The 288,294-nt window shown below is 37.6% G+C and overlaps 1 protein-coding gene across 1 annotated transcript; it reads left to right on the forward strand.

The window, feature by feature from the left end:
- Nucleotides 1–98,484: 98,484 nt before the first annotated feature.
- grik3 (glutamate ionotropic receptor kainate type subunit 3) lies at nucleotides 98,485–243,218 on the forward strand. The gene is made up of 16 exons (XM_047157198.2): nucleotides 98,485–99,238; nucleotides 150,902–151,075; nucleotides 151,423–151,680; nucleotides 151,945–152,126; nucleotides 153,508–153,561; nucleotides 158,535–158,705; nucleotides 159,733–159,876; nucleotides 160,916–161,023; nucleotides 172,746–172,859; nucleotides 190,642–190,845; nucleotides 200,525–200,748; nucleotides 216,140–216,258; nucleotides 227,629–227,846; nucleotides 237,275–237,500; nucleotides 237,696–237,946; nucleotides 239,259–243,218. Exons 1-16 carry the CDS (start codon nucleotides 99,040–99,042, stop codon nucleotides 239,685–239,687), a joined length of 3,075 nt encoding a protein of 1,024 aa, XP_047013154.1. The 5' UTR covers nucleotides 98,485–99,039; the 3' UTR covers nucleotides 239,688–243,218.
- Nucleotides 243,219–288,294: the final 45,076 nt, after the last annotated feature.

The raw sequence follows: 288,294 nt of genomic DNA on the forward strand, positions 1-288,294 counted from the left end.
CACTTCTCTGGTCACAGGTTTTGTTCCCATCTCCCTTAAAAATACCACAGTTACTCCCATCGTCAAAGCACCCTCTTTGGACCCAGAAGTCCTTTGGCCTTGTTCATATATCACAAATAGACAACATTTAAACTCTATTGGAAAATTCAAATCTCACACTGTTACTGTCTATCAGGGAGTTCCCCAAGGTTCCTTTAGGTCCACTCTTATTTATTATCTATTTGCTTTCACTCAGCTCCATTATTCGTCACCACGGCCTACATTTTCATTTTTACACAGTTGACACCCAGATCTATCTCAGCTCCAAACCCTCTACTCCACTTCCTCCCTCTTCCCTAATATACTGCCTTGGTGATATTGAACACTGGATGTCAGCTAACTTTCTAAGACTAAACAGTGCAATGATCGAAATCCTCATTACTGGAACAAAGGCTGCTCTAAGTAAGGTAAATGACCTCTGTCTCACCATTGATGGCACTGACTTATTTCCATCTGACACTGTTTGCAACCTTGGCATTATCATGGACTCATCACTGAAATGTAGTTCTCATATTTCATCTATAACTAAAACTGCCTTCTTTCACCTCTATAATATTGCTCATCTCCGTTCTTCCCTTAGCTTTTGTGCTGCTGAAACCCTGGTCCATGCTTTCATTACCTCACGTTTAGATTACTGCAATTCTGTGTTCATTGGTCTTTCATCACTTTCCCTAAATTAGCTACAGTATGTTCAAAACTCAGCAGCCCGGTTACTGACTAACACTAAAAAATCTGCTCACATAACATCAGTTCTCTACCATTTGCACTGGCTTCCCATTTCTGCCCACATTCAATATAAACTCCTCATTTTAAAATATAAAGCACTGCACGGTCTTACTCCTCTCTATCTTTATGAACTTCTCCATCCCTACCTCCTGTCTTGCTCTCTTCGTCCCTCTGATACTGGTCTTCTCTCTGTTCCTCACACATCCATGTATTCTGTGGGTGACTGTTCCTTTACTGCTGCTGCTCCCAAGCTCTGGAATACCTTGCCTCAATAGCTCTGTGAATGTTCAACTCTATCATTGTTTAAATCTAAACTTAAGATGCACCTATTCACACTACATTATCACACTGCCAGCTCTCAGTAGTTCCCTGATATACTCTGTTGTATGTGTATGTATTTGTGTTTTTTTGTATGTACTTGCGTATGCATGTGTGTGTGTGTATGTATATATATATATATATATTATATATATATATATATATATATATATATATATATATATATATATATATATATATATATATATATATATATATGTGTGTGTGTGTGTGTGTGTGTGTGTGTGTGTGAATATACATATATGATATGTATGTATGATTATGGGTAATTGTATATATACATTTACTCGCATGGATGTTTGTGTTTATGGGTATAAATGCGTATATGTGTTTATATACTTTGTAAAGCAACCTTGGGCCTGAGGAAGGCACTATATAAACTAAACTTATTATTAATATTTAACCTTTGGGAAAGTAACTACTTGCGAAAATGGAAAATAATGTCTCTTAACATTATAACTTTGGACTAAGGCTGTGCAGCAGTAATAAATTGGTACTGACAGTATTGGGAAGATACTGTTGAAGTACAGTGGAACAAACCCTAATACAATAAAATATTAATCTCTTGAGAACAAGCTTATTATTGAGTCATTTAAATAATGTTAAGAGACTACTACGTATTATTCAGTAACAACAGTGAATCCAACAGGAAAGTTATGTAGGTAAATAAGTGAGGAACCAATTTATAAAAAGTCACCCATGGACCAACAGGAATTTAAATGGTACAAAACTCTCCTACAATCATATTACTATTTAACAACAGAAAGCTTGATTCAACCCTGCATTGATGACTGCATACAGTATATTAATCATCCCAGGTTTTAGTTTGTATAATCAGGCTAAGCTGGTGACTACTAGAGCATACACCTGCACCACATGCTGCCTCAACAATTACAAATATAATTAATTATATTATACAGGTTGAACAGGTTGATTTTACTTTCATATGTGCATAAGCTCAAATAAAGTCCATATTTATTAACATGAGCACGTGGCGGTCCTTAGTAACTGCCTCCTTATGGTCGCAGTGGTATAAATAAAGATAGTAGTTTATTTATATTTTGGGAAATGGAATCAGCTAAATTCTAAAAATACAGGCATGTTCAAACAAAAGTAATAACCCCACGAGAAAGATTAATCATCTAGCGGACATCTCTGAAGTGAATGAAGATGAGGACTTGCCATGCTGACACTGCTGGCATTTCTACCTCTCTGGGTTTTCCAATGTTTTCCAGTATTTATAGGTAGTCGGGTTCATATTTAGACAAACAAACAAACCACGTCTGATCCACTTTGGGTTTAAATATGAATACAGCTGAAGATACAAATATTTGGAACTAAATAGACACAGATGAAGATAGTTGCCTTGCGTTACACATATTACTTTACTATATTTCTATCTTCAGTAACCTTAATTTAAAGTTCCTCATTTACAGACCAATCCTTGATGTCTCCACAACTACACACTTTAGTTCTTTATCTTATCCAATATTCTGCTCTACTGCATTTACTAGGCCATGTGTAATGAATAGGATTGCAATAGAGAAACACTACAGCAGAAGTTGATTGCACCTGAAAAATTAATTATGAAAAGTAACACAAATCGTGTTACTTTTCATAATTAATTTTACAGGTGCAATCAACGTCTGCTCCCAATATCATATTCTCATCAAGCTGATTCACTCAAGCACACTTTTACCCTTTACAGATCACATACATGTGCTAAAATAATTAATATGTTATCTCTCTCTGCCATACCTTTATTTAGCCTCATTGTCTTTCCGATCACTAGGCATACAGTCTTCAACAGAGCAGTCTTACCCTCTTAAATGATAAATTCTAGTTTGGAGCAGCTAAGCCCAACAAGAAGACTGAGAGTGAGATTTTGTGGAGGGTGATAAATTAAAGATCTGCCTTTAGAAAAGGGGATATAATAAACATAGACAGTCAGTGGAGTGAGAAGAAGAAGAAGAAGAAGAAGAAGAAGAAGAAGAAGAAGAAGAAGAAGAAGAAGGAGTGAGAGAAAAAGGCAAGGTGACTTAATGAAGGAAAGTGGCTCAATCATGGCTACCTATTCTGTAGACAGAGGTATATGTTGGATGGAGCCATACTCAAGAAATATATTCACATGATTTAAAGCACTGTCACTCACTACAGGTTTACAGTATTGAGTGTTCATCACTGGCAGATTCCTCATGGAGTTCACTAGTCATAAAAGAGACAGTCAGAAATGAAAATAAAGTCTACAGCAATTCTAAAATTCAATAGGGCTCAATTATCAAGTATTCTGAAACAAAAATCTATAGTGGAATTTATCAATGCTATGCAACAAAAACAAATGCTAATAAATTACTTCATATGAAAGACTTCACCTTAGCAGGCAATGGCAATGGCATGAACAGAGTAATAAATTGTTGCTAATTAGTACCACTTATGGTAAAAACAATGCACAAGAAGAAGCAGTCATACATGATGGAATGCAAGAAAATAATGAATAAATTAAGCTGCCCTGCCTCCAAGGTTACAAATATGTATTATTATTAAGTCTATTTATAGATTTGTCTATTTATTTATTTATTTATTTATTTACTTATTTATCTATCACTAATGTCCAGTTTGAATTGTCTTATGTTTTTGGCATATACTTTTTGCTTATTTCAAATGCATATTACCTGCAAAATATCTGCCAAATGAAAAAGACAATTTTAAGTGTGACTAAGCTTGAAATGTCTAGAAGGAGGCTCTATTGTATTATGTTTGTTACACACTCATGTCATCATGAGAAATATTGGAAACATTTTTTTCCTTATTCAAGGTATCCTAACACATCTGAACGATTATTATTAAATAAGCTTTATGTATTGTACACAGTGCTTCAGATTAATTTAGAAAAATATATAATTTTTTAGAAATGTTCTTAAAAAATAATAAATCTGTGGGAATATAATGTGATTTTTTTATGTGAGAATGTAAGTAAATTTGAGGATGAGGAAACCGAGTTCTCTTATTTACTCAGTCAGGTTGAGGACAAGACTGAATATAAGTATTTGAGGAAAACTTACCTTAAAACTTATTTTTTTAAATACATATGTTTCAAGTCAGATGCTTTTGTCTGTTTTTTTGTGCATAGATATATTGTGTACATGGATGTATTGCAGGTGGAGGGTCTGAGGAAGGAATGAGGATGTGGGAATGTCTGACTCACAGTTTACCCCAGTCAAACAATACGTGCAGGCCTGCTGTATGTGAATTCAATTTTCATTACACTCAGTAATAAATGCAGGGTGATTCCAGGGAGGCTGCAGTGGCAAAAATAAATCTGATACATGAATAAACAATGTCTCTGGGGAAGTAGGGGTCCTCCTTTGAGAGGAAGCTTGACTTCTTCAAGAGGCAACACATCAGGTGCGAGAAACTGAAACTAAACTACAAAGAATTAGAAATACTTCACTACCCCCACCATATGCTTACTATACACTAATTCAGGACCTTTATATACTAAAAATGTTGCTCCCTCACTCATTGATTCACTATTTACTCTATAGACTTTCCTACATGAGCATCAACTAGGGTAACAGTAACAGAGACACCAGATCAAGATGACAATTACTAGTAAGCTCATATGAACCTACATTTGTGACCTGTCAGAATCATACTCTGTAAAAAAAAAAAAAATGCTGTAAATATACAGTATTTATTTTACAGATTTACATTGTAAACACTTGAGCAATTAGAGCAGTACATTGGTTTACATTGCATAGTGGGATATCTACTGTTTAATGTGAGAATGAGAATGGTAAAGATTCTCTTTGAGTCAGTTTCTAATAATTATTGGATTGCTTGTGTGCCCCCTTTTTAGGGACTATTTTAGGTGAACACAAAGCTTCTTTGAGGTTAAGTATATATGCTAGTAAAAATTTCAGCTTCGCGTCTTTCTATTGTATAACTTTCACAGTAGAAGTGGAATCATTGAATCAATATGAGTGAGTTGAGGGAAGTGTTGGCTCAGTGGTTACGCCTTTGCGTTACAGATTAGAAGTTTGTGAGCTCAGATCCCAGCACTGCCAAGCTGTTGTGGTTGGATCTTTAAGCAAAACTCAAAACTAACCTTCAAAAGCTCAGCTGTATCTTGTTTCATTTGCTTTGGAAAAGAGCATCAGCCAAATGGGTAAATGTGTGATATATTTAAATTCAAAATTTACATAAATATTACTATTTATTTAAAACATTACTGGAAAGATACATAAAATACATAATTACCTGTAAATATATTGCAGTGCTTTACAGTAATTTATAATCATTTACTGCAAATCAAAACCACAAGAAATAGAAGCAAAACTATTGTACATTAGTTGTATACTAGCTTTACAGTGCACTATGGGTAATGATATAATAAACTATCCAGAGAATTTTCCACTAATAATTCAGACAACAATATAACTGTATGGTGTATATATATATATATATATATATATATATATATATATATATATATATATATATATATATATATATATATATATATATATATATATACACTATGTAAACTATGTTAATATATCATATGTTGTATGTTAATTCAGGCTGTGAAATGTGAGCATTAAATCTGAGACATATATTAAATATGAACTTTATTTTTATGCAATTTTAAAGAAACACAAATCTTTGCTATTTGTGTTACAAAAAACAAAACCATTACTATTTATTTTAGCTTTGAAATCTTTCCGACTGTGACTAGTGTTACCAATCATGTAACCACTGATTCCATATTGTCTTTTATGATGACTTTTAATCATATGAGGATTAATGCTGCTCCCTACCATGAAAATCACTTGACAGAGATTAAATGCAAGTAAATGTTTCGTTTACAAATTGGCTAAAATTACAAAGCGACGGGTGCGTGCCCATTGAAAGCTATTTACTATAACACTGAGCTCTCTCCTTCCTGTCCTCCAACAGATGGGTGGACGTCTGTGATCTGTGTAGGCAATTTTGTGCATGGCTGCCATGTTATTTCTTGGTGTGACATCTCATGCTGGCATTCGTCTGTCCTTTGACCTTCAGACCCGGCAGATTTATGATTGTCTGGAGATTCTAAACATCTGGTGCCAGGAAAAGCCCAAACCATGCCAAAGGGGAACACACATGAGTTGGCCAATTAGCCATTTAAACATGTTACTGACATCAGTGAGATAAATATGAATCATATATGGTAAGCATTGCTTATCACATGTGGCCACAACACCTAGAATTTTTTATATTGTAAAAATAAATTCAAATAAATAAATACAAACAAGAAAAAACAAGAAAACAATGTGTCCATGATGGTGGAGCAACGGTAACAAGACTAACTCCACCAATATTTTATTCTTGTTCTTTTGCCTCTACTATGCATTTACGAACTGACAGACATAAAGATACAGAAAAAATAAGAAAGTATAAAGGAGAACAGGCCAACATGCTTCCTGGATTAAAGATCAAATAAGACAGCTTGAGTGTTCGTAGTCTGAAAAAAAACAACAACAAAAAAAACAGCTTTATTGTCAATATTGTAACAAATTTAGCTTCCAGAATAGTCAAATTCTTTTCAGTTTTACTTCAAAATAATTTCACTCGCATAGTAAAATGTGGCACTGAGTCTCAGCTTAAGATATGACAACAAATATGAAGAACATCCTCTCTTCATGTCATGGTCTTAAAATAATTCAAATTTTGTTTATAATCTGAATGTGCATCACAGATGCATCTCTTCACATGATTTTTCTGTTCATTTATCTTTCTTTATTTTCTGTCATCTTTATACAGAAATGAATAATATACTGTAATAGGGAAGGTTAGGTTTGAGTACAGACTCACACTTGCTGTACACCTGATTGTGTTGGGGCATGTCAGGACATTACCATGAAGCTGTCAGTTGTACATGACCCTGCCCAGGGTTCTGTGTTCTCAATGCTGTGCTGTTTGTGAAAATATGATTAGAGAAACTGCCGTTCTCCGGCTCCTGAGAATGATGGCTCGCCGCTCATACGCTGCAAACTGTCTCACCCACACTGATTATTTATAGCAGGAAAAAGAGACGGGGGAGGACATTGACTGTGACACCTGTAGAGGCATTTCTTCTTCAGGAAAGAATCAACCCTCATTACCTGGGGAATTGACAGTGCAACCCATGTCATCCAGGGAGAGGCCTCAAAATGAACAAAAGTGTAATTGAAAGAAGCACTTGAACAGGAAACAGAGCGTTAGCTTTTCAGCCCAGACAGATCTGTGTTTCCTAAGAGAACAGGCTAAGTTATCTCAAACAGCTCCCTTATTAATAAGGCTTGATGAAATGTGACGTGAACGACAAGAGAAGATGATTATTTTTTATTTTTGTTAAAGATTACTTTTTAACTTCTACATCAAGCTATTAATGCTTAAGCTATTAAATGTCATTTTTGGTAGTTTTTTCATACAAAAGTGTGGGTATTGAATTTGTGAAAAGATCTCACACTCTAAAAGCCTTTTAGAAAAGTCAGATGGACAACTGCAGATACCTTTCATAATTCCTTTACTTCTTCTGCATTTCAGAGTTACTGGGCACTCTGTAAGGTTTGGAGGTCAGGTTTGAGGAGTCTCTGTATTGGCCCTGTAGCCGTGCTTGTTTGAAGTGTCACGTTTTGCTCACATGACTACTTCTGCTATATACTTGAATCTCCATAGTTCATAAAACAAAAAACGCCACTGACCAAAAAAAAGCACCATAATATAAATTAAAACAAACAAAAAAACAAATAAATAAATATTTATGCCAAACATAATGAAAATTTGATTTAGACACACAGTGACATACCTTTTCCTATTAAACCTGGACTTATTGAGCCAAAGTAAGGCAAAGGTGGAGTTGCAGGTCCTAGAGCCATTGAAAGAGTGTTCATGGTCCATGGTGGCACATCAGAGCAGTCCTTCTTGTTATTTCATAAGGTCAACTCAATTATGTGGTGACCTCAGGTAATTATTTCATCCAGTATGTTAATAAACACTGGAGGATCCTGCTGACAGCCTCGAGTGGGACTTTGTCACTTGCAATTCAAATTATAGATTGACTCAGAGGTGCAAAACATTCAAAGCAGACAACAGGTAATGATCTGCAGGGTGGGATAAACTGCTGAAAATGAGCTTGTCTGTGCATTTGGGTGGGGGTTTTCCATTCAAAACAAACAGAATAAACTTCCTTTCTCAAATTACTAAGGGAGCTGACACATTTATTCCTTGTTGCTGAAATTAAATTTGCTGGCAAGTAATTTATTCCTAACCACCCTGATCCATTTCCTATAGATTAGAATGGCAGTGTATTCAGGGCCTTGTCTAATGTAGAACCCATAGTGCATTGTACACAGTTATACTGCAACCACCAGGCTTGTCTGTTTCAGTTAAGATGTAGACACTAGAAAAGTGAAGAAGTGTTCTTTGTTTACTGTTGATGTTGTGAGCAGCCATGGTGATCTTACCTCACTTACTGAACTCAGGGCTAAGGATACCTTCCTGAATTTCTGAGTAGGAATTCCAACTTGACAGGCATTTATTAGGGGGTGTTTTTCCTATTCGGCTGCCGGAAATTCCGAGCTACAAGTTTTAGTCAAACTGGAGTCTTCACCATACAAGTCCCTGTGTAAGCTGTCATTGTCAAAATTATTCAGTTCTGGGCCACAATCTGGGCCTTAATCTTTAAGGGCACAAAATATATCCTGCATATATATACAAGGACCTTCCATGTGTCATAATGGACAGAACTATTTAATACCTTACTAGTATTAAAAAAGAAAGAGGTCATGATTGTGACATATCACATTGTGATTGATTTCACAGAAATTGATATTTGGGTAGCATTTACTGTGGACTGCCACCGATATGAAGTAGAATATTTGTGTGCACAGGAAAGCTAAATACAGCATTTTGAACTATTAATTGTTTGACCATCAAATGCCTTGCATTCCAAAGATTCTAAATAACTGAAGCATTTTGCCAGAGGTCGAAAAAAGAAAGTTGCCAATGGCTGTTTCTATTGCCACCGAGGAATGTGTCTTTTCTCCAGCCCTGAAGCAAACCACTTAACCAGAATTGCTTCACTTAAAATATCGCTTAGTGTTAATCATTTAAATTGTATGATGGCTGCGCATGAATTACATCTAGAGCTCATTGTTAATAAAAACATAATTGTACATGACAGCTATATGATTTAAATAGCTTGTTGTTCTTTTGCAGTCTATTCACTGTGTGAGGTCAGAATGTCTCTCTACTGTAAAGTGTGGACATGTCAGTTATTGAAAGACTACTGCTAAGAATTTTATCAAGAGATGGACATTTGTGAGCCCCAGGCCCCCAGTTGATTTGAGTTTTATATATATATATATATATATATATATATATATATATATATATATATATATATATATATATATATATATATATATATATAAAAGAAAGTGAAATCGACTGTGTCTGGCTGAATTATCGTGTATCAGATAATACCTTTTAGGATTAGGGAAATCACTGAATTTTTTGATATCCAAATGTTGCGGAAAGGCATTTTTATGTCAGATACTGTGTGCTTAGCTCTATTCTGATGTTTTGCCTTTGGTCTGCTTCTGTAAGGATTACCAATGCTCTCAGATGAAGCTCAAGCCCAAAAGACTAACCACTGGATGGATGTCAATGAATAAATAATATACAAATATCTAGTTCAGACACTGGTGAATCTGAAGTTCTAAAGCACATTTCTACTCATTGCAGTGCTCATATAGTATGATGACTTCTTGTTCTAAACATCAAATATTTGGTGTATACTGTGTATGACCTAAATACACAATGCAGGTAACTAGAAATTCATGATTAGTTTAGTAGAATCACATGACAGTTAATCAGCAAAGCTTGTGCAAGACATAAATATAGGCACATATCAAATCCTTATTAGACTATTAAGGGGTATGCTAGTCAGGTTGCTATGGTAATAATTCTATCTGCCAAAGGAAACAAATAATCCACTATGTTGTGTTCCCAAATATTTGAACTATCAAATACTTATTATTTTATATGAATGCATTGTATATTTATGCATATTTGTATATATTTATGTATCATTGTATATTTATATTTGTTATATTTATGTCCAGATTAATTCTGAAATATATAGTAGTGATCAACAGTAAAGAAAGAGTGTTGCTAGACAGGAGGTTGTAATCAATTTGAGGAATGTATTAAAGAGAGGTCTAGAATAAATTCTTCTGTTTGTTCATTGCTCCATTTTATACAGGAATTCATTTCCCTGCAGTATCTCATTCCTGAGACCTGTGACAGTTGGAGTCAGCTAAATATTAAGTTTTTGCATGTATCCAATTATCTGATGAAATTTAGAGCACCAACAAATCCAGCTGAATCATGCCTGTATGCTGCCTGACATACATCAGGTTAAGTCAACTCTGATAATTACTGGCTCCATTGTACTGGTTGTGGCTGGCTGCAGAGCCAGTGGAGTAAATGTGTTTGCTATGCTGTCCCTTTATGTTGCACACAGAGAGAGGCTCTTTTGTTTTATTCACAGGCTCACTGACCCTGTCCTCTACAAATCACTGAGTAAAAAAAGAGGTGCGAAGTAAACCTTTATCACGGGAGGGGAAAGTACCTTTTATGATTTGACAAAGACTCTGCTAATGGGGGTTATCTATCCTGAGCTTTCAAAATGTCACATTCCAGCCTTGTTCATTTGCATAACCTCTAAAGCATTTCGGTGAGTGTGAGTGCATTGATTTAGTCAACGTCTCGCGAGGCACTTGCCATGTTGACACAGTCGACTCCATCAGTTTTAAGGCACTCCCTAATCCATTAAGTGGACTCTCTAGTAGGTACTTCAGTGGCCTCAGCACAAGCTATTTCCACGGTTCTTCACATTATAGCTCATGGCACATATCAATATGTTATCATTGTGCAGCCCGTTAGTGTCCATGAGAAATTAATTAGGCTCACAATTGATTATACTTCAGGAGATGTCCTTGTCTCTGTATCATTACCAATACAGCATAACGATGAAATTAAACCGTTATCATCATAAGAACTCTGACAAGGATCTTTTTCAGGAGATTCCTTTCCATGGATAGAAATCATGTCAGTCAAAGGCACTTGGAAATTAATGCCTTTATCATCAAATGCCACATTACAAAATAAAATCATATTATAGTGCAGTTGCATTGTTTTTGTTAAGTTAACATGCATTCTGCCCTGATGCAGCACTTCATTTAGTGGCAGGTACAATTTTAAAGCATAAATTGTGGATTTCAGTCTGTATTCTATCACCTAAAGCATATAATACATGACAACAAAGAGCATCTAATTTTTACAGAATTCCTTATCTTTTTATTGTAAGGATGCAAAGAATAGAGGCCAGGTAGTAGCAGTTTGCACCCATTTTCAGGGTTAATTAAACCTTCTGTGTGGAAACAATGGTGCACAAATCTGAATGCACAATTTAAGCACTGTTGCATATGGAAACATACAGAGTGTGCTTCTTTCCCTCATATGTATGCATTCGATGTAAGATCACACACAAAATTGGGAAGTCAGGACAAAAAGAATGGAGAAATGGGGAGTGTGGCTGATTGCTGTCCAAAGTAATAAAGTTTGTGCAATTAGTAGTGCCCAGTTTTGCATGTTTGCATTTTTTTCCTGCCTCAAAAAGAAATTCAACAAACTCACTCACTGTGAGGGCATTTTGTAGTGACATTTGTGCTTTTGCTGCACATCCAGATGTACATACATCTGGCCCTAGATGATTAGAGGTAGATGAGGTATCACAAATATATGTTTTCTTCACAGCGTTTACGCAATAATAATTATGAGAACTGCCAATCTGCCATTGTTAGGCCCTTGAGCAAGGCCCTTAACCCTATCTGCTCCTGGTGTGCTGGATCAATGCTGGCCCTGTGCTCTGATCCCAGCTTCCTAACAAACTGGATAAGTGAAGATAGAATTCACTGTACTGTAATGTATATATGACATTACAAATTGTTAGAAGTTTTTTTTTCTTCTAACAAAACATCTCAACACCGCAAATTGTTAGGATTTCAGTGCAATCCTATTATCATGAAACATGGATGGAGCTGCACATTTTGTTTATTGAGGGACTTATTTGTATGCTATATAAACAGGAAATTATTTGTTCTTGATATTTTCAGAATAATTCAGGTATCAGTATACATAAGATCCTACTTAAATAGGAGCATTTCCAGTTTTGAGCTAGCTTCAGAGCAAAGCCCGTTTTCTTTCCCTGAGAAGTTTCATGACTTAGACAGCATTTGACCTCTTATTGGACATTGACCCATATATACATTTTAGGGGCTGTAAAATGGGTATCAGACAGGTCAGAGGATAATTAATGGCTATCCAACAATATTCCATTTAAAGGTCAATACAGTATTGTAGCACATTTTGATGAGAAGGAGTATGGCAGACAGACATTTGTGCAACTTGGACTTGCCCTGATAGATGGTCTAAGGTTAGAGAAATGCTTACTGCTCCTGGGTTTAAAGGAAGAACACTACTTGTGCAAAGAATGTTGTAAGAGTAAATCATAAATGGCTGAAATAGAGAACTGTGGATGCTCTATAAGAAGATGCTCTAAGAAAATGTCCTAATGTAACAACATATTACAAATCTGCTCACTGCTGAAGATATAGTTGTAATAGGCTAAACAGGCCAGAATACCTAGTGAATTTAATTTACATAGATTTTTTGGTAACACAGGGGAGCTATGGATCACTGTCATAAACCATTTTACAAAGTTTGCCCATGCATTTATTTACCCAGAACAGCACAAGCCGTGGCACAGAAGCTGTGCCTACAGGTAATCTGTGTTAATGGCTTTTCCTGGTAGTTCCATTCCGCTGTGACAAACTTTGAAAATAGTTTAATTGCCAAGCAGTCTCTGGAGTGAAGAAATTTCACAGCATGCGATACCACCCAGTGAGGAATGTGCAAAGAAAGAGACTATACACCTTAGAGCAAAGAAAGATGGTCCCACATGTTGTAGACACTTAATTAAAAAAACAACAACAAAAAAAAAACAAAACAAAAAAAAAAACAACTTTTTTATATAATTTATGCAAATAAATTTGTATCATATTATCTGATGGGATAAGAGCTCAGATTATTGCTTGATATGGTGTTCAGCAGAATCTTGTGGAACAGGACATGATAGACCAGAGTACTCTAAGGAATTTTACTTAGAGTTTGGATACTATGATTTCTAGTCTTGGGTTCAAGACCACCTTAGCAAAGGCCGAGTCAAGACAAGGACCATAGCCAATGGATTCTAAGTCAAGACTGAGAATGAGACATTTGACTGTTTTTTTTTTTTTTTTTTTTTTTTTTTGAGATCACCACAGATATATGAAATTAAACAAATGCATTCTTACTTATTCAAATTCTAACAATTGTTTTTGCAAGAATATGTGTGAGGGCATGTCTCATTGTGATTCATACTAAATAAGTGGAATATTTCTAAAATGATCAACCCCTAATGCAATCGAGAGTTGTAGAATAGGAAACTCATTTCTACTTCACATAGAATCCGTATGGTGTGTTGAAAGCAATGCTAATGCACTGCCACAAAAGTGGTTCTTGTTCATGTATGCTCGGAGCAGTAAATCGATTGGGTGGTGTAGCATCAGCTTGCATGTGTGAGTGAAGCGGCCCAGGGTGATTCATGGGTGGTTGCATATGCTATGATGAAAATCAATGAGGAATAATAATTGAGTAACAACTGAGCGGATTATGGGGGTTATTAAACCATGCATACACACACACATACACACACACACATACACACACACACACACACACACACACACACACACACACACACACACACACACACAGAGAAAGAGAGAGAAACATTGGAGCCAATATAAAAGTTAGAAACAAAACATAAGAACCATTACATATTTATGTGAAAGTCAGTGGAAAAATAGGACTATAGTTAACATTTTTCTTCGTGAACATTCCATGTATGTTTACTCTTAACCCTTTTATTCCAAGCAGTTTAGACAGTAGTGAGGAGCATTGTTTGCCAGAAAGTGAAACATCCAACATGTGACATTCTGTCCAAAGAAAAATTATATCTGCTTTCACACTGGCCACTGAGATTTAGTTTGCAGAACATATTGCATGGTATATAGTATTTTTGTGATCTTCATCAAGTGCAAAAATAAGGCATGCGATCGAAGCATTGTATATTGTCTGTATTTTCATTACCATCAATGAAGGTGATAGACTGACAGTGCAAATGTAAATGTGGAGGGGAAGTTAAAATTAATACATTACCAACAAAAGTGTTTCGGCCATCTTCTACAATATCCAAGCAAACCGCTCATCTCCTTTCCTAAGTGTGTACAGTGTTGCACAGTGACACACAGTATTACTACCATAGTAGTACATACTAACATATCACATATACATATCACATATTTCACTTATAGATTGATATTTCCACTCATAAATGTTGATATTTTAGAAACAGACTAACTGGCTGCCTAAAAATTTTAAACTAATTTTAGTTGTAGTGTCACAATAACAGAAAATGAGAGGAGAACTTGTAATTCTGAAACTGTAATCTTAGAGTTCTATCTCCCACAGCGTCCTCCTCATTGTGAAGGTGAGCAGCATGCTAATTCATACTCTTTTTCTTGTATTTTCAGCTGCTGTAGATTTTTAAAATCTACGATATAACAACATAGCTGCTTATACATTTATTTATATTTAAATTTTTATTTCGTCTCCATTACCTTACTTGTGCAGTTTAACAACCATCAGTCACTTTAGTGTTGAAAACTCTTTGACGTTACATTTTTCGATATGTTACAGTATAAGGCATCAGTAAAGTACTTGGATACACAGAGCTGAAGAGTGAATATTGTTTCATGGTGAGTGAAACATTTCAACAATTATATGTAATGTTTATTTTATACAATGAGTTTTATCATGAACAGCACCATTAATTCTATTGTTGACCGTTAGGCCTAGAAGTGTTCTGTGAAGAACAAGCATTTAGCAAGACTGGGACACAAGCTGTATGGGTAGATGGGGTAAAATTTTATATTGTTAAGAGTTATGAAAAGTGACAACAGGCAGAATGAAGGCTGGTTTATCTTTAAGACAACACACTCTAGTGGACCAACACATTGAAGGGATTAACTCGAATTCATTATTATTAAAATACTGTGACTAAAGCACAAACAAATGAGAAATATAATGCGTTGCTTCTTTAAAAAAAAGAGCTTTAGGCAGGTGAGGAATAAGATAGTGAAGAAGACTGCACTCTAGTAATCAACAGCCTGAGGATATTCCTATTTTAATTAGTTTTTTTTTCTTTAGCTTGTTTAGTCCAACATTTACAAAACCCTATTCCAATGAAAATGGTGTTCCTAAATGTTTAATATTTGTTTTTACTGAACAGTTAATGTTGAAAAATTAAATAGTGCTATATTTTACACGGCTTCAGGATTGTCACTGACTTAAGCCAAAATCCTGAATTCAATATTCACAAAAGTATATACAAAAATGTCATGTGTACAGTATGCTCTTTATATAATCACAGATTGAGCTGTGCGGAAAGTACTTGTAAACTAATGTGATAAACAGAACAAAGTTGAGATGAGGTAGAGGTCATAGTATGAGGACACAGTTATTCATCTTAACCATAAGAAATCATCTTAGCATTCTCTGTATTGACCAAATTTGATGGAGCACATTTAAAATACTTTGTGATTGCCTAGTTTAGCTTTCACGGATATGCCATAATTTAAACATAGCAGCGCGAGTGGCACTAGGGACAAACCTGTCACCTACCTCCATATATACATAAACACAATGACAGGTTTAGTATATGACTTCACCAGTGTTGCAGGTTGGGAATGTTTTATTTTTTTCACTAATACTGACTCATCTGAAGAGCAGCAGTATGATGTATCTCCGCTACAGAGGCTTATAGTGAGCTGTAATTATATACAGTACATATGCATACAGTAGAGACATGCACGGTCACGTTATTGCATACTATATATACTAACTATATATATTCTTGTAATCATTAATAATGCAAGGTTTAATCCAAACTGAATTTGTTTCCCTAAAATTATTTACTTTTAAAATTGTTGCCAACAAATAAATAACATTTAACTGAATTGTATTACATAATGTGTAGTAAAGCAGATAAACAAGAAATGTTTTCAATTGTGACACATTTAGGCATTAAACCACTGCTAAATTTAGTAATGCCTATCACATTTCCCCATGTAGAAGAACAAGGACTGCAATATCTTTTCAAACTCATGCCTTCTTGCTGGTTGATCATAGGGGAACTTAAACTCTTTTTTTTTTTAACAAGAAATTGATGTGATGCTGGATATCTGTGGGTTTTATTTTTGTAACAGACTGACAATGCTGCTTGCAAACCTCAAATTGTATCCTGCTCCCATGATCCCATTGTATCCTGTAATGTATTATATGTTCCCAGGCTTCTAAAGGCAGTGGGAGCACCCAGCAGGCTGCTGGCCTGGGGCTGCACCTAGTCATGAGCAAAAGATGCTCAAAGAAGGGAAGGGAATGCAGCATATTTACTTAATTGTAGCTCCATCTTGGACTTGGGCTGCCTTGGCCAGGAGAGATCATTTTAGACCCGAACCTCCCACAGTTCCATCAAGGCTTTTTGTTCGAGCACTTTTTGTGGTGCATTCATCAGTACCCTTTGAAAAACTCGGATATTCACATTGTGCATGCTGGCAAGTAAATCCAAAACTGGACTAGCAGCAATAGCTGTTGGATTTGCCTGATACCTGTGGCTTCTTGCCTGATATCTATGGCTTCTTTCCTGACACCTGTGTATTCTTCCCATACCTACTTACTTACAGTAGATCCAGCTAATTTAAAGGGGTTTCTTAATTCAAAATACATCCTACTTGTTTATTTTATACAGAGATTTAACAACACAGATACAGTATGCATTAGCATTAATTATGTGATAAGAATTTTAAGTATTTCACTAAATGTCATACTGTGTATGGTTTTGTGTGTGACAAATAAAATATATGAGTTGAAATTTCCCCCATCGTAATGCAAATTAGGCATGATACGGTAAAGCAACAAATCCAAACAATTGGCTTGAATGAGCAATTGCATTATTTTTTCATTTCCCACTCAACTTTAGTTCCTACCTACAATTAGTTCCTATGCTTGATTTGAAAATCTGTAAGAAAAAAGAAAACTTTGTTTAATCTTTTAACCTTGGTTTTATCTCATCCTATAGTCCCCTTTGAAAGTATTGGAAAAGCAAGGCCAATTCTAATGTTTTCACTATACAATGAAGATGTTTGAGATCAAAAGATGAATACAAGACAATAGATGAGACCACAGATCAACTTTAATTTCTAGATGTGTTAAACAACTTAAAACATGGCACCTTTGGTGGTAGACCACCCAATTTTAAGGTGAGCAAAAATATTGGAACAGACAGTCTTAAAGTAAATAACACTTAATATTTGGTTGCATATACCTTGCGTGCAATAACTGCATCAACAAACTGTTGCATTTTTCTTTTGTGTTGCTTTTCCAGGCTTGTACTGCACCTTCTTTCAGTTGGTATTTGTTTTGGGGGTTTTCTCCCTTCACTCTCTTCTTCAAGAGGTGAAATGCATGCTCAACTAGGTTAAAGTCTGATGATTGACTTAGCCAGTCTAGATGCTTCTGCCTGGTTCTCCCTGATGAAGTCCTTTGTTGTGTTGGCAGTGCTATTTAGGTCATTGTCTTGCTGCACGATAAAGTTCCTCCTGATTAATTAGTATGAATTTTCCATAAATTGGCAGACAAAAGGTTCCTGTAAATTTGTGAATTCTGATGCTAGCATCATGAATAGTAATAAAGATAGGTGAGCCTGATACAGAAGCAGCCATGCAAGACCAAGCCATGACACTACCTCCACCATGCTTGACTTATGAGCGTGTTTGTTTTGGATCATGAGCAGATCCTTTCTTTCTCTACACTTTGACCTTTCCATCACATTTGTAGAAGTTAATCTTGGCTCCAGAACTTTTGTGGTTCATCTCTGAATTTCTTTGCTAATTCCAATCTGGCTTTCTGATTCTTATTGCTGATGAATGGTTGCATCTTGTAGTTTGGCCTCTAAATTTCTGCACTTGAATTCTTCTTCGAATGGTGGATTGTTATACCTTCACTCCTGCCCTGTGGAGGTTATTGGTGATGTCACTAACTGTTGTTTTTGGGTGGGTTTTTCTTCACAGCTCTCACAATGTTTCTGTCATCAACTGCTGTTTTATGTGGCCGACCTGTTCCATGTCTAGTTGTTAGTACAGCAGTGGTTTCTTTCTTTTCAGGACATTTCAAATTGTTATATTGGCTATGCCAAATGCTTGTGCAATGACTCTGATATATTTTCCCTCTTTGTCAGCTTAAAAATGGCTTGCTTTTCTCCCATATACAGCTCTCTGGTCTTCATGTTGGTTTATCCATTTTAACAACAAATGCAGTCTGCACAGGTGAAACCCAGGGCTGTAACCAAGAATAGACAACCAGAGCAATTAATTGTTTTAACAATCAGACACACAGTGACACACAGTGTGTCAAACAGGGCACACCTAGGCAGCAAGAAACACCTATAAGTCACTTGAAAAAATGGGCGGGTTCAAACAAAAAGGTGCCAAAAGGCGTTCTAAGCTGTTTAACACTTCTAGATGTATATATATATATATAAATAAGTGAATGAAAGCTGAAATTCTAATATAATAAAAAAAATTATATATATATATCATTCATCTTTTGATCACAAACCCAAATGTCTTCAATTTATAACAAATACAATAGAATTGGCCTTGATGTTCCAATGTTTTTGGAGGGGACTGTACATAACTCATTACTGTAAATGTGTAAAGAGATATTAGTCAGGAAAATAAAGCTTGAAAAGAATAGATTGATGGTGTCTGTGAAGAGTATTTTGTATCTATAACAATTTGCCTGTACTGCTAATCTACTAATAGCTAACACAAAGTCTGTCATAATAAATAAATAGAAATTCAAACTGACTGGTGCAACTAATTAAACCCGGCATGTGGTGTTCCTCTAGTGAGAGTATGTAGCTAGAGTTAGCTTGCACTGCTGGTTTGTTAATATGAAGCCTGCCATGTAAAGTACCTCAAACAAGCTTGTTTATTTATTTATTTATTTGACCTTTTCCACTTTATTGAAATATTACAATACATTTTAAATTAATTTTAATCTTCATAAAAACTATTGCTATCTGACATATATAAGATTTTACATTGATTTGATTGTGTTTCTAGATGTTGCACAGTTGTGGGGTAGCACTTGCACTGCCCCACTTAGCTTCCGTAGAGTTATTATTACAACTAGTGGTCAAAAATGGTAACTGCGACAAGAGCTAATAGAGATCAGAAGAGATGTGGAAAGGATATTCTCTGCTCCATGCTCACTTTTCATTGGAGGAGGCACAGCAGAAAAGACAGACAATGTCTGGGTTGCCAAATTGGGCTGGTTTAAAAATACTCCACAGCTGCCAAGATCTTGTTTAATAATAAATAATTGGATTTAAATCTAAAAAAAAAAATGGTCACATAAAAGCAAAGTACAAGTGCAGGCAGTGGATCTATGATGCACAGAACTAGTTGTAAGATACACTGCAAAGATTGATAGAGGGAAAGCGTGATTATGGAGTGATGTCTCGACATCAGAAATATAAAAAGGTATGTCACTTGCTGAGAGGCTGAAAAAATAAGAAACCCGCTCCCTTTTGCTCCCCAATTTTCTTGGGCTAGTTACAGGCCTTTTGTGTGGTTTTTGAAACGTAGTTGGGTTGTAAATTTTTTGAAACTTGTCAAACTTGCTTAATTATATTACCTCAAACACAGTTGAACGAGGTACATCTAAAACCTCTAAAAACAAGCTACTAGACTGTATGTATCTGTGTTATCTGTGGTCACAAGCTGCTGCTTGGAAATGTAAAAGGAGGTAGCATATCCAAATCATTACTACACTTTGTTTGGGAGTTTGTATGGCTCCATGTTGCTGGTTATATACTGAAACTGCCAGTTTGAAAATGCTTTCATCCAAAGCAGCTTACAAGTGAGCTGTTATTTAGCAGAATACTGATGCTGAGAGAAATAGAAATGCTGGAAAAGCAAATTTGATCAAAAATAAGTGAACCACAACTGAACCCAAGAGTTGGAATAAATGCTAGCATTTAGAAGCTCTGCAAACACTAGTCACAAAGCAGTCAGTGAAAGTAAAATGATACAATCTTGATACAATAGTAATATTAATAAATCAATAATAATCGTAACAGTATAGCAAATACATCATAGCAAAAGAGAGCACACCTAGACAGACATTTCCAGAGAGACTGTGGTGCAGGTGTTTCAGCAAGTGCACTTGCAAGAGTCTGTAGGTTTTTTTTGTTTTTACAAATCAAGACTGACAATTTATCCTACATTGCAGAATCACAAGTGGAAAGAATGTGTCTTTTGACTTTTTACCATGCAGTGGTGGTATCACCAGGCGTTGTTCACTCTCTGACCATAGTGATCAGTATGGAGTAATCAGAAGGCCCTGATGAGTGTCTGGATAGAAAATTCCACTAGTTACTCTTGGTCAGGCGCAGAGGTAGTACAAGGCAAAGATAATCTTTCGGTCCTAGAAGCCAAGGGACCCCTAAAAATGCTAAATATTGATTTAAAATAAAAACTGATGACTTCTAAATTACTATTCTAAAAAATATATATTTATATTAAAACACTGAAATGAGGGCCCATTCCTATAGTTTGCCTAGGGCCCCCAAATCACTAAATCCACATCTGCGCTTGATTCAAAGAGCTACTGGGAATGACTGATATGAGATCATAGTAATTTGCATTACATTACAGGGTACATCCAGGGATAAACAAATCTATTTATTGTGCTATCAATATAATCAACTGGATCTATAGTAGTTGGTGTTCAAATTTGAACATGCTAAACAAAATAACTTATATGCTCACCACCTTTCCTTTTTTAATAGTAAAAGTATATTGGTGTTGTAAAAACGTGAATATAGACTTACAAATGGCTGAGTTTGACAAGGGTCAATTGTAAAAGTGTAAGGTTAACACCAGGCTACATGAATAAATAAATAATTTTAAAAAATTGGCAAATGGCAAACATGACATGATAAGACCTAAATTCAGTTGTTATTATTGTTCTCTCTTTGTCTACATTCACAAGTCTGCCATCAGTATTTTTGCCCATTTTTCTATATTCTTTATCCCCACCTTCTTCTGAACATTTGTTGTGCACTTTAAGGGCTTTTGTGCTGCTCCTGTTGCATTTTTATTTTTGCTGACAACTGCTCATTAGTGCCATTGATGAGATGATTAGCTAGTTGTAAAGTCCCTGAACATCTGACATTGTGCGCATAACAATCACATGCCATTTCATATTCCACCCTTTGCTCCTTAATCCCTCTGCAGACAGCCGCCAAAAAGATTGTGGGAACTTAATCAGCTTAATTAAGCTTCATTAAACAGTGTTGGATTCAACTACAAAAGACAGAAAACAGGCCTGTTGACAATAGAGAGGAAGAGACACAAAGGCGATGGAGGTAAGGGGAGAATAGCATGAATAAAGGCAATAGACTGGAAAGGCTGTTAAGAAACAATGGTGAGTAAGAAAGGATAGTGAAATAAAGTAGCTGGAAGGTTAAAAGACACACACTGTAAGGAAATGGACAGAAATCTTACAACAAGATTAGGTTAGATTCAGACCTAATGTCAAGAAAATTTGCAAAATGCATAAATCCCTAATTGCTAGCACACAACAGCATTTCTGCGAATACTGAAAATCATGACATGTGCACTAGGCATAAGTGTTATTCCAGCTACTGGTGAACAGTCTTTTTGCTGTCTTTTTCTTGAGCTAGTACGGTAATATGCTAGCATATTGGCTTGTGAAAAACGGCATGGTTAGCAGAAATGTATTTTTTTAAACCCCCATAACCTCTCATGGTTTGAGTTAAAGAGGAAGTTTTCAAAGGTGGTAGTATAGCCTTATTTAAGTTTATTTCACTTCTCATAAAATAACTGGTATTTTATTTCCAATGGCATACTTTATTAACCAGTCTATTCAATGTATCAAATACAGCCTGCAGAAGTATCGAATTCGGAGCCCTGCTATAGCACAATTCAGCAATGCTAAATAAACTATCATTATGTTACACGCTTGGGTCCTAATGAAAATACCATTTCTTATTCAACTGTTCTTATTCTAGCTGGCATAATGGAGCCCCCACTGCTAAAGTTTATGCCAACAGGATCTCAACAGAACAAAATGACTCTGCTTAAGGGCACAACAGCTGTCTCCTACCAGGCATCCAGAAACTGCACAGCTTCAAAGTCATCATTTCAAATGAAGCTTTCCAATTCACTCTTAGTAACATTGTTATCATCCCGACTGCAACATATCTGACCCAGAGCAAGGATCCTTGTGTAGAGGAAAGGTTTAATACAAAATCAAAACATCATATAGAGTCATGAGGAAAAGAAAGTATACTCTCCTTCAATTCTATGCTTTTATTTATCAGGGCCCAAATAGCAATTGTGTGCTCTTCTATAAAGTTCTATAAATGGACAAATAACCTCAGCTGACAACAACAACAAAACACAACAGATTTCAATATGTAGTCACCCCCCCCCAAAAAAAAGAAAAAAAAAAGAAAGTAAACCAACATTCAGAAACAATGTGGGAAAAATAAGTGACACCATATAATTCAGGAACATGTAGAACCACCTTTAGCAAAAATAACTTGAAGTTTCTGACAAACTTGAAATCATACTTTCTGTAGGAGTTTCTCAGTTTCTCACATTGTTTTGGAGAGCTTTTGCCTTGTCACCATTCCATGAAAGCCATACCTGTTCAGACTTTTTCTGATTGAGCTGTCTTAGGCCCTGTTTGCACTTATTGCATTTTCATTTTAAAATGGCGTTTTTAAAATAAAAATGATCCTCGTCCATACTGGTGTTTCCACTGAGTTTCAGAAATAATCTCCGTCCACACTACACGATGAAAACACGTCACATTCATGCACACTCGGCATGTGCGTACAAGTGTAAACAGGAAGTTGGTTGTTGGTGACCGGCAGGTACAACAATGAGTATGATGGGGAAAAGCAAGGATGTCTTCGTGTGGACAGATGATGAGGTGGAATTGTTACTCAAAATAACTAATGACTATAAGGCGGCCATGGCAGTCGAAGATGTCGATTGGGAGTCATGTCAAAACAAATACGGCGAAATACTCGACAGATTTAGGGAGCACTTACAAACATGTCTCACCAGGCACTAGTTCTTCCCGGTCTAACTCAAAACCGATGTTCCATGTACGGCTTATGCCGCTTGAAATGAGATTTGTTGCTGATTGTTCTAATCATAGCTTGCATAGATACAGTAAAACACAGGATTTAACTGCACAATGGCTGCTAAAAATGACAACAAAGCCAGCAAAGCTTGCAGTTCAGTCTCCATGTTATTGTTTATACTGCCGTAAGGTAGCATAATGGTCATATGATAGGGGCTTGACGAATCAGGGAAGGATACGCAATGATCCAGATGACCCAATCAGGGAGCCAATGTGGACAGCCACGCCTTTCAAAAGTCACTTTCAAAAGTCTGCATTTTGCTCCTTTTACACAGAAACACAACCCCGGCATTTTCAAACTAAAACAGGTCTACAGCATTTCCAAAAGTCTCTGTTTTGGACACCGGAGCAGTGTAGATGACAGGTGTAACTATAGCAAAAGTTATGCATTTTAAAACAAAAATGCACTAGTTTAAATAGTGCCTTAATATACCTGTAGGTCACATGATGTAGACTGAATCTGCTGGGACACGCACTCCTGAGAAGATTGGCAACTGTCTTGAAGGCTCTCCATTTGTAAACAATCCTTGTCATTGTAAAATTATGAATTTTAAAATTGTTTGGATCTGACCTTCCCAGATTGATAAGCAGCAACAATTGCTTCTCTGAAGTCATGGCTGATATCCGTTCTTACTGGCATGATGTAGATACACACCTGAGTGCTCCAGAACACCAGACTGCCAAAAGGACTTCTTAATAATTAACTAATCTTGTGCATTTCATTAGTAACACCTGGCTGCTAATTGCTTTCTTAATTATTATGGAAGTAGAAAGGACGAACTTATTTTTTCCCACCTAGTTTCTAAATGTAGGTTACCATTTTAAGGAAAAATGACTACCTAGTGAAATCTGTTGTGGTTTTTTTGTTGTCACCTTAGGTGATTTTAAAAAAAAAATAGAGGTCGGTGAGGATCACCCAACTGTTATTTACCCCCGATAAATAAAAACATAGAATTGAAGGAGGGTGCACTTTCGTTTATCCATGTTAATGTTATTAACTAGGCAATAGTGAGCAGACAGGAAATGACAGTGCAAATGGACCAAATGAGTCAATATCACATCAGTCAAATAGAGTATCACATCTACAAAAATGAAGATTTCATATACGTGAAAAATAAACACAGAATATAAACAAATTAATAACATTTAGCAAGATCTGATTTATTGTTTTATTTCTACTACGTACCACATTTTATTATAAATACGCTAAAGTTATTTTGATGTGTTCTTCTTTAATTAAAACTTGAATCAAGTAATCACTGATGTTCAGCTACCAACATCTGTCTTAACAATAATAAAAACAAAATTTAAGGCAAATTTAATTACAATTTTAAGTTATCCTTTTTACAATCCAAAATGAATTAGCTAGTGTTCTGGCACGAGAAATCATCAGTCAACACCAGCGAACACATGCATTAGGAATACTGTACCACAGTTTTATTTGGCAAATGTCTATCTAGCACAATTGATCCTAATTCTTTTAGCATTTTTTTAAAACCAGAATTTCTCCTCCCATGCAAGCATTTCTATTCAAATTTGGCAATATTGTTAGATATTTGACAATTCAATTTGACAGTGTTTCCAGACATCAGAAAAATAGCTAGGACCAATAATGTAAATTGTACTTGTGAGAGTAGTTTAATAGGCATTATGTTTTAATATTACTCTTGTTAGTCATCTTGTACAGTATACAATATCAGTGTGTATTTTATGCCGAAGATACTGTGAATTTTTTGTGGCTGTAGGAATAGTCCTAGTCATGATTAACAGTTGCTCCATATTAGGGTTACAACAACTAATAGATCAAATCAATAATAATTGATAATTAAAATAATAAAATTTTATTATGGATTAGTTGGGTCTGTGACATCACTGTGGATAACCCTGTCAATGATGTCATTTCACAATGGTGAAAACATATTTCTATGAATAAAATACATCTGACAAAAGCATAGGTCACATAGTAAGCTGCTGCGGGAAAAGTGCACGATCCAGGTTGTCCAAAACATGAGAATGTTTTATATTAAGCACTTCGAACAAACTCATAAGTGTATTAATGTGGCTTGTCGTGTCAGATGCTGCAACAGATGCGTGTGCTGTTTAATGTGTTCCAGACATGTTTTCTGCAGCGCAGAAATTACATTTTTATGTTTATATCCTTATCTGTAAATGTTAGAAATTCATGCTAGTATTTCCATTTTACATAAAGGCTCATCCTGACAGCGAGTGAGTCTCCATTAAACTTCACTGAATGAGTGTGAGTCTGTGCATGTGCATCAATCAAACAGTGTGCAATAGAAAGGAAGCATAATAACTCTGACTAAAATATTCATTTTGATCAAATATGTTGTTTGATGCTATGTTTAGAAACAAAAGTAATTGTGATTTTTATGAAAGCTGTAACTGTAATGGGGTTATAACATGTAATTGTATATACATATAAAAACTGTCATACATTTACAGAATAAAGTAACGTTACTGTATTCAAATGAGTGAATGTGTGTGTTACTGCAGAGCATTCAACCTCTTACCAGTTAACACTTAGTTTGTGCTTTTGTTTTTCTCCTTTAATTTAGCAGTTTTAATATAGTGATGTAACTTTTGCTTTAAAGCTTGTGGACAATCAGTTGTTTTTTATTTTATTTCAAAATATAATGTTAATATTTAAAAATATCCTTTGCACAATGTATACCATAGCCCACATAGATGCATTTAATACCTTTTTCATAGCCTTCAAATTGTACAATGCTTGAAGGACAATATTGGGCAGAATGTGAAATGACATGTTTTTTCAAAAAAATACAGAAAATAAAAATTGGCCATGAAACACAACTAATCGATTAATTGAAGACATAATTGACAGATTAATTGATTATCAAAATAATTGTTGCAGTTGCAGCCCTACTCCGTATAAAGACTTAAATTAATTCACACTTGCCAGGTCTCTGCTTTGCAAAATGTTCATATTGTTACAGCTCACCTTAAGTAGATGTAGTTCTTCAATTATATCAGTATAAATTTCAGTCCCCAAAATAAGCGTTGTCTGCCCCTAAGATGGTGTCTGCTTTTCCTGGCATCTAGAGGGCCATCACACATGATTAATTCCTAATGTTATATTTATATATCTAATATTGCTCTCAACTGACTTTTTTTTTTATATATAGCTTTTTGCCAGAACCATGAACTTTCATGGTCAAATATTATGTTTACAAGACATTTTGATACTTAAAGTTTGCTTTCCTGTCAGTAGAACATGCAGAACATGTGAGGTGTGGATTGAAAGGACGGTCAGTACATAACACTCCTGCAGCACAGCCATGACACGAAAGTGACAGTGTGAATAAAGACACGTTTTCGTTATTAACTTTCACTACATGTCTGAATATGACCCATAAAGCGTAATGTTTATAGATTCCTCATAAATGGCAAATGTAGACTGTTTGAAAGCCAACAAATATGAGAGAATGCGAGAACAATGTCAGCTTCTCTCAGATGAGAAAAGATACTGTTACATGTACTGTATAATTTTGACAATGGGAATTCTTCCATTCAGAGGCCAAATGCAAACATATTTGAGGACAGTTTATAAGCCCATATCCATGTAAATTGCCTTCAATGGGAAATTAACATTTATAATTCATAATAGGTATCAGAACGGCTCCCCTGAGGTGACATTTAGAAAGGTGGTTTATGGACTCTTTTATATTTCAAATAGGACCAGATTAAAACACAGCACTTTTGAACATTCAGACAGTTTATGTGGCATGTCAGAAACAGACACTTTAAAGTAAAAGAAAACAGTAATCTTCAATGTATTTATTTTTCAGCTCTCTTAAAACCAATCCATCACAAGGTTGAAAACAGTAAGCCGTTCAAGCATTCAAAGAGGGATTTATAATGCATAGGACAGATACAAAAGGCCTACTTCAATAGACAGCCTTCCTCTCAGAGGTATGCACTGCATATACATAATAATTGACACAACTGTGCCATTACATTTCACTACACCATGCATAATAGTTTCATGTCATGTTGATAGAGCCCAGAGTGCACTATGCCCCAGGAGAAATAGAAGAGAAAGAAGAATTAAACATCACCTATACAGATGATGGCTTCTTACCACTGCCACAGTCATGATAAAATATTAATCTGTGGTTTCCCACTAATTATAATAAATTGGTGTGGAACAAGTCTGGCTTTTCACAGCCACATATAGTTTCTTTAAGAGGATAACTGTCCTATTGTGGCATATAACTAAGGATTAAATGTACAAATTAGAAAATGAGAGAAATTTGTAATCAAAACATGGCAACCTAAATTCCCACAGAAATCTACCCTGGTGACCTTCTATATTACATTCAAAGCTTTGCCTGTATGCTGCCCTTTGTTTGCACTTGCAGAGTCCACTGCAGTGCCATATAACCAACCTCTCTATCCCATGTCCCTCATAGCATTCAAGATTTCCACTTATCTCTCTCTTTCCACATTTGCATTCTCCTCTTTCTCACATCTCATAAGCTCTCTCAGATCACACTAGTCAGTGGAAAGTTGGACACTCTTTGACTTTAAAGCATCGCATTAATGCAGCTGCATCTAACTATTGGAGATTTATGGATTTAGAGACCTATCTGGTAAAAGCAACAATTATCCCCTATGATTGTACTAAACACTAAATGAACACAAACAGCTGAAGTGCATTACATTTATGCACTGTCTGTTACATTTTGCTGATAAGTAGACTCTGATAAGTATAGATCTGAGCAAATGCATGGATCATGCAATGCGTGGCAACATTTTGTATGACAGTTTTCTATGGTGCTTCTGAAAATAGACAATAACCCTAAAAAACAAACAAAACATCAACAACAAACTTTACTTTTAAATGAAACATCTAGTATGGGCATGGATTTGCTTTTTTCCCCCACCCACTTTCATCATATTGAACGTACTGATAGAGATTTCTGGACCAGCCAAAATAAAAAGTTTCCACACATGTAACCTCAAATATTGTTTTTGTGGGATATGAAGGTAAACTTTTATACTTAGATAGAGATAAAGTTGTTTTAAACAACTATATGGGGAGAGTAATATTGAAAGAGATTTAATGCATTATATTAACTTGATGTTACACTAAAGCTCACACAGCATCAGATAACCTGACATCAGAAAACACAATTATTTGCTATGAAATGGGATCATAAGAAAATATTATCACAGCAAATGCACTAAATCTAAATCTAATCTAAATCAAGGAGGAACTTCTTGTCTACAGTGATTTAAAACAGTCTTACTGTATCTAAAAACATTAAATAATTTTATTATTAAACAATAGCTTAGACTGTGAACTGGAGGGGAATAGAGAATTAACTTATGGATTTGCTTTGGCCCATTCATAAAAATATTATTGCCTTGATTTGCTATAAACATTTTATTGTATGCAGTTTCAAATAATTTTCTCATTGAGAAGATTAAATCTGGTAAGAAATTTATATCAAGGTCAATGCCAGCAATTCAGTCCCAGACTAACAGCTCAGTAATAACTGCTTGTTCAGTAACTCAAGCTAATATCTTTCTCTGCCTACTATTCAAAAGAATTATTACACTAAAAATAAGATTATTCATGACTCATGGCTACTACCTGGGACTTATGTGCCATTTCAAAAATAAGCATAAAACAGCATATTAAACATACCATACACAATAAGGCCAAAAGTATGTGGACACCAGACCACAAACTCATATGTGGGCCTTCTCCAGACTGTTGCCATAAAGTTAGAAGCACACAAGTCTAGATTGATGTGGCATGTTGTAGCTTTTACAATTTCAATTAAAATTCCCAGCATTGGCAACAACCCAGTGCACAAAGCGAGGTCAATAAAGACATGGTTTACCAGTTTGGAATGGAAGAACTCAAGTGGCCTGCACGGAGCCCTGACCTCAACCCCACCGAACACCTTTGGAATGAACTAGAATGCCACCTCATTTGACTACATGCCACCTCATTTGACATCAGTGCCTGATCTCACTAATAATCCTGTTGTTGAATGAGCACAAATCCCCACAAAATCTAGTGGAAAGCCTTCTCAGAAAAGTGGATATTATTATAACAGCAAAGGGTAGACTAAATCTGGTATAGGATGTTCAATAAGCGCATATGACTATGATGGTCAGGTGTCCACAAACATTTGCCAATATAGTGTTCTAAACCACTCTAACCCTTCATTATAGCACTTACATGACAGATGCCATATGCTGCCCAGGGTTGCCATGGCACTTTATGTTAAGTATTATGCAGTAAGGGCATTGTGTTGGCATTACAGGTAATTGTTTTGATAGCTGAAATTACAGTTTATAGTACATTTCTTGTGCACTCTGGTTTGGAAATATTATATGACATTATTACAGCTATATATAATATGCAATGCCATGACATCTTATGCTGCATGTTAAAAATCACTGATGGTGCTCTAGTCAGCATAAAGAGGCGGTCATAAAGTCTTTCATAAAATATTTGCTAACATGAAATCAATTTGGGGAAAAAATACATGTGACATAGGCTGTTGTGCCATCAAGCATTATGTCTCTTGTGGGTGTGGAGTGAGCACAAAAGTTGTCTGTGTAGATGTGTACTGTTCGTACAGTGTTTTTTTATTTCTGCTGAGAAAGTGCAGTAGCTAAACCCTGCACTGAAATACGAACTTAATACAAAGAATAAAAGCAAAAAATGATAAAGAAATCATAAAGGTGTGAGAAGCATGATTATTACTTTCTGTTAGCAAGAAGATTTTGAGGTTTTGGCCTGAAAGTTGTGAAAATAGAAGCACAATGTAGGAACATGTAAGCCTGTGAGAAAAAAATGAACAGTTTAGAAGTGATTTAAGTGACAGGCCTCGCCACATTCATTGTATTTCTTAAATTTTCTGTCAGTAACCGCAAGTTGCTGAAGAGTGTATAATAATATCCAGAAAAGACTTAGAGTCAGGCACAATTTATAGCTGTTATCAGGTCCAGATATTTTATATAGTCTATTCTTCATGGCAACAGTGGTTCTCTTGAATTTTCACAAGGGTCCTACACATAGATTTACATGGTAGCTTAGATGAATCAAAGTTAGTAGGTAGAACAAGGAACAGGAAGCGACCAGTCAGCAGCCTGTGTAATATGCACTTTCAATTTAAAGGTGAACTCTCAGACAGCCAGATGTCCTAAGGTGTCCTCAGTTTGCAAATCTTGCAGAACATCCACAGACATACTGAATACCTCTTGCACTTATCTAATGAGTGAGAAATGAAATTTAGCCATGTGTATTTAGAAGAAACTTGCCTATCTACAAAAAAAACAACAACAACAAAAAAACAAACAAACATGATATCTCATTTGTACTACTTACCTTGATGCTACTGTACATAGATCCACCAATGGAGCACAATCCTCAGATACATCTGACAGAACATCTGGATCATTCCATGATTGTCTCTTATACACTTCAGTAGTAATAATTGGCACACTGTAGGCCTTTTGCCAGAGTTGCCAATGTAATGCTAAAACACAATATGACTATAAAAATGTACAAAAATAAAAAGTGATAGAAAATGTAAAAAGATGGATGTGCTTGCATTTCATGTACTACAGTGAGATGTACCTGCTGAGTGTAAAATAGTGGATGGATGAAATCTCATAGCACTGACTGATGTGATCTGAATCAAGTTGCATAAAGTCAAATAAACCAGAAGTGTTTTACAAATAAACCTATTTGTTACTGAGGGATTTTGAATCTGTCTCCACTCCCTTCAATTCGATTCAAATTGATTCAATTCAAGACAAATCAAGTTGTCAAGCCAAGTAAAATTTACTTGTGTAAAGCTTCACAGAGCAGATTTATCATGATTCTGGTCTAGATCTAGATCCCTAATGATCAGCCAGAGATGACATTGGCAAGATGACAAAAGAATGAGAGGAACCACACTCCAAAGGAAACCCATCCTCTTCTGGGTAACAACGTATATCATTTCAGTGTACACTGATTAAAACCACACAGAAAAAGTACAAAATATGTAGAACAAATTGTAAAGTGAAGTCTTGAAATGAGCATAAGACAATGGTAAGATTATTCACTGTACAGGAAGGAAGTGCTAGTTTCTAGGTAACTAGGTGAGATTATACTTTTTTTATGCAGTCTATCTCTATCAAGTGTGTCAGTTATTAATTTTTTTCCTGCCATCTGACTTATATTTTGCATTTAAGCAAGCACTATGTTCGTTTTATTACACTGTGTATTTAAAAAGATTGCTAAAAGCATAATGATCTAATGAGGAATATGAATTTTAACAAGCAAATGTAGTTGGATTTTTTATAAATGCTAGTGGTATAACCTATAACCCTACCTCTAACCAAAGCTTTAACTTCATAATTTTCTGAGTGTGAACCCATGTTGTGAAAGCTAAAGCCTAAGTGACATTATTTTGGCAAGGAGTGGTAACTAGTTTCCCATTAATGTGACATTTTAATATGTCACCACTATTAAAATATATATTAAAGCTATATTAATACTATCAATATTACATCATTAATATTATGTTTTGATTAAGTTAAAATTATTCTTTAAACTGCAAATAAGCAAGGTTAAAAACACTTGCTTATTTAATTATTAGTAAATTTCATCATGACATTTGATTGTCAGTTTGTACACCTTCATGTGATAGAGTAATTGTCACAGGTGTGTGATTATGGAATTTCAGTACGGTGACATGGTGATCTGTAATGCAGTAAAATGACAACCAGTATTAAGTCAGCTGATGTCAAAAGACATCCCCCATTTACAGGCTTTAACTCAAGGAACTTTTTTGACTGCAATAACGATTCATGGCAAAAAAAAAAAAAAAAAAAAAAAAAAAGCTCTGCGGTCAAGAATTCTCTGAAGTGATTTGACATCAGCTACATGATGTTTTTTGCTAACTAGTTTGCAATTTTGTAGCTATTAGCATGCAAACTAGTTTATACAGGATCTTCAGCACTATTGGCAAGCTGCCTAAAATTTGGGAGATTAGCTGAGGATTCTCAGATGCTGTTGGCATAAGGAATATAGTTGTAAGCCATGTTTGAACATATTCCTTAGATTCGTCTGGTTAAGTGTACACTAATTTATCAATGATTTTATCATAAATGTTCATTAGAGAGCTAAGCAATTGTATTTTTTGTACTTTAAGTTGAATAAAGTGTATGCTTACATTTTTTTTTTTACAAGAGTATTTTCAGATGAGTGTTTTTTCTACTTCTACCACCTTTGATTGGCTGCATGCAGAAGCTTATGCGCACTCTAGTGAGGGGATAATGAACATAAAGACACTGGAAAATTCTGATAAGATGACCCTGCCTTTCTGAAATCTAGAAACATTCACTGTCTTTCCTTCTCATCCAAGTCTATATTAAGCTCACCATAATGTAAAATGAGCACTGCAGGTGTATTCCATGCTGTTAAAAAAATCCTCACTGTTAACCATGATTCAACCACAAACTGGAAATTGCACATTTTATTACACCTAGTGTTTAAGTAGCTTGTAAATAATACAGATGTGTAGTACAGGGAGAATTGGCAGCTGGTAAAAATCAGATATAGATTTTGCTTATTTATAATGAAGTTAGTTTAAGAGCATTTATTCAAATTTACTAACCACTTTATCCTGGTCTGGGTAACAGTGGATCTAGGGTCAATACCGGGAAAACTGGGCATGACAAACAGGGCTTCAGAAGTTAAAATTGTGAGCAAAGTTTCATCCAAGGTTCTAAATAAAAGGATAGGAGCTGACAACACAACACTTAAACAGTGTAAATCACTAAATGAAATGAGTAATCACTACTCAAATGTGTTTAAATGTCCTTTTTACTTATCTGAATTAAGTTATGAGAACTCAATAACTGAACATTGTTTGCATTGATATGTTACTTAATCTGTGTATGAAATTTTAAGTAAGCACAGCTCATGTGACTCAAATTTTAATTACTCAAATAATATTAGTTTAGACCAAATTAATTTCTTTCAAATATCCTCAACACCTCATGCAATTTTTTTTAAAATAAATAAATAATCATTGATAGTATGTTCTTAATTTAAATTCAGTTAGTTAAAAATAGCAGTAGTATTGCTGCTTCATAGCTCCAGGGTGCTGAAATCGATCCTTGCATTGGAGAATTTTTGTATGTTCTCTCAGTGTTTGCACCAGTAGGTTAATTAGTTGAGATAAATGAGTTAAGATAAAGTGGTTTCTGAGAGTGAGTTAGCTGTTTTACTTTTAACATAGTTTTGTAAACAAAAGATATACAATTAGTTATGCAAACTAAACATAGTGGATTTAAATGTATCCAAGTATACTTAAGCAAACTCAAATCTTTGTAAGTTATCTATACTCTTTGTAAGTTATCTAAAAAGCAGTCGGTTTTTAAACTTAAATGGTTTAAGGCAATCGGTTTCCTTAACTGATTTGAGTAAACTTTTCAGGTTTTCAGTGTATAAAAAACTAACAAAAAAAGGGCCAAATACTGATCCCTGGGGGTGCCCTGTAGAAGCAGTGTGAGATTTGTACTGACCAGCAATGAGATATGATATGAAAGTATGAGACAGGTAAGAGTAGGACCGATGAAAAAGAAATATGTCTGTAAAAAAAAAACAAAAAAATGTGGAAAAAAAAAAGAAAAAACAAAACTTGTGGCTCAATGTATGAGAAAAATATTTTCAGAATCTGATCTGAGGCTGCAACACTATTGCCATAGGGAGACTCTAGAATCTTTGCCTCAATTTGACATTCTGCTCTGTTTCCCTCTGCTCACTGACCTGGCTGACTTTTCTGTGTGTAGCTCCAAGGCCAATGCTGACTCATTGGTGCCTTCACCTTCATCTCCAGGCAAACAACACACACAAAAAAACGCCACTGGAAAAAAAATGCAGCAGTGTTTCATTGTAGATTACAGTAAATATTTGTGTTTTAGCTTTCTACAGCAAAAAAAAAAAAAAAAAAAAAAAAAAAAGAATATATCATTGAACAAGCCATTTAATGCTTCATGTTTATTGAAGTTGTTTGTGACAACAATTTGTTCCCACAAAACAACCATCTGTTTAAAGAACCATCATGACCAATACAGTAAAATGTACTGGCTTTAAAAATTCATATTATTGTGCTGTGCTTAAAAGTGAGACTTGAAAAAGCAGATGCAAAGTTTCATGCTATAGCAGTTGCCTTTTCTAGGAGCAGTTTGTTTCAAGCAGAATACCCTCCAGGGGATAGCCCTGTAAATGCCACAGTATATAGCATGGTACACAACTATTTCATATATTATAGTTCTTTTCAGCTTCAGAGTAACGCTTCTTCAGTGATGCTCTGCTCTTTTCTCTCTCTCTCCCTCTCTCTCTCTCTGTATGGTTGATGCTATGGCTTCAATGGGAGACTGTGAATTGTGCTCTGTTTAAAGGTAGAGAGCTGGCAAAGGCACAACAGAGGATTCAACATCAGCAAAGAATCACCTTTTCCCAATTGCCACACTGTTAAAAGAGGCACAGATTTTTCAAATGCACAGTGGGCTTCTCAGGCCTCTCCATGTACTTTAATGTCAAATATATACCATTGCACTGTGTGCCTACAAATTAGTTTTAAAATTGCTGCCTCTACTTAAAATAAAGAATCAATTTTGCATGCAGAATGCACTCAGAATTCAGGGGGTGGGGGACGTTTCCCTCTTTCTCCCTCGCTTTTAAATCGCGTTTGAATGCCCGTGCGGCAGTGCGCATTTTACTTTCGCTTTCGAATTAGCGGCAATTCGGGGGAGCGATTGCTTGAATGGTGGGTGCATTATCATTCTTAATTAAAAAGACAACACCAAAACAGTACAGTGACAAACTCACATATATTAAACAGAACTTTTGAAACCAAATCTTCCGCCATCGTCTTGCCAGTCAGCTCGCCTCACTCTCGTCACGTGATAAATGAAACGTTATCTGTGCTGTAACTCTGACTTAACTCATTTGGCTCAGTTTTTAATTGTAGCATCCGTTCTCTAACTGAATTAAATGATTTTTAATACTATGAAAAAGCAAAACGACAATGGGGGCGGTGCCGCGGTGGGCAAGTGATGTTTTTGGTGTGTGGCTGAACACATGTAACACCTTAACACAGACTATTGCAGCAAGTCTGGCACTTTCTCTTATTTCCAACTCACACTTTGAGCACATCTTTCTCATTTTAATACAGTATTATCTACTGAGCTAATGTAGTCTTTACTAAGTGCAAAGGGAGTAAGCCACACTGCAGGTACACTGGAAATTAATGACATTGTGATCAGGTGGCCTTATCTTGATTGGAATGAAGTGCTGCAGAGGCTAGGCTGTAAAAGTGACAGAGGAATGAGGCAGGAAGTCGCAGTTGCCAGAAGAGGGCTCTGCATGTCAGAACAATGTCATCATTGAATAAATATAGCCTCCTAGTTATCTACCAGCACCACCATAATCAACACCATCATCTACCACTGCTTGGCTCTGCAGAGTCAGTCAAGCATTGCTATGCTGGCCCAGGTGCACACTGTCTTTGAATATTTCATTATATCTCTGCTTATAAGGGAGCCCTATAACCTAGTGCAGAAAGGGATGGGAGAACTATGGAATGGATACAGTGGGTTGATGTATAAATCAGCATTGCCTGAAGGTAAGCAAGTGAATGAATACCAGATTTCACTACGCACAAAGTCGAAGGCTGATTCCAAATTCCTGTAAAAATGGTAGACGTAATAACTCTCACTTATACACTCTAGACTACATTATTCATTTAATGTAGAATGTTGGATAGAGTGTATTCTAGAAACTTCACAAGACATTAGTCTAAAACATTGAGAATGTAAGGATGCATGTTGAGTTACATGACACATGAATATACAAATTTAGGTTTTTTTTTTTTTTGTTTGTTTTTTTTACCTTGACCAAGCTAACAATGATATGAGAGATTTTGCCTCATTGTGACTGACTGATTTATTGTTTCTCAGGTTATAGTAACTAAAAGAAATGTCTAGATCTTCAAATGACAATTGCCGGATAAAAATATGCATAACATTTAGGCCAGAGGAAATTAGAATGGAGTCTATTTGTGTTATCAGATAGGCATTTCAATATCTGTCAAAATCTTAAAGGTGGAAGCTATCAGCAATGGATACTAGATATGTCACATCTGCCACAGCACAGGTTGTACATTTCCGTAAACCTCAATATAGAAAATATAACTAATGAATATAGCAAATATATTTTACCTCAGGAGAGTGACCTAAACAAAAACCAAACTCTAATTAGTTAGGTGCAATCACTTTTCATGAAAATTAAGAATTTGTTTGATGAATCACCAATGATAATATACAGTGCTAATGATTATTCACATTTTGTGCAATTTTGCAAAGCCCTCTTGTAGAGAACTGAGACAGTAAATGCTGCCAGATTTTCTCTGCTGATTAGTAATGTAGCTGATGACTTGGAAATCACTTGCCATTTGATATTATGTCATTACTCTTGCTAAGTGTCAGAATTTGGCACAGGAGAAGTCATAGTATTTGTAAAGAAAAGAAACCTTATTTGGCTCTAAGCATTGGTCAGAAGTGTGGGAGCACTTGGGGAAAATTAGACACTGACCCCTTCTCAGAGGAAAGAAGTTAGAGGATCAAGAGGTGAAGAATGAGAAGGGGTATGAGCATCCTTAGAGCCTCTAATTGGTCTCTCTTTCTCAGGCATTTATTGCTTGGCAGCTCGCTCAGTGTGCTGTGTTCAAAAACCCAAGGCAAAGACCAAAGCTCTTGGATTTAAAGGGAATATATCTTAAGGAGAAGGAGAGAGTGGAGAGGGAGGGTACTTGGAAAATCAATAATTCATAATGCCTCTTCTTATTAGAGGTCTCCAGATGGTGCTGTGGGTACTTTATGTGGGGCTCTGTATCAGATGAGAGGCAACCCAGAGGGCAGCATAGCAGGACCCACTGCTTCCTGGCACTGCTGCTGCTCTCTCAGCACTCCTCTCCATAGAGCCCCCTGATTCATTCATGATCACTGGGACATCTAAAGAAGAAACTGGGCTACCCGATCGATACCTCTTAGCATACCAATAAGCCTAGGTTCAGAGCCAAGCTTGTAAGGTTGTTTCTACTAAATAGTCCAGGCAGATCTCAAATTATCATATCTATCAAAAGTGAGAAGCTGTTATGTGTAAGCTCCATGCCCTTTTAATCCAAAGACAAAAGTGATAGAGAAGCTCTTGCATGCATATTGACAATTATTCCCTTTGCAATTTTACAACAATTTAAAAGCAAGTTTAGAGTTACATTTGTGAGGTTCACTCAGTGGGCTGCTACTGCAGATTATTTTCTGACAAATTCCAAACTTACTGCTTTTAGTAGAGAACAAAATGTTCATGGTAGTTATAAATAGATTAGTGTCATTTTATGTATTTGTGAATTCAGAATACTTGTAGAGTGACCAGTGTCACGTTTCAAGGTTGATGCGGAAGCAATCGCAGATTTTCCAACAGTTTAACAAACAAACAAACAAACAACAAAACAAATACACTAAGACAACTTTTCAAAATACTGTGGGAAAAAATTAAACATGGAAGTGTGGACAAAAGCATAAAAGACAATTACATGAGACCAGGAAGCAGTACAAACAATGACTGTATATAGGAGTGCTCGTTAACAGAAACGTGATTCAGGTGCAGGTGGTCATGTGACACATTGTAGTACAGTGCAGTGGCTGATGGGAACTGAAGTCCAGAGTTACCTTCTTGATATATGACAGCCAGTAAAAAAAAAAAGGCTGATTTGGAATGTTTACAACATGATCTCAAAACCTGCTGTAGACACATCAAGCATTTATGGTGAATCAACATTAGCAGGAGTTACAACAATGGCCGCAGCTATGCCTACGACAGGAAAATCTTTAAAATCTTTCTTCATACACAGAATTCGTTATCTGGGGTATCCCAGTGCCTATGTTACTACTGACCTCAGAAGCAGAAGGAAAAACTTGATCTTTTTTTTTTTTAAATTGCTGTGATATCCTTTTCTAGTGGTTTCTATTACTCACCCAGGATTTAGAAGCTACTATTTAAAATTTTGTATTAGACTCAGGAGAATAGTAGGACCCTCTTAACTCCAAAAGGGAGGCAAAGGCAGCCTGTGTTGGTATTCTGTAAGATCTGGGCTTTTGCGACCACTTTTTTATATCCAAGGTAACGTTTGATAACTGAGCAGCAAAACATATTTGTGGTCGTACTCACTTGAGAAAGCCAAGTACAAATATAAGGAACAATCCAACCTAGGTGTTGCAATTAAGTATTGTGATGATGTGCATGTTATTTCAGAACTGTGGAGCTGCCAGCAGTTTAAATAATTCCATCTTGGTCTGCTTGCTTCAGTTCTTCTAACTCTTTTCTGAGTCAGTGCTCTTAATAGAAGTTAATGAGGTTCACTGGAGGGTCTCAGAAGCTCACAGTGTCCATGAGGGTGCCAATCCTAACTACTAACAAAATAGAAAATGCTGTGTTTATTTTTCTCAATCATTTTTTACAGTATATTTCATCAATTTCAGTCAGTAATGGTGTTGAACCTACAACTAATGCATATCACAATCACCAGCTTGGTCACTAATATGCTAAATCAATACTGACAAACATAATGAAAATAGCCACATGGTGGGAAACAGTAGTGTAAACAAAGAGCTTTTCTTAGCAGAACTGTATGACCACAGGACTAAAGGTGTTACTACTGTAACAAATCTCCAAAGATGCCACCAGAGATGATGGCAATTTTCACAGGTATATACTGTTACAACTACACTAAATAATTTTTTCAGAAAACTAAATTGTAGGGACAAAATCTCCTGGTAATGTAATTCTAATTCAATTCCAGTGACAAATCAGAAATGTAAATACAGATGTATAAACAAGGACACAATAGGACAGAAGATAACCATGTATTTTTTATTTTCTGTCTCACTTGTAGGTTACATTGAATAAACCAATTTATATGCCATATAAAAATCTGTTTACATGCTATAACCCAACTTTTACAGTCTACTATTATTCAAAGCTCATCCTGGAAGTCCACATTGTAAATTTTGCTGTACTGTGACATTCTGGAACTAGACATGAGTTACAAGTAATTCTGTATCCCAACACCACAACTGACCACATGCCTCAAATCCAATAGGTACACATACTGTGTGAAATAAAAATATGTCTCAAGTGCTGTTAGTGAGCAGAAGATGAAAGATGAAATCAGTGTGGTATGAAAAGATTTAGAGCTGCAAGTCTTTCTGTATGAGACTGACACTATGAGAGTGCCTGAGGATGAGGACTTTAGCACCAGTGTCGTGGCTGATGGATGCAGAGTGAAACAGGGCAGTTGACCCCCTCCTCCGAACCCGGCTCATTACAGTGCAGCTGCAGCACATTAACTGCAGATGAATTACTCATCAACCATGAGTTGAGATCTAATCATGTCAGAGCAGCTCCTCAGGTTTATTCTTTATGATTCACTTGTTTTTCTGGGAATAGACAACTACTACAAAGTACTAAATTAGCCATTACAGAGAGGTACCTAACCAAAATGGATGTCTATTGGTGAAGGATACTTCATCAATGCAACTTTAAAAATAAACCATCATTAAGAAGTTACATTTTTGAAATGTAGCCAAACACACCACATGACCTGCAAGTGAAAAATTAATTAAAATAACACATTAAACACATTAAAATAATTGTGAAAAATCACATAATATGAATAAAGGTATCCTGTGAAAAAGCTCATGTAAAAAACAAACAAACAATGTATTGAATTAAATGCGCATGTGAAGTGTAACTTCTCTGAAAGGGTGGTGAATTATTGATTTTTATGAATGTTCTAAAACACTTAATTTGTGCTTCCCTATAAACAAAACATCAACAAAAAAAGATAACATAACACTGCGTCCCATAGTATTAATGGTAAATCATTTCTGTGGTGCCAAAGAAGGAAATACAATTTTCTTTTTGATGGCAGGAATTTCCTTATTTTTAGTGGGATACACATGCCCCCAAAGTCCAGAAATTTGGGGGATGGCAAACTGAGATAAACTGGACAATTCAGTGGTAAGTGAGCTACTGGCACTAATCAGAGATTACATATCCTGAAGGTGATAGAATGCTCCTGCAACACAAGCTCAATGACTGGCTGTTTGAAGAACCAGTAGACTTTGTTTACACTCATTAAGTTGCATCTCAGTTCTAAAGAAAAGATATAAAGGTTAACTCTAGGAATAAGGATAAGCTAGCATTTGTATAATGTCTTATAACTTAAATTGTATGAAATCAAATCATTTTACTCTCATTTATCCATGTTCATATGAATTACTCATGAAATCAGGCTGCTCACAGTGCAGCAACTAGTAACCCAGCATTCGAACATAATCAAAAGAAACATCCAAATCAAATTTAGTATTAAAGGCAGTCAAGCTGGAACAGTGGCTTTTAGAACATCAATGTCAGTCCTCAAGACTGCAATCCTCGCAAAATGAAAAATACACTTCTGAATGCTTAAACTTACAGGCCTCTGCTAATATGGCAGAGTCACCCCAAACACACACAAGTAAGCTATCTTACATATCTGTCAAAGCAAATAGCCACATTATCCAACTGACAAAAATTCTTCTTTCCAGGCTCAAAGGCAAATAACTTATAAAATTCATACCCAATACAATAATCAATAATCCAGAAGAGATATGACTATGCATTGTTTATCTGCTGTTTGCATACAAAATATTCCTTCTTTACTCCCTTATTCCTCCATGTGGCTGCAATTGTCACCATGGTATTGAGTCATTAGTTGAGATCATCACAGGTTCTTCACAGGAGTGCATAGCAACTGAAGGGAAAATAACACAATACACAGATATGGAAGAAAATAGATCAGACTGTAATTTACTTATGAGTGAACCAGCGCCTGTGCTTGTATGGCAGCCTAAAATCATGAGATCTTGAAAAAGGAAGCGTCACTAATGCAAACGTACATTAAATGCCCATAGAAAAGTTTTTCTTTAAGAAATTTGACAGGGCATCCAGTTGTAAATAATTAAATAATTAACTGACTGATTGATTGATTGATTAATTCATTCATTCATTCATCTTCCGTTACTGCTTGGTTCTAGTCATTGGTGCTGAGGATCCTAAGCCTATCCAAGGAACACTGTGTGTGCGGTTCACCCTGGATGGAATGCGAGCCTATCAGAGTTTGGTGTCATTGTAATCAAATGACTTTTTCTGATAACACAGTAATGTAGCACATTACATTTAAAAATTGATATGTAATTTGATTACAGTTACTGATGTTAATAAAATTACGTTACTTGCGTTACAAATTTATTGTTAAGAAAAAAATATAAGTACAATGTTTTTTTTAAAATAAATCACATTTTGCCTCGAAGATTTTTTCTTTAGCCCCGAATAATTCTCCACTTGGAGCAGTTTGTCACTGTGTCACTGAATGTCAGTAAAAGACTGCCTGTAATTTTACATCTTTAGTGAACGGAGGTGAGACCAATCAGACAACGTTTACAAGAGAATATGTGGAAACACTCGTGTCTTATTGGCTGACAGCTCTCAATTCTGCCAAACACTAGTTCACAGTCAGGGTGAGGAAAAATGGATATATGGTAAAAAATATATTTTTTAAACCTGTAAATGTGTTGAAACTGAAACAGTAACAACCTCTCATGCTGAGCAGGAAAACAAGGTGTGTAAATGTTTATATGAGTTCCAGTATACGTGAACATGATATGAGCAGAGCATTAGGAAAGATAATGTACTTTGCATGGAATTGTAGCAGCTAAACCCAGACACTGATAGCTTAGCTGTGCCTCCCCTTGGCTAGTGACACTAGTCTAGTTAGAAACGTTTTCTATTTTATCCGTCTGGTAACTATGTAGACATGGGGAGAACATGCAATGAAACTCCACACAGAGAGTAACTTGGACTCAAAACTTATTTGGGGACCCTGGATCAGTGAAGTGTCAATGCCACCCGCCACACCACTATGCCGTCTATCTGGTTTACAATGTCCCACATATTTAAATGTTCTGTTTTTATTACTCTTGTGTCTATATAAAATAATTAAGAATAATGCTTTTTCACATGAGAAGAATTACTAATACAAAAGCCTTTGTCTAACCTTTCTGTTATTCATTACTTCACACAGTAAGTGTTCCCCCTTGCAAATAAGATGAAGAAAGTGGTCCAGTGTATGTGGATGCACAGACACAATACATTCAGCAGTGTGGAAGGAATGAAAGTTATAGCATATGCCATAAAGGAACATTAGTGAGCTTTCCACCTGAGCAACATAACGGGGGAAAATCAATACACCAAGGAATGCTGCCATACACTGAGTTGAGGCAATAAATTGTGACACCGAGCTGAATCAGAAATATTTAAAGAGACAGTGACAACTGAAATCGATACCTCAGATATATCTCATTTTCAATGCTGATAGAATAAAAAAAGTTTCTTAACCTGCATTTGACCTATTCTTCAGTTGAAATAATATTAATGTTGTTACTGACAACATAAAGAGTACTCATATATTGATGCTTCTAATCACCAGGTTTGGATACTAAATTCAACAATAATATATTCACCACACCTATAATGGTTTCAAATTAAATGAGCCATGAAAACAAATCACTCAAAACAAGCTGATTCCTTGTCCCCAAACCTATAAAACACTTTTTCTCATGCCACTCTTCCAGGCCATAGCAGAGAAGCTTGAAGTTGTAGCACTTGACCAAGTGAAATTAAATGTTGACTTTCCTGATATTGTTACAAAAGGAGAAACAAGTAATTTGAGTCTGTGCCACATCAAATATACCAATAAACAAAATGTAAGTCACTCTTCCAGGCAACAGTATGCTCATGCAGACATTTTCAGGGGCACCCTTATTGTTGTTGTTTTGTTTTGTTTTTTACAGGTAGGTAACTTGAAATATGACAACCAAAACAAAGGTTAACATGGTCTAGGATCTTAAGGAATCAGGTAGCACAGCACAAAATTCCAAGTGACAGTTAACCATCAGTGCTTCACAAACAGATTAAACAACTAAAAACTGATATCTCAGAAATATCTTATTTTCAATATTGATTAAAAAAAAATCGTAACCTACAATTGTGTGTTATATTGTACAGTAACAGTGCACAGTGGGGGGGAAATGCAGTATACTATAAATACTATACCTTTTGTATAAAAAAAAAAGGGGGAGAAAACTATGCTGTTTGATCATCTAAACTATTAACATTACTACTACTGTTACTACTGCTTCTACTACCACTAATAAGAATGGATATATCAACATAGCTAAATATTGAAAAGCTTAAAAATTTAGACAAAGTGGGAGTAATGATTGAGCAGTAGACTAAAACAGGTTTTACATACTCAGCCTTAATTGTTATTACAGGTCTGAATAGTGATACTAAGATTAAATACTATAAGCCATTACATGGATTTATTCAGATATAAGAAGTTATTCCTACCTCAGTTTCTTCTTATCTGTTTCATTATGTAAAGGTTCTTTAAATGTGACATAACATTGTCTGTAGGTGATATATTTTAATGGTACTAGAAATCATTGAACTGAGATGTTCAAGGCATTTGCAACTTTTTCCTCTCTTTGATGTTTTATTTGAGGCAAATATAATTTTATGTTTTTAAACATGGAAACAAATCACTAATCACTAACTATTGCTCAGTTGAATAGAAATTCTAAAATAATCTCATTGAACCCAGAGCTGAAAACCAAGAGCATTGTTTACCAGAGAAATTAATCACTTTTTGTTTGTCAGGGAAAGTATGCCCTAGTTCTTTATTCTCTTTGAAATAATGAACTGTGAAGAGATGAAAACAAGTCATTTTCCTCCTCCATTGGTTCTTTTGCATTGGCCTATTACCCCAGAGTACACAACTTTCTCCCATTTTAATCATAGGCATCTCATTATTTTCAGTTGTTCATTCTTTATTATTATTTTTGTTATCATTTCAGCTTTTGAAATTGAATGTGTGATTTTGAAGTTAACTGTAAAGTAAAAGGTTGCATTAATTGCTTCCTGCCATATTACACAATTACTTGCCTCCTAGAAAGCCACCTTCCATTCAATCCACATCTTGGCTTTTTTTCAAGCTTTATTCAAGAGCAGCACAGAGCATATCTTCTACATTAGAGTTTCAGTGATATACTTTTTGTACTAACCCTGTTACCTAACTAGGTTTACATCCGTTAAAATAGTGACACCCTTTTTACCATACAGATGGGTTCCTTGAGTCTGCAGTGTTGTCACTGCAGATTTATGCATAAATAGCTTCTCCTAAGGACTCAGGTCCTCATACTGTCAGAGAGAATTGGGTAGCTTCCACTAGATGAGTGTTTGGAGAGGTTGCAGTACCCTGGCTGCATGGGTCATCAGTAGCTCTGGGCCTGAACGTACGATTCACCACATAGTAGAGGTGCAATGATATCTGGCCAAAGAGAAAAGAGTCTGTGGAAGAATGTGAGAGGGTGAGAAGGGGGCAAAAACAGCATGCCAGAGAAAAAACACGTGTGGCCAGCGCCTGCAGGAATATTTGGGGACAACTCTGTCATGCTGTATTATCTCTGTTTTTACATCCACTGCTCGTGCTGCAATCCAAAAATAAGGTTACAGAAAAATTATATACATCGTGTGTGTGTATATATATATATATATATATATATATATATATATATATATATATATATATATATATATATATATATATATATATATATATATATATATATATATATATATATATATATATATATATATATAGATAGATAGATAGATAGATAGATAGATAGGTCCATAAGTCTGAGAGCACTAGTGAAAGTACTTCTATTTTGATTTTGCATTCTTTTCAACATTACAAAATGATATTATTCACAAAAAAATTTCTGAAAAATAGTCTTTGAAATATTTACATGCATTTAAGATTTTAGTATTTGATATGGTTTGATATTTGATATTGATTTTTTGCTTTAATGACAATGTGCACTCAAGTTAAAATCACAGATTCTTTATCACAGTTTTTTTTTTTTTAATGTTTGTGAACATTATCTGAAGCTCCTGAGTTGTATCTGCATGATTTTATGCATTGTGCCGCTGCCACATAATGTGCAGGTGTACAGGTGTTCCTAATAAAGTGCATGGTCAGTGTATCTGTGTTTTGGATTCTCTGTGGGTGACGTTACTATGGTGGTTAGAAATGTATATAGCAGGAAGGGTGCAGGTGTGGATGAGGTTTGTCTAGGATGTCCACGGCACTGGGCAAGGCTGAGGTTGTGCATTTAACATGCTTCTTCAGTGGTGCATGAAATGTGAGGCCAGTGTCTATAGACTGGCAAACTCGGATGGTGAGCCCAATATTTAAAAACGGGGACCAGATGGTTTGTTCTAATTGTTCAGACTCTTCAGCTTTCTAGCAAATGTATATGCCAAATCCAATAGCTGACCTAGGAAACAGGAGGAGTCAGGCTGTGGAACAATGGATCTGGGGATCCTCAGGAGGAGTTGGAATCTGTGGTTAGGGATAGAGAAGTCTAGCCTTTTCAGCCTATTGCCACCACAACCCCAACCAGGAAACCCTGTTATTAGTAGGTGTGTCTAGGCTTTTCAGCCTATTGCCACCACAACCCCAACCAGGAAACCCTGTTATTAGTAGGTGTGTCCAAACATAGAAAATATTAAAATACAATATATGAAATCTGTACATGCTTTGACATATGTTTTAGATGCAATGGAGTCATTATGTATGTGTATAAGTTATGTATATCATAGGTACTATAAGTGAGCTGGGTTTACTCAACATTGTTGCACATTTTCCATGCAGCAAGAAGCAGTGTTATTGGTTACTACTACATGTGATTTTATTATATCTTTTGGGTGTGTAATTGTGCTAAACATTTTATGAACCTTGGTAATAATTGGTACAAGTATGACTAAATACTAATATAATGTCAGTAACTAATCAGCCGATGAATAATGTGTGAAAACAAACAAAAAGCCCTGAAAATAGTCTTACAAATGTCATCATCATTTTCAGAAACACACTATCTGTTTGGTTCCATCAAAACAGCCACTCAGCCAAGAAAGGTTATAATGTGAATTTGAAAGTGAAGAGCACTAGACATTTATAATTGCATCCAACACCTACTACACACTGAAAGCCACCCTCTCTTATCCAAATCTAAACAGATGGGGGGATGATTGATCAATGACTCACACTATGGATTTTTCTGGCAGCACAATTTGTGAAGGTAATGAATGTGTCATATCAGCCAGGTTAGTGTACGATGTTCTCAATCTCAACCATCAGGACCACTGCCGGCAGCGCGCCCAGCTGCTAGCCTGAGTGGGGAAGTGATGGTTCAATGCCCTCTGACAGGCTGCTCTGCTGAGGAAAAGGCTGCGATGAGCCCTTCGGGTTTTGCCCGGTTTTAGGCGCCTTCGACATTTCACAGTCTTTCCGTCCCACAAGACCTTTCAGAGCCTGTGTCTGCTTCTCTGATGAGGATCATGTTGTCTGTTTTTTTTTTTATATATAGAAACAGACTGTGTTTTGAAGCTTGTAAAGAAAATAACCACAACTTACGCTATGCTATTTTCTAGTAAATTTAAATTAACAAACACCATCCATGTCACCAGTTAGATGATCAAGTCTGTGTTGTCTGTTTTAATTTGAACCTTCCTTAACTCTTCCTTTCTATGCTAAAATCACATCAAATATGTAATTGTGACCTACTTGTATACTAAAGAATTTGTGTTTACTTAATGCAGCCTGCAACCACCTTGTGTGATGGCCACTTCTTGAAGGATATAATTTATAACAGCATTAAAAGTTACTATGCTTTCTGAAAAGCCTATAAAACACTACCAGTACTAACGTGCAACATGTTGCATGAAACAATGAGCCAACAAAAGAATAATCACTCTGCCTACAGAAACACAACCCTCACACTGTCAAATTCTACCTAAACAGTGGAGATGAACAATGGCTAAATGAGGGTTGGGCAGAAATGCATGGAAAACTAGACTAAGTACCAAAGCTTCACCATTTAAAATTTTGTGGCACAAAAAAAATGTGATGAAAAATAAACAAAAATACAAAAACCAAATAGTAAGAAAACCAGTTAAAACCACAAAAAAACAACAACCAACCAAACAAACAAACAAACAAAAAAAAAAACCCAACCCGAGAGGCCAGATTTACCAACCTAGCAGAGAGATATTTGATGGCTTTAAATGGGTGATCTGTGTGAGCTGTGGATTTTTGCTTGAGTGCTTTAATTAATAAGCAATTTTGGGCTTTCCTGTGGGAGTGATAAAGCAATTTGTAGAGTGCACAAGAAGAGTGGGCTGATGTACAAACAGATTAATTTGCACATATTCTATAATTTACTTATCGTGAAGGGTTTGAGAGAGAGGTTATTGCTTGTTTTGTTACACACTGAACAATCTGACAAACAAATATTTTATATCAAGAGTTACAGAAAAATATATAAGAACGGAGTAAAACTGAGTCGGTTCAATAAAACATAGGGCTATGTGACTCAATGAAATAGGAATCATGTTGGGGGTTTTTTTGCTTAGAATTGAGATCACAGTTTTCACTCATGATTCTTTGACCAATTTTGTAAGGAACAATATATACATTATATATATATATATATATATATATATATATATATATATATATATATATATATATATATATATATATACATACATACACACACACACACACACACACACACATATATATGTATATACATACACACACATTTATAAATTCCTACATTACTGTGGTATGTACAGTGCATCTGGAAAGTATTCACAGCGCTTCACTTTTCCCACATTTTGTTATGTTACAGCCTTATTCCACAATGGATTAAATTAATTATTTTCCTCAAAATTCTACAAACAATACCCCATAATGACAACATGAAAGAAGTTTGTTTGAAATCTTTGTAAATTTATTAAAAATAAACAAAAAACAAAAAATAGCACATTTACATAAGTATTCAAAGCCTTTGCTCAATACTTTGTTGAAGCACCTTTGGCACCAATTACAGCCTCAAGTCTTTTTGAGTATGATGCTACAAGCATGGCACACCTATTTTTGGACGGTTTCTCCCATTCTTCTTTGCAGGACCTCTCGAGCTCCATCAGGTTGGATGGGGAGCGTCGGTGCATAGCCATTTTCAAATCTCTCCAGTGATGTTCAATCGGGTTCAAGTCTGGGCTCTGGCTGGGCCACTCAAAGACATTCACAAAGATGTCCTGTAGCCACTCCTTTGTTATCTTCGCTATGTGCTTAGGGTCGTTGTCCTATTCGAAGATGAACCTTCACCCCAGTCTGAGGTCCAGAGTGCTCTGGAGCAGGTTTTCATCAAGGATGTCTCTGTACATTGTTGCAATCATCTTTTCCTCGATCCTGACTAGTCTCCCAGTTCCTGCTGCTGAAAAACATCCCCACAGCATGATGCTGCCAAAACCATGCTTCACTGTAGGGATGGTATTGGCCAGGTGATGAGTGGTGCCTGGTTTCCTCCAGACATGACGCTTGCCATTCAGGCCAAAGAGTTCAATCTTTGTTCAATCTTTGGTCTGAAAGTCCTTCAGGGGCCTTTTGGCAAACTCCAGGCAGGCGGTCATGTGCCTTTTACTGAGGAGTGGCTTCCATCTGGCCACTCTACCATTCAGGCCTGATTGGTGGAGTTCTGCAGAGATGGTTGTTCTTCTGGAAGGTTCTCCTCTCTCCACAGAGACACACTGGAGCTCTGTCAGAGTGACCATCGGGTTTTTGGTCACCTCCCCGACTAAGGCCCTTCTCCCCCGATTGCTCAGTTTGGCCTGGTGGCCAGCTCTAGGAAGAGTCCTGCTGGTTCTAGACTTCTTCCATTTGATGGAGGCCATTGTGCTCATTGGGACCTTCAATGCTGCAGAAATGTTTCTGTACCCTTCCCCAGATATGTGCCTCGATACAATCCTGTCTCGGAGGTCTCCAGACAATTCCTTGGACTTCATGGCTTGGTTTGTGCTCTGACATGCATTGTTAACTGTGGGACCATATATAGACTGGTGTATGCCTTTCTAAATCATGTCCAGTCAACTGAATTTACCACAGGTGGACTCCAATCGAGTTGTAGAAACATCTGAAGGATGATCAGTGGAAACAGGATGTACCTGATCTCAATTTTGTGTTTTATGGCAAAGGCTGTGAATGTAAATGTAAATGTGCTTTTTTGTTTTATATTTTTAATAAATTTGCAAAGATTTCAAACAAACTTCTTTCATGTTGTCATTATGGGGTATTGTTTGTAGAATTTTGAGGAAAATAATGAATTTAATCCATTTTGGAATAAAGTTGTAACATAACAAAATATGGGAAAATTGCAGTGCTGTGAATACTTTCCGGATTCACTGTATACACTGTCCCCTCTGAAAATATTGAAACCTGCAAGCCCATTTTAATTTTTTTTTTTTTTTTTTTTTTTTGCTATACGCTGAACACAATTTGGTTTGAGATAAAAAAAAAAAATTCATATGAGACAATAGATCAGAATTTTAGTTTTGTTTTTTTCCTGACTGATGAAGTCATTTGTTGTGGTGGCAGTGTGTTTTGGGTCATTGTCTTGCTGTATGATGAAGTTCCTCCCAATTAAATTGGATGCGTTTCTCTGTATATTGGCAGACAGAATGTTTCTGTAGGCTTCTGAATTAATTCTGCGGCTACAATCATGAGTTACATCATCAATAAAGACCCAAGCCATGACATTACCTCCACCATGCTTCACTGATGGGCTTCTATGTTTTGGATCATGAGCAGATCCTTTCTTTTTCCATCATTGTGGCAGAGGTTAATCCTGGTTCCAGAACTTTTATGTTTTAACTCTGCAGTTCTTTGTGAATTCCCACCGAGCTTTCAGATTCTTACTGCTGATGAGGGGACTGCATAATGTGGTATGGCCTCTATTTCTCTGCTCCCAAAGGCTTCTTTGAACAGTGGATTCTGATACCTTCACCCCTGCTATGTGGAGGTTGTTGATGATGTCACTGAATGTTGTTTCTGGGTTGTTCTTCTCAGCTCATATAATGCTGTTGTTTTCCTTTCCTTCCTTCCTGTTCAATGTCTGGTTGTTAGTACCACCAGTGGTTTCTTTCTTTTTCAGGACATTCCAAATTGTTGTATTGAATATGCCCAATGCTTGTGCAATGCGTCTGATTGATTTTCCCTCTTTTCTCAGCTTAAAAATTGCTTTCTTTCTCCCATAGGCAGCTCTCTGATCTTCATGTTGGTTATCCTTTTTAACAAGTGAAATCTTCACAGGTGAAACCCTGGGCTCAAACCAAGAATAGACGTTCAGAGCTATTAATTGTTTAAAGAATCAATCTAACAGGGCGCACCTAGGTAACAAGTAACACATGTCAGTCACATGTTTCAATATCTATAATAACTTGACAAATTGGTGGATTGAAACAAAATATCGCATGTTCAAAGTTGTTTAACACATCTAGATGTAATTATCAGGAAAATCTTTCATTTCATGTTCATCTTTTGGTTGCAAACTGAAATGTCATCAGTGTATAGCAAAAACAAAAGAATTGGCCTTGCCATGCCAATACTTTCACAGGGACTGTATGCAATATTTTCCAAGTGGATTTTTTTATAAACGACAGCTCTTCTGCATTTCAAATTTTTGATTTACTGGGACATTTGTACTGCAATAAAGTCCTGAGAAAAACAATTGCTATTCAGTATAAAATGTATTATTTCATATAAATGAGCAAAGTGTGTCCTCTAGAAGGAATTAAAATGAATCTCACAATATTACTAGTCAGTTTAATAATTACATATTGGTTCTGTTCTTCTACTGATAGCAACTCTTAAGCCACTCGTGGGAAACTTGTTCTTGATAAACATGTTCTACACATTTCATGACTCACTCATACCATTTGTTCAATTTCAATGTCCATTACTTAAGGTTTAACATTTGTTTAACAAATTAGGACAACTTTGGTCCTAATCACTACACGTGACATATAGGTCACATTCAAATTCACTCACAATCCCCACCTTGATTCTCACATTTTTTTTACTGTAAACTTGCTGAGTCACAGTGTTTCAGGTCTATATATGAGGTCATGTGGTTGACCACAACTTCTATGGTCATTGGTCACAGCATATAAGGAGAACTAATGTTGCTCTGTTTTATGGAGTGGTGACACAAGTGCAAATGCTGCAGAATCTGCACTGTTCTTGAATCAATTTCGATTGAGAAACAAATAGGAATTGTGATTTTAATATGATGTTTTTTGTGCAGCCATACTGCCAAGCACACAGTTTGCACTCTAATTAATGTAAACGCCAGGAATTCATAAGGTGTATAATACATCAGAGTAATTTAAAGGATACCTTATTTAAGGCTTTTTGCAAGATTTAATATAAGTCTCAGGTGTCCCCAGAATGTGTCTGCGAAGTTTCAGCTCAAGATACCCATCATTTATTATACCATGCTGAAAATGCTCCTTTTTGGGTGTAAGCAAAAACACGCTGTTTTCATGCTTTAAACACGCTTTAAAAACACGCTTTAAATACAAATGAGCTGCTGCTCCTCACCCCCTTTCCGGAAGAGAATAACTCCTTCTTCATATAGTACATTAGCTGTGGAATCTGCTAACAATCTAATTCACAAAGCAGCCTGGTGTAAAATGATTTAAGGTGTTTTTGGAGCATATTTCCTTCAAAAATAAAACCTCTGCACTGCGTCTTCAGTGACTCTGATGCCGGGAGGCATCCGAAGACTCTTATGTTCATTCTTACAACCAGCAACAGAACACTTACAATGCTTACGAAGCCGAGACATTCTTCTTATCACTATAGCTGCTCTGGTGTGGAAAACATGGTGGACTGTGTGCAGCTCACTCAGGAGAGGATCTATGCTAATAGGGCAGAGTCCCTGGGAGATGCTTGTTCCAACATGATGTCACATTACGGCAAACATGAAAACGGCTCATTTTTACCATTATATAGAAGTTGTGTAAACACTCTGCCAACACAGATTTATGTTCAAACATCATTTAAAAGTGAATTTTGCTTTATAGGTCTCCTTTAACTGGATCAGTCATAAAAAGTTACAGCCACTAATCCCACCCCCACACAGCCTTAACAATGCAAACAATTTTTTACAGCTTAAGGTTAAATTTCCTTTTTTTTAAAAAAAAAGAAAAGAAAAAAAAGAGAAAAATATGAATACAGTTAGAGAGAGCGAGATAGATAGAATGGACACTTGGACCAGTGGACAATTTCTTGCTCTTGTCAACAGTCAACTTTACTCTACTGATCCTCTTGTATGACTCTGCTCAGCTTCAGTCTGTTTGTGCAGTTTCTGGGCCCTACAAAGTTAAAATCATCAACATCATTATTGATAGTTTTTGCTGAAATTTCTTTAGTCATATGACAACTTTTTTTGACAATTTTTACTAAATGATGAACTGGTCATGGAAGAGTCTCAATGAATAGGAGGCTGATCAGGTACTGGTGGTTGCTGTAGTAACGGGCAGGGGAACACAGGTAATGGTTTCAGCTGATTGCCTGAACTCAAGTGGTGCTGATGAAAGAATGCTGCTGCTGGACAATCACAGACTGGCTGCAAATCATTCCAAAAGAGACAAAGAATAGAGGCTGAGCAAGAAGAGCCATTAAACTATATAAACTAAGAAAGAAGCCTGATTTGGACAACTACAAAGCTCCCCTGATGAAGAGACTTAAAATGTAACATGATTGCAGAGAACTAGCATTAGGAGCTACCATCTGCAAATATGAAAGGCCTGGTCTGCATTGAATTAATGTATTTATATAACAGCAGTCAAACTCCAAAATCCGATGGGTCAGAAGGTGTTGATTAATTGTTTAGATTTACACCACTCCTCTGAGAGATGTGTCAGCTGCAAACCATAATTGTAATAATAAATGGAAATAAAATATAATTTTCGATATGATGAAAGCTACTGTAAGGAGATGCTTATTTGACATTTATGGGAGGAGTCGCCAATGTCAGTGCATTGTAACTGTTAAAGATAAAGCTGTTCTTTGAAGTTTTCCACCACAGGAAAAAGTTGAAGGACAGGGGAGATTATAATGGTTACTCGAAGAGAAAGAAAGGAAATTAATGTTTATAGCTACTATAATATGCTATAATATAACTGATAACAGGAACTAACTTGTTACTCATGGATTTTCAAACAACATTGAATGTAACTATAAACTGATAAAAAGTATGATGTCTAATTATTAAAAAATTGTATAATCTTTGGCAAATTGTTATTTGTACAACAGCACACCTCTGTTGTGTTTTATTCCTTACATATATATGGAGCCCTGAAAGTCTACAGTAATCAGAACATTGGGTCAACATTTTGGGAAGCATTCCAATTATTCTCTTTACTGTGCTGTAAACTCACTGCAGACTGTACTCATCTATTATGCAACATTATGGTAGACTCTGATGTTAGCTCTCAGCTGGTTGTAGTGCAACCATTACAATGAATCTGATGCTATTTTAATTTATCAACGGATAGTTAAAAATGAAGCAACTCTCATTAGCTGATGCTACAAAATATGTAAAAATTGTAATGAAATGGACATTGAATTTTAAAGCTACAAGTTAAGAGGGTGGAGGCTTTTCTATAGTTCATGTTTGAACCTCATTACATTTGAGTAAAATCCCACTGCATAGAGTTCAGTCTAATGTCAGATCAATCTAAAGAGGTTATGGCGGTACAGTACACTCATGCTTAATTTACTAGAGCAGTGGAGCAGAACTGAAATAGATCCCCGTATTTTCTTTCTCATTCAGTGTGATATACAAAGACTAATGTCCTCAGAAGCAAAAGAAATTATGTTAAATCCCAATTCTGTTGTCAGATTAGAAATTGCCAATGAGAACCATAAAAACAGCTTCAAGAGAAACCTCTTAACAAAAAAGGCATACGCACTTTGAGTCTAAAAATAACTGTCGTCTTATGTGCGGTTTATAACACATAGTTGTGAATCTTTTTGTAGACAAAAACATTCACAGCTGCACATTCAAAGTGGGTGCTGACTTGAAGACCTGGGTGGCAACAGGAAAAACGGATGATGCAGGAAGAATCAATCTTTGCCGCTTGTGAGTGGTGTTTAGCACGTGTAACTGGGTAAGGTTTTGGGAATGGAAATTACCTACCTAACCACCTGTGCCACAGTAGCTCAATGAATGTAGTGAATAATGTTGTAGCAAGTGCAACAAGCAGCCTCTCTGTTCAATGGAGTGCAGAGTTCTCCGTCTAATTAAAGGATGAAGAGGGAAAAGGGAGGAAAATCATATCTCTGTCATGTCTTTCAATTAACTAAGAAGATTCAAAAGAATATTAAATATATTTTGATTTGAAATAATAGCAAAATGTAGAATTCTAATCTCCAGTGGCATTTGGGGAAGAAGTAAATCACATTTTTTAAGGTAAGTGCTGTAGCTCTACGTGTTCTGTTTCACTGTTTTCTCAAAAACACTGTATTCTCCAGAAACATTTGATGTGGAATAAAGTGCTCACCCAATTTCACAGTTATCTATCTATCTATCTATCTATCTATCTATCTATCTATCTATCTATCTGTCTGTCTGTCTGTCTGTCTGTCTGTCTGTGCATCCCCCAGTCGAATAAAAGCAGTGCCAGTCTTAATATCTTGTTAGAAATTATCTTGATTAAAAATTGAAAAATTGCACCCATTTATCAGTGTAAAATAAGAATTTGGAATGGAGTCCAAAGAGATGCCTGTACTGTAGCTATTTACCTCTGAGCAAAACCTCAAGGCAATTTCAGTCAAAACACAAGTGCAAAGTTTTACATACTCACCACAGGTCAATACGCATAAAAGTCAAGAAGAATACAAGCAGCATTTTTGCAGTTATTCCTGGGCTCCTGTTATGAAATTGATGGACCCTTTCATAGTTAATAAATACACACTTCAGCATAAACAAATATATGAAGCACATAAAAATTTGAGTAATAAAGAGAAAGAGGGCAGTAGAAAAGTATGCTTTCAACCCCCATTAATGCTCGTTTATCCCTCAACTATTTTACCCATTTATTAAGCCGTCAATAAGACTAACACTTACTCCTCTACACAGTAATTACATTTGAAGCCACTGTTTTTAATCCCTTTTCCATTTAGATGAACTGGCTTTTAGTCGCTATTATTAATTAAAGCATGAGGAACACTTTCAGGCCAGTGCCATCTTGATGAAACAAAATGAATCATTAGAGATCCTTTGAGCCTGTTTAAAATACTTGCGTTCCAGTTGGTTTTTGAGCATCAGCTGGGGAAGGAGGGCTCAACCAGCATATCAACCTGCTGACCTGCAATTTGCACTGGAGGAGATCAGCTACAATAAAAATCAGCGATGTCTCCTCCTCTGTGTTTCTTTAACACTGTCTTTTTATTAGCCAGCCTTTATTTTCACAGAGACCTTTTTTTTTTTTTTTTTAATGCAGTAATTCAGTTTCTAATTGCAAATCACCTTCCTCACCCTCCAGTGGGGTTCCATAAAAGTGTCAGCTTGCTCCTACTAAAAAGAAAGAAAGAAAGAAAGAAAGAAAGAAAGAAAGAAAGAAAGAAAGAAAGAAAAAAGAGAAAAGGTTTAAGGATTACTATATGCTAAGGGGAGTACAGATGTTAGCTACAATAATTTGCGTCTTACTCGCTTAACACTGAAAATCCAATTACAAGCAGGTGAAATGTGTCTGTCAGAATTTGAGTCAGCTGTTAAAGTGATTTTGTGACATTTTAAAGTGAACTGTCTAGTTTTGTATTTATATTAACATATTTAGATTTACAAAAAGCTGATCTTTATTTCTTTTGAAAATCCCCAAATAATAACGTTTAATTATATGTAATGGAATGCAAATTACATTGTCCCAGAATTTCAGAGCTGAAAATTTTGTTGAGCAAAACTCAACATTCCAAGCATGCTTATATGTTCATTTTCTAATTATAAGCAGAATATACATACAACTTGTGGCTTCACTTTATTCTGTTATGCACAATTCACAGTGATAGTAAGTCCTATTTCAAATATACATCATCACCTCAAGAAACAGAAATCATAACCCATTTGATCAGATGTGATCAGGTGTGAAGAGGAGTGAACATAAATGAAAACAGGGGAACCTAGATGAAAACAGTGCTATAAAATTCCTAAATACTATAAATTATACAATACGGATTAGAGCTGGAGGAACATAGACTCACATGACACATGACATACAACCGCAGGTCCAAAAAAGTTGGGACGCTGTGTAAAATGTTAATTAAAACAGAATGCAATAATTTGAAAATCTCATAAACCCACGTGTTATTCATAATAGAACATAGAAATATATAAAATAGTTAAACTTAGAAATGTACCATTTTAAGAAAAAAAAATTGGTAATTTGTATTTGATGACCGCAACATGTCTCACAAAAGTTGTGACGGGGGAAACAAAAGGCTGGAAAAGTAAGTGTTACTAAAAAAAAAAAAAAAAACAGCTGGCGGTTAATTGGCAACAGGTCAGTAACATGATTGGGTATGAAAAGAGTATCTTGTAAGAGTATTCTGAAAGAGACAGACTCTTTCAGAAGTAAAGATGGGCAGAGGTTCACCAATCAGCGACAAACTGCATCACTGCATCTACAATTTGTGGAACAATATCAGAATAATGTTCCTCAATGTAAAATTGTGAAGACTATGAATATCTCATTATCTACAGTACATAATACCATCAAAAGGTTCCGTGAATCTGGAGAAATCTCTGTGCACAAGGGAAAAGGGTGAAAATCAATATTGCATGCCCATGATCTTTGGGCCCTCAGGCCCAAAAAACAGGCATTAAAAACAGGCATGATTCTGTAATGGAAATCACTGCATGGGCTCAAAAACACCTCCTTGTCTCCTCATTGTCTGTGAACACAGATCACTGTTTCATCCTAATGCTGGTTAAAGATCTATCATGCAAAGAAGAAGAAATATGTGAACATGAGCCAGAAACACCACTGTCTTCTCTGAGCCAAAGTTCATTTAAAATGGACTGAGGCAAAGTGGAAAACTGTTCTGTGTTCAGACAAATCGAAATTTGAAATTCTTATTGGAAACCATGAATGCCGCGTCCTCTAATCTAAATAGGACTAAAGAGGAGAGGGACCATCCGACTTTTTATCAGCGCTCAGTTCAAAAGCCTGCAACTCTGATGGTATGGGGGTGCATTAGTGCCTATGGAATGGGCAGCTTGCACATCTGGAAAGGCACCATCAATGCTGAAAGGTACATGCAGATTTTAGAGTAAGATATGCTTCCATCCAGATTCCATCCTATCTTTACTTCTGAGTGACTCTGTCTCTCTAAGATGCTCTTTATATACCGGATAATGCTACTGGCCTGTTGCCCATTAACCTACTTAGTTGCAAAATGTTCCTCTAGCTGTTTCTTTTTAGTAACACTTTGTCACGTATTCCTCGTAATGAACATTAGGACGGATGCAAATGCAGATAAGAGTTTAATGAGAGAGAGACAGGCAGACAAATCCAAAACATGAGACAATAGCGAGGTCTAGAAACAGGCAAAGGGGTCAGGCGATTGGCAAACAGACATAAACTGGGCAAGGCTAGAATCGAGAACGAGAAACGAGAACAAGAACAAGATCAAGAACCATGAAACAAAACAAGGACCAGGGTATAATCGCTTGGTACAGTGATGACACTAATACACACTTACTTTTCTACCCTTTTGTTGACCCCGTCCCAACTTATTTGAGACATGTTGCAGCCATGACTTTTTTTTTTACCTCAGTTAAAATATGTGATATGTTTTCTATGTTCTATTGTGAATAAAATATGGGTTTATGAGATTTGCAAATCATTACATTCTGTTTTTTATTTACATTTTAGCATCCCAACTTTTTTGGAATTGGGGTTGTATATAATGTAAACGTATGGATTTTATTTTTTTGCTGTGTTGTCACTGTGGGCAAACAGTCATCAGTGCCATTTTGTGTACTCCATTTACGTTTAAAAAAAATATTAATTATTAAAAAAGGAAAAAAAATGTTTAGATCTGAATCAGTTCTTTACATAGAATGTGCCTTTGATCATGATTGGTTGCTCTAACACATTTAGCAGTGCTGTACAAATCCTTCAGTTAGTCCATTACTGATTTGTTTCTATTTCTCAGAAGGCATGCCATATGATCAATAGGTCTCATTTGCTAAAAGGATTTGGTTTATAATACAAATGTGGTGCTGTTTTTTTCCCTCTTCCTTAGGATGTACCTGGTTTGACCTGCATACCCTGGGTCACAAATCAAATGACCTGCTTGATTGCATCCTCTAAGAACATTGATTCCAAAACCACAAGTCATGAGCTTTCCCTGATTAAATCTTAACTTCTTCTCTGTCAAAGGACACAAGGTAACACAGTGATAAACTACAGGAAACTAAGAGACATTAATTGCTAGACACTTGATATAGTTCATTTTGATCATTTGGCAGATAAGCTCTCTCTCTCTCTCTCTCTCTCTCTCTCTCTCTCTCTCTCTCTCTCCCATGTCCATCAAATGCATTTCTATAAGAACAACAACAACCATCATCATACTCACCATCATCATCATCATCATCATCATCATCATCATGATGATCATCCTTCCAGCCAACAGTCATTTCTAAAATACATTTTGATGCTTTACAGCCATAGTTCTCTGCTCAAATCAGATATGTGAGTTGACTCCTGATTTTCACCTCGCAAATCTGGCTCATATTTAATGTTTACTCATGGACTATGGTGAGAAATGTTTTAAAAAATTTTTATACTATTATCTTTTATAACAGTGGCTTAGCCACTGTGTTTAACATGTTTGCCTCACACCTCTGGGGTTGGGGGTTCGAACCTGCCTACGTCCTGCGTGCATGGAGCTTGCATGTTCTCCTCATGCTTCAGGGTTTTCCTCCAAGTACTCCAGTTTCCTACAAGAGTCCAATGACATGCGCTAGGCATTTCCAAATTTCCCATAGTGTGTAAATGTGTGTGATTGTGTCCTTCAATGGGTTGGCACCCCATCCACAGTGTCCCTTGCCTTGTGCCCCAAGTTACCTGGAATACACTCCAGGCTCCCTTGTGACCCTGTGTAGGATAAGCAGTATGGAAAATCAATGGAGGGACCTTTTATTACTCCCAGTCTGTTTTAAATTTTAGTTAGTTTTCCTATTACATATCTGTGCTAATTGGGCTATTGCTAGCTTGAATATAGCAAATGTATACGAAGTAACATATTTATGTTGAAATGTGGTGACATAATCGTAAATCCAAAGCGCTTTACACTGTGTCTCATTCACCCATTCACAAAAACACTTACACACCAATGGAAGCAGAGCTGCCATGCAAGGTGTTAGCTTGCCATTGGGAGCAACTTGGGATTCAGTGTCTTGCCCAAGGCCACTTCGGCATGTGGAGTCATGTGGGCTGGGAATCGAAACCCTACAATTAGTGGACAACCCACTCTACCACCTGAGCCACAGCCGTCCCGCACCATATGTACACTACAAGTTTTAAGAAATAAAAAATGATTATGAAGCAGAGGAAGAAAACTTGAAAGGAACTAGACTCAAGAAGGACTCATTCTGGATGACACCAGACAGTGGAATTATAAATCATTACTGTATACAAATGTAGAAGAATAAAGAGTCTTTATGATTACAACAGCAATTGTAAAAATTTACAAATTTACAGCACAGATACTTTTATTTTTATCACAAAGATAGCGCAAACAGGGGACAAATGGCTTATGGCTAACCAAAATAAATATGTGAAGGCTTTATACCAATATAGTTTGTTTGTAGTGGCATAAAGAAATTTTTACATGGAGCAATTTTCATCAGACAAAATGAATTCTTTCCTTTTACAGATTCCTAATGAACTGTTGACATGCACACTAAACCTGGCACTCATTAAGTAATAGCAGTTTACGTGAATGTTATATGTAATCCCATCCAAAGTCATGCCCATGTAAGGAGCAGAACTTAGTATCCATGTTTCCATAAGTACGGATATCATGTGAGTTCTGTCAGGGTGTTCATTCAGCATGCTAGGAGGGTTTAATAGCAATAGTTGTGTTTTAAACAAGTCTTCAAGGATTTCTATCTGACTAAAAATGTCTTTATTAAACAGAGGAGAATTCACCATCACAGTACATTTGGCTTGTATTCTTACATATACATTTTCTGTTGTTGTTAACCAATGTATTCTTTGCTGAATCTATTAAACATTTAACTTGTAGTGCATTGAATTTGCATCCTGCACCTAACTAACCAAACTTTTATTTACAGAACCATTACTTTTTAGACCAGTTAGTCAGAGCGAGAGCGCCCCATGACCCAAACCCACATGCATGTAAACTTGACAGAATAGTGGAAATAATTGTAAAAAGAGGCTTACATAGCTATATTTTACATCTAACAGATTAAGAAAAGTATTGTCAACTTGTTTGATTGGATAGAATTTAAATTCAGTTTTACTTCAATCAGTTTACTCTCTTCCAATAAAAATATGTAAATTTTTCTCTGATTTAGCTATCACTCAGATTAGCTGTTTTATCTTGAAGGTAGCAAAAGGAGAAGATAGCACATTTAATATTATTATTAGTTAATTGGTTTTGCAGCCCCATGTGCATTTTGAAATATAAACAGAAGACGTTTAACATACAACATAGTTGAAGCAAAAAAACTATTAAAAAAGCAAACAAAGAATCTACTCTTTTAGTCACTGCCACTGATAAATGATGCACAATATGACCAGAGATATCAACTAACAAGCTAAAAAGATCCAATTTGATTGTCTGAAATGTAAAAAGATGAGTATCATATATTTAATCCAGTGGAAGTAAAGACAATTTTTTTCCTGTACTGATCGAGCAGGTTGTGTGCGATCCCCGTCATAGAGCAAGTGAATTTTGGAAGCCAGTAGAGTCTGACTAATCAGAGACTGCTTGGGGGAGCATTAAGACAGACATGTGGAGGGGAAATGTGACACCTGGAAATTACACAATGTAATGGAATCAGCCAAGTGGTAAATGTAGCTTTTAAATAGGTTTTGTGTTCTCCATTAACTTCAAAGACACTGATTGGTTCTGACAGTAGGGAAAGTGCCAGTCAGCATGTTCACACCAAACCCCACCTACTCCACCACCTTACCACAAAGTTCTCAATAGTTAGCCGGATACTGGCAACAAATGACACAACATTGTGTGTAAAGTGAGCGTGAATGATTGGGTAGGGCAGTGAGGGCACAGCAATTGCTGTTTAGGTCTATTCAGGAACTCCACAACATATCCTGTTGGAGCCATTTAGTGCCTGTTTGCACAACCAAAGCCAGCTGTAGTGATGTAGCCTGCCACCTCCATTTTACAGAAACCAAATGCCCACTGTTTGCAGGCAACAGTATACATATAAAAATGCTACATAGCCTAAACACATAGGGTCTGTTGACAATGAATACTGAAAGAGTTTGGGATATTTTTAGCCATCTCTAAATTTTTTTGTCCTAAAACAAATTAACAAGAGCAGTCATTAGTTTAATGTAGTAATGTAACCTCATCTATTAAAACATATTCAATTACAGAATAAATTCTGCAGGAGAACACAAACAAATGATCCTCTGTTTCTGCTTAAATTATGTGATAAATTTGCCTTCTCCCAGACAACAAATGCACAAAAAAGCATTAAAGTATGGACTGCATGGGTATTGCTTTATTTATACCTTTGCTTTTGCATATCAGCTATACAGTTGCAGAAATGTATTTGGACTCTAGAGCATATTTAAAATGCTGTAGTAATAAATCATATGCAAAGTATTAAGTCCTGTTGAAAATAAATATATATATATATATATATATATATATATATATATATATATATATATATATATATATATATATAGAGAGAGAGAGAGAGAGAGAGAGAGAGAGAGAGAGAGAGAGAGAGAAAGAGAGAGAGAGAGATACACATTAGGGGAAAAAACAAACAATACTATTTGGGATTCTTTCCTCCCCTCCAGTACTGCCTGAGAGTTTTCTAGTTTTCTATTGATTTAAACACATCTCTTGCAAACCCAAATCACATTAACCCAACAATCCAATTCAGTAAAAGAAACTAATTTAGCCTGAGGGGCCTTAAAATTAAAAATGTTATGAGGGCAATTAATTGCCTTGCCTGAGGTACTTGCCGTGGTTCACGATTTACATAATGAACAGGAAGTTCTGTGGTGCTATGAAGCCACACAAATCAACAAACCCCAGAGCTCGGTCTGGCCAAGCATTAAATTCAGTATGACAGCCAAGGACCACCTTAGCTGGTTTTAGCATCTGGGTCATCACTTTGGCATTGGCAATCCAGGATGCACTCAGTGTGTGGTAAGTCATCTGAAGGGCAGAATCAGCTCTGTTCTTGATATGATGTTTGTTTATTTTTTTAAATTTTTAAAATCAAGGAGTGTGAGAAACACACTTTTGTGTAACTAGAAAGTCTTAGTACAGTAGTGGTTTGTTCTTAGTTTGTATATTTGTTTGATTATAAAATACTATTACACATACAGATTTATACAAATATATTTACTGTATATGAGCATATAAATTCACTGAATTATCTATTTTTATATATTTTTAATCAGGTAACTGTAAAGTGTATAAAATGAGAAATGTAAAGTGAAATCTGTATAGGTTTGCCAAATTTTATCGAAAATAGACAGCTGGTCCAGCCAGTAATTTATACCTAGAGGCCACTTGCTGAGCAGTACAGGCAGACTCTATCCCAACAGCCTGATTCTGGCCTGCATCTCCAATAATTTGCTAGTAAATGTTTTGAAAATGAATTAATGCTTCTCTGAATAATTGCCATTCAACAAGATTATGTGACCAATGCGGTACTTTCTGTATAGTTATACTATGTTATACTAAGTAACAATAACTACACCACCCTGGGTATTTCACCCAAGGAAATACACAGTAAAGGAACACAGTTTCGTGGTTGTCACAGTCTTACGTAATGGAGTTGAGGACGGATGCAAATGCAGATAAGAGTTTTTATTAAATCAAATATATGCAGACAAATCCAAATTGGTAATCCAAAGCTTGGTCCAAAAACATGCAAAATGTCAGGCGATCGACAAGCAGGGCGAGACTACAGTCAAAACGAGGAAATGAGAAACAAAGTCAATAACAAGAAACGAGAAACGACCGCTTAGTAAAGTGGTAAACTCAATACTGCGCAAAGTGCACAGAGACATGAGGGGTTAAATGACAAAAGTAATCATGGGTGAACATGGACAGCTGAAAACAATATTGTCATACCTTCGGAAAACAACCAATGACTAAACAGGGGCGGAGACAGAACATAATCATAACAACAGCATGTGTCCAAAGTAAACAAAGTCAATGTCACTGAAGACTGATAAGCGTGTGTTCGCTATGCGCTCGCGCATCAGGCTCGTGCATGTGCATGCGCTTCGGTTTTCCAAGCACACTGCAATACTGCAATGCCCAAGCAGCAGTTCTGGCCCCTTGGGCAAAATGTTTTCAGCTGAAACGGAAGAGTGAATGGTGTCCTCAGCAGAGCAGGAAAGTAGAGAGACGTCCTCAGCGAACCTTGGCATAGTGGCTTCTACGACAGCATAGGAAAGCAAAACAGAGCTCTTGGCTGCAACGGGAGGTGAACAAACTTCCTCAGTAGAATAGGGTGGCTGAGTGGCATCCTCAGCTGTATAGGGATGCTGAGTGGTGTCCTCAGTCAAGCAGAGAGTCTGAGCATCGTTCTCCATTGACTTTGCAGACTGAACTTGGTTGGCTGTGTCAGCAGACTCAGGTGTATGCAGAGCTTGGTTGGCTGCGTCATCAGTCTCACGCATGAGGAGAACTCGGTTGATCATGTCGTCAGTCTCAGGCATGAGTAGAACTTGGTTGTCTGTGTCAGCAGCCTCAGGCGTGAGTAGAACTTGGTCATCCTTGTCAGCAGACTCGGATGTGAGCAGAACTTGGTCGTCCATGTCAGCAGACTCGGGCGTCAGTAGAACTTGATTGTTCGTGACATCAGTTTCAGACGTGAGCAGAACCTGGTTGGTCATCACATCGGTTTCAGGCATGAGGAAAACTTGGTTGGTCGTTATGTCAGTTTCAGGCATAAGGAGAACTTGGTTGGTCGTACAGAATCTGTACGTGAATATAACTTGGATGGCCGTGACGTCAGTTTCAGACTGTGGCGTGGAAGGTCACATTGTCAATCTTAGACTGGAACGTGGCGTGGGAGGTCGCCTTGTCGGCCTCAGACAGGACCTTGGCATGGGAGGTTGCCTCGTCAACCTTAGACAGGAACTTTGCGTGAGAGGCCATTTCTTCGACTTCGGACAGGAACTTGGCGTGAGAGGCCGTCTCTTCGACCTCTGACAGGAACTTGGCTTGAGAGGTCGTCTCTTTGACCTCGGACAGGAACTTGGCTTGAGAGGTTGCCTCTTTGACCCCGGAGACCACCTCGTGGGTCTCAGGTTGGAGCTCTGGAGATGAGGTCGCCACATTGACCTCGACTGGAGCTCAGCAGGTGAGACCACCTTGTGGATCTCGAGCTGTAGCTCTGGAGCCGAGGTCGCTACGTTGACCTCCGGCTGGAGCTCAGCAGGTGAGACCACCTCGAGGGTCTCAGGTTGGAGCTCTAGAGATGAGGTCGCTATTTTGACCTCCGGCTGGAGCTCAGCATGTGAGACCACCTCGTGGGGCTCAAGCTGTAGCTCTGGTGATGAAGTTGCCACGTTGACCTCCGGCTGGAGCTCAGTAGGTGAGACCACCTCGTGGGTCTCAAGCTGTAGCTCTGGAGATGAGGTCGCACGTTGACCTCTGGCTGTAGCTCAGCAGGTACTGTCTTGTGGAGCTGTTTGTGGGTAGGCCAGCTGCTCTTGAAACATCCCCAAGAGCAGAAATATGATCCATGGATCCCAAGTTTCCTGCATGTGGGACACTGTAGCTGGGCATCTTTACCATAGCCCTTGGTCTTGCAGGTTGGCGTCACCTCCACCACTGCCCTGTTGGCCGGGGGCCTGAAGCTGAGCTGTGGAGGCTGCCCTGTCAATCCACTCATAATAGGTGTGGAATGGCAGGTCAAGCTTGTTCGTCACACTGATTCCCCTCAAAAGTTGATCCAGGTCATTGCTCTGCTCAGGATGCTCAAACTCCTTCAAGAATAGTTCTGCAAACTGTCTTTTAAAAAAACATTATTGAGGGCACTGGATCCTGTACTTGCCAGATGCTCCGCCCAGTCACGGGCCAGGCCATAAAACCGGGACACAATGAACCCAAGCCGCTGTCTCTTGTCTGGCTTGGGGTTCGCTAGGCTAGAAAAGTACATTGGGCTGTGGAACAAGAACTGCCTCGTGTAGTCACACAATCCATAATTCGTCTCCGGGAGGTCTATGGCAGTCCACTGGGGAAACTAGACTGACATGAAAGGTGGCCAGACATCCCCATCTACACTGCCATGACGCTCTCCTCGCTCTCCTGCTGCATCCACGTTAGGGAGCAGTATTATGTTTACGTAATGGAGTTGAGGACAGATGTAAATGCAGGTAAGAATTATTTAGTAAATCAATCAAACATAGGCAGACAAATTCAAATCGGTAATTCAAAGCGTGGTACAAAAACATGCAAATTGTCAGGTAATCGGCAAACAGGCATAAATAGGGCGAGGCTACAATCAAAACGAGGAAACAAGAAACGACTTAGTAAAGCGGTAAACTCAATACTGCACAAAGAGCACAGAGACACAAGGAGTTTAAATGATAAACATAATCATGGGTAAACATGGACAACTGAAAACAATATTGATACACCTTCGGAAAACAACCAATGATTAAATAGGGGTAGAGACAGAACATAAGCATAACAACAGCACGTGTCCAAAGTAAACAAAGTCAATGTCACTGAAGACCGTTAAGCGTGCGTTTGCTATGCGCTCGCGCATCAGGCTCGTGCATGTGCATGCTCTCTGGTTTTCCAAGCACACTGCAATACTGCAACGCTGACTCAAGGGGAAATCGTGACAGTGGTACAATGAAAAGACAGAGACATGTCGTTCAATTTAACATAAAGGGAGACTTTATGTTTTTAATCCTTCAGCATCAAATGAAGAAAATTCTAAATGAGAACATTAGGCAATGGTCAGTCATCATATCCATCAAATGTCCACTAACAAATTTATTATAACAATAATGTTAAAAACTCACAAGCTTAAAAGGGACACTTCTCCATACATTAATAATACAGAGACTAACAAAAGTTGGAAACCAGTCTCACAGACCCAAATGAATTTTGTACATCCCCTACTTAGAGATATATATACACAACAAGAAAAATTCAGAAGAAAAGAAACAGAAATGCCAAGGCTTACCTTGGGGGTGGCAAACTAGCTGAAAGAAATTGTGCTCTCAACCAAACATGCGTGCATAGCAAACAATAGGAAGAGGTGCTCAACCCTGGTGCTCCAAACACAACCGTGTGTTCCACTCAGGCAACTAGCCTCCCCCTCAGCACACTCAGCCTTGGCACAAACAACATTTCTGGGTCTGGGCCATATACGAATAACACAACCAACTGATCACTCGACAAAAACAAAATACAGATAACAAATTACATAGGTTGGTAGTTAAACAAACAAATAGCAAAGAAACAGCGTCTTACCTCACTGCCAATAAACCAGGTTACACAGTAGCATGAATGGCTTTTAAATGGATGAAGCACTACAAATAACGAAAAGACTCATGGAAGTCAGGCACACACCTGAATGGTCTGGTGCACCATAATCAAACAAAAAACCTCAAAACAGGGAATAAACAAATGAAAATACAATAATAATATAATTATACAAAGAAGAAAAACAGCAACATGACCCACAGTTTACCACTGCACGAACTACGAAAGACAGCAAAACAAAACAGAATTATAAAAAAAGCCTCAAATCAAATAAAAGAAAGCAATATCAAAGAAAGTTATAATTGTATCATAACAATGATACAATTATGAATTAAATTATTCTTAAATTATAAACACAAAAAAAATGGGTTTAATGAGATCAGATAAGTTCAAACCCAATCGATACTTGAATTGATACATCACATGGAAGCCAAGCAGCAACATGCAAGATCAGTCTATCTGTAAAGCCAACACTCAGGCTAGTGCTGTTCAGAATTTTAAACATACAATTTTTGCCTTGTACCTCCAGGTTTGGGGGTTCAAAACTCACCTCCACCATCTGTGTGCAGGGTTTGCATGTTCTCCTCAACCTTCGGGGTTTTCCTCCGGGTACTCGGGTTCCCCCAGTCCAAATACATGCATTGTAGGCAGATTGGCATTTCTAAATTGTCTGTAGTGTCTGAATGTGTGTCAGAGTGTGCCTGGTGATGGGTTGGCACCCGGTGCAGGGTGTCCCCCGCCTTGCACCCAGAGTTCCCTGGGATAGTCTCCAGACTCCTCCATGACCCTGTGTAGGATAAGTGGTAGGGAAAACAGATGGATGGATGGATTATGCTCTTTTCTAATTCATTGTTTTGAACTGCACAGTGTTGTTTATTTACTGTGTAGCAAAGAAAATACATTAAATGTTTAATGTGGTAAAAAATCTAGAACATATACATCAATAATTTATCATTTTCTATTTTATTTCATCTGATTTTGATTATATTGCTGTCACAATATCTGTGCTCAATGCAGCTAAATAATTTATATTTGAGGGAGTTAAGCATGTTCATAGAAACAGACATGAATGTTGTGATGTAACAAAAAAAATTATGGCTGTGAATAGCTCTGAATAAATATTGGAATAAAAACTATCCAGCTAACAAGGTTTCTTTAATATCACGAGGCCCTGGGGATCACTGTTCTTGGAAAAGAGACGCTGGTCTCTGGACAAACTGCACAAACCACACACAAACACATTTTCAACTGTTTAACATTTTTAAAAACTTGTCCTTGCAAGCATACGTAAGGAATAAAACACAATGGAGTGTGCTGTTACATGAAAATAATCTAGGGGTGGTGTGATGCAAAGTTAATTATTTTCCTATATGTTTTTCTCCCCTCCTCTCTAACAGTTAAAAAGACAAAATGCAGCTTGTTATGTTACTGATAAACTGCAAAGTGAAATTCCTCTGTCCTAAACACCTTCCCTGCAGCTTTGAAAACACTGACAAAGATTCTCCTTCCATAACTAAACATTCTTCTTAGAATGTTTAATAAGTAAAGCTTAATAGTATTAATTTCTCCTTGTTAAATAGCAATGCTTAAATCATGTATTGTTAGGCTTGATACAGTATATCAGTCCATCCAGGATTTTACAATTTTACAGTCACAGAAATGAATGCAAAATCAAGCAAACTCCAAAATAGTTTGCACTGCAAATCACTTCAAAAAACGTGTAAAACAATTTAGTGCAATTGCAATTTCGCCAGTTCAAGTAATTTTCTGAAATAAAGCACAAAAAACCCTCTGCAAATTTTGAAAAAGCCACAGCAAAATCAAGCATTTTTGGTTGCAACAATCACAAAAAATAAATCTGTGAAATCCTGTACAGACTGGTATATGTAAGAATCTGCAATACAAGTCTATTGAGTTAGGTTGAGTTACTATAGAGATAACATAGATAAAGATAACACATTGCAAATGAATATTTCTGTAACAATCTTTTCCAGAGTGACTTACAGAAGTCACTGCACGTCTGTACGTGCACGTCTGTACGTGCACGTCTGTACGTGCACGTCTGTACGTGCACGTCTGTACGTGCACGTCTGTACGTGCACGTCTGTACGTGCACGTCTGTACGTGCACGTCTGTACGTGCGCTTTATGTAGAATATTTATAGCTCTGTGTCGTCTTTCACTGTGTACTGTACCAGCTGTATATGGTTGAAATGACAATAAAACCACTTGAACTTGAACTTTTTTTTTTGAACTTGCGCTTTGAAGTCTATCAATAAATACATCCAGATACTGGTTCACTAGGTCATGGACTAAGAGTACTATCAGTCTAAAAACCTTGTTGGGAAGGTAATATAGTAAGAAAAATACTTTTTTTTTTAAATACAGGATCCTGTTATAGACAGTTAATAAACATTTTCTAACTCAAGCATTCAACAGGACTGTGGTCTATTATTATAAAATCAAATCTATGAAAATAGTACTGTAGAATTTAATTTTTGCCATACAGAAATGTACAAATGAGCCAATGTTAAGATCAGCCTTAGAACTGTCCTTTGAAATGCTGATTAGAACTTACATGACTAAAAATTCTATCTTAAATATAACCTTTTAGGCTACTCCCATCAAAGTGGTTTATTTGGTTTCATTTTACTACTGTGTAAAATGTGGAAAGCCTGTACAAAACATACAGAAAAGCAAACATGTACTTATCTTTCCTTTTATTACAAGAAAAATATTAACCCATCCTGTTTATGCAATCCAGTTTAAATGTAATTTGATACTGTCACTGTGACTGGGAATAATATTATTAAGAAAAAAAGAAAAGACATTTTCCAATTTTATCATTTGTTCCTTTTCTTCACAAGCATTGTTCTGACTGGCACATGTGTGCTGAAAATTGTGAGTGCACAGCAGCACTCTGACCATATCAGTGAAGGCAGATGGGATTGTCGATAGTTGACAGACATGCTGATAGTCGATTTCATTTTTATCTCAAATCGTGTTTTTTTTTTTTTTTTTTTTTTTTTTTTTTTTGCTCTGGGAATCTAGACAGGCTGCATCTTGAAAGGACAAAAAGGGCAATCTCTCATGCAGGCCTTATAGAGGGCCAGCCAGTGCCTCTTAATAACCTTTGTGCTACTGTGGATTTGGGGATAAAATGCAAGGGGGAAAAACTGTCTCAAATGCTGAGAGGTAGATGCTTCACAGACATGGATTAGTATTTTGCCTTGTCAGAAGAAAATGTAAAATTATGCTTTTTCTCTTTCAAGCATCATATATATTATACAGAATTTTAGCAAAATATGAGATTATTAAAAAGCTCAGATTATCCAGCAGTAAGAATCTGTCTAGCTAAAACTGCTGTTCTAGTTTGATTAGAACAAGGGGGAAAAAACCGCATGTGATGTTCAGAGTCATTATGAGTGCCAGTGTAGGAAATATAATAAGACATTTCATGCCTGGGATTTTTTTTTTGTACCTCAGCTACAATTATCTGATTTTACTGTGTATAAATTTTGAAACATAATATGACTGTCTTATGCAGTCTTATGCTGTACTTTCTTCTCAACTAAAAATAACAACAGAAAGCAAAGAAGAGGCACCTAGAGCCTAATCTGTGCACCTCTGAGTGCCAGGTTTCGCTAAAGCATGATAAAGTATTAATGATATTTTCCTCACAGGCTGCTGCTGGCATGGCCTGCAGTTGACATCTGTCATGTAAAACTTCATCTACCATCCTCAAACACAAGCTGGCCAGTGTCTCAGTAGCCTGGGAATGTCGCTTCCAGGGAGACCTGCTTGGAAGAGCGTCTAACAGGAGCATCCGGGAGACAACAATGAGCCCTGCAGCCCCCCATCCTATCTTTTCCCTTATATCTTCTATTTTGTCAAGCTGGGCACAGTCCTTGGGGGTATCTAGTACTCATTAGATTAATTGGCAATAAATGACAATTATTTTCGGCAGCTGCAAATTGCATTGCACAGCCTCAGTGGAAGCATTTCTGGAACAAGAATGTAACAAAATGAAGTTCAACCTTTTATCCACATTGAATCTTTTATCCACACTGACTGGAGCATTCTGTAGAGATGCAATCACTCAGGGAGGCAGTAGAATTCATCCATCGAAAGGTCACCAGATCCCTGCAGAGTGTCTGTTTCTCCAGTGGCTTCATTCATCTCTGACCTGCCTTATAAGACTGTCCAGAGCAGCTGAAAAACACCCCATTTTCTGAATTATATTGATGTATAGTGAATCATTCTGCTTTCAGTTAACTCAGGGTATTGGTTAACAGTTCTTAGCATTCTTTATAACACAATGCTGTTTAATTAGTCAGAAAGTGTCTGTATTTTATATCAGTCTGGCATGGACAGTAGTTCTGTCTCCAAAGCAAATTACTATAAATATTACTGTGCTCATTCTGGTATGATATAATTTTTGTAGTGACAACTTACACAAGAACTTGCTTGGTGAGTGCTCCACATAAGCAGATTTTAAAAAAATATGTTTAATTGATGATATAGTGAAGTTTTCTCTGAGGAGACATTTATCTAGCATTTTTCAAGAGACTTTTTTCATCAAGAGAGAAAAAAGGAGAGGCTGGAGAGGGAACAGACATTTATAGTGATAACAGGAAGTAACTTATTTTGTGGATGTTTTTGGACAACATGAAACATAACTATAAATGGACAAAAACTGTGTGATGATTTAAGAGGAATAAAACACTTCACATCAAGCTGCATCAAGGTTGATTATTTTCATATAATAATACATCATATTATGTTTTTGTTTTATTTCTTATTTAATATAAGCAATGTTTGAAACATATAACAACAACAACAACAACAACAACAATAATAATAATAATAATAATAATAATAATAATAACTGCAATATTAATAATAATAATAATTGTTATTATTATAGACCTACTGTATACATGCATTGTAAAATGCAGATGACATCTAATACTCACTGTACTTTTGTATATAAGATATTCACTGTAGTTTTGTGTAACTTTTGTTCATGCTCTTGTTTTGGTCTGCTCTTTCTCAAAGCAGTAAATAATGAAAAGAGACACTAACACATGAGACCAGACTGCTTAAACAGGCTCATCCAGGATAATGACCTGACATGTCTACAGTGGACAAGGTGAGCTCTGTAAGGGCAGAGAAGAGGGCAGTAGAGCACAGGGCAAGTTAAAAAAGACTGATGAAACTCAGAGTCCATCATCTTGAGTTGATAGAAGCCTATAGAGACTGCAGAATGCTGAACTCTCTCACCTCACGTTACACTCTAACACTGCCTCATTTACTTTTTCTTTTATTATTCGTGTGTGTGTGCGTGTGTGTGAGTGCGAAAGAGAGAGAGAGAGAGAGAGAGAGAGAGAGAGAGAGAGAGAGAGAGAGAGCAAGAGAATTTCTAAGTGCATACATACCAGTGCAGATCTGTTGGCAGTGAGACCTTGGACAGACGAGTAATTGATTTAGAGAATCTTAAAATCAATTGACAGGCAGCTGGGGCCAGGGAGATTAGAAGTGAAGCACAGGTGGACTGGAGTGGAGTGAGAAAGGCCCACAGCAAACAGTAATCTCTGAATTATAGAGCTCTGGGAGATGTACCTGTTTTCTATTATTTCTCACATACACTCTCTCACTTGTCATTTGCAGTCTATAGTCAGTCACTCGTTCAGTCTGTTCAAGAATGCACCAATGCCTAGGTGGAAGATGAAAAAAATGTGGTTTGCATCTGTGCTCATATTTTGATGATACAAAACATAAAGTAAGGTTATGTTTGAGATCTTATGTGCTTCCTATGTGCAAAACAAACACAGTAGAGTAAAATCATTAACAAGAGTTTCCTGGTTTCAGATAAATTTCCATCCCTACATCTCAAAATCCACACAAAAGAATATCCACACTTGAAACTAACCCCAAAAATTTGGCTAGTGAGAAAACATGCACACACATTCCTAATGTACAGGCATTATCACTCCATAATCACTCTTTCACTTATAATGCAATGTTTGTATTGTAATCTTAAAATAGAAATGGTGCTGTACATCATGAACACACTGTCTGTCACTGTCACTTCATTAGATTTAATTCTGATAATTTGCTATAAAACAAGATGTTGTTGTCTGTAGAGCATTTTAAAACTAGCCCAATCTGTCAGTCCCGTTAACTGTTCCCCTGAGCATGGGCAGTGTGATTCTGGCCGCAGTGGGGCTCTTTAAATGCTTGTTGCAGGTCCCATTTTTGTCCATTAGTTGCAATAAGATTGTGCAACATCTAGAAAGGTTCATCATATAGGTGTTTCTTTCTTCTTTTTTTTTTAATTGTTGGGCACCCAAAAGAGGTCATTGGTATTTCAAAGGAATTTAAAATGTATGTAGTGAATAAGGACTTTATGAAGATTAACAATTTTATAAAGGCAGACATAAATACTGAGGCTTCCCTCCACCTTTTCCTATGGATGAGCTGCCACTGCCTCAACATGCACTACATTATGGTAGGGTATTTAATATCATTAGATGGGAGGCTCCATTAAGATGATATATGCTTTTTTTTTCACAGGTCTGCATATATGCAGGTTGCAAACATTTGCTCCTGTCTAAGTGTACAACAACCATCCTTTGGCAGATTAAATTAAATGAGCACTGCAAATCTGTCACTTTAATGCTGGACAAAAGTGTAATAGTGAAAAGACTGGCCAGGTAGGCAGACCCAGACAAGACTGAATCAACAGAATGCAGATACAGTGGAAGGTAAAAATCCATCAAAATCCATCACAGAAAATTATACATCTAACCTCCAGATCTCCTTAACTACTTTCCATACTGTTGGCATGAGCTCTGTTAGGAATTGCACATGTAAAGTCTTCTTAAAATAACAATTAAAGGAGTGAAGAAGGAAAGATGAAGTATAAATATATTAAATAGATCAACATTCCAAGATATCTGAAGAGTGAATACAAACTATACTATAATATTATTTTATACAGTGTGAATAATGGAATATTTCATGCAATGTTGATAATATATATATATATTGCCGCATTATGTTCCAAAACTGCTGGAATTCATAACCACTTCAGTGTCACTGCTGGGTTGAAAAGACTTTGCTGACCAAAAATATCTAGTGTTCAGCAGTCCTGTTGGTCACAAACTGACACTGTTGAAGAGCTAGAAGACGATTAACACACACTGTATGGAAGAATCAGCTATCAAACTGATTACTTACAATATATCAAACTGCTCACTAACAATGTGGACTAGCCAGGAAAGGTCAGTGTGAATGCTAAGAATTTACCACTACCCAAATAATGACTGGTTAGTAGGTTATTTGGTATATTAGTAGACTATTGTGGTCCTTTTCCATTTATGAAATCACCCCCCACCCCCCACCCCCCATTTCAAGAGGGGGTATGGTGCCATAGCACTTTTCCATGACAGGTTTGATACCACCTGAAAACACAACATGCTGTTCAATATGCAGATAAAATAACAAAAACAGAATAGAGGCCCTCTGCCATTCTATGTTTTGCCTGTTGTTTTCATTAAAATGATTGTGTAGCATATTTTAACTTTATGTATTTGGTAAATGGTAAATGCTCTGCACTTATACAGCACTTTTTTAAGCTTAGCGGTTCCAAAGCACTTTACACTGTCTCATTCACCCATTCACACACATACCAACGGTAGCAGGGCTGTCATGCAAGGCGCTAGCTTGACATCAGGAGAATCTTGGGGTTCAGTGTCTTGCCCAAGGACACTTCGGCATATGGATTCAGGTGGGCCAGGAATCGAACCACCAACCCTACGATAAGTGGACAACCTGCTCTACCACCTGAGCCACAGCTGCCCCGCACCATATGTACACTACAGGTTTTAAGAAATAAAAAAGGATTATGAAGCAGAGGAAGAAACCTTGAAAGGAACTAGACTCAAAAAGGACTCATTCTGGATAACACCAGATAGTGTTCTGGATGACCACTTGAGCCACAGCCGCCCATTTTGCATTTGCAAGATGCTAGCGTGGAGCTGCTAAGTTACTTGAATGCTATTTGGCATATCATAATAGTTAACGTTACATTATTTGGATTATTGGATAAAAAATCAGTTAAATTTGATTGCTACAGAACTGCATGAAGAATAATATTTTTAATATTGTTTTGTTGTGTTAATTTCAATAAAATTGTGATAATTTTATTGGTTTGTAGTTTTTCAAATCAGATACATTAAATTCATTAAATTAATTAAAAAGTCTAAAATTAGCACAATTATACAAAAAAAAAAAATGTTTTAATGGGTTATTTAAAAAAATCATTTTCGGTTTTTGGCCCAGAATTTTCCTTTTGGTGCATCACTAGTAAACAGTTTATACTATAGATTTTTGTAGTCCAAATAACCAACACTGGCATTAAGGAACTTTATTAGATGATGAAATTTGGAGACTGTACTTTGATCCTGTGTGTACAAATGTGGTGGTTGTGGTGGTGCGGGGGGGGGCGCATCAGCAGTCTGTTGCAACTGGAGGGATAGCTTTTTACTTTGACAACCTACGCATACACTAGCAGATAAATAGCCTGGGCCACATAAGCACCCATTATGTCATTATTCAATTATAAAATAGATGATAAACATATTTTGGCTCAAGGCAAACAGTTGAGTTGCCCAGTGCTGTAACAGATTGGAAACCTGTTACTGCTATTCCAATGATTCTCCATGAAAGATGGCACATTAGTCACTTGGGCACAGAATGTTGTGTGCTTCAGGTTTTGTTCTTCTGCTCATGTTTACACTTATCTTAGTGTCAAGGTAATTTAGCTAAGAATGTACTAACAGTATGATTTATTTGTGTCAGGTTTGCAATTTGCCTGATTTACAATCAGGAATAATATGCAGTACATGACAACATAATGACATAATAAACAGTCCCCTTTGAAAGTACTGGAATGGCAAAACCAATTCTTTTGTTCCCTTTCAAAGGGAACTCAGCATTGCGTGAACTACACGCTGTGGGAAGCACCCTCGCGAGTGACCAGTATCTGAAGCTTGTGTAACATCATGCATATTTATAGGCCTGTTGTGATCAGGTGACATGACAATTAAGCGCGTCGCGTGATATATAAACAGTGCTGTCAGCCTTATTATCTTCAGTGAGACTGCATGTCGGTCATTTGTGTAATGCTCGCAAAAAGACTCTTCATTTTCTCTCTATCTTTTAAAAAAATATCTCTACTTTTCTGTCCCTTTAAAAAAAAAAGAGAGGGAGAACTATGAGTGAGAGAATTCAGGAAGTGTGTTACACTTTCTTTGTGAGGTGTCTAGGACTGGAGCATGGCAGGGAAGCCCTCGAGAGGTCTGACTGTGTGCACTGTTAACGCCTTACAATTAGGCAGCTCTGCTCGTGGCTCGCTCTCTTCTCGGCCAAGGGGAGTTGGGTTTCAAAGCCTCGTGGATCTGGGCCAGCCACTGCCGAGGCAGCCAGCTGGTTCAGGTCCTGGGGATCTTGTATGGATTTGGAAGAGGAGCCGGAGACGAGTGATGCTCTATCTCTTGCTCTGTCTTCCGGGTCCGGCTCTCCGGCAAATTTTCGAGCTCGCGTCGCGACTCCTCCTTTCTCTATGGAAAGCCAAAAAAAAAAGTCCTCTCTGACTCCAAGGAGCCAGAAGGGTGTGCTAATAACTGAGAGCTCTCAGCTCTCAAGCATATAAAGACATGCTTGAAGTGATTACTAAAGTTGGATGAGCTTTTTTCCCCAGTGAAAATAAATCTCCCTCACACTGTGGAAAACTCCCCTATTTTCCAGAAGTGAATGACAAAATATCACGCTTCTGGGGAAAACGATACATAAGCCGTATTTATAACACTGCAATGTCTGATTATTCGGCCATTGTGGGGAATGAACAGCACGGATATTTAGCTGTGCTGAAGGTAGAGGAGGCGCTTGCGAGCTACTTCTCTCCATCGATGGCAGGTAATTTAGGGGGGCCGGCTTTGCCATCCAAGCCATGTAAGGCCAGCTCAGCATTGGTGGGTAAGGCCTATGCAGTAGTGGGTCTTGCTTGTGGGTCACTGCATACAATGGCAGTGTTACAGGCCTACCAGACAGACCTGCTGAATGAGCTTGACATACGGCGGCATTCAGCCAGTTCTTTCCCTATTGTGGCGCGTTCACCAGCGGTAGTGCGAGGGAGGCACAGAAGGTGAATGTAGCAGCCCGCCTTCCCCCACAGACAGCCAGGGGAACTGCACCGGCCTCAGACGCAGCCTGATACTAGGCCTGATCTGAGAATGGTCATAAAAACCAAGCAGACAAAGGAGGAGCGGTCCTGAGGGGCTGTGGAGGGACGTATCAGGGGACATGAGGTTGTTAGGGCGGTTAGCTCCCAGTACTACTGTAGGGCCTCCCCTAGCCAAGGCTGTCCCAAGTTTTCAGTGTTCTCAGGTCAGCGAGCTGTCACAGGGCAATGAAAATCTTATATTTTCCCTCCACTAGAATGTTGAACAGTTAACGTCACTAAAAGGCCATCTGGCAGCGTGGAAACTACTGCCAAATGTGTCTCCATGGGTTCTGACTACCATAGAAAAGGGTTACCGGGTCCAGTTCAGAGCTTGACCCACCCGGTTCAGAGGTGTGCTCAGCACAGTGGTCAGCACAGAGCAGAGCCCGACGTTAGTGCAGGAAGTAAGATCCCTCTTGGACAAAGGGGCCATATAACATGTACCCCATTCCCTAAGGAAGGGAGGTTTTTACAGCCATTATTTCCTTGTCCGCAAAAAATATGGGAGTATGCGACTAATTTTAGATCTGCGTCATCTGAATTGTACTCTTTGAACATACAGGTTCAAGATGCTGATGCTCAATATTATCGTTCCACAGATTCAGTTTGAGGACTGGTTTGTGACAATAGATCTAAAAGATGCGTATTTCCACATAGAAATATTGCCCAGTCACAGGAAGTTCCTGAGGTTTGCTTTTGGAGGCACCAGATACCTATATCGGGTTCTTCCCGTCGGGTTTGCTTTATCCCCTCGCACCTTCACAAAGTGCATGTATGTCATTCTGGCTCCATTGTGACTCCAGGGCATCCATGTACTAAACTACCTGGATGACTGGTTAATTCTAGTGTAATCCAGGGAACTGGCAATTCAACATCGAGATGTTGTTCTGGCCCACATGAAGAGCTTGTTGCTCAGGTTGAACCTCAAGAAAAGTATGCTTTCTCCAGTGCAGAGGACAACATTTCTTGAGGTTATAAAGATTCTACTATGATGAGGGCATTTCTATCCCCAACATGCGTATGGTCAATCCTATCAACATTGAGCAAGATAAAGCTGGATCTCAGCATCATCTCCAGTCTCTACAAGAGACTGTTGCGCTTATGTCAGCAGCAGCCAATGTCATATCATTGGGCCTACTGCACAGGAGACCATTTCAGTGGTGGCTGAAAAGTCGAGGGTTTTGTCTGAGGATGAAACCTCTGAGAGTAATCAGTGTCACATGGTGAAGCCTACGTGCTCTGAGAATTTGGGTCACATTCTAAGGGTAATGATAAAACACCTCCCTCATGGGCTGGGGCGTGGTCTTAGACGGCTGTCCAGCTGATGGTCTCTGGAGCAGCCCGCATCTGGAGTGGCATATAAATCGCCTAGAAATGCAAGCTGTGTTTCTAGCATTGAAATTCTTTATTCCTCAATTGAGAGGTCACCATGTGTTATTTGTGACAGACAGCACAGCAGTGGTCTCACATATCAACCACCAGGGAGGATTATGTTTGCACCCAGTGTTCAGGCAGGCTCAACTAATTCTTCTCTGTGCAGAGGGAAAGTTTATGTCAGTGAGTGCAATGTACATTCTGGGCAACTGGAATGTGGGGGCAGACATCCTGTTGAGGCAGGGCCTGAGGCCCAAGGATTGGAGGCTCCATCCACAAGTGGTGTAGTCCATATGGTGGAGGTTCGGCCAAGTGGAAGTGGATGTGTTTGCCTCTGAGGAGAAAACACTGCCTGCTGTTGTTTGCCTTCACTCCTCCCACAATATTGGGGCTGGACGCCATGGTGCACATGTGGCCGAGGTTACATCTGTATGTTTTTCCTGTGATCGCTCTGCTCCCACAAGTTCTGGTGAGAGTTCGCCAAGACTGTCTAGGTCTGCTGCTAATAGCACCTTAATGGCCAGCTCGAATATGGTTCTCAGAGATAATATCCCTGTTGGACGGCACTCCTTGGGAGATTCCCATCCGCAGGGATCTACTGTCTCAAGCCAGAGGGCTGATTTATCTGAGGGCTATACACTGAATCACCAAACTGTTGGTTTCTTCTTTTGTGATGCTTTTCCAGGTTTGTACTGCAGTTTGTTTCAGTTATTGTTTGTTTTGGAGGATTTCTTCCTTCATTCTCCTCTTCAGGAGGTCAAATGCTGCTCAATTGTATAAGGTCTGGTGATTGACTTGGCCAGACTAAAACATTCCACTTTTTCACCTCTGATGCAGTGCTTTGTTGTGTTGGCAGTGTGTTTTGGGTTGTTGTCTTGCTGCATGATAAAGTTCCTCCAGATTAGACTGGATGCATTTCTCTGTAAATTGGCAGACAGAATGTTTCTGTAGACTTCTGAATTCATTCTACTTTTACAATCATGAATTACATTATCAGTAAAGATTATTGAGCCTGTTCCAGAAACAGCCATGCAAGCCCAAGCCATGACACTTCCTCCACTCCACTGCCTCCACTACCTGGTGATAGTGAATGTGGCAAACATGGGAAACATAATGAGCAGGAAACTGTAATTAAAATGGAAAAAAAAACAGACTTGACACCATGATAAACAAAGGAGAAGCTGAGCAAAAGTTAAGAAATTAAATGGAAACCAAGTTATAAGACATGATCTTGAGGTCAGTTCAAAAAGACAGAGTTCAAGACAGGAAAAAACTTGACAAGAGCTCATATACATTTGCGACGTGGAGATGCTGAGGATTGTCCAGTGCTGTCAGATTTATACTGTTTGGAAAAGCAAGGTGCAGAGAGGAATAGAAGAAGAGCAAAAGAAAAGTGAGAATAACAGACAGTAAAAATAAGCTAAAAAAAGTAATACGTCGGCAGGTTTACAGTGTAAATGAAGAATAAGCTTGAGTTCCAATCCATAGAAAATATGGTGAGATCTGTCAAAGTGAGCAGTGGTAGCTCTGAGCTAGTGACTGAAAGATTGTCAGTTTAAATCACATGACTGCTAGAGAGCAACTGTTGGACCCTTGACCCTCAACTGATAAAATTTTATCCTCTAAATTCTAACCTTATGAGACATTTGCATGAATTTGAATAAATACGTTTTATATTATTGAATTTAGTTCAATTTGACATTAATTAATTCATATGAATTGTTATGAGCTTACAAATGTGAGACCATATCGATCCTCTCTCAACTGTAATTCTCACTTCTAAGTCGCTATGGATAAAAGCATCTGACAAATAACCATATGTAAATGTGAGCTTTTCATGGAAAATCTGATCTGTTTTTATTGGGACAAAGATATCAAAGAGGACAGGAACAAATAGAATTGTCTAATAGTCACTATGGCACTCTTTCATGCAAACTCTCAATATGTTTGTCATGCATTAATTGAAACAACCACTAAAATCACAGGCCCAAAATGATCATGCACAATTTTTTATTGTGTCTCTTGCAAGTGTCACGATTTCAAGGCAGAGACAGATGCAAGTGCAGATTACGTTTAATAAAAGTCAAACCAAAACACCAGAAGACACTGTGAACACAGTAAAATTGGTCCTGTGTAGCAGTTAATTTTTAATACATCTACAGTTATTCCTGATGTACACTGCAGTTATTTCCTGGATTCTTCTTCTGATAATTCTGAAACTGTACTGGGGGGATGAACACCATTCTTCCAAAAGATATTCCCTCAGTTTATTAGCATATACAGTTGGGGAAATAAGTATTGAAAATGTCCACAAAAAAAAAAAAAAATCAGTAAATATTTCGCTATTCGCATGAAATTTTCACAAGACTTTGGTATTAACTCAAGAAATCCACACATACAGTGAGGGAAAAAAGTATTTGATCCCCTGCTGATTTTGTACGTTTGCCCACTGACAAAGAAATGATCAGTCTATAATTTTAATGGTAGATTTATTTGAACAGTGAGAGACAGAATAACAACAAAAAAATCCAGAAAAACGCACGTCAAAAATTTTATAAATTGATTTGCATTTTAATGAGGGAAATAAGTATTTGACCCCTCTGCAAAACATGACTTAGTACTTGGTTTAAAAACCCTTGTTGGCAATCACAGAGGTCAGACGTTTCTTGTAATTGGCCACCAGGTTTGCACACATCTCAGGAGGGTTTTTGTCCCACTCCTCTTTGCAGATCTTCTCCAAATCATTAAGGTTTCGAGGCTGACGTTTGGCAATTCGAACCTTCAGCTCTCTCCACAGATTTTCTATGGGATTTAGGTCTGGAGACTGCCTAGGTCACTCCAGGACCTTAATGTGCTTCTTCTTGAGCCACTCCTTTGTTGCCTTGGCCGTGTGTTTTGGGTCATTGTCATGCTGGAATATCCATTCACGACCCATTTTCAATGCCCTGGCTGAGGGAAGGAGGTTTTCACCCAAGATTTGATGGTACATGGCCCCGTCCATCGTCCCTTTGATGCGGTAAAGTTGTCCTGTCCCCTTAGCAGAAAAAAAACCCCAAAGCATAATGTTTCCACCTCCATGTTTGACGGTGGGGATGGTGTTCCAGGGGTCATAGGCAGCATTCCTCCTCCTCCAAACACGGCGAGTTGAGTTGATGCCAAAGAGCTCCATTTTGGTCTCATCTGACCTCAACACTTTCACCCAGTTGTCCTCTGAATCATTCAGATGTTCATTGGCAAACTTCAGATGGGCATGTATATGTGCTTTCTTGAGCAGGGGGACCTTGCGGGCGCGGCAGGATTTCAGTCCTTCACGGCGTAGTGTGTTACCAATTGTTTTCTTGGTGACTATGGTCCCAGCTGCCTTGAGATCATTGACAAGATCCTCCCGTGTAGTTCTGGGCTGATTCCTCACTGTTCTCATGATCAATGCAACTCCACAAGGTGAGATCTTGCATGGAGCCCCAGGCCAAGGGAGATTGACAGTTCTTTTGTGCTTCTTCCATTTGCGAATAATCGCACCAACTGTTGTCCCCTTCTCACCAAGCTGCTTGGCAATGGTCTTGTAGCCCATTCCAGACTTGTGTAGGTCTACAGTCTTGTCCCTGACATCCTTGGAGAGCTCTTTGGTCTTGGCCATGGTGGAGAGTTTGGAATCTGATTGATTGATTGCTTCTGTGGACAGGTGTCTTTTATACAGGTAACAAACTGATATTAGGAGCACTCCCTTTAAGAGTGTGCTCCTAATCTCAGCTTGTTACCTGTATAAAAGACACCTGGGAGCCAGAAATCTTTCTGATTGAGAGGGGGTCAAATACTTTTTTCCCTCATTAAAATGCAAATTAATTTATAAAATTTTTGACATGCGTTTTTCTGGATTTTTTTGTTGTTATTCTGTCTCTCACTGTTCAAATACAACTACCATTAAAATTATAGACTGATCATTTCTTTGTCAGTGCGCAAACGTACAAAATCAGCAGGGGATCAAATACTTTTTTCCCTCACTGTATAAAGAAATCCAAACATTTCATGTTTGGATTTAAATATATTAGAAAGTAATTATACCTGCTATCCGTGCAAATTAATATCAGCTGGTTTAGTAAATTAATGGTCTATAAAATAAGTTTTCGTTACCAAGGTGTCACACAAGAAACATCTCTCATGATGGGTAAAAATAAAGAATGATCCCAAGACCTTTGCAACCTTATTGTTGCGAAACATATTGATGGAATCGGATACAGACTTATTTCAAAACTTCTGAATCTTCCAGTAAGCATCACTCTGGCCATTATCCGCAAGTGGAAGCAACATCACTCCGTCATCAACCAGCCATTCACAGGAGCTCCTCGCAAGATTTCTGACCAGGGAGCCAGAAGAATAGTCAGAAGAGTAGCCTAAGAGCCAAGAACCACTGAAGGTACTATCATCACAGAGAAAACAATAGGCAATGCACTCCACCTCCATGGCCTCTATGCACACATTCCCTGCAAGACTCCATTAGTAAAGAAAAGGCATGTCAAAGCTCGTTTAAAGTTTGCTACAACTTATTTGGAAAAGCCTATGAAATACTGGGAGAGTGTAGTCTGGTCAGATGAGAGAAAAATTTTACTTTTTGGCTGTCATACTAAACACCATGTTTGGAGAAGAAATGGCAATGCACATCACCCTAAACACACTACACCAACAGTGAAGTTTGGAGGTGGAAGCATCATGGTGTGGGGCTGTTTTTCATCACATGGTACTGGCAGACTTCATGTAATTGAAGTAACAATGAATGGAGCCCTTTACTGTGGGATTCTTGAAAAGAATCTGCTGCCATCCACCAGGATAATGAAGATGAGATGTGGGTGGACCTTCCAGCAAGACAACAATCCAAAGCATACAGCAAACGAAACTCAATTGGTTTTAGAGAGAAAAAAAATCAAGACAATATGTTTAGAACAATGGGCTAAAATCACACGTGAATACTGCGGCCGATTAATTTCTTCATACAGGAAGTGTCTTTAGGAAGTCATTACAAACAAAGGCTAACTAAGTATTAAATAAATTTCAGTTAGCGTGTTCAATACGTTTTCCCTGTGTTTTTCCTGTGTCATTCCACCTTATTACACATAACTTTATTTATGGACTTTAATGTTGTGAATTCTTTATATTTGCAGATTTCTTGAGTTAATACTGATGTCTGGTGAAAATTTCATGTGAATAACCTTATTGACATAAATATATTTGCTGAAACTTTTTTTGACGCGTTCAATACTTATTTTCCACACTGTAGTTAAAAAATTAATGATAATGTGAGAAAGAAACAGTGTAAAGGAGATACCTAATTATCTGTATTATTAACCATGTTTAGGGAGGACTGATCATGCTAAGCTGTCTCATGGCATACATATTCACTACTGAGCTCAATGAGTGACTCATTGCTGCAGTATAGCACACTTGAGAACATGCATCAGAACTAATTTCTTGTTACAAAATCACATTCAGCTTTCTTTATCTGTATTACTGGTCATATCAGTAAAAGACAGACAAGAACCAACACCCCCAATAGTGTGGAAGCAAAGCTTGTGTGTGGTGCTGGAATCAAACTCAGTAAGCTGATTGGACATGACTCTTCTCCGCTTTATCATTACGTCTATGGTGGCAGTTACTTATGAAACGATCAAGCGAGCTTCACAGTGTTCTGACAGCAAACAGCTTCTAAACTAGTCTTGGTGCAGTTGGCAGATGCCTCACGATTTGGAAGTAATGACAGCACTATAGTTCATAACCTCTACATAACCCTCCTTATTGGCTAATGTTTGAGATGAGCCAGAAAACTGAACACATGAAAATAGAAATTGGGGTCAGGTGCAGGAATGCTGTTTGCTCTATCAGAGTAATAATGAATTAAATTTTTGTGACATGAATTCACACAGACAAAGACGATACAGAAGACATGTATTGCCGGATGACTATTAGACCCAATCTCAGGTTTGATATACACTTTATATACACTGATAAAGATATTAATAAGAACAGCTGCATTGAGACATTTTTCTAGCAATAATGAACAAAGAATGTATGTGAATAATTTACTCTGAATTTGGGAATTTGGGAAAATTCAATATGAGACTAATGTTTTTTTGTTTTTTTTCTTCTTCAAAGAATCTTAACATAAGTGCTAGGCAGATGAATGTCAGTTCTACATCTGTGTCGTGCTTATACAAACCTGTCATATGAGAGGATGTATAACTGACTATTATGTAACAAATGGGTTATGCTATATAACAGAGGAATGTTATCCTCTGAGGTGTGCAGAGTAAATGTGAAAGGTGAACAACAATCATAAGAATCTAACGCTGACAAACACACTAGGCAGCAATTTCTCAAATTTAAGGTTGCCCACCTGGAAAACAACACTAAAACTAAATCACAGTGACAAACCACTTTACTAAAGCTAAATCTCAGAGGAAAACCACATGCCAATGAATAGCTTTTGACAGAACTCATCTAATGCTTGGGTTCTAAATGTACCCATTTTGTTGCTTTATATACTTCAGGCACACATGCATGGTTTCTCCAGCAGTGAGGGCTGAGACTGAGGAGATGTGCTGAAGATGGGCCTGGATGTGGGCTTTGTGTGTGTGCACTGATCTGGAAGATGTTGGGATCACATCACACAGGGTTGCTTCTCAGCGCTGCTGCTCCCAACTGCAAGCTAAAGGTCTAGCAGATATGTGTAATTTATTCTTGTCAGTGTGTGTCCCATGTGCATATAAATGTAAAACAGCCTGACACTGAAGCAGAATCCTGGTTGCAGAGAAGTTTTGGAGAGAAAATAATACTGTAACCTAAGCTTTAGTTTAATAACTCACTCATAAATGAATGGTGAGTGCAATGTTGTCAATGCCACTTTCATTGTTCCTATGTAAAGGTTTAGGTTTTGAATATTATCAGCATACAATGTTTAAATGTATTTTTCTGCATGAATGAACATGAGGAACAGCTCGTGTTTGGCATAGCGCTGAATCTTCTCATATTGCTTGCAAAATGCCAGTTAATATTAATGTTTCCTCCTGGCACTTGCTAGCTCATGCATCACAGCCTTCTCTCGATTTGCTTTCAAATCCAAACTCTTCATGTTGAAATCATAATGCCACAACAAGATGGCAGCACTTGTGTTATCCGTTATCTCCAGTGTACCATACACAAGTGTTTTTTTCCACCTCAGCGATAAGTCAAATACAGTGTAAATCTGTGAAGCCATTTTCATTGGATGAAATGTTGCCTTCTTTATCTGGGGTCTACTGTGGAAGGATTGCCTGGGCTCCCCCTAATCCACTGCAGGAGTGTGGGTAGCCGCATTGGGCAGCCATATGAGCAAGGTGGAGGGATGCTCAATCCAGAAGAGAGGCAGATGCTGGCTGCCAGCATAGCTGCTCAAAAGGGAATCTAGGAGGATTGGCATGGTGCAGAGAGGTGGCAAAGGTTCAGACGCAGAAAGCAAAAACCCATCTTGGGCATAAAGGTGCTTAGCAAGTATCTTATCTTAATCCACAGTTCCGTTCCTTTATAGTATGCAAAGTCAATTTTACCCAATCCTAACTTTGTTTTGTCCTTTTCCAGTGCAGGCATATGTTTACTTAACTTTCTAGGCATGAACTGAATTCTTGGCACTCAGACATATTCGTTAATGTTTAATGAGACAGGAAACACAGGCAGAACCATACACATTTCCTCAAGTTTCACTGTACAAGCAGTCCAATTAATAATTAATGGTAGTTTCGTGACATGAAGGAGGATTGGCAGATATGCTCGAATAAAGTGTAGATATGTTGTAGCTTCATTTTTTTTTTTTTACACATTGTACACTGCAAGCTTTTACTCTGCTTCTTAAATTTTCAGCAGCTGATTGTCGGTTATGGCAGCTCTGGAGCTTTATGACATGTGACCTATTGTAAATTCATTAGAAAAACACATTTCTATGTATTATAGAAACTACAGTAACTTACTTGATTATTTTCAGTAGTTATTCAGGCAGCTACCCACTTCTCATAACCATTTTTTTCACATTTCACAGAAACCTAATTCCAAGGTATTTTGAGGTATTTTGAGATTTTATATCTGTAATATATTCCCTGCAATCTTTCTACTCTCATGAATGTTTCTCACATGGCAGAATATTCTATTACTGCTAGATAATGCACAGCAAGTTGCTCAGCAAGTTTTATTTTACAATGTTCCTGGCCAGAGAATTGCATGTTTTGTTTGACATTTATGATCCTTTTCTCTCCACAACCCTGACAACGTTCTCAGTCCCTTGTCACTCATTTATCTTTTTATTGGCAGCTGTGTCTTTTTATTTACTAATTATCTTAGACTAATGATCTAAGTGATAAATTTTTAGGATAGCCTTCTTCCTCACACTTCAACTATAACTTCAGCAGAATGCGATCCTCAGAGTGATTACTCTCTGTGAAAACTGGCATAAATATTTTTCACCATTAAAGTCTGAGACAACAGAATCGTAGACATTAAAACATACCCAGTAAAAGTAAAACTTGGTATTGCACAAGTGCATGACTCCACTATGTGTTCTTAGTGACATCTTTGCTTAAATATACGCTAAGTAATATTATGTATAACTAATTATCCAAGCCTGTGATTAATGTCATCAAAAAAAGAAAGAAAAACACACTTTGTGTTACTGTGTTGTGTGTGTGTGTGTGCATATATGTATATATGCATATACATAACCACACACAACTTTTAACTTTAATGCAATGTAGTCTCAAAATGTGTGCAGCATACACCTAACAGAGATATCACCACATGCATATACAAAATTTACAAAGAGTCATTTGTGTAGATTAATAAAGTGACATGCAAACAAAATCCTGATTAATGCTTGGCCATTTATTTAGAGGACACTGAAAAAATATATTATGACACATTTCCCAATGGAGCTCATTCTAAGCCTTGAGAGGACATGAAATATATATTATTAAATGTATGTGTATGAAATGACAACTCACTCACTAAATACATTTATAAAACAATAAAACAATGAAACATACTCATTGATATGTTGTTAATCTATAACAAGAGCTTCTACGGTGCAGTGCTCTGAAAGAAAAAGCTATTCTATCTGACTCTCTGAAGCACAGGAGAAATGATACCTGTCACATCCAATCGAGATAATTATTGCCCGCAAGCTGAGAAATCATATAGCACGATTAAAAGGGCATTGTATTGCTTGTTGCTTGGGCCTGTTTACTCATTTGCCTCCAACACATCTCCTAAATTAAAACTTCACAGCTTTTCAGCAATCCTTGAAGAATTTTAAGCCCATACCAAACAAAAGTGAACATACCAACATTTCTTCTGTTTTCCCTGTCTTGGAATCTGGATGTTGAAGCTCTGGGCAAAATTATTCAGCTGTCTCTTGCAACTCCTTAGGAGGCACAGAATCTACAGCTACCCTCAGAAAAAGAGGAATCAAATCAAGCTGGAGTCTTCCCACAGGAGCTCAGTCTAAGCCTTTGTTTCCCCCAATAAAGACGGCTGCCATTGCTCTTCCTGTCAGAGAAGACACAAGCTCACTCTGAAGTTTTGGGAGTTTAGCATTAGTTGAAATCCCCAGAGGAGTGTCTTCATGAAATCTGCATAACTCTCTGTAGCACTAATTAACATGTGGCTCAGGGTGCCATTCAGAGCTCTGCTGTTCAACCTGGATTCATGAGGTCACCATTCTATGTTTACGCAGATGTTTAGAGGACCTCTTCATTTCCTGAAAATAAAATTGTGGGGAAAAAAATTATTCTTTAGCATTACAGGAACAATGGGCAACAGACAATACAATGAGCAAAATAAAAAGAAAAAATTGGATTATGGGTTAGGGCTGAATACATGTGGATATGTCATGAAACATTTGCATATATTTTGGGCTTAGAAATGTAATAAATTAGGGCTGTTCTTGCATTTATCATTGTTAAAATATTTATTGTGTCCCTGGTGGTCTAGGCTTTGGCACTCTCACTGCGGCAACCTGTGTTCAATTTCCCGTTCAGGGAAGCTGAATGTTCCTGTGGAAGTACTAGCTCAGTAGTTAGGATGTTCGACTTCTGATAGGAAGGCTGTGCATTCAAATCCCAGTGCTGCCATTGCTGGGCCCATGAGCAAGGCCGTTAATACGCAGTTGTATAAAAAAAAAAAAAGGTGATAATTGTAAGTCGCCCTGGATAAGGGTGTCTGTCAAATGCTGTAAATGTAAATTTATATTTGAATGGGAAACAGATAATCAGAATGATTCATTTTGCATCCATTGCTTCCATGCTACACTTGGAGGAAAGTGAGAATTGTGCATACTTTCTTCATACCATTCTGTTGAGATGAGATTATCTTAGAAATAGGACAGCTTTTCTGTTGCAAATTTCATGATCAGAGTTATGGTGGGTTGCCATGGCTACAGAGCAGGCAGTTTACGAGTTTGGCAGATAGCTAAGATAAATTCATGAGTCATGTAAGGTTCGGCACTTTTTCAGATATTCATTGCACTGCTGCCTTCTGGGTTTTTGTCCACGGAACAACTTGCTCATATGTAGACTGGTTAGATTTTTGTTTAAATTCCCTACACATTCTAAAAATGTTTTTACATTTGTTACTGTGTGTTCACTTTTGAGTGTTTGAATGTGTGATTCATGCTTTTGTAGGCATTAATGTGCTGATTCTGTAATTATTTTCCCTCCGATTTTCCAGAAATCTCTTTATTAAAAACATATATATGACTTATTTTGTGATTATGTAGTTAATATCTAGAAGGAAAAAAAAACAGTTCTTAACGCAAGATAGAGATGGAATTATATGACACTGTGAAGTAATCATGTTGTGGCCTGCCTGCTGTCACTGACAAATGTCCACTCATTTACTGAGTGTTTCACTTACATCAGCTGTGAGTGACATAAGTTTTAGTTTCGTAGCTAAAAATTCTTTACTCCAGGTAATTTAACTGGTCACCTGTCCCTGACAGGAACTCATGCCTGTGGCCAGAATTTGAATAAAATAGTCATTTAAGTTTCATATCTTTATTTATTTTATGCATTCTGTAATGTTTTCTTTGGTGTTTCTACAATGAATGGTTTTCTAATACAAATTTAGTTTAAGATCCACTTTCATTGCAAAATACCTACTGACAATGTAATTTAGTGCATGTCATGGTTCATTTTATGTCTGGGAAACCAACTCTCAGTACTCTAAAGCTTATAAATGTTTTTTTGTTGTTGTTGTTTTTTAAGCTTTCCATGGCTTAAAAAAATCTCTCAGTTAATCAATAGATTAATTCACCTAGCATACTGTAAATCTATTTTCATTGATTGGCATGATATGTTAAAATAAAGAAAAATGTGTTCTAAAAAAGTTAAAAGAAATCATGATGCCCCAAATGTCTTGGGAATAGATATAACATATTATTAATTTCTGTTGTTTGTACTGGCAGGGTCGTTCAGGTTAATTGAGTCTTACTTCAGAATGCTGGCAGAGGACCAGGCATGCTCCCTTTACAGTATATCCATTTCATTCATACGGAATGAGCCAGTGCTTAGTTGAGACAGCCTAATGATGGGCAAACAGAGAATAAACAAAAACAAATGTTTGATTTTCTTGTTAAATGTTGAGAAATAGTACTGAGTAAAACAATTAATCGGATTGCCTCCATTATTTCTATTCATTATTACAGCTTTGAAATCCAACTAAATAACATAAAAATACACTGCAATAACAATCTACAGAAACAAATTGTAGCTTCTGCTTTTCTGTATTGGACCAGCAGAAAAAAAATCTTTGTGTTTATAGTATCACACCATATACAGTACTTAAACTTGTCCAACTGATAAACATATTACTATTGATAAAATATTCAAAATATGTTTTCAAAATTTGTATTCAAAATTGTCTGCTTGCTATATAAACAATTAGTTGTGGCACAGGTACAACCCCAATTCCAAAAAAAAGTGGGGACGCTGTGTAAATTAAATAAATCTAAATTAAAACAAAATGCAATGATTTGCAAATCTCATAAACCCATATGTTTTTCAAAATAGAACATAGAAAACATTAAATGTTTAAACTGAGTAAATGTACCATTTTAAGAAAAAATAAGGTAATTTTGAATTTGATGGCCGCAACACGTCTCAAAAAGTTGGGCTGGAAACAAAATGAAAGCCTGGAAAAGTAAGTGTTACCAAAAAGAAACAGCTGGAGGTTAATTATAAACAGGTCAGTAACATGATTGGGTATAAAAAGAGTATCTTAAAAGACAGAGTCTTTCAGAAGTAAATATGAGCAGAGGTTCACCAATCTGGAAAAACTGCATCTACAATTTGTGGAACAATTTCAGAATAATGTTCCTCAACGTAAAATTGTGAAGACTATGAATATCTCATCATCTACAGTACATAATATCATCAAAAGATTCTGAGAATCTGGAGAAATCTCTGTGAGCAAGGGACAAGGGTGAAAATCGATATTGCATACCCATGATCTTCGGGCCTCAGGCAGCACTACATTAAAACAGGCATTATTCTGTAATGGAAATCACTGCATTTGCTCAGAAACACCTTCAGAACTCATTGTCTGTGAACACAGTTCACTGTGCCATCCACAAATGCTGGTTAAAACTACCATGCAAAGAAGAAGTCGTATGTGAATATGATCCAGAAATGCTGCCATCTTCTCTGGGCCAAGCAAAGTGGAAAACTGTTCTGCAGTCAGACGAATCGAAATTTGAAATTACTTTTGGAAACCATAGATGCAGCATCCTCTAAACTACAGAGGACTAAAGAGGAGAGGGACTCAGTTCAAAACCCTGCATCTCTGATGGTATGGAGTGCATTAGTGCCTATGGAATGGGCGACTTGCACATCTGGAAAGGCACCATCAATACAGAAAGGTATATACAGGTTTTAGAGCAACATAAGCTTTCATCCAGATTTCATCCCATGTTTACTTCTGAGAGACTCTGCCTCTCTAAGATACTCATTTTATACCCAATAATGTTACTGACCTGTTGCCAATTAACTTAATTATTTGCAAAATGTTCCTCCAGCTGTTTCTTTTTAGTTACACTTACTTTTCCAGCCTGTTGTTGCCCCAGTGCCAACTTTTTTGAGACATGTTGTGACCATCAAATTCAAAATTTCCTTATTTTTTCCTTAAAATGGTCAATTTCCTCAGTTTAAACATTTGATATGTTTTCTATGTTCTATTTTGAAAAACATATGGGTTTATTAGATTTTCAAATCATTGCATTCTGTTTTTATTGACATTTATTTACATTTTACACAGCGTCCCAACTTTTTTGGAATTGGGGTTGCACTATTCGTTTATAGTTATGTGAAAACGCTGAACATTATAAGCTTCAACTGTCCCCTGGTGTGTATAAGGCATGGGTAATTTAGTTGACACTTTAACCACTACACTCACTAAAGGTTTCAGTAGGCCAAAACATTCCCAGTCATTGTGCATTAGACACTTGCATGAAAGCACATAGCAAAAATATTAAAATGTATTTTCATATTTGATAAACTACTTCACTAATTAGTTAAGTAAAGAGTAGGATTCACCATGTCTGTAACCAAGATAAATCATTTATGGAAAATTAATGAATGAATTAAAGAGTAGACTACCAACTAATAACACCAAATAAATTGTGATACATTAGCAGAGCTAAAGTTTACCCTGATAATTTATGTATAAATCACACAGCAATGTCATTATTGAAATCATGTATTAGACTGGTATGGTACTGATTTAATATTTTTTACAGAACAAAAATGGATATATACAGATACTATTGATTTATTTTTACCAGTGTGGAAAAAGTCCTTAGAGTTTCCCAATATCTGATTGTGAGGATGCTGAGCTACTGGAATCTCCCCTGTTCTGTCCCATTATTTGAGTCATTTCATCAAATATCGGAAACTGGTCATATAACTGAACACACTCAATTGGCTGGAAATGGTCAGTGCTAAGGTTAACACTGTGATCAACGCTAAAATTGGGACAATCCCTCATATACTTGCCTGTAGACAGCCAGTTGCCTTGAGTCCTCAGCCACGAGGCCACAGCCGGCATCTAATCTGTCAGCACTGAGCAAAGTGGCAATATTGCTCTAGTAAAGCAGAGGTGAGTAAATAGACACTTAATCATCTGTCTGTCTGCTAACGCTGCAAGGACATTAGGACAGCATGAGAGAGCTGCCAGAAAACCACAGTAGTGCTCTCTATAGTTTGCACAGACAGACATTTAGTTATATGTAGAGTATACCAGAGGAGGGATTTTTTTTCTGTAGTAGGGCACACCAATGTCCATATGTAAACCTCTGAGACTGGGTTGGATTCAGATGATCGACCCTTTGGTAGTCTTGGACAGTCCTGCCAGAAACTCTGTAATGAGTTTTAGACTCATTCAGTCAAATCTTAAAGCTACAGTGCATATGATTTTTTAGTTAGAATGAAAAAAAAAAAATTGAGTCAGTGAAAAAAAACAACAACTTTATAATATGATGTTTCTGAGCTGCTGTGAGACAATCTTATAATAGTAATTCACAATCTGCTCTGAGTCAGGGGTGTCGGGCCAAAAATGGTGGGAAATTTGTAGGCATGCATCATATGCCAGGTCAGATATGTCACATGTCATCAGGTCACAGCTTTAGGAATGAAAGAATTTAGATGGTGACTGGAAGGAGCAGGAGAAAGAGAGAATGTAAACAAATGGGAGTGAAAAAATGAAAGAGTCATTTTATATTATGCTTTAAAAGGAAACAGGTTTGAGGTTAATGGAGTATTAGCTTTTTCTTGCTCAACAGGTAAGGTGTGTAGTTGTTCTCTAATTTGGCAGGAAGATATTGAATGATAGGTAACCATTAGATGATTTATCCTTGTTGTGAAATTTGTATTAATGTTAAGTATTTTAACTAGAGAACTCATGATAGCCAGTAGTGACAAACAGATGGTGTGAGTTTTTCCATATTTTAGTATATTAAGTTTGGTGATAACGTTCAACAGTGAGTGATTGGAGCCCTCTGTTTGCAAATGCCAACTTTTTGTTAAGGCTAGAGAAAAAAGTATATATATCAAGTAGCAACATACATGTAGAATAGAATACATAAAACCAAACATGTGTTATAGTTTCGCTCCCTGTGCTATATTTTATTGTACCTAGCTACTGTACAGTTGATGGGCTAGCAATGCCTACCAGTTCCAGTGAGTGCAGAGCCTTGGGATAACTAACATTATGTGACTAGTTGACACTGTAGGATATGTACTGTTTACGAATGAACACAATTAGACCTCAGAATTGGAGATGCATGGACACTGCTGCTTGATCAGGCAGTCAGGTGACAGTAGCTAAAACTCTACACAAGCTTTGCTTTTTCTTCTGGTACTCAGTAATTGTGACTGTCACAATGATGCACACCATAGTTATATTATTCTCACAACACTTCTGTTGTAATGGTTCAGTATAAACTATAGACCCTTAGTTTAAAAGTATTACAACTAACAACAAACATGCCTCTTTGCTGAGTGACACAGTGTTCAAGCAGTATTGGTTGTTGAACCTGAATGCCATTGTAAAGGCTTTTACTAGCTGTGCCACTTGGGAATTTATAATATAAACACATAAAATTTTATAGCATGAGTATGGATTTATGATCTAATAAAATCCTGGGTCTAAATAAAATGTTACCATGACCATAATCTTTTCACTGAACTCCCTATACATTTGAGGCCAGTTTAATTTACAGGTTAAGCTTTAGCCTAGTCTTGGGTTATATTATTAGTAGAGTTCTTGCTTTTTTAGTCCAGAATTAATGCAGAACATTGAACGTAAGACTTTGTTAGTGTGTTTGAGTTGAAATTACTTTTCTCTGCAGTGGACAGAAGTTTTAAGAAAATGGATAAATCACAAATCCCTTTGTACAACGTAATGTAAAAGCCATTATCTCTTTCAAAAGGGAGGCTGAAAATGACACTCTATTCATGTGCACATTAAAATAAAACGCTGGTTCCTTTTGGACGTTACTTGCACAGAGATGTTCAATCCTGACATTATCTTCAGTTGGCTACATAAGCCTTTTTTATTCTTCTAAAGGAACAAATGAAAATCAATGGGGAAAAATGTTTCACATGATTAATTTTTTTCCAGCTCAATACAGGCTGCAATTTCTCCAAACAATTATGAACAATCTAACAACTTTAACACTGTAGCTCCTCTTGACCAATAACAGTGCAGGATTTCATGTGGAAACTTAAAGATACCTAGCAAGCATTGATTGCCTCTTTCTGTTCAGCTTGAGAAAAGAAAATAAATAAATAATGCGAACTAAGAGCAACACTCATCTGTGTTTCAGGGTTTACAATGGAGGCTTTGTGCGCTTAGAACCATTAGCTTTGATGGACGTGCCAGACAAGACATTGATCGGCAAGCTTGTAAATGCACCGGTAATCATCACAAAAGGCAACAAGTAGAGACACATGCAGTAATTCTTGACTACAGCTCCCATCATATACTGAGCCACAATGGTAAGTTTTGCAACTGTCTTTGCAAAACTCTTTTACACTCCTCTCCACAACAATGTTACAGCAAGACAAAGGCCTTACTTCATATGTGGGGTTTAACAGGTGAGGGGTTCATGGGGGTTTATCAACAAGTTTTACCTTTGCTCTCTATCAATAATCCTTCAGGGAACAAGCAAGGGTATTAGAGGGTGCTGACAAAGGAGTGTTTATTAAAATCGACTCCTGATAACATTCTCCACAGTTTTGTCAAAGCATTAAAGGTGTTATAAATGTCCTTCCTCCATTACTCATGCTGTAATCACAAAGCAAAGTGACATTGCATATGTTTAGCATCATCTGCTCCGGTAGAGTAACAAAGAAAAGTGTTGTTGCTGGAGGCAAACTGAGTGATGATGATGGCATGTCTCTCGCACCATCCTTCCTATCTTGTGGCGACACACACACCTGTCATGGCTGCTGATCAGAGTCATTGATCAGTTCCACTCAGTGCTCCAGCTAATGGAGAGCACGGCTGAAGGGCTGTCCTCCGAGAACCATGCTCTGTGCCACGATGTCTTGTTTGCCAAAGCAGTGTACGTTTTGTATTTCTGAAAGCAGCAATCAATGAATCTTGATAATGCGTGAGCTCAGGGCACATAACTCACATTGATAGCTCTTATATTGTGCCACGGGGTTTAAATCCAGAGCTGCAGACATGAATATGCGGTGCTAGTCAACTCCTGGGCTTTGACCAGATACAGTAGGTCCAAAACATTTAGTTTGTCACCAGGTTGAAAAATGCTGTTAAAATGTACAGTTTACATTGTGGCCATTTTCGGTGACAGCACAATTCTGTAATCCTTACATAGCAACATAGCATGGACCACACTGTACCAAGTGAATAGCTGAATCTGCAATGCTAATTCAGCATGAAAGCATGTCTGTACTATTGCTGATTATTGCGTTACAAGAAACTCACTGTTGTTATGATCATCAATCTTGTCTCTCACAAGCAGATGGCCACATGGAGGCTGAGAACTACAAATGGTGGTACGAATACTATTCCAAACGCTTCATGACAGTAATAAAGTGCATGTGTCATGGATAAAAATAAATACACTTATCATTCTGTTTCACTGTATGGATGGCTCCGCTAGCAACACACCACAGAGGCAATGGGAAGCTGAAGAATGGAGTGATGGTATGCTCTCTCTAGGTGATCATGCTTATGTGTCATTCACTGTGAGTTTTTGATGGCTTCACATAAAGGGTGAAGAATGGGTAGATAAATAGGCACTAAGCAGTTCTGTGGACCTAATCTACTAGCTGTGACACAGACTGATTATCTCATCGAAAGATTGTGAGCACTTTGCCTGTATACAGCTCTGTCCTCCACAGTATAGCTCTGTCCTCCACAGCAAAGCTAATAATAATTAGCACATTTACCTCGCACCTCCAGGGTTGGGTGTTTGATTCCCGCCTCTGCCCTGTGAGCACAGCGTTTGCATGGACTCCCGGTGCTTCTCTGGTTTCCTCTGGGTACCCCAGTTTCCTCCCCCAGTGCAAAGACACGCATTGTAGGCTGATTGGCATCCCTAAATTGTCCGTAGTGTGTGAGTGTATGTGCTATTGTGCCCTGCGTGGGTCGTCACCCCATCCAGTGTGTCCTCAGCCTAATGCCCTGAGTCCCCTGGGATAGGCTCCTGGCTCCCCTCGACCCTGTGTAGGATAACCAGTACGAAAAATTGATGTATAATAATAATAAAAATTAATTCATTTACACCAACTTCTTTATCTTGGTCAGGGTCACAGTGGACCCTTTGCCAATAATGGGAACACTGGCAGTGAGGCAGGAATACACCCTGAATGAGGTGCCAGTCCTATTACTAATACTACTACTACTACTACTACTACTAATAATAATAATAGTAATAATAATGTGTTTACCTAGCATGTTTGCCTCACACCTCCATGGCTAGGGGTTTGCTTCCATCGTCCGCCCTGTGTGAGGAGTTTGCATGTTCGACCCTTGCTTCAGGGGTTTCCTCCGGGTACTTCGGTGTCCACTCCCATTCCAAAGACATGCATTGAAGGCTGATTGTCCGTAGTGTGTGAATGGGCGTGTGTGTATGAGTGTGTGTGTGTGTGTGTGTGTGTGTGTGTGTGCAATTGTACCCAGCGTTTGGTTGGTACCCCATCCACGGTATCCCCTGCATTGGGTACCAAGTCCTCTGGGATAGGCTCCAGGCTCCCCATGACCCTGCGTAGTGTAAGCGGTACAGAAAATAGTCTGTCTGACAATAACCACATTTACACAACTTACTGACTTGTCACAGCCTTTTGTCCCCTACTATGTTTTAACTCTCATAATGTACGATCTTTCAAATACAAATACACTTAAGCACTTCGTTAGCAGAACAGGAATGATATAAGAATGACTCGAGTATTCTTAATAAAGGTCCCTGAAACGATCACTAAACGAGCTTAAAAAGCTAGTAATGCAGATTGCTGCAGTGAGCACAAAAAACTCTTTGGGTTTGTTTTTCTAAATAGATTAAAACAGTACGAGACGTGCACGAGGATATTGTGATTGTTTGCTTAATTATATCTCTTAGCAGTTTCACCAAATGAAGTACTTGTACATTTAAATATTTTAAACCTCTTTTTTTATCTGTCCATTGGGGTTTGTTGTGGCACTTACTCTTTGTGCGTAATGACGCAGCAGCCGGAGCTGGCGCGCGCGTGAGTGAGAGAGAGCGCGAGCGAGCGAGAGAGAGAGACACAGAGAGAGAGAGAGAGAGAGAGAGAGTGTTTTTCTCTAAAAAGTTGTGTTTCGTCGGAAGGAGCAATAAAATACTTTAGGCACTTACAAATTCAAAATGTAATATCGTGCAAAGAGGATTTCGGTTGTTGATCCCGAGTTTCTTGAGCCACTCTCAAGTCCAGTGTAAGCACCGCTCACCAGTTCAGCTGTGCACGTAAACGGATCTTGATGCGTACACAAGGAGAAAGTTCTGTCGTTTTGCTGACACCACCGAGAGAATTTTGTGTAGTGTATGCGCAGTCCCCTTTCACGTTGGCGCGCTACTCCAGCCCAGTTGTTGCGGCGCGGTCGGAGGCGCTCAGCGGGAGGAGGAGGAGGAGATCCGGAGAGTCGAGCGCGCAGCCTAACTAACTAACTAACTAACTAACCGCTAACGGGCGCGTGGAGAGCGCTGATCTGATCTGATCTGCTCTGAGAAACGAGTTGTGTCGGGACTTGCGCGTCAAGCAGAAGGTGGAAGAAATGTCCTGTGCAGTACAATGAGAGCCAGTTGGTCGCGAGCAAGAGAAGTCCTCTCATGAGACCCACCAGAGCAATTTTGATGAGCGATTCCGAGACGTCTGTGGATTCCCTAAAGAGTGGATCGCACGCGCTGAGAAGCATGAGAGATCCGTGGCGCTTGCCCCGGAGCGCCGTGTTGGAATACTGGACAGCGGTTATGGTGTGCCTTGTTTGGATTCAGTGTTCTTGCGGGATGCCGCATGTCATACGGATAGGTAAGATTACCAAAAGCATTATTAATGGACACTGTCTCGTGCGCAGAGTTGATGTTATTTCGGGGTGGGGGGAAACATGCTTTATCTAAACCCAGTGTTAGAATATATAGTTAATTAATTTAGGCAATTCTTAACACGTAACTGCCCCCGCTGGTAAAATGGAGCGAATGTTAAACATGCTTCGTTGATTGACCTGTTAAAGAACTGGAACAAAATGGATATGAGTGCAGACTGCGGGAATTATATAGCCGGTGAAGTATTATTCTGAAATATTGCTTTAAGTTGTATAGAGCTCTATAACGACCATAAATTAACAGTTGCAAGTCATTTTAGATAAGGGCTCCGACAAATGCTGTAAATGTAAATATAAATATTAATATAAGTGAATGCGTGGTCAGTTAAAATCCTCGCTCAAATCAGAATATAGCTTAGGTTCGAACAAAACAACAACAACAACAACAACAAAACAGCATAAACAGCACAATGTTTCCTTATTAACAAGTTCAATTCTACAAAGTTAGGAGCATCTCATACCACCTTAAACGCACATCTAAATATACTTTTGGGTTTGGGAAGACTTGCATCTTGAATTGTTGGGAGAAAAGCAGCCCCGAATAAAAAAAAAAAAGATATAAAAAAGGTGAAATTTGCCGTTTCGGGAATGATGTGTGTGCAGATTTGACTCAGGGCAGCTCGGCAAACACTGGAAGCTTCAAATACACTTAACACATGAAAACCACATACACTCTCTTTCTACTTAATACATGGGAAATACTCTGTCTTTTCATCTAGACCTAACATGTAGGATAAGGCTATTAACATCGTCTTTACATTACACATGAAAACCACACACACACACACACACACACACACACACACACACACACACACACACACACACAGGTTACACACATAGGTTACATTTATTTTTCCCTTGCTAAACACATCACTTTGCTTTAATGTTGTTATACATTTTTGGCAATAAGATATTTTACCATATATTACATATGTCCTATTGTGTATTTAGACTGATGTAACTAAAATCTTTTTAAATGTTTAATGTGTATCTTGTTTATTTGTAATTACTGAACAAATAGCGAGACTCCATTTGTAGTTGACAGACTTTCGTAACCAACCCATAACCCATATATTTTCAGCATTTCAATTTCTGAGATTCGTGAGCGATTTGTGTGGCTGGTGGTTGTTTTCTATGGGAATAACGTATGCTATTATGATGAAGATTTGGATTTCTGTCCCAGCTCACATCTGTAGTCTTTTGTGCTTGCAAATGTGAAAACAGAGCCAATTTATCAGCAGCTGCTATAGCAGCAGAGTCTGGAGGATATAACAGAATCTGACAGCTTTTGTGTTTCAAATGACATCAAGTTGAAGCAAATCTAGCTTGAAATGAAATTTTACTGCTCTAGTCTTTCTCTGGCTCACTTTTGTAAGTTAACACACACTACACATATGTCCATACACACGCAAACAATTGTGACGATGCAGCCGTCATTCTTTGTATTCTCTGTATTTGTGTTCATCAGTAATTTTACCATCTGGGCGTGTTTTGTATCTGCGGAATGTGCAAGTCTTTTATTGTGAGAGCATGTGTGTTTGTGTTGAAAATATATATTTTTAAGCTATACATGATATTCTAGCCTATATGTTTACATGCCTTGAACATATTCCACAAGAAAGGGTCACCATGTATGTGTATATATATATATATATATATATATATATATATATATATATATATATATATATATATATATATATATATATATATAATTTTTATTTTTGTGAACAAAATTATTCAAAGCTAAATGCTTTAAACTGAGCTTTAAAGCCTTTATGTTCAGGCCACTAGATGGCTCTCTTTGAATTATTGCTTAGGTGAAAGATTTTCCTTAGTTTTCCTTAAAGCCCTGTAAAAAGACAAGTGAAATTCATTAACGTGGGTGCTGTCCAGAGAGGGAGGAGGGATGGGCCTGTGTCTCCCCATGAGGTAGCCTAAGCACATCTACACCATCTGTGTAATGGTGGGCATCCAAGGTGGAGTCGCTTCCACTGATTTCACTGTTTTTACAATGTACCTCTTGGAGGCCAGATGGCCAGTCAGTCTCACTCTGCAAGACTGTAAATGCCTGGAGATGGACCAATTCCCCTGCATTTCTGGGTTATCTGCGCCATTGCCCTCTTTCTATTTAAGCCAAGCGGAATGTGTTTTTCAAAAGGACAATGTTTTGGCCAATGCTACTATGCAGATCATGATGAATGCATGAGGAAGAATTTGGCAGAATGGTTGTTCTTTGGGCTGATTTTTTTGACCATTGTAATGCAGCACTGAATTTAATTGTCACCTCACATCACACATAAAAAAACACATAATAACTCTCTTACATAAAATTGTAGATAATTATATTTTTTTAAAGATACCCAACATATTTGTGAATTCTAATTAGATAAAAAAATACATTTCAAATACATTTTATAAGGTCTAAAGATTAAATATATTAATGAAATTTATCAACATCTAAATATCTCAATAAATCCTATCTTTTAATCTTATCTCCATAGCTGAAATCATTTAAACTAATGAAATAAGATGTCTCCATAAATCCTAACTGTTGTTCTTAAGCACTGTAAATTGCACATTTGCCATTCTCTCATCTTCAGTATATTCAGACGATGGATGAAAATAATTTATGGCCTCTTGCTCTCATTCTATTTCTGAATGAAGGAATTCAGTGCCAGACAAGGATTTATTGGATAATCAATTGCTTTATCTACCTAATACTTCTAGTGCTTCATCACTGCCAGTTAATCAATCCGGATCATGATTTTATGTCACGTTTGTTTCACTTGCTCCTTTGTTCAGAGCAACAGTTGGATTTCTTGTATTAATTTTGCCCTCATTTTACTTCCATTTTATTTCCTTTTCTCTTGGACTTTGCTGATCGTACAGTGATTTTTAAAATGATATCAGCACACTAACTACATTATTGGTATTGTAGAACAGGCATGACATTCTGTAAATGGATATTTATGTATAGCACTACTTTAGGTATGGATATGGTTGTATTTATACAAACACTTAGGCGTGCTGAAATATTCTGAGAAATGTTTGATTTTTACCGTCAGATACACCTTATCGCTGTGCAAAATATATTGGGAGAAGAAGGAGACAGTGCTCTGTGTAATACCTGTAAAAACGGAGTACATGAATGAAAAAGTGTATTCAGCAGTTATAGTTTCTAAGGAACAATTTTGTATGAATATGCTTTGAAAATTCAGTAGACTAGAGGTGCTGAAAACATATTCTATTATGAATAAATATATCAATAAATAATAATAATAAATTGTCTCTACAAAATGTGCGGTATCCTAAAAGAGGAAATACATGGTGAAATTTTGACCGTTTCATATAAAAGTCTAAAAATGAAAGGCTCTTTAATTAGACTCAAATTATTGTTACTATTGTTATTATTTTTTTTTTTATATATATCAGCCATAATCATGTTTCTGCCATTTTGAAGTATTACCTCTAGAAATGATTACCTTAAAAAACTCAATTCTCAATACTGTAATAAACAAATATAGGACTATAGGTTCTAATACATATGAATTAGTAGTTTAAAACCTCTTGGCAGAAAAGGGTTTCCTTCTATTTTGATGAGTGGCATGACGGCGCATATGCTTCACTGACAAGTTGACAGCTGTCAGTGTTAGGTGACTGTTATTCAGACTGAGATTACCGTAACTGTTGCATTCTACATGAGGTCTTTTCTCCTTAGTGGATTATGTGCCAATATTCAGGCGTGTTGAGCTAACACTGAGCACAAGAAAAATGTGTTTAAATATTTTTAGTCCTAGCAAAAATGAGCAGTAGCAGTTACTGTTGATAGTCAAACCTCCCACATCCCTAAGACACATGTGTGTATCAGCAGTAATATAATAAACAGTAGGTTAGACAGTATTTATAATGACAGTATTTATAAAGTATTTATAATTATATAGATATAATATTTCTTTTCAGTGGTATGACTAGTAGGTAGGGTGCAAGGTGACTTAATAGTTAGCACGTTCGCCTCAAACCTCCAGGGTTGGGGGTTCGATTCCCACCGCTGCGCTGTGTGTCTACGGAGTTTGCATGTTCTCCCTGTGCTGCGGGGGTTGGATTGGCACCCCATCCAGGGTATACCCCGCCTTGTGCCTGATGCTCCCTGGGATAGGCTCCAGGTTCCCTGTGACCAGTAGGATAAGTGTTATAGAAAATGGATGAATGGATGGATAGACTAGAAAGTTAGTTGATATTTGTTTAATTTTCATTTCTATATAGAATATTTTTTATATTTATTTTTACATTCATATTCACGTCTATTGCTGCATGGCATTGACACTAGACTATTTTAATTCCTGTTGAATATGGGATAATATTTACTTAGGGTATTTTAAGCACTTCATTAAATAAATATGTCATTTTGAGCCTCTCTGAATCAGTGAGTCTTACTTTAAACCCAAGGATATGGACTGAGTTCCTGCAGTAAGTATAAAACACGCGAAGAAAGACATCCATTCATAAAGAGGCTGACAACAACATGTGGGACATCATAAGTTATATCAAATTAAGAAGGGCATCAATTCTTGAATGGACAATGGGTATTTTATTTTCATCTAAATTTAATTTGTGAGCTGACAGAAGCAGGAGTGTGATGAGTCCTCAAGGCAGAATCAGGATCTGGGTACAGATCACTGCTGAACACTGGCCAGCACTCAGGCACTCTGATGCATGCTATTCAGGTCTTTGTTATCTCTATTTGGTGAAGCACCTTACATACAGCTGAGATGGAGAGCAGTGCTCAGACTGGAGTTTGTGCACACACACACACACACACACACACACACACACACACACACACACACACACACACACACACTTTCTCTCTCTCTCTCTCTCTCTCCCTCCACAAGTATTGCTATTAATTCATGATAGACAACATATGTTTTTATTGTTCTTTTGGAATTCATACACCCACATGCTCTCTCTCTCTCTCTCTCTCTCTCTCTCTCTCTCTCACACACACACACACACACATATATATATACACACACACACCGGTGATTGTAATACATGTAATAATAATAGTATACACAAACCAGTGTAATGCCTTACATACAGGGGCTGATTATGTTCTACTCCTCCACAAAATGTCTTAAAATATTCCAAAGTATATGTCTTAAGAGTAATTAAATACCTATTAGTCCAAGGAGGTAATGTTTCTATTACCTGATTACAATGTCAGTGTAATAATGAAGCAGACATATTCACTAGGCAGGAATGATCTAGTACCAGATTTGACAGTTAACAGTACTTTCGATGACAGCAGTTGTTTTTACAGCTAAACTTAAATCACAAGTTTTTATCTTGCATATCTTGTGCAAATAGGTTTACCTGGAACATAATGGATAATTATATATTATAAGGATCAGTGTACGATGGCCAACAGGGAGAGGCATTAAAATAAAAGGCGATTCGAAAACACTGAGATAATCCACTGACACAGTGGGCCTTTACCCGCACTGCAAGCCATGAACTGTTCTCAGAGCAGATGGTGTTTTCATATCACGCTACAAAGTGTGTGCTCCACAGAACAAGGTCAGTTGGGAACATATGCTCTTAGTAATTAAATAAATAATATGCAAGTGAACCTTGTAGTGACTCAACCGTGGATAGTGTTGGAGCAACAAAGATGAAAACCCAGCATTTGGAGGTATGTGAACCTGTGGAGCTCCATTTGTCTCATGCTGGGAAGTTGGGGTTGTGTGGGGGAATCCAACAAAGTGTCTGTGTGATGGAATTGGATAATATTGTGCTGTTCCTATTTTATACTACCTGCTTGTCTCTGGAGATGGCATGCCATTACAGCTCGATGTGTGCCCTTCTAGATTTGACAGCTCAGGGAAAATTTCTGGGTTGTCAATGTACTTGCTCTCTCTTGCTCTCTCTGTCTCTCTCTTTTCCCATTTCTTACACACATGCTGTCTTCTTTTGTGGCAGGTGCTGCAGTAGCAGACAGAATCAAATTTCATGTTCTCCCCATTTGTCTTTATTACGAGCCAGTGTCTCTCCCATCTGACACTAGAGTGGCCTGGCTACTGCTTGGAAAATCAAATACAATTAAAGCATCCAAACAGGAAAAAAAAATGCTGCTGTCTGATTTCTTTAATGGTTACCAGTTACACCAGTATGCACAGGCAGTGTCAAAGACACAGGCGAATATTGTTGTCCTATTTCTCAGAAATACAGTGAGTAAAACAACACCACTTTAGCAATAAATAAACACAAACACACTTATACCCACACATACAAACATGGAGTAAATATTCACCATAGCTTGGCCTGTGAAAAGTCATGAAAAGGAGAAGACTCTAGCCAGATGAAGCTGCTGAGCCTCTTATTTAGTTTGTTAATTAGCTCAAACCTTTTGATCCCAATTTTGAAAACCTGCCACATTGCTGTGCTAGCCTCTTTTGTGTGTTGTGCCTAGCAAGATAAAGTGGAACCTTTCTCCCCCCTTGCCTTTCAACTGGTGGTATTCAAGGCTTCCCGTGTTTATCCTCCCCTCCCCATGCACACACACTCACATCCACAATGAGAAGTGCCTTATCCATCTCCAGACATGGCCAACATCTGCAGAAACCAGTGTTACAATGCAGCTCGGTTGTTGCTGTGGTAATACAATAGCAGACCTTTTCCTCCTGCTTAATCAGGCTATGACATAAAGTAAATGTTCTGCACTTATATAGTGCTTTTTAACCTTAGTGGGCCTATAAAGTGCTTTACCCTGTTTCTCAGTCACCCATTCACACATACACACAGTCATAGGCACTAGCTTGCCATTGGGAGCAACTTGGGGTTCAGCATTTTGCCCAAGGACACCTCGGCATGTGTATGCATCTGGACCAGGAATCGAACTGCTCACCCTACGATTAGTAGACAACCCACTCTAACACCTGAACCACAGCCGCCCCCGGATTCATTAGTCATTTTTAAGTCCATATTTAACAGAGTGTGTTAAATAGAGTGTGTTTGAGGATGTAGATCAGTTTACACTGACCTTTTTAGTATCAGTTTACACTGACCTTTTTAGTATCAGACTGGACCATTATGGACCATGCTATCTTTAGGAAAAACAATTGCCTGGTATATTCATAACTCTGTTCTTTTTTTACACTACCCGGGACAAGACTGACGTTTTTGGATTAAGCTCTAGCTAAAACCTAGCCACCTTACTAAGAATGAAAAGTACATGGGACTTTATATGTAAGGTCTTGTCCTAATTGTTTTCAAAATGATCGTGTGAGATGTAGGAAGTTATTACACTCACCAGTGCAATTGCTCTTGACGAAGGCTTTGGAGGTCAGCGACCACATTTGGAATAGCCTTCAGATTCTCTGGAACAGCACTTTTCTCTACGCTTTATGTCATTGTCCTTTTTGAGAGCCTGTAAGTGATGTGGAAACTTGCCAGTCTGTGACTCATCGACTCAGTGCAATATAACCTCTGTGCTTATCAGGATACACCACATGAATCCCCTGTTTGTAAAGCTTGGCATCAGCTGTCAACTGTGATCAAATGTGATATATATTTTAATGCAAGAAAGCATCAGGCCAGAATCTCAAGTGAAATGACGAAACATGTTTAATAACAATCTGTTGCTTTAATTGTTGAAGTCTGGGCATTTGTTTGTTAGGTGAAATCTGTTTTAGGCTCAGATTTTTAGTGATGAAGCCATAAAGTTGTTATTACTCTCACATGTTCTTGTTTGACCCAGTGAGTTGTATAGTAGTTTATTTAAAAGGCTGTTGAAGCACTATGAATCTCATAACCAGTATAATTTATTTAATCACTAGATTGTCATCATTAAAATGATCTAGATTTCATTGCTGGCTCAGCATTACTCCCTATGTGATATGATGCATACAGGGCCATAGACAAGTGTTTGTTAGTAAGCAGTGGCAAGTTATAGAGGAGGAGCAGGGTCACGTCAATACTTGTTTGAATACACTGAGGCACAGACTGACTGGATATAAAATACTGTTGACATTGGTAGAGAGTTTTGGAGGTAGACATGTATAAAACCAACTATGCACAATATACTCTTATTCTTCTGTAAGGAATCTTAAAGGTTATAAAGAACAGTAAAATTAACCTTATTGTATGACACCTTTTGAGCATGTTTTCTGGCCTGTCATCCATCTAGGTTTTTAGTGAGTCTGTTTTCATATTGCTCTCTCGTACCCCGCCAAGAGCATAAATAATAAATTGGTAGTTGAAGGATCACCAATACAGAAATAAGTCAAGTGTGGATATTCATCCATGTGAATAAAAGCTTCAATTCCAAAAGTTATAGTAACCAGTTATGCTTCATTCTACCAATGCATAGCTGCAAATAAATCTGTGTACACTAAGTAGGGGTGATATTGGAAAATATTAATTAGATTTAGAATTAATTATCTTGCTACTAATTGACATTGAACACATTTGTGAGATCATGCAAGTTGCATGAATAATCTGTTGCTAAGCAGTGTGTATTTTGCAGTTTAATATATTTATATGCAGTTTTAGAAAAAGAAAACACCCTAAAGGGTTGTCCCTATTGGATGAACCTTTAATAATGGTTCTATGTAGAACCATCCAACAAAAAGGAGGTATGTCCATAACAGATGACAGCTTCCTCACTGCCTTGCTGTCTATGCTCTCTCATAAGGTTGTGTCCCAGAAAGCAGTGCTCTGGTAGCTATGATGGTACCTGCAAGAAAACATTTTGGGACACCCCTTGAAGGCAACATATGTCAGGATGATGCCAAGACACCAACATATTCTATCACTCTCTAACCCCGAATGTCTGTTGTGGAAAAGCACACATGAAAAATCTATGACTACACCATCTATTGCTCATCAAAAATAAACTCTTTAACAAACTTGACAAGTCAAAACAATTACAATATACACATACACACACCCACCCACACACACACACACACACACACCCACACACACACACACACATTATATATATATATATATATATATATATATACACAGTATCTCACAAAAGTGAGTACACGCCTCACATTTTTGTAAATATTTGATTATATCTTTTCATGTGACAACACTGAAGAAATGACACTTTGCTATAATGTAAATTAGTGAGTGTACAGCTTGTATAACAGTGTAAATTTGATGTCCCCTCAAAATAACTCAACACAGCCATTAATGTCTAAGTCGCTGGCAACAAAAGTGAGTACACCCCTAAGTGAAAATGTCCAAATTGTGCCCAAAGTGTCAATATTTTGTGTGGCCACCATTATTTTCCAGCACTACCTTAACCCTCTTGGGCATGGAGTTCACCAGAGCTTCACAGGTTGCCACTGGAGTCCTCTTCCACTCCTCCATGACAACATCACGGAGCTGGTGGATGTTAGAGACCTTATGCTCCTCCACTTTCCGTTTGAGGATGCCCCACAGATGCTCAATAGGGTTTAGGTCTAGAGACATGCTTGGCCAGTCCATCACCTTCACCCTCAGCTTCTTTAGCAAGGCAGTGGCCCTCTTGTGTGTTTGGGGTCATTATCATGCTGGAATAGTGCATACTGATTATGCTCTGCTTCAGTATGTCACAGTACATGTTGGCATTCATGGTTCCCTCAATGAACTGTAGCTCCCCTGTGCTGGCAGCACTCATGCAGCCCCAGACCATGACAATTCCACCACCATGCTTGACTGTAGGGAAGACACACTTGTCTTTGCACTCCTCACCTGGTTGACGCCACACATGCTTGACACCATCTGAACCAAATAAGTTTATCTTGGTCTCATCAGACCACAGGACATGGTTCCAGTAATCCATGTCCTTAGTCTGCTTGTCTTCAGCAAATTGTTTGCGGGCTTTCTTGTGCATCATCTTTTGAAGAGGCTTCCTTCTGGGACGACAGCCATGCAGAGCAATTTGATGCAGTGTGAGCGTATGGTCTCAGCACTGACAGGCTGACCCCCACCCCTTCAACCTCTGCAGCAATGCTGGCAGCACTCATACATCAATTTCCCAAACAGAACCTTTGGATATGACTCTGAGCGTGTGCACTCAATTTCTTTGGTGGACCATGGCGAGGCCTGTTCTGAGTGGAACCTGTCCTGTTAAACCGCTGTATGGTCTTGGCCACCGTGCTGCAGCTCAGTGTCAGGGTCTTGGCAATCTTCTTATAGCCTAGGCCATCTTTATGTAGAGCAACAATTCTTTTTTTTTCAGATCCTCAGAGAGTTTTTCACCATGAGGTGCCATGTTGAACCAGTATGAGGGAGTGTGAGAGCGATGACACCAAATTTAACACACCTGCTCCCCATTCACACCTGAGACCTTGTAACACTAACAAGTCACATGACACCGGGGAGGGAAAATGGCTAATTGGGCCCAATTTGGACATTTTCACTTAGGGGTGTACTCACTTTTGTTGCCAGCGGTTTAGACATTAATGGCTGTGTGTTGAGTTATTTTGAGGGGACAGCAAATTTACACTGTTACACAAGCTGTACACTCACTACTTTACATTGCAGCAAAGTGTCATTTCTTCAGTGTTGTCACATGAAAAAATATAATCAAATATTTACAAAAATGTGAGGGGTGTACTCACTTATATACATTATACACATACCAGACCTGTGTCCCTAAATATTCCATGCAGTATTTGGAGGTGTGTCAGTCTGGCTAATACAGTAGATTTTGTTATATGTAGGACAGCAAGGGTACTTTTGTTTGCGCCCTTTAAAAATTGGCCAGGGGAACATACCTCAGTAGGAGGGATCCAAACATTCAATTTGGACATGACACAATGACTTCTGGCATTCTGTTACGCTTCTGACACACAAATGTTTTCCTTAAATAAAAGGCTCAAGTAGAACCCTTTAATAAAGCTAAACTGATTACCAAAAACCCTTGAGACAGACTATTTTTTTGGATGTAAATTTGTTTCTGTGCTTAACACAGCAGAAGCATGCAGCTGGGGAACAATATTTTGTAATGACAATTGTGCTAGCTAGCTTCCACCTCAGATGGTAGTGAGTGGCACTTGAGTTAGTATGCATTCAAGGAGTATACAAGTATACAAGCATTCATTAAATGAATGGAATGAAATGTCTTCTGTAATTAGGTGGAAGTATTGTTGGAACCAGTAGTGGTTGGGGTGGTTTTTTTGTGGCATCTTCTGGCGGACCAGTAATGAGAGGGAACAGAAAAAAAGGAAGCTTGGGGATATACGATAATGATATATGGTGATTCAGTTGATTACTCTGATGGGCACATGTAATGGGGCATGAGTTTCCTTGGTTGACAACCATAACCGGTCACCTGTTTCAAAAGTGGGAGTCTCAGAATAGTGTCTGTGACTTAATTCCTGCTTGACTTAACTTTCAAAGGCAGATCTGTGATAAAGTCGACCATAATATGGGACCGTCAGCATTGTGGGACTGTGAGTTCACCAGTTGGGCATGTGTTTTAAATCTTAGCTTGGGCACACAGATTTTTGTAAACTTCTAAATGTCTTGTATGATGGACTCCCAAACAATATTTTGTGGCGAGAAGTTGATAGGTCTTGGAGACCCACGGGATGTCCAGTGGTAATGGAACTAAGTGCTCAGGTTATACATCCTGAAAATTGGACATTATAGCTTGTTTGAATGACAGTGGACAGAAGCAGTTTGATGTTGGAAGTCCCAGACGATTTGGCAGGCAGTATCCACTCTTATGCCAGTGATGAAGCAGGATTCTGGCAAAATGATGTCATTTGTGTTTTTAGTTTTGTTGGGAATATGCATGACAGGACATCTGCTGTAACATTTTTGGAACCTGGATGACATGAAGTTGTAAAATTGAATGTAGTGAACAATAGAGCCCATCGTTTTGTGCCCAGTCATTTGGTTGTTTGAAATGATTAATGTTTTTGTAGTCAGGGTGGACTAAACCTGTGATGTTCAGCTCCCACTAGCCAACTCTACTCAACACTTCTCCTCCAGTGCTAGTTTGCTATTTTACCCAAAATTGATTAATAAATCTCTGAGATTGTTAATTTCCTTATGGTTATGGTATTTTCTTTAAAATAATGTCTCAGTCATGTTGTAATAGCAATGGTTATTCATAAATTCTTTCCATCTACTAAAACATACTAATGTGGCTTATGCTTTCAATATGAAAATTATTAATCAGTTAATGAATCTGTTAACGAACCAAAAACCTGGCATTTCCAGTTTTGCTCCAGGGTTCTGTTTAAATCTGATACTACACTGTATTTTTTACGTTAGTAGAATTCAAAGCTGAAGTAGTAACAGCATGTGATGTGCTCCTATGTTAACAATTGCTTGTCTATCATTCATTTTCAGTTAGGGATTATGGGCAGTAGCAAGTGGGTTCAACCCAAGAAACAAAAAGTAAAAAAAAAAAAAAAAAAAAACCTTTCAGGGCTGGCTTTGGCCAACATTTCTCACATTTGACATCATTGCTACAGAAGCAAAGAGGAGTCTGGGATGTAGAGCTTCACAATTAATCGAATATTGATTTCGATTACGATTTTGACTGCCCACGATTAAATGAACATGATCAACTGTGATATTGACATTTAAAGTTCATCCTCCGCTCATAGAAAACTCTGCTGCATATCAAATCAAGTGCTTCCAAAACTTACAGCCAGTCACCATAGAGTGACGCAGGGATGGCATCATTTTTATGCCAAAACCCGGAAAAGAGTTAGCATTTTAGCCTTTCCGGTTCAATCCCAAAGTCAGTGGGTTTTTTGAATGGTATTTTGGTTATAACCCTGAAATAAGGTCTGTGGTGAACACAAGCTCAAAATATTTTCACGTTTTATTCTATGACATAAAATACAACAGTAAAACCCCACTCATGATTTTTTTTAAAGCTTTTATGTGTTTTGAAAAAGGCAGTTGCTAACTGTCACGTAATGAGGGTTTAGGACAGATGCAAGTGCAGATAAGAACTTTATTGAAGGGAGGCATACAAATCCAAAATGTGAGACAATAGCTTGGTCAAAAACAAGCAAAGTTCAGGCGATCGGCAAACGGGCATAAAAAAGACTAAACAAGAATCAAACAATGAGGTCGAGAATAAGATAAAAAATATGAAATGTGTAACTATGAGCAAATGCTTGGTACAAGGAAAACTCAACCAATACTTCACGTTGAACAATGAGACTCGAGGGGTTTAAATGACAAACTTAATTAAGGGTAAACACAAAACAGCTGAGATTAATGATGACACATAAGGGAACAAACAATGACAATACAGGGGCAGAGACAGGACAGAAATCATAACAAATGCACATGTAGAAAGTGAACAAAGTCAGTGTCACTAAAAGAGCGCACTGCTCTCTCCAGTTCTTGCGCAAGGGGAAATCATTACACTAACAAGTTGCAAACTGGTTCAGGTATGCTGTGCACAATTCCCCCCAAAAATGTGAATGAAGATTCATCCACAGAGTAAATCCGTATTATGTAAAATGTTTTAAATCAAGTTATAAAAGTTGACGGAAGCTCGGTGATGGTGACATTGAAGTCGAGAGACCGTGGTGTAGTTTGTTTATAGCATATGGTTAGCTGTTTATTTATAATCTATACCCATTCACTACTAGCTCTCACAGCTACCAACTATAGCACAGATGCTTCATCTAAAACGTGAACCCAGCCACCAATTTTTTTTTTTTAACTGCTGCTAATGCTGTGTCACAGGGCATCTGAACAGAATGCTATCTGCCCACTTTCGTATACATGAGCTAACAAATGCCTGCTACTGGCTAGTGGTGCTGTAAGTGACAGGTGTGAGAGAGTATGCCATCCCTTTCACTCAGAGAGCACAGCCGATTTTGCTCTTCTGCTCTCTATAGCTTGCTATAATTGGCCATAAGGACAAACGGAGCCCCACAGACAGGTTGCATTACTCCAAAAATCCAAATATTGCCATTCCAAATACTCGTACACCCCTGGTGTTTATTCTATACATTCTATGATGTATTTTTACACAATTGTTTTTCTATTGACTCAATCGTGCTGAATGCTCGAAGAAATGTACTGCATCTGTAGTTTCACCCACCTTTTATTTACAGGCCAATTATATTGTTTTCACTATACAGTGAAGACATTTGGATTTCGTCACGATTGTGATACCTTCACCCCTGCCCTGTGAAGGTTGTTCGTTATGTCACTAACTGTACTTTTGGGGTATTTCTTCACAGCTCTCACAATTTTGTTCCATGTCTGGTTGTTAGTACAACAGTGGTTTCTTTCTTTTTCAGGACATTCCAAATTGTTATACTGGCTATGCCTAATGCTTGTGCCATGACTCTGATAGATTTTCCCTCTTTTTTCAGCTTCTAAATGGCTTGCTTTTCTCCCATAGACAGCTCTATGGTCTTTATGTTGGTTTATCCTTTTTAACAACAAATGCAGTCTTCACTTATGAAACCTAGGGCTCAAACCAAGAGTAGACATTCAGAATTATTAATATTTCAAACAACCAATATAACAGGGCACCTTGGTAGCAAGGAACACCTATCAGTCACATGTTACAATATTTTTGATCACTTGAAAAAATGGGTGGGTTCAAACAAAAGGTGCCATGTTCTAAGTTGTTTAGCACATCTAGATGTAGATATGAGGAAATGAAAGCTGAAATTCTGATATATCATTGCATATTCATCTTTTGATTTGAAACCCAAATGTCTTCAATGTACAGCGAAAACAATAGAATTGGCTTTGCTGTTCCAATACTTTTGGAGAGAACTATATAACATTAATTGTCCATTCACACATCAGTTAAACAATATTTTAGCCATTTTTCTCATCAATATTTTGTTGTCATTTCAAAACGGATTTAAAAACCATGTACATGATGCATAGCATATTTATTCATAAGAGCAAGCAAGTAAAATGTCAGAGGTAGTGCTATTCAGTGTTGAGTCATTTATGTTTGAGGCAAGACTTTCTAACTGAAGCCTCTGGTGAATTGATTTCCTTAATATACTTCTCAATAAAAAAAGGAAGACGCTTCATTCAGACTGCAAAGTGTTTCAGTAACAACGGCAGTGCTAGAAAATTATTATGCACACTCAATAGTAAACAGATCTAAAATCATGCAGAATCATGTGGGATGTTGGGCATTATTACACTACAGGTACTTGATTTGGGGAAAAATAAATGAAGTCAACTGATTGAACAACTTGAAATGGAGCTGTGATTAAAAAGCATGACACACGTCAAGGCCAGAGGACAATCAGTGAGCCTTTGTCCCGTTTTCCCTGCCGGTAATGACATTTAGGATGCTCTGCGCATAAGAATAAGTGAAAGGGCTGGTGGCTGCTGTTCCATAGAGATAACTGGAGCCATGCAATGAGCGTGTGCTGGATGGTGCCTATTAAAGGCCAAGAGCCAAGAACTCTAGTCACTGTCAGGCTTTACAAAGAACAACTCGTGAAGATATTATCCTTATTATGGGCCATCCTGACCAGTGTGATTGAATGAAATAGGGGTAGCCAGGCTGTTTCATAAAGTCAGCAAGTCTGACTCTTTCTAATGCCTAGAGATGCTATATACAGGCTTTCTTTTCTTGTCGCTTCAACTGCCCTTCTCTTCTTCCTGCTCCAAAACCCCTACTCTCATCATTTTTGTAATGTGCCCCTCTGCACTTTTGTTAAAGAACTTGTCTTTGTAGAGAATTCTTCCATGAAGCAGACCTCATCCTGTCAGATTGCAAATTTGATCCCATTCAGCCTGTGCACATTATAGTAATCCCCACTGGCACACAATGGCCCATTCCCTACCAATCTAACCCCAACCCATGTTTCATCTCTCAGGATTATACTATTTGTATTTCAATAATAACAACCAATTTATGTGCCATTTGTTTCCTTTCTGTTTCTTATTTTGTGAATAATGTCTATAGAAAGTGCTGTTTGACAAGAAGTTAAAATTTCAAATAAATGTGAATTAGAAGTTCATTTTCTAAAAATAAACAATTCTCTTCAAAAACAATGACACTAATCATTACAATACCCTGTAATTTTGGAAAATACCATTCTTCTTCCCTTAGACCTTTTGAATGGTTCTATAATTATCTTGCAGGCTTGATTAGTTGGCTGCGAAAATGGGTGGTGATTGCCTTTCGCAAGTCTGGATAAAGCTGAGTATTTTTCTCTCAAATGCAGCTCTCATCTCACAGTTGATTAGCTGTGAGGCTCTGCCAGTACAGACTGACATCTTATCTGAGGAACTAAACTACACCTGACAAAAGGCTCCATGATTAGAAAGCTTGTTCTCTTCTCACAGTCAGATGGGTTGCGTAGTATATCATTTTGTGAATCCACGCTGTACTGCACTCATGCTGCACCCCACTGATTTTTTTTTTCCTCTACAAGATCCTATAACATCATCCTGAAAGTTGAATGTGGCAATTATCAAATAATCTTTGTATTTTTATTCAAAATTATGGAGGTCTGGGGGACAACAATCCAAGATGATAGAAACATCCTGGTTAGTTAATTAAATAAACTCACCTCCTATGATGTATATTATGATTTGTTTGTGAAATGTATAAGGCTAGTGCGTATATTTCAAGATTGGCACAGACTCACTGCTTCCAGGTTCCAGATTTGATTCAGAGCTTGGGTTACTGTTTATCTGGAGTTTTGCATGTTCTCATGTGGTTTTCCTCTGGGTCCACAGAGGACTCTAAATTTTCCCCAGGTTTGAATGAGTGTGTGTATTGATGTTACAGTTACATTTATATAGCACTTTTCTAGACGCTCAAAACACTTTAAAAAGTATGGGGGGAAATCTCCTCAACCACCACTAGTGTGCAGCATCCACCTGGATGATGCGACAGCAGCTATAGTGCACCAGAATGCCCACAACATACCAGCTATTAGTGGAGAGGAGAGAGTGATTTAGCCAATACAGAGATGGGGATTATTAGGGGCCCATGATAGAGAAGGGCCAATAGGGGAATTTCGGCAGGACACTGGGGTATACCCCTACTCTTTTACAATAAGTGTTCTGGTGTCATGATTTTTAATGACAATAGAGAATTAGGATCTCAGTTTAACGTCTCATCTGAAAGACAGTTCTGTTTTTACAGTATAGTGTCCCAGTCACTATACCGGGGCATTAGGCCCCACACAGAGCACAGGGAGAGAACCCCCTGTTGGCCTCACTAATACCACTTCAGGCAGCAACTTTAGTTTTCCCCAGGAGGTCTCCCATCCAGGTACTGGCTCAAACCTGCTTAGCATGTGTGTGCAGAGTCCCCTGCAATGGACTGGCTTCCTGTCCAAGGTGTATTCCTGCCTTGCACCCAATGTTTCAGGCACAGGAACAGTGGGTGTATCCACTGTGACCTTGACCAGGATAAAGTGGTTATTGAAGCTGAATGAATACATAGTTAGCTAAATAAATTCTCTTCCTATCATTTACAATGGGGGAAATAAGTATTGAACACAGCAACATTTTTTTTCAGTAAATATATTTCCAATGAGACTCATTCGTTCACATGAAATTTTCACCAGACTTTGGTATTAACTCAGGAAATCCACACATATAAAGAAATCCAAACATTAAAGCCCATAAATTAAATTATGTGTAATAAAGAGGAATGACACAGGAAAAACGTACTGAACACACTAACTGAAATTTATTTAATACTTAGGGGAGAAGCCTTTGTTTGTAATGACAGCTTCAAGACACTTCCTGTATGAAGAAATTAATCGGCTACAATATTCAGGTGTGATTTTGGCCCATTGTTCCAAACATATTGTCTTTAAATCTTGTTCAATTGAATTCAAGTCAGGTGATTAACTGGGTCAGTCTAACACCTTGATTTTTTTTCTCTGAAACCAAGTGAGTTTCCTTTGCCGTATGCTTTGGATGGTTGCCCTGCTGGAAGGTCCACCAACGTCTCATTTTCATCATCCTGGTGGATGGCAGCAGATTCTTCTCAAGAATCTCCTGGTGAAGGGCTCCATTCATCATTCCTTCAATTATGTGAAGTCTGTCAGTACCATACGATTTAAAAACAGCCCCACATCATGATGCTTCCACCTCCAAACTTCACTGTTGGTATAGTGTTTTTAGGGTGATGTGCAGTGCCATTTCTTCTCCAAACATGGTATGTAGTATGACAGCCAAAAAGTTAAATTTTGGTCTCGTCTGACGAGACTACACTCTCCCAGTATTTTATAAGCTTGTTCAAATGAATTGTATAAAACTTTTAAAAAAAGACATGCCTTTTCTTTAGTAATGGACTCTTGCAGGGTGAGCGTGAGCAGTGGAGTGCATTGCCTACTGTTTTCTCTATGACAATGGTACCTGCTGCCTCCAAGTGTTTCTGGAGCGTTTTCCGAGTGGTTCTTGGCTCTTGGGCTTCTCTTCTGACTATTTTTCTGACTCCCTGGTCAGAAATCTTGCAAGGAGCTCCTGTGCATGGCAGGTTGATAATGGAGTGATGTTGTTTCCACTTGCAGGTAATGGTCCCAGTGGTGCTTACTGGAAGATTCAGAAGTTTTGAAGTAGGTCTGTATCAGATTCGATCAATACATTTCGCAAGAATAAGGTTATGAAGGTCTTGGGAGAGCGCTTTGTTTTTACCCATCATGAGATGTTTTTTGTGTGACACCTTGGTAATGAAAAGCCATTTTATAGACCATTCATTTCCTAACCCAGCTGATATTAATTTGCACAGATAGGAGGTATAATTACTTTCTAACTATTTACGGATTTAAGCTGGTTCCTTGTCTTACCTTGCCTTGGAGAACTGCTTTTTCTTAGCATGTTCAATACTTTTTTCCTGTGTCATTCCACTTTCTTACACATAACTTTATTTATGGACTTTAATGTTGTGAATTCTTTATATTTGCAGATTTCTTGAGTTAATACTGATGTCTCGTGAAAATTTCATGTGAATAACCACATTGGAAATATATTTACTGAAAAAATGTTGACGCGTTCAATACTTATTTCCCTCCACTGTAAGTCATGATTTGATTTCCAAGTTTATCAGGCTACGATTTTAGTGAATAGCATTAGCAATAAAAAACAAACTGAATGAAGACCTAAATATAAAACAATGACTGATGATCAACGAATGCACACATCAAGTGTGAAAAATTGGTTATTTTATTGTTTAATATAAACCAGTATCGTTTCATTACATATACTGTGTATTTGAGCTCAGCTCATCTGAGTAGGGTGTTTTTATTTCCTTTTTGTGCCAAGAATTTCATCACCTAGAATTGTCCTATGAACTCTGAGAGACAGCGATGTCAGGTTATTATTTATCTAATGCAAGAATAGATAAATGCTAGTTCTCTACCTGGATGTCACACATTTCATGTTGCCAGAGATGTGTGTAGAAAATGGAGCCACTGTAATGTCATTTTTAGCAAGAAAGTTTGAATAGAACATGTGTTATAGCATTCATAATCATTTTGTTGAAAGACATGATTGAAAGTATGAGAATGTGGAAATTCACAGAAAGTCATAGAATGGTGTCTTTATTATTTAGGACATTATCTTCTTTGAGAACCCAGTAAATTAAGTTTTATTTCATTCATTTCATCAAGTAATATATACATTTAAGCTTTAACACTACCGATGGCTGGGCAAATTACTCACAAGGTGTGATATACCCCCCCCCCCCCTTTATTTTTGATCAATTAAATCTTAATATTTTCAAGAAATAGAAAATATATATTTAGTAAGAAATAAACTGGATAAAATGTGGCTTTCCTCCAAGCTCTCATTTGGCTTAGTCTGAAAGGCACTTATCCATGCCATTGCTAAGACAACCCCTTCATCATCCATTTTCTAAATTCTAGAAAAAGGTTTCTGTTTAGCATGCTCCATCATGGTTAAGTCTGTGCAGGGATTGGGATGCAAACATAAGCTACCCCTTTGTTTTTGCAGTATCGCCACTAAAAAAAGTGTCCTTGATTTTCTCAAAATGACTCTGTCCCTGGATGTGGGCAATTGCTTTAACCAGCTGCCAGCTTTTATATATTTCTCCTGCCTAAATGAAGTGCTGACTATAGCCACAGGCACAATCCTATTCAGTGGAAAAAGTAGTCGCATTTTTATCCCAAAAATGTCATCAGAGTTGCCCTTTGGATAAACACTAACAGAGTGTCTCTGTGGATCCATCCTCTAATGTTTTTTTTTCTCTTTTTTTCTTATTTTTTTACTTTCACACATTCCCTTTTGATAATTCTCTCATTTCAGAGGATGAGCTTTCTTTATTCATTTCAATGTTCATTCTTCTCCAACAATCTTCTTGTTCTCTATCTGTAGCACATTTGTATGAGACTGTTTTGTTGCAGATTTTTCTATACAAGCCCAGAGAAAATTTCCACCCTTTTAGTAACTTCTGCCTCTGCAGCATTTCTTCAGAGAGAAAGCTACAAAGTGACAATGCTGAATTTGTATAATCAAACTGGCTAGTGGAGTCTGTGCTGTGTCTGGTGATAGACCCATGCAACTGGAAGAGTGGACAGGCAGAGGGAAAATAAATCCCTGATCGCAATCTGCACTGCATTTACATAAGAAGTGGAAGTCTGTTACAGAAGAGTGACTTGCAGTAACATTACACGTTTGCTCAGTGGAAAGCGGCCGAGGGTTTTTGCTCTGATGGAGTAAGGGAGCCGGTAAGAAAACATTGTCAAAGGCTCATGAAAAGTGTTGTAAACAGAGAAAAGCAGACGGGTAACATTAGTGCCCAGGTGTGTGTGTGTATGTGTGTGTGTATTGAGATTAGACTGCTGTAACACTTTGAATTATCTGTGCAGATTGCACATTTTTGAGCACATGTAGAGAATTGGACACAGTGAAGAGGTAAGCATTATATGTCCACGCTTGTGTGTGTGTGTGTATGTGTGTGTGTGTGTGTGTGTGTGTGTGTGTGTGGCATCTGTCTTGGTGGAGACCTGATGTCCACACAAGGATAAGGATTTCTGACTTATGACCTTGTGGGGACATTTCACTGGAAAAATTATATAATATGTACCACTTTCATGAATCAATTATGAAATCCTGATCAAGGATTTTTTTTTTCTCAGTGTGTTTTTACTCTTTAGGCATAAAAAAAATGTTTCCACTCTAGTGGCTGTTATGCAGTTATTCTATTTGACACCCTCGGTAAATATGAGCAAAGAAGGCTGTGAAAAGTTGTTTTAACTTTTTGATATCTTGTTTTGTTCAAAATATTCACAAACATACTCTGCTCAAATACATACATATGTATATGTATGTATTTATTTGTTAAATATAGGTGTACAACAATTATTGGCACCCCATGAATTCATATGAGAAAAATCTATTTGAAGTATATTCCTATTGATATATATTTTAGTACACCTGGGTAACTGGGAACTGGAAATTGTTCAACCATGACTTCCTGATTCACAGGGGTATAAATATGACATAACACCATAGGCCAAATTCCCTTAGTCACTCATAACAATGGGTAAGACCAAGGAATATAGCTGTGATGTGTGGCAAAAGGTTGTTGAGCTTCACAAAATTGGAAGTGGCTATAATAAAATAGCACAAGCATTGAAAATGCCAATTTCCAATATCAGGGCAATAATTAAGAAGTTCCAGTTAACTGGAAATGTTATGAATCAACCTGGAAGAGGATATGTGTCTGTATTGTCTTAATGCACTGTGAAGAGGATGGTTCGAGTGGCTAAAAATCCCTAAGGTTCACAGCTGTATAACTGAAGTTATTTGTGTCTTGGGGTCAGAAAGTGTCCAAAACTACAATCACCTACATCACCACAAGTTGTTTGGAAGGGTGTCAAGAAAAAAAGTATCTACTCTCATCCAAAAACAAACTCAAGTGTCTTCAGTTTGCCAGACACTAATGGAACTTCAAATGGGATCGGGTTCTATGGTCAGATGAAACCAAAATAGAGCTTTTTGGCAATAAACAGCAGAGGTGGTTTTGGGTGCACACAGAGAAGTAGACATATGGAAAAGTACTTCATGCCCAGGATTAAATATGGTGGTGTAAACATTGAATATTTTTTTTTTATGTTTTGGGGCTGTTTTTTCTGCCAGAGGACATCCTGGACATTTTGTTAGGATACATGGCATCATCAACTCTATCAAAGATCAACAGATATTAAATGAAAACCTTACCGCCTTTGCCAGAAAGCTTAAAATGGGCTGTGGTTGGATCCTCCAGCAGGACAATGATCCAAAATATACATCAAAATCAACAGAAAAATGGTTTACTGAACACAAAATCAAGGTCCTGCAGTGGCCATCCCAGTCCCCTGACTTGACACCCATAGAAAACCTGTGGGGTGAACTGAAGAGGAGAATCCACCAGCGTGGACCTCGAAATTTGAATGATCTGGAGAGATTCTGTATGGAGGAATGGTCTCAGATCCCTTGCCACGTATTCTCCAACCTCATCAGGTGTTATAGGAGAAGACTCAGAGTTGTTATATTGGCAAATTGAGGTAGCACAAAGTATTGACTAAAAGGATGCCAATAATTGTTGCACACCTATATTTAACAAAGATATTTGTTTTTGGATAAACCTGTGTTTTGTTTGTAATTGTTTGATATCCATGAGAGCAGAGTATTTTTGTGAATTTTTTTTAACAAAATATCAAAAGTTTAAACAATAAGGAAAATATTTCACAGCCATCTTTGCTCATATTTACCAAGGGTGCCAAAATTAGTGGAGGGCACTGTATATACTGTATTGTGCAAAAGTCTTATCACCCTAGTTTTTTTAGTACAAACTTTTTATAGATTTTTATTTGATGACTTCTACATTATTGTTTTAGTACAAAAACTTTAGATTTCCAAACATTAGTTTTCCAAAACAAAATTAAATGTTATGCAAAAATGTTTGTATGTCAGTAAAGAAAGAAGTGGTAAGTGGTAAGTGACTTTTCAGACAAAAACATAATGATGGCTGCTGGATTTTGCTGCAAAAATAAAAAGCAAGTGCGACAGTCAAAGTCTCCAGATGAACCGTGGCTGGTTCTGCAAGATAAAGTAAAACTTACAGCTCATTTCCTTAAAAACTACACAGATTCTACCTGAGACTACTTTTTTTTCAAGCAAAGGGTTATCACACAGAATATTGCCTTTGTTTCATTTGTTAGAGTTTACTGCTCTTTATAGTATTTTTTTTTTTTTTTTTTTAGATATATGCTCTACAGAATTTCTTTGCAATTTTTTGAGATGCACCTGTGTGTATGTATATATATATATATATATATATATATATATATATATATATATATATATATATATATATATGTGTGTGTATATATATGTATATATATGTATATATATCTGTAGCACATTTGTGTGAGACTTATTGCAGATTTTTCAATCCAAACCCAGAGAAAGTTTTCAGCCTTTTAACTTCTGCCTCTACAGCATTTCTTTAGATAGAAACTTACAAAGTCAGAATGCTGAATTTTTACAATCAAACTGGCTAGTGGATTTGGGGATGCATCTGGTGATAGACCCATGCAACTGGAAGAATGAACCAGCAGAGGGAAAATAAATCCCTGTCACACAGTGCAATTGTGATCTGCCTTGCAATATATGAAAACAAAATGGGTCATCCCATGATATATCACAGTTAAAGATCGGCCTGCATAATTTTTTAAAAAAAATATAATTAGTTTAAAAAAAATTATTATTATAAAAAAATTTTTGTTGCAAAAATACTACAGTTTGTGACCATCACAAAAATATATCTGGAACCTCTTCCAGATATATATTTTCCCATGAATATATTTTTTTTGTAAGAATGCTCACTTTCATATTGGAAGCTTTAATGATATCACTATTGCAAAGTCCAATAGTGCAATAAAGATTTACAAACAATATATTGTGCAGCCCCACTGGATCAAGTTATACATTATTATAAGTACTTAAGCACCATATTTGTTTTGTTTCATTTATGGCTTCTGCATTATTGGGTTATTAAAAAAATTGATTTCCAACTATTACTTTTCTAACAAAAATTGAATGTCACTGAACAATATTTGCATGTCAGTAAAAAAAAAAGACTGCACAAAGTGCACCTGAGACTACTTTGCTTTACAGCATTTCTTTAAATTTACCTAACCTTTTGCACAGTACTGTACATACAGGATTAAAATAGACGTTGCAACCTACTTAGAACTTGGAATGACAACGAATTTGCAACTGGATGAATTTGCGACAAAACTGAGACTGGACAGGAAACAGAGAAAGTAATCACAGAATAAGTGGAATCAGGTGGTTAATGTTCTGTGGACAATGAGTGTGGTTGTCTGTGATACAGAGGCTTAATTTTAGGTTAATTAATTATTTCTGAATATTATAACAAGTATTTACAATTAATCTTATTAATATAGCAAGTCTTCTTACCTTTTGATAAAACAAGTTAATGTACTGTTCAATGCATTGCACATAGCGTTCAAGATAAACAGACACAAACACACGCACACACAGCGCGAGAGACAGAGAGAGAGAGCGAGAGAGAGAGAGATATGCAGAATAAGCTAAAATGCTGTAGGAACCTTGGTGTGTATTCTTTTGAGCATGGTGGTGACCAAATAGGAGACAAAGTTAAGGACACAGGCTGAATGTAACCACCCAGCTGGTGGTGGCTGATCCACACTGTGAATCACTCCATGGTGATGACTAATGAAGGAAAACAAAATAGGAAATGTAATTTGTCAGATAAACATTAGCACACAAGGACAACAGACTAGATGTAATATCTTTACTCTTGGCAAGGTCATGCCATCTTTAGATCTTTCTAAAAAATCACACTGTTTCACTGTTGTCTTTTGCCTGGCAACCCTCACCGAAGGACAATGGCTTACATTATCTGAATGTTACACACCTGTGTAGCTGAACACAGCCTAACGTGCATGCTGATTAAGGTTGATGACCATGTTACAGGTCTGCAGTCTGTCCATTAGTATGTCCACAAGGGTGTTACTGACAAAAAAATTATATTTCAATATTTTCTGGGATTTTGTTGCTAACGATAAGTAGACAATATTTTGCATCCTTCAAAAATGTGCATTTGTTATGTCTTGCCATCAGCTGCTTTTCTTGTTGTAAGGCACTATTTTGTAGAATGATCCGGCTAAAGTTTGCTGAGTGTGTTTTTGCGCTAGACCCTTGGCTTGTTTAGGCATGTCATGGACAGCTGACTCCCTAGGTTTTTCATATATGTCATATTCTGTGCTGTGGTTAGTTCGCAAATGGTAAAATAAGTTAGTTGTTGAGCTGTCTTTAACCACAATCGATTTCCAACACAGTTTGCGGATTGCTCTCTTTGCAATTTCCATCTTTTCAAAGTGTAACCACCTCCATGCGAGTGAGGATGACCCACGTTTAGCAATTAAATCTAACGACATAGATTGTAAGGCTGGTGGTGTCTGTATTTTGTCTCTGTTTGTTCACTCATTTATATCTCCAGTCATGCATTTTTAGGCAGCTATGCTAACTTAACTTACACACTGCATTCTAATAGGCTACAGTGAAAGCATGAACTCTCAATGCACATGCGCAGTAGTCTGTCCCACTAGCCTATATCGCAATGAATGTTTGGACACTCAAGCCATTTTTTTCAATTTCAATTCAATTCAATTCAATTATATTTGTATAGCGCTTTTTACAATAGACATTGTCTCAAAGCAGCTTTACAGAAATATCAACACGGTATACAGATATTAAAGGTGCGAATTTATCCCAACTGAGCAAGCCACTGAGTGGCGATGGTGGCAAGGAAAAACTCCCTAAGATGTTTTAAGAGGAAGAAACCTTGAGAGGAACCAGACTCAGAAGGGAACCCATCCTCATCTGGGTAACAACAGATAATGTGAAAAAGTTCATTATTGACTTATATGAATTCTGTATGGCCATAGAAGCAGCCGTAGTCCCAGCAGTCTGGAATTGGAGTAGATTAGAGCTCCATCCAGAGGCAGGACATCCGAAACGGATCAGGCAGGTCCTGTGATCAGAAAGGATCAGGATCTCTAATATCTCCATAAAATCGTATGTGGCTCAAATTTTTTTTAAATTGTTTTTTGTAAACTGAGTGACATACTTAATGTAAACTCACACATTGGTAAAACAACAATTAAGATATTATTATAGATGATACATATCATACACCCCTACATATCAACCTTGAAGTGACAGCCAAATCAGTTAAATATGTTAGCTGTAAGAATAGGACATTACACACTTGTTCCTCTCAGCTTGGCTGCATGTGTACCATGGCAATGCATCATACACTCTGTCTATTTCGAGTGTCCTTCCCTGTAGGGGACTTACACAGAAAACCAGTCAAAGTGTGACATCAAATTGAGATGACACCACATTACAGAATGCATGTGCATGCAGGCCATTTTCCTTATAATTTGTCAGCCTGAAACTATGTGCCTTTGAAAACTGTACAAATTTCATCAGGGCACGGTGCTCACACATGCATACTGTGATGAACATGCCTACTGGCTACAGCAGTAGTAATTAAGTTTGTGGTCAAGGTCAAGGGGAAATTTGGTCGCTATTTTTATCAGGGCTGCATTGAAAGCAGGGCTTTTGTGCCACACCATGGCATATGACTGCTAATGTGGACCTCATTCATTATGTACGTCAGGGTTCTAAATTAGCCTTTTTATCTGGTCGCACCAGTGGTCCTGACCTCGAGGGTTTAGATACACAAGCAAGTTTTAGACAATTAGGAAATAAAGAGTGGGTGCTAACAATTATAAATATATTAGTTCATTTGGTAATGGAAGATTTTATATCAAATGTCAAAACCATTTTTTAAAACACAAAATGCCTTAAGCTTTTATGGATACTTCAATAGACAGAAGTACAGAACTCATCTTATGTGAAAGATTTACACATTAGTGTTTTTAGCTTTATTTGAAGGGCTTACTCTGTGGTTTTGCAAGAGTAAGTCATTTAAAAAAATGTTTTCTAAGCATTTCTTTAGTGTTTGACACACAGAAATCAATTTCTAAAGTTACTCAAACATAGCTGCTCTCTTGCTTCCTTCCTTACAGTGTGATGCTTATGCCAGTATTATCTTTTTTATTTAAATAAATAACTAAACAAACAAACCAACAAATAAAAAAATATATATGTTTTATGCTAATGTAATTTAAACTGTTTAAGGCCATATATATTAAATTACTTTTGAATGTGTCAAAAGTACTGCGATCACACAGTAACTTCCACACAGATGGTCGTGTCATCTTTGTTATTTTGTTATTTTATTTCAATTTATTTAATTTATTTTATTTGAGCTTTAATGCCAGTTAAATTATGTACAGTTTCCACAAGCAGCAAAAGAAAATGAGTGGCTAAATAAGATAACCTGTGGTTATAGACACTACTTAATTTATGCAAAGCAATAAGAGGCTGTGTGAGTACTGCTTAATGTCTGCTAAAAGGCTTCACCAAGGTAAGCATCAAAGATTTGACCAACTGTACTGTTTAAATATTAATCACCCTCTCATCTTTAGATAAACATCTCAAAGCCACAGGGCAGCCTTTAATTTCTGTTTGTTGTCAGTTAGAACCTGAGCTTGGAAATGTGAGCTTGGAGGAATGTGGACAGTTGTGGCACTAGCTAGCCATACCAAATTATTAGATTTAATAGCATGTAGGGAGAGAAAAGCAATGAATAAATAACAGGTTATACAGTGGCAAAATTCAAATCAGTGGCAGATTGAATTTGAAGACAGAACGGCAATGTCAGAATGGATAGGCTGAGAGAAGGCTGCAATTTTCCCCACCCTGCCACAGTCTGCAGCGTGCTAATTCATGTTTCATACTCTGCAAATGCAGGCCAAACGGTCATTTTTATTCCCCAACCCTGGGCTGTCAGGGATTTCTTTTTCTTTTCTTTTTTTTCAACAAGGGATATTTCAAAGCCCGTGTCCTCTTTAAAAACATTATCTGCAATTTTGTCAGGGCTTCCAGACTATACACGCGAGGCTTGATGTCCCTTTGGTGTGCCATTTCTGAGACCCGTTGTCCTAAGTGGCTGGAAGCCTCTTTTTACAACCAGCACGTCTCTATGGCGTCTTCAAAGCGCCACGGCCATGGTTCACTATGTGTGTGGGTAAAAAAAAAGGCCACCGTAAATGCTGTCCTAATGACTCTCAGCAGGGTTACCCTTCATTCTTTCATAAAGAGATGGGGAATAAAATGTCTGTTGCATTATGTGGAGCCTGTGTGAATTCTGTTGCGATTCAACAAAGAAAACCTTCCTCCTGACAAATGGTGCCTAATGGGATACATTAGTGTATTATGTATATGGTAGAGATTCTTATATTTTCTGAGTACACAAACACGTACAAAATAGTGTACACATACTATATGTTTGCGCACACACAGAAAATTGTTTACTTTATAGAGAAAAGTGTGTTGAACAGTGTAGCTACATTTAGACCTGGTATCATCACAAAGTGGTGAAAAAGCCTGGTCTATGGTTGTAGGAAATCAACATCATTATATTAATATTTAAGATATTATGTTCACATGTCTTAACATGAGATTCACATATTCTATTTTTCTACAAAGACTAATCTTGTGGGTGGCCCATGAAAGGGGGTATTTAAAAGGACATTCTCATTTTGTTTGTCCTGTGTTGGATCTCTCAGATAGTGTTAGCATCTGTGCTATAAACTGAACCATAAAGTCTCCTCATATTATAAACCCATTCTAATATTCAGATGGTCTTTCAAATTCTACAAACAGCATATACTATGTGAAATAGGAGGTTGTATTGAGAGAGGTCTTTATTGAGCTGTTTTCCTTGCCTGTGAGTAGCTCCCAGAGTAGCTCCTAGGCCTACCTGCAGATCGTAAGTTACTGAAGTTTAGAGGTTATTCTTCTGTAGAGTAATAAATGGTTTGTTAGGGCCATTAAGTACCAGTGCTGTCTCTGGGTTGAGAGAGTAGAGTGAAATTGTTAAAGGGAGGGTCAGTGCTGGTGGGACAGGTAGATAGATGAATAGGCAACGGAATGGAGGGCAAGAGACACAGCCAGAAAGTGATGAACCAAGAGTAACGGCACACAATGTATGGACCTATAACCATATAAAGTGCATTTAGTGAACTCAAGGATGAATCGTCTGAGAAGACTGAGTAAGAACTAAAAAAGTATTTCCTCTATGCAGTGTTTTCAGGTTGACTTTAATGAAACAATAACCCAACAACCAAAATGTAATTGATGTATGCAGCAAACATGGGATGTGAACCTGATTTGACCTTCCCACTCTAAAACAAAGACACTTCAGTAGCTCTTTTGTGGGAAGAAATAGCTCAATTTACCGCTAGCAAACATGGGATAGTGGCATACTAATCCGAAAGTCATCTGTCAGTGATAGACGTCAATTAAGGCACTTATGTGCCTAATGATCAGGAATAAAAAACTAATTGGTCTATCTGAAGGTAGGATCTCATCTGTACCAGACTGTTGTGTCAGAGAGGCACTTAGCGGGGATGGTTCAGGCTTAAAGCCCAAGGTCATGGACACATTTTCCATTGATCCATTGATGTGAACATCTTCTGTTCTATGATTTTTCATCATTGAACACACAGTAGTAGGCACAACCAATCCTTTACATTGCATAGAATATTGTATTTTTATTCTCAGGACAGTATTAATTTTAATGGAGTAAAGTGGCCTTATACGTATGTTTGAGTGGCATAATCTTTGGCTTGTAGATTAGCTCTGAGACTAAGAATTACCTTACAGATGAGCTGTTTTCATACTTGGCAGCAGTCATAGTATTATCTAGCAAAGAGAAATAAGTAAAAATTGTATTCAAAAAGGGCTCATGGTGGTTTAGTGGTTAGCACGTTTGCCTCACATCTCCAGGGTTGGGGGTACAATTCCTGCTGCGGCCCTGTGTGTGTTGAGTTTGCATGTTCTCCCTGTGCTGCGGAGTTTCCTCTTGGGGAGGAAACTGGGGGTGAAAGTCCAAAGACATGCATGGTAGGCTGATTAGCATGTCCAAAGTGTTCGTAGTGTGTGAATGTGCATGTGAGTGTGCCTTGCGATGGGTTGGCACCCTGTCCAGGGTATACCCTGCCTTGTGCCTGATCCTCCGTGGGATATCCTCCAGGTTCCCTGCGACCCAATAGGATAAGTGATATAGAAAATGGATGTATTCAAAAATATGTCAAATTTTGCATAAAATTGTTGTCTGACTGATCACCTTTATGCTGTGATGAAACATTTCTGTCTTTATGTAAGTGGTCATTCCAGGATGTCAATGCTCCTACCCAAAGGGTACAAGCTATCAAAAAAATGGTTTGATTACAAAAAAAAAAATGGCTTGATGATGAAAATCATGTAAAATATTATGCTATAGACTTCACAGTCACCTGATCTAATCTCTATTGAACACTTATAAGAGATTTTGGACCGGCATGTTAGACAGTGCTCTCAAAGATGACACTGAGGGAATAAGCTTTAAAAGAATTGTGGCCATCCCTCCAGTACAGTTGCAAAGACATGTGGAATCTATGCCAATTAGCATTGAAGCTGTTGTGGCGTGCCATGGTGGACTGACTACATACCAATATATTTTATGTTTTTGTTGTTGTTGTTGTTGTGGTTGTCTAAAAGCATCCTTTATATTGTTCCTAAATAACTTTTTATAAAATATTTATAGTAAACATTATCCATTCATGCTGTTGGATCTCATATACAGCACGGCTATCATTTTATCTACAGAAGAATAAAGTGTTCCTCACATTTCTAAAGGTATTCATAGGTCAGGTAGCTAAATTAAAAGAGCAGGCACTGTAATCAGTGGTCTAACTGGTTACACAAATTCCAGTAGAGTTACCAAAAATGTAGTCAGTCTGCAAAACTGCTACATTTTTCACCTGCTTTCAGTTTCAAGGGAGTGTAATAAGAAAACAAGAACAACAAAAATATTTATTTGTTTGACAGTCTGCGTTTGTGCATGGCCTGTTTGACAGTCATAAGTGTTGCTGTCTCTTTATAAGCTGCTGTATAGAGGTAAAATGGAGGGCAAAATGTTGTATAACGGGCTTCCTCTTTATCAGCCCGCTACTGTGTTTCTGGACAGGGATCCCAAGGGGTGTGACTTACCCACAGCTTGGGGTTAATTGCACCACTGGAGGGAAATGCCGTCTCTGATTTGGTGAATGGTTGAGAAGGAGGTTTGTGACATGCCATGTTGTGTGCTGCAGAGAAAGAAGCGGAGACAGGAGGAGAAGCAGCCTGCTGAGAGCATCGGCTACATTATAAGGGAGGCTGACAGACAATAAGAGACTTGCTTTTTGGGGGATTTTCACAAATATCCACTTTGATTTACAGAGCAGTTATGAAATGTTGAAAAAAGGAGAAAGAAAGTGGCGATTATTACACAGAGGGTTACACAGCATTTTTCAAAATGTTTTCCTGCCATTTTGCAATGTGGTGAACTTGAACTGAAGGACTAAATCTGCTATTAGTACCAAGTAATAATTCTGACGATAAAGCAATGATATCATGCAAGTGTCTAATATTAATGTCGCATATTTAGCTTGTTTAATTAAAGTAGAGAAGGCTGCCTTGGGCAAAGTGGGATCTGAGAGACATAATAACGTGGAATGACAAAGACATGCTTGGTGGGGCAGTGGGTAGCATTGCAGCGTCACCGCTCCATGGATCTGGTTCACTAATGAGCTCAGGTTACTGTCTGTGTGAAGATTCTGTGCATGCTTATGCGTCCATGTGGGTTTCTTCCGGGTTCTCTGGTGTCCTCCCAGCTCTCAAAATACATACTGGTAGGTGGATTGCCTACTATAGTATAGTATGCAGGTGTGTTCCTGCCTTGCATGCAGTATTTGTGGGTTGTGAAAGCTGTGTGATAACCTTTAATATTTTCATTAAGCAAAACTACCATATATGCTGATATGTGTATGTAGTAGTCGCATTGAATAAAAACTTTTTAGAATGTCACACTTCAGCTTTTCACACATTTATTTTATTTCTTGCTGATGAGGATAATGAACTGAAGTAGATAGTAGTAGTCTGTTTTAAGGACGACTGATTTTTACCCTTTATGATTTAACTCAATGACCCCATGAATGTGTGGAGGGTGGCTTCACTTACCTCGGCATGCCCACCAGGGTGACAACAGTGCATCTGTCATGGATAAATTTCCCCCTCAGCAGTCCGGGCAGTAATTAATTTCCATGTTTAACCGGGAGGCAAAATGGTGGTGTCCTGGGACGTGGCACATGACACCAACCTGCATCCTGGATTCTGCGGATTAGGATAATTAGCCCCCGGAAGAGTGTGTAGACAGATGGAGAGAGGAGATGATTGTGTCTATACCCATCTCTCTGTGCAGTCTCTCTTAGCAGATTTCTAAATACAAGCTGTTTCCACAGTAACTAGAAGACTCATCATGGGCTTTCTGTAGTCATGCATATTGTGCTTTGCATGGGGTCTTCAATTCATGGACGGATTGTTTCTGACTCAAAAATGCTATAAAGGATTCATAAGATTATCCATCTATATGATCTACTAAGCCCTGCTGTTTGCAAGTCTCTCCATTTGTGGGTGCATTTTGTCTCTAGTATGATTTTGTGTGTGAATGTTTTGAGATGGTCAGTCAGCACGAGCTCTGTGATAGCAGCACTGCTCAGCCTCCAGACTCTCTCAGGCTCTTAATGAAAAAGAGAGTGGACTTGTTGCGAGCCACTGATGCAGAAAACATTAACTCAGCTCAGCCACAGAGGCGCAAGCGAGTGCCTTAAACTGAACTTGGGCCACAGAGAAGACAGCTTGGCTCAGTATCTCTAGCTTTTCTGGTTTTGTCGATTGTGATATTGGTTTTATTACGGACAGCACACACAAGTTACATGCTGAAATTAAATGTGGACATTTTCATCACCATTTTGGTTCATATTTTTCCTTTTCTTCATTTAAGAAATGAAAAGTGAATGCAGGCACTGTTTTGCAGACCTGAATTTTGTTGTACTTGTTTTTTTTTCTTCTATGTTTTGGCATGGTGGCTTAGTGGTTAGCACGTTTGCTTTGCACCTGTGGTGTTGGGGGTTTGGTTCTTGGCTCCGCCATTTGTGCGCAGAGCTTGAATATTCTCCCCATGCTTTGGGGGTGTCCTCTGGGTACTCTGGTTTCCTCCCCAGACCAAAAACATGTGTTGTAGACTAGAGATGTAACAGTATGAAAATTTCATATCACGATTATTGTGAGCAAAACTATTGTCACGGTTATCAGTATTATCACGGTATTGTTAAAATGTGCTGAAAATGTACAAAAAGTACTGATACACACACTGAAATAATTTAAACAGGTTTGGATGTGATGGATGTTTGCCACTAGGCTTGCTGCGATCATTTAGTTCAGTTAAAGAATATGGCGGAAGGCAGCGACAGCGCTCAAGAGATTTTCCAACCTTCCAAGAGGACCAAATCCGAAGTGTGGTCATATTTTGGATTTTATAAAAATGCTGAGGGAAACTTAATAGAAGATGGTAACCCTATCTGCAGAGCTTCCCAGAAGAAAGTTGCTGCGAAAAGGGGGTTTTGGCGCTTCGTTGGTGCTTTTACGTCTTTTCCCCTCACTTTTCAATCACTTATGAATGCCTGTGCGGCCACGGGCATGTCACTTTCGCTTTTTCGAATTAGCTGCAATTCGGGGGCAGCAATTACTTGAATGGTGCAATTGCATTATTATTCTTAATTAAAAACACAACAACAACAAAACAGTACAATGACAAACTCGCTTATATTAAACCAAATCTTCCACCATCGTCTTGTTAGTCAGCTCGCCTCACTCTTTCTGTCAGTCAGCTCGCCTCACTTTCATCAAGTGATAAATGAAATCTGACTCCTGCTGATCTATACTGTGACTCTGACTCATTCGGCTCATGCTGAATTGAGCAGACGCATTCGGTTATAATTGTTGTGTCTGTTTTCATGCTCAAAAAACAATGTTGCATGCTGCGCCTGCATCAAACTTATACTGGGTGTGTGTGGACAGCATTTACTGCACGTTTTAGAAATCACAATAATTGTGCACGGTTTTAATGATAATCGAATGTGACACAGTAATACCATCAGGGAATTTTATTGTGGTTTATTGGGAAACTGGTACTCGTTATTATAGACTGATTGGCATCTTTAAATAGAGTGTGAATAGCCATGTGCATGTGATTGTTCCTTTTATTGGGTTGGCACCCCATCCAGGGGGTCCCCTGTCTTGTGCCCCCAGTCCCTTGGGATAGGCTCCAGACTCCGTGATAAGCGGTACAGAACATGGATGGATGCATGGATGGTGAACTACAGATTAATAACAACATTTTATACTGTCTCTCCAGTTTAGGGTGCTTTAAGACACTTGCTTGCTTAGTAGTTTCTTGCCCAGTAAAAAATTGCTAACAATATCGAAAATCATTATCGAATGATTACAGACCACACTGTTTGCATTAGGTTACTGCATTGATTTGTTGGTCATTTATCAGGCTTGACATTTGGTAGAAAAGACTCACATTTATGGAAGAACTCTTAGGTCAGGTAGCTAAAATAAACAAGGAGGTACTTTATTCTCATGATACCATATAAATATATACAGCTGCGATCTGTCATCCATTTTCACCTCCTGCTTCTTGACATATCTGCTTTAAAACCCCCAAGCTACCTTGATGTACTGGTGTGTTGGGGATTAAAACATGACAGGCAAACAATAAGCACCAAGCTTGGATAAGTTTTATCACTTGTTTTCTATGTTGAGCGATTCTTCTCAAAAGAGGGCAAATATGAATCTAAAGGTGTCTGTCTTTACATTACAAGACTGACACTTTTCACCTGCTTGACAGAAGTGCCCATTGTCTCATGAGCCGTTGAAGCATGTCGCTTTGACAGATGGTGAGTTTCCATTCATTTAGCTTCTCCCTCTCCTCAGCAGAAAAGCCCGGAGAACAGATTGACTGGTGAATGCAGTCCTGAGCGTACATGCTCGCCATGCTGTCCACCATAAGATTCCAGCAATGGGGGCATGCTTTTAATTGATTTCTTATTGTTTTACTTTTCCACATGTACTAATCTTGTTTTTCATTAGAGACTGAGATAATGGATTCCTCAGTCTGGACATATTCGGGCTCTGTCAAGGTTGTCCATGATATCCTGATAAGACTGATGATTATTTCAGTTGTATACTGTATGAAAAACTGTGTCATTTATCATTAAGACTTGATGCACATTCACTTAGATGAACTTAGTCAAATGAAAACCTAATTGTCATTCTTTGAAAAGGGGTTAGATATGAGTATTTATACTCAGATTCCCTATTAATGAATCACCTTTCAAGCCCAGTCATATTCCAGTATAATTAAGAATAAATTTGTTGAAAGGTGACACATTGCTGCTGCAAACCGTTGCCTGTTTTTCCTCTGAAAGTTAGTGTTGCATAAAAAATAGTCATGCATAACAGAAACTATGCATTTGATTATTTATGTCAAGTATTTACTATAATTAGGTGTGGGTACAAGGAAAAGCTGATTTAGATGAAAATGATTAAGTTGTGTCTGAAATTGTCTCAGTAATTGCTTTAGTGCAATACTTGTTAAGAACAAACAATGCTGTGAGTTTATATATATATATATATATATATATATATATATATATATATATATATATATATATATATATATATATACATACACACACACGTTTGTGTATATATACACGATTGTTTGGCATAAATGCCGCCTAGTCTAACACATCTCATAGACATGAAAGATTCTGTGCTTATGCATAGATAGACACACTCTAAAAGCTTTTTTCCACAGGATCAAAGCAATTTGAGTGTTGCGAATAGCAGGAAAATGCTATCATAACAACTTCTCTGTAAAGCAAATAATTACATGTCAAATTGCCTGGTAAGCTATCACCTAATTCTTCTTGTCAAAAAGAATGAGGATTAATTTGTAGGGAAATATTAAGAGATGAATTATTGAACAGCTTGGGGTTCATGCCAAATGGGCTTCATGATTGATGGAGTGGACTTAAAGTACACTCTTACTACACAAAGTGTTTTTTTTTTCAGCTGAATATGACACTTATCTGGATCATGTCTCATGTCACCTGCGCATTGGACCCAGTTATGACTAGATCATCTTTCTCCCTTTTAATAAAGTAGCTGACAGGCAAAGGAACAGTGTAAAAGGGTGCGTGCCACAAGTGAATACGATTAATCATTGTGACTCATTCAGACTCAAGAACTTGGCACATTTAATGGCACCTATTTTGACAATAGAGAGCGAGTTATACAGAGGGGTGGTACAGAGATGAGATGGGAGGTGTTGGTTTGTGATGTGGCAGAGGAGGAGTGCAGAAAAGCGGCTGCTTGGTGCCGGCAGCCGAGAGGAACAAAGAGTGCAGAGAAAAGTGTTCTGCATGCTGCTTACAATCCCATTCACCTGGAAAATTGTAAGCATCTAAATAGCACATAATTTCAATTGTGTAGTTCTCCCTAATCTTCAGTGACTCACACATAGGTTTTTCCATGCTTTTGTGCAGTTTATCCCATTTTCCCTGTATTTTTCAACCTGTGCAGGCGTAAGCTACATAAAGCTATTAAAGAGCTATGATTACTATAGCCCAAAGACCATGTTTCTACTATTAAATAATGAACTTTGTACAACTTAAAATTTTTGCTTCCTTTGCAATGAGTGAAATATCAAAGCAGCTCTACAGAAGGCATTTTCATCTCCCATGTCTCTCTCATCTTTTGGCCAGCGCCTTCACACGTTAGTATAATCCAAGCACCCTTGAGTTGGCCATGTGGATACAGTTTGATATACAGGCTTGCCAAACACTATTCATTTAACTGTGTCAGAACAGCAGGGAGAGCGGTTAGGGCTTTGAGTCCTGCTGACGGAGGCCAGGACATGCCCGCATCAAACACAGCAAACTCATCTGAATATCTAGAGTAAGTAAAGAAACATGAGTTAATCATTCCCACAGTGAGGAAAAGGAGGACATTTTTCCAAATTACTATAATTTATTCGAAGTGTTATGAATCTCCAGAAGGAACTAGGGACTTTAATTCCCAGCAGCCACTGCACCTCTGCATTACATGACCACCCTCACCTGACTCTCATCCTGGTTAACGAGCAGCTGTGTGTATTTAAGTCATGGTTTGTTCACAGTTTGGATTTATTTGTTTGATGTTGTCACGTTATGCTCTCTCGTCTCCCAGGCCTTGGTTTATGCTTGTTTTCCTGTTCACGTATGCGTAGTGTCTCTTTTGTGTTTTGTGTAATCTTTATTAAACTGCATCTGCATGTAGGATTCGGTACCAAAACCCAATATTAAACTGGGCCCAGTGCTAAATTATGAAAGACCATAGTATCGTAAACTCTGACGCTGTCGGTTCTGCTTTCGGTACTGGAGAAATTAAGAAAATATGTTTCCTATTTATTATTGCTAAATAAACGTTATCTTGCATAATTTATCTCACCAACCACCAACCATATCTTTACATGCATCCTTCTCCGCCATCTCTATTCGTGACACAAAGAAGGAAGTAAAAGAAGAGTTGTTTGTTTTGCACAATGATGATTTACAAATGAACTCAGAATATAATAATACTGAAATTCAATTTGTTACATTTATTGTTATTTCTATGTATTGCCATTCAATTTTGAAAATAAGTAAATAAATAATTATTCCTAAGAGACCATGTTGTGATTAAAGTTTATGCAAGTGTTACCTATTTATTTATATATTTTTACTACCTAAAAAGAAAGAATTTAGCTTGGGAATGTATCGTAACCAAATGTTAGCACACACTGATATTTGTCAGCCATGCATGGCTGCCACCAGTGTAATTTCACTGGGGGTTTAATAGTATGCCATCAGAAATCCTGCAGCAGGGCAGCTTCCAGTGGTAATGAACTTGTCAGCTCTGTAGAATTCTGGGTCTCATGTTGCTGTTATTATTCAATTCAGGGTTGTGCTCGCTTTCTGTTCCCCATGCTGATTCCTCAAATGCCACTAGGCCTCTTGTTTCACACAATGCACATTTTCTGCCTAGTCCCACTAGACCTGAGCTACTGTATTGGCCTTTTTTTTAAAAACAAATTTTGCTCAGTGTTAGTAGGCCCATTGTGGTTTTCTTCAAATGTTAAAAGCTAGATAAATGTGTACGGACTTCAGCATTGCTCTGGAAAAAAAACAAAAACATTTTCAGTTTAGTAAGGTGCTTGCTGTTTAGCAATTTTGTACAAAACACCTAGAAAGAGCTCCTGCGTGTAAGTGTTGATTAGACTAGACTGAACAGATTGACAGGTATAGTCATAAACATGTATGTGTTGCTCTTGGTGTGTTTCTGTATGTAAATGTATGTGTATATGTGCTAGTCACAGTGTTAGTATGCTGAGGGTGTCATATGCAGGAACACAGCATAATTATGATGGGTTGTTTTCCCCACACTGTAAGTGGGGCTTTGCAACTAATAAAAAAAAGGAACACAAAGTGTTCATTTAATTAGTAAATAAGTTTGAGCAGTTACTTGGCAGCATTAAGAGCTTACTAATGCTTACTAATGCTTTATTTAGTGTTCCCATATGATAACCTATTATTTTACTTCCAATAATAACTACTGTTTCTGGAACTATATGATAACTTATACTGTGAAATATGAACAATATTGCAATTGTTTCAGTTAGGGTTTGTCATATTCATATAAAATTTAAATCTCTCTAAATATCCTGTTTAGAGTTTATTTTACTAATCAATAACTAACTATTTAATATTTCCAGAGATGATAGTTATTAAAGAGAGGTGGTTAAGGCCTGCGAATTTGAATAGCTAAATAAAGCAGTCAGAAGCTGTTAAAGTTGCTAAGTAAGTGTTGTATTCATTACCTCTGTTCACAGTTATGTGAAAACCTGAAAAAAAAAAAAAAAAAAAAACTTAGAGGTTTTTCATAACCTGATCATATGTTCTCCAGTTTCCTCCCACCATACAAAAACATGCATAAGTGGATTAGCAACTTTAAATTGCCCATAGGTGTGAATGAGTGCATGAAAGTGTGTGTAAATGTTGCACTGTGAGTCCCATCCAGGTTGAATTTTCTCACCTTGCACCAAGTAATGTTGAATCCTCATCGAGATAAAGTAGTGATTCTGACTGTAGAGTAGGGCTGGACGTTTAATCGTAAAGTAATCGAAACAGAAATTCAGAAACTCTAAACGATGTAATTAACCCTTGTCGGTTATTTCGTTTTTTTAATCCTGTTACTACTTTCCCCTTAAAAACACACTACTGTGTGTGCAGTCACGTGACTCCACCCCGTCCACTCAGCAGCATGGAAGCAACATGGAGGCGAACTCAAACATCGAGTCAACTGAGCAACAGGAACAGTTTGTACCAAAGAAAAACACAGTGTCCCTCATTTGGACGCATTTTGGCTTCAGTAAGTAAGACACAGAACAAAATGACGTCAAATGTAAACATTGCAGAAAAACCGTTTCAGCGACCAAAGGGAATACCACCAATCTGTTTCAACACTTGGAGCACAATCACATTACCGGATATGAACAGTACATGGCTCAAGAAAAGAGAGACTGACAAGTGCCTAGCAACAAGTGCCTCCACAAAGCAGGTGTCGATAACACAAGCATTTAAAAAAAATGCTACACAATAGGAAAAGGATTCAAGAAGAAAAAACTGATGCCATTTGTTACTACATCACAAAAGATATGACTCCCATAGCTACAGTGGAGCGCAGTGGGTTTAAACACCTCGTTAAAACTCTCAACAGAAGATACACTGTGCCATTGCGACCATATTTCTCCCAAACTGCGCTGCCCAACATGTACAAAACATATAAAAAGGTAGCTGCTGAACTGAAGCCTGCACTTTGCAGCCACATCTGATTTCTGGTCAAGTAGGACAATAGTTTGTATAGTTTAATAGTTTGTGTTATATAGTTTATAGTAGTTTAATTGTTTATGTTTCCTTCAATTATTTTAAAATCACAAAGGTAAGAAATGCATGCTTTCATTAGAAAAAATATCTAAACTTTAATAGTTGAGCATATTTACAGTACAAACCTTGTCAGTAAACTATGAGGGCAAAAAAAAACAACAAAATAATCTTTCATTAATCATAATCGAGGTAAAATGTTCAATTAATCGAGATTTTGATTTTAGGTCATATTGTCCAGCCATACTGTAGAGACTTTTAGGTATTTAGCATTGAATTTGCAAAATGAACTTGCTCTTGCATACTTCTTGAAAAGTCTTCAGTTTTCACATGAATGAAGGTAATTTAATGAAAATAATATAGTCAATGATTTAATTAAAAGCACATTCATACTTACAGATTACAATACAATTACTGATTCTAATTTGATTTTTTTCTGTTGTAGTTTTGATGAGAGTGGTTAATACTTCTATTATCTTCCAGCCTGACTGGGCTCATTGATGCTGGCAGACACGGCATTCAGACTTTGCTTGTTATGAAGCTTTTAAGCTACTATGGACAATATTCATAATATTCTCTGCATTTCAAATCAATATTCAAATAGCTGTTGATGTTCAAAAATAATGCCTTTGTGGCTTCTGAGATACATGCAAAGCCATATTATCCAACTATATTAGGTTAGTGATATTGTATATGATATGAGGAAAGTGTGTAAAGGATGTGTGTTCTTTAATACATAGCTAAATAATAGGCTTGTTAAGACCCAGTGTTACACTACTAACAAAGCATTACTGCTTGTTAGGTGTCAGGCAGCACAACTGTCAGTGAGGAAGCCCACTGCATGTTGGAGATCAGGCAAAACAGAGCGAACATTCTGTACTGTGCAACTAGCGTGACTTCTACTTGGGAAAATGCAGTAGAAATTGATGTGGAGAATGTGGGCTGCTCACATGTGAGACAATCATCTATTAGGAAAAAAAGGATAAAGGCTCTTAACACATTAAGCTATAATCATAAAAATGTTTTATTATCCATTACTCCATTGTGTACCTGATTATTGAAATATTCAACTTTGAATAGCTTATATTTCAAGCTTTATATGTTAAACATGCACAGTTGAAAGAGAAGTGGTATTACAAAGCAGTGTTAATAAGGGAATAAGACAAAGACATTGGGCAAATACTTTTTCCATTCAAATGAATCTGTGTTCTTCTGATACTCTTAACATCATAACCCATCCATCCATTTTCTGTACCACTTATCCTACTCAGGGTCACGGGGAGCCTATCACAGGGGACTCAGGGCATGAGTCAGGAGACACCCTGGATGGGGTGCCAACCCATCTCAGGGCACATTTGCACACACCTACACACACTACGGACAATTTGGAAATTCCACTCCGCCTACAGTGCATGTCTTTGAACTGGGGAGGAAACCGTAGTGCCAGGAGGAAACCCCCAAAGCAAACATGCAAACTCTGCACACAGAGGGTGGAGGTGGGTTCCGAACCCCCAACCCCAGAGGTACAAGGCAAGCATTGTATGTTTAAAATCCTGAACAACACTATCTTGAGTATTCAACACTTGACTTACAGATTGTTCTTGCACGTTGCGATTCGGCTTCCATGTGATGCGAAATTCTATGTGCTGAGTTTTCATGTTCTCCCTGGTGGTGGGAATTGAACCCCCAACCCTGGAGGTGTGAGGCAAACGTGCTAAACACTAAGCAGCAGAGTTGGGTGTAACGCGTTACTTTGTAATCTATTTACTTTTTCTGATAATGCAGTAATGTAACACATTACATTTTAAATTTATGTAATTTCATTACAGTTACTGATGTCAATAAAATTACGTTACTTATGTTACAAATTTATTGTTAAGAAAACAATATTAAGTAAAATGTGTTTTTAAAATAAATCACAGTTTGCCCTGAAGATTTTTTCTTCAGCTCCAAATAATTCTCCACTTGGTGCGTTCGTCACTATGTAACTGAACGTCAGTAAAAGAAGACTGTAATTTTATGTCTTCAGTATATGGAGGTGAGACCAATCAGAGAGGGTTTACAGGAAACACTCGTGTCTTATTGGCTGACAGCTCTCAATTCTGCCAAACACTAGCTCTCACAGTCAGTGTGAGGAAAAATGGATATACACTGTTTTTTTTTTAAAGCAGTAAATGGGAAACTGAAACACTAACATCCTCTGATGCTGAGCAGGAAAACAAGGTGTGTAAATGTCTATATGACTTCCAGTTTACTTGATATGAGCAGAGCATAAGGAAAGATAATGTAGTTTGCAACTCATACAATGATAGCTTAGCTGTGCCTCCCCTTGGCTAGTGACAAAAAAATAACCTAGTTATTTTATATTTTATTGGTCTGGTAGTTCTACAAACAGTGACAACATCCATGGCAAGTTTTATGATAAATCCAACTTTTTCTGATCATGTCATACATCGATCCATACTAAAAGTACTGAAAGAACTGAGTTTCACTTTGTAGTGTATTTTTATAGGTTTGATAGGTTTTAAAAGTAACGTGATTAGTAATCTGATTACTTTTTACATGCAGTAATCAGTAATGTAATCAGATTACAATTTTAAAGTAGTAATTAGTAATCTGTAGTTGATTACTTTTTTTGAGTAACTTACCCAACACTGCTAAGCAGACTAATAAATGTCTGGATACACACTACTCATGACATTATACATAAAAGTACACACTTTCCAGGGATCACTTTCCAAAGATTTTCTGGATTGCATTAAAATCTTAAACTAGCCAAATATATTGACAGATCTCAGGAGGTCCAGAAGCAAAATCTAATTTGATAAAGTTTGATAAACCCCTGATGGAAAAAAATAATCATTTTCAATGATCCAGTATAATTAACAGTACATGTACCAGCCCTAAATAATTTTCGCTGTTTATAATTTTTAGTGGGGGATTTACTGATGGAGTCTTTTTTTTTTTAATGTAATTCAATCAATTAGTACATGTTCTTTAAAAATAGATGTGCTTGTATATCATTTGTAAGTTAAAACAATAAAAGCTTGAAAAAAAGATGGAAAAAACTCCTTAAACCTCACTAAACTGGATTAACTCTTCTAAGCTTTCACTCAAAATAGTGAATAAGTCAATGAAAATTGACAAGTGAATAATTTATTCAGGACAGTAAGTCAATGAATTAAACATACTAATGTGGGATGCTTTTTGACCCTGGATAATGATGCCATTAGCAACATCATACCAGCATCATAAAATACTGAGTTGGTCTTTCTTATATTGTAGATTTATTTCTGATCTCTTCTGCATTGTTTTTATTATGTGAGGAAATATTCCTCCTGAAGTCATAATGCAGAATGTGGTATATGGTGCACTTGTTTAACTTAAACTGAGAAAGTAATAAAATGTGTCCTTGAACAATTGTCAGTTCTTCCTGCCTGAATTCCTGTGTAGACACTTAAGGTATATTAACTCACATCAAGTCGATGACAGAATTCCTCTTGTGTTCATTTAAACTTGTGTCAGTGCAATCAATATGTTGCAGCCACTTCAACAGGCTCTAATTGGCTATGAAAAGATGCATGTAACGTTTTCAGGAACAATGGATGAGTCATGATAAAGCAAAGACATTTTATTATAAACCCACGCCTGTAAAGGTTGTGTTTAAAATGGGACTACAATGTTACAGAAACTTTCATGACACTCAAGAGATGACTAGCCGGCTGTGTGAGATACAGATCTTCTGACACCAAGGTTTAAGTATAGCTCTTCTGTAAACACATGTTTCATATCTGTCTTCCATGTAGTTATTTTGCTGTAGTGCTGTGAATTGCATTTATATGATATACGTAAGAAATTATGTCCAATGCATTGCTTGGTTGAAGACTACAACATGTATCAGATTATATTTATCGCCTTATAATTCAACAATGCTTTGATATAAGGTGGAAATAGTGAGGAATAAGGCAGAGGAGAGAAGGAGATACAAATTTATTCTAAATATGTATTATATATATATATATATATATATATATATATATATATATATATATATATATATATATATACAATTCACATTGATTTCTCTTCAGATTACAATAAATGACAAAATGTCATATTCTTTACAGTCACTTTAAATGGTTTATGCTGATTATATTGTCTATATTAGTACCGTTAAAATCCATATATTCTTAAAGGGCACAGTGAACCAGTGAAGGTATCAGTTCATTTAAAGTTGAGTCCTGAATGTTATATGACCATTAAAATTGAAGTTATTCAGAGGTGGACCCAATGTCACACACTCATTAATGGGTTTGTTCCAGGGGATGTTGAAACGACTGGAGAAAAGTCCACTCAATTTCCATTTTAGTAGCTCCTGTCCTAGAAATTAGCCAGGGGTGTCCCAAAAGACATGCCCTGACCCTCCCCCTGCATTAGGCTTGCATGGGAACAGCCTCTTTAGTCAAAAGTGGGGCAATTTTATATTTAGTCTTGTCCTCTTGTACCTTGAAAATGGGGTAATCTAATATCCAGCCGGGTGGACAGAAGTTCAGCACTTCAATATGGCTTCTGAACTCAAGTCAGAAGCCAGAACTCAGTGCTCACTGATCAACTCATGGTAGTGTTTGACCACTAGATGATAGGCTTAATAAGGTGTGTTTGGAGTTGGGAAACCTTGAGCCTGTACAGGCCAGTGCCTCCCTATGACTATTCTAGAATATATTTTCTAATATATTTTGGAAAAAGGTAAGTTGAGTTTGTTTATAAAACTTATATTTTCCAACAAATGACAGCAAAAACAAAACTCTCCGAACTTTTACTCTGTAGAAACATGTCTGAAACATGTCTAAAAACTGTGTAAAGTGTTCTCTTTTATAGCAGAATGAAGACATCTTATGAGGTGCTGCCATGATGATGGTCAAAACAGCCATCTAATCAAGTGCAGTCCATAAACAATGTCAACACTTTCTCTAACAAAATTGGAAATACCATTCACTTGCTAAACTCAGTTTAGATATTAATTGCTTCCTAAAGTGTAAAATCAATGTCACTTACACCACCCTTAGTACTGCCAGTGTGTAGTGGTTATCTTACCCTGTGATCTGGGCTTTGGAGATCCATTTTCTTCATTTGACCCTCAGGATATATCCGGCCTGCTGTTTTTGGCTCAAGAATTAAAAGGTCTCTTAGTTTCGCCTTAATGAAAATTATGCCCCCAAGCCGCAGAGAGAGGCGCGTACACACACACACACACACACACACACACACACACACACACAAACACAAAAGTCTGTTGTTAGAACTCCCTATTTCTCTCTTGCAGACTAAAATAATTTTGTGTCTCAGATGCTTTTGTCGATACCCAGATGGATCGGATGATGAATTGTTTGAATAGGGGAAGAAGAAAAGGCTGAGGCAACAAATTCCTAAAGTTAACAGTACACACTAAATGCATTTTCCCTGTCACATTTAGCCACTTTATTCCTTGTTCATTCATAGCCCTAATTTTGTGAATAGTTTGTGTCTCTTTGATTTTTAGAGGAAAATGGTCTGGTGTGTGTGGTGTGTGTGTTTGTGTGTGTGTGTGTGTGTGTGTGTGTGTGTGTGTGTGTGTGTAGAGAAAGAATAATGGGGTAAAGTGTGCCAGCTGGGCTGTTAATGGAGTTCAGTCTTCATAGTAGAGCAAACTGGTGAGTCTAGAAACTCAGAGTGTGTGTGGGGCAAAACATGGTGCCTGAGGGAATGCAGCTTTCACTGAGCATAACATGGAAAATAACCTTTACATCATCAGTGAAGCTTTGTTTGAATGAACCTAATTTTAAGCTACTGTTTATTGTTTGTCAGTTATTTCAGGAGCTGCTGGGGTGCAGTTTAGAGTTTAGCATTTTCATTATAGCCATAGACACCATGCTGGGTTTTTGTAGTAAATCTAGTTTAATGAAATGCAGCCACAAAATAAAATCAACATGGATATATGATTATGGATACAAGGTAGTATATATTTTTTCCTTCATTTACATGGTTCTAAATTACTGCTGATGTTATCATAACACATGACACATCACTGTATTATCTAACATCATTATATTATCTATACATCATTGTATATAACTAAATCCAGCTTTTTATGTTAATTTTGAAAAACTTTGCAGACATATCACCTGACGTTTTCTGTTAGTGGTTCAGTAGATAAAAGAATCATGTCTATGAAATGCCATGCAATGGATGACATTAGCTGCATGGCCACCAGCAACAGCATTCACAGCTGCTGATAATGAAAAAGCTTGGCTCCTCCACTGTTGAGCTCTCGCTTCTTTGTCTTGCCATGTATGATGATGCCAACCATTCGATTCTGTTCCTGTGTGCAGTGTGTGTATATGTGTGTATCTGTGTACATGTGTGTGCATCCTTGGCAAAAATGTGCCTGATACACACCGTTTAGGACATTCTGGCACTAAACCTTCCTGTTAACAGTTAATGATACACTAGCCAATGTTGAATAGATTGTGCAGTGCGTTCTCTGAAAGACATAAACCTCACATATTTTAGTGTGTGATAGGCATGTTTTGAATCCACCCCGCTGGCTCCTCTGCCAGTGTTTTACTCAGCTCTCGTTTGGATGTTGTTCTCAATGTCACTCACAATTGATGACTATGTATTTTGATCTCCAGTAAGAATCTTTTAACGATTTTTGTTTCTGTGCTTGTGTTAACAAAAACATGTAAATGAGCTACACGTGTACATGCCTGGTGTGGGAGAGAGAATTAGGACTGGGCTAGAACAACAAAAGGACTCAGTGTGATGCAGGGCTCAAATAGCAGCCCTGCTCTGTCACATTATCCACTGCGAATGTTTCTGAATAATAATGCGATCATAAACCTTGCTAAGCTGGAGAGAGGGAAAGCGAGTAAGTGAAGGAGGATGGGAGAGTGAAAGCTGCAATAAATTGTGTGAGTAGAGCCATTTGAGCATAAAATTAGATTTTACAAATATGTTGTTACCTGGCAGTTATTTGACAGTGGGGATATTAGTGCATTCTGGCTTCTATGAGTATTACTAATCATATCAGATTAAAAGGGATGTGAGCATATTGCAGCTTTGATATTGTCAGATATATATCTGATATGGGAAATGGGGCATAATTTAATTATAGTGCGTTTTCTCATCACGTATTGCCAACAGTAGAATTATTGACTGATGTCATATACTGTATATTGTAATATGTAATGCTGTGTAACACTAAAGCTATTAAAAAATAAAATAAAATAAACTCTACTTCAGGAATGACTTTAAAAATAGTGCTGATAGCAAAAGGAGCTCTGATTATCAAACCTGACTAAGCAAGGAATTAAAACTAAAATGTAATTAAACTTTTGTAAATAATTCATAGGAGAAAAGATGGAGTACTTAAGAAAGCTCTATTTACTATAATCAGCATAATTTACTATAATGTGATGATTAATTTATTTTGCTCAAATCTTAAATTGGGGATGTCAGTCTGTTTGTCTAAAAAAGACAAACAAATCCCCATGTCTATGTTTCTGACATTCATTAAATCATACCTTTTGAGTGTCACATCACCCGTGCCTCAGTTGTACTCACTTATTACTATCTGCACATCAATCTTGACAAATCTTTTTCAGTGAATTGATGTACATGCAAAATGTAAATAACAGCAGTACTTGGTGACAGTTTTAAAAAATAAATTTGTCGCATAAAAGGAAAAGCAACAGTGATTGAATTCCATTCCTTGGCAGTTAAGCACAGAGGAATACCATACTGCATCTTCAGTTTTCCTTTGAGGGTATGGATATGGAATAAACTCTGTGTTCAGTGCAATTGGTCAGTGTTGTGCACAATGCTGGTAGTTTGCTGTAATTGTTTAGTACTAGCTATTGTTGGCTCAGTTCTCTGTAGCCATTGTACAGCAATGTTCCTTTGTGCTTCTGAGGAGCAGTGGAGCTATTCACAGGCAGCCTGGGAACCCTACCAGCAAAGCACATGGATACAAAAGAAATCGCTCAAATTGCACAGTTTGCTAGCATACATTCATCCAGAAACATAATGATATTGTCTTGTTGTGCAGACCCAGGCACAGCTCATAACTGCCTGGATTTGGGGAATGAACAAGCTTGAACAAGGAACATATGGATACAAGATAGAGTGAGCTAAAGAAAACAAATGATCAGAAATACTGTATGTATGTCCATTTGAGTAGGTCAGAATGTACTGTAGTCTAAATGTAGTGTGTGTGTTTCAATGGAATGATCTTTATGAGAAGTTAAAAGTAACACAGAAACCATGTTGATGTTGGTTCTGAAGTCTGACAATATTCTATTATTAATATTTCATGGAAGTTGAAGTCAGGTTGTGTTACATATCTCTAGATCTGTGCAACACACATGTTTACCTATTAAGGTTGAGGATAGTGATATTTTCAGTTACACAGTTGATGTACACAATATCAAAACATTCTTTATTATGTTTGTTTTAATCAACAGTAGAACATGAAATTGATTTCTCCTTTAATGAAATATATACTGGTCACACAACTAATTCAGGGCATGCATATTACAACTAGTTAACACCATATGGTAAATGTTGTAAACATAAATCTAGTCTCTCAGGCCTTTTACCTCTTAATATAGTAAAGCTTGCTTTTTGCACATATGTCCATATGCACATATGTCCATTGCCCCTGTTTCAATCCATAACAAACAGATTGTCCTTCCATAAATCCTATTTATGTTATTACAACTGCATACTCAAAATATATTTTACATAGAAACAAATAACCTGTTGACACTAAAATAATCCTTTACCTTTACCATTGGCTGCATCTCCTCAAAATGTAATATTCTTGGTCCACTAATGAAACCATTTCTTACGTTAGTAATCTGGAGAGCATTATTTAGCACAACCATGTGAGGTATTATTTAGCTCAACCTTGTAGACTGGCACCTTGTGACTGTACCATTTTGGGTATGTTTAATTTCAGTGGAATATCTGTAACTCGTTCATTCAGATTTTAAATAAGCTCAGTAAGGGCCATATTATGAAAAGCAGCAGCTGTAATGAGCACATGTTTTCTGCTCAGGCTATGGCCCAAGAGATTAATTAAGCCCTTTTGTAGTTCTGCCTAGGAATAGGAAACAAGTTAATCACAAAACAAAATTGACTAATGCTAAGGAGGAGAGAAATCTCACATCAAACATTTACAGCTCAATTTACTTTTGGCCTTTTAGAGTTACCATTAAGTAACTGAAGCAGTAACACTAACATTTCTGTGCCTTGACAAATTCATCCTGGGCAAAAATAGTTCTTACTGTGTTTCAGGCCAGTGTACCTACTCCATTTTTTTATTTTATTTTTTTTTTTTTTACCACAAAATACTTGTACATTAAGTCTTTGAATTATGTGTATGACAGGGTGTTCTGAAAATGGCAATGCAAATTATTCCATGATTTCTTTCTCCTCCCAAGGAGCTGGTACCCCACATGTTTATTAAATTTGTTAAAGTGCTTCCGAGCAATGCACATTTTATCCTCTTAAGAGTCAAATTAGTATATACTCCAGCAATTACTTAATGTACTCTAATGAGATTTCCCTGCAAAACGGCAGGATTCATTTATTTAAATGCGCCAAGCTCCTTCCATGGAGTTTATGCATCGCCTCCCTCCGGAGTGCAAGTGCGGCTAGAGTCATAAATAGTGGAGTGTGTATTGCTCTGTAGCTGCTGCTCTGAGCTCTGAAGTAGAGGACTGGGATCCTGTAGCAACTGATGCTCAGGGAAGATCACAGCACTTCAGGGAGCTGATGACCCCTGCTGTGGTACAAGAAGATGAAACTCAAATTAAATGCTTTTGAGGTGATGGATATGCCTTTGTGGGTGGTTTAAAGTGGTTTATGTCATTGCTGATCTGTGTGCTTTCTAAAGGCTATGGATTTAAAATATTTAGTAAGAATGAAACAAAAACATTCTTACTACAAAAAAATATATCCAGTTATCAAATCCGAAACAGAGGAGAGTGTTCCTTTATAATATTACCTATCAGAGAGGCCCTTGGATTTAAGAATTGATGGTTACAACTAATTTACTGGAGATGCTGAAGTGTATCTAACAGTATTAAAAATTAAGGACTGTGGATCATTTTTCACACTTTAGATGTTATCATCTTATGGAATTCATTCCATAGAGTGGTTCCAGTCAATCAACATTGTTTTCACTTCCAACAATGCTATTTAGGTGAGAAATACCACACAACTGACACTTACATGAAAATAATACACGCTGGGATGGTGTGATATAGCCCAATGCAAAGCAAAGGTATTATTACATGTACATTATTTTTGTTTAACAGCATGGTCCAAAGGGTGTTATTCCACTTATACTGCACTAATTTGCCAATTACACTTTTTAAATATATTATTGAACAATACTTGCACTTTTTTAATATTTTATAGTTACTTTTAGTTGTGGAATGTCATAGAGATTAGTTCCCGTTATCACTTATGTTATAACAGTAATTTGCTCACCAGCCCATCCTTTCTTTCTCTAAAAGTTAATACGACAAAAAAATGCAGCTGGTCATCTCTTCTGAAGACTGTCTTGTATAGGGAAACTTACAGACCATACAAAGTGCTGACAGCTGAACCTCCTTCCAAAAATGTTACATAAATATCTAACAGAAAGCCTCTCAAGATCAATGATTTTACAGTTTTCTTTGTTAAACAACACTTAATTTAATAATTTTATTATTAGGGTTAGATTCTGTGCGGTGTCCAATATACAAGTCCCTGTGAATGAGCTGTTACTATAGCTAATATAGAATAAATTTGCATAAGTTATATATTAGAACTAGTGAACTTATTTACAGTGAACTCCTGATTACAAGGTTGTGAGTTCAAATCCCAACACTACCAACCTGCCACTGCTGGGCCCTTAAGCAAGGCCCTTAACCCGCAACTGCTCAGTTGTATAAAAGGAAATAAATGTAAGTCGCTCTGGATAAGGGCTTCTGCCAAATGCTATAAATGTAAATATAAATGTAAATTTAAACATGGCTTATGCTGGTATAGAAAATGAATGCAGACCTTCTGATTTGAGAATTCAACCATGTTGTGGTATAATTACTTTTACAATTACTTTCTAGAAGCCAGTAGATTGTGAAGTAAAGTGGCTGAAAAAATGTTTGCATAGGTCCCTAAAGATCTAACATTCCACATAATAATCCATTTTACTACAGACCTACTGGCCTGTAAATGGCTTGGAACCTTTTGATGGGCCTATTTGCCCCCCCCCCCCCCCCCCTCCCCCGTCTTGTCTGCCCTCATCTCCATTATGGCCCTGAACTTTAAAAGCCTGAGCTAAAACTCACAACCAGTACTCTGAATGCAGACAGACCCTGTCTATTTGCTGAGTAAATCTAATGCGGTGCCTTATGGCACACAAAACAGTTTACTCGCTACACTACAGCCAGAGGTTTGGATCCAGAGGTTTGTATGTAGGGCTGAAACACAATTTTGACTGGTTTGCTCTGTGTTAACATAGCCTTGTCTTTTGGTTTACAGGAGGGATTTTTGAACAAACAGATGGTCCAGTCTCACTTGTCAGTGCAGAGGAACTGGCCTTTAAATTTGCTGTCAATAACATCAACAGAAACAGGACATTATTGCCAAACACAACATTAACATATGACATCCAGCGGATTAATATCTATGATAGCTTTGAGGCCTCAAGGAAAGGTGAGTCAGCTTATTCAGATGAAACTAATAACTCCATACCACTGAAATTATTGCATAACTAGATAATGATAATTGCAATAAGTGATTAGTATTTTGTGTGTAGATGGCCATGAGCTAATTCCATTTCAGTGATTTTTGATGTTTTCCTTCCAAATTGGTCTTCAGTGATTAAACCGTGTCTATTATTATGTAGTCACACCATGTCTTTTCAAGAGCTGAAAAATCTGACCTTTTGAGTTGTCATAAAATGCTTTGAATGCTTTAAAAATCATTACATTATAAATTATATTTACACACAAAGCATTTAATCTTTCTGAAAGTGTTAACCTGAGCTCTACTCTTGCCAGCTTGTGACCAGCTGTCTTTAGGTGTTGTGGCCATATTTGGGCCATCTCATAGCTCCTCGTCAAATGCAGTACAGTCCATCTGCAATGCACTAGAGGTTCCACACATCCAAGTGAGGTGGAAACATCATCCTATGGACAACAGAGACACATTTTATGCCAACTTGTACCCGGACTACTCCTCCCTAAGCTACGCCATCCTGGATCTGGTACAATTCCTCAAGTGGAAAACAGCCACTGTGGTGTATGATGACAGCACCGGTGAGATACAATACCTCCTTGGTTACGCACACACAATTTGATATTATATATATATATATATATATATATATATATATATATATATATATATATATATATATATAAATATGTATATATTTGTGTGTGCACAATGTGCTAAACATCTAATGGCACTCTACATTTGAGGTTTATTGTGTAAAATGTTTCTGTTCTGTTTCTGTAAGAAATGTGGGATAAACTTTTTGTTAAATTATAAAGAAGTTTGGTTTTGCATACTGTGTACAGGTTTGATTCGACTCCAGGAGTTGATCATGGCCCCTTCCAGGTACAATATAAGGCTGAAGATCCGACAACTCCCTCTGGACACTACTGACACCCGCCCCCTGCTGAAGGAGATGAAGAGGAGCCGGGAGTTCCGCATCATCTTCGACTGTAGCCATATCATGGCTGCACAGATTCTTAAACAAGTCAGTGTGCATGCTGTTTTTGAGTATGCAAAATGTCCTAAACCAATATTTATAGCAATCTATACAAACTATATGTTGATATTTAAACAGACAATTTATTTAGGATGTCTGCAAAGGAGATATAATACATATTTAGTTGGTGTTTGTATGTGAAGTTTTTTTGAGCTGACACTTATGAGTAAATACCATCTTGGATGTTGACCTATGGTTTCCTGGAGCCAAAGAGGATATTGGATAAATCATATTTCATATGAAAGTTATATAATATAGGTAAGAAGCTTAATAGTGCAACCGTTTTATAAGCTTCTTATTTCCCCAAAGTTTTAGACTGGTTTTCTCAGATCAGTCTTCCCTTACTTTGGTGAGTTTAAACCACCTACAGTTGTTTTCTAGGTCAAAACAAAGGCCTCATTATTTCATACTTGAACTCATGAGCAAGTGGTTTCTATAACCCTGATTCTTCTGGTCACCTGTCTGCAGCCTGCCTTTCTGTGTAAGCTTCACCTGAACTTCTGTCGCTACATGCATTTCCCTTCAGGCCATAAGGAAATGGGAAATGTAACAAGGCAGGAAGTGTGTCGAAGCTGTCTGCAGGCCAAATCCCATATGGCTTTAAAAAGCAGAGCTATATGTGTATGTGGAGGGAGGGGAGACATGGTGGCTGAAGGAATTAGAATGGACACATATGTGTAAATATTACAGTAACGGGTAAAATCAGATGGACCAGATGGCTCATGACTTCCAAACAGTCTCTCAATGCCATTATTTCATGGTGGTGTGGTAGGTAAAATGGGCTGTGTTCACTCTGTTAAGCCTCTATTTTGTCTTGAAGAGGAGAACAAGACATACCTGAAAAATGTACTTTTAGTGGTTGGCTAAACCTTGGGTTTGCTTTACAACAGATGGTTTAATGGTTTAATTAAAGAGTAAATATTGCCACCATGGGAAATACAGGACTTTCAATGGAGATTGAATGAGTAGGGACTGCATGTGGAAGATGAATAAAATGATCACTCTTGTTGAGTAATGGCCAAAATTGTGGGTGGAAGAGTGCTCGTATGACATTTGCTCTCCTGATCCATTGAACAGACTAATAGAGACAAGACTTTAGTCAAGTTGAATTTGTCATCTGTCTGTACCTCTGACCTTTGGAGTGAGTGTGGTATCAGACGTTAATCAGTATGGGCATAGAGTCCAATGATTTTCATCTGTTCTGCAGATGTAAATACACAACTTTTTTCAAAAAAGCTTTTTTGAGTTGGTCATTTATATTGATTGTAAATTTAGGTGTTGACCTTTTTCATTGTCTTGCATCTCTCTCTCTCTCTCTCTCCCTCATTTCCACCTCCCCATGTACCTTTTTCCCCATGCACTACTCCAGGCCCAGATGATGGGAATGATGACAGAGTACTACCACTACATCTTCACTACTCTGGTAATGTTCCACACTTGTTCAAGCTGTTTGAATCATTTTTTTATTTTTTTGATGAATAGCTTTTAATTGCCAGTAGGCGCTGGAGCCGCTCCATAATATCAAATTTGCTTGACAAATATTTAGTGTATTGCATCTTCAGTATCCCTGTGTAAATAATCATCCAGTTTAAGTCAACACAACTCTTTGAAAAGCTTCTATGAAGGCAACAGATAGTCAATTGATTGTCTAAGCTGAGAGTTTAATGGAGGTAGAAATACTTAAGTTATTAACCTAGCATTGGAGTGACCTTTGAATTAAAACCATCCCAAATGTTTACAGTGATACTCTGACTCAAGTCTATAAATGTCAGCTCTGCCCCTCCTGTGCAATTCTGAGTGCCCTTTTAATGCGTCTGATGTATCAAACTGCAAAGCAGGGACACTGGGACCAAAAGCTGATTTTACCCTGTTTAAGGATTATTGTGCAACACAGTCTGAATACAAATCATCTCAGCATTTGTACACTGATATTTAAGCTACTGTATTGTTTCCAGAAAAATAATCAGGTAAAATTTTAAGGCAAGGATAATTTCAGTAGTCTGTATCTTGATTCTTGGAGTTTGTTTTATGCTTAAAGGAATGGGGTTTCACTAACTGATTTTAACCTGCCACAATTGTCTAAATCATACAATTACATTTTTTTTTCATATTCTGCAGGAAGAATGCACATGCATTAGGTGATATCAAACACATATTGAGCTAAAAATTAGATGGGGGTGAGGGGGGTTCATGGTGGCATGATAATATTGCTTTGCTCACCTCTTAAAAGGATGATTTTAAGCATTAAACAAGTAAGTCATAAGTATAATGGACTTACTTGTTCTACGACTTACAAATTGTTCTTAATTTGTAATATATTTAGTATTTTTTAAAAATAACTACTTTCCCATTTATTTCTGGGACCTCATACATGGACTTTGAATATGAAAACTGGGTAACAGTAAATGCTCATAGCTTATCAGTCTCTAGATATTTCCACTCCTTGTTGATATTTCTAGGATGAGTGTATTGAGTAAATCTTTAATCCTCAATGACCAACATGTTTTGTAAACAGTATATTAACTACTAGCTGGGATGTGACATTTAAAATGATTGAAACAGAAGCTCCAATCAATTTAAAAACATTTTTCTTATGAAAAATATCATCAGGCAGTAAATCTTTTTATAAGCAAATTTCAACATGTAGAACTAAAATACAAACAGCTCATTCAGAAGCAGAATACTACATTATTGCTGTACTTATGGATTGTTCAGTGTTGTTCCATTTGCTGGATATGGTAAACAACTGTTATATTACCAAAACAAAACAAGCATCAAATATGACCACTAGTCTGTGCTTAGCATTGTGTGGGTTTATTGTTAATGGCATATGATATATCAAGTTCAGATTGAGGCAGAAACTAGAAACACTGAGATCAATTGAAAATAAAGAAATATTTAAATGAATCAAATAAATAGACCTTACAATAACAATACATGCATATGCAGCACATCTAAAGACATGTTTTGATCAATTACTACTGTCTCACTGGTCTAATGTACTATTTCAAGGGCCATCACACTTGCAGAATATCTGGTCAGTGCAAGCATGCTTCCACCCTCAAATAACAGTGTACAGAGCAATGTAATAGTTGCTACTAAAAAAGGATGTCAGTTCTTTGCCAAAAATGTAACTCTTTCAACTCAATTGTAAACGCAACTATATACTTGAGTTAATTTGAATGAACACATCCAAATTAACTCGATTGATTTTCTAAAGTTCAATTGACTACACATTTCACGTGCTCAGCGAAAATAAACATCTTACACTGACCATTTTCAAAGTCAGTAATGTCAACTTTAGGGTCTTTACTTGACTCGCTAGCTAGCCTGCTTGACTTGCTCTAGTCGGTACGATTCCTGACCTTTTACTTTGCTGCAGGAATAACTAGAATTCGCTACAAACTCACAAATCACACCTTTATAATAAGGCAAAGACATTGCGCACAATCATTGTCAGAGAACTTTTACAGTCATACCATTATTCCACCACCTTGCCATTAGATGGAGGTAGGTGTTGCCAACACCTGAATTAATGGCTGGGGAAGTTCCTGGGTACTCTCCCTGCTCTAGTGGTAGAGTCCACCATGTTAAAATGCAGGTTCAAATTAAAATGCTGTACATGAATAGGCCTATCAAACATGCATTTTCTCGTCTGGGGAAAAAAAAATGACTGGAATACAACAATATTGCAATTTTTTAACTTTAAAATTTAAAAAATAAAAATATGAAATTCAAAGTGATACGTGTTACATGGACAGAGATTCATGTGAAAGACAATGTCAAAGAAAAATAATAGGTCTCCATCAAAAAGAGGAAAGGAAAATCAATCACAGAAAATTTGGAGGGTTGTTTTTTTTAGCAATCCCGTCACATTGGGTCCCATAGTCATTAGCAATACCATCAGTCATTAAGGTGAGCTCAGTCAGAGACAGTATGAATGTTTGGGCATGAACCTCCAGCAGTATTGTGGAGGGCCTGAACTATACCCAAATATCACTCTGTGCTTTGCACCTGCTAAGTGTAACAGTATAACATAGTGAAGTGATCATGGTAAAATGGCATGTGAGAATATAGCATGTGTCAACTTGAACACTGTATAATTTTCAAAATAGTCTTCGTTCTGTGAAACTGAGCACAGATGGACAGTGTTCTCTAAATGTGACAGATGAATTATAGAACTGGAAGAATATGATGGATGAGCTATACAAGAAATACCATTATTAAGTCTAATAATGTTAAAATGCTCTACAGTGTGCACTGTGTAGTTATAGCAGATTTCAGGTTACTCTGTTAGTATAATTTTCCACTTATTATTTCACAGCATATAATTTAGAAAACTGTAAAGTCTTAAAAAGCTTTAGAAAGAAGTGCAGCACTTAAAAGACAGTGTAAAACTTGCACTACAAAAACCCATAAAATTAAAGCATTCTTTCTCCATGTTCAGTATATGCATATATTAGCATAGAATTAAAGTCTGTTAAAGCTCCAGCACAGGAGATTCACTGACATGAAGAAGAATAATCTAACACTCTCTTCACTGTGTTTGCTTATTTAGACACCAACTTCATTCCTCAATTTGAGTAGCATGAAAATAGTATTGTTCTGCTGTGTATAATAGTGCGTTTACTGCAGTAAATCATTCATATGCCACAGCAGAGGAGTACTGCTGTAATACTTTGTCAAGTACCTTATGTTAGAGCTTGAGTTGATTCTTTTTTTCTGTCTATCTGTATATCCATCTATCTATACATCCATCCTTCAATCTGTCTGTGTCTGTCTGTCTATCTATCTATCTATCTATCTATCTATCGAGCATACTTCCATCTATACATCCATCTACTCTTCCCTTCATCCAACATGCTATCTCTTTTAATGCATATCCATGCAAGGGCTTATAACTGATATATTGAAGACTGAATTTTAAGGACAGACACCATGAAAAATGAGTATAGTGTAAGAATAGGATATTCCAATACGAAGTATAATAAACTAACTCGACATCCACTTATGATTTCAGTCACAGCCTAAAATTTATTTCCTAAATAAATATTGTTTGAGGTGATAAAAGAACATATCATTTCTATGGTAACACAGCTACACTCCACTGGAATTTGGTTTTAATGTTTCTATTTTATCATCTGAGTGGAGGAAGCTTCTGACATATCAGACCGTGAAAAGTCAACAGAGCTGCATTCAGGACTAATAGCTTCTCTTCCTTTTTTGAAATGATTTAACTTTTTTTTACCCTTGCCCCAAGATATATTTTCAACTAGTAGTAAGAGGCTTCATCCAGCACTGAAAAAAGGGCTCAGTTAGACTTAAGAGAACATATTATATATATTTTATATAAAAATGTTACATATATAATATAATAATGTTATATAAAAATGTTCGTCATCAAAACATGATTTCATTGTTTATACTAAAATTAATTTAATCAGGTTTCCAATTACTAGATTGAATTATGTACAGGGAGCATAATCAATTCACGTAGTATTAAAATAAACCAATTACATTATGAAATCTTGTGAGGATGTTGGTACTGACAGGAACTATAACTACAGAATTCAATTAAGGTGTACAACATATATATAATAGAATAGCGCAGTCATTTAAGAGTCATTCATTCCTTTATCTTTAGTAACCACTTTATCCTGGTTAGGGTCATGATGGGGACCGTGGAGCCATGAGGCAGCAGCACTATCCACTGCACCACCATGCTGCCAATTTAAGCCTCCAAATGTACAACTGTCTTTGCCCTATAAATACTTTGGTATGCTGACCAGCTAGTTTTAAATTCAGTTATTTACAGACAGCTGTATAGAAAATTTATCATTATCAAAGTTATAAAATAAATAAACTGGATTTTCCCCTTTTTTTCACACCAGTGGTTTCATTTTTAAAGGTTTAGTTGCACATAATTGCTTTGAGATGTGAAATTCCAATCCTTTATTCATGCTGTGAAAAAGGCTTTGAATCCAAAGACACTGTGATCCATTTCAGTGCCAGGGCCATATTCAGTATCAGGTGGCATACTTATGGTTGGGTGCACAGAACCAGAACAATGAACACAGGATTATTGAAGAAATAACTGTTTCAATCAGCTATTGAGAGGCCGACTGTTGTCTCTGATATCATACACTGAGGTGTGTGCAACCTACACTCCCTCATCCTCTATATCCTAGCAGCCCAGAAATACAGCATTATCCCCACTGTCCTTCATTTTCCCTCTGCCTATCTTTTCACCCTTCCTATATCTCTTTCTTTTATTATGAGACAAAGAGTCAAGCAGCCTTTTCCACACCAACAACAAGGTTCAATTGAACCCTGGATAAAGGCTCTCTTTTCTCTTCTCTCCCTTTTCCTTTCTTTATTTTTCTCCCCCCTTTTCAGGATCTTATGGCCATCAATCTAGAGCCTTACCGTTTCTGTGGTGTCAATATGACCGGTTTCCGCATCCTGAATGTGGATAATCCTCAAGTGGCTTCCATTGTGGAGAAATGGTCCACAGAGAAGCAGATCCCTCCAAAACCTGACTCCGGCCTGCTGGAAGGAATTATGACGGTATGCTTTATTTTGTCTCTTCTTTTTTGCTACATTCCATACCTTTTCTGTTTCTACTGGAAAAAAAAAAACATGCTGAATGAATACACAGGAAAAACGATATATGAAATATGAATGAAAGAAATATAAAATGTGTAATTTTGCAGAGTCGTGCATAGGGTCTTGGAAGACTAAAAACAGATTTCGCTACTTTTTTAAATAATTCTGATCTTTAGATTTATGATCCTGTTATTATATTAGTTTTAATAGTAAATGTGGGCTGTTCGAGACAGGTTATTTTCTAAAATAATAATAATGATAATCAGGCAAATGTAAGATAAAAAAGTACTTTAAGGCTGCCAAGTCACATAATCTGGAGATTTCTGATCTCATTGTCTACATTTATTAGGGAAAGCTTATTAATTGGTATTGAAACTACTCAGCTCATCAGTCAAAAAAGAACAGTTAGATCATGTTAAATACACATAGAATATCTTTACAGTTACACTTAAAAACACAACTAAAAGGATAAAAGTGCAAGCTACTTTCAGTATGAATATTTACTATGCCTCCTTGTTGTATTTATCTATTACCATATTTCACACACTCTTTTCCCATAGGTCTGTGACGCATTTTCTATGAATAGCACAAGCACTTAATTGCTCTGGAAATGCTATAAGCATGAAACCACTTACCATCTTACAGTAAATGTTAAGGCAGTGTACCTTTAATATCTTTTTGCTGAATTGGACCGTTCCAGTTATTCAAACAGCTCCCTGCACAGGAGGGTGTGACATAAAAATTTTAAAACTTGAACTTGAACTATGTTGTTTACCAGAGAATTAAAAAAAAAACACCACCTGATATGTATTGAGCTGCTGTGTTGAGATATCAGTGCAAACCAGAATCTCTGCTTCCCTCCCTCCTCCTGACTTACATGCTTTTGATGCACCTCTGCTAATGGTGCAGAAACACGGGTGTGTTATTCGGCCGCACGCTCTGCTGCGTCTGCTCATGTCAGCTGAAATAGTGTCCTGCTTTATTTCAGACAGATGCTGCTCTGACATATGACGCAGTCCACATTGTGTCCGTCTCCTACCAGCACGCACCACAGATGACAGTCAACTCGCTGCAGTGTCACCGCCACAAGCCCTGGAGGTTCGGCGGGCGCTTCATGAGCTTTATTAAGGAGGTAATGACTACAGCCAAAGGCTGGGGCACTGTGAACCTCATTCCAGTCCACTGGGATTCACATTCAGATCTGCCTAAGATATGTAGATGAAATTTAGAAGAAATTGTTCAGTGCAGGACAGTATGAACTGCAGTAGTGTTTGAAGCAGTTTGATATAAAACCAGCTCCTGAATTGTCGGCACCATTGTTTTAGTTACAAATGCTATATTTTAATGTTTCTGTTAGAATAACTTTGTCAGTTAAAGTTTATGCTTCTGTATGAGAAAAATACAGAATGCTGTCTGTAAAAAGCTGACTGTAGATGGCTTTTTTTCAACTTTTCTATACACAGAACAGTTTTCTCTTGCTACGTCAGTGGCGTTTTGTCTGCACCTGAAAATCATGCCAGAATAGAAAAAGTGTACTAGATTAAAAAAAGAAAAATTCCTTTTTCCCTTCACCTTAAATGCATGTAATAAACTCAGTGTGTCAGTGTTTGTGTCCTACTTTCCAGATGAACCCATCACTGTGCATTCTACTCACAAGTGAGAATGGCATAATCAGCTCTTATTTTGACTCACAAGAGACTCTGTGATTGTGAGTCATAATAAGCAGATTAGAATTGTAGAGCACTGCTCTGTGTGTAGAAGAAACTAAAATGAGGACTACAGAATCAGTGTGGAGAGTGTCATATCTGTTTGACTGAGTCAGAATAAATGTCCCTGCGATATCTCATCATCCTCTAAACAAGTCCCTTTTGGTTTCAGTGTGAATGAGTGCTTGTTTGTGTTTACAGTGGAGGAGGGGTTTAAGGGTTGTCATGTACATTTCCTGCTTTCTCTCTAGAGTGGAGTGACTGAGATGGTCGATAATTAAGACTGAAATCTTTGGGGAGTTTGTGGCTGAGGCACTGGGATGTAAAACGTAATTAAAAAGGAAATATATGCTCATTCTGGTGTGCTGGCATGTAGTATACCTTACCTGTGTGTGTGTGTGTGTGTGTGTGTGGCTCTGTGTGTCAGTTTTGAAACATTTTCCCTCCCTCTCTCTGTCTGTGCAGTCTCAGTGGGATGGCCTGACCGGACGTTTGTGTTTCAACAAGACCACTGGCCTGAGGACAGATTTTGACTTAGACATTGTCAACCTGAAGGAGGATGGCCTGGAAAAGGTGATGACTCTAATTCACTTTAAGTAAATTAGATAATTCACACAGGACCATAGGAGGACTTAATAATGTAATTTTGCCCATTGTTATTCAGATCTGAGACTTAAATGCCTGAGGCACAATTCAGAGAGGTGTATGAGAATTGTGTTCGTGGGATAGAGTTTGAATAAAACAGACGTGTGTCTCAGTTGTGTATGATAATGACCTTGGACGCATCTGACAGTTGATGTAACAACAATATGTCACTATGAAATTTACGTTTTGGGCTATATACTAAAGAAAGATATTTGGAATGCCATTTGAGGCAAACACTAAATACAGTTGAGGCCAAAAGGTGTATCTCCAAAAATTTGATTATTGTGGAAAAGTTTGTTTTTTTTTCCATAATTTAATTCAAAAAGTGGAACTTTCATATATTCTAGATTCATTACACATTAATCTTGCTTATATTTGAAAAACATTTGAATATTTTTTTTGTTTTAATCTCGATGATTACAGTTTACAGCTCATGGAAATCAAAAATCCAGCATCTCAAAATATTTGAATAAAGAATTTATAACACTGAAATTTTGACCTTCTGAAAAGTATATTAATTTTTTTTAAAAAAGCAGAAATATATCAAAAGCACACCAAGTTGACTGTCTCTTTAAACAGTCTCTAACATTCCATATATTGACATCATGACATTTAGAAGTTTCTGATTGCCCAATTGTCATAGTTAGGAGTTAATTGGGAGTGCACCTGTGACTGTAGAAAGGTCTGTCTTTATAGCCAGTGCCTTTTTGCCCTGCACTTGATACCAAGGGAAGCAACACAGCCAAGGCCTCAGACAAAAATTGTGGACCTGCAGAAGTCCTTTTCCTCCTTAGGTCTAATGTACAAACAACTTTAGCATCTGTACAAACAATTGTATGCAAATATAAAAATCTTGGGACACACAGACACTGCATCATTCAAGAAGATAAAAATCATCTAAAAATTTAGTAATGTAAAATGTTTGCTCAGCTCATAAAAACATGTAGCAGGCTCTGATTGGAACACAAACCTTTGAACAGTAAGAAAAGAACTTGCTGCAACTAAACTGGTGGTGTAGTGGTTAGGATTCAGCCCGCTCACCACCATGGCCTGGGTTTCATTCTCGGTCGTGGAATGAATTTTATTTTTTTATATTTTTGGATAAAGTTTTGCATTTTAAAAACGGACAGTATATTTTCTGAAATCTGATAACGACAGTGCAACAACAACAAGGATGGAGGAGATTCAAGCTGTGCTTCTCTTGATTGTGATGTAAAAAGATTGCTTTGCTAAAGAGGTAACTGAGAAAATGCTGGAAAAGAGACGAGCAGTGGTAGTAAAGCGAATTCAGAATGTTTGTAATGCTAGTCTTAAAGTAAGCAAACAGATTTTATCAGCTAGTGCTGAGATTACTGAGATGAAAGTGTGCGCACGAGCTTCTCTCTGCACTGTTTTCCTTTGTGAAATGCTTATTAAGGCCTGAACCTTGCTGTCCGTTTATCTGTCATATTTTTTAAGAAACTCCATTGTATTAATTCATATTGCAATAAACAGCTTTTACTGTATGCACCACAACAGAATTTTAAAAATGGTGGTTGAAAAAAAATGCTATGTGTACTTAACCAAACAGCATGTTCAGTGCCCAAGACCCACTCCCCAAAGTTCCTGGATTTTGAAAAAATACCACCTACCGAGTAGGGACTTTGCGAGGGCTAAATATTTTACCCACAACTTAATTTAGACCCTGGTCCCTGTGGTGGAAACACACCGAGTACCTCCAAAAGTCCCTAGTTCCTGGGGAAAGTTCCTGCGGTGGAAAAGTGGCATAAGGAATGGGCAAAAATTATGGCAAATTATTGAGAGAAGCCTGTGGAAGGCGACCCCAAGTGTTGTCAATGTCACTGAAGCAATGTCACCAAATACTAACAAAGAACCATTGGCCTATTGAAATCTGATGTCTTAAATAAAAGCTGAAATAAATCTGTTTCTTAGCTATTATTTTGAAATGACCTCTTATGGAAATAAAGTAGATACCCTAAGAGTATTTTTGATTATCTTTAGCTATAAGTGTGCAAATGTGAATAAATTTGACACCATTAATTAATTAATATTATGGTCCCTTTAAAGTTCACAGAAAGTTTTTTTTTTTCTTTTCGCTACAGTAGGAGGAGGAAAAGACAGCATCTTAACAGAACACACTGCTTATCTCAAGCTCCAAATTTTATATGAATGGAATTACTAAAAAAAAAAAAAACTTACTTAAAGTAAGCTGTAGTTATAGCTGATGAATGGTCAGCCAGTTTATGCTTGAAAGTGTGGGCATTCATTATTTGCAGGAGACCTCATTGAATTAACAAAAGCATGGCCATTTATTATTTCGACAACTCAAAATAGCAGGAAGCAGGATAAGTTAGCCTACATCCCCCAAACACATTATGATTTCATAACCTTGGTTTGGTATCTCTGCCTTAATTTGTGCTCACAAAACACGTTGGCACACAATATAGAAAAAAAAGCAACATAATATGTGCTAGATCAGGTGCTATTTTATATTATTGAAATAATACAAATCTTATCTGATTCATTAATATAATAATTACAATTAGAACTATTCATGCAACAATGTACTGGCAATATATAGTACTAGACTCCTATTAGATGTTTATTTCAATGCTTGGCATATTCTCATTCATATATCATTGTATTAATCTTTTTTATTGTTAAAGTGTTAGCAAAGAAGAAAAAAATAACACCAACTTTGAATGTGGCTCACAATTAGCACCTGTTACCATTAACTGGGTTTTAAAATATATTTATTGAAAAGGATTAAGGAAGTGTAATAATTAACTGATATCTTTGCCAGTGTGTATTGCAGTATTGTATAGAATCACACTACATGTCACACTACATGTCCTCTGGGTTCTTTGGCATCCGTCCATTATCCAATAACATTCAGGCAGGTGGACTGGCTAGACAAAAAAATTAACTATACCTGTGAATGTGTGTGAATAGCCCGTGTTAGGCGGCCGCCTCATCCGGTTTGAATTCTCTCCAGGTTTCTGATGTTAGATGCTAATGACCAACCTTTCCCAATAAATCAACTTCCTCTTTGTTTGTCATGTTGTGTGATTCAGATATGTAGTTAATCAATATACTGAATTCATAGAAATAATGTCCACTGTTGTTTGGCAAATTATGCTCTCTTTTAGTGGTGTTTTATGAGAACACATTTTATGTTGGGTCATTTTATTCTTGTTAAATAACAATCTGCATTACAGTATATTGGTACACAAAACTTCATTACTACCTTGTCTAATTTTGTATACATGTCAGAAAGAATAAAGAACAATCTATGTCTTAACATAGTACTTTAACCTTTAGCAGTAAAGCAAATTGGCCTCTTTAAACAATTGCAAAGTTAGTGGATCATAAAATAAATTGGATTATGGTATCCAGCACTGTTAATTACTGTCTTCATTAACAACAAGCAGAGCTCAGGTCTGAAATGCTGTCGTTGGCAATGAGGTGTGTAAATATGGATTAGGTATTATTCTTTTAAATAGCATACATGCATTTACTTAAATACTTGGAATTTGCCCGTGACCTGAAAAGGAGTAAGCGGTAGAAGATGGATGGATGGATGGATGGATGGACTTGGAATTTGTCTTTATTTATGTGCCAGCAGTATGTGAGCAGTTTTTGAATATTGATAGTGTGAGTAGTGTGTAGACAGAGTGTTTAGCAAAACAGTTTGTTTACATGCAGTGTTACAGACACTGTAATTGATTGTGAGATCTAAACTAAAAACAGCTTTATAATTTAACAACTGATCATTTACTTTGTAGTTTAGCACATATAAAACCCTGGATGCACTAATCAAAGGTAATGAATTTTAAATAAAATAAAATAAGCATCAGTGAGACACTTCTGAGTTATAATATATGAAATAACAAATATAATATATATGAAGTACTGTACATACAAGATACGTAACTTCTGTACAATTGTACAAATTAAATCCTCTGAGAAATTTTTAGTAAACTTTGTAGCTGTTAATCTCAGTATGGTGTTTTGAATTTCTTCTTAGGTCTCTTTCGTGTCTAAAAGCCATGCAGATATTCACTGTCATTTTACCTCATTCGATTTTCCCTCATGCTTGGTCAAATTTCTTTCTGTTTCACTGCTGTCTTGAATTTCTGTGGAATTTGAACATTTGGTTCAAATTCAGCATTTTATTCAGTTGTTTATTTTAAAGATATTTCAGTTACTAGAGGAATGTAGGCTTAGTTCATGCTCCATCAAGCTGGTTCTTAATTTCCTGTTTTATCCTTTCAAATAAGTTTTCTGATTGATTACTATAGCTGAACTGTAGGCTATACAGAAAAGTGCCACAACAGAAAGGCTTCCGCCCTATTACAATTCATATCCCAATGATGATGTAGCTATCCATGGCCAAGGGACCAAGAGAGCATACAGTAATTAGCCATGCTATTTAGGTGGTATGAGTGTTATTGCTCTCTCCTCTATCAATCAGAGTGACACTAACCATTCTAGGTCAACTGTGAGCCATATATAAGGGTTTTCAATCAAGTGTGTTTAGCTGCCATTATAGTTAGTTACAGTTACATTTAAATAGTGCTTTTCTAGATGCTCAAAACACTTTTGTGTAGCATCCACCTGGATGATGCTAGAGCAGCCATAGTGCACCAGAACACCCACCACACACAAGCTATTAGTGGAGAGGAGAGAGTGATGTAGCCAATTCAGAGATGGAGATTATCAGGGGGCCATGATAGAGAACTGCCAATAGGGGAAATTCACCAGGACATTTGGGTATACCCCTATTCTTTTAGGATAAGTGTTCTGGAATTTCTAATGACCACAGAGAGTCTGTTGGCCTCAATAAAACCACTTCTAAACCTTTGTTCCCCCCCGGAGGTCTCCCATCCAGGTACTGTCCACATTCAGCCCTGCTTAGCTTCAGCAAGAAACCAGGCAAGAACTGCAGGGAGATATGGCTCTAACAATGGCTCAGGAGTGTCCAATCTTATCTGGTGTGGGTGCAGGTTTTCATTCCAACCAAGCAGAAGCCACACTTAAGTCTATTGAAACCAAAGCTCAACTGATTAAACAGGTGGAATCAGGTATGGCTCCTGTGTGATTAGAATAAAAACCTGTACCCACACCGGCCCTTTGTGGATAAGATTGAGCACCCCTGATGTAGCTTGAACAGCAATTTGAAAGGATACAGTGGCCAGCTCTCTTGGAGAGTATGCTAGCCTTCACCCTTCCAATTCAATGAGAGTGCTAGATGATGGGTCAGAATTGGCAAAGAACCAAATCAGGAGACATAAATACTGTACATATTCAAACTGTGCTGTAATGTCTAGTTGCTTATTCCAAGACACAGAACAGTCCACCTTTTTTCAAAGAGAATGTATTTTTATTTATTCAGGACATTTTTAGCAATAAGGATAAAAAAGACAATTCAGCTGAAGTGTTCTTTTAAAAATGCTTTAATATTACAGTAGCTGTGTCTACAGACACTTTGTAGCTATAAAATTACATGGTATTTTCTTCAATACCAAAATTAAATCATAGCAACAGAGCAAAATAAGGCTAGAATACATAAGGCTTAACTATTTCTGCTACTGGAGGAAGGGACTTGGGAAGTAATCCCTTTTAATTGAATATTAGCCTGCATTTTATCTCATACGGGAATTAGAAGTTTCCTGGGTGGAGAGCTTGCTCTATATTGGCATTAGTGGGAAAGAGCTGAGGGACCCTCCTGCTTTTTGTAAGTAAGTTTAACTCCAGTGGATAATCACGTATAATGAGTTGACATTTAATTGCTACCACTTTGCACTCATGAGAGGTTTGAATGTACGAGCACAATTAATTTGACTCTCTGTGTTTTGTAACTAACGTGTGTCAAATCAAAATATCTCAGACAGACAGCACTATTTGGCCTTTATGGCATCAGTTATAATACACTTGTGTGACTTTGAATGAATATAGCTCAATTCTTGGCTTCCTGAATATAAGCAGTGTCAGATACAGCATGTGCTCTGTTGATCCAGGAAGGTGAAACGCAGCGCTGCAGCTACAAGTGTGTAGGCAGGGATAAATGTTGACAGCCACAGGCCCATCCACACTAATGATTTGTTCAAGAGTGGCTCCACAATATGTACAGCTTCTGTTTCTTGCTGAAGGGGAGTGCTTCTCGAAACATACTTTATTTGTTCAGATATTTATGCTGAAAACAGTAAGATTGCTTATGGCAGAAATTTGTATGCAGAGTAAACCATTTCTGTTCGTCCTGTTACTGAATGTGTCTATGTTTTAATTAGCTGTAAACATTCCCAAGTACAACTTCAGACAGACACTACTTTGCTCTAAAACACATCTAGTGAATTTGAATAAACCAGATTTCTTGAATTTCTGCTCTGTTAGTACTGAAATTCTTTGAATTGGGTAAGACATGTAGATATAGCCACATATAAATATTGTCTGTTTCTGCTTCAAAGATGTTCATGTGTGCCTGTGCATTATTTCTGTATTTAGACCTCCCTGTCAATCAGATCTCTAACTGTACTAAATTGCACTAAAATGGATTTGAAATAATTAGAAATGACAGAGTTGAAACAAAAAATATCGTAAAAGCAGTGCATACAAAAAATATGATTGATGTGCTGAATAAACACATAAGTCTACACAATACCAAACTATTAAGAGTAACATCTAAATTTAAAATGAGTAAACTGGTGCTCCCTGAGGCAAAATATAGAGCTCATCATTATGAGAATTGTTTCTTTACACAGAAAGCACTAGTTAAGAGGGAAATAAAATTTCATTAGCAGTTGTAGGGCTGCCAGTTTAGTGGTACCGAAAACTCTCCCTGTTCATACACATTGTTTCAAATTACAGACTTTAACTACATTACGTCAGACATAGTTAAATAACTGTAATTGACCCATTTTAGCCACTAAACATTACACACTCTTGTCTCCTCAACCCACAACCTCGTCACATGATCAGCGTTTATTCCCACACACCTGAAAGTCAACTGATTACTAAAGACACTCACCTGTTTGAAGTCACACTACTCACTTTAAATAACCTGGACTCTCAGTGCAACCTTACGATATGTCCAAGATGTTCTTATCTGTTTGTTTTGAGTTGTGTTTTTGAGCACAGCTTGCTTCATGTTACAGTTACACCTTTATTTTTACAGCATTTGTCAGATGCTTTTATCCAGAGTTTGATGTGTAATCTTCATGCTACTACAAGTAGGTCAGGGTCTAAGAATACTATCAAGCAAAAATCCCATTAGAGAGTTAGTACAGTGAGGTGGTACAGCAACAAAAACAGTACAAGCTGGTGGATTTTTTAGGTTCATTTAATGCCATACCTGACCATTAGCCTACCTCATGTTTGAGTATTGCCTCACCCTTTAATTTATCTGCTACACTGGATTTAATAAAACCAGAAAGTGCTTGCCTCCACCTGTCTGCTTCATGACAATGAGGTTACATCCAAAACCACATACAATTGTTCTAAATAATAGATTACTCCATACTTTATAAAGCAACAGCTGGTGGTGTAATTTTGTCACATACTACATGGATCACTAGTATGCAAATTTAGATGTGTGCTAGTAATACCAGCATGAGGAAATGAGCCATTACTGCTATAAAGTGGCAAATAAATCCCATTAATTGTATTTCAAATGCAAAACTCTCCATAGTTTCTGGAGAAAGTTTGCTTTTTGATGATCCTCCAACTGCTCTTCCAACTCCTCACATGCACTGCACATCTAATTTCTCTCAAGACAGCTTACAGATCAGTATGAGTGCAAGCGGTTGAATAAGCTTCTGGTTTAGTTAAACATTAAATATTCAGCAAATTTGTGTTCGGTTTTAAACTGCAGGTTACAAAAGAAAGAGTTCATAGAAGATGTCCGCTTGGCTTGCTGTGTAAAACCGTTTCTTGAGAAGGTGGTTAGCAAGTTAATAAACATTAACATTTCAGTGCTGCCTTATGCAAAGGGGTGGAAATGTACTACGGTATTATACTTAAGTGAATGTATAGTTTATGTGTCAAAATCATACTAAATTAAAATGTGAGATATCCAGCCAAAATATACACAAGTAAAAGTAAAACAATTTGCTAACTTTAACTGTACTCAAGTATTTAAAAAAATAAATAAACATTTTAACTGAGAAAATTAAGTAATGTCATGTTTTTATAACTAATCTAAAACTTTTATATGCAACTGTGCTTTTCAGCAAAATGAAAAATAATAATAACTACAGCAATAATAATAATAAGAAGAAGAGTTAGAAAAAGAAGCAGAAGAAGAAGAAGAATATAATACTACTACTATTAATAATAAATCTCTATAGGTGATATGCATGATTAATGCTATGTAGTTTGTCATGAATTAATTGGAAATAAAACATAATGTAATTAGCCAACTCTCTGCCTAACCAGTTACATTAACCACTACTGGAATTGATGCTAGACTAACTTAGCATTAGCAAAGAAAACGGGCTAACTTAGTTAAATATAGCCAGTTGAAATTAGTGAAACCTAGATGGAGTTCATGTGCTCCTGGAAGGCAAAGGAGACACATAATTTTATAACTGTATGGAAAGAATTTATTATACAATACTTTGCTCACTACAGCATATCTTCAAGTGTGATCCTTCAGTCCTGTGAGTTATCCATCTTCAATCCTACATGGACAGCTATAGCAATAAACTGTGTAGCATGAATAGGTTACTGCATAGGGGAAATTGGTACCATTCTTGCTATTTTTCTACATTAAAAATAACTTGATTGGATGCTGTAAACTGAAATGTAAATAAAACATTTATTTTATTGATGTATAGTGTACAGTAATTGGCTGGATGAGTGAAGAAGAGACCTTTGAGATTTGTAATGAGTACTTTGAAGGTCTAACTAAAAATTAGTTTTTGTTAGTAAAAATGTTTTTTTTTCTTCTTCTTAGAAATTAAATTGATTGCAAGAATTAAATTTTAATAACACTAAAGTATAAATAACCCCAAAATAAGTCCAGTCATTCCAATATTTTTCACCCTTGGCTTTATGAATATTAATGACTTGTGGGCAGTGTCAGTGAAAACTGAGTGTGAGTTTGAGAGGCAGAAAATACACCCAACAACAATTTATTAAAAGTATATAGAAATGATTTTGTAGTTAGAGTTTCTTGAACTAACTTTCACTTGAGACACCAAAAAATAACAACCTCTAGCATTAGGGCTGCACAATTAATCGAATATCGATCGCTATTACGATTTTGACTGCCCACGATTAAATGAACATGATCGACTGAGATATTAACGTTTAAAGTTCGTCCTCCACTCATAGAAAGCTCCGCTGCAGATCAAATCAAGCGCTTCCTACACTACAGCCAATCACCATAGAGCGGCGCAGGGATGACGTCATTAGCATTTTAGCCCTCGAGCTGCCAGTGTTGCGCGAGCGGAAACCATGACAACATTATGCTAAATGGCACTACAGAGGTTGTCAGGCACATTAAACATCATCACACCGAACAGGAAAAAACTGCAGATAAACTCAGGGCGCTACAGTGCGACCATTTCACTGGCATTTGTGACTGAAAAGTACTTTGTGCGACTGTGAATAAATATTTATTCGCACCAGTGCGAGTGACCTGTTCGGAGTTGTATAATACAATTGGAATAAAAACTACAGGAAGTCCAAAATGCATCTACACCGTGCAACAGTTACTTTCACGCTTCTTTTCATCTCCTCAGTCAACCGAACAAGTGTGGAAATACTGCAAAGAAGCCATTATGATGACGAGTAACACTGTACATCATCTCCTTCAACTTCCCAATCTCACAACCGCCATCTTTTATTGATCCCGCAAAATGACCTGAAGTTGCATCTGCTCGTGTAGACACAGTAGCTTCACGCGCAGTAAATAAATAATAATGCTAATGCTACAAGGTGGGTTTAATTCAAACTTCTTTATTAAAAAATTCCTCACCTATCATAAGCAAGTGTAGCAACTGTTCGGTCTGTAAACATACAGAACACTGCCGCTCTCCTTCACTAATGCTAATTCACTTCATTTAAACTCACGGTTGCCAGATTTCACTAGAAAAGTCAACATCAGTTTCCATGTTCCAAAACATAATATTATCAGCAGACATGGACACTGTACTGGGGGAACCAATCTAAAACTGAAACAAACAAAAATAAAACCACTAAAATGTAAAGACAGAAAATGTGCTTAGTTATAAATAATTCATTTAAAATAAAAAACAGATATTATAAAAACTTCATAAAATATAAATAAAATGAGAAATGAAATAATGTTTAATTACTATGGGTTGCATTTAATATCAATTTAACATTAAGCTTAGTTCACTATTTCATTAGAAAACTATTAGCCTTTTTCCTAATTTGGATCATTTTTGTGGTAGTCTACTTTTAGAGAGCTTACATTTAACTGTTTATGATAGACTTCCTGATTAAAGTTTAAACAAAAAAAGATTGGTATCTGGATCGTATCAGTTGTAAAAATCTCGATCGGAGAATCAGTAATGAACACCATTAAAACTAAAGCGCTTCCCATCTGGTGGATAAATGAACTCACCCCTTATTCAGATATATACACAATATTCACAGAGCGGTTCGAGAACTGACTCCAGCCCAGAACCATGATAGTGGAAAATGTCTAATAGTGTAGCTTTAAATATATTTAAGAGGCGCAGACTTCAAACACTGAACATTGAGGTTTATTGTATTTGTTTACAAGGTGTAACAGTTGTTTTTTGCATACAGTCTGTAAAATGAACTGAAAATATTAAATTTAGTTTATCAGAAGGTAAATTAATTTGTCATGGCTCACACTATGTTCCTAAATTCTGTCATAATTGACCAGCTCAAGTTTTCTCATGCCTACTTGTGTGTTATATTCTGGCATGAGAAACTTAATAAATGTGAAAGTGCAATGAAAATATGTTGTCACTAAAATCAATTAATAATCGTGATAAATAATCAAGATCTCAATATTGATCAAAATAATCGGGATTATCATTTTGGTCATAATCGTGCAGCCCTATCTAGCATTTTAAGGGCATTTCACAGTCACTTCCTGAACTAATGACTGATTAGAGTTTGTGAGTTCATTTGTCAAGTGTTGCTTGACAAAATAACTGAGTCTGTTTACAAACTTGAGAAAGCATTTTCATTTACATTAATATTTAATATACAGCTGTCCTCAGTGTAAACTGATTTAGGACAGGAAGGAAAAGTTGCTAAAAATGCATTTGCATTCATCAAAGGAGAAGTGTACACAAATTGCAGAACAATCTTTCTTAAAAACAAACAAACAGTGTTATCAATGTGTAATGAATGCATTGTTAATTTCTACCTCTGCCTTTTGTTCACAATTTTCTTTTCTGAAATTGAATTGGAAAGCAATTTCCTTTGCTTAGATTGCTCCTTCTCTGGTCATAATGAGTTTTCAGGGCCTGTCTCCTCATAGTGCCTCCCCCTGACCTCATAGCATATAGGTGACATTGGCAATCAGCTAATGCCATTGGATGAGCTCAGCAGGCCCCACTAATGCAGCACTGTCGGCTATTGGGAACATAAGAATTGCACAGGCAAGTGCAGTGCACTCAGGCTACACAATTTTCATCTTCTGCAGGTGGGAAAGTGGAGTGCTTCAGGAGGCCTGAACATCACAGAGCTCCCTAAGAGGAATGGCATGAACATCACTGACTCACTCTCCAACCGCTCCCTGGTCATCACCACAATACTGGTAAGGTCACACAAGCACTGAAAGCAAATTCCCCACTATTTCCTTACTCTGTTCTCTCTCTTTCTGCTGACAGTTGAAATAATCTTTCCATCAAATACGTAGACAGCAATAGCAGGTAGTAATCTACTGTATTACATATAATTATGACATATTCAACTAAACTAGTTAGATCTTTAAGTCCATGATGTCCTTTTCTGGCTAAAATGCATGTTTAAATTAGCTTTATATTGGTAGTGTTGAAGTATTTCTGTCTTGGATACAAATTTGTCTCGGCTAGTGCGGGTACCAGAATTTTGAGATTTGCACAAAGAAAACTGCCACAAAGGCCAGGAGTGACACAATTTAAAATAAACAGTTGCATTCCAATACACAGATGCTTTAGACACTGTGTTTATGCTTCTCATTGAGAGGATAGCAGGTTTTGTCAAGCTGTCACCGAGATGCTGAACCAAATCAAGCAGCATTTGTGAGCTTGATTTGGGCAGGCAAATGATTTAGCAACAAAGATAAACACTGACATTAGTCTTGGATTAGATAGTAACACTTTAATCTGTGCTTTTCTGGAGTTGATTACAGCAGTTCCCTCATCTGCACAAAGAAATGAAGACAAATGAAGAAAAATGACATTTTTCAGTTATTCATCTTAATTCAATTAAATGTAATTTTTGTATAGAATGTTTAACAATAATTGTTTTCATAAAGCAGTGTTTGCTAAAATCCAGATATACAGTGCCCTCCACTAATATTGGCACCCTTGGTAAATATTCCTTCAAGGTTTCTTTATGTTGTCACTCTTGGATGCCCGGGTGAGCTCGAGACAACAGGGAAGGAACTGGCTTTTCTGAATGCCGTCATATGTCGAGCTTACTCAGCAGGTCTGCTTGGTAGGCCTGCAACACTGTCATTGTCTGCAGTGGCCCACAAGCAAGACTACTACTGCATAGGCTTGCCCACCAATGCCACGGTGGCCTTACACGGTGGCTTGGATGGCAAAGCCGGCCCTCCTGCCGTCGATGGAGAGAGGTAGCTCGCAAGCGCCTCCTCCACCTTCAGAATAGCTAAATAGCCATGGCTGAATAATCCAACATCGTGGGATCATACAGATGGCTTATGCATGGTTTTCCCCCTGAAGCCTGATATTTTGTCATGCACTTCTGTAAGAAAGGGGAGTTTCTGCAGTGTGAGGGATTTACTTTCACTGGGGAAAAAAGGCTCATCCAGCCTTTGTAATCACTTCAAGCAGCTCTTTATATGCTGCTCTCAGTTTTTAGCACATCCTTCTGGCTCCTCGGAGTCAGAGAGGAATTATTGCTATTATTTGTGTGTGTGTTGTTTTCCACTTTTTTTTTCCTTTTTGGCTTTCCATAGCGGAAGGAGGAGTCGAACCCGGAAGACAGAGTAAGAGATAGAGTAGCGCTCGTCTCCGGTTCCTCTTCCGGATCCATAAGAGATCCCCCGAACCTGAGATGGCCAGCTGCCTCGGCAGCGGTAGGCCCAGATCCGCGAGGCTCTGAAACCCAACTCGCTTCGGCTTCCAAGAAGAGCGCGAGTTGCGAGCCGAGCTGCTTAATGTAGGCGTTACCATGCGCAGCCTCTCAAGGCTGCCATCGCATGCTACACTCCTAAACACTTCACCCAGAAAGTGTGCACTATTCCCCGTGTCGAAATGGGAGCAGGTGTAACACACTTCCTGAATTCTTTCTCGCTCATTACTTCCCTCTCTTTTCTTTTCTTAAAAAGGGATAGAAAAATTTAGAGATTTTGAGAAAATATAGAGTAGAAATGAAGCATTTTTTGTCACACAAACAACAGACATGCAGTCTCGCTGAAGATAATAAGGCTGGCGCCGTGGTTCACAGGTGCCATATATATATATCATGCGACGTGCTTAATCACCTGATCATGGCAGGCCTATAAGTAGAGGCATGATTTTACACAAGCTTCAGATACCGGTCACGTGCACAAGGCGCTTCCCATACTGATATGTTAAATGCAATGTCAAAGTTCCCTGAAAGGGAACAGGGTTACTATGAATGCAGATTTTAATACACTGAAAAAGACACTATTAGCATCACATAAATATATACATATATATTTATGTTAAGTTCCTACATTCTTTTGAATGTCCATGGAATAAAATAAAATATTAGATGCCACGAGTGTACCTTCTGCCCCTTCTGCCACCATTTATACATTTCAATGACCATGTAATACATGATAACATGAAATTAAAAATGACCTTATATGGCCATGGGCATTTCGACTCAGGACAGCTGTCATTTGCTGCTATTGTCAAGCAACCGTTTGATGCCATAACCAACAGCTTCACCTTTGCACATTCGGGGGTAGGGTAGGCTAATGGTTGAGGGGCAGGAATTCGGCCAATAGTTGCTGCAATCCTTTTATAATCAACCAATTGGTGTGCAAGAAGGCTGGAATTACAGAGAGGGGTTAAAGCAATGCAAACATGAGCACATATGATGCAGTATTAGACCATAAGCACATCATAATAAAATTAAAGCCGAATCCCGGACATTTTTTCAAATTTAGAAATCCTGGCTGGACAATTTTTTTAAGGTCTGAAAAAGACATGTTGGGGAAAAGAGGATGTATGGTCACCCTAACAAAAGTATTTCAGAGAACAATTTGTGTTTATTTCTACCAAATTAACTTTGCAATTAACTATGCACCAGGAGGTTGCTCATGTGAGCCACAGCTGGCAAGAGAGAAAGAGAACTATAATCAAGCAGCTGTCTATATTGTGTTATGTCAAAAGAATAATTTCTTTAGTTTTAAATTTGAAAAAATGTAATCCTGGTAGTATACCCATTTTTTACAAAATGTACCTGGTACTCTGATTACTTTGTTTTTTGACACAACTGTAGCAGATTACAGTTACCAGTTTTTTGTATCCTGATTACGTAACGTTGTTACATGTATTCCATTACTCCCCAAGCCTGGGCACTTCATAGTGGGATTATAAATCATTGTACTACATCTGTATACTATAAAGTCATACAGTACTATGTTGGAAATTTGAGCATTGTAGTCTTTATGATTACAGAAACAGTGCTAGTACATTTTCCAGGTGTGATTATTTACTGAAGAAAATTACTTTTAGGAAGTGCAAATGAGTCACTAGTGCAGATGCTCCAACAAGGAGTAGAGCATAAGGATGAATTAGATAGTCGAGGTGTGTTACTTAAGATTCCTACCTCCTGAATACATTTTATATTCTTTACTATCCCTCTCTGACTAACAATGTAAAATAGTCTGCTGATCAGCGCTTCTCTACACATTCAAATCTACCTGTGCTCTCCCAGGCAAACGGCAGTAATCCAGCGTTGTGTTGCAAGGCAATAGTTGGGCGATTCCAACCTGCGCAACAGGGGGGCTTTTAGTATTTTTATCTGATTTATTATGACAAACTCACCATTGAATCGGAGCATCAATAATGTTACAAAAGAAATTACTTTACATATGTCTTATGGTATAAATATTGGGGGCTTGTAATTGCTAGTTCTGATTATTGGAGGGATTACCTCACCCCACTCACCCCCCGGACACTACGTCCCTGCTTACATGTACATGTTGTGTATGTCAGAACAAAATCTAAAACATTTGATGATGAAATATTGTCAATTCTGAGGGCCATACCTGTATGTAGTCTATTATATGCTTTTGCTGGGTATATTTCTTTGTAATCCTGGAAATTCAAACATTCACTCTTTTGCATAATTCTATTTGAAGTGCTTGCACTGTGTGTGAACAACTAGTTTACACTATTTGGTCTGTCAGTTTCAGGTACCTCTCCTTTGCAAATAAAAAAAAAAAAAAAGGTTATGCTTCAGTGAATGTGATTATTTTTTTAAATCACAGATTATCATTTCATATTATTTGCATTATTTGTTTTTCACAAATAAAGCCGAAGAGTAAACATGAGTGTTCACCCACCAAGCAGATTTATTACATTCTTTCAGCCAAAACCAAGTGTCACTGATGGTTCATGATGGCCAGGTTCTCATGATAGCCAGCACACAAATCCATATCGTAGCTGAAACCTAGCCAGCATAAGAGGCAAACATGACTGATCATGTGGCAGGTCATAATGCTTTCATATCAAACCGGCTCACCAACACACAAATAAAACACCTGGCATTTTTCGTGTGAGACTTGGCACTCTGAAAGCAGATTAAGATTTGATGTAGTTTCCCTGCACACATTGTCTTCACTCCATTGGCTATAACTGTTTTTCTTCTCCCCATCCCTCCTTCTTGAGTAAACCCATGCAGAGAGAGAGAGAGAGAGAGAGAGAGAGAGAAGCTTTTACAGCTTTGATATGAGTCCAAACCTTGGGGAATTTCACATATTAGGATGCAGAGAACAGATGGTAATGACTTTTTTTCTGCAACACACAAACTTTTTGATCAAGATAATTGGACAACTTATACAAAGTTTTCCTTGGAGTTGGCTGACTTCAGTTTTAATATAAATTCCATTATAGTCAAGAACTCATTGGCTATTATTTATTTAACAGTGTGTTAGTTTCAATCATCCATAGTCTTAAATTAGAAATTGGTCATTGGCAAACAACAGCCTTCCAAAGCAAACAGAATGACAGACATTTTATGCAATATCCACCATCAGTATTAAAGAAATATTATTTCGTCCTAAATAAGCCATGAATAAGGAAATTGGCAATCTTTAACATACTATTACAATATATTATATGGTACTTAATTACAAACTTACACTATTAATAAAAGTAAAAGATAGATTAATCAAAATGTTTAGTTGAAGACTTTGTTTCCAAAGCACATTATATACCAAATTCTCACTTTGTGTTTTATCAATGTAACTGAATGCTAATGGGTCACTACATAATATGTAGGTAGAGTGGTGCTTGGAAGTTTGTGAAACCTTTAGAATTGTCTATATTTCTGCATAAATATTGTATAGATTTTCACACAAGTCCTAAAAGTACATAAAGACAACCCAATTAAATAAACGAGACAAAAATATTATACTTGGTCATTTACTTATTGCGGAAAATTATCCAATATCACATATCTGTGAGTGGCAAAAGTATGTGAAACATTTGCTTTTAGTATGTGGTGTGAGCCCATTTTGCATAAATAACTGCAACTAAATGTTTCTGGTAACTCTTGATCAGTCCTGCACATAGGCTTGGAGGAACTTTAGCCCAGTCGTCAATACAGAACAACTTCAGCTCTGGGATATAGAGCTACCTCACAAGAACTGCTTTCTTTAAGTTCTTCCACAACATTTCTGTTGGATTAAGGTCAGGACTTTGACTTTGCCGTTCTGTCTGACTGGGGATTGGTGGAGTCCAAACTTTTTAGAGATGACCTTTTCCAGTCTGATGACCATCAACAACTCTTTTTCTGAGGTTCGCAATAATCTCCTCTTTTTGTGTGTCATAATACACTTCCACAGACATGTGTTGTGAAGATCAGAGTGATAGATCCCTGTTCTGTAAATAAAACAGGGCACTCACACACCTAATTGAAATCCCATTGATTGAAAACACCTGACTCCAATTTCACGTTCAAATTAACTGCGAATCCTAGAGGTTCACATACTTTTGCCACTCACAGATAAGTAATATTTAATCATTTTAATAAATAAATGACCAAGTACTACCCCTGGTAAAATTATGGAATCACCACACTTAGAGGATTTTCACCTGGCTTTTTTTTTTTTTTTTTTTTTTAAATTCTGGGCAAATAAACAAATCACAGATATGACACAAAACAATTTTTGATTAATAGCTGAACAGTATCGCTTCATAAAACAAACCTCCAACAAATTTTATGAAATAATTTTAATTAATGGCATAATTTTCCAAATCAAGTAATAGCCTTGTAATTTTCATTTCTAAAACAAATACCAGCACAAACATAAAAATGCTAATTAGTCTGCAGTTAAAAGAGGGCTTACACACCTTAACAAGCTGTTGGACTTGGCTAATAGAAAGGAAACATGGCCCCAACAAGAGAGTTTTCAATTGAAACAATGGAAAGTATTACAAAACCCCTTCAAGAAGGAAATCTGACAAAAAGATGTTGGTTGTTCCCAGTCAGCTGTGTCTAAAATTTGGTGCAAGTATAAACAAAATTGGAATGTTATAAAAGGAAAACAAGGTTACAGTGGGCTAAAGAGAAGCAATCATGTGGTGTGGATGATTGGATGAAAGTGATATTCGGTGATGAATCACAAATCTGCATTGGCCAAGGAGATGGTGCTGGAACTTTTTTCTAGTGCCATTCTAATGAAACAGATAAAGATGAAGAAAATAACCAGATTTCCCCACTCATTTATGATATGGGGTTTGATGTCAGTCCCTGAGATCCAGGTCAAGCCTCCAGTCCCTGAGTTCCAGGTCAGGCCTCCAGTCTCTGAGGTCCAAGTCAAGCCTCCAGGCTCTGAGGTCCAAGTCAAGCCTCCAGGCTCTGAGGTCCAAGTCAAGCCTCCAGGCTCTGAGGTCCAAGTCAAACCTCCAGGCTCTGAAGTCCAAGTCCAAGCCAAGCCTCCAGGCTCTGACGTCCAAGCCAAGCCTCCAGGCTCTGACGTCCAAGCCAAGCCTCCAGGCTCTGACGTCCAAGCCAAGCCTCTCGTCCCTGAGGTCCAAGCCAAGCCTCTCGTCCCTGAGGTCCAAGTCAAGTCTCACGTCCCTGAGCTCACGTTCAAGCCTGCTGATCCAGTTGACCAAGCTCTGCTAATATCTAAGCCTAATGACAAGCCCTGCTCACGCCACAGTCTGGGGATGACTCATGGCACTCCGGGAGGAGTGCCTTTGGGGGGGGGGGGGGGGGTTCTGTCATGATTCCCCCTTGAAGCAGCGTGCTCTAAGCGCGAATGCGCGAGCACCTGCTTTTCCGTTGTTGACTGTAATGACATCTGGACACGTGTGTTTTGTTTATGTTTCTGTCTCCTCCCTGTTCTGTCATTGGCTGGGATTTCACGTGGGTCTGAATTGCTCTCAGCTGCTAGCGGTTTAGACGCTGATCATGTCCGCATATATACCGCGCGCCTCCCTGTTTAGAGTTAGTTTAGCGCAGCTCGTGTCATAGTCATAGTCATAGTCAGTTCGCGCTGGATTATCCACTTCCAGTCCCTTGTCATAGTTCGTTTCTTGTTTTGTTTATCGACCCTGTTTTCCGTGACCACGACCTAGATTCCTGCCTTGCCCCATATATACCTGTTTGCCAATCGCCTGACCTCTTGCATGTTTATGGATTACGTTTTGGGATCACGTTTTGGATTTGTCTGCCTGTCTGTCTTTCAAATAAACAACTGTTCATCCTGCACTTGCATCCGTCCTATCTCTGCTCCGTCACGATTCGTGACAGGCATATCAACTCAGTGACATGTCCAGCAAACAGTCCGGATCTCAATCTGATTAAAATTTGTGGTGGAAATTTTAAAAGTTAGTTTAAGGCCTAGGCTCTCCATCCTGCAAAGTTGATCTGTCAACCACTATTCGAGAAAGTTGGAACCAGCTTGATGGAGAATATTGTTTTTCATTAGTGAAGTCCATGCTTAAAAAAAGCCCAACGAGGAGCAACAAGGTACTAATTGTGTTCCCTTTCAAAGGGAACTTCACGTTGCATTTAACATAACACTATGGGAGCGCCTCTCGCACGTGACCAGCATCTGAAGCTTGTATAAAATCATGCCTATTTATAGGCCTGCCATGATCAGGTGACATGGCAATTAAGCGCGTCGCGTGATATATATATGTATATGGCACCTGTGAACTGCGCCATCAGCCTTATTATCTTCAATGAAACTGCATGTCGCTTGTTTGTGTAAAGAAACAATAAGGCGCTTCATTTCCTCTCTATCGTTTCTCAAATTCTCTGAACTTTTCCAGCCCTTTAAAAAAAGAGAAGAAAAAAAAGGAATGAGTGAGAGAGAAAAATATGAGTGAATTGAGGAAGTGTTACGGTTTGCTCCTGTTTCATCACGGGGAATAGTGAACACTTTATGGGTGAAGTGTTTAGGGGTGGAGTATGTGATGGTAGCCTTGAGAGGCTGCGCATGGTAATGCCTACATTAGGCAGCTCCGCTCGCAACTCGCGCTCTTCTCGGAAGCTGAAGCGAGTTGGGTTTCAGATCCTCGTGGATCTGGGCTGGCCGCTGCCGAGGCAGCTAGCTGTCTCAGGTTCGGGGGATCTCTTATGGATCTGGCGAAGAGCCGGAGATGAGCGCCGCTCTATCTTGCTCTGTCTTCCGGGTCTTGCTCTCCGCTGGATTTTGGAGCTCGCATCGTGAGTACTCCTTCTGCTATGGAAAGCTAAAAGGGCAAAAAGAGAGAGAAAAAACACACACACAAATAATAGTAATAATTCCTCTCTGACTCCGAGGAGCCAGAAGGATGTGCTAAAAACTGAGAGCAGCATATAAAGAGCTGCTTGAAGTGATTATTAAGGCTAAATGAGCCTTTTTCTCCCCAGTGAAAGTAAATCCCTCACACTGTAGAAAACTCCCCTTTCTTCCAGAAGTGCCTGACAAAATATCAGGCTTCTGGGGGAAAACCATGCATAAGCCGTATTTATAACCCCACGATGTTGGATTATTCAGCCATTGTGGGGAATGAACGGCATGGCTATTTAGCTATGCTGAAGCTGGAGGAGGCGCTTGCGAGCTACGTCTCTCCATCGACAGCAGTAATTAGGGGGGCCGGTTTTGCCATCCAAGCCACCGTGTAAGGCCACCGTGGCATTGGTGGGCAAGGCGTATGCAGTAGTAGTCTTGCTTGTGGGTCACTACAGACAATGACAGGGTTGCAAGCCTACCAAGCAGACCTCCTGAGTGTGCTTGACATACGGCGGCATTCAGCCAGTTCCTTCCCTGTTGTGTCGAGTTCACCCAGGCATTAGTGGAGCCCGGACCAGCACTAGTGCGAGGGACACACAGAAGGCGAGTATGGCAGCCTGCCAACCCCCGCAGACAGCCAGGAGAACCGGGTAGCCACAGTCGCAGCCTGCTACTAGGCCTGATCTGAGAATGGTCATAAAGGCCAAGCAGGCAAAGAAGAGTGGTCCTGAGGGGCCGTGGAGGGACGTATCAGGGGACATGAGGTTGTTAGGGCAGTTAGCCCCCAGTACTACTGTAGGGCCTCCCCTAGTCCAGTGTTCTCTGGTCAGCAAGCTGTCACAAAGCAACAAAAATCTGATGCTTTCCCTCCACTAGAATGTGGAAAAGACTGTCAGGCAGTGTGGAAACTACTGCCAAATTTGTCTCCATGGGTTCTGTCTACCGTAGAAAAGAGTTACCGGGTCCAGTTTAGAGCTCGACCACCCCCCCCGGTTCAGAGGTGTGCTCACCACAGTAGTCAGCACAGACCAGAGCCTGACATTAGCACAGGAAGTAAGATCCCTCTTGAACAAAAGGGGCCATAGAACATGCACCCCGTTCCCTGAGGGAGGGAGGTTTTTACGGCCATTATTTCCAGGTCCGCAAAACATAGAGGAGTATGCGCCCAATTTTATATCTGCGTCATCTGAACTGTACTCTTGGGACATACAGGTTCAAGATGCTGACACCAAAACTTATCGTTCCACAGATTCAGTTTGAGGACTGGTTTGTGACGATAGATGTAAAAGGTACATATTTCCACATAGAAATATCACTAGCTTTATCCCCTCACACCTTCTCAAAGTGCATGGATGTCACGCTGGCTCCATTGGACAACTTTTCTAGGGGTTATAAGGATTCTACTAGGATGAGGGTGTTTCTATCCCCAAAATGCATAGGGTCAATCCTATCAACACTGAGCAAGAGAAAGCTGGATCTTGGGAGACTATTGGACCTTATGGGCCTATTGCACAGGAGACCGTTCAGTGGTGGCCAAGAAGTTGGGGGTTTCGTCCAAGGATGAAACCTCTGAGAGTAATCAGTGCCACGCGGCAGTGGCTACTGTACATGCTCTGAGAATTTGAGTGTCCCCGGTTTCTAGCCTTGGGTCACACTCTAGGGGTGTCTCCTTAGCGCAAGACGGTAATGACAGACACCTCCCTTGTGGGTTGGAGTGCGGTCTTACGCAGCTGTCCAACTCATGGATCTGGAGCGGTACACCATGTAGCCGAGGTCACATCTGTACGCTTTTCCCCCGATCGCTCTGCTCCCACAAGTTCTAGCTAGGGTTTGCCGAGACAGTCTGTGTTTGCTGCTAGTAGCACCTTATTGGCCAGCTCGAATATGTTTCTCAGAGATAATATCCCTCTTAGATGGCACTCCTTGGGAGATTCCCATCTGCCGGGATCCACTGTAGACCCAGTGAACTGCAAAATAGCTACAGTCCTGGAGTTCTTACAAGAACGTTTCTCAGCGGAGTGGGCTCCTTGTACAATTAGCGTTTACGTGGCCGCCATTTCGGCCAGCCAAGCCCTGTCAATGGAGCCTCTGTGGGGCAGCATCCTCTAACTTCAAGGTTTATGTGTGGTGTCAGGCAGCTGAGGCCCATCTGCAGGCCGCGCATACCTTCCTGGGACCTTTCTGTGATCCTGGAAGGTCTGTCAGGGGCCTCATTTGACCTCTTAGAGTCAGCCTCTGAGAAGACTCTGACTCTAAAGGTAGCTCTTCTGCTGGCCCTGTCATCTATCAAGTGATTAGGAGATCTACAAGCTCTCTCTGTTGCCCCTTCCTGTCTGGACTTTGCCCCTGGTTTAGCCAAGGCCTTCCTGTATCCTATGCCGGGTTATATTCCTAAGGTGCCTACATCAGCTGCCCACCCTGTGGTGTTGCAGGCTTCCTGCCCTCCTCCATTCCCCACACCGGAACAAGAGAGAATGCACCTGCTGTGTCCAGTAAGGGCTCTCAGTACTTACGTGCACTGCTCCGTCCAGTGGCGTAAGTCGGAGCAGCTGCTGGTCTGCTTTGGCAGCAACAGTAGAGGTGATGCTGGGTCAAACCAGCGCATCTCTATTTGGATAGTGGAAGCAATCTCTATGGCTTATGGGGTGCGTGGTCTCACTACGCCTCTGAGCATAAGGGCTCATTCCACTAGGGCGGTCGCCTCCATCCAAAGGGGTATCCTTACAGGATGTGTTTGCTGCTGCAGGGTGGTCTACGCCACACATATTCATTCGTTATTACAGCCTGGATATTCATTCCACCCCGGGCTTGAGTGTCTTGCAGTGACCCACGGGCTTGGGTGTTTTTGCACAGGTTGTACCCTCGGTATGACAGAGTGGGTATTCTCATTCCCATCGTGTTATGCTAAACGCAACGTCGAAGTTCCCTTTGAAAGGGAACGTCTGGGTTACGCATGTAACCCTGTTCCCTGAGAAGGGAATGAGACATTGCGTAGCTTTGTCATACCAGGGCAGGCCTGTGAATTGCGTCTTCGCTTCAGATAATAGAGGCTGATGGCGGTTCACATGTGCCATGTTTATATCACGCATCACCTGATCATGGCAGGCCTATAAATAGGCATGATTTTACACAAGCTTCAGATGCCAGTCACACGCGAGAGGCACGAGTGTTATGCTAAACGCAACGTCTAGTTCCCTTCTCAGGGAACAGGGTTACATGCGTAACCTAAACGTTTTTATTTACATTTTACACAATGTCCCAACTTTTTTTGGAATTGGGGTTGTATATGTTGGTGCTGATAGTTGTTGAGTCTTCCTCATTTTTTTAATTTTAGCTGGAAACGCCCACAGATGCCTTTTCTTTCAGCAGAGGGAAAATTTGAAATTATGGCCCTGTGACATGCATGGGGTTTATTCATGTAAAATATCTGGTTACTGGTGCTGCCATCCTTATGGAGGTCTGCAAATAGAGTCACTGGATTTTCTGTCAGTCTCTTGTTTTGTAAACTTTTCGTGCAGTTTCATTTGAAATATCTTTTGGTAGTTCAGTGGAATGGCCTCCATACTTTGAGTTTGTGTGGGCCTAGGGTTATGGGCCATTTGCACCCTACTTGGTGTAGGGTGTGGATAAGTCCTGCTGTTGTTTTGGCCAAGATGCTTTCACACCTTCCTTTTCACACCTCCAACATGTAGGTTGGCTGGTCAGGTAGAGCTGAACCCTGGTAGAACAACTGTTCAGTCGGGATAAATATGTGGTCGAAAGTAAAAGTAATAATATTAATAATTACTTGAGTAAGAGTAGTAAAATATACGATGAGAAGACTACTCAAGTAGCAAATTACTAGTTACTTTGGATCTGATTAAAATCAAGGGAAAATCCTGAATTTCAGACTACCTGGAGAACACGCTTACTTCTTCCCCCTCTCCAGGACACTAAAATCATGAGTGGGTGTTGTGTCAGACCACTGTACAACAAACTGAGCTGAGGCTCAAACTCCAGTTGCTAGCATACTAAACACTGCATTTTACCACTGTGCTATCCTAGCTAACATTCTGTAGCCATGTTAATTTAAATACTATAGTTAGCTATACTACGTGACTCGACCACACTCACTCTTGTTGAGGAAAAAAATAAACTTGTTTAAAAAATTATGGTTTATCATAATGAGAAACATTTTGATGAGATACGTAATATTTTTTATGTAAACCATGCATAATATTTTTTCTTAAATCTAAACAACCACACATTCTTTTTTTTTTCCCCAGGCTGGACAATGTTTAATGTGCTCTTGCTGTTTGTTGAAAAATGGTTCTGAGGGAGGTTCACAGATCCGTGGACCAAGCACAAGCAAATCATGGGCTTCAGTACAAGAAACAGCACCATTTGTTGATCAAAGAATATGCTGTATACAGAATATGTCTAGGCAGAACTATTGTATTCACTAGCAAGCTGTGTTTATTCAAATGAAACATGACTGCCCTACGTGTAATTCCATGTGATACCGCATGAAATTGTAGGATCCCTCAATGGCCACATCTGTACATGTGTGTTGCCAGTCGAAACCTCTGGTAAAAGAGTTTTTATGTCTTATGGACACTTTAACCTTGTTCAATTCATTTCTGGACCTACACATCAGAAGGGATTTAGTGCTATTATTTGGTTTTTCTGTGGCAAACCTTGAAATATGTGATGCTGCTATTTCTGATCATTGTCCAGTTGTTTTTGAATCTGTGCTGTATGTCCTATGTCCAAATCTTATCATCCACTGTGTTGTTCCAGACAGTACAATCCCACTACTGGCAGGCTTTTCAATGATGTCTATATATCTACTCACCTGCCAAATTCTGTGAAAGTTATATCCTCTTGTGTCAATCCTGATGAATTGGTTGGACTTTTTAACAGTACTTGCTTTGCTGCCTCAGTTGCCCCCCTTAGGTCACAAAGACCTAAGGTGATGCATACAGTCCAGGCCTGGCTAAATGGGTCCACCCATGCCCTTAGACAGGAGTGTAGGCAGGTGGAGTGCACATGTAAAAAAGATAAACTACAGATATCTTATGAAATTCTTAGGGAGTGTCTTAGGCAGTATCAGAGCTCTGTTAAAGAAGCACAGTTCAAATACATGTCAGATTTAATTGCACAAAATGCACAAAGGCCAAAGGTATTCTTTAGCGCAATTAATGCCTTTTTAAAACCTACTTTTAGTGGCCCTTTGGAGACTTCTACTGTCCTGTGTGATGAATTAATTTGTAGATCAGTTTATTCATAAAGTTGAGAACATATGTCTAACATAACATTCTACAGTTCTGTTCTCTTAGAAACACTGTTGTATCAGAGCACTCTACATCAGTTTCAACTTGTATCATCTTCACAACTCTGATATTGTTTCTAATGTGAAGTCCACATTCTTTAGATGTTTTGCCTTCACACATTTTTAAAGAGGCTTTTCTAGTTTTAAGTCTGGTTGTTACTGCTTTTATTAATACCTTCATAGAAAATGGAGTTGTGCCACTTGCGTTTAAATATGCTGTAGTCCAGCCATTGTTAAAAAGGCATCATATTGGCCAACATGATCTGAATAATTACAGACCCATCTCCAAACTATCTTTTATTTCAAAAGTCTTGGAAAAAGTTGTTTATTCTTAGATCTCTTCTTACTTGAGTACTTGTAGCATTTTTGATACATTTCAGTCTGGTTTTAGAGAACTACATAGTATTGAATCTGCTTTGTTACAGGTTACCAATGACATTTTACTCTCTCTTGACTATGGTACCTGCTGTATTTTAATCCTGCTGGATTTAAGTGCAGCCTTTGATACAGTAGATCATGGCATCCTTTTAAAGATACTTAATCATGTGGCTGGGTTTCAGGGATCTGTGTTGAAGTGGTCTGACTCTTACCTTAAGGGGAGAACTTTTTCTGTTAATGTAGGAAATTGTTTCTCATCTCATGCAAAAAATCTCTTATGGTGTTCCTCGGGGTTTCATTTTGGGACCTCTTTTGTTTGCGCTATATATGCTTCCACTTGGTCACATCATTCAGAAACACAATTTATCATATCACTGTTATGCTGATGACACACAGCTTTATTTTCCTGTCAACTGGAATAATAGCTGTTCTGTCAAATCTGTTTGAATGCCTTTATGACATTAAATGCTGGATGGACATGAATTTCTATCCATCCATCCATCTTCTATACTGCTTATCCTTTTCAGGGTCACGGGGAACCTGGAGCCTATCCCAGGCAGAATCGGGCACAAGGCAGGGTATACCCTGGACAGGGTGCCAATCCATCGCAGGGCACAATCACATACACACTCACACACCCATTTATACACTATGGACACTTTAGACATGCCAATCAGCCTACCATGCATGTCTTTGGACTGGGGGAGGAAACCGGAGTACCCGGAGTAACCCCCACAGCACGGGGAGAACATGCAAACTCCGCACACACAGGGCCCCGGTGAGAATCAAACCCCCAACCCTGGAGGTGTGAGGCGAACCTGTGATAAATAGTTATAAAACTAAAGTAATAATTTTTGGCCTACCAGTCTCAACTAATGCTATTTTCAATCAGTTGGCACTCTGTCTACCAATGTGCATGATTGTGTCAAAAACCTTGGTGTCATTCTAGATCCTACATTGTGTTTTGATAAGCAGATCAGTGCTGTTGTCAAATGTAGCTTTTTTTCTATTGCTAAAATCAAGAAAACGATTTTCTCTTTAAGAAACAGTTATTTATGCATTTATAACATCAAGGTTAGACTATTGTAATTCCCTCTATTTTGGATAGCCTAAAACTGCTCTAGATCGCTTGCAAATGGTACAAAATGTGGTGGCTAGATTATTGACTGGCACCAGAAAACGTGAGCATATTACTCCTGTCCTCACATTTTTACACCGGTTGCCAGTCAGTTTCCTCATTGATTTAAAAATGTTGCTATTCGTTGTTAAAGCTTTGCGTGGACTTGCTCCGCAGTACATATGTGATCTCTTCGATCATCCAGTCAACTACTCCTTTCAGTCCCTCGTTCATGTTTTAAAACCAAAGGTGACTGGGCTTTCTCAGTAGCTCCTCCTAGGCTCTGGAATAGTCTCCCTTGGCATATTAGATCTTCCCCTTCTGTTGCTGATGATGTTTTAGGTCATATTTATGAGGAAATATATGGGTTTAAAGGGTTCACAAACTTTCAGCACCACTGTATGTAGCAATACATTGTATGTGTGTATATATATATATATATATATATATCATTATTCCCACTCTATATGGGATAATGGTGTATTTGTGCTTAATAGGTACATGGTCTCTATAAATTACAACCTGTGGGCACTTCTGCTACATCATTTAGCGAACATTGTTTTGCAGTTTATTATGTAAAATGCTTTAACTGATTTTGCATCTTACTCATTTTTGTTCATCATTTTATGTAAAAAATGTATTTTTATAAATCAAATAGATATGTTTATTCCCTTGGGATTTGGTTGTTTCTGATGGATATATGGGTGCATTTTTCAAAACATACTTGTACTGTATTTTGGAATTAAATTCTTAAGGCCTGGTATCTGCTATTACAGTATACACACCACCAATAACATAGTGGTAGTTTCCCAGCAAATAAAAACCATGCAAATGACAAATATATATTTTTTAATCAAACCAACTGGATGAGAGATAGAACAGCAGTATAGTTGATTTCTAAATTCATCCTGAGCAACATCACATATAAATCTCTCACTGTTCTTATGCAGTGACAGCCATGGTTGTTCTCTAGGAACATCTGGATATTTTTCCCCATTCCTGCTGAAGTATAAAAAGGCTGTGAAAGCTAGATTATGGTCACAGTAGACAAAGACAAGAGAAAAACTAAGGAAAATGTTTCATTCAGCTAACTAAGAGATTCTGAATTGCTGGACTATGCAATCATAAAGGGTAACACATATCAAAATAGTCAACTAGTGAAGAGATATCACCATTAATTCCTGACAGAAATGAATTACTCACACTTTACAAAACTTGTACTGTGTCATTTCTCCATACATAGTCATTTTACTAAAATCATCCTACTAAGATCATCAGTAATATTGTTCATGACATTATGAGTATGTTAGTTTTCATTGCAGCATTCTGTTCCTAATCAAGGATTTATATGACCCAAATAATGATCTTCTGCTGAAGTATTACTTAGCTATAAAGATTTAGGGCCCAGCCTATAAACTACATGAGTCTCCTTGTGTGTTCTGAAACAATCTTTGGAAGTGTATGAGGGTAGGCAGAACTTGGGTGCTGTAACTGTTTACAGTGGATTTTGCTTTATACTTTTGAAACTAGTTTGAGTTGAAAAGACATAATAATAATAATAAAAACCCTGTTTGCCCTCTTAAATATGTGGTTAGAGGCAAATACATTTACATGATTGTGTTTATGCAAATAGTTTAATTGAATGCCCAAAGTGTGATTTGCTTAACCTTACCTTTGTGTAAATCCATGTCCACCATTTGAAGGCAAAAAATAAAACTTTTTTTATTTTTATTTTAGTTTCCCAAAATTGTATTTCAGTGTCTCTTAAAATGAAAATATTTCTCAAAAGAATAACTTTGAAGGTTCCATTAACTGACTTTTACTTTTAATTAGTTAATATTAACAATCCAATTATTAATATTAAACTTTAGTATTAATAAACCATAAGTCATGCTAGGAAAGTAACAAAGCAAGTTAGCACATGTATTAATTGATATCTGGTGAAATGATAACAAAATGCTTGTACCGACTAATGTTTATTCAAACCACGAGTAAAAATAAGTCCACATAAATGAACAAAAATTGAATTACAACATGCTGTAAATGTTGATAACTTACTGAACTCTCATCTCCAGGTGTAAATACTAGAACTTGCGCTTCACTTCTGAATGTTTGCCAGTTAATAACCATGTTCATTAAAGTGTTGTTTCATATTAGTCATTGTGGACATCATTTTACTCACTGATAGCATGAACATTAATACAGGTGTTGATTATTTGGCCTATTGTTTAAATATAAGTATTAGTTACTTGATACATATGAACACAATTCACACCAAAGTCTAGATTTTTTATTTTTGTTTTGTAAATCACTCTCAACATGTCCACTAATTGGATGTAAAATTTAACAATTTGCACACACAAGTTATACTTTATTGTGGATTAGGGCCATAATTTAAAAAAAAAAAAAACGAAAAACAAAGCTCATGAAACTAAAAATACTAATCAGTATCAAATTGACAGAGCTGTAAAATGTGGAACTGAATTATGTAAATGTATATTGGCTTTGAATATTTTGTAGTTCCCTGTTAGAGCATTTAGGTGTGATCACTTTCTCTCAATTACGAGTGTATGCTCACCAGTGAGAGAAAAAGCTGACCTCACCATTTCATTTGATGTTTTGTACCTGCACAGGAGGAGCCATATGTCATGCTTAAGAAGTCTGACAAGGCACTTGTTGGAAATGACCGCTTCGAGGGCTTCTGCGTTGACCTGCTGAAGGAACTGGCTGGTATTCTGGGGTTTGCTTATGAGATCCGTTTAGTGCCTGATGGGAAATATGGCTTCCAGGATGACAAGGGCCAGTGGAATGGCATCATAAGAGAACTTATGGAGCATGTAAGTATAAGCTGACTTTCACTCTATCAACACTACTAACACAATAACCATTTAAAATCTTTAAGAAATGTGGAGCAATACTACACATACTACACAAATCTGAAAATAAACTCCACTGTGTGGTTCTAAGGAATATGAATAATTGTAAAACACAAACAAACAAACAAAAATAAATTATATACCTGGATCTTGTCTAAGAATTGTTAACCCGAGAGAAGCTAAATTAAATAAAGATGTTGAAAATAATTTCATAAATGTAAAACAAAAATGTGTTTTTAGTAGTTTCAGTTACATTACCTATTTTTAGTCACATTCCCGTGCATCCTTAATGAGCTTCAAAATCATAAACGAGGCAAGGCAAGAATTGAGAATGAGAAACAAGATCAAAGACCATGAATCAAAATGAGGTACAAATTCTTGGTATGGTGATAACACTCAATACTTCAAAAAGTCATTGTGTTCAAACAGTCTCTTTATATTGTGGTTGTGAGTGAATTTGAGCTCAACATCACATTAAAGCACAGAATGTGACTCCTGGTGCTCTGGTTTGTGCTCAGCCTGTTAGCATAGTTAGCCTAGCCTCACATAAAACTTCCACTTTAACACTTACTTCCAGAAAACACAAAAAGCGGCAAAATGTCACTTTCTTCCTTGCCCGCTGCTCAGAGTCAAACGCACCGTACATGTGCGGAGCACTGTGTATGCTCACTACAAGTCTCTCGCAGCTTTTTTCTCCATACTTGGCCAGGGCAGGTTTTTTTGCAAAGCTTACACAGCGGTGTTCTGATGTTGATCAGACAAAAATAAAACAAAAAATCTGCCCCACGGCTGAGCTCACATGTCCTTTTTATTCACAATCTCCTCAGCAGGCACTGAACTCATTTTCACCTGTTTGTATGTTCTGATGTCACATAGCTATAACGCAACCGAACCCCACAGATAGACAATTTGTTATTGGCTGTTTGCTTGTCACTCGTAGCACATTCTTTTATGATCGAGGGACGGCTGTCCCATATCTGTTTAGATTTTATCGAGCGTTATACCAAACATTTTTTCTATAGTTACCGATAAAGCCTTAGTTTATATTTTATATTTAATGTTAATGTTATATTTATCATTCCATTTAAACATTAAGTTTAGTTAAAAGTTAAGTTTAGTTCTTGTTAATATTTTTGTTTTAGATGTTAAAACGGGGGGCAGTGGAGGCGGTTAAGGCTCTGGGCTACTGATCGGAAGATCAAGGGTTCAAGCCCCAGCACTGCCAAGCTGCCACTGTTGGGCCCTTGAGAAAGGCCCTTAACCCTCTCTGCTCCAGGGGCACTGTATCATGGCTGACCCTGCGCTCGGACCCCAGCTTCCTGACATGCTGGGTTATGCAAAGAATAGAATTTCACTGTGCTGTAATGTATATGTGATCAATAAAGACTCATTATCATCATCATTAACATGTTATAGATTCAGTTATAGATCCATAAATGAGCTAGAGGCTTGGGGAGTAATGGAATACATGTAACTGCATTACGTAATCAGGATGCAAAAAAATGGCAACTGTAATCCATTACAGTTACGTTAAAAAAACAACAACAAAGTAATATAAAAAAAAAGGTACATTTGGTAAAAAATGAGATTGCTATCAGGATGACAATTTTTTCATTTAAAACCAAAAAAATTAATCTTTTGACATAACACAATATAGACAGCTACTTGATTATAGCTCCGGTTCTCTCTTGCCAGTCATGGCTCACATGAGTAACCCCCTGGTGCATGTACAAATAAATTTTGCACAGAATTAATTTGGTAGAAATTAACAAAAATTGTTCTCTGAAATGCTTTTATTAGGGTAACCATATGTCCTTTTTTTTGCGGACATGTCCAGTTTTTCGGACCTTAAAAAAGCGCCCAGCCAGGATTTCTAAATTTGAGAAAATTTCTGGGATTTGGCTTTAGTTTCATTATGATATAAGGTAATCATTTTTTTTATCTCATATTATCACGTTGCGTCGTACTACATGGCCATTTAAATGTGTAAATGATGACAGAAGGTACACTCGTGGCATCTGATATTTTATTTTATTCCATGGACTTTCCAAAGAATGTAGGAAAAAATGTGAAACATGGGCAGAATGAAACCAATTTTATTTATATATATTTATGTGATGCTAATAGTGTGCTTTTTCAGTGTATTAAAGTCTTCATTCATAGTAACACTGTTTGAATGCAATTAAGACACAAACACATACACACACACATACACACACACAGACACACACATAAAGGTGTACTCTTTTTGGAAAACCAGAATATGGCCACCCTAGCTTTTGTGATGTAATGCTACCTGCATCAGGGACAGTGATCTTTTATTTATTTATTTATTTAAATAAAACAAATCCAAATATTGAACATGTTTTATGCTTTAAATAAGCTCTAAATAAAAGTATTTTAGTTCATATTGCTTTGCTCTTGACTTTATTTACACATGTGACTTTGAAGTAATCCAAAAATAATCAGATTACATTACTTTCATTTGGTACTTGGATTACGTTACTGATTAAATTTTTTATGAAGTAATGTGTAACTGTAATGGAATACATTTTAAAAGTAACCCTCCCAACCTTGATGAGCTGTTAGTATAGGAATGATAAGACATTAGAAGTAGAGCATATAAATCTATCATTTATGTTACAGTCAGAACTACTGTACGAAAATAGGACCCATGCGAAAATTAATGCAGGCCTTCTGATTCGAGAATTCAGCTATGCTCTGGTTATAATAAAAATTAACAAATTTTGCCAATTTTGCCAAAATGCCTACTGGAAAGTTACAAAGCTGTGGAGCACAAAAGTAAAGAAACAGTCCTACTGTATAGGGCATGCATACACCTTGGTAGTACAGTATATCAGCAAATAATATAGCAGCAAGTTCAAGACACTTAAGATTGTCGATGTTAGCCATGACCACACCCTGCCGGCCTTATTTATTTATTTAATTTAATTTGGAGACAGTTCTAGGTACAGGTACTACTGTTTTGGCATTTGTCCTCTTGAATTGGTTCCCCTTCTCCTCACCTTCCCAGATTTACACAGGAGAGTTATAATAGCTTAAGAGGCATTTAGTAGACGAAGTCATAAGGTGGGAGTCAACGGCAGGGTGTTGGAAGGGCTGAGAGAGGTGAGCTACTGCTGCAGCACTTAATCATCCCATGCGCTTTGGCCAGATCCGGTCTGATAACAGTCACCTTGAGGGAACAAAGACATTATTGCTGGTGCAGACAAAGGTAGAGATGTGTGTGTGTCTGTGTCCGTGTCTGTGTCCGTGTCCACTACAGGCCATTATTTAGACTTCAGCATGAATATTAAGGAAGTAAAGTGCCATCTAATCAGAAATTAAGATACAGAATGGGCAGGTGCTGAAGATATTAACATAACCATAACATAAGTTGAGGTCTTGACAACATGCTTATGGTTTTAATGAGATATATTTAGCACTAGAATGAGTTTAAATTTCAAATGCAGCTTAAAACTAGTGACAGCAGTTACTTATTTATTCATGTGCTTTGTAACATCTGTTGAATTATGAAATACACAGATTTCATTGTTTCATAAGAAAAATAAATGTGCTAGATATTTCTTTTGCACCAATTTTCTGAACATATCCATCCATCAGCCATTGCCTAAAATTGTTTCATCTTCATAATTCTAGCAATGCGTCTGGCTCTGGTATTCTTAGTCATTATCAGTAGGGTTGTGAGGTATCGAATGTGCCATGTGTATTTTTATGTGCTCTATTTCATGGCTGAATGCCTTTCTCACAGCTGTCTACATAGATAAGCTGATCAGAATAATTTCCAAACTAAGGAAATTGACCTCAAGTTGCCTCAGGACGTAGATAGACTGTTTTCATGTCAGTTAAATCAAAGTAACACTGAAGGCGAAGGTATGGTGGGCATTATTTTTTGCTGGCTTCACCTGAATGTCGCAGGTAGATTTTGGGCAGTGTTTATGACCAATAATGTTGGAGTAGCTTTTCATAATTTTCATTAGCTGTTTGATTGGTAATGGATTGAGAAGGGCTCTCCATAGAGTTATAAGCATCATTAAACTAACCATCAATAGACCACTTGCTTCTTTGGCCATACAAATGCACATACTTCTCATTTTTGAAGCAGCACTGTGTAGTTTGAGGGTCCTTGGTCATGACACACATGAGAAAGAAGAGGAGCAATATTAATGGGGTCTGTCAGATATATTCATCAGCTCAATTTATATTCATCAAGTACATTCGAGTGACACTTTTCATTATTTTTTGTTCTGTGCTAACTAAGTGCATGCTATGCTCACTAGTGACCTGCATGCAAGGACGTGTATCTTTAATGAAGACAACAAGAAAACTGTTTAGTCTGTTGTTTCTACTTGATAATAAAGTGGCAGTAAGGCATGGGGCCATGCATTCAAACTGGCATTCTACAAGCTCACATAAATCATAGTTTCATTAGTGAATTACAAAGCACCCTTAGCCCAGCAAATTTATTTAACCATATCACACTCTTATAGGTTCATTAATGTAAGTCAGACCTCTTTTCTCTACTTTATAGGTCACCACATCCTGTCACACAGAGAACCAACTTGAGGGTGACCAAAAATGCCACACACAAACAGCAAATGCACAGACTATATACCACCCTATGTTTTACAGAGGATGTGTCATTTTTCCTAGAAACTCAGTGGCTTCTTTATTTAGGTTTATCCAATATCATGATTATAATAAGATGCAGCAGTCAATACACATGCAGACATCATTAAACTGGGGTAATCCGTAATAATAACAACAAAAAAGGCAGACACAATTTAGAAAACTGGAAATATGTAAAAGGAAAATAAGGCTCAGTAACACACAGGAAAACTGTATGAGACTTTGCAACAAAAACAGTATAAACAGTAGAGCTGCAACAACTAATCGATAAAATTGATAATAATCCATTATGAAAATCATTATCAACGAATCTCATTATCGATTAGTTGGTCTGCACGCGGCATGTTTACTCATTACATTACTTCTGTTCTGAAAACAGAGATTAAATACGGAGAGTAAATACTACAGTTGTGTCCCAAATTAACTACTGTACACTTACACTATGCACTCTACACTACCGTCTAGTGTGTGTATTTTAGAAAGGTAATATCTCAAATATAACACTAGCGTTTTTTTTTAATATCCGGAAGTATAAGCCACGATGGCGCATGACGTCATATGCACGCTAGCATTAGCAAACACCCAGAGTCACCAATAATGACTTTCTTCAGTTTACTTTCTGTCAGCGTTACCTTTTATTCCCAACATGACCTCAGTCACCATCAGACGAAGGTGAAATCGTCACGTGACTGAGGAAGAAAGTGTGTACCCGGCAAGTCCTCTAAGGCAGGGGTTCGTTAACAGAAACCACAAGGTTTCTGTTAAAGTGAGTTCTAAAAAGTGAGTTTTTATTATTAATTTAAGATTGTAGTTTAATTGTGTATGTGTGTGTATGTATATATATATATATATATACCATGTACCATGTAGGACAAAGGGCATGGTGTGCAAGGTGCTAAGTAACACACCAGTCCTTGTTAAAGTATGATTTTGTTACAATTAGGGATGTCACGAGAACCGATACTTCGGTACCAAGTCGGTACCAACATTCTCAAAACATGATAGTACTTGTTTTTCTGCAGTAGCATAGGTACTGCTGGTAATGAAGGTGTCGAGGTTGCAATTCTTCTGGAACTGATGGGGGCAGCAAATACGCGTAAGTGTTTTAGTCGGTCCACAAGTGGTAAAGAAGAAGAAGAATGCCTACAAGAACACAGGAAAAACTGCAGAAGATAACGACAAGTTTAACTCTGCCCTGACTCATTGAACGGAAAGGTGGTAAGAGTCAAATATGGAAATACTTCGCATTTGAGGCGAATGACAACAAACATATAATTGATGCTCTGAAGCTGGTGTGCAACCGATGCTATCGTTCATTTCAAACAAAGCAAGGAAACACCGAGGAAGCGAGGAATTTGGCGAAGCAGCTGAAAGACAGGCCCTATATTATGCTTGTTTGAGGCAGCTGGTATTGTGGCCGTGAAACCAGCTAACATTATGCTCCATGTAATGTTTGCGATAAACAGTTATTTGTTAACGTTGCTAATTTTTTAACGCCACGATTTTTCGTATCATGACATCCCTAGTTTCAATACAGTTGCTGTCAGAAGTTTACATACACTCATCATGGACATAAATGGCATGGCAATATTGGGCTTTCAATAATTTCTTTGAACTTTTCTTTTCCTGGTGCAGAATGATTGTATTAGTCTTGGAAATTAACCTTTGCACTGGCAGGTTACAAACCAGCAGGATTTCTTTGGGCAGGTCTTTAGATAGTGTTTTGATTCCCCTTTTGAATATCATTTAATGAAAAGTCACCTTGTTTAGATATTGTCTAGATTACTAGTCACTTTATTTAGATTCTTATTTAGACTCACACTGCACTTACTTTCTAGTCAAATTGGTACATTAAAGACAATGTATGATTTTTATGGATTCTTAGTGATAATATTGACATTACCCTCCACTGGATGCAAGGATCAGTCTGCAGCAGGTGCAATATAGCTAATAATGTTGTTCTTTCGATGCAAATTACACTCACTGATGTGATTCTCAGTGGGACACTGTTGGAGGAGATGATGCTGGTTTCACCATACCAGTGTGTGTAGTGTCACTAGTGACAACCAAGCAGGCCTGCAGGCTGGTCAGCTGCATAAACAGCAGGTTTGGTTGGATAGCCATGGTAAGCCAAACTAAAGATGGAAATCAGTGTGTACTTTATGTAAATATTGAATGAGTTCTCACTAGGTTCACCATTTGACTGACATTTTCTCTACTTGTCCTTCCCCCCTTATTTTCTCCCACACTCCTTTCGCTCTGTCACTCTTTCCAGATTGTTGGCAGGTATTTAGCTACCACTGTGGTAAAAACAGGTTTTGCTAATCCAGACTACTGCATGCAATGTTATGCTATTTTCTCTGCCAGCCAGCAGTCATACTTCAAAAGGACAAAACCAAAACCTAGAGGAAATGGGGAAGTGAAATAACACAATGACAGCAAATACATTCCAGGCTGCACAAGAGGCCATTGCAGTGAATTGAAATGTCAAATAGAGGCAAGATGGAGAAACAGGGGTATTGCAGTACTTCTGTAATGGGAAAAAGTGTCCCCTGTAATGAAAATGGTTCATTTTCAAATGTTTCTAATGCAATATTTTGTACAAGCAAGTCTCGCACTACTTCCTTCATGCTGTAGTACGAGGAGGTCTGAACTCTTTTGTGATTCCATCATGTTGGGGGAAAGAAAGCAGCCATGCGTGAACCAAGCAGCTGGTTTCATTAACCTCCTGTCCAACCCAGGAGAGAGGGAAGCAGGGCGAGGCGATGTAAATGGTGACCTTCTAAATATGCAGCCAGACACATGACTCTGAACGGTTCCCTGCACCTGCAATTTATAGACAGGGCAAGAAAAAGCAATAGTTGGTGTGAGGAAACTAGGCCATTCAAGTCAACAGTTGAATCACCTTGGCAAACCTGATTGTGATAGCCTTTGGGGACAGATTTGCTGATGCTTTGTTGAAGACTGGTGTGGCATACACAGTCTTTTGTTTATTCAACTAAGATATTGCATACATCACTGTTTAATTATGTAGAATGCACAATAATAATAATGATATCGTTAGGATTTAACCATTTAAAATAGTATATTATCCAAACTCTATGGGAAAGCACACATCTACACAACTTCATACAGTGCCCTCCACTAATATTGGCACCCTTGGTAAATATGAGCAAAGAAGGCTATGAAAAAATTGTCTTTGTTGTTTAACCTTTTCATATTTTGTTAAGAAATTCACAAAAATACTCTCCTCTCATGGATTTCAAACAATTGCAAGCAAAACACAGGTTTATCCAAAAACAAATATCTTTGTTAAATATAGGTATGCAACAATTTCTGGCACCCCTTTAGTCAATACTTTGTCTTACTTTGCCAAGCAAACAGCTCTGAGTGTTCTTCTATAAAGCCTCATGAGGTTGGAGAATACATGGCAAGGGATCTGAGACCATACCTCCATACAGAATCCCAATCCTTCAAATTTCAAGGTCCACGCGAGTGGACTCTCCTCTGCAGTCTACCCCATAGGTTTTCTATGGGCTTCAAGTCAGGGCACTGAGATGGCCATGGCAGGACCTTGATTTTGTGGCCCATTTTAAGCTTTCTGGCAGAGGTGGTCAGGTTTTAATTTATTAGATTTTAATTAAATCTGTTTATATTTGATAGAGTCCATGATTCCATGTATCCTAACAAAATGTCCAGGTCCTCTGGTAGAAAAAGTCCCAGAAGAGCCACCACCATATTTAACAGTGGGCATAAGGTACTTTTCCATATGGCTACCTCTCTGTGTGTGCCAAAACCACCTCTGGTGTTTATTGCCAAAAAGCTCTATTTTGGTTTCATCTCACCATAGAACCTGATCCCATTTGAAGTTCCAATAGTGTCTGGCAAACTGAAGATGCTTGAGTTTGTTTTTTGGATGAGAGTAAAGGCTTTTTTTCTTGAAACCCTTCCAAACAACTTGTGGTGATGTAGGTGGCTTCAGATTGTAGTTTTGGAGACTTTCTGACCCCAAGACGCAATTAACTTCTACAATTCTCCAGCTGTGATCCTTTGAGATTTTTTGGCCACTCGAACCATTCTCTTCACAGTGCGTTGAGACAATATAGCTCAGGGGTTCCCAGACTTTTCCAGGGCAAGGCCCCCCAAATGGCATTAACATTTGACCGAGGCCCCCCTTTTGCAAGATGGCTTTAAAACACATTAAAAATACAGACTTCTGAATATATCCCCCTTTTTTAATTAATAATTACATCTTACATCTTTACATTATATTAGGAATTGATTGTGTGTGTGTGTGTGTGGTTGTCTGAGAGTGAGAATTTATTTTTCACACCAAATTGTTGAGGCCCCCTTGCGGTCCCCACTTTGAAAACCACTGATATAGTTTACCAATTGTTATGAATGACTAAGGGAATTTGGCCTATGTGTTACCTCATATTTATACCTCTGTGAGACAGGAAGTCATGGTTGAACAATTTCTTGTTCCTAGTCACCCAGATGTGCTAAAAATGTAAAAAAAAAAAAAAAAACGGGAATATACTTCAAATGTATTTTCTCATATCAATTCATAGGGGTAGCAGTAATTTTTGCACACCTATATTTATCAAAGATATTTGTTTTTAGGTAAACCTGTGTTTGCAATTGTTTGATATCCATGAGAGCAGAGTATTTTTGTGATTTTTTTTATACAAAAGATCAAAAGGTTAAACAATAAAGACAATTTTTTCACAGCCGTCTTTGCTCATATTTACCAAGGGTGCCAATATCAGTGGAGGGCACTGTGGGTGACCAAGGTTTAGACACCATTGTTAATGTTTTCATTGTTATGTTTAAACTGGGTTACATAATCGTTTATATGAAATGAATAAATTATAGGAGTATTTAAACACTTTTTAAAGGGAAAACAAATGTAATGTTTAACAACCTTTAGTTAATTACAATCTAGTGAATTTTGTACAGAACTTTTTTGTCTTTTCCCCCTTATGCTTAGAGAGCAGATTTGGCTGTAGCTCCCCTTACCATCACCTTTGTGAGGGAGAAGGTGATTGATTTCTCCAAGCCATTCCTGAACACAGGGATCAGCATCTTGTACCGCCGGCCAAACAGTACCAACACCGGGTTCTTCTCCTTCCTCAAGCCCATGACCCCCGATATCTGGGTCTACATCCTGCTGGCCTACCTCGGCGTTAGCTGTGTTCTGTTTGTCATTGCCAGGTGAGTGAAATCAAAGAGTAATACTTCATTTAGAATTTTTTCTTCATCACTCATAACCATTTTAAATGCCTTGGTGAAAGAGATCTGAATTCATGAGAAGCAACCTAATGTGTTGTGCCATTCTACTGTGCTGAAGTGCTCAGGAAATGGATGTGCCATAACACCCACACACCGGAGTGACCATTGTTGCTGACTCATTGAGCAGTGCTTGAGTTAATTTTGGAGGAAATGAGTACTTGGCTTGACTGCAAGTTTCAAGATGAGGCAGCTGCTCTCATCAGCTCCTTTTCTGTCTTCTGATATGTTTCCTTTCAGTACTCTTCTGAAAAGCTGTAAATATAGTTTTAGCAAGAGTGTCTTTCTTTCAGCCAGTATTATTGCCCTGGACAGTACTGCAGCACTATAGGTGTGTATGTGTGTGTGTGTGTATATATATATATATATATATATATATATATATATATATATACACACAGTGGGGGAAATAAGTATTGGACGTGTCAACATTTTTTTCAGTAAATATATTTCCCATGAGGCTGCTCACATGAAATTTTCACCAGACATCGGTATTAACTCAAGAAATCTGGAAATATAAAGAACTCACAACATTAAAGTCCATAAATAAAGTTATGTGTAATTAAACGGAATGACACAGAAAAAAGTATTGAGCACGCTAAATGAAATTTATTTAATACTTAGAGGAGAAGCATTTATTTGTTATGACAGCTTCAAGACACTTCCTGTATGAAGAAACTATTCGGCCGCAGTATTCAGATGTGATTTTGGTCCTTTCTTCTAAACATATTGTTTTTAAATCTTGTTCAATTGGATTCAAGTCAGGTGATTGACTGGGCCATTTTAACACCTTGATTTTTTTTTTCTCTGAAACCAATTGAATTTTTCCTTTGCTGTATGCTTTGGATCGTTGTCCTGCTGGAAGGTCCACCCACATCTCATCTTCATCATCCTGGTGGATGGCAGCAGATTCTTCTCAAGAATCTCCCGCCAAAGGACTCCATTCATTGTTCCTTCAATTATATGAAGTCTGCCAGTACCATGCAATGAAATAAAGCCGCACATCATGATGCTTCCACGTCCAAATTTCACGGTTGGTACAGTGTTTTTAGGGTGATGTGCAGTGCCATTTCTTCTCCAAACATGGTGTGTAGTATGACAGCCAAAAAGTTCAATTTTACTCTCATCTGACCAGACTATACTCTCCCAGTATATCATATTCTTATCCAAATGAGTTGTAGCACACTTTAAACAAGCTTCAACATGCCATTTCTTTAGTAATGGAGTCTTGCGTAGTGAGCGTGAGCAGTGGAGTGCGTTGCCTATTGTTTTCTCTATGTCAGTGGCACCTGCTGCCTCCAAGTGTTTCTGGAGCTCTTTCCGAGTGGTCCTTGGCTCTTGGGCTACACTCCTGACTATTCTTCTGACTCCCTGGTCAGAAATCTTGCGAGGAGCTCTTGTGTGTGGCCGATGGATGATGGAGTGATGGTGCTTCCACTTGCGGATAATGGCCCCAATGGTGCTTACTGTAGGATTCAGAAGTTTTGAAGTATGTCTGTATCTGATTCCATCAATATGTTTTGCAACAATAAGGTGGTGAAGGTCTTGGGAGAGATCTTTGTTTTTACCCATCATGAGATGTTTCATGTGTGACAGCTTGGTAATGAAAAGCTTTTTTATTGACCATTAATTTACTAACCCAGCTGATATTAACTTGCACAGATAGGATGTATAATTACTTTCTAACTATTTACAGATTTCAGCAGGTTCCTTACCTTACCTTGCCTTTGAGAACTGCTTTTTCTTAGCATCTTCAGTACTTTTTTCCATTTTATTACACATAAATTTATTTGTGTACTTTAATGTTGTGAATTTATTTAATGTGAATAGCTTCAAATATATTTACTGAAAAAATGTTGACTCGTCCAACATATATATATATATATATATATATATATATATATATATATATATATATATATATATATATATATATATATATATATATGAGAGAGAGAGAGAGAGACAGATAAATTAATAGATAGGTAGATAGATAGATAGATAGATAGATAGATAGATAGATAGATAGATAAATAGAAAGATGGACACCAATCAGCCATAACATTAAAACCTCCTGCCTAATATTGTGTAGCTCCTCCTTGTGCCATCAAAACTGACCCATCTGGGGAATTTGGAGGCCAAGTCAACACATTGAACTCTTTGTCATGTTCCGCAAACCATTTTGTGTGGCAGGACACATGCTGAAAGAGGCCACTACCATTATGAATGAATGAATGCCTTTTATTGTCACTATACACATGTACAATGAAATTAAGAGCCACTCCTTTTTGTTCCGTGCCAACATGTACATAAAATAAACAAGAAGAATAAACAAGATAAATAAGACAAATAAACAAGATAAATAAACAGACAAATAAACAAGATAAATAAACAAGATAAACAAGATATTGGGGCGGAGGGGGTAGGTACTATGAAATGCACAGTTTTGAGACACTATATACATATACTGTGAAATCGGTACATGTATGTGTTTAGAATGGTAATAGCTTTTGGGAAAAAAACTATTCTTAAATCTATTAGTCCTTGTTTTGATCCACCTGTAATGTCTCCCTGAGGGCAACATATTGAACAGATCAGAGCCAGGGTGAGAGCTGTCCTTAATGATGGTTTTTCCTCTGCTGAGGCAACGGGAAGTGTAAATATCCATCAGGGAGGGGAGAGGGCAGCCAATGATCTTCTGTGCTGCTCTTATTACTCTCTGAAGCCTCTCCCTGTCTGCCACGGTGCAGCTACCGTACCACACCGTGATACAGTATGTCAGCAGGCTCTCGACGGACGAGCGGTAGAAGATCAGCAGCAGATTGGGGTCCAGATTGTACTTCCTGAGAACCCTCAGGAAGTGTAGCTGCGTTTGAGCCTTCTTAATAACCGCTGTGATGTTGTCCATCCAGGAGATGTCTGCAGAGATAAGGACGCCAAGAAACCGGAAGGTGTGGACCCTCTCAACACACTCACCATTGATGAAAAGGGGGGCTAGCTCAGTGTTGTGCTTCCTGAAGTCTACAATGAGCTCCTTGGTTTTCTTGGTGTTTAGAGCCAGATTGTTCTTTGAACACCAGGCTGCCAAGTTCAGGACTTCCTCTCTGTAGGCTACCTCATCTCGTTTTGAGATGAGTCCGACCACTGTGTTGTCGTCAGCAAACTTGACGATAAGATTATTATTGTGGACTGGACTACAGTCGTATGTGTAGAGACAGTACAGGAGGGGGCTCAGCACACAGCCCTGTGGAGAACCTGTGCTCAACGTGCAAGTGGAGGAGAGGTGGGGTCCGAGTCTCACTGTCTGAGACCGGTTGGTGAGAAAGTCCTTTATCCAGGCACATGTGAGGGGGGGAGGCCAAGAGTGACCAATTTGGTGATGAGAATGTCTGGAATGATTGTATTAAAAGCTGAACTGTAATCCATAAAAAGCATCCGGACGTAGCTCTGTTGCTGCTCTAGATGTCTCAACATGGAGTGGACAGCTACGGTGATAGCATCCTCTGTGGATCTGTTTGCGCGATATGCAAACTGATAAGGATCGAAGTCTGGGGGGAGGTAGTCCTTGATGTGCTGAAGAACCAATCTCTCAAAGCACTTCATGATAACTAGAGTGAGGGCCACAGGACGATAATCATTTAGGCTAGTGATGGGCGACTTCTTTGGCACTGGAATGATTGTGGCTGATTTTAGGCAGGACGGGATGACTGCTTGGGCCAGGGAGAGATTGAAGTTTCTGGTAAAGATGTGGGCAGGCTGGTGGGCACACGATCTGAGCACCTTACCAGGTACTCCGTCTGGGCCAGCAGCTTTCCTGGGGTCCACTGCCAGAAACATCCGTCTAACATCGTGTTCCCTCACAGTAAGTAGAGTGGTGCAGGAACCAGGAGGGGATGGAGGCAGGGCTGGACTGGTATGGGAGCCAGATGAGGATGGAGGTGAGGCTGGAGTGCTGTTGTTGTGATGTTTCAAAGTGAGCAAAGAAGCAATTTAGCTCTTCTGCCAGCATCGCACTCAGGTCTCCTGTTGTCGCATCACTGCCTCTGTAGTTCGTGATGTCTTGTATGCCCTGCCACACCTCCCGTTTATTTTTGCTGGACAGGTGGGACTCTATGCTCCTCTTATGGACCGCCTTAGCTTCCTTAATACCACCTTTCAGGTTGGCACGAGCGGCTCTGTACAGAGCTCTATTACCAGACCTGAAGGCAGCGTCGCGGGCTTTGAGGAGTGTGCGGACCTGTTTGGTCATCCAAGGTTTCTGGTTTTGGAAAACCCGAATGTTTTTGTCCACAGTCACATTTCTGATACAGAACTTGATATAGTCCAGTACCGTTCCTGTTAATGTTTCTAGCTCTTGATGTTCAAATAAATCCCAGTCTGTCTGTTCGAAGCAGTCCTGTAGTTTGCAGAATGCATCGTCAGGCCAGGTGGTAACAGTCTTTATAGTGGTCTTGACACTGCGTCTGGGGGGGGGTATAGGCAGGGGAGAGCAGGAGGGAGAGATGGTCTGATTGGCGGAGGTGGGGGAGAGGTATGGCTCTATACGCATGCTTAATGTTGGAGTAAACATGATCCAGAGTGTTCGCCCCTCTAGTAAAACACTTAACATGTTGATAAAATTTCGGGAGTACAGTCTTCAGGTTCGCCTTATTAAAATCTCCTGCAATTATGTGAACACCGTCGGGGTAAGCCCGCTGCTGTTCATTTATGTTGTTCAACAGGAGAGAGTGCGCTGTGTTCACATTGGCGTCGGGTGGAATATACACAGCCGTGATAATCACTACTGTTAGCTCTCTCGGTAGGAAAAAGGCCGACATCTTACAGACATGTACTCGAGGTCAGGGGAACAATGTTTATCTATCATTGTTCCGTTATTACACCAATTCTCATGCACATACATACAGCGCCCCCCCCCCCCCCCCCCCCCCGCGCTCTTACCGGAGTCCTCAGTTCTGTCCCAGCGGAGCATAGTACGACCTGCTAGACCTTTTTCTGCAATTTGTGCTACAGTAGCTCAGCTAGCCTTTGCTCCCCATGCACATCAATGAGCTTTGGGCACCCATGACCCTGTCGCCAGTTCACCGGTTGTACTTCCTTGGACCACTTCTGGTAGGTACTAACCACTGCATAATGGGAGCACCCCACAAGACCTGCCGTTTTGGAAATGCTCTGACCCAGTCATCTAGTCATCACAATTCGGCTCTTGCCAAAGCCGCTCAGATCCTTACACTTGCCCATTTATCGTCCTTCCAATGCATCAACTTCCAGAACTTGCTGCCTAATATATCCTACCCCTTGACAAGTACCACTGTATTGAGATAATCAACATTATTCACTTCACCTCTCAGTGGTTTTAATGTTATGGCTGATGGGTCTGTGTGGGTCTGTGTGTGTGTGTGTGTGTGTGTGTGTGTGTAGTATTTGACCCCATCTTGATTTCTTCTGTTTTTGTGTATATCTCATACTAAATAGTTTTAGATCTTCAAATGAAATACAACATACAGATGTTTCAATTAAAAATGCGTGTCGAAGGAAACGGGTTCCTACGATTTCATGCAGTATCACGTGGAATCACGCGTTGGCTGCGGGCATAGGTAATACAGGACCAGTAAGGGGCAGGTCATGTTTCATTTGAATAAACATATAGTAGATACAGTCTGCCTAGACATATACTGTATACACAGATGTTATTTTACCAACCAAACTGTGCTGTTTCTTGTACTGAAGCCCATGAACTGCTTGTGCTTGTTACGCCCTCGCCGGCAGATGGCACTGCGGCGCGGCTGTAGAGAGCACGCGTGCACAAGACTGATCAGTTGCATATGGACACGTGCCTTTGTTTTGGTTTTGGTTCTCCTCCCGTTTACGCATTGGTTGATGTTCGAGGGTATGACTTGATTTACCCCAGCTGTCTGTGTTTTAGTTTGATTGTGTTTGTTATTTAAAGCCCTCATGTTATGTTGTACTTTGCGCAGTATTATTTGACCCACTGAATGTAATGGTAAATACGTTACGCATACTAAGCGGTCTTATTTTCATATCCATCTCTCGTTCCTTGCCTCGACTTTGGTTCTGTGTTTAACCTCATTAATCTTGTCCAGTATAGACCGCGTTTCCTGTGTTTATCTGCTGTGTGAAATAAAGACATTGATCTGCACCTGCTTCTGCCTCACCTCCCGTTTCTTAACAGTGCTTGGCCCGCGGATCTGTGAACCTCTCTCAGAACCATTTTGCAACAAGTAGCAGAGCACATTAAAGGTTGTCGAGCCTGAAAAAAATATAATGTGTGGTTAGATTTAAGAAAAAATATGACGTATGGTTTACATAAAAATATTGCGTTTCTCATGAACACGTACGATAAACCTAATTTAAACGAGTTTCTAGTTACAGGAGTGAGCGTGGTCGAGTCCCGTACTATAGATAACTATATTAATGTATGGGGGGTAGGTTTATTTGGGTAGCATGCAGGTTTAGTAAGCCAGCAGCCAGGGTCCGAGTCCCAGCTCAGTTTAAGGTTTTTTAAATGAGCAGGTTTTTTTTTTTTACTGTAGAATGTTCCTCAAGGTAACGTTGAAAGAATTCCATCTTCTCCTTTATAGCCAATGGAACTTTTGTTCTTTTCTTAGATTAAAAGTGATTTAAGAATTGGTTTAAAGTGAACACAGAAGTCCACACACTGAAAAAAAAGCTCATTGAATTTACTTAATTCGTACCTCGGTTCCACATCATTGAATTGAGTTATATTGTACTGTACTGTGTGAATCTATCAAATTAAGTCAGATATTCAAAGATTTTATGTATTAATTTAAATATGTGGCAACATTTATCAAATGTGTTGTAACAGAAACAGCATATTCACAAGGTGATTTACACATTCTGACTAACACAGGTACTCAGAGATGGGTAGTAACACGCTACATTTACTTACATTTACTTCAGTAATTTTAAAAAAAAATAGATAACTGGCCATACTTATACTCTTATTCAAGTTCATTTTTGATCACAGAAATGTACTTTTACCTCTCTACATTCGGTGCCGTTCCTCCATTACTGTTAATTATTAATGTATGTAGTTTTAATAATTCTTTTAAATGACGTATAATGAGGTCACGAGCCTCGCGATACGCTGCAGTGGTCTGACACAACAACCGCTCAAGTTTTTAGCGTCCTGGAGAGGAGGAATAAGTGAGCGTGTCAGGACACACACACACACACACACACACACACAGAGTTCTCCATGTAGTCTAAAATTCAGGATTTTCCCTCGATTTGTAATTAGTAACTTTAGTAATCTTCTCATCTCATACTTTATTACTCTTAGTCAAGTAATTATTAATATTATTACTTTTACTTTCCACCACATATTTATCCCGACTGAACAGTTGTTCTACCAGGGTTCAGCTCTACCTGACCAGCCAACCTACATGTTGGAGGTGTGAAAAGGAAGGTGTGAAAATGTCTTGGCCAAAATAATAGCAGGAATTATCCACACCCAACCCCAAGTACAGGTGCAAATGGCCCATAACCCTAGGCCCACATAGACCCAAAGTGTGGAGGCCATTCCACTGAACTATCCAAAATATTTTTCAAATGAAACTTCACGAAAAGTTTACAAAACAAGAGACTGACAGAAAATCCAGAGACTCTATCTGTAGACCTCCATAAGGATGGCAGCACCAGCAACCTGATTTTTTACATGACTAAACCCCATGCATGGCTTGGGGCCATGCATGGCTTTCCCTCTGCTGAAAGCAAAGGCACCTGTGGGTGTTTCTGGCTAAACTGTCAGCATCACCATATAAAAGATGTGTAAAATGTAAATATAAATAGAATACAATACAAATCTCATAAATCCATATTTTATTCACAATAAAATGTAGATAACATTTCAAATGTTTAAATTGAGGAAATGTACAATTTTAAGGGAAAAATAAGGTAATTTTGAATTTGATGGCTGCAAAACATCTCAAAAAAGTTTGGTGAACCTCTGCCCATCTTTACTTCTGAGAGACTCTGCTTCTCTAATATACTAATTTTATACCCAAAAAGTATACCATGTGTACAAGTTGCAGGACACTCGCTGCGGGGAGCATAAAGGCAAAGAGAAAATAATAATGCATGGCCGCTTAGGGCTTCTGTAAGATTAGATTCAGCAACAAAGAAATTCTTTGTCTTTTTGAAGAGGATGAATCCCCCCTTCCCCCCGACTATTATCACCTCTTAGCAGTGCTTCTCTTTGAGTAAAATGCTTTTGCCTCCACTTCGATGTCATAGACTGCAAATACGTACAAATAACTTGACCTGGATAGAATTTATATGACTCTAAGTTTTATGTTTCTGCTCCTCCCTTCATTTTGATGAGGCAAGAGATAGGATTACTTAAATGTGATAATTGGTTATTAATCACCCAGTACATTTGCATGTGAATCCAAAGTTATTGAAACTACAGTAAGTGAGTATATGCATTTTACTCCCTGTATTGCTCAATTAAACAAACTTTTCTAATAAAAGTTTTTAAAATTTGGTGGTACTTTCACTAACTTAAAAAAAAAAATTCTTAGTCACAATTGTAACTGGTGGGACAGTGAAATAGGTCAGTAAGAAATTATCAGTTGCTAAAGAAGACCTATTATAAAATTGCAAACAATATAGTAACATATTTTTTCCCTAGCATGAACAATATTTGTTCAGTGTTCTGAAGATGGAAAATGTCAAACTGCATTTGGAATAGGCAGAGACTTGTGTCATTGTAAAATAATGTTATAAAGCATTCCTTTATTTTTTGATCTACAGTTAAACAAAGGTTAAACTGGAAAATTAAATGATAGGCTATAAAAATGCACCTATTTCTTTACATTGTTTGATCTAAATATTCTCCATAACGAATAAAAGTCACAAACATGACACCTGTGAATAAAACAGTTTTATATATTAAATTAAAAATATATATAATATAGTTGTCTTGAATATCTTTGCAGCTCATCAAAAATATAAATGGGGTGTCCATCAACTGAAAGCACTATGTCATAGTTAAAATTAAAAGTAGCATTTTTATATTTAGTTACTTCTGTTTCTGAATAAATAAGCATTATGTCATCAAATCACAAGTCTGTTTTGATTTGATGGTTAGAAGCTGTACAAAATGACGAATAACCTAAAAATCACAAACAAGACACTTGTAAATTATTTTATATGTGCAATTTATTAGATCCTTAAAATAAAAGGACAGCTAAATAGTGAAGAAAAAAACATAATAATTGTGGAATTATAAGAATGAATGAAATAACTTGCTAATAGTCCATTACCTGAATCTTTCTAATTGTCATGGGCCTCCAGTCACTTTTTTTCACGTGGAATTCATTCAATGTTACATTAATGAACTTTCTACAGTGAAAAAAAAACAAGACATTTAAAAAATAGTTTGTTGAGCTGAGGCTTGAATTCTGGTCGCTGGAATAGTAAGTACGGACGAAAGAATATAGCTGTGATGTGCGGTGAAAGGTTGTTTAACTTCACAAAATGGGAAGCAGCTATAAAAAAAAAATTACTATTGGAACTTGAGATCAGGTTCTATTGTCAGATGAAACCAAAATAGAGCTTTTTGCCAATAAACACCAGAGTTGGTTTTGGCACACACAGAGAGGTAGCCATATGGAAAAGTACCTCATGTCCATGATTAAATATGGTTTTGGCTCTTTAATGTTTTTCTGCCAGAGGACCTGGATATTTTCTTAGGATACATGGCATCATGGACTCTATCAAATATCAACGGATATTAAATGAAAACCTGACTGCCTCTGCCAGAAAGCTTAAAATGGGCCATGGTTGGATCTTCCAGCAGGGCAATGATCCAAAACTTACATCAAAATCAACACAAAAATGGTTTACTGACCACAAAATCAAGGTCCTGCCATGGCCATCCCAGTCCCCTGACTTGAAACCCATAGAAAATCTGTGGGGTGAACTGAAGAGCAGAGTTCACCAGCGTGGACCTCGAACTTTGAAGGATCTGGAGAGATTCAGTATGGAAGGATGGTCTCCAATCCCTTGACATGTATTCTCCAACCTCATCAGGCATTATAGGAGAAGACTCTAACTGTTATCTTGGCAAAGGGAGGTAGCACAAAGTATTGACTAAAAGGGTGACAATAATTGTTTGTTGCACAACTATGTTTAACAAAGTTTTTTTTTTTTTGATAAACCTGTTTTTTGTTTGCAATTGTTTGATATCCATGAGAGCGGAGTATTTTTGTGAATTTCTTAAACAAAAGATCAAAGGGTTAAACAATAAAGACAAAATTTTCACGGTCTTCTTTGCTCCTATTTACCAAGGGTGCCAATATTAGTGGAGGGCACTGTATATATACACAGACACACACACACACACACACACACACACACACACACAGACACACAGACACACAGACAACAAATCCTTAGATTTGTATCTTAGAGAGCCTCAAAGTTTTTGTCTGCATTTTACAGACCTTGTAAGGAGCTCTGCTGGCACAGTGACTTACTGTCTTTGAGGCAGTTACAATTACTACATTGTAATGCAATTAGTAATGCTTACATACTGAGCTCATTTGTATTTAGTTGTAGTGAATCCAGAGCCTATCCCAGCAAACACTCGGTGCAAGGTGGGTGAACTCATCCGAGATGGGATGCCAATTCATAACAGGGTACCAGGCACACACACATTCACACAGACTCATGGGTAGCAGGCATGCACACTTCACGCCTTCACTCATACTCATACAATCAGGGACAGTTTAGCATAGCCAGTGCCCCTACTGTTTTAGGGGTTGGAGGAAACTGGAGAACTCTGAGGAAACGCAGACATGGGTATGACATAAAAAAAGTATAAACTAATTGCAACAAACTGAGCATTGAAATTCATTTTAAGAATGCAGCCTAGGAGTGGTGGAATCCATCACTGCAAAGCTCCAGTAAATAAATATACATTTGAAATTTGAAAAAAAAAAAAAAAAAAGATTAAAAATAGCCATGGAATACAGATTATAATTTAAGACTTCAATATCTCACTAGTGTGGATAAGCGCCAGCAATAGTGGAATAATGGACATGTCCTCTCTCTGCCTTTTCCTGCCCTTATCTGCTCAAATACCTGCACATTGCCCCAAGTTTCAATTTTCTGAGATCTACTGCTTCAGGTGCCTCTATACAGTCTGTGCATATAGACTGAGGAGGAGGAGGAGGACAAATGACAATTCCTTTTTTTTAATCAAAAATAGACTATTATATACATAGCCCCGGAGAGACCATGAAATAGTACAAAAAAAAGAAAAGAAACCCTATCTCTCTCTCTCTCTCTCTCTCTCTCTCTCTCTCTCTCTCTATATATATATATATATATATATATATATATATATATATATATATATATATATATATATATATATATAATAATTATTATTTATTTACTTATTTGTTTATTTATTTCATGTGCACATTTTAGTTTCAAATCTGAATAATGTACTAAATTGAGGTCTCAAAATCATAATGTACAATTTATGTACAATTTACTTTAATCATGCTCTTAACTTTTGTATTTTGTGTTCTCAGAATAATATTTTATAATATAAAATGTTGGGTTTTTTTTATAATATCAAATTTTGCCCATATTTTGGTTCATTTGTGTGCTGCTCTAAAGATAACATGCCTATGGAACACTTTCTATACATCCATCTATAGCTGTGTAATGTCCAATTGCTATGCAACAGATTCAATATAAATTCAGTGACTTGATCCAAATCAGCATTTTGAAGGTGGTGAAGCCCATGCACACTCAATATCTTCATTAGAGTCCTGTTGCTCACAATAGTGTCATGGGAGGAAAGTGCTCTCAGTATGTCTTCATAACGAACCCCAGTGACAAAAGTATACTTTAATTAAAGAATGTCTATCCATAACAGAGACTTATGAACTACACCTGAGCTGTAGCACAGCTGAGGCAGATGACTGCTTGGGCAGCTTGACTATATTATGGGCACATTATCTTTAGAGGAGTGTGCAAATTAACCAAAATGTGGGCACAATTTTATTCATTTGAAAATTCTAAATAGCAAACTAGGAGCATGAATAAAGTAAATTGCATGCATTATTTTTTTTCCTCTTAGCCCTATTAAACTAAATTGTGTGCAAATAAAAACATTAATTTATTTTCTGAACTGTACATACAAAAAAATTAAATATTAGATATTAGCATTACTTATCAGTTGCATTACATACTATATGTATTTGCCAAAGATATCAAATCTCTGTAGCTCTGTAGACATCATAGAAATCATAAAAAGGTGCATGCCATGGCATTTGCATGTTTCTGTCAATAAACATACATACAGTACAATGAAAATGAAGAGGACAGACATGAAGAGAAAGCAGTCATACATGGTGGAAATTAGGGATGCACTGAAATGAAAATTTTTGGCCGAAGCCGAAACCGAATATAATGAAAAACCTGGCCGAAGGCCGAATACCGAACACGTTTTTTCGCGTTTTTCCATTTATTTTTCCATTTTTTTCACCATTGCATAAATTAAATAGTCAAAATGTGCTTTTTACTATTATGTCTTGCTTTTCAAAGAAAAAATCAAATACAAAAACTTCAATTTCAAAATATTTATTTAACACTGAACATTTTTTTTTTCATTCCAGCTGGCATAGGCTACCAACAAGGGACAATATAACTTTAAATAAATTAGTAAAATAAAAATATTTTGATATGGTCATCTTTGAGCCCTCCTTGAATAGCCTATGTTAGGCCTATGACTGACTGCTGAAAGAATGGAACACTCTGTAGCCTACAACAAAAAGTGCATTAAAAAGTGCATTGACGAGTGCAAAAAATGGTTCTATTCGGTTCTATACGGCTGGTTATACTCGGGATATATGCCGCTCGCATCCCTGTACACCACGCAGAGTATTATAGCAGATATAGTATAGTTAGATACGTTGTTAATGTTATGTTCCTTGATAGATTTAGTTAGTTTAAACTATAGATTAGTCCATTTAGTCCCCGCTGGTTTTTCCGCTCCCAGTCCATAGTACTAGTTCATGTTTCTTGTTTTGTGTTTTGACCCTGTTTTCTGTGACCGCGACTTTGATTCCTGCTTTGCCCCATTTATGCCTGTTTGCCGATCACCCGACCCTTTGCCTCTATTGACTAAGTTTTTCGGATTACGATTTGGATTTGTCTGCCTGCCCTTAAATAAATGCGTCTTTACCTGCTTCCATACTCTACTCCCTTACGTCTCGCAACCTGACAGAAACATGCTCCGGAACAGTTTCAAAACAAATGCACGTGTCCACAGTAAACATCCGAAGAGCACGTAGCTCGTGCATGTGCGCGCCCCCTCATGAGGTATGACATTCGCGTGTCTCACTCTGGTTGCTAGGCTATTTGGTTGCGTCATTGTCCGGTCAAATTTATTCGGCCTTTTCACTTATTCGGCCAAACACCGAAAATGCTTTTTTTGCTATTTTCGGCCAATAATTTCGGTTGCCGAACATTCAGTGCATCCCTAGTGGAAATAATAATAAAAGAATAAAATGATTAATGTAAAATGAATGTAATAAAATAATGAATGAATGTAACATTAGATCAACTTGATTTTTAGCAAGCAAGCAGCTGGAGAAATTTGGCTGGTGTTTAATTATGAAGTTAATAATTTTGCTTTCATTCATTTTCCAGAAGTTGCCCAGATTGTGTGGTTGATGAGCATACTGTATGCGATGCATTAATAGTTTAATGATATGGAAAGACAAGGTTAAAGAGATGTACATATCTCTATCTAACAAGCTGACAGAAATATCAATGTCTAGTCTAGCCTTGACTAATACTAGAGATAAATCAAAACGTGGTCAGTCTTGAGCAGGAACTCTGTCTCAAATGTCCATTGCATAATGTTCAGACAACAATAAGATCTGTTGATTTAATGTCTCCATCTGAGAACACATTACACTGCAATGTCCTTTCACCTAAAACAGACACAAGACAGAGAAAGGGGTTTGTGTGAATGTGAGTTTGATAGAGGGATAATTCCTTTATTACAAGAGAATCAGATATTATGCTAAAGCATTTACTATTTTTTTCTGTTCATGGCTTTGTTTGGCAAATACCCCAGTGGTTTCTAATGTTGAGTTAAGAGGCAGCACTTACATGAGTGATAGTCAACAATATAGACTCTTTTTTTTATCAGTCCCCTCTATCACTCTCTCTCAAGAATTCCCATTAAAATGTTGTTTGTCAATTTACACTAAATAATGCATTTGGCTGTTAAATAAATACGACTTCAAGAAGCAATGCTAACGCTAGAACACAACATATTTTATGAGATTTAAGGACAGATTCAGGTTAAGTACTTTAAAACAAGAAGATTATATGAGGGCTGTGTGGATTCAAGTGCCTCAGTTCATTACTACACTAGAATGCTGAAAGTGCCATGCCAGTGTGCACTACAACCAACAAGTTATTATTATTATTAGATCCCTCAAACATGCATTTGCATAAATTCTACAGCAGGAATGCACAGATCCAATCCTGGGGTCCTGCACAGTTTGGGGATTTTTCCTACTTGAACACACCTACTAAACCTGGTAATTAACTGGTGGGTTGAATCTGCTGTCTTTGAACAGGGAAATTAAACTCTGCTGGACTCCAGTCCTACAGGTGTGTACCACTGTCCTAAGGCATTTGACACCATAATCTCATCTTAATGTGTAATAGATGCAGCCTTAAGATTAATCCATACAACAATGCTCTGTATATCAGCCACGGCAGATTCTTCTTTGTCATTCTTAGCACAAATGCTGTTGTTGTTCTTGTTTGTGGAAAACTGCATGCACAAAAGTCACACAAGTTGGACCTAAAATGGCCAAACATAATCTAGCATGACACTGCCCCAGGTGTCCACATACCTTTGGGCATATAGTGTATGCATACCATGATATATATTACTGGGCAATACCTTGAAAATGTCATGATATACAGCTTTGCTGTATCACTCCTAGTACATACTAATTAACTCAGAAGTAACTAATTCGGCTTTATGTAAGCTATTGTAAGCATCAGTGCCAATCAAAATTACATAGTACATTTCATTCAGTTACATCTCATTGTATCCTTATCCAACTGCTACTGCTACAGTGCTATCTGCCACTGTGAAGATGTGTCACAATAAAACTAAAAATATAATATAGGTAAAACTGATTGGATTTATTAGTCTTAAAGTGAAATTAGTAGAAAAGTCAGACTATATTCCATATGGATAATGCTTATTATATCTCTTCTGCAGATTTAGCCCTTATGAGTGGTATGATGCTCATCCATGCAACCCAAGCTCTGATGTGGTGGAGAACAACTTTACACTCCTGAACAGCTTCTGGTTTGGTGTGGGCTCCCTCATGCAGCAAGGTAATGTAGTCTGTGTATAATGTGTTCTTAACAAGCCTTCAACTGACAGCAGCATAATGTGGCTGCTTCCAAAGAACCCCTTCCCATCAAGAGTATGTGGAGTTCAGGCTTCAAGTGCAGACATAGGAAAGATGTTGCCATGCATCATGCCAATATGAGGAGAAAATGTGTCAGACAGCCATCACATGCTCTGGCAGGTTGAAAAGATATCAGTAGAGTTTGTTTCTGTGAAATGTGGCTTCCATCAGGAATACTTCTCTCATGTTGTTGACATTGAGTTGGGGTTAGAATCAAACATCACAAATGACTGTGATTCTGTCTTGGCATTACATTCACACACACACACACACACACACACACACACACACACACACACACATGCACACTTTGCAGAGAATACTTACCATCTGCTCTTGCCTAGATGTCCACCAACAAACCTCCCCCTGTGATTCTGTTTCCCAGCATTTTCAGAACAGCCATAAAATCTTCCTGAGGTTTTGTTGTGATCATGTCTGATTAGCATACATATTTATTTATTTATTTATTTATATATTTTTTTTGGGGGGGGGGGGTCTAAATTTTCTTTTAAACATCACAAACATGTCAACCATTATTTGGCATCTCACCACCATCCAACATTCACTGCCTCTGCAAACATTCTTGCCTGAATGCCATTTAATTTCCTCCCTTCTCCTTTTAGTTGCAGCCTCACAAAATTAGTGGAAGAGAAAAGCTATTAGAGACACGCAAGCCTGATGTTTTTGTACACGATACCCCTCATGGGCACACATTAGCAACTGATGCCCCCAAAAATGAAGCAACCATAATAAAGTAGGCAGGGGACAAAGAACAAGTAATGAAATGTTTAAGCTCATGTAAAGTTACAAACGGAGAGTTCTCCATGGTGAATCTCTGCCTGTAAGGATCGCAAATGTCAGACACAATTCATTAAGCTGCTGCTCCACCCTCAAACTGCCTGGAATCCCTATCAATTTGCCACTGTTCAGAGATACAGATAAGTAGTTCATGAGTAGTGCAGTCTAATAGAAAGCAGGGAGGCAAAGTCAATATGCAACACCCACATGACATTTCAAAACCCCCTGTGTTTCAAATACCTCTCTCTGTTCTGGCAGTGGTGCTTGTTTGGCATCTTGCAAGCCTCACTTCCTCAGATCTTTTTCCACAGATTTTGTTGTAATGGCTGTCGCTGCTGTTATTCCTTATATTTGCACTAATAATTCTGTTCAGAAATTAAACAGACATTATTGAGTCATCAGAGAAAAAAAAATATGTGCTTCCCCTGCAGGTCATCCTGGAAAGCCTAAAATATTTATTCAGTGTCATAGTTGTCAGGTCACATTTGTTTGGCATAGCTATTATCAATAATGGTGTCATTTAAGCCAGTGATTAACAGCAACCACCACCAACATCTCCTCCCCAAAACTAATAAAAACAGCTACAATATTCAGAAATTGAATCAAATGCGGCTTATTAGTTGTAGAAACTATTCTAGCTTTGAGTTACAGCTGTTTAAGATAGATTTGAATAGTCCATTTACTTATATATAGACCCCCAAATTATAACAAATTTTTTATTCAAGAATTTTCAGAGTTTATCTGTTGATGTACCTAATTCTGACAGCATTCTAATACTTGGTGATTTTAATATACATGTTTGCTCTCCTAGTAAGCCTATAGTTACTTAATTTTTTACATCTTATTGATTCATGTAATTTTACTCAGGCTGTATTAAGTCCTACTCACAAGCAAGGTCATACTTTGGATCTGGTCTTATCTTGGGTGTTCCAGTTTATAATGTGGAAATAAAGGATGTTGGCTTCTCTGATCACAAGTCAGTTAGCTTTAAGACTAATTTCTCCAACTCATTGGTTAACCCTAGAACTTTCAGACTCCGTGTCCGTTTTATAAATTCCTCAACAGTTTGCCAGTTTTCTGAGGCATGTAATCTGCTCCGCTATTTTGTACCTTAGTCACTACACTTTCTGGTTTGGGTTCAAACAAATTATTATCAATATTTAACTCTACTTGTAGTGTCATTATGAACAGTTGTGCTCCTTTTTAAAACTTTAGCTCCAAAAATTAGACCCCAGCCATGGCTCAATAATGATACTCATGGTCTTCTGCAAATGCGGAGGAAAGCAGAGAGGAAATGGAAGAAAGATAAACTGCAAGTGTCTTATGACATGGTAAAGGATTGCATGATCAAATATCAGCAGTCGGTTAAACCTGCAAAGGCACATTATTTTTTCAGATCTTATAAAAAATTATTCCAATAGGCCAAAAGCTTTATTTAGCACAATAAATTCAGTGCTAAATCCTGTCAAAAGTACATTCCCTGAAATTACTCAGGCAGCCTGTGAATATTTTTTAAAAGATTTTCACAAATAAAATTAATGCTCTTAGATCTAGTATTTCACCCTCTGATCATGATCAAGATCATTTTAAAGACTATATTAGCCCACCTTCATTAGTAGCCCACTTATGTGAGTTTGAACCTGTATCACTCTCTTGCTCAGTGGATTTAGTCCAGCAAATGAAGCCTTCACAATGTTCTTTAGATATTGTTGCCCCTTGCCTTTTTATCCAATTTATGGATGCCGTTGGTTTAAGTCTATTGTCGATACTGAAATGCAGTTTGTTAAGTGGTACTGTGCCATCCTGTTTTAAACATGCTGTGGTGCAACCTCCAAAGTCCAACCTGGATCCAAAGTAATTATCGACCAATTTCTAAACTCTCGTTTTTATCGAAAATCCTAGAGACAGTTGTTTATCATCGGCTCTCTTTTTTAAATGAAAATGGTATTTTGGATAAATTGCAGTCTGGATTTAGGGCATAACATAGCACGGAGTTGATTCTCCTTAAAGTGCTTGACAACCTGTTGCTAGCTGTTGATTCAGGAAACTGTGCAATTCTAGTCCTTCTTGATCTAAGTGCTGTCTTTGACACTATTGATCATGAAATTTTGTTAGAGCGTTTAGGACAGTAGGAAGGAATTCAAAGGACTGCCCTTGAATGGTTTTCCTCTTATCTTAAAGGGAGATCTTTCTCTATAGAATTGGGTAATGTTTCTTCCTCCTCTGCACCTATTACCAGTGGAGTTTCACAAGGCTCCATACTGGGTCCAGTTTTATTTTCTTTATATATGCTTCCTTTAGCCCATATTTGTCAAAAAACACAATATTCTGTATCTTACCATCATTATGCTAATGATACTCAGCTTTATCTCCCTTTAAAGCCAGGGAACAATTCTGTTTTACAATCACCCTTTTACTGTTTCAATGATATAAAAAAAAATGGATGACAACAAATTTTCTTCAGCTTAATGATTCTAAAACTGATGTGGTAGTGTTTGCCCCCCATAGTTCTACTAAATCTATAATTAATCACCTAGGCCCTTTCACATCTAAATTACACAATCAGGCAAGGAATCTTGGCGTGATTTTTGATTCCAACTTAAAGTTTGATAGGCATATAAATTCCGTGGAAAGAAGTGGCTTTTTTCAACTAAAGGCTATTGTGAAGTTGAAACCCTTTTTTTGTCTTTTAAGGATCTGGAGGTTGTTATACATCCTTTTATTTCTTCCAGATTGGATTATTGTAATTCATTGTATAATGGTATTTCTCATGCATCATTAACATGTCTATAGTTAGTCCAAAATGCTGCAGCCAGGCTTTTGACAGGGACTAGGAAACTAGTATTTCACCTGTGTTGGCATCTCTCTAAATTCAGTAATTCAGTATTCAATATAAGGTTTTACTATTTGTTTATAAGGTTTGAAATGGCTTGGCACCTCCTACAATGCGGAACTCCTTCAGTAATATACGTCTTCTAGACTTTTAAGGTCATCACAGAGTTTTCATTTAATTACTCCTAGGTCTCGCTTAATATCAAAAGGAGATAGAGCCTTCTCTGTTGAGGCCCATGTCTCTGGAATGGGTAGCCATTTCACATTAGAGCCTGTACTACCCTTGATGCTTTTAAATCTTATTTGATGACTTACCTCTTCTCTCTTGCTTTTGACTGTACTTAGTGTGTCTAATCATATTATTTATATTGTATTGTTAGGTCCTTGGCATGTAAAGCACTTTTGCTGTTTTTAAATGTGCTATATAAATAAACTTTGTTGTTGTTGTAAAAAAAAACAAAAAAAAAAAAACAACCTTTCTTTCCTGACAAAGCCTACTTTATTAGTCTACACTGTAAAAGATTTCATCTTACTAAGTGAAAATATATTCAATACAGTCAAATGTACTATATATATATATATATATATATATATATATATATATATATATATATATATATATATATATATATATATATATATATATATATAATACAATGGCAATAAACCAAATACAAGATTATATCTAGATATTTTTACTCATTTCAAGCTTTAAATTGTCTTACTCTATTGGCAGATTCATTTTATTGGCAGAAACTTATCTGCCAAAAGAACAAAACTATTTCAAGCTTGAAATTAGTACAAAGATGACTACAACTAATTTTAAATATATCTGCAAGCAGCAATACCAGGGTCAAGCCAACTGTCAGCACCATGAGCAGTAAAAGAAGCTTTGTGACATGTTTTTGGTTTGAGTACCATGAACAGTATTTGAGGAGTTGGAAAGTCAACTTTAAATCATAAAAAAAAACATATATTTTAAAAATAACTAAAAATAACTACTCCTTAGAATTTTGGTCCAGTATGTGGTGATGTTCTGAAACTGCTCAGGTAGCATCTGGGCATGATGGTTATCATGCAGGAAAGCACTCAAGAGTTAGAATCCAAAAATCAGTGTTTGCTATCTCCTTACCAGTAGGGGGCAGTATGCCAAAATGCTGCAGGTAACCTCAGGGCCTAATGCTGATGCCACATACAGTATCTCACAAAAGTGAGCACACCCCTCACAGTTTTGTAAATATTTGATTATATCTTTTCATGTGACAACACTGAAGAAATTACATTTTGCTACAATGTAAAGTAGTGAGTGTACAGCTTGTATAACAGTGTAAATTTGCTGTCCCCTCAAAATAACTCAACACACAGCCATTAATGTCTAAACCGCTGGCAACAAAAGTGAGTACACCCCAAATTGGGCCCAATTAGCCATTTTCCCTCCCCTGTGTCATGTGACTTGTTAGTGTTACAAGGTCTCAGGTGTGAATGGGGAGCAGGTGTGTTAAATTTGGTGTCATCGCTCTCACACTCCCTCATACTGGTCACTGGAAGTTCAACATGGCACCTCATGGCAAAGAACTCTCTGAGAATCTGAAATAAAGAATTATTGCTCTACATAAAAATGGCCTAGGCTATAAGAAGATTGCCAAGACCCTGACACTGAGCTGCAGCACGGTGGCCAAGACCATACAGCGGTTTAACAGGACAGGTTCCACTCAGAACAGGCCTCGCCATGGTCGACCAAAGAAGTTGAGTGCACGTGCTTAGCGTCATCTGCAGAGGTTGTCTTTGGGAAATAGACGTATGAGTGCTGCCAGCATTGCTGCAGAGGTTGAAGGGGTGGGGGGTCAGCCTGTCAGTGCTCAGACCATACGCGCACACTGCATCAAATTGGTCTGCATGGCTGTCGTCCCAGAAGGAAGCCTCTTCTAATGATGATGCACAAGAAAGCCCGCAAACAGTGGTCTGATGAGACCAAGATAAATTTATTTGGTTCAGATGGTGTCAAGCGTGTGTGGCAGCATCCAGGTGAGGAGTACAAGTGTGTCTTGCGTAGTCAAGCATTGAGGTGGGAGTGTCATGGTCTGGGGCTGCATGAGTGCTGCCGGTACTGGGGAGCTACAGTTCATTGAGGGAACCATGAATGCCAACACATACTGTGACATACTGAAGCAGAGCATGATCCCCTCTCTTCGGAGACTGGGCCGCAGGGCAGTATTCCAGCATGATAACGACCCCAAACACACCTCCAAGACTACCAATGCCTTGCTAAAGAAGTTGAAGGTGAAGGTGATGGACTGGCCAAGCATGTCTCCAGACCTAAACTCTATTGAGCATCTGTGGGGCATCCTCAAACAGAAGGTGGAGGAGCACAAGGTCTCTAACATCCACCAGCTCCGTGATGTCGTCATGGAGGCGTGGACGAGGACTCCAGTGATCTCCATGCCCAAGAGGGTTAAGGCAGTGCTGGAAAATAATGGTGGCCCCACAAAATATTGACACTTTCGGCCCAATTTGGACATTTTAACTTAGGGGTGTACTCACTTTTGTTGCCAGCGGTTTAGACATTAATGGCTGTATGTTGAGTTATTTTGAGGGGACATCAAATTTACACTGTTACACAAGCTGTACACTCACTACTTTACATTGTAGCAAAATGTCATTTCTTCGGTGTTGTCACATGAAAAGATATAATCAAATGTTTACAAAAATGTGAGGGGTCTACTCACTTTTGTAAGATACTGTACCAAGTTTTGTCTCAATCTCTCAAAGCGTTACAGAGATACGGCCTCAAGCTCAATTTTGCTCATTCGTCGAAAGCGCAATTCAAAAATGGTATGGCTTATCAAAATTCTGTGAATAATTTTTTTTTCAGTAGTGCCTCTAGATGATGCACGCCAACAGTCTAGAAGACTGAGTTAGAAAAAGTATGTTTTCAAAACATTTAAAAATGGTGGGCAGGAAGTTTACTCAAGCATGACATAATTGGTATCACTTTTCCAGGCATGACCCACAGAATCTATCAAGACCAGTCTCATGACAGTAAGCAAAAGGAGTCCCAATAGCTATTAACATTTATAGAAATAGCAATATAATTTTTGACCACAAGGTGACGCTGTCCTGCAACTTTTTGAGTCCCTTCAGTATGGTATCAAAGACAGATACCGAGTTTCATAATACACCAAGTCCTTTGTAAAGTAAAGATTTTATGATTAAATTAAAAATGGCTGACATCCAAAATAGCCGGCATAGGAAGTTTTCATATCCTTGGACTTGGTATGCCCCACTGAATCTATTGAGAGAAATTTGATGATTTTATTAGAAACTGTTCAGAAAATTAGCTTTTTTTCATATCTCGTGACAACTAGGTTGTGCTTTTCCGAAACTGAGCAGGCACCCTCAAGTCATGATGTCTAATACAAATAATAACTTTGGTATGAATACACTAAAGGATTATGGAGAAATACCCTTACGTCCATTTTGGTCCATCAAATTCATTGAAGCACCATTCAAAAATGGTATGGCTTATCAAAATTTTATTAATAAATTTTTGTCAAGAGTGTCTTTAAATTATGCAGGCCAGTTTTTTTGCAAATCAGACAAACGGCCTAGGATGAGTTCGGAAAAGTAGGTTTTTCAGAAAATTAAAAATGGCGGATACATTTTCATGATAGAAAATAGGGTGCAATCGAATCATCTTGAGCCAAGGAATCAAAGGAAAAAACTGATGAAAAGTTATTAACATAAACGTGAGTACAAATTTGGACAGTTGGTAGCACTTGAGAGATTTAGAGAGAGTTACAGACTCCAAATTTACTGAATTTACAGGTCAGACTGTCTTCTATCTGTGGGCCAAATTTCATAACTTTCCCACAAGTGGTTCTATGGGCTGCCATAGACTTAAGAGCAATAATAATAATAACTAGACTGGAATATTTGCTGAAGAAAATGTGAATGGTGCTTGACGTGGCGAAACCCGGATGGGACGCCAATACTTTCGAGAGCTGCCGTTGTTGGGGGACTATACTTTCGAGAGCCGGACAGTTAGGGTGTCAGCACTGTTAGAACTGGCCGTGTAGTGCGCCGGCATTCTGATCACTTATAAAAGTCATAGCACACCTCTCCTCAATAAGCCGATCGATTTGACACCTCACCCGTTGATCTCTGACAAACAGTGCGGGACTAGTTTCGCGTCGAAAAAAAGTGGAAGAATAATAATAATTATTATAATAATAACTAGACCGGTACATTTCCTGAAGAAAATGTGAGTGGTGCTTGCCGTGGCAAAATTAGGATCGGGCGCCAATAACGCGGTGAAAATGCGGTGGCGAAACAGGGACAGGCGCCAATACTTTCGAGAGCCCGCCAGATAGGGTGCCAATACTTCTGAGAGCTGAACAGATCATGTGCCAATACATTTTAGACCCGTATGTGTACAGAGCTTTCTGTTTAGAGGGCCAATACTTTCGAAACTCAATGCAAGTCTATGGGAAATTTTCCGAATTTGAGCTTCCGTAGCGGGAATTCGGGCATTCCGATCGCTTATAAAAGTCATAGCACACCTCTCCTCAATAAGCTGATCGATTTGACACCTCACCCGTCGATCTCCGACAAACGGTGCGGGACAAGTTACGTGCCGAAAAAAAAGTGGAAGAAGAAGAATAATAGTTATAATAATAAGTATGCCGAAGAACAATAGTAATGCTTTTCAAACACCACTAATTATAATAATAATAAGTATGCAAGAGAACAATAGTAGTGCTTTTCAAGCACCACTAATAAGTATGTCAAATAACAATTGTATTGCTTTTCATGCACCACTAATTATAATTATAATAATAAGTATGCCGAATAACAATAGTAGTGCTTTTCAAACACCACTAATTATAATAATAATTATAATAATAAGTATGCCGAATAACAATAGTAGTGCTTTTCAAGCACCACTAATTATAATAATAATAAGTATGCACAAGAACAATAGTAGTGCTTTTCAAGCACCACTAATAAGAGGAAGAAGAAGAAAACTAACAAAAACAATAGGGGTCCGCACTCCTTCGGGCTTGACCCATAATAATCTTGATTTATAATGGTCTTGTAAATGAAGATATTCAAGATAAGCTGAGATGCAATTTTTTGCAGTGTATTATGAGTGATCAATCGATCCGTCAACAAACCAACCAATCAAATAATCATTTTCAGTGATCCTGAAAACTTGTCTATGACAGAGGTAGAGCTAAATCAAATAAATAAATAAATATTATTTGATGAGACTTTGTAGTGGATTTGAGTTTCTACTTATTGACAAATAAGAGCTATTTGCCAATTAGCTAGCTACTGGAATTATACCTGGCCACCTTAGCCTTTTTGTGCACTTTGTAGCTTTATTACCCAGTTGTCTAATCTTGATAGCTTCCCTGACACTGCTTGTCCATTAAGAGTGTTTGTTTAGAAAGGTAGGTTGTATTATCACATATTCTCCATTGTGACCTTCTTTCTTCCACATTTTAGTTTACTTGTACAGTGCCTTCTTTTAGCTGATTGTTCAGACTGCTAACTACACAGTGAGCTGTTGAGTTGTCTAGCCACTCTCATGGCTATTACACACTTCTCTTAAGCTTAATCTAAAAACTTGTACTTCACGTATTTTGGTCTGTAGTCTGCTCCCAATGAGAACATTCTTTATGATGTGCTGTAACTGATGAAAAATGAAGCGTCAACTGCTGACAACTGTGACACTTCTTGCACTTGGCACTCACAGTCTGCTCTATTTTGTGGAAAGAGTGTAGAAAATCAGATATCACCATGGTCAACCTCAAGTCAGCAAACACAATTTAGGAGCAAAAAGCGACAATTTTGGGGTTTAAAACTAATGCTTGTTATTGTGAAGGCTGTGCTAGCACAGGTTAATGTGACATACTGTGAAGTAATTTGTTATTTTTGTTTGCACCTACATAATTGAAAAAAAAAACAAATAACATATTACTTGCAATATTACAAATCTTTAAATCCACAAAGTTACATAGTGTAGTTTTAGCATGGCATTAGGTTAATATTTTCTGCAAGAAATAAAAGTGACATCAGTTAAGAGTGTCTTTAGTCAAATGTATTGTATTAACTTGTATGACATCCTCAAATGTTAAACTCTTTAATTTTTTTCTCTTGTATGCTTGTATTTTAAATTCACTGTACATTGTATTCACTGTATTTAAAATAAGGGTATGCCAGCTCACAGCAGTCTCATTTAGTAAAAATGCAAATAATGGTGTTTCTGGGTAGAGTGTGACAGAAGAAAGTCCTGCCCAATGCCTCATCTTGAGGATTAGTAGAATAGAAATGCGCAGAAGTACATCTTGCACATGCACCAGTGGTTTAGTACATACAAGTAAAAACAAAAACAAAAAACATAACAACAACAAAACTGTTTTCACAAATGTGTTTGATGGAATGGTTGGCTGAAACCTATTCTTATGCTGTCTTTATATTCCAATTTAATAATAAGTTTGGTTTCTGTTTATACATGTATATTGAAATTTGAGAGATGTTTGTTATTTTGTTTAAATTATTATTTGGATTGTAAAGGTCTCAAATAGCTTTGTTTTCATTTCCCCAATACATATATGCTAGTTAGATCTGATGATTCTATGTGGTCTTAGCAATGATACACTGTAGCTTTTTGGCATGTGCGGGGAGATAATGAAAGTTAAAAGCAGGGCACTACATTAATATCACTCCCATAAGAGCAGTTCCACATGCTGATTAGCAGCTTACCTCCACTACTCTTTTATGGAAATGAGCAGATGTTTAGTTTCAGTATTACAACAGTATCTCTGACAGGCTCTCATGACATCAGCAGTTTTTACTTGCAGCCTGGTTACACACAGAAACAGGTTTAGGAAGAGCACAAAAGCCTAGCAGTTACATCTGTGCACAATCCTGCCCAGCATGCAGTGTGTCAAAAATGCAACGCTAGCCTGTGGGTGCAGTAGATGGTGTACATCATGTTTCCAGCTAATGCATTTAATGGAAATGACATGGTTCATTAGTAGCTTTTGTAATGCTGAATTGAAAATCTAAACACATTATTTCTTACTGCATGTTGTTGATATAAATATAATGATTCTCCTTAAAGCCTAAATATGAACGTTTTGTACTGTTAGAATTTGGTGTTCTAAAAAATAAATATATTGTAGCAAAATATATATGTACAAATGTTGCCTATAATATTAGTTCCATTTGTCATGATAGTGCCTTTCTCAATTTGATGAAAATGTAAAGATACTCCTTTAGCATTTCACAGTTTGAGGCTTTCCCACATCTTCCCTCTATTCTGTACTGCATGAAGAAATTCCATTACTCATAGACCCAATTAAAGACATTTTATTAAATTTTATTTCAGTTTAAGTAATTTTGTCTGGCTGGATTATTCAGTATGTCTTATTGATTTTTCCCCCTGCATTCCGATTGGCATGGCCAAGTTAAAACAAATATGCAACATTCATCATATTTGCAGACCTTTCTGGCAGTTCATTTACAGTCTTTTCCTAGCTGTGTTTAAATGCTTTACACCACTTTTCAATCAGGGTTGTTATTTAATTTTCTGATGTTATTGCTGTACTTAAAAGTTGGTTTGAGGGATTAAAATGAACTGTTTATTCCACCGTAGGTTCTGAGCTGATGCCCAAAGCTCTCTCCACACGGATTATTGGGGGCATCTGGTGGTTCTTCACCCTTATCATCATCTCCTCCTACACAGCCAACTTGGCAGCTTTCCTCACTGTGGAGAGAATGGACTCTCCTATTGACTCAGCTGATGACCTGGCCAAACAAACCAAAATTGAATATGGAGTAGTAAAAGATGGAGCTACTATGTCATTTTTTAAGGTAGAATTGTCTTTATAATTCTACATTCTATGCCGTACAAAGGTGTGTGAGTGTGTGTGTGAATGCTCAGTGTCGCTTTCTATTTTTAATTCTTTGTTAAAAGAGTCCCATCGATCCATTTTCTGTACTGCTTATCTCCTACTGGGTCATGGGGAACCTGAAGCCTATCCCAGGGAGCATGGGGCACAAGGCAGGGTACACCCTGGACGGGCACAATCACACACATATTCACACACCCATTCATACACTACAGACGCTTTGGCCATGCCAATCAGCCTACCATGCATGTCTTTGGACTGCGGGAGGAAACCCCCATAGCACAGGGAGAACATGCAATCTCCACACATAGGGCCGTGGTGGGAATCGAACCCCCAACCCTGGATGTGTGAGGCGAATGTGCTAACCACTAAGCCATAAATGTTTTTAAACATGAATTATTTTTGTTTATTGTTTTAATGTTCAAAAAATGCATTATTTCTCAAGTTATGTACATTATTGCAGTACCTATATTCCCTGGCTGCCTGAAACACTCCAATTTCTCCAAAACCTCTCCTTCCGAAAAGCCCAGAGTGCTCTGATTGGCCAGCTGACCCGGTGTGTTGTGATTGGCCAAAAGCCTTGTGTGTGTCGGAAATGTAACTCCCCTTGGCATAGCTTTAGTCTCCAAAGCTTCTAAAGCAATTCTAAGCTCATGAGCAGCATGTCGTCAGTTTTACCATATCACCGATGATCAAGCGGAACCAACTTTGCAAAAATGACTTGAGCAGAACATTTCACAGTGATAAGTTTTTATTTTGTAACTCTCTTACCTTTCAGATACGATGTAAATTCCAATCCCACCGGTGGGACTAACTATGCTGTACACACCTTATGTGTGTACATAGGTACTCATACAAAATATATTTGGAAAGCTAGGATTCTTGTGATTCGATTGATATAAACCGTTTCAAGATACAATCACAACAGCAGTATTTTACAATCAACAGGCCACCAACATACAAATAAACACTACAAATAAAAACTGAGACAACTTAGCAATCTTTAGTAAGTAAGTAAGTAAAATTTATTTGTATAGCACGTTTGACACAGCAACGCTGACCAAAGTGCTAAACAGAGTACAGAAAGTAAAATAGAAACAGAATTAGACCAAATAAAAGCAGACAATAGACAATAGAAAAAATCAATAAAAAATTTGTTTAAACAATTAAAAATTTGATCAAAAAGCCTGGTAGAAGAGATATGTTTTAAGCCTATTTTTAAAAGTAGTAATAGAAGGTGCAAGGCGGATGTCCAGTGGTAGTTGATTCCATAGACGGGGGGCAGCAACGGCAAAAGCTCAATCCCCCTTTGTTTTTAACCGGGAACCAGGGACATGCAATAGAAACCTATCAGAAGATCTTAGACATCTGTTTGATGAATGTGGATTAGGAAGATCCACAAGATACGAAGGAGCTTGATTATTAAGAGTTTTAAAAACAAACATCAGAACCTTAAATTGAATCCTAAAACGGACTGGGAGCCAGTGAAGCAATGCTAAAATTGGGGTGACACGACCAAACTTCTTTGCCCTGGTCAACAGCCTTGCAGCTGCATTCTGAACCATCTGAAGATGAGCCAGCAATGACTGAGGAAGACCCAAGTATAATGAATTACAGTAATCTAAGCGAGAAGTAATAAAAGCATGAATAACCTTCTCCAAATCCTGTAAAGACAAAAATGTTTTGAGTTTTGAAATAATCCGTAGCTGATAACTAGTCTTAACGACCAAATTTATCTGCTTGGTTAAGCATAATTCTGAGTCCAGAATGAAACCAAGGTTCCGAATCTGGGAAGAAATTGAGGGAAAGTGTTTATGGAGCTCGTTAATTAGACCATCTCTCAATCTCAGGGGGCCAAAAACAATTATTTCAGTTTTGTCTTCATTAAGTCAGAGGAAATTATTTGTCAACCATTTTTTAATGTCATCCAGACAGTCCAACAATGGCTGAATGGAGTCACCAGCTTTCAAAGGAATGTACAACTGGGTATCATCAGCATATAAATGAAAAGAGACATTGTGAGCCTAATAATATTCCCCAACAGCTGCATATAAATTAAAAAGAAGTGGGCCCAAAATGGAGCCTTGAGGAACACCACTAATAATAGGACTAGAAGAAGAGCAGAGATTACCCAACGCTACCGAGAAAGACCTGTCCTTAAGATATGAGCTGAGCCATTGTAGGGCAGTGCCCTTGATACTAAACAGATGCTCTAAGCACCAGAGAAGTATGTAATGGTCTACAATGTCAAAGGCAGCTGTAAGATCTAGTAGCATCAACACAGGATTTTTACCAGCATCCACTGTTAGTAAAATGTCATTGGACACTTTTAACAAAGCAGACTCCGTGCTATGAAAAGCAGTGAAACCAGATTGTAAAGATTCAAATAACATAGCTGAGTTTAAAAACAGGAGCAATTGAGATTGTACTACGTTCTCTAGCAGCTTTGACAGAAACGGTAGCTTAGAGACAGGCCGATAATTATTATCCAAACCCTGTTTCTTAAGCAAAGGTTGAACAATAGCATGCTTAAAACAATTTGGGACCACCCCTGCATCCAAAGAAGAATTTATCAACACTTGCACTTGGATACTGGGGCCAATTTCAGAAAAGGTTGCTTTCATAAGCACAGCGGGAACAACATCAAGTGGCGTGGATGATATTTTCATCTGGTTAACCAGATCACACAGTTCCTTTAGAGAAACGTGTTCAAATTGATCAAATGAAACCGGTAAAGCCAGTGAATTTGGGGACAGGTCTGAGAAATGCAGAAGTGAAGGAAGTGAAGTGAAGGAAGAACGAATAGTAATTACTTTATCAGCAAAAAAATGTAAAAACTTCTCACAAAGTTCAGCCGAGGGTTCCCCATGGAATTGGCAGCTCGGATTAATAATTGAATTTATCGTGGTGAATAAGATCTTTGGTCTATGACAGTGTGTAGCAATTAAGTCAGAGAAATACCTAGACCTAGCTGACTTTGCTGCACTCTGAAAGTTAAACAAACAATTTTTAAAAACTTGGAAGGACACAGTTAACTGATCATGCTTCCATCTCCGCTCAGCTCTATGACAAGCCTGTCTGAGAGAACGAGTATTATCGTCGAGCCAGTAATAAGATTTACGATTTGGTTGCTTCAGCTTAAAAGGGGCAATGGAGTCTAAAATATTGGAGCAAAATGTATAAAATAAGGCAATCAAATCATCAGGGCCAGAAGAAGACTCTGAAGCACTCAAGATAGATGTTTCAACAGCATTAGCTAGAAAACTTTCACTAAACTGAGAGGCAGTGAGTGAATTAATACAATGAGAATAATATCCTGAAGACCTAGTCATAACGGCAGAGCTCACGCATGGACATTAAAAACACTGGGCTTGTGATCAGAGAAGGAAGCATCTTCAATATTAACATCATCAACAGCGGTTCCATATGACAATATAAGGTCTAGTGTATGACCAAGGACATGAGTTGCCTGATTTATGTGTTGAATAAAACCAAAGGAATCCAAGATATTACAAAATTCAGTAACCAAGGGTCGACCAGGGCAGCAGACATGCACATTAAAATCACCCGATAATAACAAACGATCATATGACGGAACAATAGAAATTAAAAAATCACAAAAATCACTTAAAAAGGCATTGTCCGGGTTAGGTGGCCTATAGATCAAAGCACAGAATAGCGTGGAAGAGGTCGACTCTAACACAACACACTGTACCTCAAACGACGAGTAACTCCCAACAGACACTCTCCGAATGTTCAGTGACTGTTTAAAAACCATAGCAACCCACCGCCCTTACCAGAAGGCCTTGGAGTACTAATAAAACAACAGTTCGGTGGACAGAGTTCCTCGAAGACGGTTGACTCACCAGGACTAACCCAGGTCTCCGTCAGGAATAAAATATCCAGGTTATGTCTGGTAGAAAAGTCATTTAAAATGAAAGTTCTGTTGCACACGGACCTAGCATTAACCAGGGCCATGTTCATAGGAGACTGAGGTAGCAAGGTCCGATCCGGTGAAATTAATTCCAGTTGTCGGAGATTTAAACAGTTCACTCTTCTCTGACGAATCCATAATCGTGGAGGAGCAGAACAATTAGATGAATGTAGGAAGTCCGGGAAAATAGGCAGATGAAAAACATATCTGTAATCCCATGACCGTCGTATCAAGTGAAGCCTTCCAAGCTTAAGGGAAACTCAATCGATTGCCTGGAGGAAGCGATTGTCTGTCTGATTCTCACCCGAACACCAGCACGATTCCCTCTCTTCCTGCGGCGCTTCCTTAGAGGAGGAAAGCAGCAAGGTAGCCGGCGAGCGTACTCCACCGCGGGTCGGCTGGACGAGGATTGAAAACGAGAATACAGAGTTGGACAACATCGCAGATAAGCTCCCATATGGCTTCTGATGTTAAGCAAAGCTTGACGATTGTAGGTCAATACTGAATATACATGATACCAGTGTGACACGATACACAGTAAAAACAGCAGAGATGCCAGACGAACAGACAAAACAGATAGAACAAACTGAAATAGACGGGAAAGATAACAGAGGCGGCATGCCGACAGGTACACTGGCGCCATCTTGGAAATGCTTCTGGACACAGACCAGAGCCCGACGTTAGCGCAGGAAGTAAGATCCCTCTTGGACAAAGGGGCCATAGAACATGTACCCTGCTCCCTGAGGGAGGGCATTTATTACAGCCGTTCTTTCCTGGTCCACAAATAATAGAGGAGTATCCAGCCAATTTTAGATCTGCATCATCTGAACTGTACTCTTCGGACATACAGGTTCAAGATGCTGACGCAAAGTTTTGGCAGTGACGTACATTCTGGGCAACTGGAATGTGGGGGCATACATCCTGTTGAGGCAGGGGCTGAGGCCCAGGGATTGGTGGCTCCATCCACAAGTGGTGGAGTCCATATGGCAGAGGTTTGGCCAAGCAGGACTGCATGTGTTCGCCTCAGAGGAGACAACACACTGCCCGCTGTGAGTCGCCCTCACTCCTCCCGCACAATTAGGGCTGGATGCCATGGTATACATGTAGGCGAGGTCGCATCTGTACGCTTTTCCCCCGATTGCTCTGCTCCCACAAGTTCTAGCGAGAGTTTGCCAAGACAGTCTAAGTTTTCTGCTAGTAGCACCTTATTGGCCAGCTTGAATATGGTTCTCAGAGGTAATATCCCTGCTAGATGGTATGCCTTGGGAGATTCCCATCTGCAGGGATCTACTGTCTCAAGCCGGAGGGCTGCTATATCACCCTCTGCCAGATCTATGGAAACTGTGGGTCTGGCCCCTGAGGGGCAGTAGCTGGATCCTGGTCTCACAACTGAGGTTGTAGAGACCATGTTGAACACTAGTGCACCATCCACGAGGAAATTGTATGCGTTCAAGTGGCAGCTTTTTGTATTGTGATGTGAGGAACGCCAGCTAGACCCAGTGAACTGCGCAATAGCTACTGTCCTGGAGTTCTTACAAGGAAGTTTCTCAGTGGGGTGGGCTCCTTCTACAATTGGGGTTTACATGGCCGCCATTTCGGCCAGCCACGCCTCTGTTGATGGAGCCTCTGTGGGGCAAAATCCGCTAACTTCGAGGTTTATGCGTGGTGTGATGGGCTGAGGCCCATCTGCAGGCCACACAGACATTCCTTGGGTATTCTTATTCCCATAGTGTTATGCTAAATGCAGCGTGGAGTTCCCTTTGAAAGGAAACATCTGGGTTGTAACCCTGTCCCCTGAGAAGGGAACGAGACATTGCGTAGCTTTGTCATACTGAGGTAGGCCTGTGAATTGCGTCTTCGCTTCAGATAATAGAGGCTGATGACCCGGTTCACAGGTGCCATATATATATCACGCGACACGCTTAATTGCCACGTCACCTGATCACGGCAGGCCTATAAATAGGCATGATTTTACACAAGCTTCAGATGCCGGTCACACACAAGGGCGCTCCCATAGTGCTGAACGCAACGTCTCGTTCCCTTCTCAGGGAACAGGGTTACATGTGTAACCCACACGGTTTTCTCATGATTTGATCAAGTTTATTTTTAATAGTTACATGCCATAGTGAAATGGACATAAGCATAATTAATTCAGTTTGTAAGATAAAAAAACTTTTGAAATTGTCTCTGAGGCGCATTCACAGTCTGTACAGATGACATTGGACAAAGTTTTAAAATGTTTAAATGACCTATTCAACAAATACATTAATAACAAAAAATTTAACTAACAGCACAGACTGAATTAATCAGTGAGTAGTTCTTCATCAGTGTTAGCATAAACAAACTGTAGATCAGTTGAGTGAAGAAGCTGCTTGATGAGGTGTGATGAGGTTCGTGTTTAAACACCACTAGTGACTTGTACATTAGGTGACAAGATAGAAAGTGATGTGGATAATGATAATGATAATGAGTCTTTATTAATCAAATATACATTACAGCACAGTGAAATTCGTTTCTTCACATACCCCAGGGTATGTCTGCAGGGCCAGACATGATACAGCGCCCCGGAGCAGAGAGAGTTAAAGTCCTCGCTCAAGGGCCCAACAGTGGCAGTTTGGCAATGCTGGGGCTTGTACCCCCGACCTTCCGATCAGTAACCACCAAGCCACCACTGCCATCACTGCATGGTGCTTCTGATAATCAAACTGATGTTGTATGCCCCATTGTGAACTTATAATTCTTTAAAATTTGGCAGTAACATAGTTTTTTTTTCCATAAGTAAACCTGTGTTTTCAGTAGAATAGGAATGAAATATTTAAATGCTAGAATTTTACTTCTGTTTTTGATACATACAAAAGAGAAATATATTTTATTGAGTGTCGCAACACAAGAACAATCACCCTATCATTGGGAGAACATACTCTCTCTCCCTTGTCAATTGCAGTTACCTTAGCCAATCATGGCCATCTGTGAGCTGATGCATGCAGAATAGGGCACATAGCACTTTCCTCTAAGTGTGTGACATAGCCCATTAAAATGCAGCAATGAAATGTTTACCAAAGTGTTTATATTATTCATCAGTCTTGGTGGAAGTTAACATGTTAGTGAAACAAATGATCAAATATCTCACTGCAATATCACGCTGTTTGTTCATTTAAATCTGAAACTGTTTTAGTAGACAGTGCTGTCTGCATGAATATCTCATTTGAAGCCCAGGCACAGTGCTAATACACATAAAGGGAAACCTGTACATCTGTTGATGGTTATTACAGATTCATGTACATGGTGTTTTAATGGGATGAAAGATTAACGCTCATTGGGCAGCAGGTTTTTGTCATTTTGATAGATGACGTTTTGAGTCCTGCCCAAACACAGGGGCATCCTTGGGACTGAATGGACTATGGGTGGGTTGGTTTGGGTTGGTTGCACAACAGAAAAAACCCCATCTCAATGTTTATTGGACAGTGTGCTCTTTGTTTGGATGCACAGCTTCTTTTTATGATGATTGGTAGTCCTTACAAAGGGAAACTCATAACCAACTGCCAATCACTGAAAAGGGAATGAACATGACTGACATTTCAAACTTAAAAATATCAGTGAGTCGGAATCTCTTAGAGCCTGCAGTGGTGGTGTAATTTGTAAATATGTAAATAAACTGTAAATATAAGTTTTGCAAGATTTGCATTCATTTGTTGTTTATACAGTATATCTAGCTAGCTGGCACTTCCCTTTTCAGTTAGCAAATGGCATACACTGCTAATGTCCTGATTTACGTAAAGTCTTTTGATTCTCTTACGTATGACGAGAGAGAGAAAATTAAACAAAAAGACAGACCAATGCTCATGCATATATGTATGTGAAGGATTTTGTTCCCACTGCACATTTATTCTCTGATCATCGTTTTTAAAAAATTTTGAGTGGAGTACATGATTGCAGTATGTAAAATTAGAAGACTAAAGAGACAGGTGTTTGCTCTCAAACAATCACTGCTGTCCATTTTTCCTAATTAGGAAAAACAGATCCAAAAACTTTGACTGTGTCATGTGAGTTAACAAAATGAAGTTAAAAATTTCAGCCATGAAATGTTGTTAAGGGCTATACTGAAGAAAAAACATGAAATGTTAATTTTGCATTTTATCAAGTCTAATCAAAGAGTGCTCACACTCTCTCTTGTCTAAATCTCTTGTCACTTTAGATACTTGAAGAATTGAGCCAATAATTAACTGTGATTAGCTATGGCAGCTAACATGACCTCCTTGTAGAATAGCATGAAATGCCATTTACTCATGTAGGACTCTATTAATCCATCACAAGATCCCTTTTTTCCTAGATTTGAGTAGACTTTTTTCACGTCTTAATGTCATCATGTTATTGTATGCTGTGAGTCAAGCAAAGCAATTGTGAGAATAGATTATGAATGCATTAATCCAGAGGAGAAAGAAGCTGCTTCAATCAGTGTCACTTGTGTCATTCTCTTGCTTATTCATTCCTAAGGAGTCCAAGGCTCAAGCCAATTCCCAGCCACTTTCAATTACTCTGTGAGACACCAGGGAAAATAGCATTTGAGGGAGGGAAAGAATAACAGGTGCTCAAGGTTAACAAAACAATGTCAGCAGCAGCACTGCGTAGTTCTGAGTTCGAAAATCTCACAGTAATGGAGCCAAAGCCCAGGAGAAAAAAGTGCTTGCTTGATTCATCAGTGTGACTGTAGGTTCCCATGTGTATGTGTGTGTGCATGTGTAGATTTCTAGCTAACTACATGGTGTTTGCATTTATTACTGTGGTGAACATGGATATTTCCTGAGCTGTGCCACACTTTTATGATAGCATTTCTCTTAGTTTGTCAGTGGCATTCTTGTACAATTCTGATCTAGATTCTTGTCTAGTCACAGATTAGATTTAAAGTTACCCTGAACATTAGTGATGCTATTTCCTCCATTTAATTTTTGTTACTTTAGGTGCATCCCAATTCGTGTACCTATGTACTATTCTATGCCATTTTGTAGTGTAAATAGTTTGAGTAGTGTCTTCACACTGAAAATTTCAAATAGAAAAAGAACACTTTAAATACCCAGATGATGCACTTCAAACAAAGGAAGTGTGGAATGTTGCGCACTTTCAACTGTCGCAGCTTTAATTACGTGGGGGAGGGGCTATCAGACTCCTATGTTGAATGAAATAATAACCTTATAAAATTTATACACTACACAGTTGAGTAAGTAGTGCATACATGCATAGTGTATAGTGCGTTATTTGGGACACAACTTTTAACTTTTTTTGTTATTCTGTGGTCACATTTGTATGTATGTATGCATTCCACTGTGTAGGCATTAGTTTGGCTAATAGGGTGTATAGTATAATGAAGGGTAAGATGAAATAATGGGACAATGATATGCTCATATCCTCAAATGAGACCCAGACGATGCCAAATGATTTCCTGTTTTCTTTTCTTTTAGAAATCCAGAGTCTCAACATTTGAAAAGATGTGGGCCTTCATGAGCAGCAAACAGAGCACATCACTTGTCAAGTCTATTGAAGATGGCATCCAAAGGGTTCTGAAATCTGACTATGCCCTGCTTATGGAGTCTACAACCATTGAATATGTGACTCGCAAGAACTGCAACCTAACCCAATTTGGAGGCATTATTGACAGCAAGGGTTATGGCATTGGCACCCCCAAAGGTAATGCTGGTCTAATTTTGCTGGTGTAACCTGTTCATTCAAATTAGAATTGTATTGATCTGGCCCATATCAATATTTAAATAACAATTTCAGCCATAACAGAGCAAAATACTTCAATTCAGAATGACTTCTTATTTAAGCAGCTGAATCATTAGATATGCCCCAGGTTATAGGAGTGTCACCCTTGTCACCTAGGCTCACCGTACAGGGACAAAGTGACCATAGCCATCTTGAGCTTGCTGGAAGATGGACGCCTACACATGCTGAAGGAGAAGTGGTGGAGTGGAAGTAGTTGTCAGGAAGATGAGCGCTATGAAACAGGCCCGATGGGCATCCAGAACCTGGGTGGCATCTTCATTGTTCTGGCTTCAGGCCTGGTGCTTTCCATTTTTGTGGCTATAGGGGAATTTATCTACAAACTTCGGAAAACAGCAGAACGTGAACAGGTGAGTGATTATTTTTTTGTTTGTTTAATTTGTTTTTCCATGGTTTTAATGCAATTATTTTTGTTTTGTTTATTTGACTTTTCCATGGTTTTAATGTTTTTGACCTCTGCAAAGAGGAAGTTTACAGTAGGGATTGATGGTATATGGTATATAATAAAAATTACACAAAGCTTTCAACTTTTTTTAAGCATAGTTGAGTGAAACTGCAATTCCATTTCATGGTAGTTTTGTTGTGGCAGTACAGGCTTTCATTCTGGATTTGCAATGACATGAAAATTCTGGGACAAAGCCAATATCTTTTATTTCTACAATATTTACTTGTATCCACTCTAGTATTGATATTTTAGATAATTTAATTTATGATGATTTTAAACAACCTTCTTCTGAATCCAGTATGGTGCTGATATGATTTCATGTTCCTGATGTCTTCTAATTTATTCTATGTGCCAAAAAATAACTGCATTTACCTTATTGTAAATGTGTCATCAGGTGTTTTTAGACTTTATTGCTATGTATATTACAGAAACACAGACAATTCAATCAAGTCTTTACCTTGTTAATAGTCATTTGAATAATGTACTGTACAGTATATGTCTACGATACTGTGTTGCACTTTACTTGTGCTTTAGTTTTTAGCTTTAGCTTTGGCTTAAACATGTGCCATCAAAATATTTTGATTGTTTTGAAGTGTCAAATCACAGGCTCACTTTTTTGATGTCGCATTTGGTCTTTTTTTTAATGGTTCCACATTGCAAAAAACTTTTTGGCCAGTCATGTATGAAGCCATATATTATTTTACAAGATAATTTATTTTTTATGATAAGTTTAATAAACTGTAGCCAGCTCCATGAGTTAAGAGTAATATCTTTTCTCACAAACACTCAATACATAGCCGATGGCTCATAAAAGAGAATATATTAGAAGAAATATTTTATGATTGCTGGTATAAAATTCTGCCTTGCATTTGCTACATTTATTTTAATTTTAGCAGATGATTACTAATTGGAGCATGGAAAATTAATCCCCTATTAGTCACAGCACATGTCAAAATGGAACAAGGAATAGTTGTGCATAGCCAGTTATTTGACCAAGGGTTGCACTAGACGGGGTCCTGAAGGTAACAGGACAGAGCGTAAAAATGTCTGAAAAATCATTTACTTCGTTGTCATGTCCAGGTCACTTTAGTTCATGACATTCAGTTAATAGTAACATAGATGGTTTTGGTGTTCACACCAATTTAACATGAGTGTACTTACTTCCTCTTTTTGCTACACTCCCCCTCCCCAACATGCCTCTTTTTTTCCCTCAAGAGGTCTTTCTGCAGTGCGGTGGTGGAAGAGATCAAACTGTCGTTCACGTGCGAGAGAAGAGTGAAACACAAACGGCACCATGCACCACCCACAGCGAAGACGGACGCCGTGATCAACATGCACACCTTCAACGAGCGCCGTCTACCGGGAAAGGACAACATGAGCTGCAGCAGCGCTGCAATGACGCCCGTGTTTCCATGACATGCCTGGGTGACGGTCACCTGAGGCATATGCCTAGCACTGTGCCCGAGAGCATGGACTATGGCACCGAAATGATAACAGCATTCACCCTCAACCGCAGAGACACCCGCAACCACACAGCCAAGCAGAACGGTGGTGCAAGCAGCAACCCAGGTAATGACCATGTCCTCAAACCTATGTATCCCACCATGCCATTGAGGGAGGGAGGACGCTCTGTGTCCTTTCTCTGAGAGAGAAAGAGAACAATGAGGCCAGAGCTAGCTAGGACCGAGTCTGATGTTTATGTATGAAAAACAAACACATGTTCACCATCTGTTCACTGGAAATCAAGGAGTACCCAGTAAACCCATAGCCTTGCCACCCCCACCCCAATCCCACTCATACCGAGAAGAAAAGAGACAAGCAATCCTTTGGAAGAAATGATTTAAGAGAATAAGAGGCTTCTTTGAAGTACGGCAATAAAAGCACTTCAAACTGACAAGAGGGGTGTAGATTTTTGTCCTGGAGTACCATTTATAGCACATCAAATTAATTTAGAAAATTTGTGCTTTCACTGTTGTTATTTGGGTTTGTAAAGCACTGAGGGTCTTGGGCGCTACACAGGAGCATATGATTCTATTGGGCTACATTACTCAGATGCTTTGAATCTTTTATTTAATTTGAAATTGTAGACTGTCTTATTGGTAATATCTGCAGTTAGTCACAGTGTGCAAAGCTCTAGATCTGCATTCCCAAGAAGGCTACAGAGAAGGTGGCCTCCTTCCTGGTTCACCAATTGAATGCACAAAACAAACAAGGTAATAAAGGTTCTGAACCATGTGCTCTGTCTTATCATAGTGCCATAACTAAATTCAATTTGTTTGTGCTCTACATCACTTGTGCCACCAGATGTTTTGTACACATTCAATGATAATAAGATGACTGATTAACATAATAATTGCCAAAGATCTGTCTACAAAAAATGTTAGATATTTAAATACAGCATCTATCCTAAAAGTGCAAAGGATAAGACTGATTCAGTTGCTTGATAAACTGTTTATTGTGCAAATTCACTTACATATTTTTATATATTTAATGATTCATCGTAAGGCATAATTGCTAACCACATAATAGTAAGATATGGTGAAACCTACTAAGTTTGGTATAATTCACTAAACAAAAACAAATATAATTGAAAACAAATCTTTCATTAACTTCAGTGTGGTAGTGATTTGCATTCTGTATAACACATTTACTTTTTTCATTTCAATACAAATAGAAACATATTTATAGAGATGCATAAATACATCTAATTAAATATCTGCCTAAAGTGTGGATATTAGATTTTCTGTTCAGAATGGCCTTTGTTAACAGCATTTGCAATATAAAATTAACACACTATGTATCCGGGCTTTTCGTTTATTTCTGTACTTGCTGTCTGGGTCAGTGAGTGAAGTGACTTGTAAAGAGGCTGAAAAAAAAAGATTATTGTGTTGTAATTTGCCTAATGTACAATATTAACAGGAAAGCACATATCTACATACACAAAAAAATTATCACTGTCCAATAACCTACAGAATGCACTGTAGGTGTGACATTCTCACAATGTACACTTTATGCAGTGACCCTCCTTTCATTGTACGTGTGTGTGTGTGTGTGTGTGTGTGTGTGTGTGTGTACCGTTTTGTATGCTTGCATACATGTGTGCATGCATGCAAGTATGTGTGCATTTCATGTGGCAAAATTTTAAAATACTTAATAACATTGGCTCTTGCATTGCCTTTAGCCGTTATTCATTTCGCAGGCATGAGCTAAAAGCTCTGCAGCAGCAGTTAGGCTTTTAGCATGCTGTATGTGAGGAGGTGCTGAAGTCTGCCATGATGCTCACTGAAAGTAGCATTCTGATTCTTTATTTTCCAGTTTTGAGGGTTCATTGCAGCCACAAGTTTTACCAAATGGGATTCCTCAGAATAAAGGCAAAAACCCAACGATTGGGTTTCTTATACAGAGAGAAAAACGACCCCATTTCATACTAGTCTTATTTATCCTAGTCAGTGACCAACATTAAGTGGCTGTTTTTGTAGACTGCATTAGCTTAGGTTCAGTGTCTAAGATTTCCTTAGTTTGTGTAGATGTGACAAACAATACAGATGACCAGTGTTAGCATTATGAGACGTAGGTGCTAAGAGTCTTGCTGCCTTTTCAGATAGCTCAAGAGACCGCATACCTCTGTGAGGTAAATATAAAGGACAGTGTCAAAAAAAAAAAACCATCTTGTGTTCAGTATTTTTATTGCCGATAATGTAACAATCAAAATAACTCCAATTCATGTGACTTGGTGTTGATGCGGTGAAAGCTCATTGTGTATGTGTCATTTAAATTTAATGTAATTTTCACACCCTCTTGCAAAGTAGACTATATATTAGATTAAACTGAGAATTAATGTATTTTGCTAAATACTGATTTTTACCTGTAAATTGTCTTCTTTATTTCCCAGCACTGTTTGTTTTTAATCTTTCAAATGCTGTATCAGAAATTGTACATGCATTTTGTAGTATAGGATCTGATATATGGCTATACTTAAGAGAGAATTTAGAGGACAGTGATTTTATTATCCATGGTACATGTGCATTACCATTGGCTGATAGCAGTATCAAGTAAGCAAAGGAAATTGTGTGATGTATGTATTCCCCTTTTAACGTATTCATATCAGGTGTACATAAATAAAGAACTGAATTTTATTCTCAGTGCAGTATAGCTGTGATTGATTTGAAGGAAGGTATGACTTTTCATGATTTCTTTCACATTTCTGCAAAACTCTTTATGGCTCTTTGGAATATCAACTTTTTATCACTTTAAAATGCATAACAGATTTTATTTTGCACAGATCCTGAAATGTCTGGCTCCAAATGTGAGACTAGAATGTGGTACTATGCCTTTATTCTAAAACATTATGAAATATTAAAATATTATAAATAAAGTATGAGAAAGTATCATTCAAACAGTTGATCTCAATTACTTAAATAAATTAGGTGAAGATGCTATTAAACTATCATTCACATTTAAGGTCACCAGATGTTGTAGTATCATGAGTATTTTGTAGATTTTTTTAGTGTACCCAGTTGTGGAATAAAAGTTTGTAAATTTGTTGTTAATTAGATTTCTTAATGAATGGCTTCTACAGTGTGATTTAAGTCATACATAATTGTAAAGACAACATTATGCAACAAACACCACTGAACATTTTACAGATGTTTATGAATCATTAAATACTGTAAATGGTTACATAGTCAAAATCATGAATAAAAACATGAAATCTTTTTTTTATTGGCAATAATCTGAACCAAATGCTTTATGTAGCTCGATTCAATACAAAGTTGTTTCATTTAATATATTTCTTTTTGGAAGTCTTGCTTGAGTGTTTCCATTTATTTTTATGATTTAGATAACATTTTTGTTACCTTGATAACAGCCATTCATACAGAAATCCAGACAATTCCAATGGGTTCACAAACTATTTACACAGCTGTAAGCCTAATTATCCTTACACTGTGAGAAATTAATTTCGTTACTTAAATGTATTATTTACTGTGCCACAGTGTAAAGACCACATTATTCAAATATTTCTGTAACCTTTATGAACCGACTATTATGAAGTGACATTTTTCTGTATTGATTGCAACTTAAAATAGAACATTTAGTTTGAGTATTTGAATCAGTCCTATTTATGGAACATAAACCTCTATTTTATAAAATAATTATTAAACAATGTGAATGCTGTTGTTTTGTAAGATTACATGAAACAAAAGAAAAATAAAATCAACTTTTACAAGTCTCTTGATCTATTCAAATGTTCTTTACCATTGTTCAGTTTTCATTATTATTATTATTATTATTATTATTATTATTATTATTATTTGGGGCGGTATTGTTGCACTTGATTGTTAAGTGGGGATTGTGTATACAACTAAACAACTAATATCAAGGTGCTGCCCGGGGTTCATTTATGGACATGAAGAATTTCTATGAATATAGATTTTGTAATGTTTTGTAATTTTTCTCTTAGTATTTGTATGTCATGAGAGGGTGCATGACAATGAAGGGAGGATTAAGAAGGCAGGAGAGTGATTGAATTATTTTTTATTTCAACACAATGTGAATAATTTAATTGTGCAGATTGCTGTATGAGTTATATGATTTTTAAGTTTTTAATAAAAAATATATGAAATGTGTTAGTGATTTTATCCTAGAATTTATAGAATCAACAGTAAATGAGGAACCATAGATATGCTGCATATTTATTATTCAGGTTCATGGGACAGGGTTCATGAATACAGTCAGTACTGTCCTGAAAATGCTGATGAATTATCTAAAAATAAAAAAATGGAAAGAGTAAAGTAAAGAGAAATGCCAATCTGGGTAAATACTTGACACCACAAGACTGGCATTAGGGATGAGAATTTAAAATAGTTTGATGTTTAGGTTCTGAAAAGCTCAGTATCATGAAGATTTACTACGGCCACTTCTGGTTAAAATCTGAATAAAAACACAGATATCTAGAGCAGTAAACATACATAGATACAGACACTGATACACCCCTAATCTAGAAAATAGTAGCTTTTTATTAACCAGTCCAAGGGCAGCATTACGTACTTGATCACAAATATTAAAAATGCATTTTATAAAGAGTATAAAGAGGTCACAGAGTGAAGGGTGACAAGATAAATTATATTTGCTACTTGATACAGTTCAGAACACATAATAATAATAAGAAGAAGATGAAGAATAGCAGAAATTTGAGGCATGGATGTTTTGAGTGAACTCGGAATATATGGCACACACACAACTGTGCAGAATGTCCTCGTATGCTGTAGCATTACAATTTCCCCTCAATGGAACTACATAGTCCAAACATATTTCAGCATGACAGTGCCCCTCTGCATTCCCATAAAAGTGGCAGTTATTAGAGAAGCTAAGGGGGACCAGCTTCATATTAATGCCCATGGTTTTGGAATGTAATGTTCAGCAAAAACATATGGGTTTGAAGGGTTCCACATATGTTTATACAGTGTATTTCCTTTGCCTTAGAGTGAAGAGTGCAGAGTGAAGAGTGCAGAGCTTTCAGACAAGTTGAATTTTTGCAGCAGCTCCATTCAATATACATTCATGTTCTAATTGGAGTCTATAATAGACTAGCAGACAGACGACATAGTCGAGAAATTAACCTTGACAGTAAGGAGGTGGAACACTCTGCTACTTTAAATTTCTGGGTGCCTTGGGACATAAAGCCAGGGGTGAATAATGAGTGAATGTAGGGGCTTCCTCATAATAGGAAGATTTATTATCTCTCACTATCAATTAAACCCTACAGGCATCCAAAGGCCAGGAGCCAGAAGAGAGAGAAAGAGAGAGAGAGAGAGAGAGAGAGAGAGAGAGAGAGAGAGCTATGTTTTTATATCTTGGTGGGGACTAAATGTGCCCATACAAATAGGAATATTTAATATTTCGCAGTTTTGAACCTGTGGGGACATTTGACTGGTCTCCATTAGAAAAAATGCATTATTATTATTATTATTATTATTATTATTATTATTATTATTGATAAATGAATAAAGAAGTTAAAAGGTGTGTGTGTGTGTGTGTGTCTGTGTGTGTGTGTGTAAGAATGGAATATGACAAAATGTGCAAATATACAGTAGATAATATATGACAAAATAGGACAGTTACAGGAAATGACCCAAAAATATACACTTATACACTATACACTTGTTACAATATACAATTGTTTGTTGTGTCAATATAAAATTTAAATAATACAAATATTGAAAAAAGACAGTGACTGAGTGACCTGCAGGAAAATACTGCTTGTTTTGTGAACTGTAAAAGGCAAGCTAATTATAATAATCATGCAGAAAATGTGTCAGAGCATTTTTTATTTATTTATTTATTTTTTTTGCTTGAAAATATTAAGTATTAATGGATGTAATGGTGTTATTTTTCTGTTTTTCATGGTAGTGGGCTGTGAATTATAAATATTTCTCTGAAATGTTTCCTGATTCATCGCCACAACAAGACCCCAATACTCCATTTGGTTTGGAAAACAAGACCAACAAGCAAAAAAATCATTAATAATCTGCCCAATAAACTTTAAACGTAGTTGGTACAGATGAGGGCCTATCAGAGATTTATCATATTAAGCTCCCTACACTAAGTAAAGGTCATTGCAATGTTCCCTTGACCTTACCTGAGCCTGTGGTTTCCTCCAGCTCCCCTGGGTGAGTGGCCACAGCTGAGCAGCCGTGTTTCATTGACCTGTTTACACGTGAGCTGAGCAGCTAGAGACTTGGCTCTTGCGTCTCAATGGTGTGTTGGGTGAAAGGCCTGCTTCCACTGGAATAGAGCTGGATTTCTGTTCTACTGTAGGCCACTGTGTGCTGACCTTGACGCAGACAGTGTGTGAGCTGAAACTGAATCTCCCAGTAGAGCTGCAGGTGCTCACCTCATGTTGCACTGCTCCCAAATAAGCTTCAGCTTGAATATTCAAAGCGCAACAAAGACTTTTTTCTTTCTGTACACGCTGATATCTACAACTGTGTGTTTACACTTCCCAGGTTGGAATGGAAGTTCTTACTGACACATACCTGAAATTGTGTACTTACACTGTGGAATTCATCATAACATCCTTTCTAGGCATAACATTACAATTTAGAGTGGAGTATTAAACCCATAATGTATTTTTAAAGTACCACCACCAGCTTTCAGCAGCCAACTTTGCAGAAACTTACATACTTGAAGTTTTCAGAATGTTTTCTCTTTACAGAAAAGTGTCCATCCTTATCTCTCAGGTTAAAGCACTGGCTCTGTAGATATTGTAATTCTGGTGATTAGTGTCGCTTCACATGCTAGCCTTATCATAAATTAATAGTTTGATGCTCCAACTGCTACTAATTACAGTTACATCTGACACAAATAAATGCAATCTATTTTATTGCATAAAACTGTGAGCCTTAGCTTGGGTATAAAAATATTTCCAGCTGAATTCCTACTATCAGACAAGTGTTTAACGTAAGTATCTTTTTAAGACATACAATTTTTTTCTAAACAAACAAACTAACAAATAAATAAATTCATAATACTCGTTAACTTTATATATACTTTATATATAATATGCAAGGAATAACGGAGCATGCTATTAAAATAATACATGCTGGGATGGTGTGATCCACAAAGGACATTATTTTTTGTTTAAAACCACTGTCCAAATTGTGTTATTCTGTTGATACCATAGTGATTTCCCAATAATTGCAATTTTTATGAATGCCATCTGGCACGTTTTAACAGTTTATAGCTGCATTTAATGTTGTGGAACATCCACTAGACAAGTTAGTTCCTGTAATCACTTATGTTATAGCAACAATGAACATTATTTAATAATTATTTCTCTTGAGACAAAAGATGCTAATTCACCTTTAAATAGAAACAAATTCACTCAGGTGGAACTGCTTTATTACAATCTGTCACGGATTTCCCCTCAACAGCACACGCTTCTGGGTTTTCACTGACTGTGTTTACTTTTGACACGTGTGTTTTGTTTGTTTCTGTCCTGTCTCCACCCCTGTTATGTTATTGGTTCTTCCTAATGTCAGCTGTTCTGTGTTATGCCCTTTGATTAGTTTGTATATTTAAACCCCTGTGTGTCTTTGTTCTATGAGAAATATTGTGCGTTTCTGGGTTTTGCCGCCAGAGCCATACTAAACCTTTCCTTGTCCTCGTTCATTGGTTTTCTGATCCTGTCCCTAGTTTCTAGTTTTGTGCTTTGCCTTTCCTCGTTTGTGTCATTTATAGATTGCCTGACCCACGCCTGTTTGACTATGTTTTTCAATATTGTTTGGATTTGTCTGCCTGTCTCTAATAAATAAAAGCTTTAACTGCAGTTGCATCGGTCTCAACACTGATTACATGACACAATCTTTTGCAGCATCTCATTCACAAATGTAAACTTGCAGGTTTGCTTTACAGGCATGATAATGTAAGTCTGTATACAAGAGCTTTTTTCATTTAAAATATTTTTTTTTAAAAAACAAACAATTATAGAGTAATATAGTAACGTGATGTTTAAGTTTTCCACAGAAAATGATGTGCAACTTTGCATATAGTGGTCACTGGGTATAAAAAAAAAAGTAAAAATGTGTATATTTACATATCCAGCCAGCAAATGGTAGGAGGAGAGATGTGACAGCAAAGTGGAATCTAATTCAGTGGATTCTGAAGAAACCTCCAATTCCATCTTTTTTTGCAAACAAAACAGGTGCCAGGCAAGTTTGTTTACATTTGTTGGCTAGCTTCCTAACTTCATTACTTTAGCTATTAAACTATAACAATATTGTTATTTTTTTTAGTACAAATGTTATTTGTGTAGTTCGCAGAGTTTAATTTCACATTGTTTTTCACTTTTTATTTGATAGATATGTTTATACTGTATATATAATAGGTTTGAGTTTGAGTTTCTTTTATCTTTTTCTTCACTACTTTGGCTGGTGTACAGTAGTAATACACACTTATCTAATGAGTCTCTCCTGTTACTGCAATACTTCTTTACACTGTAATGCTGTTTTGAAGACATTTGGCAAAATTGCCACAGACATTTTCAATAAGATACCCAGCTTCTTAGCAGTGGCTTTCTGTATTATTAATCTCTGTCTTCTTCTGCATTAGTTAGTGAGACAGAAATAAATGAATGGGAGAGGGGTTTGAACAGAATTCAGATAATAGGTTAGCAAGCATGTTCAATTTTTTTATTTTGTTCAGTGTCACTTTACATTTATAGCTAATGTAACCAGGAGAAGTGCCTTCTTAAGGGACAATGCATTAAATAGTATCTTCATGGTATGTGTGGTACTTCCTTGCGAGCACACCCTTTTAAATAGTGCATTAATGGCTGTTCTCAAGTTGGATGCTGTAGAGCAGATTTCCAGTCACTTCTTTTGGTGTTTCTTCTATATATTGCCACAATTGAATAATTGCTTGATAAATTAGTTGTTTTCTGAGAACAATTAGCTTGGCCACTTGCTTGATCAGTTTGTATTAATTAATTTTTTTTTTTTTTATTTAAGAGCAATCTATTAGCTTTTAGAAACAATTTTTTCCCATCTTAAGGTTAAGGACCCTTTAGGACCCTCAGGTCTTTTCCATCATTGCATGCTGATGTTATTGATTAAGTAATTCCTCTTTGCACTTAATTTATTTGTGTGTGTGTGTGTGTGTGTGTGTGTGTGTGTGTGTGTGTGTGTGTGTGTGTGTATTTAGAGCACAATAAGCAGCCTGCAGTCAATTTCCTTTCTTGGTTGGTGACCTTCTGGACTAGATAAAGGTTTGCAGTTGTCATTTCTAGCTGATATTAATGCTACCACATCATTATTTTTTCAGCAGTAAAACACTTTGTATTGTAATATACAGTTCTGTGAAAAAGTATTTCTTCTGTTTTTGTCTATTTCTCATACTAAATAGTTTTAGATCTTCAAACGAAATACAAAACCAATTCCAAAAATGTTGGGATGCTGTGTAAAATGTAAAAAAAAAATAAATAAAAAAATGCAATGATATGCAAACTTCATAAACCCAGATGTTATTCACAATAGAACATAGAAAACACATCAAATGTTTAAATTGAGGAAATGTACCATTTTAAAGTAAAAAAAAAATTACTGTAATTTTGAATTTGATGGCCACAACATGTCTCAAAAAAGTTGGGACGAGGGCAACAAAAGTGTTAAGTGTTACTTTTAAGTGTTACTAAAAAGAAACAGCTGGAAGTTCATTGACAACAGGTCAGTAACATGAGTATAAAAAGAGTATCTTAGAGAGGCAGAGTCAGAAGTAAATATGGGCAGAGGTTCACCAATCTGTGAAAAACTGCATTTACAATTTTTTTTGCCACGTAAAGGAGGTGAGACAGAAGCAAGTGCAGGTTAGGTAGTTTAATACAAAAACAACAAGTCCAAAGGGTAATGCAAAAATCCACAACTTTAAACAGGCAGAAATCAGGTGATCAGGCAAATAGTCAAAACAAGGCTGGGCAGAGGAACGACAGCAAAGTGAAAACCAGGAAAACAAACACGATATCAAGGCTTTGTATAGACAGAACTAGTCAACTGAGTGTATACTTCACAAATACAAAGTGTTCAAATAGTCTCTTATGTAGTGTACAGTGAGTGTGTGTGAGATTGGCAACAGGTTTGTGTGATTAGAACTCCGTGGAAGGCAAACGTGTGTGTTTGTGGGAAGTTTAATCATCTTTGGCCATGTTTGTAGTTGGTGGTGCATTCTGGGAAATGGGGTCATTGGTTTGCTGTGATATGACATTTGTGGAACAATTTCAGAATAATGTTCCTCAACGTAAAATTGCATACATTTTTTTTCTTAAAATGGTACATTTACTCAGTTTAAACATTTGATATATTTTCTGTGTTCTATTGTGAATAACATATGGGTTTATGAGATTTTCAAATTGTGGCATTATATTTTTATTTACATTTTACACAGTGTCCCAACTGTTTTGTAATTGGGGTTGTACAACATAAAACAAAGGCAACCTGAGTAAACACACAATACAGTTTTTTTAATTTTTATTTTTATTGAAGCAACAAAAACAAAACTAATTAAACTTAAACTTAAAATGGTTGTGCCACCTTTAGCAGTCATAACTGCAACCAAATGCTTCAGATAAATGGAGATTTCACAGCACTGTGGTGGAATTTGGCCCACTCTTCTTTGCAGAACAGCTTTAGTTCAGTCACACTGGAGGGTTTAAGGTCCTGCCAATTGGTTCAAGTCAGAACTTTGACTAGGCCACTTGAAAACTTTAATTTTGTATTTTTGAGTCATTCAGAGATGGACTTACTCCTACGCTTTGGATCATTGTTTTGCTACATAATCTTATATAATCTTGACATTCTCCTTTAGGATTTTCTGGTAGAGAGCAGAATTCATGTTCCCTCAATTATTGCATGTTTTGGCAAAATTCAGACAAGCCTTAATGTTCTTCTGGGTTAGCAGTTGTTTTCACCTTGCTACCCTTCCATGGATGCCATTTTTGTCCAGTGTCTTTCTGATAGTGAAGTCATGAACAGTGACCTTTATTGATTAAAGAGAGGCCTGTAGTTAATTTGATGCTGTCCTTGGCTCTTTTGTGACTTCCTGGATGAGTCATTGCTTTGCTTTTTGGAAGGTCTTCCACTTCTGGGAAGGTTCACTACTAAGTGAACCTACTTAGTACAGTGAGGGAAAGAAGTATTTGATCCCCTGCTGATTTTGTACATTTGCCCACTGACAAAGAAATGATCAGTCTATAATTTTAATGGTAGGTTTATTTGAACAGTGAGAGACAGAATAACAACAAGAAAATCCAGAAAAAACGCATGTCAAAAATGTTATAAATTGATTTGCTTTTTAATGAGGGAAATAAGTATTTGACCCCCTCTCAATCAGAAAGATTTCTGGCTCCCACGTGTCTTTTATACAGGTAACGAGCTGAGATTAGGAGCACACTCTTAAAGGGAGTGCTCCTAATCTCAGCTTGTTACCTGTATAAAAGACACCTGTCCACAGAAGCAATCAATCAATCAGATTCCAAACTCTCCACTATGGCCAAGACCAAAGAGCTCTCCAAGGATGTCAGGGACAAGATTGTAGACCTACACAAGTCTGGAATGGGCTACAAGACCATTGCCAAGCAGCTTGGGGAGAAGGTGACAACAGTTGGTGTGATTATTTGCAAATGGAAGAAACACAAAAGAACTGTCAATCTCCCTCGGCCTGGGGCTTCATGCAAGATCTCACCTCGTGGAGTTGCAATGATCATGAGAACAGTGAGGAATCAGCCCAGAACTACACGGGAGGATCTTGTCAATGATCTCAAGGCAGCTGGGACCATAGTCACCAAGAAAACAATTGGTAACACACTACGCCGTGAAGGACTGAAATCCTGCCGCGCCCGCAAGGTCCCCCTGCTCAAGAAAGCACATATACATGCCCATCTGAAGTTTGCCAATGAACATCTGAATGATTCAGAGGACAACTGGGTGAAAGTGTTGTGGTCAGATGAGACCAAAATGGAGCTCTTTGGCATCAACTCAACTCACCGTGTTTGGAGGAGGAGGAATGCTGCCTATGACCCCAAGAACACCATCCCCACCGTCAAACATGGAGGTGGAAACATTATGCTTTGGGGGTGTTTTTCTGCTAAGGGGACAGGACAACTTCACCGCATCAAAGGGATGATGGGCGGGCCATGTACCGTCAAATCTTGGGTGAGAACCTCCTTCCCTCAGCCAGGGCATTGAAAATGGGTCGTGGATGGGTATTCCAGCATGACAATGACCCAAAACACACGGCCAAGGCAACAAAGGAGTGGCTCAAGAAGAAGCACATTAAGGTCCTAGAGTGGCCTAGCCAGGCTCCAGACCTTAATCCCATAGAAAATCTGTGGAGGGAGCTGAAGGTTCGAGTTGTCAGACGTCAGCCTCAAAACCTTAATGACTTGGAGAAGATCTGCAAAGAGGAGTGGGACAAAATCCCTCCTGAGATGTGTGCAAACCTGGTGGCCAACTACAAGAAACGTCTAACCTCTGTGATTGCCAACAAGGGTTTTGCCACCAAGTACTAAGTCATGTTTTGCAGAGGGGTCAAATACATATTTCCCTCATTAAAATGCAAATCAAGTTGTAACATTTTTGACATGCGTTTTTCTGGATTTTTTTGTTGTTATTCTGTCTCTCACTGTTCAAATAAATCTACCATTAAAATTATAGACTGATCATTTCTTTGTCAGTGGGCAAACGTACAAAATCAGCAGGGAATCAAATACTTTTTTCCCTCACTGTAACTATGGGGCAAATATTTTTTTTTAAAAATTTTCACAGCACTGTAAACATTCCAGTCTAGTTTTAGTTTTAATTTAAGTGTGTAATCTTTTTTCTTGCATCTTATACCCTTGTGGTAATAATCACTAATGTCTAAAAAAATGTCACTAATAACTAGTTATAAACATACATTTACATCTTTCCTACAAATGTTGTGTACATGTCAAGTCAATTTTAAAAACATTTTCACAAGTCAGTTTGCATGAACAGCAATGCATGGTTAATTTTAGGGTGCAAACTTCATTTGACCAAAAACAACTTTTTCATGGAATTACTATTAATTTCACAATATCAGGTTAGCTTAGTGTTATGTCATGGGAGCATTATGTAATCGGAGTTGCTGGAAGAAACCGGGTGGCATTGACATTACACCTCTCTCTCTCTCTCTCTCTCTCTCTCTCTCTCTCTCTCTCTCTCTCTCTCTCTCTCTCTGTGCAGGGCATGTTATATTCCTCATCATACAATAACTTATGTTCTTTCCCTTCATTTCTGTCTGAGAAAAAACACTCCATGTATTTATATCCCAAGATTGCCACCTGCCCACAGCTAGTGTCTTTGAAGTACACCCAAGCACACTCTCACGTTCCAGTGGGGATGAAAGTTCATAAAGTTCATAAAGCATGCCCTCACTTAGTGTCTACTTTTCAAACTGGGTAATGACTGATGTTTTACAGAGCATTCATTTGTGTAATCCATCCTACTAGAATGATGTTGCAAATACCCAGTTAATAGACTAACAGACAGTGGGGGGAGGATAGGTGAACTGTGAAAATACCTGTAGAAAGAATACTCTTGCTATGACATTGCTTGTTTATGAATTTGCATCAGTAAGGACTGGTTCATGTTCTCCATGTAGCATATTCCTGTGAATAACTATGTAGTCATTTTCATGTACTGAATTCAACTACTGAATGGTCATGTTAATGTGCAGCAAATCTTGGGATCTTATTTGCAATGATTTGAGTATGTAGAAGATGTTAGTAACTCATTATTCATGTAAGTATTATGAATTGTTATTATTAATAGTAATTCTAATAATAAAACAATGAGCAAAAGTCCAGTGGATAAAATAATCTAAGGAAAGAAACAAAAACTTAATTAAAATGAATGATGGCAACATCAACAAGATGAATATTTTGATTGCTCAGGTTTATTGAATTCATTGTTAACATCGCAAAAGAGACAACCATGCATGAGTAAAACATTTATAATTATATTTACTCCTTTACAGGGAGGCATGGTAGATTTTCCGTGGCTTGTACATGTTCTCCTCATGTCTGTGTGGGTTTCCTTTGAACACTGATGAGAACACACTCTGGATGGGCACCTAGTCCATCACAGAGCACCATGCACACACCTGGAGGAAACTGGAGAACCCAGAGAAACCCATGTAAACATGGGGAGAACTTACACAGAAATTTCATATGGACAAAAACCTAAGCTCTGGAGCAAATCTGGAGCAATGGAGTAACATGAGGCAGCAACACTACCTGCTGCTCCACCATGCCACTTTTGTGACTAGGAATGTTAAAAATTATATGATGGAGGCAAGCACATATCATGAACACACTTTATGTAACACAAATAGTAAGTCAAGTAAGAGTATTAATATGAAGCATGAAGCATGGTGAAACGGAGTTGTTGTTGTTGTGACCATGCTCTGGTTAAAGGACATGAAATCTAATATAGTCAGGTACTCATCAGCAAATCACTGTCATCTGAGGCATCTGAAATGAGAAGACAGCCACATTCATTTTTAAACACAGCTTGATAGTTACAACACTATCTAATCTGGGCTAGCAACAGTCGTACTTTCTCTCCTGCTTGCAGCCACATATGGTTAAGACAATCATTGTGCTCCAGCTGTACAGGGTTTAATCTTGACAGAAATGCAATGCACAGCCCACAAATAGGCTCAGCTTGTACTTTTAAGTCATGGAGAGTGTATCCATTTCCCCACATCTTATTGTTCAGAGGTTACGAAATGTAACCGTACTTCTAGTAGAAACTAGTGTTGGGTCAGAGTCCACCTTTGTTGAGTTCGAGTCGAGACCAAGTCCTTAACCAATCGAGTCCAAAGGTTCCGAGTTGAACTCAAGTCCGAGTCCTTAATGGTCAAGTCCGAGTCAAGTCCAGAAAGTAATTAAATTAAAAAAAGATTTGAAATTGCAATTGTAAACACAACACTGAGTTGTTAAATTAATATTTTAAGCTTCACAATCTAATGGCAACATAAATGTAACCAAAAATACCACTATTACATCTTGTGATTGCCATTTAATATTTTTATTTCATGTCATCAGCACCTCAACTAATTTCCTATCAAAAAATGGTTTCAAAGAAAAAAACAGATATGGAGGTACATTTAAAACTTTTAATATATTACAAGTGTATGAAAATACAAATTAACCTGTTTTGTCATTGTATCACACAATATTTTTTCCTCCAGTTCAAGTTGGCATTTCAATTATTTGATGCCTCTCCCACACAGTTATATAGTCTGAGAGAGAGAGAGAGTACATAGTTGAGTTACATTTAGCAGCATGTCTTAACAACAAGCTTCATGCTTTATTTCTGCTTTTAATCTGTCTATGAATGACAACAAATTCATTTCTAAACACAGCACTGTTCTTGTAACTTTTTTCATTTTAATTCCTAAAATAAATGTAAATATCCCTTGACAAACCATTTAACATGATGTCTGTGTATTTATTTGACCATCCAAGCGACTTTATGTCGTATAGTGCATTCCTATAGCGAAGTGTTCTAGCTGCAACTCTCTTTCATACGATTCATTTTTCAACTATTATAGTATTATAATAGTATTATATATGTATATGCATGTATATGTAATACTAGAGTAATAGTATTACACACACACACACACACACACACAAATTTGGATATATACAAATATAGAAATAAGTTTTACAGATCTTTATTGGATAGGGTTTAAACAATGTTTTCCATGATTGTTCAATGAACCATAAATAATTCTTGCAGATGCACCTGTGGAACAGTCCTTAAGACATTAACATTTTACAGACAGTAGGTAATTAAGGTCACAGTTACAATAACTTAAGACACTAAAGAGACCTTTCTACTGACTCTGAAAAAACATCAGATGAAAGAGGCCTATGGTGCCTGCTCACCTGTGTGAACATGCCATAGGCCTGCTGCAGGGAAGCATGATCAATGCAGATGTGACCAGAGCAATAAACTGCAATTACTGTAATGTAAGACACCTAAAACAGTGCTACAGGGAGACAGGAAGGACAGCTGATTGTCCTTGCAGTGGAAAATTACATGTAACCATGTGTCCCCTCAGACGTGATTGAGAACTTGCAAATGCCTTGGTGGAAGACTGGGGTAACATCTCACAGCAAGAACTGACAAATCTGGTGCAGTCCATGAGGATGAGATGCTCTGTAGTACTTAAAGCAGCTGGTGGCCACCAGATACTGACTGTCACTTTTGATATTGACAAAAGTATAGTAAGTATAATTTAGACATTTTCACTTGGTGTACTCACTTTTGTTGCCTGCGGTTTAGACATTAATGGCTGTGTGTTGAGTTATTTTGAGGGGACAGCAAATTTACACTGTTATACAAGCTGTACACTCACTACTTTACATTGTAGCAAAATGTCATTTCTTCAGTGTTGTCACATGAAAAGATATAATCAAATATTTACAAAACTGTGAGGGGTGTGCTCACTTTTGTGAGATACTGTATATGAGTAGAAGTTAAAGGATTCTGGTCTGCACAGAAATGTTATGGGGTTTGAAGTACAATTTTAGCAGTATGATGACATAACCCCTGTCTGGTGAGTCTATTTTTTTTTTTATACTGAAAAATTCCATAGTCTTACATAGCCTTCACTGTCTTCACTTCATTCTACTCATAAACCCTTATAGGATGTTTTGAGTAGACAATAGGAGTGTTTTGTAATGTGAGGTTCTCATCAGTATTCAGTGAGGAAGTCACAATCGGAGGGTTTTGGCAGCAATAACTGTCATCCTAGTGTGGTTTGAATTGGTTGAAAACTGCTGTTATAATTGATGCACCGAAAGGAAAATTTTGGGCTGAAACCGAAACTGAAAATTCAGGATACACTTGGCTAAAAACCGAAACCGAAAATGAATTTAAATAAATAAATAAATAAATAAATAAATAAATAAATAAATAAATTAGAAATAAAAAATAACTTTTTTTTCTATTGTTTTAATATTAGACTTTTAAAGTAATTTCATGAATTTTATGGATCTGAATTGAAAAATTGCAAACCAATAAAATAATCATTTTATTGAAATTAACACACCAAAACAAAAACAATATTAAATATATTATTCTACATTCAGTTCTGCAAGAATCAAATTTAACAGGTTTTTTTATCCAATTATTCAAATAATGTAACATTAACTATTATGATCTGCAAAACAGCAGTCAAGTAATGAACTTAGCAGTTCTAGGCTAGCATATTGCAAATACAAAAAGTTTAAATATGCTACACAATCATTTTAATAAAAACAGCAGGCAAAACACAGAATGGCAGAAGTCTCTATTCTGATGTTGTTTTGATGTACTCTGCATATTGAACGGGATGTCATGTTTTCAGGTGGTGTATCAAACCTGTCGTGGACAAATTCTTTGGCATCATACCCCTTATTGAAATTTCTGCAGAACAAACACTGCAGATTGCAAATTTGATGTCCTTATCAAAAACTTTGAAGTATTTCCAAAATGCTGACATGATCGCCCTTCGTTGGGTAGCGCCGTGATAACTGTCGGTTAGATCGAGAGTGAAATCTGAGCGTTTAGCTCTGTGGGGCTGGGCGGGGCATGGCGGCATATATTTTCAGCGAATATTTTCGGCCTTTTTTGTCTTTCGGTGAAAAATTTCGGTGCAGCCCCTTTGGAAAGTGTAATATAATGGCTACACTCTGTGGCTTGAGTCAATGTCTGCTGTCTTGTCCAGGCATGCATGTTCCCATCTCATTGCTGATGATCATCCAGCTTTGCTTTGAGAAATGAGTTTGCTGATACTCTGGTATGTTTTGTTGAGCTTTTATCAACCCCTTACTTGCCCTGCAACCCTATGAAGCCCCATGAATTGGTCCCAGAGGTGTGTATACTTGTTTATTGCATGCCTTATTTTTACCTCAGAACTCTATCTTTCCCAGAACCCATCTTAGTTCTAGTCCCCTCAGCAAATGTCTCCTCCTGCAGATGTAATCATGAATTTTGATAAACATTTTGAAAAAAAAGAAGGCCTTATTAAATATGTCATGTACATGCACTTACATCTTGCCTATTACTCCCACATATCACAGAAGACTTTGTCAGTCAGCACTGCTTTAACTTAACATGTCATGGGCAAAACACCATGGGAGAGCAACAGCACATGGTTTTATAGTTGAGGCAATAAACTGCTTGTCCCCCATCCTTCCAAAACACAAAGCACAAAAACTCCACAAAAACTCCAAAGCACAGCTTCTGGGACCTACACATACCTTATAATATTAAGAAGCCCATAGCCCTCATAGTGTAGATGCAATGACAAGGGATATGCCACATTGCATATTTCCACAGTGCATAATGTGTTCTGCTGTGATATCCAATCAAATTATCTCCTCTCATCATTTTAAGAACCAGGTGTGCAGTGAAGCAGTGATGCTTTGCTAATGACATAAGAATATATTTTATTTATTTTGTATTTTCAATGGTAGGAATAGCCACTGACAGAGCTTAGGGTAAATATATTTTCTGTTTTATATGTGACTAGATTTATGATGATATTTTAGTGGAAATATAATAAACACAGACACTTGAATACATTTTCATTAATGTGTTTTCATTTCTAAGGCCAACAGTCCAAAATCCACATTCATTAAAGGTTAAAATATCACACAAACACAGAGATTGAAAGATATTAAAGAAAAAATGTGCAGAAGGTAAATGAGGAATGTAGACATAAGTTCATGGCCATGTGCAAAGAGCACCTTTTTCATACAACCCTTGGCATGTTTGCTTGCTATAACTTTATAAAATAAAAGATTGATACTATATTATGAAGTCTATCTTTCAAATTTAACAAGAGATGAACAACAGTATATGTACTACTTTAAATCCAAAACATGATAAATGCTAAATTTGAATTAGTGTTTTGTAATCAATGGAACAGAATGTTAATGGGTCACTGCATTGCCTACTAATCATGTCTGATCTCATTACAAGCAAACACATGTTGCTTATTGGGTTGAAAATAATTTCTTTTCAAAAGTCAGCCTCTGCCACCTACCACGGCTTCTTCAACAAATCATGGGTGCATTAAAGCCCCATGTCCAAAAGCTTTATTCAGATAATCTGTGTCATGCTATCTTTAACAAAGAAAAACAATTTCACACTTTTACAGTTTTATACGTAGAAGGATGTACAATTATTGGATTTTCAATGATATTTTTGAGAGCCTAAATAAGTATCCAAAAAAGGGTATGTGAGACAGAAAGTGAAAGTGAGGCAAAAGTGTGCATATTTGGTATTTTTCTTACAGTTGTATGTAATGATTGAAGTGTGAATCACATTGAATGATATGATTGACATTATATATTGCTGATGTTGTGGTTTGATGTGCTTCTGGTGCCTTTGATGTCTTTATATTTACATAGTGTGTTGTTAGATGTAGAGTGGCATCTCCCTCTTGAGCTGTGTCTTACAGCCCCTTAGGAAAGTGCAATATAATGGCTACACTCCGTGGCTTGAGTCAGTGTCTGCTGTTTTGTCCAGGCATGCATGTTCCCATCTCACTGCTGATGATCATCCAGCTTACTTTGAGAAATGAGTTTGCTGATACTCTGGTATGTTTTGTTGAGCTTTTATCAACCCCTTACTTGCCCTGCAACCCTATGAAGCCCCATGAATTGGTCCCAGAGGTGTGTATGCTTGATTAATGCATGCCTTATTTTTACCTCAGACCTCTATGTTTCCTAGAACCCATCTTAGTTCTAGTCCCCTCAGCAAACGTCTCCTCCTGCAGATATAATCATGTCTCCAGTTCCTCCTTCTGCAAATGTCATCACTGTATCACTGCTCCAGGTGCATAAAGCCCTTTATGCCTGCACCATTGTTACCTCTGTCTTCTACACCTGTTCATATATATTCTAAGCAACTAAAGGCCGCTCTCACATTGGCTCATGTTAATGTTCACGAGTCCACTATCAGGAGAACACTGAACAACAGGGTTGCAAGGAGAAAGTCACTGCTCTCCAAAAAGAACACAGTATAAAGTGGAGGATGCAGGTACTGTATCTGCTGCTCTTATTCTGTTTTTTTCTCAGTATTAATACAAGTGCATAAAATTTGTCATAGTTCCAGGTGTCGCAAATGAATTAGCAGTCCTTTAACAAGAGCTTGTCTTTTAGCTAGCATGTTAATATTAGTTGTTGTGATCACACTCTTTGTAAAATCCCAACTTGATCATTAATGCTGTAGATTAACTGTGTTTGTTCTGCAAGGTCAAAGCACAACAGAGGTGAGGATAGTGAGCTAGCCAGCTAGTGCCAAATAGCTAACTAAAACACAAAGCTTTGTTGGAGGGGAAAGACTTATCTCTGTTACAATGCTTGCAGCTTTGTGTGAAACTGTACCAGAAGTTTGGGGGCAGATCACTGGCATTACTTTTTTCATGTGTAATTATATTGGATGTATCTGAGCTGGTGTATGACATGTGTGTTTGAATACTCATACCAAATTTGGTCTGCATGTAACTCTGACTGACACAGGGTAGCTTCAAGTATTAGTGTTATTACTTTAATATTTATTTTGTTTATTTCTGGTCAGACTAGATGTCTGCCATCCAGTTTGCATTACTTGTGTAGCTCTCACTAAAGGGATACTAAACAATGGGAATGATAAATTGTCTACAAATGTCAAATCTCTCCAACAAAATGAAAAATATCAGTTGTGATCAAGTTGCCTAAGTCAATTTGCTTGCTCTCATAGGATTTGAAACTATCAGACATTATTAAAAGTGTCCAGATACAAAACCCCTTTGTGGAATGTCAGGCAACTGACTTTGTGAGATAATAATAGCCTGGCAAAGCTTTTGTGTGGGGTCTTTGAAAGAATGACCCCTAGTAACCTTTATCTCTCTCACTGTTCGATTGAGAATATGACTCTAGTTCTGACTGCTGAAATGCCAGAGATCTTCATGCTAGAGGAGTTGGTGACTGGACCAGAAGACGGTTAGTGCATATGGGAAGACTTTCACTGTTGCACAGCATGCTGCAGGCAGCATTCTAATGAGGTCATCAATAACCCCAAACAGCTGCTCAGAAAGAGAGACTCATCTGTTGAGAAAATGCAATGAGGGAGGATTTCCTGAGGAAAAAAAGGTGGCAACTAAATTGTTGAATCTATTCATTGCCAGTGTTGTCGGTTAAATTCAGTTAGAGGGGTTCAGCCATCTATGAGGCTATTTGATACATCCCAGAAAGCTCTTTATGGGCATTCTGCTTATTTCCCCAATTGGCTTTTCATTCCTGCACTTCCTTTACCATCTATTATAGAAGTGGCTCAGCAAAAAATGGCAAGAAAAGAACAAAGCTCTTGTGTTTGTTGAACAGTGTCTACATGCTACAAGCATTTTTCCTGGACCACTGAGTGGGCCAAACTGAAATGGCCTTTTTTAAAACTCACTGAATGACTGATTAACTGATTAATTGCTGAGTGAATAAAATTAATAAGAAACAAGTAAAAACATCTAAATATGCTGTATGTAACATCCATGCTTGTGATGTCTGCTGTCAAAGGTGCTAAGCTTTAGCTTGTCTTTTTTTAAATGTATTCTCTGTAAGAGCATATACTAGCATACTTCATAAACAAAATTTTCAGGAGTCTGTCTCCATGCAAATGGAGAAGAAGAAAAAAAAATGCAGAAAATAGATCATTGATGGACTAGATAGTCACCTCAGCATTTGTGATCTGCTAAAGATCACAATTGTTATCTCTAAACTGGACTACTGCAACTCATTGCTTTCAGGCCTCCCAGCCAGCTCCATCAAACCCCTTCAGATGATTCAGAATACTGCAGCGCGCCTCGTCTTCAACCAGCTCAAGAGAACCCATGTCACACCCCTCTTCATCTCCCTCCACTGGCTTCCTGTAGCTGCCCACATAAAAAAAAAAAAAATAAAATAAAATAAAAAAATTGCACTTATACTTCTACTCTGCGCACTTTGCTTCTTCTGGAACTCAACTAATGGATCTTGTATGGTAGCACTACTTGTATTGTTCTCTGCTTGATATATCGCTTTGCTTGTATTTTTCTCATTTGTAAGTCGCTTTGGATAAAAGCGTCTGCTAAGTGAATAAATGTATGTATAAATGTGTAAAGACTATTTTGTTTATACAAAAATCAATAGTGCTTGAGTTATCAAATGCTGATTTTGAAGTATTGTCTTACTGTAAACAGCAACAATTAATACTGCAGAATATTTTTTTATGAACTGACTTATTTGGATTTTTGTTACAAAGTGTTCTTATGCAAACATGCAAACACACACACACACACACACACACACACACACACACACACACACACACACACACACACACACACAAGAGTAAACAGTTTAAACTGTTCAACAAAATGCAATTTAATTTACACATATAACTAATTGAACGTGCATACAATAGAACATAAACTTGCCAAACCTAATTAATTAATTGTGATTATTTTTTATAATTAAATTCTTTATCAAAATTTATAATTAATTAATATCCAAGCAAGAATTTGCAATAGAAACTGAATGTTTATTACCGGATTCAACTAGCCTGTACATTTAAAAATATTAAAGAGAATTCCGTAAATGAAGACACTTTGTTATTATAGCATACAAGAAGCATAATGAATTACACTACAGAGAGTAAACAGACATGCGGTGAATATGACTGATACCTCATCTGTATATGAGACATACTGTACTTAAACAGCCATATAATCATGCAGCATGTGTGTATTGTGTAAGGAAGGAGAAATTAAATCTGTATCAATTTCTTCTATAAACCCAATTCCAAAAAAATTGGGTCAGTATGGAAAATTCTAATAAAACAAAGAGGAGTGATTTGTAAATGTACTTTGACTTGTATTTAAACAAAAAATAGTATAAAGACACTGTATTGGATGTTTTTCCTGTTTAACTATATATATATATATTTTACGATAAACGTTTATTTTGAAATTCATGCATGCATCGTCAATCGTCCAATCATCTAATCATAGTATATAAAGAGACTCCAAAAAAGGCCTAGTACTTCAAGAGCAATGATGGGTCGAGGCTCACCAATCTGTCAACAGATGCATGAGTGAATAATCCAACAATTTGAGAACACCATTCCCCATAGACAAATTGGTAGGAGTTTGGGTATTTCACCTTCTACAGCGCACAATATAACTAAAAGATTCAAGGAATCCAGTCAAATCTCAGTGCATAAAGGGCAAGGGCAAAAACCACTTCTGAATGTGTGTGATCTCTGATCCCACAGACGTCACTGTCTTAAAAGCGGTCATGAGTCTGTAATGGATATCCTGACATGGGCTCGGGAATACTTTGGTAAACCTTTGTCAGTCAACACCATTTGCCGCTGCATCCACAGATGCAAATTAATCCTTTGCTATGCAAAGCAGAAGCCATACATCAACACTCTCCAGAAGCGCCGCCAACTTCTCTGGGCTTGGACTCATCCGAGATGGACAGTAGCACAGTGGAATCATGTTTTGTGGTCCGATGAGTCAACATTTCAAATAGTTTTTGGACAAAACAACCGTCATGTTCTCCAAGCTAAAGAGGTAAAGGACCATCCAAGCTGTTATCAGCGTCAGGTCCAAAAGCCAGCATCTGTCTTGATATGGGGGTGTGTCAATGCCCATGGCATGGGTAACTTGCATATCTATGAGGGCACCATTAATGCAGAAAGATATGTACACATTTTGGAGCAACATATGCTGTCATCCAGAGCAAGACAACGCTTTATGCCTGGATGGTTGCGTAAACAGAGATTGTGGGTGCTAGCATGGCCTGCCTGCAGTCCTGACCTGTCTCTGATTGAGAATGTGTGGCACATTATGAAGTGCTAAATAAGGCAATGAAGACCCCGTACAGTTGTGCAGTTGAAGAAATGCATAATGGATGAATGGGGGGAAACTCGGCTTGCTAAACTTAACCAACTGGTGTCTTCAGTGGGCAAACCCTAAATAAGTGTTTTTAAAAGAAAAGGTGTTGTTACACCGTGGTAAACAGTCGACTGTCCCAACTCTTTTGGAGTTGTTGCAGTCATCAGATTTGAAATGAGTATATATTTTCAAAAATAAATTTAATTCACAAAGTAAAACATCAAATAATGTATTAGTAATGTGTTTTCAGAAGTGTTCAGGGTGAATTGAATTTTCAAATGTCAATTTTTGTTTCTTTTTTTGGCATTTTCCATACTGTCCCAACTTTTTTGGAATTGGGGTTGTATTATGAACTTGCAAGAGATATATTTCTGGGTTAAGATTTGTTTTCAAACATTTGTTTTCAACATGATTTATGTTCTCTTGTAAGCTCTTAAAGTGGACAGAAAGGCACAGACATCGTGGAAATGCCTGGGACATTAATGTTTTATTTAAAGCATACTTGCAAGCAGATCTCATGCACAAGTCCAAAGAACAGTTATTCAAGTAGTGAGTGCCACAGATGGTTCTGAAGCAGTGGGTCATTCTGAACATGGGCAGAAGCAGCACTTTCTTTCCTCAAGCCTGCTGCATGTGGAGCCACTTGGCATAAGAACAGAGCAATGGGCTAAGGACCAAATCTCATAATTAGTCACACAATTTCTTCCTCATTACTCCTCTATATACACCAACTGACACAGCAAGACCATCACATTGACAGGAGCTTGTTACAACTCTAGAAAAATCCCATCCAAAAGGCAAATGGAATTATTCATTAAATTAAGTGGTTTTCATGGGGAGCTGTCATTACATGTACCCACTCACATGTTTTCTAGCAAGAAAACATCATCAAGAAAGAAAGAAAGAAAGAAAGAAAGAAAGAAAGAATTCCTAGGTAACAGAATAAGTCAAGATAGAGAGTGTTCTCTAGGTAATGATGCCATGTGGGAAAATGTCACCAAAATAGATGCGTACCCTCCATCTTGACCAAACACACACACTGGAAGACAAAGCTTGAGTTTCAAGAACAGTAAAAGAATGGATGAAAATACGACAAAGGAAACATTAGAACATATGGCTCAACTAATCAAAAATCATATATCAAAAGGAAGACAGGAAGGCAGTCTTATGCTTGAGAAAATTGAAGCAAAATGCAAAATGTCTTGAAAAAATTAATTTTGATACCAAACAACAAAAGTTTAATTTCAACTGGTATGTAAACTAAACACACATTACTTATATTTCCATGTGACATTGGCTATGAAATATGTAATGTCTACACCAACATTAATATATTTTAAATATATATTGTCTATACCTGAGCATCACATGTGGGTCTTCCCCAAACTATTTTCACAAAATTGAAAGCCCACAATTGTATAGAATGTTTTTGTATACTGTAGCATTTGCCATAACTGGGACTAAGGGGCCCAAACATGTTCCAACATGACAATGCCGCTGTGCACAAAGCAAGGTTCATGAAGAACTCTAGTGGCCTGCACAGAGACTAGACCTCAACTCCACTGAACACCTTGGGATAAATTGGAATACTGACTACCAAGCTTCCTAACCTGACATCAGTGCCTGACCTCACTAATGCTCTTGTAGATGAATTGGCAAATCCCCACAGCCACATGCCAAAATTTTGTGGAAAGCCTTCCCTGAACAGTGGTGGTTATTACATATGGTCTGCACGCTTTTATCCAAAGCGTTTTACATTGTGTCTCATTCACCCGTTCACACTCGCACTCGCGCACCAATGGTAGCAGAGCTGCCATGCAATTGGGAGCAACTTGTTTGAACATTCATCAAACTAACTATGTAAAATTACAAGGATATATTACAACCAGACATGGGCTGCTATGCTCTACCAATGCATATATCTAATACTATATTCTATTGTGCCAACAGTTGCATCTCACTAGTCGCAGCAGTTAGCCATAGTTACTGGTTCAATCTTAGTTGATAATATTGTGATCTTGCTATTATACCCTTGAGCAAAACCATTAACCCCAAGTCAGCTTTGGAGGTATGGTTCTCTGATTACTACAAGTTCCTCTAGGGCAAGAGTAGTACATTTATAAATGATACAGTATTGATGGCACAAATGGAAATACATGTAAATGCACTGTACTTTCTTGTAATACCAGCATTGTCTGATTATTGTTTTCCACTGTTTATGGCAACACTGCCTGAGAAAATGTCAAGCACTGAGCAGAAATACTTCACTTGTCATGGATATCTTTGACAGGAGGCCCAACATGTGTTTGAAAGCTTTGACAGATAAGTCAGTGAAGTGATTCTTGGAATAGGACAGGGATATTTCAGCATAGGAACCTAAACCAAGGTAAATGGAGGATAGTTTCTGGTTTTGTGAAGGTCTATGGTAGGAGGAGGATGGGGGAAAGAATGTAAGAAGGGGAGCACAAAATTCTAATGGCTGATAAGAGATCAGCTTTCCTGAGTTTGGGAGGGGGTGAGAGTGACAGAAAGTAATGGATTTTTGTGCCTGTTGTGATTAAGAGCCTGTACTAAAGCTGTGATAATGTGCTGATATCTGCAGGGAGCTGCCTGATGCACACTGATGATAAAACCCAGGCACCGGGAGAAGCAACTCTTTTGCTCACTCTGCTGTAGCCCTGCCTCACATGCACATTCTGTAGAAAATCTCCTCATTTGTTTTCTACATGTGCCTCCCTAGATAATTTGGTTCCTAAAGTGTGATTCTTTCAAACAGTTCTTATCATAGCAAACCTCTATAATCATGTTGCAAACACAGATTTGCATTTTGAAACAAAATATTTTTTCCCAGATGAAACCCCTACAGTGCAAAATTATCTTGATTCTTTGTTTATTTTAATTATTTTACATATTTGTAGATTACAACGGTTATATTTTCTCTTGTCACAATCTCTTTTCCTCCAAAAATCACACAATACTGTAAATAGCCAGAGCTTGCCCTGCAACGGTGCCAAGAGTATAATATGCTTATCCCTCCTTGATTCATATTCTCTGGGTTGCTTCTCATTATGTTTTGTAGCCCATTGTGTTAGCAGTGTTTTGAAGTTATTGTTATTTGTGTTCATAGTTGGTGTTATCTTGGTATGTATTTGTTGTAAGTATCCTTGAGCCTTATATTCTCTGGCTGTGTGTTCCTAAGCACTAAATACTTTATGTACCATGAAATGCTGGGCAGGAAGCCTTGTTATGCAGCTAGTGAGTTGTTAAAGCATTTTAATTCAATTCAATTCAATTTTTATTTGTATAGCACTTTTAACAATGGACATTGTCTCAAAGCAGCTTTACAGAAACAAATAAACACAGGATATAGATTTTAAGTGTGTGAATTTATCCCTATTGAGCAAGCCGGTGGCAACGGTGGCAAGGAAAAACTCCCTAAAATGATATGAGGAAGAAACCTTGAGAGGAACCAGACTCAGAAGGGAACCCATCCTGATCTGGATAACAATGGATAGTGTGAAAGTAAAAGAAAAATTAAGTCTGTTTGTTGAACTAGTCCACTGTTCACCAAAAGTACAAAGGTGGGTAAAATGTCTTTTGTTGTCGGGTAAAATATAATGTTTGTTGGGTAAAGAACTGTAAATAATATTAATGTTTCCAAAATGGCCACAGCTTCACTGCATGTGATGTCCAAACTTGTGCAGCTATTTTTCAACAAGTGAGTGAGTCAGTGAAAGACATTCACTATTCTTTTATTCAAATGATATTAATGTAGAAGGGAAAAAAACAGCAATTCAGGGATGCATAAAAATTTACACATAATGTCAGTATGTTCTACCTGCTTGATATATGATGCAGCATGACATGTTCAATCATATACCAAGCATGTCAAGCAATCTGACAAAGTTACATGGATAACACAGAACATAGGTTCTGTAAAATAAAAATAAATAATTATACCAACACATTTTTACTACCTCTAGGCCTGTGACATTGCCAATTTCCTTGATACTACCATTACTTCTTAACTGGTCCCATGGGATTATTTACAGAGGAAAAACAAGTCTGTCCATTTCCAAACCATATGTCCCTCTGTCCCTTGGGAGCATGCCTCCAGCTGCCGGGATGCTTTTTACTTCCTAACAGACACACAGACTTAGATTTGACAGCTACCATATAAGCTTCTCCAGCAGAATACTGAGGTACAACAGAAGGGACTTATAAATATAAATTTGCATCATTAGCAATGGGAAAGGGCATTTATTGTCACACAACATACCAGGAGAGCAAGACACGTTCATACAAAGCTGGACATAACATCTGGTCCTTTTGCAGCAATTGTATGACCATATAATTATTAAAATGACCAGACCATTGATGCATGGAATCTTGAGGTAGTGTGAGGTGAATGATGTAAGTGATGCATGTCCACTGCAAGAGGAGGCCAGCCTATTAGAGGTGTTGCAGAGGGTATTCAACCCAGACACATATGCCATATGGAGTGCGACTGTCTGTAAGACCCGCGATGTCCATTTGTTTGGCTTGGAGTGCTGTAGGAGAGAGCATTGTGTATGGGGAATTTTTTTCTTGTGTGAGTGAGGATCATTAAATGCTGTGCAGATTGAGATTGGCTGGTTATTCACTTTACGTAAGTGGCACGCACGGTAATTTGGAGTTTTGCAGGGAGTGGGTGTTTATAGTGTTTGTATGTTACAGTTAGTGTGTTACTAGCATTTCTAGACACTTAAAGCGCTTTACATAGTATGCGGGGGATCTCCTCAACCTGCACTAATGTGTAGCATCCACCTGGATGATGCAATGGCAGCCATCATGCGCCAGAACGCCCACCACACACCAGCTATTAGTGGAGAGGAGAGAGTGATGTAGGCAATTCAGGGATGGGGATTATTAGGGGGCCATGATAGAAATGGGCCAATGGGGGAATTTTGCCAGGACACTGGGCTATACCCCTACTCTTTTATGATAAGTGTCATGGTATTTTTAATGACCACGGAGAGTCAGGACCACGGTTTAATGTTTCATCCAAATGATGTTTTTACAATATAGTTTCCCCCTCATATACTGGGGAATTAGGCACCACACAGACCACAGGGTGAGTACCCCCTGCTGGCCTCACTAATACCACTTCCAGCAACAACCTTAGTTTTCCCCAGGTCTCCCATCCAGGTACTGGCCAGGCTTAACCCTGCTTAGCATCAGTGGGAAGCCAGGCAAGAACTGCAGGGCGATATGGCTTACAGCATTTTGTGGCATCGGTGCACCGGCTAATTGCAGGTGCCTAACGTGTGGGAATTTCCCTTGACTTCGGTATATATTAAGATTTCTTGCCGCTGTTCGAATTAATGTTGCTCCCCTTGTAGTAACGCTTTGTTTCGGATAGGTTGTGCATTAACCGCTGGTACAAGAATCCGGTCAGCGTGATCTGAAATCTGCTGTTTTGAACAGCACTGTTTGCTTCACTCCTTCACTTCTGTGCATGTTTTTTCATCGTGGAAGGTACTGCTTCTTTCCGCAGCTGCTCCATTCTTTTTTTCTTTGTTATTTTGGTCATTCGTTTGCTTGTGGTGTGGAGGTGGAATGGTTTTTTTTGTTTTTTTGGGTTGTAACTGTTGTGCTGTGATTTTTTTTTTTTTTTTTGGTTTTATTTTGCTTTTCTCACTTGGTGTATTTTGTTTGCTACTAATCCCCACCACACCATGAAGAAGGGGGCAATGTGAGTTGTTTCCCTCTATATTTCCAACCATTTAGTGCTCTGCCACATATCTTATTCTCGGTGCCTGCTTCCTTCATCCAAATTCGGTTGAGGGATTTGGGATAATCTCCGTTTACGCGGCCGACCTCTTGGTGGTGTGGTAATGTATTAGAGTGGGATTAGTTTTGTTTATTTACTTTTATGTATTTTTTATGTGTAACAAAGGCTAGCACTTTGATTATTTTGTATTGTGTTGACTTGAATGTGTATGTTTTGTGTTGTATGTGTATTGGTGTGCATTACTAATACATTGTTTTATATACAGGAGCTGAGGGCCACTGAGGTGGGTGTCCTGGTGCTGTGGTGGTGAGATGCTGATTCACTGAGTGGTGTGTCCTTACCTGGTGTGGTGAGTGGCACGTAGTGAGGTAGTAAGTGAGCGCGTGTTTTCCTGGCCACCTTCTGACTCTTGTACGTGTCCCTTAACCCTGTATTTTTGGATTATTTTGATTTACTGATTACCCTTCCTGTGTATTGGTTGGTGTGAATGAGTTTTCGTTTGAATGTGTTATTTTGTTTTGATAAGTGTTCCATTGAAGACCCAAAAAGAGTCATGTGAATGAACTCTTCAGTCTCAGGTGAATTATTTTTAGTTTTCTGTTGTTTTTTCTCGAATGTTATTTTCTTTTGAACTGCATGTTTGTTAATGAATTATTTATTTTTGTGGCCATTGTAGATTCTACTTTAGTGATATTCTGCTTTTTTGTTGTTGTTTTTGTTTGTTGTGTACATTCTTTTTCTGTGCAAGTTTTGTTTCAGTTGCCATATTGTCTGTTGGGTCTTTTCATTTGATCGAATGAAATTAAACTGTTTTTAATTATCAATAAAAGTATTGTTTTTAAGGGAACCCATGCCTCTGACCATCTCTATATCTGATAACAAACCTGTGTGCTTTTGGATTGGGTAGAAATCTGTGGCTTATAATGAGTTCCAGGGGTGGGAAGCTCCAGGTGGCGTAGTCATAGTCAACGTAGGAACCTTTCTAGACTGGGTCCTTATAGTCTCAGACTGCTATGTCAGCCAGCCAGCCAGCCTGCCAGCCAGATGGATGGATGGATGGATAGATAGATAGATACATCTTTACAGTTAATCTGTGTGAAAACATACAATGTCTTTTACATTATGCACTAGTTATGCAGTATATCTTACTTGATAATAAAATAGTCCTTATTTATTGCATTTGTCTCATCAAATCATGCAGCCATTTATAGTCATACCTGAAACTCTTCCTCTTCCTCCTGTAACTTATTTTATCCTAATCCTGGGAATTGTGGGCTGGATCTTCAGGCTGGAGTACACCCTGGATGGTATACCAAGCCATCACAGGTCATCACACAATCTATTAACTATTAACACTAAAGGCAATTTAGAGAATCCAGTTAACCTACTGGCTTGTATCTGGGAGCACCCACAAAGTTCAGCATTGAACCCCGAAACTTGAAGCTGTAAGACATTAACACTACCCACTGGAATAATGTGCCTCCCCATCCATCCATCCATCCATGCATTTTCTATACCACTTATCTTACTGGGTCACTGGACCCTATCCCAGGGAGCATGGGGCACAAGGCAGGGTACACCCTGGACTGGGTGCCAACCCATTGCATGGCACACTCACACATACATTCACACACCCTTTCATACACTACAGACACTTTGGACATGCCATTCAGCCTACCATGCATGTCCTTGGACTGAGGGAGGAAACCGGTGTACCCGGAGGAAACCCCTGCAGCACTGGCCGAACATGCAAACTCTGCACACACAGGGCTGCAGCAGGAATCAAACCCCCAACCCTGGAGGTGTGAGGCGAACTTTTCAAGAATGTAAATTAAATAAATAAATAAATAACCATTGTTGTTTGGAATTTAATATGAGTTTATATTATGGATGTATCAACTGCCATTGACCTAAAGGACCACAGTTCATGTATAAGGCATTGCTCACACTGATACACTGTGTTCTTTAAGTTGTATATGAGCTACTGTGTAAGGTATTCCATCTTGCTTTATTTAGAACACAATGTTTCACATTCAAATCATTAGTTGTATGATCATTCTCTAAGTAAATATTTAAGTTAAAAAGATAGTGTATTACTACAGAAGAGCAATTCTAAGGTTCTTAATTTTTCATAACTGCCTGTGTTGATGTGTTGCAGCTGAACTGAATTCAGACTCTGGTGTTTTCATTATCACCAGAGTTATAAGGTGTGGAGCAGCTGTTAATTCAATTGAGGTCATCATGTTACATTTTCTGAAGGAAAAAAAACAAACATTATTTATAATAACTGGCTTCTCAGGCCATGCTTTTATCTGCAGCACGAGGAAAAACACACCTTGAGACTAAGCTTGTAGGTAAGACTTTCAACCTTTAGCAAAATCAGTGCCTGTAAACATTCCTGATACCAAACAACACCTGGCAAATGTCGTTCTAGTCTAAGTGAAATGAAGGCTTATTTGTTATTTAATTTTATTCAATTTGGAGGGGAAGAAGTATTAATTTGACAAGGATTTTACTTTGCAGCATGCATGAATGGCTGCAACACTTTTAGAGGCATATATTGAGGCCTCATTTTAGCAAAATTATTATTTTTTTTTACCAATGACCATGAGAGGCTTGGCCCTTTAATGTTTTCACACTTTGATCCATTTTCTTTCAGAATCTAAAATGCATTTGAGGAATATATCAAAACGAACACTTATCCATAATAATTAGGAAGTAAATACACTTGCCTATGCTATGTAAATTACAGATAAATATTATTTAGCTCATTTACCAAGTGTTAACACTTAAAGTAACAATCCATTCAAATGTTTTCAAAGGTGTTATTAGTATAACATTAAAACCACTTTAGAAGTCATGTATTTTTATTTAATTATTTTTGTTGGCAAAATGTGATCAATCAAAAGTAGTTTATTAACTGGCAAATACAGTAGCTATTTGTCTTAGAGAAGTTATCAAATTAGTATGATAGCTCTTGAAAGCATCTGATCATCTAGACTAGCTGCAATGCTTTTTCTAGAGGATGGTCAGAAGGCATTCTATTTCCTCATTATCAGTATTTTACTAAAAAGAAAAGCTGTTTAACAGCAATTACATTTGAAAAATTGCTATACATTGAAGCTTGTCGGAGTTATGGCACCATAAAATATGGAAACCAAACTGAAATATAAAATTTATCTTAGCTAACATTTAGCTACTACCCACCACTACATCAACAACATAAATCAGGTAGTCAATCTCAAATCACGACTACAAATGAATGAAAGTTGTATTTGTAAGAAAATGTCCCTATCTGCTTTTTCCCATATTTACCATCTTTGCAGCATCTTATATCTCCGTATTATTCATTTGTAATGTTTGAGCTTCATTTCTGTTGTTGCATCATGCACATTGCATCATGATGAACATTGATCAGCATGTAACAAACAAAAAAATAAATATTTAAACACTCACTCAACCGCAATAGTAGTTGAAAAAATAAAAGAAACCATATTTTCATATAAACATTTATTCTGATTCTGCATTCAGAATGGATTTATCCACATCAATGATAATCTTTGTACGTAGACAAAATGATTGTTTTCATCAATTCCGGCTTGGTCATCCTGCATTTGACTTCCAATATTCTGCACACCTGTTTTTGTAACCTTTAGGCATTCCACTTTTCTTAGACAATCTTATGTTCCTGTCCTTGTTAATTCCCCTCTATCATTAGTTCTGTCTGTTCCTTGTTTCTAGCTTCCTTATTTAAGCTAATTGCCCCCACAACTCTCCATTTCCTAGCTCCATAGTCCAGCTATTGTTTCTTAGTTCTTTACCTAAGTCCTAGATGATTGTATGTATAATACTCTGTTGATTTTGACGCATATCTTTTTTTTTTCTTTGATTACCATGTCTATCTATGACCTGACCCGAGCTATGAACTTTGAGAGCCTTAGTAAAACTCTACAACTGGATCCATGCCTCTCTTTAGTGCCTTACAGTCTTCTTTCATGCCATGTAGGCATGTTTTATCCCCATAATTACCTTGGCAATAAGATCCTGATGAGGTTGGTCAGGAATGAAGACTTCTATTAAGTTGGTTGTTGTACATGAGGGAAAATTACAGCTCCATAAAGCAGAGCTCGTAGCAGTCGCCAGTGTGCGCTGTACCATGAAGAGCAAGCTCGCCCTCTGCCACCTTGCATGTTTCACTTGTTTCACAAGTTTTACTGCTCAAGGGGACACACTAAGCCCTGTACAGTATATTTGAAGGGGATAAGGTGCACACACACATTAATCACAAATCTATCAAATTCAAATTTCCATGAAAATGTAACTTAATAATATGCTGTTTGTTCCTGTCCTTTGCAATTTATATGTAGTTATCATTTGAATTTTCAAGTACATTTTAATCTTCTGTATGTGCAATGTGATCTACCCCTCACGTCATGTCTATAGTGCCTCACAATGTGTCTCTTTAGGCCCTCATTTACAGACACTGCATCTGCATGATGAAGGACCACAGTTACACTCTTCTTGCTATATAACGAACACAGAATGTATTTCATAAAAGGCAAAGCTATCCAATTAATCCAAGTAATGGTGCTAATTAAGTTAGCTAAGTGGCAGGATGACATACTGACATACTGCAATTGAAGGTCATTTGGGAATGCATATTTAAAGCCAAGTTTTACAAATTAAATCACAGTTTGAGTAGCAACTGTAATAATGTGAGAAAATATTCATAATAATATGAATAATAATAACAACAAACTACTTATATTAATATTAATATGTATAATTATATTATAACTGATTGGAATTTATTTGTAAATTGAGGGTTGTGTGGGACTGCAGTTTTTTTTTTTTTTTTTTTTTTTAAACTGGTAGATTCCCCGCAGGTATAAAATATTGTAGATGCCATTTTCATGAATAGTGATGGCTAAACTTAATTTCTTTATTTTGCTTAATTGTTCAAATTCTCCTCATATACTGTCAGCCTATATACATAAACATATATTGTGATTAATGAATAGTACCTCTTTTCAAGTACAGATTTTAAAAAATCACACGTAATTAGAAGCAGCGGCTTCATTGTGCGATAAATTATCAGCGAGTAATCCATTTTTAATATGCATATTTATGCATTAATATTTAGCATTGTGTTCAAAATCACACTCCTTACACTTGATATTACACTTGAAATTCTTATTTTTATTAGCTATAGAAAGAAAACAAAGTTTTTGTTTTTCACAGCTGTGGATTCCATGTTTGTGTGAAATAACACAAACATAATAACTTTTAATGTCTTAAAAGTATTATTCAGTGCCATATTACAAAATATTATTAATAGGTTTTTAATATATATATATATATATATTTTTTCTTCTTTACAAAAATTTAGGTATATTTATAACACTACTTGTTATAATATCCTGCAATTAAATTACAAAAAAAAACTTTTTTTTCCTCTCTTGGAAGGTCATGGAAAGGAAATACTGGATTTTTTTTTTCTTTCAATATTGGAGCGAATGGTAATGCAAAAAGGATATTTGATATGGTCTCCCATATACCTCTGTAGAAGTTTACCCTGCTATAGTTTACTTAAACCCAGAAATGGATGTATATGCATGAACACAATGCATTATAGCTGATGTATCGGGTAGCATGATTGAAGTGATGTGCAGGTCTTAAATTTTTTGGAAATGTCTTGAATATAATATTAAAAAATATATACATTTGAAGTGCTGATACCTGCAGATATCCTGTGTATTGCAATGTTAGATACTTAGTCATAAAACAAATTAAGATGCTTAAAATTGGTTCTAAGTTTTATCAACATACTATTTAAGGTATATTTAAAAATAAGTTGTACACCCAACCAAAACAAATATTATCCATTTTACAGTATATGTTGCCCTTTTTAGCTTAAAATGTTTTTTCTTTTTTTTTTTTCTCCCATTCTTACATTTACATTTACATTTACATTTATGGCATTTGGCAGACGCCCTTATCCAGAGAGACTTACGTTTATACAATTGAGCAGTTGAGGGTTAAGGGCCTTGCTCAAAGGCCCAGCAGGGGAAGATTGTTAGTGCTGGGATTTGAACTCACAAGCTTCCTATCAGTAGTCCAACAGCTAACACTGTCCCTTTCTTCAATCAGTAGTCAGAATTATTATCTTGATGAGAAACCCTGTGTCAGTTTCACACCTACAGACTTCAGTGATTGTACATGTGATGCTTGTCGACTTCCATTAAGTATTCGTTTATCACTGTTAGCAACAGATGCTGGGATCTCACATTCTCCTCCCACCTGGAGTTCTAACAAAGTCTCACTGATTCTTCCAGGGAAATACTCAACACAGAGACAATAGCTTTATTACACCTGAAGTCATAGACCAGTTGATCTTTGGTGAATTGAGGAAAGAGCCATATAACCAAACTGCACACTTGCCTCCTTCACACAGTGTGTAATATCCTTGGCTGTAAACAGGTGGCTCCGCAGGTCTGAAAATTCACAAGCCACTGGTCAAGGAACTTGCATGCTGAGGGGTCAGGGCATGCCAAGGGATCAGGAGCTTGCATGTCTGAGGATCAGGTAACTTGCATAACAAGGGGGTTTGCCATGTCTTTGAATGGAGCCCATTTTGACTTGCAACTGAGTGGGTAAGCGAGATGCTCCTCACAGGTGGGCAATGAGAAGTCCATGGGGGATGTCATGACTGGTGAAAGTAGCTGGCACAGCGTCATTGGAATGAGCTGTGGTAGCCATATCAGCTGCCGCTACCATAGGTGAAAGAACATCATGAGCCACTGTAAGCAGAATAATAACATAGACTACCTTGCTCTGAAGAGTAGAAGCCAACGCAAACAGGAGGAACACATCTGACCTCCTACAGCATCGAGTCATGCCCCCGATATGAGCCTGGGACAAACCTACAAGGGACAATGAAGCTCTGAGGAAGGCAACAAACACTTTCTCAGCATTTCTAAGCCAAGGTGTCTTTTGTTGTGCAGACACTTAGCTCGCTCCTGTGTTTCTCCTATGAGTCTGGATAACATACACCTAATTTTTCCTCAGGCTGTGGCCTTAGCACATACTGAAAATATCACTATCAATGAAGCAAGAAACGGCTAGGACTCTAATCACAGTTGTCATATGACTCAAGTGTGCTCAAGGCACACAACAGGGAAAATTCTATCAAGTCCAATGAAAGCATGACAATACCACAAGACAGCAAGAGAGACAGACAGACAGAGAGATGCACCAAGATTTTTAAGTGGTAAAGAATGAGATTGTCCTTTCAACTACATATCGTACATTGCACATCAATCAAGTGCATAGTTCAACTGGCATACACAAGACTTCACAACAAGAAAGATGAACATAGAAGGTTAAATAAACAAATTAAAAGAAGCTAATATAAAATATGAAGGTAATGTAGGAAATGTGCAAGGAATGTGCAAAGGTGCAAAAGAAATCTTCAAGAGTGCTTGGTTCAAAGTCCTGTGAGTGCAAAATTTTAAACAGTCCTGAGAATGCGTGTGTGATTCAGAGTTTGAAAATAATTGTTACAGCTCTTGGAAAGAAGATGTTTTGGTATCTTGGGGTTCTTGTTTCACTGATTGGATATACTTGCTAGAGGGGAATTTTGGAAAAGGTGGAGGTGGTAATTGCTGTGTATAGGGTCAGTTGAGATATTTTGTGCATGTTTCCTTACTCTAGCTAGGCAAATCCTCTAAGGATGTTAGACTACAGCCAGTGGTCATCTCAGCCATTCTGCTGCAGCTTATCCTTGGCCTCAGCAGAAGCTACGGTGAGCCAGACTGTCACAGATGATGTTAGGATTGACTCCTAACATCATCCATAGCAGAAGCAGAACGTGCCATTGTCAAAGCAGAGAAACCAAAGATGTCACACATACAGATTTTATTTTGTTGGGCTGTCCTTATAATAAATGAACATCTTACTAGTAAACTGTTCTAATCCAGATAAACATGTTTACCTTTTAAAATGTTACTTCTAACTGATCTTTTCTTGCTCCCTGGTCAATGTCCACCACCAATGTTCCGCTAATTGCTATTTCATCAGCCATCGCAGGAGAAGCTGGCAACCTCTAGACACTGGAATCACTTAAGGTTTTACTGCAGTAACTTGATGCTTCTGGTGCTGCTATAATCTTGAGGATTTGTCTGAGAATTTTGTGTGTAAACTGATAGAGTACCTTGACTTCAGTGAACTGTGAGGGGGCCACTATTGAAACAGTTGGACCTCCCGCAGATAAAGTGCTATATAAATATAGATTGCCTTGTCATTCAATAGCAATTTAATCCACAGCCATGACCTGGAGAACAACTATTGTCCTCAAACAGGACCAGCTAAGGCCACTTTTGTTTGCCTGAAGAACAGTGACATTCCAGGGAAATCTTCCTACACCTTTTCAACTAAAATTTGACCTTCAAAGTACAAGCCATTGTGCTTGTGGCAAATTTATATGCCTCTGCAGGGATAGTGATGAGAGAATATTTTTGTGAATAATATCGGCCTCAAAAAGACAAAACATACCATATTCTGGAAGCAGAACCAGATATGTTTAAATTCAGGTATCTACATTAAAACATGTTTAAAAATAAATAAATAAATAAATAAATAAATTCTAGGAACATTATAAAGTCTCTACACATTTTTATATTGTATGTTTTTCAGTTTATTTTGTACAAGAATGATGGAGAAAAATTAACAAATAATTTTATTTTACATTCATGATGACAATAAAATAAATATATTCCACTTTAGTGATTATCACTGCACAGTTGGAGTTCAAAACAAAATAATACTAGAGCATAGCATTGTCAGTCAAGCATTTTTCATCTTGCACTCATCACTGTTCATGGTGAAATTGCACTGATAGATTTTGTAGCGATACATTCCCAGCTTTGCTTACACGTGTTACTGTAGAAGTGTTACTAGGAGAGGAGAGAAGTGTGTGAAGTGAGAGGATTATTAATGTGAAAACCTGTTTAGAGGATTCAGCCCCCTCACTTGAATGCAAAATACTGGGCTTGCTTATTATTAAAAAGTGCCTAAGGTGACAAATGTATCCTTTTTTATTTCCCCTCTTTAGTTCATGTGATATCTATAGATTGTGTGAAACCTTCTCTTGCATATTCAGAATTAAAAAACAAACAAACATACAAAAAAAAAACTTGTTTGTAAAATGACTTCAAAAGCATTACATTAGTATACTTCAAAAGTATTACATTAATGCATGATTCAAAAAGAAGAAGGAAAATGGATAATTTTCTAACAACTCCAATTCTGAAAAGGTTGGGACAGTAATGTTAATAAAAACAAAGAGGAGTGATTTGTAAATGTACTTGTATTTAAAAACAACATATAAAGACAAGGTATTTGATGTTTTACCCAATCAACTGCATAGTTTTTTGAAGATAAACTCCCTCTGACTCTTTGCAGCATCACATCCATCTCAGAGTTCAAATCCCAATTAAAAATGTATCTGTTTTCTGTCATAATCTGTTACCATACATTTTCTCAGTGATTATACTATCTGTACTGTGTTTTTCATCTTCTGTGTTTGATTGCATATTGCTTTTCACATTTTGTGTTTGTCCATGATTGTTCATTGTTATGTATCATTGTATTACTATTGTAAAGCGTCCTTGAGCTCTGGAAAGGCACTATATAAATTAGACATATTATTATTATTATTATTATTATTATTATTATTTTGAAATTGATGCAGCACATTCCAAAAAAGTTGGGACAGGGCAATTTAGGACAATGTGCAATAGCAATGTGACAAGTTGAAATAAGGACATGATGTGAAACAGTGAGGCAATCATCTCATGATAGTATATAAGGAGCCTCCATAAAAGGCCTAGTCCTTCAAGAGCAAGGATTGGCTGAGGCTTGTCAATCTGCCAACAGATGCATCAGAGAATAATCCAACACTTCGAGAACAACATTCCCCAAAGACAAATATGTAGGATTTTGGCATTTTACCTTTTACAGTGCACAATATATTGAAAAGATGCAAGGAATCTGGTCAAATCTCGGTGTGTAAAGGATCAGGCCAAAAACCACTTCTGAATGCCCGTGATCTCCAAGCCCTCAGACTTCACTGTCTTAAAAACTAGCATGGGTCTGTAATTGATATCCTGACATGGGCTTGGGAATACTTTGGTAAACCTTTGTGAGTCAACACCATTCGCTGCTGCATCCACCGACTATTCTGGGCTCATTCTCATCTGAGATGGACAGTAGCACAGTGGAATCGTGTTTTGTGGTCCAATGAGTCAACATTTCAAATAGTTTTTGGACAAAACGGCCATCATGTTCTCCAGGCCAAAGAGGAAAAGGACCATCCAAGATGTGATCAACATCAGGTCCAAAAGCCAGCATCTGTCCTGTAACTTGCACATCTCTGAAGGCACCATTAATGCAGAAAGATATGTACACATTTTAAAGCAACATATGCTGCCATCCAGAGCAGGACAACACCAAACCATATTCTGCCCAGATTACAAGCGCATGGTTGTGTAAGTAGAGAGCAAGGGTGCTAGCATGGCCTGTCTGCAATCCTGACCTGTCTCCAGTTGAGAATGTCTAGGATCTCGACCACAAGCAAGATATATGACTCACAAAAAATAGACACATAAAGATATATCTTGTGTGGTATGAGTGTGTTCGTTGAGTGATTACCTGGAGGATATGAGTAAGGAAATTTGGGTAGAATGTCACTGTATGTATATGTTAATACTTTGGAACAAAGTTTGATCAACATATCATGAAAAGTGTGGAACCACCCATCTGCAGAGACAATGGCTTAATTAACATCAACTTTTTCAGAATTGGGGTGATATGACAGTGCCACTTTTATAGTCACTGAGGACTTCAGTACAACCCATTCGAAAGCAAAGTTTCTCTATGGAGATTTCATGGTTATGTACATGATTTTATGCACATCTTAGCAATAGGTGTGACTGGAACTGAACATGAACCAAATCCAGGACTCCATAAATTAGGAGGGGTGTCTCTATATTTTTGGCTATATGGTATATGTTCTGGACATGCCAGAGAATTCATGAATTCTGGACAGAAGTGAAGTCCTTGATATTTACATTTATCACCCATTCAATGTATTTTGATAACAAATATGGACAACATGACAAATAAACAAAACTTTGTTTTTCAGAATATTATTACTGTGTATTTAGCAAGAAAAGCTAACCTCAAATATGGGGTCTCAATTTAACTTTACTGGAGATTTGGTATGGAGATGTGTTAAGAATATATCTTCAGGAAAAATTACATATTCCTTTACTTGACAATATGAATAGTTTCAATCAGCATATGGCAACTAGCCAAATATAATACAGCTGCCTGGAGATCAGTCTTTTCTGCTTTTCAATTAATTAACAGTCAGAGGTTGGATGGACGGTTACTGTAGTCTAGAGTGGTGCTGTCCATTTATTTGTGATTATATATCAACATTTTTACTGCAGTATATGATTATTACCCAAAGCCTGTTTATTACATGTTCTGTGAATGAGGTCAGTTGTCCCATACCTTCCCACCAGCTCTGCCTTCAGTTATTGAAAGTTTTGTTTTATTTGTGTCGACAGGTCTAATTTGTTAAATCCAGGGACTCATGGAACTTTGCTGAAATAGATGTCTACAGGGTTTAATCCCCTGCAGAGAAATAACATGAAACACGAAAAACAGACACCCACTATCAGTTTGACAATTAGTTCAATTAAGGTTCAACTAACAGTTCAATTAAAATTCCTCAGAATATGTATTTATTTGGTTTTACTTTTATTTTAGGTCTCTATGTCTCACTCCTACATAAAAAGCATGATCTCATTTCATAGTTAAGTTCAGTCAGGCAGTGGACAGAATTCATTAGCCATAATTACACATGTACTTGATCAGGAGTTTTGGAGGAGAGGAAAAGGAAGATTATGAGAAGTCAGATTAAAGGGAGTACCATGAAATGAGTGAATCTGATTATCAAGCACTGCCAGACTTTATTTGGTGTTGGTATCCCTCTGATCACTATCTCATTAGTGCTTTGTTCATCAAACATTGGCTAATGCCTATCATGGGTTGGAGCTAATCCACACACTACAGTCAGGCCAGCACTGAGGAAATGGCTTAGTAGGGAAAAAGTATGGGGTAAATGAATTCACACACCGTTTGTAACACAGGTTCTGATATAACCCACTTGTTGTAAATGTGTTACTGAGTAAGCTCTCTTTGTCAGTTGCATAATTTATCAATACCCCTGCATTATAAACCATGTTTAAATTAGTTTCTTTATGGGTTTGAACATCTGCCAATTTCAGTTGTCCTATGTACTGATAGTACACCATGAATAGAAAAAGAAAGCTATATATTCATTTACACGCTTTAGTCTTCTTACTTTTCCTGCAATTATTCATGCAGAGCAAATTAATGTACTGCTTAACTTAATCATTACCGATATAACTAACATTTGAACTGAACCCAGACTGAAATATGATCAATAGGAGAAGAAACATGTCATCTCCATGCCTTTAATAATCTATGCTTTCCTTTTTTCCCTTTTAATTGTTGAGAATGAGCAAACTGATATATCAAGGTAAGGTATAAATGCTTCAAATGTTAAAAAACAGAGACGATGAAAATTTATCTCTATCTATATTTTCTAATTAGTGTTTGTCTGTTTACTCATTGTTATTCTGGGAGGAGCTTACATTATGTTATTAGACAAAATTAAATATAAATGTCCCATGGCCTAGTCACAGATTTTAAGTGAATTGTTATGTAATAAGAGACTTTAATTCAACTTTAATTGTTTCCATTCTCAGTGTTTTTATTTTTAGTTATATTTTTCCATGATAAAAGTGGTGTTGTGCATTTGTTACATCCAGTGCTAATTCAAAGTAATTATACTTTATCTGTATTCTCTGTCATTCTGTATATATTTGCCATTGAACCTTTGCCTATTTTGTCTTTATGTCTTTGAATTTCTTTTTTGTATTATTTTTTTGTTTTGTTTTGTTAGTTTGTTTTTAATATGACTGGCTATTGCAGCTTTTTTTTTTTTTTTTTTTTTTATAAAGCAGCTTTAAGAATAAAATTGCTTGCAGTTTTATCCAACACTCCATGTTTGTGAAACTACCAATAGAACGTCAAAGAATAATTATTTCTAATCTCATCATATGTCATTATGAAAATGTCAGTGTGTTGCACTGCACTCACTCCATTCTTAAGGGGAATGAAAGGAGCTGAGTGGATAATGCAGCAGCATGCTTACCCACTTTTCTTGATAACGTGTTCATACTAACCCCACCCCTTTTTACAAATTACTCTACTTTTCATATGCATTGGTGCAGGGGGTAAATATAAGACAATAAAAGGAATATAAGGCAGTGATTCCATGGCTTATTTTTGCACTGACAGACTGACTGTCCATAAAACATCTCTCCTCGTGCTACAGAAAATATCATACAGTAAATGAAGTGAAGCTGTACATGAACATTTGCCACTAGACTTTCTACAAAGCGAACACAGTGGATAATGGAGCAGAATGTAAGTGGAAAAACTATCTGGTTGCCTGCATCCGTGTACAATTCAATTGAACTTTGAAGAGTGACATTCTGTTCCATGTGCCTAGTGTGGCTTGTGCCATTCTGTTTTCACTTGGAGAACAGAAATAGCAACAGCTATTTAATTCCGATCATGAAATAAGAAATGCACCACTTGCAGTTTTCACTTGTTTTCATTTACCTTCACTGTCATGCCTACAAGAATTCATGGAGTTCAATTTTAGCTTTGTCAGTTGTAAAAAATAAAAAAGACGCATTCTTTCATAGTGAAAACGTTTTTAGCTGGATATTGAAATCCTACAGTCAGCAGAGAAAGAAAGATTAGCAAGGATTAAATCTATTTTGCTGCAGGGATATGTGTGCCATTTCAGGTTATGTTATGATGTAAATATAGCACTCAATGCTCCAAAGTTTGGTAAACATTGAATGTAGCGGACGTATCTAGAGGTGAACGCAGAAACTCAAGGATACGAGTTGGGTCAAGAATATAGTTTTCCCATCATGCACTGAGGCCAGTGGACCATTTAATAGCATGTTTTATACATGGCATCCACACACATTCATAACCGATTTGGCCGAGTCTGTGCACAGAACACAGGAAGCGTTGATGCTGTTCTGAGCTTCCTGAGCAGATGTGATGGAACAGTGATGCCTGATGACCTGGCAAACACAACTTTGAGAATCATGATTGACTCACCAAATAAAGAGGGGAATACTTGGGGTTAGATAATGTATAGTTTCCATGGCTACTGGTTATGGTTTGCTTTAGCGAGGAATCATGGGGCTCAGTTACAATTGGCTAATTAGGGTAAAGGTACTTGAGAGGGAAGGAAGTGTCTAAACGGAAGGCAGCTGGGCTGAAGATGCCTTTTTTTAAACATCCTTCTAATTTGCGTAATTATACCTCCTGTAAAGATGTAGTGTTTGTCACAATTATGCTTTTCCCCACATCTAACTTGACTGCACAGTATATGTACTCAGTGTGCAATTTTGTGTAATTTTGCCTCTTGTCCTTCAGAACTCTGTTATTTGGCATGCTAAAAAGATAGTGACACATGGATAAGACCTGGGCAGTTTTGCATCCTAAGAACACTTTTTGAACAGTATTTTAAAATGATTCTAAGATCCAACCAATATATTGCATTTTCTTTTTTTACAATACCAAAGGATTTTTGTATAATCTAAGTAACTATCAGTCATGGGACTTATTAATATACTAATAGTGATGAAAAACAACTTGCATTTAATATTAGATTCAACAAATAGCAATAGATCAATTAATTAAAGCTTATATAAATCATACTATCACTGCTTCTTTTTTCCTTTATCCACAGTACACAGTCCTTTATCTTCCTGATTAGTCGATACATTTGTCACAGTGTGCACATCCAATCTTGGAATATAACAGAATGCCTTTATGCTATCCATTTGACTAATCTCAATACCTCAAACCACAGCTAGACTGGAACGCTTACTGAGAGCATTCAGTCTCTGACCAGAGACTCATTTTCTCTGGCAGGTGTCTTGTAGAATAACTATAGCCTCAAATGCATTTCTTGTGACGGGCAGTCATCATGGCAGAGATGATGCCACGGCATCTCTACCTACCAGAGGAAATGCAACAAGTTTTCTAAAGGATCTTATTCTGTTTCCATGCAGATCAGTCACATCAGCATGTTGTTGCTCTATCCTTAAATCTGGTGAAAACGTAATTAATGCCACCACCTCTTTTTTTCCTGCTCAAGGCCCTTTTTAAAACATTTATTTTATGCAATTCTACATAACTTCAATATCTATTTTACTGCCTGTAAGTGACACAAAATAGTAATTATTAGTAACGATCAGCTTTTTTGTGCTAGTGCAAGTGTTACTTGCTCCTTAAATAATGCCATATCACTCTGTCTGTGAAGGGGTTCTAGAGGCGGTAGTGCACACACATTTTGGACAACAGCTGATAATGGTTAAACAAGTTCATGGCAACTGTACAATTTTAGATTTAATCCTTTTGAATCAGTTTTGGCTTTGAGAATAAGATTACTTTGGGGTATTTTCTTTGTTTCACAGCAAGTAAACTTACTGTGGAATTCAGCCATGTAATTATACACATGTAAACTCACCAGCCACTTTATTAGAAACACCATACCAATAATGTGTAGAACACCACTTTGCTTTCAGAACAGACTCAATTCTTCATGGCATGGATTCCACAAGGCTCTGGAAACATTGCTTTGAGATTCGGGTCCATGTTGCTACATTTATGCTGTGGCTCTCCATATTCTACCACATCCTAAAGGAGCTCTACTGGATTCAGGTCTGGTGACTGGGGAGACTACTGAAGCATACTAAAACCTTTGTCATGTACATGGAACCAGTTTGAAATGACTTGTGCTTTGTGACATAGTGTATTATAATGCTGGAAGTAGCTTTTATACGATTGGTAAATTGTGTCCATAAAGCGATTGATACTCAGATAGTCTAGGGCATTCACTGATACTCGACTGGTTTTAAGAAGCCCAGTGTGTGCAAAGAAAACATTCCCTACGCAATTACACAATCACCATCATCAGCCTGAACTGTTGACACAAGGCAGGTTGGGTCCATGGATTCAGGCTGATGATGCCAAATTCTGCCCCTACTATCTGCATGTCTCAGCAAAGCTTGAGGGTAACCAGACCAGATGACATTTTTCCAATCTTCAAGTCCTCAGTTTTGGTGAGCCTGTGCCCACTGTAGCCTCTGATTCCTGTTCTTGGCTGACAAGAATGGAAACCAATGTGATCTTCTGCTGCTGCAGCCCATCCACCTCAAGGATCGGTGTGTTGCGCATTCTGTAGGGTTATTTGATTTATTGTAGCTTTCCTGTAAGCTCCAACCAGTCTGACCATTCTCCTTAATATTTCATAATTATAATAATCATAATCACATCACATAATCAGCCTGTCTGAATGATGTGAACATAAACTGAAGTTCTTGACCTGCAACTGCTTTGACATGATTGGCTGACTAGATAATTACATGAATGAGCAGGTGTACAGGTGTTCCGAATAAAGTAACCAGTCAGTGAAATTAGTTGCAGTTTCATATTTAATACATTGTAAAAAACATGTAACTTACTGTATGTGTTGATACATTATACTTAGACTGGATCTTCATTATCTTCATTACCTCATTATTACCTCAGAGTACTCAGGACAGCTGAATGGTCGAGCAAACATTTAACTTTCAGGTGCAATATATGGCTGAAAGATAGAAGAAAGAATGCAATTTCTCTCATTCATCCCAAGACAATTCTGCAGTACATTAGGACACAATCAACTTTATACCAGCTATATTATTAATTTGTTGTGTTCAAAGACCTCCTTCTTAGGTGGAATCTCCAAACTGTCATCATTGCATGTATTGCCTAGTAGTTTGAGATCAAGAATCTGTTGGGAAAATCCTTTAGTGTATAAGTAGTGATGTTAATTAGCAGAAGCTTTTTCACATATATAATTGTTTCAACACTTGGTCCTACATGTCAAATAATCACATTCAATTAACCTAGATCATCTAATTTTGATGAGGTTAGATGAAAAATATCCATGAGGCACAAACACATAATAAACACATTCTACATTCTGTACGTAAGCATTATATTATGTTTTTGTAAACTGTTGATCCTGTCATTATTCATTTGTTTTGTTTATTTAAAAAAAAGCACAGGATAAAACAGCAACTGTCCATGATAGAACCTGGCCTCAGAAATACAGATAAAATTCAGAGTTTATCTAGTGATCAAGATATTATTATTGTTCCCTCTAGTTATCTTTGCCAATAGCCAGATTTGCCTTTTCATTTTAAAGAAGTGTATGGAGTTAATTTTGTGTCATAATCATTGATTAAAATGTAAATGGTCTGCAAGGAAAGCAGCAGGAATTAACTGAGAGACAGTATTTTGTAAATAAAAAAAACATACTATTTGCCAAGCTATTTCTGTGTTTGCTTCTGGAATACTAGATTCCAAAAATTTTGCAACAATTATTGCAACTCTTTTAGTCAATACTTTGTGCTACCTCCCTTTGCCATGATAACAGCCCTGAGTCTTCTCTTATAATACCTAATGAGGTTGGAGAATACATGGCAAGGGAATTGAGACCATTCCTCCATACTGAATCTCTCCAGATCCTTCCAATTTCAAGGTCCACGCTGGTGGACTCTCCTCTTCAGTTCACCCCACAGGTTTTCTATGGGTTTCAAGTCAGGGTGCTGGGATGGCCATGGCAGGACTTTGATGTTGCGGTCAGTAAACCATTTTTCTATTGATTTTGATGTATGTTTTGGATCACGGTCTTACTGGAAGATCCAACCACGGCCCATGTTAAGCTTTCTGGCAAAGGTGGTAAGGTTTTCATTTAATATCTGTTGATATTTGATAGAGTCCATGATGCCTTGTATCCTAATAAAATGTCCAGGTCCTCTGGCAGAAAAACAGCCCCAAAACATATAATAGCCACCACTATATTTAACTGTGGGTATTAGGTACTTTTCCATACAGCTACCTCTCTGTGTGCGCCAAAACCACCTCTGGTGTTTATTGCCAAAAAGCTCTACTTTGGTTTCGTCTGACCATAGAACCTGATCCCATCTGAAGTTCCAGTAGTGTTTGGCAAACTGAAGATGCTTGAGTTTGTTTTTGGATGAGAGTAGAGGCTTTTTTTCTTGAAACCCTTCCAAACAACTTGTGACGATATAGGTGACTTCAGATTGCAGTTTGGAGACTTTCTGACCCCAAGATGCAACTAACCTCTACAATTCTCCAGCTGTGATCCTTGGAGATTTTACACAAATGTCCAATTCCAGGTTGATTCATAACATTTCCAGTTGACTAGAACTTCTTACTTATTTGCCTGATGGTGGAAATGGGCATTTTCAATCCTTGTGCTATTTTCATATAGCCACTTGCCATTTTGTGAAGCTCAACAACCTTTTGCCACACATCACAGCTATATTCCTTGGTCTTACCTATTGTTATGAATGACTAAGGGAATTTGGCCTGTGTGTTACCTCATATAATATACCCCTGTGAAACAGGAAGTCATGTTTGAACAATTTCCTGTTCCTAGTTACCCAGATGTAGTAAAAACATGTAAAATATTTTTTTCCTCCTTTGGATAAAAGAAATATCAATGCGAATATAATCCAAATATATTTTTCTCATATGGGTGCTAATAATTGTTGCATACCTATATTTAAGAAAGATATTTTTTGTATAAACCTGTGTTGTGTTTGCAATAGATCAAAATTTTAAACAATAAGAAAAAATTTTCATAGCTTTGTTTGCTCATATTTACAAAGGGCACCAATATTAGTGGAGAACACTATATATATATATATATATATATATATATATAT

The sequence above is a fragment of the Ictalurus punctatus genome, chromosome 1, assembly GCF_001660625.3.
Source record: "Ictalurus punctatus breed USDA103 chromosome 1, Coco_2.0, whole genome shotgun sequence".
Classification (NCBI taxonomy): domain Eukaryota; kingdom Metazoa; phylum Chordata; class Actinopteri; order Siluriformes; family Ictaluridae; genus Ictalurus; species Ictalurus punctatus.

Coding starts and splice junctions, on each gene's coding strand:
- grik3 (XM_047157198.2), top strand. CDS start 99,040: ATGAGACCCACCAGAGCAATTTTGATGAGCGATTCCGAGACGTCTGTG. Junction 99,239..150,901: donor GCCGCATGTCATACGGATAG/GTAAGATTACCA, acceptor TTTGGTTTACAG/GAGGGATTTTTGAACAAACA. Junction 172,860..190,641: donor TGGTCATCACCACAATACTG/GTAAGGTCACAC, acceptor GTACCTGCACAG/GAGGAGCCATATGTCATGCT.